This window comes from Bufo gargarizans, chromosome 1, assembly GCF_014858855.1.
Source record: "Bufo gargarizans isolate SCDJY-AF-19 chromosome 1, ASM1485885v1, whole genome shotgun sequence".
NCBI lineage: Eukaryota > Metazoa > Chordata > Amphibia > Anura > Bufonidae > Bufo > Bufo gargarizans.
Genome location: NC_058080.1, coordinates 636,524,484 through 636,812,841, shown reverse-complemented (window position 1 = coordinate 636,812,841; position 288,358 = coordinate 636,524,484). Strand labels below are relative to the sequence as shown.

The window sequence follows — 288,358 nt, the reverse complement described above, 5'->3', positions numbered from 1 at the left end:
TTCTACGCTGAGACAGAAGGGCGCCTACTCCCGTCTCAGACGCGTCCACCTCGAGGACAAAAGGCAACCCAGGGTTGGGATGCGACAGAATCGGAGCCGACACAAAGGCGGACTTTAGAGCCTCAAAAGCTCGGATGGCCTCGAGCGGCCAGACCTGGGGATTACTGCCCTTCCTGGTCAGATCCGTGAGAGGCTTGGCTAGCCTGGAAAAGTCCCTGATGAACTTCCGATAATAATTGGCGAAGCCCAAAAAGCGCTGCAGGGCACGAAGACCACTGGGCTGGGGCCACTGTAAGACAGCCGAAACCTTCTCAGGATCCATGGAGAACCCCTCAGCGGAAATGATGTAACCTAAGAAGGTTACCTGGGATCGGTGAAATTCGCATTTCTCAAGCTTACCGAACAGCTTGTTCTCTCGTAACCGTTGCAACACTCGTCTGACATCCAGAATGTGGGCCTCCATGGATTCAGAATATACCAAGATGTCATCCAAATAGACCACCACACACTGCTGCAACAGGTCACGGAAAACATCGTTGATGAATTCCTGGAAGAGTGCGGGCGCATTGCACAACCCAAAGGGCATAACCAAGGATTCATAATGACCGGTCCTGGTGTTAAACGCGGTCTTCCACTCATCGCCCGCCTTGATCCTTACCAGGTTATATGCCGCCCTCAGGTCGAGTTTGGTAAAGACCGTGGCCCCTTTGAGGCGATCGAACAGCTCGGAAATCAAGGGTATCGGGTAAGCGTTCTTGATCGTGATGCGATTGAGACCCCTGTAATCGATGCAAGGCCTCAACTCACCGCCCTTCTTTTTCACAAAGAAAGATCCAGCCCCTGCCGGGGACGAGGATTTGAGAATGTGTCCGCGTGAAAGCGCCTCCCTCACGTACTCCTCCATGGCCTCATTCTCCGCTACCGACAGTGGATAGACTTTGCCACGAGGAGGAACGGCACCAGATTGTAACTCTATGGCACAATCGTATGGGCGGTGCGGAGGTAGGGCAACCGCACGCACCTTATCGAATACATCCCGGTACTCCTCGTATTCAGGAGGCAACAGAGAGTCCGAGGAAGTACACAGCAACTTGACAGACCCATGGATGCAACTAGCCCCACACTGCGGTGACCACGAGAGGATCTCGGCCGATCTCCAATCGAAAGTCGGATTATGCTTCTGGAGCCAGGGGTACCCCAAGACCACCGAGTAGTGTGGAGACGAAATAACCTGGAGACAGACCGACTCTCTGTGAACGGCACCAATGGCCATCCCCACTGGAAGGGTCTCATGAGTCACGTGTGGCGGCAGAAGGGGTCTGCCGTCTATCGCCTCAAGAGCCAGTGGGGAACCTCGAGGCTGCAGAGGAATGGAATTGGCGGCAGCGAACACACTATCAATGAACAAACCACCAGCACCAGAGTCCACCAACGCCTGGGTCGTCACCGAGCCCCCGACCCAGGAGAGGACAACAGTAATCAGTGGTTTGTCAACACGGGAAACCGGGGATGAGGAGACTCCACCCAAGATCTGCCCCCGACAGGATCTCAGGTGCGAGCGTTTCCCGGACGGTTCGGGCATGCCAACCGAAAATGCCCAGCGAGACCACAGTACAAGCATCGGCCCTCGCGTCTCCGGAGTACCCTCTCCCCCTCGGACAGGCGAGCAAACCCCAGCTGCATGGGTTCACCCCCAGACAAGTCATCCCCAGGAGGCGTGGGAGGAGAGGGAGGCACGGGTGGGACAGCAAACGTTGGCGCCAATCTGTTAGGAGACCTCCGCAGGCTCTCCTTAAAAGAAGGTCTCTCCCTGAGTCTGGTGTCAATCAAAATCAGGAAAGAAATAAGAGACTCGAGCTCCACTGGTAGGTCCTTAGCTGCAACCTCATCCTTCAAGGCATCCGAGAGACCATGAGAGAAAGCAGCGACCAGAGCCTCATTATTCCAGCCCACCTCTGCTGCCAGGGTACGAAACTCAATGGCGTATTCAGCTACGGATCGTGAACCCTGTCTGATGGACATAAGGAGCTTCGCAGCAGAGGCAGCACGAGCCGGCACATCGAATACCTTCCGAAGAGAAGCAACAAAACCGGAAAACTCGGCAACCACCGGATTGTTGTTCTCCCATAAAGGGCTGGCCCAGGCCAAGGCCTTGTCCGAGAGCAGCGAGATCAAGAAGCCCACCTTTGATCTCTCAGTAGGAAAGGCATGTGGCAGCAACTCGAAATAAATGCCCACCTGGTTAAGGAAACCTCGGCACTGAGTTGGCTCTCCCCCAAAGCGCTGTGGAAGGGGGGCAGAACCGGTCATACCCCGAAACACCGCAGGCGGAACAACAGGTGTCGGGGTAGACTCTGGCGCAACAACCGGAGCGGCAGTAGGAGCGGGCCCAGGAGCGACAACCGACCCATCGGCAACGGAAGCTAAATGAGCCGTGCGTTCAAGCAGGGTTTGCAACGCCACAGCGAACCGACCCAACAGGTGATCCTGCTGATCAAGTCTGGCAACCAGCGTAGGTAGCGAGGATGGCCCTGTACCGTCAGAATTCATGGCTTGGTCCTAATGTCATGGAACCATGAACCAGACGTACAACAAGAGATAAGTGGAAATAAGAAGGCTTTATTGAAAATCAAGCTGTAAGGCAAAAGTCCAAACGGATGGCTAAACCGAAGCAGGGTCTTGCGAAGCCAGAGGTCAGGAACCAGAAGGGTAGTCAGACGAAGCCAGGATCAGGAACCAGAAGCAGCAGCAGTCTTAGAAGCATGTGAACACAGGAGGACCAAGCAAGGAACTGAAGCCACAGACCTCCTATATATATGAGCTAGGCATCCAGCTCCTCCCAGTGGGAAGGAGGAGCCGCAGGGTGGAAGGCTACAAGAAACCCAGAAACCAAGATGGCCGCCAGCACATGTCAAACGAAGGAGAGCAGCAAGAAGGTAAGACCATGACAGTAGCTGAGTGAATAACCCAATGACAGATTATAATAGGGGCGTTCGGGTCGGGGGCCCAACGCCGAACCGAATGCCCGCATAGTTCCCTGCTCCACCACCGATCACCACATAGGCTTCAGGCCTAGTAGGCCTGAGGCCTATGCAGTAGTCAAATCCTGGCGCAGGCGTGCATGATAACATCATTGCGTGCCTGTGCCAGGATGCAGCACAGTGATATGTGTGTGCCTGCTATCGCGTGCCTGAACACACATAGGTGAGTATTTAGCTTTTAGGTTTTTTTTTTATGTGCCAACTATGGGGGGCACAGGAGGACATATTAGTTAAGGGATAGCTATTCAGGGGCAAATTACTATATATAGGGGCAAATTATGGTGAACCCGCATACCAATACTATTGAATTATGGAAAAATCTTGAGTCTCGTTCCATGTCTTTTTTCTTGGGAGAGAATAACTACATTTTGTATTTTTAGATCATATATGTTGTATCATATGTTGTAACACTGTGGGGTATGTAGACTTTATATGTCACAGGTGAATTTGTTTGCACAGGTGTCTCGCGACTACCGGACTGATTTTCGGCTTGCTCCAGGTTTTGAGATCCCTCCCATATGGGCGGATGTCTCAGGAGTGAACCTTATTTCAGCCCGGTACACGCCGGACTCCTCAGATCATGACTAAGAACAACACTGTTTGAAACGCGTAGATCGTAGGGAGAAGTGGGTGCAGTGTCACTGTCGCTGGATGTATCTGTATTGTGGTGACAAAATAAAGACCGGGATTTTTCACTACGTCCTTCTGGTGCCGGAGCCTTTTTCTATTTGTGTATCTATCCTGGACTGGCTTGAGTCCGCCCCGTGCACCGTCATACAGGATCGAAAGGTGAGCTGGCTACAAACCTTTTTTCTGTATATTACAACAAGCGCTCATGCTCATCTGATCCCAAGTTATAACTATATTGATATTACTCGGACGACCATTACATCCCGCAACCAAAACAGCACAGTGTGAACGCTGACACACAACATCCCAAGCCAAACATGGCTTTTACTGCATGCATTGACCGTAAATCCAAAGCGGATAAAGTTTTCTCGACATGTGATCTAATACTAAGTGATGAAAGCAGTATGAAATTCCAATTCCAGGAACTGGAGAGACTTTTAACCCACGAAATTAAGGTCTGGTGGGATCACACGACCTTGATAAAATATGTGGAAAAAGAAATGATTCTGCGAGGTCCAAGACTAAAAAAGATTCCAACAACGATATTTTCGGACCTATTTGTTACGAGATGGAATAAAACATTAAGCGACTGCTCACTACAGCTGATGTCTCTAATTATAGAACATGAGGCTGAGAGACTCAGCCATATACAGACAGAGATGGATACATGCAAGGATGCTCTTGAAAAATACAAAACATGTGAAAATTTTCCTAAAAATGAAGAGGAAATTATGATGTCCATTAAAGAAATGGAAGACAATATAATGGAGATGAAACACCGCAAATTCCAAAGGGATCTCTATGATTATAACAACAACCAGGTATATGAATGGGGGAGAAGAGAGAACCCTCACAGTACGCCTAAATCCATCTTAAAGAAAAAATACACCAACAAAAAATATAATAAAAATAAGAAAACTCCTAATAAACAGGACTTGCCTCGCAAAGTCAGCTTCAGCAATTCGGAACTTGAGACATCGGAATCATGTGAATCATTAGGAGAAGATTTAATGAATGATATACAAAATCGTGAACCACATCAACTAAAACCTTCTTATTATCAAAAGAATAGAAACAACAGGGACAAACCGGCACAATCAAAAAACGGATCAGAAGGGGGGCCGCAAGCATAAAAAGACCTCACCAGATGTCTACCCGTTTGCAGAACAAATGAATGTTGAATCTCTCGAGAGTAATATGATGTTGGATGTTATTAATCTGTCCAGTCAGGAATTAACTTATAATCAAAAGAATGTACTCTCCTTAGGTTTGAATTTCGTACCTGATACCGACTTTGACCCCTTTTCTACTATTATGTAAATAAATAGATTCATCAGGAATCTTACACTAAGAAGGTGTTTCTTTGAAACTCCCCCTCTGCATGGAGATACTGCGACAAATGGGGATAAAGTGACATATGAGAATATTTATACAAATGTGTCTTTTAAAGAACAACAATCCTTACTTTGTCTCATGCATCTTCATGCAGAGGGGCAGGAGCTGTATGATCAGATTAGACAGCATGACTTTGAAACTCCTAATAAAAATTACTACCCCCTGAAATACCGTACTCCTTGTATGGACTTATTCCAGGAGGTAGTAGAAAGAGAATTTCTCAAAAATCAGAACTCGATTCCTATTGTTAAAAAGCATAACTTGAATACATCACAGAAAAATGCTTTAAAACAATTGGAAGACAACAAAAATCTTATAATAAAGATGGCGGATAAAGGAGGGTCTGTGGTGGTGCTCGATAGGACATGTTACCACTCATTAATGTTGGAGGTTCTGTCTGACACCACCACTTACCACGTTCTCAAACAGAACCCCCTCATAATATATAAAAAAGAATTAACCTCCATTTTAGGTAAGGGTATGGAGAGGGGACATATAACACAGAAACAATATGATTTTTTGAATGTGGAACACCCTGTTACTCCTATAATCCATGCTCTCCCTAAAATGCATAAGGGGGTTAATCCCCCACCATTACGTCCTATAGTGTCCGGTATAGGATCTTTAACAGAGAAATTGGGGCAATGGTTGGATTCAGTACTACAACCCTTTGTGAAAAGATCTCCAGGTTATATTAGAGACACAACCAATGTGCTTAAATATATGTACAATTGTACATGGTCTAAAGAGTATACCTGGATCACACTGGATGTGGTAGCGCTGTATCCTTCCATTCCCCACTCATATGCTCTTTTGGCCCTGGAGTATAATTTACATAAATACAGTGGCTACTCTGACATGTTCATAGATTATGTACTAGAGGTCACATTGTATCTCCTAACGCACAATTACATTGTATTCGATGAGGTTTTTTACATCCAGACCTCAGGTGTTTCTATGGGGGCTAAATTTTCCCCGTCTCTGGCCAACATAGCCATGACTTTTTGGGAGGAAAAGTATGTTTTTTCGATTGACAATCCCTTCTCTGAGTGTATTGTCTGGTATGGCAGATACATCGATGATCTGCTCCTAATATGGGGGGGGCAATGTATCTGCCATACCAGACTTTGTCGATTATTTGAATCAGAATACATATAATTTGAGATTTACCTATACACAGCATCCCACGACCATCCATTTCCTGGATTTGACACTAATTGGGACTCCAGATCAGTTGGTGTTGACAGAGACCTACCGTAAGGAGATATCTGGCAACACTATCCTCAAAGCAAATTCTCACCACCTATTTCATACTATCAAAAGCATCCCTGTCGGTGAATTCACAAGAGCCAGGAGAAATTGTAGCACAGATGAAATATTTAATAGGGAATGTACCAAAGTGTGGAGACGCCTACAAATACGAGGCTATCCACAATGGATGTTACAGAGGGGTTTTAAAATTGCTAAAAATAAATCCAGAGCTAAACTTTTACATCTCGACACAAAGTGTACCTCAATAGGTCCGACTGTTAATGAGTCAAAAGTAGGACACAATAATCAATCTTATGTCAAATCTGACGTCACCCGAGAGAATAATAATAACATCATGCCAACAATAGTACTTACATATAGCAGACAATTTGCGGATATCATAAATACCATCCAGAGATGTCTTCCCATTTTATATGAAGATGATATCCTGAGAGACACTTTAAGATACGGTTGTCGGGTAGTATCCAAAAGACCTGATACTCTGGGTAAAACACTTTCCCCCTCTATGTACACTCCTACATGCTCTAAAAATCCTGCTACATGGTTAAAATACACTGGCTTTTCCAAATGCGGACATACAAGATGTAAAACATGTGGAGTTGCTAAAAACACCAAACAATTTCACAACTCAATACATACTGAAACCTTTATTGTCAAGAGTTTCATAAATTGTAATACAACTGGGGTCATTTATATCATTACTTGCACCTCGTGTGACTTAATGTATGTGGGTTGCACCAGTAGGAAATTCAAGGATCGGTTACGTGAACATCTCAATTACATTCAAAATCCGATAGCTACAGGAGTCTCTAATGCGGCACATCATTTTATAGATGTGCACAACCGAAATATAGATACATTCAATACTTTTGCTTTCGAACGAGTTACATTATCCCATCGAGGTGGTAACATTAAACAAAAAATCCTTCTTAGAGAAGCGTTTTGGATCTGGAGACTCAATACAAGAGTCCCATACGGCCTTAATCTTAAAAAAGAATTAATGTATCTATACTAATACTCATATGCAGCAGTTTACAGGTTTCGCCTTGTTTTTACACATACCCATATAGATTTTATTTTATGGATATTTTTAATTATATGTATATACTCTCTTTGATAGGACATGAATGGAACTTATTAGGTTCATTATATAGACCCGATATTATATAACTATGGTGTATCCCCATGGTATCTGCATATGATCTAATTAAGATATTACTATGGTAATGTATGTCTGTCCTGCTTTGTATCCTAATTAAATTATGCGCCTTGGCATATATGTACGTTGAGAAAAAATATATTTAAAAAAAACAACTAAAAAGTAGTAATAATTATATCAAAAAATATATATAAATTTCCTATAAATTAAATCTCAATTCTAAATGGAATATGCCAAGTTGACAATGTAGTTTACTTGGGATAAAAATTGGGGGCAATAAAAATAAAAAATAAAAAATATATAATGTTTATTTGCCTCTAAAATATGCACGGACATATAATACCCATAGTTCTTGTATTAGTCTGCAATATGCGCTTTTTCTTTATGATTGTTAAACTATATAAGATCACATTATAACAGGCTAATATGTTGACTCATTTATAGATCGGCTTGTTTTATAAAATGTACAATACAAATGATATAAAGCATATCTTTTAACAGACAATTGTAAGAGACAGCAGACAAAATTGGTGTAACACTAGTCTGAGTGTTGGTTTTCGAGTTCACCGTGATCATTACAGTGTGTCTGTTTACTCCCTATGTATGATTATCTTGGCGCTTGTTCACAGCTTGCGTCATTTCATGGGGAGTGATCAGCTCAGAATTTCAGCTATGTTCAATCTTAGAGAGTATGGTGAACCCGCATACCAATACTATTGAATTATGGAAAAATCTTGAGTCCCGTTCCATGTCTTTTTTCTTGGGAGAGAATAACTACATTTTGTATTTTTAGATCATATATGTTGTATCATATGTTGTAACACTGTAGGGTATGTAGACTTTATATGTCACAGGTGAATTTGTTTGCACAGGTGTCTCGCGACTACCGGACTGATTTTCGGCTTGCTCCAGGTTTTGAGATCTCTCCCATATGGGCGGATGTCTCAGGAGTGAACCTTATTTCAGCCCGGTACACGCCGGACTCCTCAGATCATGACTAAGAACAACACTGTTCGAAACGCGTATGTAGTGTACGGGAGAGTAATACCCCGTCACTACAGAAGGGTCACTTGGGTATTGTCGTTCCCCCTTTAAGGGGAGGTTGGTAAAAACATCTTGTAATGTCATGCTATGTATTTTCCTGTTACTGTGAAACGTGCTTATGCAGGCCGGCTAGGGTGTCATTCCAGCTCTGAGTCACTAGAGGGAGCTAGGGAACCCTAGGTTATATAAGGCCCAGTCAGGAAGTAGTAGCAGGGAGAGGAGAGACAGACAGTGGGAGCAGAGGTCAGAAATGATCCTGTGTCTGAGAGAAGGCCAGGCTATGGGCCTGTGAGAGCAGAGCAGGCCTGAAGCCTGCCGGCTAGGAGAGGGTAGTAAAGGCCCTGTAACCGGGTTCCGGATCCAAGGAAAAGGTTCCCCTCCTGAGTCATCATCCGTTAGCTGAAGCAGCATAAACCAGCCACAAGCCAAGACACAGATTACCACAGAGGCCGATCAGATAAAGCGAGAGGTACTCAAGATAACAGAGGAGGTACTAGATAAGGACAGCTTCAAGGGTACGCCACATAAAGGGCATTAGACCTTGGAGAGAAAGTCACATGTAGCAGGACCAGTCAGGAATAGTGAGCAATCCGCCTGTACTGCATCTCCTGAAATCAACACTCTGTATAATTCATCGCTAAGACCGGCCTTTCTGTATTCTCAAGAACCACCTGTATTTTTATGAAAACCAACCGTCTTTTATGGAACTGTGCACTACCAGTGTCCGTGTATTACCTTGACTGATATTCAGTAAAAGTTCCAGTTTTTGTTGGCTATCCTGTGCTTGCTTCATTCTTCCACCATACTTTACACGGCGTGTCACCGTTTAATTGACACTGGCGTCACGAACTGTTCAATACCTGCCTGTTCCAGTATTTGCCCCAATTGAAGACGACAGTGGATCCCAGGTTAGTGGTCAATCTGCACTACAAAGCCCAGCATACACTACTGACCCCCTGGGACACTGCATCGCTCTTTTTGGCGTCACGAACAGGATTCGCATACTTCTACAGTGCAGAGAAGTGTGAACTGTGTGCTTTGAATATTCCACCACCGTATTACAAAGACTGTAACCTTTATTTCTGAAATCTGTGGATTACAATTGCGCCTGGGAGGAATCAAAGACGCTATACTGTGTTGCGCTACCCCCAGAGAGAAAATCGCATTTGTGGACTGTGTTTTACTGGACTTTTCATCATCCTGCTTGCTGTCAGTGAATTGCAGCATCAGGACATCTAAAATGGCCGCCGGCGCCATGAGGCTTTTTACTGCGCCATCAGGATGTGCAGAGGCGCGAAAACTTGGCGCCGAAACCTTCCAAGAAGAAGGAGGAGACGACTGCCCTGGAGCGCCGCCCACCTTGAGGAGTGGCGAAGCGGCTAATTACTTTGAAGAGTTACGCCTGGGAGGCGGGGCTCCGATGGAGATAGACTGGCCCAGTGCGTGGGAGGAGTCAGAAGCGATGCAGCAATCCGGAAGAGAAGAGATGGCGTGTGCTGCTGAGAGCGAGGATGAGACCACGTGCGAGTGGGGCGCCACTCCACCGGACTTTCCGGAGTTGGGGCCGTGGGATCCTCTAGCCTGGACGGTCAATCCCGGAGCCCGGGCCATGGATCTGAGCATCACCCGACCCGAGTCCCCACCGATCCGCCGCCGGCATGTAGAATGGCCGGCTATCATGGAAGAGCTGAAAGCCGCGGTGGCAGCAAAGAATACTAGCCGAAAGAAGCGCTTCGAGGAGATGGCTAAGTCGATCCAGGGAGACTCTTTCCCGGGTAAGCCCCAGCTTGAAAGGCGCCGAGGGATAGTAGTGTCATTCGATAAGGACAAAGGCTATGGATTTATCCAGGAGCTGGGGACGGGCCGGGACTTTTATGTCAACCGGCGATCGGTAAAAAGGCATTACCTCCCAGAACATCTCCACAATCTTACCATAGGGGAAATCGTGGAATACACTCCCGCTGAAAGTTTAAGAGGCCCCTACGCCACCGCAGTGACTCGCCCGAACGCGCCGGTTGAAAACTGGGACTCTGAAAAAGACAGGGCCGAACCGGCTGGGATAGCTAGCGTGTGTGTGGACAAGGGCCGGACCACCCATCTTCAAAATCAGGCCTACCTCAATACAGATGTCTTCTGGGAGCCGATCGTGCTGCAGGGCCTAGAGGAGCGGTATCCCCCTCCGGCTGCAGTGAAACGAGAGGAAGAGCAGGAGCGGCATGACAGCTATCGGAGAGCCGAGGAAAGTGCTGAGGCCCGGCGCCAAGCAGCCGCTGCCATCGTTCCCCCAGCGGCCGGACCCCCTGGACCTCCGGTAGATCCGACCACCTGTTCCAAGGCAGAACTAGCGGCCCTGAGAAAGAGGGTGTATTGGGTGGCGGACCTCGGTATCGCAGGAGGCATACGATGGTTTCCATTCCCGAGGACGGAGGCCGACATGGAGGCCGTGAAGGACAAACCTCCCCCTCTAAAAATCGTTAGGGGAGATGGATTTCAAATGTGGCCGGCCTTGCCAGAAGAACTGCTGCAGGTGCCATATGTCGACTCCTCGTCAGAAGAGGAACATGATACCCGGCTGTGAGTACTTTTGCCCTCTTGTTCCTTTCCTTAATGGCCGTTTGTCCCTCCAGTTTGGCAGAGCTGGTGTAGCTCGCTGCCAGTTACCCACGGCCGGTGGCATTCTAATTCTATAACGTGCCACTGTGAACCAAGGCTTCCAGCTGCCTCTGTTTTGTTTGGGACATCCGGTTTGCTGCTGAATTCCCGGTTGTGCCTTGAAGTTGTTGCACAAATTTTACCCCTTTTACCCCCATTTCAGGTTGAAAAGACATTTTTATGTCAGCACTATTTTAAAGGGTAAGCAGGACTTGCCAGGATAACAAGGCCCTGGTATTGTCAGAGTCCTGTATTGTCATTTTATATATGTGCTGCTGACAGTATTTAATAACCGGTTTTTCTATTCAAGTATATGTGCCCGGAGATGGACTTCCTATGTGCAAGCCTCTGAGAGGTTAATTTATTATGGACTTATTTATTGTCATGGACTATCCTGGTTCTTTCAACATCCGCTGTGCCAGGTCAGCGCCCCCGTTCCACTCACTATCCTGCGAAAAAGAGAACGACGCCCCTTGTCACCAGACTTCGCCATTTCCAATTGGGTCTGATAAGAGTGTAATTGACATATATGTATGTATGCATGTGTCTTCCTCTATTTCAGGTCATGATTCCAGTTGGGCGGGCCCTGATGGAGTACGAGGTCGTACTCAGCTTAAAGCAACGGGGTATGTAGTGTACGGGAGAGTAATACCCCGTCACTACAGAAGGGTCACTTGGGTATTGTCGTTCCCCCTTTAAGGGGAGGTTGGTAAAAACATCTTGTAATGTCATGCTATGTATTTTCCTGTTACTGTGAAACGTGCTTATGCAGGCCGGCTAGGGTGTCATTCCAGCTCTGAGTCACTAGAGGGAGCTAGGGAACCCTAGGTTATATAAGGCCCAGTCAGGAAGTAGTAGCAGGGAGAGGAGAGACAGACAGTGGGAGCAGAGGTCAGAAATGATCCTGTGTCTGAGAGAAGGCCAGGCTATGGGCCTGTGAGAGCAGAGCAGGCCTGAAGCCTGCCGGCTAGGAGAGGGTAGTAAAGGCCCTGTAACCGGGTTCCGGATCCAAGGAAAAGGTTCCCCTCCTGAGTCATCATCCGTTAGCTGAAGCAGCATAAACCAGCCACAAGCCAAGACACAGATTACCACAGAGGCCGATCAGATAAAGCGAGAGGTACTCAAGATAACAGAGGAGGTACTAGATAAGGACAGCCTCAAGGGTACGCCACATAAAGGGCATTAGACCTTGGAGAGAAAGTCACATGTAGCAGGACCAGTCAGGAATAGTGAGCAATCCGCCTGTACTGCATCTCCTGAAATCAACACTCTGTATAATTCATCGCTAAGACCGGCCTTTCTGTATTCTCAAGAACCACCTGTATTTTTATGAAAACCAACCGTCTTTTATGGAACTGTGCACTACCAGTGTCCGTGTATTACCTTGACTGATATTCAGTAAAAGTTCCAGTTTTTGTTGGCTATCCTGTGCTTGCTTCATTCTTCCACCATACTTTACACGGCGTGTCACCGTTTAATTGACACTGGCGTCACGAACTGTTCAATACCTGCCTGTTCCAGTATTTGCCCCAATTGAAGACGACAGTGGATCCCAGGTTAGTGGTCAATCTGCACTACAAAGCCCAGCATACACTACTGACCCCCTGGGACACTGCACGTAGATCGTGGGGAGAAGTGGGTGCAGTGTCACAGTCGCTGGATGTATCTGTATTGTGGTGACAAAATAAAGACCGGGATTTTTCACTACGTCCTTCTGGTGCCGGAGCCTTTTTCTATTTGTGTATCTATCCTGGACTGGCTTGAGTCCGCCCCGTGCACCGTCATACAGGATCGAAAGGTGAGCTGGCTACAAACCTTTTTTCTGTATATATTGGGGCTAGGCAGATTATTATATTGGGGCTGGCTGTGTGGGTGCAAATTACTATATTGGGGCTGGCTGTATGGGGGAAAATTACTATGTGGGGGGAAATTATTATAGGGGGGATTACTGTGTGGGGGCAAATTACTATATGGGGCAGTGTGGGGGAAATTACTATATAGGGCAGTGTGGTGTAAATTACTGTGTGTGGGAAATTACTAAATGGGGGCAGTGTGGGGGAGGTTGCTTTGGGGAGGCACTGTAGGGGCATTTCTATTACAGGGACATTATTTTTGGGGACACTATACAGGGATTATTACCTGAAGCACAATATAGGGTGTTATTATTACTGGGGCCACTCTAGGGGGCATTATAATTGCTGTAGACACTATAGGGACATTTGGGGTCATAAATCAAACTGGTGTACAGTAGAACTGGCTTAGTCACCCATAGCAACCAATTAGATTCCACCTTTCATTTTTGACAGCTCCTTTGGAAATCCGGTTCTACTTTACACCAGTTTGATAAATGACCTCAATTATGTCTACTGGGGGTCACTATTTTTCAGCAGTATAGTACCTTGGGCATTGGGGAGCACCACGGGCACAGTATTGGTGGTGGCAGCAAGATGACATTGTCGGGACACCAGGGTTGGGAGCTTGATGGAAAAATTGAGAAACCTAACTTGTCTGTGTAACAAACTCTGCAGAGACAAGATGCGGCTGAAAAAATCTGTCATGGCAGTCTGGGTCAAATGGAGAAGAAGAGGAAAGAGAAGATCTACATAACAGAAGATGTCCAAACTAAACCAAAATGGAGGGAGGGGCTTAAGTTCGGTAGACAGCCCTGTGCCTATCATGCACTTAATCCGCCCCTGGAATAACCTGCTTACTGGTAGCAACTGGTAGCTTACTGGTATCAACACATTTCCTCACTGCCCATTGGCTTTACATTACAAATTCCATATTCCATAGTAGGCTGCACATTAAAAAGGTGGAAAAATATCCCATTTGTACACAGGAGTGTAGTTAAAGGCTCATGGGGTCTGGTGCAAGAGTTCAGCTTTCCCTCAGTGCTTTGTGACCAGGGGCAGGGAAGCACATAACCTTTGTGCTGCCTGAGGCAAAAATTGAAATGGCAGCCTTCCCTCCAGCCAGAGGTGTAACTTGCATTCACTTTCTATAATATCAGTGTATCCTTATGTGGCCCAACTTTGGGCCTCCTCAGGCTCCTGGCTCCAGTAGCGACTGCTACCTCTGCACCCCCTATAGCTACACCCCTCTTTGTACAGAACATTGATCATTAAATTTAACATTTTACAACATTTTGTGTAAGTACTTTGACCTGTGAGGTCTATTGTTACTAAACATCTAGTTTCTTAGGCAGGTGGCAGCCATGGTTATTTTTCATCATAATGTAGTAGTGTTATTCTTACTTCAGGGCCTGAAGGCACAAGGACTCTCTCTTTGGTGTTCTAGTAGAAGGTGGTGATGGTGACCTCACTAAAAGAGTTCAAGATGGGTCTGGATGTATTTCTGGAGTGTAATAATATTATAGGCTATAGTTATTAGATTTCTAGAGAAGGATCGTTGATCCAGGGAGTTATTCTGACTGACTGGAGTTAGTAAGGCATTTTTTCCCCTAAGATGAGAAAAATTGGCTTCTACGGCATAAGCATTTTTGTGTTCCTCTGGATCTATTTTGTAGGATAATAGGCTGAACTGGACGTATGTCTTACTAACCATACTGCTATGTTATATTGTGCTCCTAACATACAGTATAATGCCCCCTTAAGGGCACCCTACAAAGTGTGATGCCCAGTTAATGCCTTTAAAATGAATACTGACCTAGCCCATATTCCCATGTCAAACAACACAAATATTTCAGTGCATGTCTGCTCCGGTCTGTCTATCTTTTGGCACAGCCGTGCCTGCTTGTGCAACATGCCTACTTACATATGCCTGGGGGTTCCCTTACCCCTCCAAGAGGTATCTACGATTATATGTCCATCTGTTAGAGTAAGTAGTTGTGACGCCAGCGATGCAGCGGAAGCACAAGGCTCCCTTTTGTAGTGATGTTATAGGTGGTAACAGTGTAGGAAGTGTGGTGTTAAATAGGCCACAATATCCCTAAAGACATTGTGTAGCACTTTGTCACTGTGTTCTAACCTGAATACGGTTGGATCCCAGACGTAGAGTGGTCCAAAGCAGTGCAAAAGGGGTTTATAACTTAGGTGGCGTAGAACAAAGTTGAGTCCAGACTTGGTAAAAGGTTGAACAAGTTGCTTTACTTGTAATAAACGGTAATCCATACAGTTTCCAGACTTTATCTTGGCTTCCAATAGGTTTCAGCAGGCAAATGGCAGGAAAATACTCTCTCTGCAAACAAACTCCTCTTTGCTGTATCCTTAGGGTAGCTCTCTCAGTTCAGCTATGTTAGCAATAGTAGTCTGCCTCTTAGTGTAGGCAATCCTAGGAACCTCTTGTCCTGGCATTGAGTACATCAAGCTTTAGCTTTAACTTGGAATGAAGGCAATGCAAGCCCAGGAGGGAACATGCAACCAAAATGCACTTTAGAGGCAGGGCCTCTGGGCCTAGCAGAGCAGGCAGTGCTCTGCTAGCCAACATACAACCTTTCCCCAGGTGGGGGTAGGCTAGACTGACCAACACTAACTAACTCCTCCTCTCTTCCTCCAGTCCATTCCCTGCAACTAGGACTGCCAAGTGTTTGCTTCCACCTGCTGGTGGACCAGGCACATCACATGAACATAACAGTTTTACATGAATAATTATGCACATTATTAAGAGATGAATTAGCCTATAGGAAGCGGTAGCAAGGTGCCAAGGAGTGGTAATGGCACTTTGGGACATTACACTTGTATCAAACCACCAACAGGTGGGGTTACAGAGTCAATGGTGGAGAACGGAGCAGAAGACTCCCTCCTTTGCCATTGTATTCACCTCTATCTGTGTCTTGTCCAAGCAGATAAAGTTGAAACTGGAACATATGGCAGCTGTCCTGGGACTGCTGGACACTGGGCAAAATTTAGGATTGTCCCACTGGATCCGGGATGGTTGGGAGGCATGTATTAGTGATCATTTGTTCTTGGGACTATGTAACATATGCTTGTGTTTATTTTACATATCATTTATGCCTACTGGAACATACATATTCCTTTCATGTGTTTTATACACCAAATGTGTATCATGCAGATGTAGCAGTCCTTCTCCACAGTCTGGCAGATGTATTAATTTCTTGAGTGTTGCTTTTGAACTTGTGTAAAAGGCACTCCATCTACTGGACAGAGAGATATGCAGTAACGTACTACCATAGAAAGGAAATACTCTGATCAAATGTTCAACTGAATCCAAACTAGGGAAACTACTTTTAGTCCAATGCCCAACAAAGTTTAACCATTTAATGGCACATCTCTTTTAGGCATTAAAGACACAGATATTTTACTCATCCCTCCATTCCAAAGAAGTTTTCCAACTTTTTTACAGACCCCACAGAGTAGCCGGACGCACAATGGTGATCATACTTACCTGGTCGCCGCTGCTGGGTTCTGGCTCCATTGCTACTCTGCTAGTTGTGCAGCTCCCGACTGTGCTCGCATCAACATCCTGTTGATAGGAGGCACATGACCACTGCAGCCAATCACAGGCTGAAAAGGTGACGTGTCACCCGTCTGACATGAGACCCAGTAATAATGTTATTCTGCAGCAGAACACAAGGCAGTGATTGACACTTTTCAACCCCATAGGAAAACGTGGGAGAAGTCTTTAAGTGGCAGATTTTCTGGGCTCGTTAATCCTTAAAGTGTTTATCCAACACTAAAGAGTGGACCAGACCTGCCGGACCCAGGGTGATCCCCGCAGTTGGATCTGGTCTGTTGGAGTTAGGGTTAGAGATAAGGGTTAATAGTTGACCAGCACAAAGTGAAAAGTATGATTCACACAGCTAGACAAACAGTTTTGTAACAGAACAGCTCAACATTTTTAATAAAGACCAATTGAAATTTTTTTTAGCCCAAAATGAGTAAAATACAATCATAATTTTTTAAAAATGCCTCCGAAGGTGTACATAACCTTTAAATGCTGTGGTCATTATTAACTGTAGCATCTAAGTGGTTAAATAACTCAGATTAAGTTGGTAGTTGTGGCACTCATAGGGGTTGTAGTTGTTTATGGTGGCTGTTCTCACTCCAACATTCCCTGGGGCTGTGCAGCAGTGAATGGAGGGAGCACTTTTTCTTCCCTCGGGGCACACAGGTGCAAGGCAGGGCATAGACAGTGCAATGATAAGGCCAAAATGGGGTCAAAAAATGGTAGCATTCAGTACATAGACAAACATGGGAAATGGCTGACTCGGAGTCTCTCTCTCTGTCAAAGTCAAAAATACTGTCCTAGTCAACCAAAAGGGTGCACAATGCCTCTATATGTACTACAATTGCCACAGTGAGGTGTAGCTAATCCGTGGGCACCTGAGGCTTTCCACTAGCAGTAAGGCCTGTTGCTATATAGGAGCAATTGCACTTACTGTCTAACCTTAGCACCAATCCTTCACTTTAGTTCCACACATTCTCTAAATTCTGTATTTCTTTATCACTCAGAGAGTGGTGGTAGTTGGTTAGCATGCAAGTTGGAAGGTTCTTTACAGTAGGTCTCACACTGCACAGGCAACATGCAGCTCTTTCTTTCCTGGAAGCTTCAGGTCCAGCCTTCCTCCTTCTGAGAAGGGCACAATAACCAAATAGTGTTCCCATTTCAGCTCATGGATAACAAACATCACATACAAAAAAGTACATTAACATTAACAATGGTAATATATATATATATATATATATATATATATATATACAGGGCAGTTTCTAGAGAAATTCACCAACAGGGCGAGCATCAAAAAAGCCTCACCCCCCCCCCCCCCCAGATTGTGGCCGGATCTCTGCCGTACCCCATTGTAGTTGGTAGGGCCATCGGGCATTCCGTCTGCATCCAGCAGTGCCGGATCCAGTGAATTCTGACAGGCTGTTCTCTGCTGGAACAGCCTGCCAGAATCACTAACACAGTTGTGAAAGTAGTCTAATACAGCGCCACATACCTCTTACATCCAGTGACGTCTCCTTTGATGTAGATGTTCTCTTTCTTTATCTTCTCCATTCAGACCAGACCGCCATGATGATTTCTTTCAGCCATCTCTTCTCTCTGCATAGTTTGACAGACATCTAAGTTTCCTACTTTTCCATCATCCTCCCACCTTCTCAACATCCCATCATGCACCCCCAAAACTATACTGCATAAACTGATAAACCCCCTGAAAATACTAGTTACACACAGATAGCACCCCCTTCAACAATTATTGGAACACAATGCTCTAAAAAAATAACTGCACCCAGAAAATAGTGTCCCTGACACTAATAGTGTAACAATAATGTCCCCCAATAATAACTGTGCTAAGCTGATACTATGCCAGGGTGCCCCCACAGTAATAGTGCTCCCCAAAATCCCAACAATAGTAATAATTCTGTGCCAGAGTGCACCTAGTAGTAATAGTGCTCCTACAGTGCCCCCAACAGTAATTGTGTCCCAGAAGTACAGTAATAATGCTCCCATAGTCCCCCAGTTGTAATAAAGCCCACCATAATGCCCCTGGTAGTAATAATTCTCTTTATAATGTGCGCCAGTACAAAAAATGCTCCGTTGTGTGTCAGTAAAAAAATAAATAAAATCTCTTAGTGCCTGCAGTAGAGCCAATGTCCCCAGAATGGCCTCATGTGTTACAATGGCCCATACTGTGTGCCACTAGAAAAAACACTTAGTGTCCCCAGTTGAGCTTAGGTGCCCATAGTGCCCCTATAATTTGTGCCAGTATAAAATACCATAGTGCCCCCAGAAGATGCCTAATAGTGTTCCTCCCCCATCCCCATAGTGTCCTCCATAATGTGCCAGTATAAAATGCCACTATAGACTGCCCCACATAGATGCCCCCATAATGCTCCTCTCCCCCCTTCCCCATAGTGGCACCAAAATGGGTGCCAGTATTAAATGTCCCTATATAATGCCCCCAAAGTGCTCTTCTCCCCCACTTCTCCATAGTGCCCCCATAATGCGTGCCAGTAAATAGGGCCCCCAGTAAATGCCCCCATAGTGCTCCTTTACCCCCCACTTCTCCATAGAGCCCACCATAATGAGTGCCAGTATAAAGGGCCCCCAGTAGATGCCCCCATAGTGCTCCTTTCCACCCCACTTCTCCAAAGAGCCCCCCAATAATGCGTACCAGTACATAGGGCCCCCAGTAGATGCCCCCATAGTGCTCCTTCCCCTCTTCTCCATAGTGCCCCATAATGTGCCAGTATATAGGGCCCCCATAGTGCCCCCCATAATGTGCCAGTATATAGGGCCCCCATAGTGTTTCCCCTCTCCTCCATAATGGCCCCCATAGTGCTTTCCCCTCTTCTCCATAGTGCCCCCCATATTTTGGCAGTATATAGGGCCCCCATAGTGCTTCCCCTCTTCTCCATAGTACCCCTCCATATTGTGATAGTATATAGGGCCCCACCCCCCCCTTCTTGCCACAGTATACTATAAATAATAAAAACAATAAACACATACAGTACAGACCAAAAGTTTGGACACACCTTCTCATTCAAAGAGTTTTCTTTATTTTCATGACTATGAAAATTGTAGATTCACACTGAAGGCATCAAAACTATGAATTAACACACATGGAATTATATACATAACAAAAAAGTGTGAAACAACTGAAAATATGTCATATTCTAGGTTCTTCAAAGTAGCCACCTTTTGCTTTGATTACTGCTTTGCACACTCTTGGCATTCTCTTGATGAGCTTCAAGAGGTAGTCATCTGAAATGGTCTTCCAAAAGTCTTGAAGGAGTTCCCAGAGATTCTTAGCACTTGTTGGCCCTTTTGGGTCTGTACTGTATACTTACCTTATGCTGCTGGCAGCCATGCGATGCAGGCCTCTTCCGGCCTGTGTCCCACGCTGACATCATCGCACTGCCTGCACCGGCCTCTGATAGGCTACAGGCACTGCTCCTCCGCACCATTTATCTGTATCGCTGTCCTGAGGATGGCTATACAGATGAATATGGAGACGAGCACTTCCACAATGGAAGCGCTCATCTCCACTCCTGCTGCCTCTGAACGGGAAGGGCCCTCCTCCGGCGCTGGGCCCTGCTGATCATAATATAACAGATAGGTCAGCACTATACACTGTTTTTGCAGTACTTGCCAATTTGTGGTGGTGCCTGTAGCGTTGGATCCCGGTCCAGGGGCTCCCGTAATAGCCAACAATAAATAGAGAAAGCCACGGCACTCCAAATGGATGAAGTTAAATTCCTTTTATTACACCTAGTGCAGCAACGTTTCAACCAAACGGTCTTTATTATTGTGAGCTTGATAAAGACCGTTTGGTTGAAACGTTGCTGCACTAGGTGTAATAAAAGGAATTTAACTACATCCATTTGGAGTGCCGTGGCTTTCTCTATTTATTGTGGGCCCTGCTGATGGTGCCCCCCTCTTCTATCCTGAGTGATGCGCCCTGTGCGGTTTGAAATGCATTTTGCATGCGCATGAGAAAAAACTGAATGTGGTACCCAGACCCGAACCCGGACTTCTTCACTGAAGTTTGGGTTTGGGTTAGGTGTTCTATTCATTTTATTATTGACTTTTATCAATTTACTAACATCATCCCCTAGCAACCATGCGTGAAAATGGCATTGCATCTGTAATTGCTAGCGGATGCTTGCGATTTTCACACATCCCCATTCATTTCTATGGGGCCTGCGTTGCGTGAAAAACACAGAATATAGAACATGCTGCGATTTTCACGCAACGCACAAGTGATGCGCAAAAATCACCGCTCATCTGTACAGCCCCATTGAAGTGAATGGGTCTGGATTCAGTGCGGGTGCAATGCGTGAGGTGAACGCGCGGAATTCTCGCCCGTGTGAAAGAGGCCTTAAGGTATTTATTGAAGGTTGTTGTGAGGGCTTTGACCCCACAAGTGTTTCATAGAATGTATAAATACTTGGCTTTGAAAATTAAAAAATACAATTGTTACCAATAAAATGTTGCTTTAGTTTTATTTTCACAAGGGGTAACAAGAGAAAAGGCACCCATCAATTTGTTACTCATTTTCTTCTGAATTTGGCAACACCCCATATGTGGTCATAAACAGTTATATGGGCACATGGAGGATCTCAGGAGAGAAGGAACATCATTTGGTTTTCGGAGGGCAGATTTGCAGAGTCTGCTACAGCAGAAACAACCAAAAAGTAACCCCATTTTGAAAACGACACCCTTAAAGGAATTTATTGAAGGGTGAAATGAATGTGTAGTGGATGGTGAAAAATGACAATTGCAATTTTTCCATATATATGCCACTTCATTGCCCAATATGCCATGTCCAACTTGTGGCACTCCAAAAAGTCAGCGCTCTAATTATTATACCACGTTTCCTGATTGTAAAAACACCCTACATGCGGTCCTAAACTGTTATCTGGATAGACGACAGGGCTCAGAATTTAAAGAGCACCATGCCGATGCGAGGCCTAATTTGGTGATTTACACAGCACTCACAACTACAGAGGCTCTGATGTGAAAAATAAAAAGAGGCCCCCAAAAAGGCACCCACCCCCAAAAAATGAATTTGGCAATCAGAATAACTCCCTGGATCAGGGGCATAGCTATGTCAAAATGTTAGGGGCCGTCCTCAGGACATCAATACAGTTGAATTACTGCAGTGGGACATAGGATCCAATAACTCCTTTCCCCACTGCTTGCTCTCATAGGTCACAGCCCACTAGGCCTGAGGCCTATGAGAGTCTAGAATGGCACTGGCTGCCTTCAAGCAGCCTTATGCGCCAGGTCTCACGCAGCAAGATGACTTCAACGTGACTGACCGAGCCCAGAAGCTAGAGACTCATAAGTCTGTGGCCTGCATCAAAGATGGCAGTGGGGGAATCAGGTGATTATATTTTTTCAAACTGGCATTCGGGAAGCTGGTACTATGGGGCACTATGTGGAGGGGTATGCATTATAAATACAAGGGAGCTATATAAGTAAACAGGGTACTATATGTGCTGGGGGCACTAAGAGAGCATTATATCTACTGGGTTACTATGTGGGGCGTTATAACTATATATTGTAAGGGATCGCTCTCTCTCAGGGGGTCGCAATCACAGACGTCTCATTAGACAGTGGATTTACAGTCCAAATGGTTATTTATTTTGGCACCAGCACACACAAAACAGCAAAGCAAACTCCTGCCTGGCTAGGCTCTAACTAAGGCTGCACACGACAGTATTTTTTCACTGTCAGCAAAACGGGGTTCCGTTGGTCCGTGATCCGTGACCGTTTTTTCGTCCGTGGGTCTTCCTTGATTTTTGGAGGATCCACGGCTGTGCGGAGCCAAACGGATCCGTCCTGAATTACAATGCAAGTCAATGGGGACGGATCCGTTTGACGTTGACACAATATGGTGCAATTGCAAACGGATCCGTCCCCATTGACTTTCAATGTAAAGTCTGGAGTCCCTTTTATACCATCGGATCGGAGTTTTCTCCAATCCGATGGTATATTTTAACCTGAAGCGTCCCCATCACCATGGGAACGCCTCTATGTTAGAATATACTGTCGGATATGAGTTACATCGTGAAAACTCATATCCGACAGTATATTCTAACACAGAGGTGTTCCCATGGTGATGGGGACGCTTCTAGTTAGAATATACTACAAACTGTGTACATGACTGCCCCCTGCTGCCTGGCAGCACCCGATCTCTTACAGGGGGCTGTGATCAGCACAATTAACCCCTCAGGTGCCGCTCCTGAAGGGGTTAATTGTGCGTATCATAGCCCCCTGTAAGAGATCAGGGCTGCCAGGCAGCAGGGGGCAGACCCCCCCTCCCCAGTTTGAATATCATTGGTGGCCAGTGCGGCCCCCCCCGCCCCCCTCCCTCCCTCTATTGTAATAATAGCATTGGTGGCACAGTGTGCGGCCCCCCCTCCCTCCCTCTATTGCATTAACATTGGTGGCAGTGTGCGCCCCCAGCCCCCCTCTTCCTCTCTCTATTGTTTTAATACATTGGTGGCAGTGTGCGCCCCCCCGCCCCCTCTTCCTCCCTCTATTGTTTTAATACATTGGTGGCAGTGTGCGCCCCCCCCTTCCTCCCTCTATTGTTTTAATACATTGGTGGCAGTGTGCCAGTGAAAACTCAGCTCTGAAAAAGGTTTTATGCAGACGGATCTTCGGATCCGTCTGTATGAAAGTAACCTACGGCCACGGATCACGGACACGGATGCCAATCTTGTGTGCATCCATGTTCTTTCATGGACCCATTGACTTGAATGGGTCCGTGAACCGTTGTCCGTCAAAAAAATAGGACAGGTCATATTTTTTTGACGGACAGGATACACGGATCACGGTCTCGGCTGCAAAACGGTGCATTTTCCGATTTTTCCACGGACCCATTGAAAGTCAATGGGTCCGCAAAAAAAAAAACGGAAAACGGTCGTGTGCATGAGGCCTAATGCAAAGTAGTTTTGCCTGACTCACCTCTAAGCACAGGGTCTCAGGCTCTAAGCCTTAGCAGGTCTGCTCATCAGACATACGTCCAGGAAAGAGATCCGGCTACATGTAGCCTCATGGCCCCTCAGCCCTCTGAGACCACTCAGAGCCTCACAAGGCCTCTGTTTCCAAAGTCTTTCTCACCCCAGACTGTCACACAGAGGGTGGGTTTTATTTCTCCTTGATTATAGCAGGCTTCATCTGCGATGACCTCAGGCTAAGGGAAAACCTGCCGTGGAATGGGGGGTGGACTGGGAAGATGCCACTACCAAACCTACCTTCCCAGTCCAAATAAAATCCAGCCCTTGTACTCCAACAAAACAAATAGCTCCAGCAACTCTGTTTGCTGAAGCCAGCGCCATCCTCCTGGATTTTACTTATCTCACCCAGTTAAGGAACCTGAGTGAGATATACACCCCTTCCAGGACTTTTACTGAACACATCTCAACAATATATATATATATTTTTCACATGTCCATCTGCCAGTCCGTCACTTGTTTAATTTTTCCCTAGCATGGGCCCTAGCCTTCAGTGGTGATGTGTCTATTGTGGACATCTTACCGCTGAATCCAGTCATTGGTTGCAGAGGAGTAGATGATGAGTGAGAAAATAAATAGCTAGATACGCAGGAGCCAGTGCACAGGAACACAGCTGTGGATAGCAGGTAAGCACGAATCTTTCCATAGTGGAGGGAAGCTGTAGGCACCTGTGAAAGGTTTTTCATTCCCAGACAACCCTCTTATGGCAGGCACTGAATATAGCAGCTCCACTTAAAGAAAAAAAAAAAAATTTCATTCCCATTTAGACTTGCACATGATTTTCACACATACGTATAAAGCTTTTCTAACTTTTTCCAGAGGACAAATTCATAAATTTCTTATAAGTAACTGTGTTTTCGAGTGCACAGTGCATTGCGTATTTACTTACAGGAATTTAGAAAATTTCAGAAATTGTATTACAATAAATATGGTTTAAGCTGTATCTAAGTAGCTTGATTACTTACGTGCTAGTAAGAAAAAGCCCCATGTTTCAATTTTACCACAGTTAATTGTTTTTTGGCCATTTATGAAGGAGTCAGAGCTGGAGTTGGATTCAGAGCCAAAACTGGAATGTGAGACAGAATTTTGGCTTACCGACTCCACAGCTCTAGTATTTACTACAGTAAAAAAAATATTCCTACAACAAAAATTTAGCTTAGCTAACTTCCAATGATATATGTCAATGATCAGCTCTGAGCGACTGCAGGACGCACACAAGCTGATGTTTTGTGTGCGTCACATGTGCCCACAGATGTTGAAGCTGAGCCTGTCGATCCAGCACACTCATAGGTTGCCGGAGCTGGTGTCCCTGCTGGTCCCATAATTGCTCAATTGGTAATAAATGTGGCAACTGGACAGGCCAAGGAAGTCTTACATTCCTGGGAAACCTTTGCTATGTTCGGGTGAGCATTAGGCCTCATGCACACAACAGTTGTTTTCCTTGGCCTCCGTTCCGTTTTTTTTTTGCAGATAGGATGGGGACCCATTCATTTCAATGGGTCAGCCAGATAATGCTGATAGTTCATCCGTTTGTGTTCCGCGTCCGTTGTCCGTGTTTCCCTTCAGCAAAAAAATTGTGCATGTCCTACTTTTTTCACATTTGCGGACAAGGATAGGCATTTATTACAAGGGATCTGTGAAAAAAAACAGATCCTCCCAAAAAAAAGGATGCCGCACCTGTTTTTTTTAGCGGACACAAAAAACAACTGTCGTGTGCATGAGGCCTTATCCTGCTAAAAATTCCAAATGGAAATTCTGCCATAAAAGGCAGCATATGTAGCCGCAGGATGTCCTACACATATCGCTGAGCTGTTCTATGGGTGGTAAGACTGTTGTGTGATGGCCCCTACGTTATCACACCTGCAGTTGGGGCAGAGTGTCGCTCAACAGTAAAGGCAGGATTGAAGAACCCCACATGAGACCAGGTTTTTGTTCGCAACACCACTCCAAACGAAGGTCAATGTCAGGACATGTAATGTGCACTGTGACAACAAATTTTCTTGGGCTAAGCACCTGAAAATGGTCAAGGCAGAGAGAGGGGTGTGTGATGAAGGTGCCACCTGTATCTGGATGGTGGACAACGAAATTGGGGAAGCTGATGTCATGCTCGTCGGCGGATCAAATAATCCTCTCTACTGGTGGTCCGTCTGGGCTGTCCGCCTCCTGTTTGCCATGTGCCTCACAAAACTACTGCTCCCAACATCTTCTAATATCTAGGTCAGAACAGCCTAGATGGTGGGCAATTAGTCAAAATAACAATCCTGCATGTCTCAGTTCAGTGAACCCCCTCTCAAAGTCTGTCAACTGGGCAAAAGAGTGCATCTTAGGAGGCATGTCTAGCAATCAACAATTTTTCACTAAGTAGCCTTTGAGAGCTTTTTTATAGGGCAGCAGGTAAGGCACTTTCACACCCTCCTGTGGCTATCTGGGTGTATTTTTCTTGTCAATGATTGTGTGTCAGTGAATATATATACATATATATATATATATATATATATATATATATTTATATATACACATACTAGCAGGATGACCCGGCTTCACGCGGGTATATTCAAAGATCTCCACAGCAGCTCGCCCCCCCTTAACCACTTGGGGGCACTTAAGGACACATGACGTACCAGAACAAGGTGCCCTGGGACAATGCATGGTCCCGACTCCCGCCCCCCCCACCATCCTGCGATCCTGAGAGGTGATGGTGACATCACTTCTCAGGATCGGCTCTGATTGGCTGCAGGGGCGGGCGGTTCAAATTATTGCAGCTGCATCGATTTCCAGAGCCAGCACCCCCAGCACCCCCTTTTGACCCTGCACAGTGGTATTTGGGGAAAGGTTAGGGTTAGGTTAGGCAGAGATATTCAAGGAAAGTTTAGTGGGGGAAAAAAAGTTTTTTAACTGTTGCATAACCCTAATCGAGTGTCTGGGGTCCACAACACAGCTGTGTGACCCTAGACCCCCCAGGAGTGCTGCAGCTTGCCCCCCTGACCCCCCCACTTTTAGCGTCCGGCCACTGTTAGCGCATCGCCCACCCTACCGCTAATCAGCGAGTTTGAATTTTAATTTTTAATTTTTTGCCTTTTTTTATTTTGTTTTTTTATTTTCTGTTAGTTTTAGGGCAAAGTCCGCGAACACCCGTGCTCACACGCACACTAAATAAAGATTTCCACAAACACACACACGCACACACACACTCTCCTATGGCCCAACTGATGTTCTCGGCTGAGGAGGCATACGCCCAGCTTGCCTCCGACTCCGAGAGCCCCAGTGAGGACGAGGATGATCCCACTTTCCATGATGATGTGCCCCCAAGGCGGAGGAGACGCCGCCAGGCGGAGCAAGGGGACCTCCATGCTAGGGACCCTGTGGCCCACACTAGTACGAGAAGCTCTGGGGCTCGTACTAGTTTTCCGGCCCACCAGTTAAGTCCACCGGAGCCCCCTACCGGTGAACTTGCATGGTGTACCCCAGAGCATTTTGAGCCTGCGGTTCCTGATTTTTTGGCCAACCAGGAATCCAGATTACCACAGTGGGCTTCACTGAATATGACTATTTTAGTCTTTTTTTCAGTGACCACTTTGTGAACACTTCGCTCAACAGTTCATTGCTCAACACCCGGGCTCCTTTTTGGCTAGGGCCGGTGGCTGGACTCCAGTCAGTGCAGCCGAGATGAGGACGTTTTGGGGCCTCGTGCTGCACATGGGCCTAGTCAAAAAACCCAGTGTCAGGCATTACTGGAGTGGGGACGTCCTCTACCAGACCCCACTTTACAGTATGGCCATGACACGTACCCGGTTTGAGGCCACCCGGAAATGCCTGCATTATGCATATAATGCCGCATGTCCCCCCAAGGTGATCATGCCTATGACCGCATGTACAATATCAGGCCGGTCATCGATCACTTTGGGGCCAAATTTTTGGAGGCCTATGTACCTGGAAGGGAGGTCGCATTGCTTTCAAGGGGAGACTCCTTTTCCGCCAGTATGTTCCCTCTAGGCGGGCGAGGTATGACGTGAAGCTGTACAAATTTTGTGAGAGTACCTCAGGGTACACTTACAAGTTTCGTGTGTACGAGGGGCGAGATTCCTGTATTGAACCCCCAGAATGTCCCCCCACTCTGGGTGTTAGCGGGAAACTTGTGTGGAACCTTATGCACCCACTGCTAGAAAAGGGTTACCACCTGTACGTGGATAACTTTTATACTAGTATCCCCTTGTTCCAGTCCCTCGCCGTCAGATCCACATCCGCTTGTGGGACATTGCGGAAAAATCAACGAAGCCTCCCTACCCACCCCATCAAGATACCTATCCCCAGGGGTGAGACCCGTGCCCTTACCAGTGGAAACCTGTTGCTGGTGAGATATAAGGACAAGAGGGATGTCCTTGTACTGTCCACAATTCACGGTAACGGCATCACCCCTGTCCCTGTGTGAGGTACGGCAGCAACGGTCCTCAAGCCCGATTGTATTTTCGACTACAATCGGTATATGGGAGGAGTTGATCTCTCTGATCAATTGCTCAAGCCATATAATGCCATGCACAAAACCCGGGCATGGTACAAAAAAGTTGCAGTCTACTTGGTACATGTTGCCTTGTACAACTCTTTTGTGCTGTCCCCAAGCGCTGGCAACACAGGGAAATTCCTCCAGTTCTATGAGGCAGTTCTCAAGGCCCTGATCTTTTCTGACCGGGAAAGAGCAGGCCGGAGTACCTCAGGAACTGGAGGCGCCTGAACCGTCCCTGGCCAACACTTTTCAGGTGTGGTCCCTGATACTGGAAAGAAGGGACGGACCCAAAAAAGGTGCAGAGTGTGTCACAGGAGGGGGATACGGAAGGACACTATCACTCGGTGTGACACGTGCCCTGATCATCCGGGCCTCTGCATTATTGGTTGCTTCAGGGAGTACCACACTTCCATTGAGTACTAAATTTATAATCCTCTTCCCCAATTTTAATTCCATTTAGCCACTGACAATCAGAAAAAAAACTATGGTTCTCAGACTTGAGACACTAAAACAAAAAAAAGTTGACATATTAGGTATCACCGCGTCCGTAAGAATCTGCTCTATAAAAATACCCATGACCTAACCTCTCAGATGAACATGGTCAAAAAAAAAAAAAGGGTGCAAAAAAGTATTTTTTTGTCACCTTACATCACAAATAGTGTAATAGCAAGAAATCAAAAAGTCACATGCCCCCCAAAATAGTCTTTTAAATAAGAAGAAAGAAATAGCGTTGCGGCACTCACCAGGATAAAACTCAGTAGCCTTTATTGTGACTTCCTTGGAAGAGGATACATGTGGGTCCAGAGGCGGATACACTGTTGCGGGCGGCGACGGCCGTTTCGCGCGTAGGGTCGCGCTTCCTCAGGCCGGAGGAAGCGCGACCGTACGCGCGAAACGGCCGTCGCCGCCCGCAACAGTGTATCCGCCTCTGGACCCACATGTATCCTCTTCCAAGGAAGTCACAATAAAGGCTACTGAGTTTTATCCTGGTGAGTGCCGCAACGCTATTTCTTTCTTCTTATTTAAAAGACTGATTCCTGCTTGATATTCATTTTTTGTTGCTGAGCACCACCTATTGGATTTTCAACGCCGCATGCTGTTCGCCTACACCGGTGATATTAGTGGAGGCAGTGCCGCCTTACTTTCTTCTCTCCTTCTTGCATAAATTGCCCCCCAAAATAGTGCCAATAAAACCATCCTCTCATGCCGCAAAAAATGAGCCCCTACCTAAGATAATCTGCTAAAAACTAAAAAAAAACTGACTCTTAGACTATGGAGATACTAAAATGTGTAAAACCAAAATACATTTTTAAAAAGTAGACATATTAGGTATCGCCGCATCCATAAGAATCTGCTCTATAAAAATACCCCATGACCTAACTCCTCAGATGAAGATGGTCAAAAAAATAAAATAAAAACTGTGCCAAAACAGTTTGGCAAATTTTCTATTTTAAACCGTTTTTTCCAGTAGCAAAGCAAGGGTTATCAGCGAAACAAAACTTAATATTTATTACCCTGATTCTGCAGTTTACAGAAACACCCCATATGTGGTCGTAAACTGCTCTATGACCAAACGGAAGGGCGCAGAAGGAAAGGAACGCCGTATGGTTTCTCGAAGGCAGATTTTGATGGCCTTTTTTTTTGCACCATGACCCATTTGAAGAACCCCTGATGCACCCCTAGAGTAGAAACTCCATAAAAGTGACCCCATCTAAGAAACTACACCCCTCAAGGTATTCAAAACTGATTTTACAAACTTTATTAACCCTTTAACCTCAACAGTTTATGGCAAATGGAGATGAAATTTCAGAATTTCTATTTTTGTTAACCTTGCCTCACAAAAATGTAATATAGAGCAACCAAAAATCATATGTACCCTAAAAATGGTCCCAACAAAACTGCCATCTTATCCCGGAAATACTGGAAAAAATGGATTAAAATGGAAAATTAGCCAAACAATTGAAATTCTGAAATTTCATCTACATTTGACACTTTTATGGAGTTTCTACTCTAGGGGTACATCAGGGGGGCTTCAAATGAGAAATGGTGTAAATAAACCAGTCCAGCAAAATCTGCCTTCCAAAAACCACAAGGCGCACCTTTCCCTCTATGCCCTACCGTGTGCCCGTACAGTAGTTTACGGCCACATATGGGGTGTTTCTGCAAACTACAGAATCTAGGCAATAAATATTGAGTTTTGTTTGGCTGTTAACCCTTGCTTTGTTACTGGAAAAAATGGATTAAAATGGAAAATTAGCCAAAAAATTTTAATTCTGAAATGTTATCTCCATTTGCCATTAACTCCTGTGGAACACCTAAAGGGTTAACATTTTTGGGTGGTTTCTATTATATAAGCCTCACAAAGTAACTTCAGACCTGAACTGGTCCTTAAAAAGTGGGTTTTTGAAAATTTCAGAAAAATTTCAAGATTTGCTTCTAATCTTCTAAGCCTTGTAACGTCCCCAAAAAATAAAATGTCATTCCCAAAATGATCCAAACATGAAGTAGACATATGGGTAATGTAAAATAATAACTATTTTTGGAGGTATTACTATCTATTATAAAAGTAGAGAAATTGAAATTTGCTAATTTTTCCAAATGTTTGGTAAATTTGGTATTTTTTTCATAAGTAAAAATGATTTTTTTTTTTACTCCATTTTACCAGTGTCATGAAGTACAATATGTGATGAAAAAAAACTATCTCAGAATGGCCTGGATAAGTCAAAGCTTTTTTAAGTTATTTACATATGATATGCAAATAATGGCCTAGTCCTTAAGGCGAAAATGAGCCCGGTCCCTAAGGGGTTAAAGAGGACCTTTCACCAGATTTTATTAATTGAGATAAGTACCTGTACTTGTGCTGCCACCCTGCCTGTTTTGTTAAAATAGCGATCCTACGCCCCGCTGTGCCCCCCGGTATTTTCCCTGCTCAGTATGCAAATACTGAGCAACGGAACAATGTGGAGAAGACTGAGTCTTTCTCTTTGGGCATCTCCTTGGCTGTGACGCTCTCCGATGCGATTGGACAGCACTACAACCAGGGAGAAGAATACACCCATTGAGAAACCCTGGCGTCTCCTCCTCATTGTTCCCATGCTCAGTATTTGCATACTGAGCCGGGAAAATACCGGGGTGCACAGCGGGGCGTAGGAGCGCTATTTTAACAAAACAGGCAGAGTGGAGGCATCAGCGGGGGGTACCCCGCAAGTACAGGTACTTATCTCCATTAATAAAATCCGGTGAAAGGTCCTCGTTAACAGTGACCCTCCACAGCGATCTACCCCTTAACACTGACCTCCACAGCACCTTGCCCTCTTAAATGTGACCTCCACAGCAGCCTACCCTTTTAACAGTGACCCCCTCACACCGCCCCCCCTTTAACAGTGACCTCTACAGCTCCCCGTCCCTTAACTGTGACCTCCACAACAGCCTACCCTCTTAACAGTGACCCCCTCACTCCACCCTGCCCCTGTAACAGTGACCTCCACAGCAGGGCATTATTGTCTTTTTTTTTTTTTCAAAACTTTATTATTTTCTAAAACAAATATATAATGTACAATAGCATAGCATTCAACTATACATAAGTATTTATAAACATTTAACATAATTAGCCCTATTTAACCCCCCCCTTATTCCACTGCTGCGGGAACCACCCATATCTTGGTTTCTCCTGCGGTTTCCGTTTCCGGAACCACCTACAACCGAGCTTTTGAGGAGAGAACCCTACCCTCTCTAGAGTTGCTCTAAATATAATTCAAATTCCAATTTCCCTGCCATCCTCCAATAAGCATCAATATTGTCCATCCGAGCTCTCCATTCATTAATAATAGGACTATTTTTTGTACCCCAATATTTAACAATCAGGGCCTTCGCTACCACGAAGCCCTCCAAACATACTCGTATCTGGTAGGGCGTCAAGTCAGAAGGAGAGAAGTTGCACAATAGTTTGATCTTATATCTTCTAAATATTTCCTCATAGATGTTAGTCCAGAAACCTCTCACTTTTGAGCAGTTCCAAAATAGGTGACCTAGGTCAGCATTTTCTGCAGAGCATTTCCAACACAAGTTCCTTTTTTCCCTGTATATTTTGGCGAGGAAGGCGGGGGAGTAGTATAGGCGATGTACAACCTTAAACTGGGTAAGTCTATATTTCTGACAAATCAATACTTTTTTTATATTTTGATATATTATATCCCATTCCAAGTTACTTCCATAGCCCAATTCAGCTTCCCAACCGCCCTCGCTTTTAAATTTGGTTATTTCCCCTATACAGTCCCGGAATCTATTATATATTTGAGAGAGTGTAAATTGTCTATCCCTAAATCTAAAACAATAATCCAAAAAAGAATTTGCTCTAACAGTCAGAAGACTTTTATCCTCAGTGTTCCTATATGCATGACTAATTTGTGCGAATCTCTAACTATCCATAAAAGTTACAGGTGTACCCTTTACCAATACATCCAAAGGGATAATATTACCATGTGATGTTATGTGAGTTAGGCGGTTAATACCGCGTTAATTCCAGTATTTGTGATCTACAAATGACATAAATTCTACTAAATTATAATTGTGCCAGAGTGGAGTAAAGTGAGTAGGGTTTTTTACGCCCAGTATTTTCTTAATCTTATTCCAAACCCTATTTAGTGTATCACTAATAAGACATTGTTTTTTCCTTCTGCCCGGATGTCCAGTCTCCAGAATAGAAAAAATATCCCCATATGGCCCCTGAAATTCCCTTGCCAGGATACCTAATAATATAGCGGACTGGTGGTCCGCCCCCCCGCCCACACACCACTTTATCTGGGCGGCAAGATAGTATCCTTGAAGGAAGGGGAGGGACAGACCACCATCTCTCTCAGAGAGACAAAGATATTTTTGCTTGATCCTAACCCTACCCCTCCCCCAAATCAACTCATTCAACAGTTTTTCCAGCAGCCCAAAAAAAGAATCAGTTTATCCAGCAGCCCAAAAGGCACTCGGGTACGCTGTCAGGGGTTATAAAGCAATAGGGAGGACCACCATCCTTATCAATACAATTCTTTCCACCTGTGATAGGGGCAGCTTCTGCCATGTCCTGATCTTCTCAATCATAGGGATAATATTTAGGGAATTGTATCTAGATAAATCAGCACTTATTCTAATACCCAGATATCGGATAGAGTCGGTTAATCCAAGTAGCCTGATACCCAAGAAGCCCTCCGGGGGTGCTCGGACAAGGGGAAGAAGTTCAGACTTATCCCAATTTACTTTATACCCTGATAATAAACTGTATTCTCTCAAGATTTTCAAAATCGGTGTAACCGCTTTCCACCCTTGCCTCAGAAATATTAAAATATCGTCCGCGTATAGACTAATCTTGTCCGCCTCTCCACTCCCACCAAAGCCAATGATCTCATTGGATTGTCAGATTTTACATGCAAGGGGTTCCAAAGCCAAGGCAAATATAAAAGGTGAGAGGGGACACCCCTGCCGGGTACCCCGCTGTAACGGGATCTGTTCAGAGTCAGACCCATTTATCTTAACCCTGGCATTAGAGTGACAATAAAGTAGTTGTATCCATTTAATAAAATGTTTCCCCAGGTTCATTCTATCCAGGGTTCCCCACAGGAAGGGCCACTCCACCCTGTCAAAAGCCTTCTCGGCATCCAATGAAATGACAGTATGGAGCGGTCCTCCCCTTCCCCAGCATAGATGTTTAAAAGGGCTCTATGGATACTAGATTGTATATCACGTTTGGGGACAAATCCAGTCTGGTCAGGATGACCCCCCTCAACCTATTTGCAAGCAATTTAGCTAGTATCTTATAGTAGGTATTTAGTAATGAAATTGGGCGATATGCCCCTACCTCAGTCTTATCCTTTTCCTTCTTCAGAATCAGGGAGATGGAGGCCTCCCTCAAGGAAGGGGGGAGTGAACCACTCCTCCAAGACTCATTGAACATCTGAAGAAGGAAAGGCAACACCGTTTTGCAATACACTCTATAAAATTCAAAGGCCAGGCCATCCCTGCCTGGGGCCGTATTACCTTTAATGCTGTCGACGGCCGCCTCCACCTCCTCAAGGGTAATTGATAAATTTAATTTGAAGCAATCCTGCTCAGAGAGGCGAGGAAGTTCAACACCATCAAAGAATAGGGCCCGGGCTCCATCATCCACCCCAAGGTCCGACTGATATACAGTACAGACCAAAAGTTTGGACACACCTTCTCATTCAAAGAGTTTAACACATGTGGAATTATATACATAACAAAAAAGTGTGAAACAACTGAAAATATGTCATATTCTAAGTTCTTCAAAGTAGCCACCTTTTGCTTTCATTACTGCTTTGCACACTCTTGGCATTCTCTTGATGAGCTTCAAGAGGTAGTCACCTGAAATGGTCTTCCAACAGTCTTGAAGGAGTTCCCAGAGATGCTTAGCACTTGTTGGCCCTTTTGCCTTCACTCTACGGTCCAGCTCACCCCAAACCATCTCGATTGGGTTCAGGTCCGGTGACTGTGGAGGCCAGGTCATCTGGCGCAGCACCCCATCACTCTCCTTCATGGTCAAATAGCCCTTACACAGCCTGGAGGTGTGTTTTGGGTCATTGTCCTGTTGAAAAATAAATGATGGTCCAACTAAACGCAAACCGGATGGAATAGCATGCCGCTGTAAGATGCTGTGGTAGCCATGCTGGTTCAGTATGCCTTCAATTTTGAATAAATCCCCAACAGTGTCACCAGCAAAGCACCCCCACACCATCTCCTCCATGCTTCACGGTGGGAACCAGGCATGTAGAGTCCATCCGTTCACCTTTTCTGCGTCGCACAAAGACACGGTGGTTGGAACCAAAGATCTCAAATTTGGACTCATCAGACCAAAGCACAGATTTCCACTGGAATAATGTCCATTCCTTGTGTTCTTTAGCCCAAACAAGTCTCTTCTTCTTGTTGCCTGTCCTTAGCAGTGGTTTCCTAGCAGATATTCTACCATGAAGGCCTGATTCACACAGTCTCCTCTTAACAGTTGTTCTAGAGATGTGTCTGCTGCTAGAACTTTGTGTGGCATTAACCTGGTCTCTAATCTGAGCTGCTGTTAACCTGCGATTTCTGAGGCTGGTGACTCGGATGAACTTATCCTCCGCAGCAGAGGTAACTCTTGGTCTTCCTTTCCTGGGGCGGTCCGCATGTGAGCCAGTTTTTTTGTAGCGCTTGATGGTTTTTGTGACTGCACTTGGGGACACTTTCAAAGTTTTCCCAATTTTTCGGACTGACTGACCTTCATTTCTTAAAGTAATGATGGCTACTCGTTTTTCTTTACTTAGCTGCTTTTTTCTTGCCATAATACAAATTCTAACAGTCTATTCAGTAGGACTATCAGCTGTGTATCCACCTGACTTCTCCACAACGCAACTGATGGTCCCAACCCCATTTATAAGGCAAAAAATCCCACTTATTAAACCTGACAGGGCACACCTGTGAAGTGAAAACCATTTCAGGTGACTACCTCTTGAGGCTCATCAAGAGAATGCCAAGAGTGTGCAAAGCAGTAATCAAAGCAAAAGGTGGCTACTTTGAAGAACCTAGAATATGACATATTTTCAGTTGTTTCTCACTTTTTTGTTATGTATATAATTCCACATGTGTTAATTCATAGTTTTGATGCCTTCAGTGTGAATTTGCAAATATTTTTTATAGTCATGAAAATAAAGAAAATTCTTTGAATGAGAAGGTGTGTACAAACTTTTGGTCTGTACTGTACATTAGTAAAGTGTTCTATAAAGGCGGCTTTAATTTTAAAACAATCATTTGTTAGAGCACCGGTGGACAGCTTAATTTGCCCTATGTGGTTTTGGGTCCGTTGATTAGCAATTACGGAAGCCAACATTTTGCCTGTCTTGCCTTTTTCAAAAAAATCTTGCTGTCCCGCAAAAAGGACCTATGCTGCGCTTTTTCACAGAGAAAGGACTGATATTTCCTCTTTGCCTCCATTAATATAAGTCGGATATTTTCCTCCTTCTTTCTAGCCAATTCTACCTCCAAAGCCCTTACCCTTTCTACCAATTTCTTTTCAGTACTGGCATATTCCGCCCTTTTCCTCTTAATCCTCATACTATATACCCCTCTGATCATAGCCTTCAAAGAATCCCACACATAATGAATATGTGTGGATCCATAATTTAATGCCCAGAATTCTGAAATATCCTTCCCGATCCTTTCTTGGTCTCCGACCACATGGATCCAATGTGGATTTAATCTGAAGGATTTTCTCCCCTCTACGGACAGTGAATCGGCCGTCGACAACAACATTGGGGTATGATCAGATATTCCGTGTGGTTCATACTTCATACTTTGTATCCGTTCCAGAAAGTCCGGACTCGCCAGAGCCAAATCTATCCTTGACATGACCCTGCAGGATTTGCTAAAACAGGAGAAGGCAATTTTTTTCCCATACATAAACTGCCACACGTCTATAAGGCCCATCTCCTGGCAGATCCTGCTAAGGGTCGTGGACTGATCATTTATGGTCCCCCCTCCACTTAGCAGAGATACCCTATCCCTACTATCCATAACGGAATTAAAATCCCCCAACACTAATATAGGACACGGATCCCTCTTACAGACATACTCTGCTAGTTTCCTCAGCACTTCCGACGAGAAGGGAGGAGGAATGTATACAAATGCAAGTACGCATATCAGTCCCATCCATTAGCCATATAAAAAGACAAATTGCCCCTCCTTATCGATCCACTGATCGTATGAGTCGTTATCAACATTCCTATGTATATAAACACTTACTCCTCGCGAATAGGCCGAGTGGTGGGAGTGGTACTCGTACCGTGACCAAGATTTTCGCATATAATGCAATTTTTCGGCAGTACAATGCGTCTCAAGCAACCCCACAATGGCAGGTAAATGTCTAGAGACAATATCGTAGACCACCCTCCGCTTAATCTTGTCCGCCAACCCGCGGACATTCCATATCAATATACGTGGCATTTACGAAATAACGGTGGATGGTCAGGTCTATCCCTCCTATTCTCTGTTCTATGTTGGATCCCGCAGCAGTGAAACCCCCCCCCCCACCCCACCCCAGCTCCCCATGGCGCAAAGGACAGTAAGATCCCATGCTCCTCTTACACATCGCCTAAGCCACCTCCCCCTCACGATGCCCCCCACTCCCCCCTCCCTCTCTGACACTCTATATAATATATTTCACCAAATATATCCAATACAAAAGACCACAACTGTCTAAAAGTTAAAAATAAAAAAAACATGTAAATTATAATTGAATATAACAAAAAATGAAAAATAATAAGGAGGGCCATCCAGCTACAAATCTCATAGCCCCCTGGCATCCAGTCAGGTAGAGGCTTCCTCAGTGCTGGGGAAGAACATGACAGTATCCTTATATACTACTCTTAATTTAGCCGGGAAGACCATCGAATATTTAATATTAGCATTGATTAAACATTTCTTGAGCTCCCCAAATTGCCTTCTTTTAAGTTGTGTACAAAAGTCAGGGTAGATTGAGATCTTGTTTCCATTATAAGTCAAGTCCCCTATTTCTCTTTTCCGGCTCAGTACTTTATCCCGATCACAGGAACATAGGATTTTGGCAAGAAAACTACGTGGGGGCCACCAACCAGGGATTTTTTATTAAAGACCCTGTGTGCACGTCAACCATAAATTGTGATGAAAAGGATTCTCGACCAATAGCGTCCATCAACCATTTCTGAATAAATCCCCCTGGGTCATCCCCCTCTGATCCTTCAGGGAAACCTATCAATCGGATATTCCCTCTACGTGTCCTGTCCTCCAGATCGGTTAGTTTTTCCTTAAGGGCCCGATGTTCTTCATCTATCATCTCACTTTTTTTTCCCAATAAAGAGACTTCATTTTTTGTGGCCTTTAGAGAGATTTCAGTTTCTTTGACTCTGGAGCGAATTTTATCCATGTCATCCCAGATGAAGGAAATATCAGATTGCATTGAACCCACAGTAGTTGTTAATGTTCCTAAAGCTTGGTTGGTTATTTTTAAGGCCTCAAGAATATCCCCCAATTTTTCCTCAATTGTTTCCATGCGGATATATATATGATTATCTATAGCCTCTTTTTCAACATTATCAGGGAGCGTTACCCCATTTCTGATCTCTTCCCTTTCCTCTAAACGGGCAGCAGCTTTCTTTGTACCTTTTGTTTTAGTGGGGGAGGATTTCAAGTACCTCTCTATATTAGATTTAGGACTCTTCCCTTCTATACCTTTAGGAGACGTAGTACCAAGATATTTCCTATTTATTGTTTTTGGTGTTTTTGGAGCCATGTTCAGACCTATTATTTTATTTTTTATTTTTTCCTTTTTATTTTTTTTGCTAACAGATGTTCCTGTCTCTTAAGGTTAGAGCCAAAAAGTCAGATTCTGCCTATACCGCGAGGATTTAAAAATCCTCCCCAACTCCGGGACACCTCTATACAGGGACACCTTCAAGCAGGCCTTTAAGACGTATTTTAAATCCTTCTGTAAAAAACAGCTAGTCGTCAGCAATATTCATCAGCAATATTTGGTCAGTCTGTTAGTATTGTTAGTAGCCCAACCGATGTACCACACAGTTAGTAGCCTTTGGCCTATAGCTTAGTAGTTTAGCAATTAATAATACACTTATTCAACTAAGCACATGGCTAAAGCCAAACTTGCCCGTCCTTGGCTCAAACAGTCAATTTGTCAGGATCCACCGCATTGATTCGGGTCCGAGACAGTTGCTGTACTCCCCTTTCACCAGCGTCTCTATGGCCTGCTATTCTTCTCCTCTTGCCGGCCAATAGCACACCTCACAACCGGAATCGGGGTGCAGCTCCTTCAGCTCCTTCGGCCGATGATACGTCGCCTCAGCCACCTGCAGTACCCTCTCACAGCCCGCAGTGCACCAGGCCCATGCATCACACCGGCCTGAGGTTCCTGTATGCTCCACGCTTATTTATGTGCCAGACAGGGCACCAGCGAGACACTCTCACCGCTCGCTGTATACTCCACCCCGCCGAACTCCAGGCACAACCAACGCGTCACAGGTCACCACCTTCAGGCGAAGGAGCCCACCAGCCGGTCCAGCACAGGTACCATACCGCTAGCACTCACGATTTAACCGCAGGCAGTCGGTCAGGCAATACAAGCGCCAAGGAAGAGGAGACGGTGGAGGCTCAGAGCAGCATGGGGACGGAGGCCCGCAGCACGCCTACGTCATGCTGCACGCAGCTTCCTGGGTGGCATTATTGTCTTTAATTAATAGTATATAAAACCCCACAGAATTAGTATACACTTAAGGTAATGTGAGTTACATCAGCCTCTACAACAAAGTTGGCTAAGCGTCACAATCAAAATCATATTAACTCACACATAAGAATGTCCTTTGTTGCCTATAGCAACAAATTAGAGCTCCTATTAATGACCTGTAGTAAAATAGAAACTGAGCTGGGATTGGTTGCTATATGCAACCTGATGAATATGCAGGCTAACTACCACAACAGCCAACAGCCAACAGACCACGGCTCCTGTAGTTTGGCGGTTAGGTTACTCAGGGTATTTTTGGGCAAATAATTGGAAAGTGCAGGGTGAAAATTCCCACTCAAAACATAGTCTATGACGTTTCCCGAGTCACAGGAGGCAGCTGTGCAAAATTTCGTGATTGTAAATGCGACGGTGTGGATTTCTTTAGCGCACATACACACATACATAAAGTCAGCTTTATATATTAGATTTATATTTATACATCATATTTTTCAGACTATGAAAAAGATGCACTTTTTCCCCCAAATTGAGGAGAAAATGGCAGTGTGTCTTTGTCAAGGAACCATGAACCAGACGTACAACAAGAGATAAGTGGAAATAAGAAGGCTTTATTGAAAATCAAGCTGTAAGGCAAAGTCCAAACGGATGGCTAAACCGAAGCAGGGTCTTGCGAAGCCAGAGGTCAGGAACCAGGAGGGTAATCAGACGAAGCCTGGATTAGGAACCAGCAGGGTAGTCAGACGAAGCCTGGATCAGGAACCAGCAGGGTAGTCAGACGAAGCCAGGATCAGGAACCAGAAGCAGCAGCAGACTTAGAAGCATGTGAACACAGGAGGACCAAGCAAGGAACTGAAGCCACAGACCTCCTATATATGAGCTAGGCATCCAGCTCCTCCCAGTGGGAAGGAGAAGCCGCCGGGTGGGAGGCTACAAGAAACCCAGAAACCAAGATGGCCGCCAGCACATGTCAAACGAAGGAGAACAGCAAGAAGGTAAGACCATGACAGTCTTATAGTCTGACGGACACTTTATCAGCATGTAGGAGGCACAGGGAGTGGTGAGGAAAGCACTGCGCTGGCTATACTTACTCTCCCTGGTCTTCTTCTGGGTGCTGTGCTGTATCCTGACCTTGTACAGCATTAGGATGTAGTGCACATAGGTGCCCACTATGTTGTGCTACATCAGTTCACAGTGCAGCGTGTGCTGGAAGAAGAGCAGGGAGCTGTTAGTCCTGGATCTGGAGACTGGCAGGACCATCTTGAGTAAGTGAGGTAAGTTTATTTATTTATTTTGCAATCTCTGATCTGAGGCAGAGGAGGGTCTGATCTGAGGTCTAATGGGGGTCTGTCTGAGGCTGATGGGGGTCTGATCCAAGGCTGATGGGGATCTGATCTGAGGCTGATGGATGCTGGAGGGCTCTTATCAGAGGCTGATGGAGCTTGAGGGAACTGCTTTTTGGGGTCTGATCTGAGGTTTGATGAAGAATGGGGGTCTGATTTGGGTGTCTGATGAGGATTGGGGGTCTGGTCTGAGGTGTGATGAAAATATTTTTTTTTTCTTATTTTCCTCTTCTAAATCCTAAGTGCGTCTTATAGTCTGGTGCTTCTAAAAAAATATGTGATAGATAGATAGATAGTAATTAGGGTTAGTTTTATATCTATTTAATTTTTACCACCAAAAAAAACTTGTCCGAAAATTAAGCATAGATGCTGCAGCAGACCGTTGGGGAGTGTGGGGATGAGAGTGATTGGAGTGCTAGTTGTGGCTCTGAAGGTGGTGATCTTCACTCTTGCGCTCTCTAGGGCTGTGCAGTAACTGGAAGCTGCAACCTTGATGTTTGATGGTTTGTTGGGCACAAGGCAGGACCAGTACAAGATGGAGACAATAATCAGGCCTGTTTGCAGTAAATAAAGTCTCTATTTACTAAGTTGATGATAGGTTTGCAGTACAAATAGTAGCAAAGGGCTCAGTTCCACAGTACGTGCAATATTCTCTCAATAGCGGCATATGGACAGCAATAATGATGGTGGCTATAGTACTAACTCTTAAGACACTTTGCAGTATCTCAGCACAAACTCAGGCATGAAATAGGGTTCCTATTAAGTTCTTCTCCTTGATCTTGTTAAGTCCTTCAGAAGTTCCCGGACAGAGGGGTGCAGAACTGACATACAATTAGCCAATCCATCTCAAAATGTGGTAGGATGTTTTAGCAGTATTCCTTTCCACAGCAGCAAAGTTTTTCTGCCATAAACAAACACAATACCTTGCTGTCTGAGGGCCCTTTCACACTTGCGTTGTCCGGATCCGGCATAGAGTTCCGTCGTTGGGGCTCTATGCCGGAAGAATCCTGATCAGGATTATCCTAATGCATTCTGAATGGAGAGAAATCCGTTCAGGATGCATCAGGATGTCTTCAGTTCCGGAACGGAACTTTTTTGGCTGGAGAAAATACCGCAGCATGCTGCGCTTTTTGCTCCGGCCAAAAATCCTGAAGACTTGCCGCAAGGCCGGATCCGGAATTAATGCCCATTGAAAGGCATTGATCCGGATCCGGCCTTAAGCTAAACGTCATTTCGGCGCATTGCCGGATCCGACGTTTAGCTTTTTTAGAGTGGTTACCATGGCTGCAGGGACGCTAAAGTCCTGGCAGCCATGGTAAAGTGTAGTGGGGAGCGGGGGGAGCAGCATACTTACCGTCCGTGCGGCTCCCAGGGCGCTCCAGAGTGACGTCAGGGCGCCCCAAGCGCATGGATCACGTGATCACATGGAACACGTCATCCATGCGCACGGGGCGCTCTGACGTCATTCTGGAGCGCCCTGGGAGCCACACGGACTGTAAGTATACCGCTCCCCCGCTCCTACTATGGCAACCAGGACATTAATAGCGTCCTGGGTGCCATAGTAACACTGAACGCATTTTGAAGACGGCTCTGTCTTCAAATGCTTTCAGTACACTTGCGTTTTTCCGGATCCGGCGTGTAATTCCGGCAAGTGGAGTACACGCCGGATCCGGACAACGCAAGTGTGAAAGGGCCCTGAGTCCAATATATGGCCTTTTGAGTTCTAGACCTTCTCAGATATCTGGTCTCTCTTTCTCTCTGGAGTACGTTTGTAGTATGGTTGCTTTCTGGATAAGAGATCAAGATTCTCTTCCGTTTTGCCTAGTTGTGCAGGAGTTTGAACAGACACATGTTCACTCCAGACTAGACTCCCTGAAAACTAAGGCCTCATGCACACGACCGTTGTTCAGGTCCGCATCCGGGCCACAGATTTTGCGGCTCGGATGCGGACCCATTCACTTCAATGGGGCTGCAAAACATGCGGACAGCACTCCGTCTGCTGTCTGCATCCGTTGCACCGTTCCGTGGCCCCGCCCAAAAAATATAGCATGTCCTATTTTTGGCCGTTTTGCGGACAAGAATAGGCATTTCTACAATGGGCCGCCCGTTCCGTTCAGTTTTTTGCGGTTTGCGGACCGCAAAAAACGGAACGGTCGTGTGCATGAGGCCTAAGGCTGAGTTCACATCACAGTTTTTTTTTTTGTTCTTCTGATCAGAACAACAGAAAAATATTTTAAAAAACTGATCATTATTTTTGAGTGCTCAGTTACCATGAGTTTGCACTAATATAAATGATCTGTCATTTTTTGAGCATCAGTGTGTATCAGTTTGTGTCAGTTCCATCAGAGATCCATTATTTTTGACTGGAGAAAAAGTACTGCATGCAAGCTGATAATAACTGATGCTCAAAATAATGGATCTGTTTTTTTTTCCTGTTCTTCTGACAGATCAATAGAACAGAAAGCTAAACAGTGACGTGATCTCAGAGGACATGGTTCATCACTTGACAACCTAAGACAATTTTCCAAGTTGTTAACCATATGTTGTCACAATTTTTAACTCAAGGGACATTATATTATGCCGCATGCAGTGTTTTTTGTCAGGCAGTCCCAGTATATTTGCCAGGTAGCAGCCGATCTTTGCCGGACCCCATTATAGTCAATGCCAGATCCAAAGGCTTTTCTCTGCCAAAATAGCCTGCCAGAACTATACCGGTAGCCCAATAAGATAAGTTATATACAGTATATCTACAGTCCAGAATAGCAGCATTCATTGTGAAGCAGTGATAATAATTACAATCACATCATCTGTACAAGCTGTAAAAGGGACTGTCGACTAGCAAAGCTCTTTATTTTTAGTCGTCTATAAGATGTATTTGCTCAAGAGGGAGTGGGTATGTCTGCTTTCTAAATGCTGGTGATATGTACATTATTGAACTGTAAGTACATGTGCCATAGATTATAATATTATTAGTCACCCAAGCACCTAGTACAGTTTCATTTAAAGAATGAGTGCAATATGTAAAGTCTTTGTAGAACGATATTGATTTCCCTTTCATTCTCAAGGGTCTGACTATGGGAAACTTGTGGGGAAAAAAACCTGTAACGCAGGGATAAAAATTTACATTAAGATGCATAGCTTGCCAGTGTTTTAATGTGATAACTTGTAAACAGTCAATAATACGCCACTGCAATCAATAAAATTATATTGTATAAATTATATATACAGTATTTATGACTATTATACATGACTCACAAAAAGTTTGGGATATTTGGTTTTTGGGTGAAATTTATGGAAAAAGTAAAACGTTCATGCTACAGTGATATTTATATCATGAAAGTATGGCATATAGATAGAAGCATGTAATGGTGATTTCCTCATCTCAAACAACTTATTGAAGCAAAATCTAACAACAGTGGTGGGTATATCCCCCCAAAAATGTCAGTGTCTCACCTGTGTCTCACCATGTGGCCTTGAACATCAATTATAGCTTGACAATGATGTCTCATGATGTTTACAAGTCGACTTATTGTCTGCTGAGGCATGGCTTCCCACTCTTCTTGAAGGGCAGCCCTCAGGTCATTGAGGTTTTGTGGTACAGAGTCATGTGCCTCTACACGGTTACTCAGCTGATCCCATAGGTTTTTAATGGGATCCAGGTCTGGAGAAAGTGCAGGCCACTTCATTTGAGGTACCCCAGTCTCCAGCAGCCGTTCCCTAATGATGCGACCTCGATGAGCTGGCGCATTGTCGTCCATGAAAATTAAATTAGGCCTGTGTTGTTCATGCAGAGGTACAATGACTGGATTAATGATGGTATTCAAGTAGTATGGGCTTGTCACTGTACCATTCACAAAGTGTAGGGCAGTTCTGTATTGACTAGACACTCCTGCCCACACTGTAACAGCACCACCACCAAAGGCTCGTCTGGTGACAACAGTGGCTGATGCATAGTGCTCTCCTTGACGTCTCCAACATCATTAGCCGTCATCATTTCTGCTTAGCGTGAATCAACTTTCATCAGTGAACAGCACTGAGACCCACTGGTCCCTCGTCCGGTGTATATGCTCCCTGGCCCATGCAAGACAATAACACTTGTGCCTGGTGGTGTGTTCAGGTACCCTTGCAGGTCACATAGCACTCAGACCACGCTGATGTAAACAGTTTTGAATGGTCTGACGTGACACTTGGGTGCCTCTAACCTCCATTAAATGTGTCTGGAGTTGTGTGGCCGGTTCCACAGGGTATTGATCACAATGAAGTGGTCATCAGTGTGTGATGTAGCCAACGAACATCTATTTCTATGCCTTTCTGTGACTCATCCAGTCTCTCTGTATCTCTGATGCAACCTGCTGATGGCACTCGCTACGACATTCTAAGCTCAGTGGCCACTTCAAGCAGGATGTTCTCAGACGAAAGGCTCGCAATGGCGAGGTACTGTTGATCAATTTTTAGGTGTCGTCTTGGTCTCATGATGACAAAATGTGAACAGCATGATGAGGAAGGACTTTTAAATACCAATTCTAATTGAACTAAGAAATTTATTGGGCGATTCATGGATCAAACACCTGTTGTGAATTTTGCTGTTAAGCTCCTTGTTAGAGAACAGCAAGTTGTGCAAAAAGTACTGAAACATTGAACAGCTGGACATGTGCATTCCAAAGTTTAGAGAAGGTCACATTAACTTCATCTATAAAGGTTAGAGTTAATTTTAAGTTCTTCCTGAAATTTCTCTAACTTTTTGTGAGTAGTGTATATTCTGACAGACTAGGTTTTCCATCTCCCATGGAAACCTTAAAGGGGTTATCCCATGACTAATGTAATAACTGAACATCAGACATCATACAGTACATGACTATGAATCTCTTTCTAGCAGTGCTAGAACCAGACCTGAACGTCACACGGAGATCCAGAGATCTCCCCAGGCATTTTTCCATTTATGTGGTGATAACTTTAAAACGCTTTTACTTATCCAAGCCATTCTGAGATTGTTTTCTCGTCACATATTGTACTTCATGACAGTGGGAAATTTGAGTCAAAATATTTCATTTTTATTTAAAAAAAATTAGCAAATTTACAAAAAATTTGGAAAACTGCAATTTAAAATTTTTTGATTTCTCTGCTTTTAAAACAGATAGTGATACCTCCTAAAATAGTTATTACTTTACATTTCCCATATGTCTACTTTATGATTAGATCATTTTGTAAATAACATTTTCTTTTTTTGGTACGTTAGAAGACTTAGAAGTTTAGAAGCAAATCTTAAAAATTTTCTGAAAATTTCCAAAACCCAATTTTTAAGGACCAGTTCAGGTCTGAAGTCACTTTGTGGGGCTTACATAATAGAAACTACCCATATATGGCCCCATTTTAGAAACTACACCCCTCAAGGTATTCAAAACTGATTTTACAAACTTTGTTAACCCTTTAGTTGTTTCACAAGAATTAAAGGAAAATGTAGATAAAATTTCTGAATTTCACTTTTTTGGCAGATTTTTCATTTTAATCCAGAAACACCCCATTTGTGATCGTAAACCACTGTATGGGCACACGGCAGGGCGCAGAAGGAAATGAACGCCATATGGTTTTTGGAAGGCAGATTTCACTGGGATAAATTTAAGTTGCCATGTCACATTTGAAGTCCCCTGATGTACCCCTAGAGTAGAAACTCCAAAAAAAGACCCCATTTTGGAAACTACGGGATAAGGTGGCAGTTTTTTTGGTACTATTTTAGGGTACATATGATTTTTGGTTGCTCTATATTACACTTTTCTATATTACACTTGTGAGGCAAGGTAACAAAAAATAGCTGTTTTGGCACAGTTTTTATCTTTTGTTTTTTACAATGTTCATCTGACAGGTTAGATAATATGCTATTTTTATATAGCAGGTTTTTACGGACACGACAATACCCAAAAAATCAGTTTTACATAATGAAGCATTTTTGAAAAAAAAATATTTTTTAGTGTCTCCATATTCTGAAAGCCTTTTTTTTTGGGGGGGGGGGGGGGGCGACTGTCTTATGTAATGGCTCATTTTTTTAGGTAGGAGTTTGATTGGTACTAATTTAGGGTACATATGACTTTGTGATACATCACTTTTTGTGATGTAAGGTGAAAAAAAACGTTTTTTTTTTGTTTTTTTTTTACGGTGTCAACCTGAGAGTTCAGTTCATGTGATTTTTTTATACAGCAGGTTGTTACGGACGTGGCAATACCTAATATGTATATTTTTTTTATTTAGTTAAGATTACACAATAAAAGCATTTTTGAAAAAAATTAATGTTTTAGTGTCCTCCATATGCTGAGAGCAGTAGCTTATTTTTATTTTTTGGGAGATTGTCTTAGGTAGGGTCTCATTTTTTGTGGGATGAGATGACTATTTGATTGGTACTGTGTATGACTTTTTGATTGCTTGGTATAGGCCATAATGGATGTTGTGGGTATTACGCCCTCCCTGGGAGCACGTAAGGTCAGCTTTTTGTAATGTAAGGAGACAAAAAATGGCATGTGTTCACGTGAGGGGTTAGTTGTCACGCTCATGTGTGGGAGGAAAACACCACACCGAGCATAGGAGGGAAAGGGGATACCGGAATAAGGCCTGGAAACTAGGGAAGAAAGATGGACACCTCCTAGAGAAAACCCTAACTCCAGTCCTGACAGACTACCAGTATGAACAGGCCCCAAAGGTAGGCAAGTTCATACACTGGATACCTAGAATCCTATCTCATCCTATAGGACCCTGGAACTAATGTCAGGACTGAGTCTACCTGTTCCTCCAAAGGGAAGGACAAACAGGAGTCTCCCTCAGGCCTAATGACAAACAACAGGGAAAGGCAACACACACATATAATAAACAAAATACAAAAGGGAAAGGAAACACTTATCTTCAATGAAGCTTTGATAGCACCAGGAACTCAGCCGAGAACCACAAAGAAGCTAACCACAAGTCCAACAGAATCTATAAACCGCATAGTGTAGTGGGAGAAACAACAATAAATAGAGAAGGTTAAATGACCACAATAGCCATACCTGAGGAAAGATGGTGTGGCAAGCTTCAAAAACAACACAGACGTCATTTGATCCAAAAGGAAAACATGTCAGATCAAACCACGTGTTGCCAGTCTCACAGATCTCCTGCCACCTGTCACTAGAACGTCCGTATGTCTCGGTACATTCATGATAGCACCCCCCTTATACGAGTGACCTCCGGGAACCCAGGATCAACCTTATCCAGATGAGACTTGTGAAAGGCTTTCACCAAACGACTGGCATTCACGTCAGATGCCGGTACTAACATCCTCTCCTCTGTTCTAAAACCTTTCCAGTGAACAAGATACTGAAGAGACCTACAGAGAACTCGAGAGTCAATAATCTTGGCAATCTGGAATTCCAAACTGCCATCCACCATGACAAGAGCGGGTGGAAAGGGGGATGTAACGAATACTGCACCTCGCGGCCCTGCCTGATGTCAACTACGTCAAGCTCACGAGATACGGTTTAGTCACTGGCTTCCAAGACGTGACATTACGCCCTCCCTAGGAGCATCTTAGGTCAGCTTGGCACAGTTTACACAAACGCCTCCTGTCTATGCGGGCACAGGGAGGCAAGGATGTGGGGCGTGAGAGACGGTGGTCCACACGGCCTCCGGCATAACTCCACACTCGCTCACAACCCGGAGAAGCTGAGAGAGCCTTTTCACTGCTCCAGTGAAACAGAGCTTTCTCAGCTGGGTAGACTGCCACTAGTTCCTCAGCTGATATAAGCCCGGTCTGCAAACGGAATTATATAGGGTGAGAAACCAACTCACAGTAGCGTATACTATGCCGAAACACAGACGTGGGGATTCATGACTGAGATACAAGGACAGCACAAGATTAATATATTTAATTGCCTTAAGGGTGCACTAGACAATACACAATATACACAGAGACTATATACAGTGATCGGATGTGCAAAATCCAGGTGGTATGATACAACAGAGTTAAACAGAGCAAGGGTCAGTTACCAGATGGATGAGTAGTCCTTTGGGTTATGATGAGTTCTGGGTTGCTGTAATGCTTAGCTGTAGTCACATGGGGGCAGTGATGTCAGCAGTTTGTCCATGGTTCCTCCAAACACATTACTCGATGTGACCCCTTCAGAGAAAGACCCTGGCCTCTGGCCTGCATGGGCCTTTTCACTTGTAGTCAGTCACGCCCCTCCATCCCTCTGGGAGGAGTTCACCCTCCTTTCCTTGTCCTGGTAGCCAAATACCCACAACATCCATTATGGCCCATAGCTCCAGACCAGAAGGTCACAGGGAGATTGTTCTGTGACCAACGGGTCCGCCTGGGTGCAGAGTTATGGTGTTCTTTTAATATTTCAAGGCGCAAATTCAAAGGCACAAATAACTTTCCTGGAGGGCAGACAACCGGGGCGTCCCCATGAGCCTCCAACTCCATCCCCTCTAGGTATAAGTGTAACGCAGAGACAACCACCCCCTTTTGAAAAATTGGCACCGGATCGTCAACATCACCCCCTCCAGGAAAACTTCGGGATAACGCATCAGCTTTGGTATATTTTTCCCCCGGACGATAGGTGATAAAATTAAACCTGGTAAAACACAAAGACCACCTAGCTTGTCTAAGAGTAAGACATTTAGCAGATTAAAGATATGACAGGTTTTTATGATCCGTAATCACCGTGATGGGATGAGCTGCCCCCTCCAAAAAGTGACGACATTCCTCAAACGCTAATTTAATAGCTAAAACTTCCCTGTTGCCTATATCATAATTCTGCTCAGCTGCCGACAATTTCTTAGAAAAGAATGCCACTTACCTGGAGACGGACCCTGGGACAGAACAGCCCCGACTCCCATCTCTGATGCATCAATCTCCACAATAAAATGTTGAGGAACATCAGGCTGGACCAGTATGGGTGCCGAGGTGAAACTCTCCTTCAGAGAGGAAAAAGCCAGTTTAGCAGTGTCAGACCATTTAGAAAAATCAGTCCCCTTCTTTGTCATGTCAGTAAGGGGTTTGACAATCGCAGAATAATTCTGAATACATTTTCTATAGAAATTGGCAAAACCCAAAACACACAGCAAAGCTTTTAGGTTCTCAGGAAGATCCCATTCTAGGATTGCGCGGACCTTCTCTCGATCCATACGGAACCCCGAAGCTGATAGCAGATACCCCAGGAATTGTACCTCCTGTACGGCGAATACACATTTCTCCAATTTAGCATATAACTTATTTGTCTGTGAAATTTGCAGCACCTACCTGACATGTACCTTGTGTGTCTCCAGATCGGGTGAATAGATCAAAATATCGTCAAGATATATCACCACAAATCTGCCGACAACATGACAAAAGATATAGTTGACAAAGTGTTGAAAGACAGCAGGAGCATTAGTCAGGCCAAACGGCATGACCAGGTTTTCATAATGCCTATCAGGAGTGTTAAATGCTTTCTTCCATTCATCCCCCTCTTTAATGTGAATCAGATTGTAGGCTTCCCTTAAATCAATTTTGGAAAACCATTTCGCACCAGCAATCTTACTAAAAAGGTCCGGAATGAGAAGAAGAAGATAGGGATCACAAAAATCTAGGCAAGGATGCAGGCCCCCATCTTTCTTCTTCACAAAGAAGAACCCTGCAGACACGGGTGAAGAAGAGGATCTGATATGTCCTTTAGCCAAACTCTCAGAAATATAGTCCTTCATGGCTTGTCTTTTGGGGCCAGAAAGATTATATAACCTAGTCTTAGGTAACTTTGCTCCAGGGACAAATCGGGCAATCATATGGACAATGGGGTGGAAACTCCTGACACACCGCTTCTCAGAGAAAACATCTTCAAAGTCAGACACAAATGCTGGTAAGGTTGTAATGGAGATGGCTGAGGAACTGCTACTTAAGCAATTGTGCCTACAATGCTCACCCAGCTCCAATATGTCCCTGGCCTGCCAATCAACAACAGGATTGTGCGCTACCAACCAGAGAAGACCTAATACCATAGGAGTAGGAAGACCTTCAAGGACATAGCAAGAAATAAACTCATTATGGAGGGCCCCCAAACGAAGATATATGTTATGAACAATGTGTGTTAGGAGTAAGAGGAGCAGAGTCAATAGCGAATATGGGGATAGATCTAGGTAAAGGACTAAAAGAAAAATCCGGAGTCCGAACGAATCGGGCATCCACCAAATTGACCCCACCCCACTGTCTAAGAAAACAGTTTTATTACCCCGAAACTACCATAGCTGGCAAAACAAATGCAGCGACCGAGTCTGCAGGGGCAACACGTGAGCTACGGTGGGCTGATGGGGGTAGTAGTAGTTTTACTCACAGTTAGCAGCGCTCCCTGGGCCGGCGTGCAGTGATTTGAAGGCCAGCACTAATTCCTTTGGGGCACACTCGGTTTGTCCAGGGATTCCTGCCAGATGGTGGTTGAGGTGCCCTTGGTGGAATGGGTTTTTAGGTGCCTTGGAAGCAGAGTTACTGGTGTTCATGATACCAGCACTGTTAGGTGCAAAGGAAGGTGGTAGAAAGGATGAGGAGTCAATGGTTGAAAACAATAGAACTTTACTTGAATCACTTGTCTCAGAGTAGTCAGTACAGTTCATTTAGTATATGGCAAAGATGATAATCCTAAAACTATCTCCATGGTAATCCTTATAACAGGCTTGGCAATTGTAGCTTGCAGAATTTCCTTTCTAACAGGTGGGAGAGATTATTTCTTATATCTATCTACACTGTAGCACTCAGGTACTGGATAATATAACTTCTTACTTGTAAATAGCAATCAACAGGGTGGTTTCCCTAATGGCAGGCAAAATCCTTCTCCTCTATTATTTGTGCAGGATGCTTTACTCTGATCCACAATGTCCATATAGGTATGTGGCAATGGACAACTTTGCACATTAGTCGTCTGATTGTGTCCAGGTGCTTTTAGGCTTCTACCAGGCACTGATGCTTGTGGAACCCATAAGCTAAGGTTGCTTATATCTCCACTAGTCTCTCTCCATCCAAGTAATGACTCTCTGGTCAGTGCTAGGTAGCTGAAATGATCTAGTCCAGCTTGATCAGGGATAAGGGGCTAAAATGGAAACTCTTGCTCCTCACCTCCATTAACTTCCTCCTCTGAACTAGACTAACTTGATTCTACTTCCTCTTTGATATATCTAAGTGATGCCAGCACCACCTGGGGTGAATGGTTGGAAGGACACCCTAACAGCCTGTTATCAGGAATATACAGTGTAAATACAGCAATACATTACAATAGCAAATACATAAGTTTAAAGTGCACACAAATATCAAGGAGTGGGACACTGCACAAACTGAGACGTTTGTATGGAAGAGTTGCATACACCCAGGTTGTCATCCTCCGCACAAACTGTGGTCAGTAGTTTTCCAACGGTTGTTTTTGACCCCTCCGATCACAGGGGGAAAAAAAACCAGACTTACAGCGAGCCCCAGGAGGACCAACCTGGCGAGTGTCTCCCCTTAGTTGCATAGGTTCGTCTGAGTCAGAACAATCAGACTCCTGCCTGAGAAAAGTCTCTGGAGGACAATAACTTCTCAGCCTATCTCTAAGGTGTCCATCAATTCTTATAGATAGCGACATAGCGGCCTCAAGGATATAGGGGTCTCATACAGCGCAAGCGCATCTTTTACTTTTTCTAACCACCCCTGGCAAAACTGGTGCAGCGACCGGGCCACAGGGGCAATATGTGAGTGTCGGTGGGCCGATGAAGGTAGTAGTTGTTTACTCACTGTACTGTAGAGCTCCCTGGGCCGGTGTGCAGTGAATTAAAGGACAGAACCAGTTCCTTCGGGGCAGACTCTGTTGTCTAGGGACTCCCGTTAGATGGTGGTTGAGGTGCCCTTGGTGGAATGGTTTAAGGTGCTGTGGAGGCAGGGTCCCTGGTGTTCGCGACACCAGCACCGTTAGGTGCAAAGGAAGGTGGTGAAAAGGATGAGGATTCAATGGTAGGAAACAAATGAACTTTTTACTTAATTGCCTTGAGGTAGTTAGTACAGTACATTTACATGGCAAGGGTGACAACCCATATGATGCATACACGATTGGCTTAGCTGCAATCCTAGTAACAGGCTTGACAATAAGTGCATTGAGATTTTCCTTTGGCTGGTATGAGAAAGTTCCTTTCTAACTGTCCTCACTTTGTCCACACTCTAGCTGCCAGATATTGGATATAATAATGACTCTTACTTGTGTTTGGCAACCCACAGGGCGGTCTCCCTAACGGCAGGCATGAATCCTCTACTCCATTGTTTTTACTGGTTGCTTTCAGAAACACTGGTCCACAATATCCATAGAAGTATGTAGTAATGAACAACCTTGCGCCTAGTCGTCCGGCTGTGTCCAGGTGCTTTTAGGCTTCTCCCAGTCACTGGTGCTGTGGAGTCCATAAGCTAATGCTGCTTCTATCTCCACTAGACTTTCTCTACATCCACAGTTTACTCTGGTCTGTGCTAGGTAACTGTAAGGATGTTCTCCCTACTCCCTCAGTTTGGCCAGGGCCAAGGGGCTAAGATAGCAGCTACATATTGGACTTTGCTTCTCCTGCTCCTCACACATCACTACCTCTCTCCTTAGTCCTCAACTAACTTCTTTCCTTCTACACAGAACTGACACACCCTAAGGTAGATATATATATATATATATATATATATATATATTGGATATAAAAATTCTACACACCCCAGTTTAAATGTCAAGATTTCTCTGATGTAAAAAAAGGAGACAAAGATAAATCATTTCAGAACTTTTTCCACCTTTAATGTGACCTATGAACTGTACCACTCAATTGAAAAACAAACTGAAATCTTTTAGGTGGAGGGAAGAAAACAAAACAAACCTTAAATAATATGGTTGCATAAGTGCGCACACCCTCTTATAACTAGAGATGTAGCCGTGTTCGAAATTAAGCAGTCACATTCAAAATTATGTTAAATAGTTGTCAGCATACACCTGCCCTCATTTAAAGTGCCTCTGATTAACCCCAAATAAAGTTAATTTATGGTCTTTCCTGAAATTTTCTTAGTCGCATCCCACAGCAAAAGCCATGGTCCGCAGAGAGCTTCCAAAGCATCAGAGGGATCTCATTATTAAAAAGTATCAGTCAGGAGGATGGTACAATAGGCATTAGATATACCATGGAACACAGTGAAGACAGTCATCATCAAGTGAAGAAAATATGGCACAACAGTGACATTACCAAGAACTGGACGTTCCTCCAAAATTGATGAAAAGACGAGAAGAAAACTGGTCTGGGAGGCTACCAAGAGGCCTACAGCAACATTAAAGGAGCTGCAGGAATATCTGGCAAATACTGGCTGTGTGGTACATGTGACAACAATCTCCAGTATTCTTCATATGTCTGGGCTATGGGGTAGAGTGGCAAGACGAAAGGCTTTTCTTATGAAGAAAAACATCCAAGCCAGACTAAATTTTGCAAAAGCACATCTGAAGTCTCCCAAAAACATGGGGGAAAAGGTGTTATGGTCTGATGAAACCAAGGTAGAACTTTTTGGCCATAATTCCAAAAGATATGTTTGGCGCAAAAACTTGAGGTCTGCTGCAGCTGCTGCTGAAGGACCAACGCCCTCTATTCTGTCACTTCAAGAGAAAGACCTTGCAACTGCTTTGCCAAAGCAGCATAGTGGATCTTAATTTTTTTTTCAAAATAAGGGCCAGATATAATATGTCTGATATGGCAGGTAACAGACGTGCGGCACAGAGAGGAGGGAAGGGGAGTACTCTTTCACTAGGGAGAGGGAGGTGGTGACCTCTAACTCACTTAGCATTGGCACCTGGCTGCCCTGACGTCCCTAGATGGGCTGCTGATCACGTGCCTTGTCCCTGGCTTACCCTGAAATAAGCCCTAGGTAGTGAGTAGGGCAGTGGGAGCACTAGTCCTCACCACTGACACCTAGGGTAACAACAGAGAAAGGACAAACAGCACAACCACCTCAAACAATCCCAGAAGGGAGACAACAAACAGGAGAGAACCGGAGTTCCAACAGCACCAGTTCCAACAGCTCCACAGCAACTCCAACTCCACCAGAGGTCAGAATAGAAGATCTGGAAAGAAGGTCTATATCTGGCAACAAGGGAAGCAGAAAGGAAGAATATATAGCAGCTGGGAATGTCTGACAGAGAACAGCTGAAAGGAAAAGCTACAGATTCCTAAATGGGACAAAATGGATCGCAAAACCTAAGCAGGAAAACCTGGACTGGAATCCATTCCCACCACTAGGGCATGGAGCAATTCCTTGAAACCAAGTGAGTAGCCAACCGGTGCGACCTTCTGACCCCAGGCACAACAGGGTCAGCGATAGGTCTGTACACCCTCGTGACACCACCCCCATCCAGGTTCAAACGCACCACTACTTAATATACACTGACTTCTTTAGTAACTGCAAGATATCAAATGTAAAGTAGATGTTCTCATTAGAAGTCAGGACACTGGTCTTAAATGTTGCCCTGTTGATGATGGGCCTTTGACTCATGATGAGTCGAGCCTTCAGCACTAAGGAAAGAAAAAAAAAACAGTGGAGGAAACCTCTAGGGAACAAATGCTGAAGGACTGCCCTTCCCCTAGGCGTTGGAGAAAAACAATGGCACGTGACAAGGACGGTGGATTTTTCCTTGAATCAATGGTAAATGTCAAGTGTGTTGACGTCTGCAGAGACCAAGCCTGGAATCTGCCTTTTGATGCAGCAGGAAACTCACTTCTTCGGTGAATACATCTGACTGCGGAAAGTCCGGTGAATGACCAGTCCAGTGGTGAATGCAGAGACCGAGCCCGGAATCTGCCTCTTAATGCAGCAGGAAACTCACTTCTTTAATGAATACGCCTTACTGCAGAAAGTCTGGTGGTTGAGTGCAGAGACCGAGCCTGGAATCTGCCTCTTGCTGAAGCGCAGGTCATATTAATTGCAGGGACATAGTGAGACCCCTGCTCTGGTACAGTGATCTGCAGATGCAAAAAATATAACTAATTATCACTGAACATGGAGGATGCGAGAGTTGATCAGCAGCCACCGATCAACATAGATTGGATGGAGTCCAACTTCTTTCTGAAGTTGTGTGCATCCAACATGGAGTCACCTTTCACAAATTCATCATTGTGATGTCGTCACAGCTGTAGGCCCAGTTCTAAAACATTCTATACAAATCACAATACTCTGCCAGGAAGAAGGCCAGATAATTTTAACCATTTAATGGCCAGAATATCGAATATGTTAGTGAACTAAGATATATGGATAGTGTTTATTTAATGGATGCAGATTTTCAGTTTTGGAGGATACATAGATTTTTACATTCACAGTACATTTTCGGCTTCACATTTTTTAGTTTATTTGGTTGCTGATTTTTTTTTATCTGTATAGATAAAAAAAACACATTAAAAACAATTGTTATTGCATGGTATGCAAATGCACAAACAGCAAAGATTTAAAAACATACAAAATCATGATGTTGCTGAAAAAAACATAATTTTTGCATGAAAAATAGTAGTGCAACATTAAATCATGCTTCTATTCAAACCGCTGGGGATACAAGATTTTAGCTGAAGTATCCAAAAGGTCTCCCTATTTAGGATCTTTCTTCTGTAATCACTTTCCCTGTAGGGGGCATGAACTTCAATAAAGATCTCCGTTTTATTGGATGCTGGATTCTTGTTCTTCAGTATTTCTGCATGTTTCCTCCTTTAAATTTTGAACAAACTCAAAATCAGGACCTTTTAAATAAAGATACTTCAAAATCTTGCGTAAAACCTCTAGTTAGTAGCTGAGCCGTTTCCTTGTTTGGGTAAAAGCTTAGCCTGTGGGTTATTCTTGGTATGTTCACTGGCGTCACTGATTTTATTACTGTTTCTGTTTGTGTGAATCCCATTTTTCTTGGGCTGGGTGGGTGCCAATGCACAATGAACACTCATGTTTATATTTGAAATTGGCTTGCCGTCTACACTGATTCTCATTGTAGGCAAACAGATTTCTTTCTTAAAATTGGATTGAGTACTGTACTGACGAAAGGACAAATTTCTCTGTGGTAGAATTAAATTTAGCACCAGTCCTACGTCTTTATTTCCCCCTAAATATTAAGGTTAGGGATGAGCAAACTTCATATTTTGAAATTCGAGTTCGGGTTGGGGTAAATGCTGAATTATGTTATGGATTCCGTTACTACGGACCATAATGCAATTCCATGACGGAATGCATAACGAAATGCATAACGAAATTCAGCATATGCCCCAACCCGAACTCGAACTTCAAAATATGAAGTTTGTTCATCCCTAATTAGGGTGTACAGCAAATTTTTCCCTAAAGGACTCATCATATTGGCACCACGCTGAGCCTCCGAAGTTGTGGTAAGCCTCAATCACTATCTAAATGGTGAAAAAGTCCATTACATAAATGTGGGTGTTTTTCACCTAGAACAACAGAGTATACACAAAATGCTTGTACCCTGTTTAAAAAGAATTTACACTGGGTACGTTTTTTTTCTCATCTTCTGATTTGTCTTCTTTTATATTGAAAAGATGAGAAAAGATATCAATAAATTCCTTTTCCATATCTTTTCTTTTACTGTTTGTGTTAAATGAAATCCTAGTGTTGATTGCACAAGACATCGCATCTTTCAGCAGTGTCTCTTTTATTCCTGTCCCGAATTCTAACAGAGGAATCTGCATTTTGTTCATCTCCATGTTAGATGGAGAGAACATGTTATGCATAATACTGTTATCTATACCTTCTTTATGTTGAAGTAGCTTCATGTATGGGTCTTGTGTGAGTTGTGCCTATATATCATAAATATTACTAGGTGTTTCCTTAAAGAGCAGTTTTTGAGCTATTCTTCTCTTTACATGCATGAGTTAATACCATTCTTCTTCATGGCAGTTAGGCTGCCCACAAATTCAGACCTTTTCTTCTGTCTCACGCAAGACCAGAAGATTTCTTGCACTGGACCATGGACAACTATTTACCTGGTAAGATTTACAGGTGAAACTCAAATATTAGAATACCGTGAAAAGTTCATATATTTTAGTAATGCAAAGTAATGCAAATGATTTTAGTAATTTAGTAATGCAACTTAAAAGGTTAGACTAACATATGAGATAGACTCATTACATGCAAAGCGAGATATTTCAAGACTTTATTTGTTATAATTTGGATGATTATGGCTTACTACTTATAAAACCCCAAAGTCACAATTTTGAGGTACCCTTTGCTCAGGAGGTATGGATTAAAATAGCTGACTAGAGTGTGACACTTTGAGCCTAGAATATTGAACCTTTTCACAAAATTCTAATTTTAAGCTGCATTAATACAATCCCTTTTAATTTGCATTACTGAAATAAATGGACTTTTGCATGGTATTCTAATTTTTCGAGTTTCACCTGTATGTTATTTTATTGTATAATACAGTGACAGGGACTATGCCACCATGTGTTCCCCCATTGCATTATGCAATGAAAAGTCCTCTCATTATGTGCCAAGCAGACAAGAGGGGCGCAGTGGTGGTGTTAGAGCAGTATACAAGGCCCAAAATTTAGCTATGTTGGCCAATATTCACACTTACCCACATACCCATAAGTTAGAGATCCTACCTGCTGTTTTGGAAAAGGCACTTCATTCAGGTTTTAATAACAATAAAGAATATAAATATATTTCAGTTCCATATCCAATTGTTTCTATCTTTTATTCTTTACCTGAACTTTCCAAGGGTGGTTTCCCTCCCCCTATGCGCCCCATAGTCATCTGCTCACTCCATGAACATTGGGTTGATAGCCTACTTGTCACGGCTGAGGATGGGGAAAACCCTCAGCCGTGTGATGCCACGTGATGTAAGTCGCTGCTCGACCAGGACAACAGAATAAGGGAGCAGGTCACCTCCTATTGCATCCCTAATCTGACCCTGACTCCTAGCTGCATGAGCCGACCTTGATGGTAGGAGGGCTCATGCTCAGGAACCTAGGATCCCCAATCACCCTCCGCCGATCCCTGAACTAGGAGCTGGGTAGACCACCTGTTCCTCCTGGATGCGGAGAAACAGGAGTCTAAACTGGCCGAGCTGCAATGGGATATAAACATAAACAGACTATGGATATGGCAGGAGAGTGAAAGACTTCCACCTCTACCTGCCACAGACACACTGACTGGATCCCTGGACACAAGTGCTGAAGTCCACACACATTCATAAGGACACAGCACACATAAAGACACAGGAACCCAGAACCATAGCTGCAATAATACAGACACCACATAAACATAAACATAAACTTAACATCACATAACAACATTTATGACCACAAGGGTGGCCCTCACTGGCAGATGGTATAAGGGATCAGGAGGGTGCCTCCAGCTTACAAACAAGGCTGGAGTACCCCTCAGACTACTGATCTTAACTGAGGCTTTATAGCCCATGTAGCCACACCCACACACAGACACACCTAGTGCACACACACTAGGAAGGAAGTTAACCCTTCCAACACAAGGCAAGGGAAGACGGCCACTTAAAGGGGAAGTACACGCATAAACACACACTTCACCTGTTGCCGCGGGCAACGGCATGCGTGGCAAACATGTCCTGGGGATCAGCCAGAAGGCTGAGACACTGCCACCACATGCATACAACACCAAATGTAGTCACGGGCAACCAAGTGAAGGAAAATGTCACTACGCACACCATAGGCCGTGACACTACTCACATCCCTTGTTTCATCTATACCTTTCACACGGGCGAGTTTTCCGCACGGGGGCAATGCGTGAGTTGAACGCATTGCACCCGCACTGAATCCGGACCCATTTATTTCTATGGGGCTGTGCACATGAGCAGTGATTTTCACGCATCACTTGTGTGTTGCGTGAAATGGGGCTGCGTGAAAATCGCAAGCATCCGCAAGCAAGTGAGGATGCGGTGCGATTTTAACGCACGGTTGCTAGGAGACGATCGGGATGGGGACCCTATAACATGGTTATAAGGGAAAATAATAGCATTCTGAATACAGAATGCATAGTACAATAGGGCTGGAGGGGGTTAAAAAATTTGTAAAAAAAATTTAACTCCCCTTAATCCACTTGTTCACGCAGCCAGCATCTCTTCTGTCTTGTTGTGTGAGGAATAGGACCTTTGATGACGTCACTACGTTCATCACATGGTCCGTCACATGATCTTTTGCCATGTTGATGGATCATGTGACGGACCATGTGATGAGCGTAGTGACGTCATCAAAGGTCCTATTCCTTACACAACAAGACAGAAGAGATGCCGGCTGCGCGAACAAGTGGATTAAGGTGAGTTAATAATTTTTTGTATTTTTTTAACCCCACCATCCCTATTGTACTATGCATTCTGTATTTAGAATGTTATTATTTTCCCTTATAACCATGTTGTAAGGGAAAATAATACAATCTACCCAACCTTGAACCTAAACCTGAACTTCTGTGAAGAAGTTCGGGTCTGGGTACCACGCTCGTGTCAAAGAGGCCTAAGAGGGAGATTCAACCAATCACATTCCACCTTTCATTTTTCAGAGCTCCTTTGGAAAATGAAAGGTGGAATCTGATTGGTTGCTATGGACAACTAAGCCACTGTTTTGGACTATGGACAACTAAGTCTGTTTTGCTACCTGTCTCTATCTGTCTTATGCACATGACTGTGTTCTGTGAATGTGCACCCTGCATTTTCCCGTTCTGCATGTCCCACACTATTGTAGAAATGCCTATTCTTGTCTGCAATCCAGACAAGAATAGGACATGTTATATCCTTTTGCAAAGCCATGGAACGGACATAAGGATATGTACTATTGTTGGATTATTGCAAATGTGGCATCTTTAGGATTTTATTATTGAACAACTACAGTGCTGTCAGTCAATCCAAAATATTAGAAAACCTCACAACTGAATATTTAAGAAAGCAAAAGTGAGGTTTTGGCTTTCTTAGGAGAATATGTGCATAATTATTGGCCAGCTATTATTATGTAACTAAATAAAAACGGTCAGTTTTCCCATCTCACTTGTTTCTTTTCATGTTAAAGTGAGAATAAGAAACAAAACTAAACATTTACAAACATTTCTGACATTTCCCCAAAAAAATATTAGTGACCAATATAGCCCCCCTTTTTTTTTATAACAGTCATAAACCTCTATGACTAAGGGTGCTACAAGCATGTACCCGAAACACATCAGTGAGATGTGAGGCATGTTTTCTCTCTACCTTTTGTAACTGCTTTTAATGGAGAAACAATAAAATTGAATGGATTTTATCAATACCAGTGGCTGGAAATTGCTTACATTTATCCCTGTGGGAGTGCAGTCCTGCACCATCCGTGCCCTGGAGGTCCGAGCAGAAGCTGGCATTTGTTATTATACTTAGTCATAAACCTTCCATCCACGTAGTCTGTCAGTTTCTTAATCTGTTGACGGCGATTTTTAGGCAGCAGCAACAACAGCCTCCCAGACACTGTTCAAAATTTTACATGGACATAAGTAATCAGACCTTTTGCTGTGACACTTAAAATGTATTTCTGTGGGCCTCCCATTTCTCTTGATCGTCTTTTGAGATGCTTCTACACCTTAATTGGAGTCCATCTGTGGTAAATTCAGTTGATTGGACATGATATGGAAATAAACAGTCCTGTCTATATAAGGTCTCAAAATTGACAGTGCATATTAGAACAAAACCCAAGTCATGAGGAGGAAAGAACTGCCTGTAGAGACAGGATTGTGTGGAGGCACAAAAAAGTACAGGGTACAAAAATTTCTGCTGCATTGAGAGCTCCCAAGAGCACAGTGGCCTCAATAATTCTTAAATGGAAGAAGTTTGGAACAAGCAGGACTTTTCCTGGAGGTTGGCACACCACCAAACTAAGTAATCGGGGGAAAAGGACCTTGGTAACTGAGGTGACCGAGAATCCAGTGATTACTTTGGCTGAGCTCCTAATATCCTGTGTGTAGACTGGAGAATCTTCCAGAAGGTCAACCATCACTGCAGCATTCCACCAATCTGGGGTTTATTGCAGAGTGGTCACTGGTCAAAAATAAGTTTCTCACCTGAAAGTTTTCAAAAAAGCTCCTAAAGGACTCTCAGACTGTGAGAAAAAAGATTATCTGGTCTAATGAAACCAAGATTTAACTTTTTGGCCTCAATCCTATGCTTCATGTTTGGAAGAAAACAGGCACTGCCCAAATCCATTCCTGGTGGTGGACGAAGGTTCACCTTTCAACAAGACTGTGACCTTAAGCCTACGGACCATTCTGACTTGAACCCAATTAACCATCTTTGGTGACACCTGGAAATGGCTGTCTATTGACAGGCCCTGTCCAACCTGACCGAGCTTAAGAGCATCTGCAGAGAAAAATTGCAGTAAATCCCTAAATCCAGGTTTGCAAATCCTGTGGCATCATATCCAAAAGACTGGAGACTATAATCGCTGCCCAAAAAATTAAGTGAAGGATTTTATTTATTTTTTCAATAAATTAGCAAAGATTTTGAACATTCTGTTTTTGCTTTGTCATTATGGAGTGTTGAGGGCAGAATTGTTTTTTATTTTTTTTTATTTTAATACAAGGCTGCAGTATAACAAAAAAAAAAAAATGTTAAATGGTCTGAAGACTTTCCGAATCCACTGTGCATGGCATGGTGGGAAAAAATGTTTTGTTTATGTCCTGTCCGGTTTGGTATGACCGCTACGTCGATGACCTGATCTTTGGTTGGGCAATGTGGAGGCCATACCAAATGTTGACACATTTTTAAATCACATTTTTAATTAGCAATTTTCTGTTTTGCATAATAAATCTTTTTTTGGTTTAACATTATCCGGTGATTCTCTGATGGGTAAAATTCACCCTATTACTTATGGGAAAGAGATGTCAGGTAATACAACCCTCATTGCAACCTCTTACCATCCACCCTAAGCCATCCATAATATTCCTCTTGTGGAATTAATACAAGCAAGACATAACATCTCTAATAATACAGTCTTTTCTTGGGAGGCAGCATTAGTTTCCTGTAATTTACAGAAATTTGGTTGTTAGGCTAGTGGCTGGTGGCCTGTGTCCTCCGCTGCCCTGCTGTCTCGGGCAGGTGCAAACATCACTCTGCTCTCTCTTTGTGTATGGGGACTAGTGCTCAGTGAACTGCAGTAGTTATTATTTCCTTTTTGCTCCCTGTCCAGCTGATGACTAAGTGCTGATCAGCCTCCCTATTTAGCTGGGCTGTGGTTCCACCCCCTCGCCTGAGCTTTGAGGTTTTCTATTCTCTAATGACCAGGAAAGGTGATCTCTTGTCTGAATACCTGTGTACCGTACCCTACCTGTTTACTGATTCTGCTCCTTGCTGCCTGCCTCGATCATGGAACTGTGACCTGGACTATGCACATACTCTGCCTGCCCTGACCTAGGAATTGCTATTTGGAATATCCAACAACTCAGCCTGCCCTGACTTTGGTCTGTGTTCAGAATAAGCTTTTTTCCTCAGTCCTTGGTGTTTTGCACCGTATTCTCTGACCCGCATGGGTTAGCCATCGACTACTCCAGGAGGTAGCAGGCTGTATGGTTCCCTGCAGCAAAGTCCAGATCCCTGTAGAGGGGATAAAGGGTGAATAACAGGGAGCCGCCAGGACAACGCCCTCCGATTTAGCCCAAAGTCAAACTGGTTAGTTGGCACAATGGGTCCACACCCACTGCCCATTACAGTGGTTATCCTAAGTGTTGTTCGAAGAGGGCCCAAAGCAATGTTTGCGGCAAAAGTCCAGAGAATCTTTACTGACCAATAAAAGTGAGCTATCAACCAAGGATAAACCTATTGTTGTCACAAATATCTTCTATTATTTGGAAGCATTTACCTGGTTTGAATTACAATGAGTAGGTATTTGGTATTGTCGTGTCCATAACAACCTGCTCTATAAAAATACCACATGATCTAACCTGTCAGATAAACATTGTAAATAACAAAAAAAAAAAAAAATGGTGCTAAAACAGTTATGTTTTGTTACCTTGCCTCACAAAAAGTGTAATTGTCAGGAATCATCCTGTCATGCCTGTTTAGTTCAGACAGACTTGCCCTGAAGTTTTCCCTCAGTTAAGATGGTGGATTGTGTCTCAGCTGGGTGCCCTCTTACTTTCTGTTTCAGATATAAACGTCTCAAGCCTGTTACTCATTGTTTGAGTATTGTGTTTTAGAGCCTGCTTGTGCAGTCCTCTCGCCTAGAACTTGGTTTGTTCCTTCTCCTTGCGGTTTACCCTGTTACCCCTAGACACCTGCTGACCGCTCTCTGGGTTTCCCCCTGACCTCTCGTCTGGATTCCTGCCTTGATCTGCATTCCTGCTACCTCCTGTTCAAGACTCCAGTGCCTCCTGTGTTTAGGCCCTGTCCCTGCCATTGGATTCCAGCATTATTCCACTAGTATCGTGACAGTAATATAGAGCAACCAAAAATCATATGTACCCTAAAATAGTACCAACAAAACTGCCACCTTATCCCGTAGTTTCCAAAATGGGGTCTTTTTTTTGGAGTTTCTACTCTAGGGGTGCATCAGGGGGGTCTTCAAATGTGACATGGCAGCTTAAAATTATCCCAGTGAAATTATCCAAAAACCATAAGGCGTTCCTTTCCTTCTGCGCAATGCCGTGTGCCCGTACAGCAGTTTACGACCACATATGGTGTGTTTCTGTAAACTAAATAATCAGGGCAATAAATATTGAGTTTTGTTTGGCTGGTAACCCTTGTTTTGTTAGTGGGAAAAAAATTGATTAAAATGGAAAATCTGCCAAAAAAGTGAAATTCTGAAATGTCATCTACATTTTCCATTAATTCTTGTGGAACACCTAAAGGGTTAACAAAATACTTTGAGGGGTGTGGTGTCTAAACTGGGGTCGTTTTTGGGTGGTTTCTATTATGTAAGCCTCACAAAGTGACTTCAGATCTGAACTGGTCCTTGAAAAGTGGGTTTTTGAAATTTTCGGAAAAATTTCAAGATTTGCTTCTAAACTTCTAAGCCTTCTAACGTCCCCAAAAACTAAAATGGCATTCACAAAATGATTCAAACATGAAGTAGACATATGGGGAATGTAAAGTAATAACTATTTTTGGAGTTATTACTATCTATTATAAAAAATGTCCACCTTTTTGGTAAATTTTATATTTTTTTATAAATAAAAATGAAATATTTTGACTCCATTTTACCACTGTCATGAAGTACAATATGTGACGAGAAAAGAATCTCAGAATGGCCTGGATAAGTAAAAGCGTTTTAAAGTTATTACCACATAAAAATGGCCTGGGCAGGAAGGTGAAAACTGCCCTGGGGTTGAAAGGGTTAATATGCAAACAGCACAAACCATCCAATCTATGGCGACATACTAAGTTTTCAAAAGTGCACAGTATTTAAATTGCAATAACACCTTTGCTGCTTAGGTCCCAACCTGCATTTCATGTAATTTTCAATATGTGTGGTGCACTACCAATGAAATCAATACTTGAATCAGAAAATATATTCCAGATATTCCACACATAAAAAATTAGAAAGTCTCAGCAGCCATGCTAAATTTTGCTACAGTACATGGAGGTGATGTTTCTTTCTTCATTAGTTAATGGGTTTTCACACCTGTAGCCACTAGCATGATCTTTTCTACAGCTACTGTAGGTATAGATCCAAAACGCATAGACACTCTACTGTACTGTTCTTCTGGTTTTACAACACTTCAATAAAGTTCTCCATTTTATTGGATTTCTGTGTTTTCTTCAAGCGTTCTGTGCATCTTAGCATGTGAGCTGGGCTGACTGCTTTTATTATACATTTATTGATCTATATACCATATCTTTATTGTCTTCTATATATATGTCCTTTGCTCATATGCTTTGGATTTCTTTCGTTTTTATTTTTGGTTTGTTTGTTTTTGTCATCAGAGATGAGCGAATTTCTTGAAATTATTTTCAGGAGTATTATTATAACAAAATGATTGCACAGACAGGTGCACTCTGTGGTCTTACTAAACCCTCAAACTGATTTTAAAATTGAGAGATTTGCCAACATGTCCTACAGTGTAGGACATGTCTGAGCCCGGGCACCACGCCAAGGTTTCTTAAGTAGCCCGGGGCCTAACACTCTCCTACCTGAGCTGTATGGGCAAATTACTGGAGCGTAAAGGTCCGATTTATAGACCACTCACCAGTTACCTCCAGCATGGAACCATGCTTGCAATGGGAGGAGGGAGGAGTCTGCGAGTCCCACTCAAGACTGGCTGATATGGCCCAGGCCTCACAGGTGCACCTAAATGTGACCTGTAGATGGAAAACATTTAAATTGGAGTTTATACACCTCCAGGAATCTCTATATATACAAACTGAAAAGAATGGCGTGGTATTAGCAGGAGGTGCTCAAACCCACATGCAGTCGTGCATATATAGGGGAGAAAATCCTGCACTTGTGGCCCGCTGCTAATGACGATCCCCAGCAAAAATGCATACAGTGGAGGATGCCCGCAGCGGACCACAAGTACCACAATAGACATCCTACACAAGGTAGCAATTATGTGGATGTGATAATCAATATAACAATCTTTTCAGGAGTATTCTAGAGAATCAGCCAAAAACTATTTGTGGCTCAATCAATTCTACCCTAATCAAAAGTGCTCCAATTGGCCTAAAAATTGGTGTATGACAGTCTGAGGTCTCCTAGGACTCATATTTTTTTCTCTCTTGTCTTTCTCTCTTGCTTTTTTATTTCTCTCTCTCTTTCTCTCTCTGTCCCCCTTTCCTTTAAAACAAAGACAGCAATAGTAAATAATGTCGGAGTGATACTGACATACTGTATATAGCTAGGAGTAAACAGCCTGTTTAATAACACACTGCTCCGTCAGATTTGTTATTCTCTTTAAGATGGAGGAGCAATAAAAACAAAATTGCTTTTGAGGTAAAAAAAAATACAGACCCAATTGGACATCCCCTTGCGGCGTCCAAACTGTACACTGCTATTGATGCACTAAAATAAGCTTAAAAGGTTTGTCCCACAAAAAGTATTCTACCGTTTTCAAACCAGCACCTGGATCTGAATACTTTTGTAATTGCATGTAATTAAAAATTTAGCATAGCCACTGAGTTATCCAATAAAATGTATCTGTATAGCGCCACCTGCTGTTTTTTTCTTATTTCTTCGTCCAGTTCACTGAGAAGGCCGCACTTGCTCAGTTTCATCCTTCAACTGCCTCCTGAGCTGTGATAGAGAGAGAGCTGGAGCAGAACGGACACACCCCCTAAGCTGCATCAGAAAGGACACTCCCCATTGAGCTGTCAGCTTGATATAAATCTAGCAGAGCAAGAATAGGAAGCTCTCTGGATCCATGCGAGATACAGGGCTAGTTATAGCTTTGTTAGAAAGAGATTGGCATGTACTATATGATGACTGATTTTTATTTTTTACTTTAGTCATGGGATAACCCCTTTAAGGGGTTGTCTCATCTGAGACATTGGTGGGATATCGCTAGGACATGTCACCAAAGTAGATAGGTTCAGGTCCCACATCTTGGACTCGCACCTATCTCCATGCACACCTGCCCTCGGAACACCCATAGAAATGAATGGAGAGCATGCCACAAATGCGGGCTGCACGCTCCTTCACTTTCGGGGGCCAGTTCTGGAGATAGGTGCAGGTCCCAGAGGTCGGACCTACACCTATCTGACATTGGTGGCATATCTTTGCGATATGCCACCCATGTCTCAGGTGAGACAAGCCCATTAATTGCTCTGCTTGGCACACTAAGTGTACTGAATTTTAAATGTAAAATGGCAGGCGCTGTATTGTGAGATTCGTACAAAGTGAGTTGCCAAAAATTCAGATTCGTTCGCAAAATTTTTAACGAATGTGATTCGTTTACAGTTGATTCATTCATCTCTAGTCCTCAGTGCTTATTTATTTATTTAAAAAATATTTTTTTTCATGCAGTTATTATTTTGTCACTTTGCATTTGCAATTATTTTTTCATCTCATAATGAAATATGGGAGTATATTCCAGTTGCTGACTGATGGCATTCTACCGTGTAGGAGGAAGTTATTTGGTTTTAAAATGAAATATTCAGTAATGGGGGAACTGAAGCGATGACAAAGAACAATGGGAGAGATTTATCATTCAAATTGTGTAAAAAAAAAAAATTGGCGTTAAAAGTAGCAAACTGCGTGTTTGTGACTTTTTAAATGCAAGTTTTGGAAAAAATAGTCCCAGTTTGTTTTTTATGCCGCTGTAGCCCCTTTTCCAAAAGTGATTGGGGGTGGGGCAGTGGCCAGCCGCAATGACAAATCTGTCTTCATTGACACCAGTTTTCTTGCGCAAATGAAGCCAGAAATCGACGGCGACTCAGAGCTTCCATGGATTTTTGTTTAGGCGCTCGGACTGCCGGAGGATGCGCCTAATTTATGATGAGACCTGCGCTTCATCATAAATTAGGCGCATCTTCCCGCAGCACAGGGAATATCCAAATCGGCACAGAAAGCGCGGGTCTTGATAAATCTCCCCGAAAATGCTTTGCTAGAAATACATATGCATCTTCTATGAATGCCCATCAGGTTTATAAAGGATATGAAATAAAATATTCATGCTTTAACCACTTTAGCCCCGCTAGCTGAAACCCCCTTCATGACCAGAGCACTTTTTACACTTCTGCACTACACTACTTTCACCGTTTATCGCTCGGTCATGCAACTTACCACCCAAATGAATTTTACCTCCTTTTCTTTTCACTAATAGAGCTTTCATTGGGTGGTATTTTATTGCTGCTGACATTTTTACTTTTTTTGTTATTAATCGAAATGTAACTATTTTTTTGCAAAAAAATGACATTTTTCACTTTCAGCTGTAAAATTTTGCAAAAAAAACGACATCCATATATAAATTTTTTGCTAAATTTATAGTTCTACATGTCTTTGATAAAAAAAAAATGTTTGGGCAAAAAAAAAAAATGGTTTGAGTAAAAGTTATAGCGTTTACAAACTATGGTACAAAAATGTGAATTTCCGCTTTTTGAAGCAGCTCTGACTTTCTGAGCACCTGTCATGTTTCCTGAGGTTCTACAATGCCCAAACAGTAGAAAAACCCCACAAATGACCCCATTTCGGAAAGTAGACACCCTAAGGTATTTGCTGATGGGCATAGTGAGTTCATAGAACTTTTTATTTTTTGTCACAAGTTAGCGGAAGATGATGATGATTTTTTATTTTTATTTTTTTCTTACAAAGTCTCATATTCCACTAACTTGCGACAAAAAATAAAAAATTCTAGGAACTCGCCATGCCCCTCACGGAATACCTTGGGGTGTCTTCTTTCCAAAATGGGGTCACTTGTGGGGTAGTTATACTGCCCTGGCAATTTAGGGGCCCAAATGTGTGAGAAGAACTTTGCAATCAAAATGTGTAAAAAATGACCGGTGAAATCCGAAAGGTGCACTTTGGAATATGTGCCCCTTTGCCCACCTAGGCTGCAAAAAAGTGTGACACATCTGGTATCGCCGTACTCAGGAGAAGTTGGGGAATGTGTTTTGGGGTGTCATTTTACATATACCCATGCTGGGTGAGAGAAATATCTTGGCAAAAGACAACTTTTCCAATTTTTTTATACAAAGTTGGCATTTGACCAAGATATTTCTCTCACCCAGCATGGGTATATGTAAAATGACACCCCAAAACACATTGCCCAACTTCTCCTGAGTACGGCGATACCAGATGTGTGACACTTTTTTGCAGCCTAGATGCGCAAAGGTGCCAAAATTCCTTTTAGGAGGGCATTTTTAGACATTTGGATCCCAGACTTCTTCTCACACTTTCGGGCCCCTAAAAAGCCAGGGCAGTATAAATACCCCACATGTGACCCCACTTTGGAAAGAAGACACCCCAAGGTATTCAATGAGGGGCCTGGCGAGTTCATAGAAATTTTTTATTTTTTTGCATAAGTTAGCAGAAATTGATTTATTTTTATTTTTTTTTCTCACAAAGTCTCACTTTCCGCTAACTTAGGACAAAAATTTCAATCTTTCATGGACTCAATATGCCCCTCACGGAATACCTTGGGGTGTCTTCTTTCCGAAATGGGGTCACATGTGGGGTATTTATACTGCCCTGGCTTTTTAGGGGCCCTAAAGCGTGAGAAGAAGTCTGGAATATAAATGTCTAAAAAATTTTACGCATTTGGATTCCATGAGGGGTATGCTGAGTTCATGGGAGATTTTATTTTTTGACACAAGTTAGTGGAATATGAGACTTAGTAAGAAAAAACAAAAACAAACAAAAAATTTCCGCTAACTTGGGCCAAAAATATGTCTGAATGGAGCCTGACAGGGGGGTGATCACCCATATAGACTCCCTGATCACCCCCCTGTCATTGATCACCCCCCTGGTAAGGCTCCATTCAGACGTCCGTATGATTTTTACGGATCCATGGATCGGATCCGCAAAACACATGCGGACGTCTGAATGGAGCCTTACAGGGGGGTGATCAATGACAGGGGGGTGATCAGGGAGTGTATATGGGTGATCACCCCCCTGTCATTGATCACCCCCCTGTAAGGCTCCATTCAGACGTCCGTATGATTTTTACGGATCCATGGATACATGGATCGGATCCGCAAAACACATGCGGACGTCTGAATGGAGCCTTACAGGGGGGTGATCAATGACAGGGGGGTGATCAATGGCGGAGGTGATCAGGGAGTCTATATGGGGTGATCACCCGCCTGTCATTGATCACCCCCCTGTAAGGCTCCATTCAGACGTCCGCATGTGTTTTGCGGATCCGATCCATGTATCCGTGGATCCGTAAAAATCATACCGACGTCTGAACGGAGTCTGACAGGGGGGTGATCAATGACAGGGGGGTGATCAGGGAGTTTATATGGGGTGATCATGGGTGATCAGGGGTTTATAAGGGGTTAATAAGTGATGGGGGGGGTGTAGTGTAGTGTAGTGTGGTGTTTGGTGCGACTGTACTGAGCTGCCTGTGTCCTCTGGTGGTCGATCCTAACAAAAGGGACCACCAGAGGACCAGGTAGCAGGTATATTAAGTTAGGGTTAAAAAAAATCAGATCTCCAGCCTGCCAGCGAGCGATCGCCGCTGGCAGGCTGGAGATCCACTCGCTTACCTTCCGTTCCTGTGAGCGTGCGCGCCTGTGTGCGCGCGTTCACAGGAAATCCCGGCCCTCGCGAGATGACGCATATATGCGTGACTCTGCGCAGGGCCGCCGCCTCCGGACCGCACTTCTGCGTTAGGCAGTCCGGAGGCGGTTAAAGGGCATCTGTCAGCAGATTTGTACCTGTGAAACTGGCTGACCTGTTACATGTGCACTTGGCAGCTGAAGGCATCTGTGTTGGTCCCATGTTCCTATGTGCCCGCATTGCTGAGAAAAAGGATGTTTTCATAAATGCAAATTAGCATCTAGGAGCAACTGGGACGTTGCTGTTACACCTAGAGGCTCCATTTTCTCTGTAACTGCTGGGCCCTCTGCACTTTGACAGTTCCAGGCATCATTCCAATTTCACTGCCTGGACCTGTCAATTAAATTCCAGAGGGTGCTGCAGTTGCAGAGAGAGCTGAGCCTCTAGGAGTAATGCCAACGCCCCCGTTGCTCCTAGAGGCTCAATTGCATATATTAACATTTCATTTTTCTCAGCAATGTGGACACATATGAACATGGGACCAACACAGATGTCTTCAGCTGCCAAGTGCACATGTAACAGGTCAGCCAGTTTCATAGGTTCAAAACTGCTGACAGATGTCCTTTAATTTAAAGGGGTTCTGCAGTTTGTTTAAACTGATGATCTATCCTCTGTATAGATCATCAGCATCTGATCAGCGGGGGTCCGACACCCGGAACCCCCGCCGATCAGCTGTTTGAGAAGGCAGCGGCGCTATAGCAGTGCCTCTGCCTTCTCACTGTTTACCGCTGGCCCAGTGACATCATGACCAGTGATGGCCAGTTCGCAGTGTTCGCTAGCGAACACATGCAGGCTGCCATCTTGACTCACAAGTCCGGCGATGCACAGGTAAGCCCTTACCTGTGCCTGTTCCGCGAGCCGGTCTGAAATCAAATGCGGTCACCGGGAGCAGGCAGTTCCGGGAACAGCCCGATGAGGGCCCCTGGCGGCTGTTCTCGGAACTGCCTGCTCCCGATGACCGCATTTGTTTCAGACCGGCTCCCGGCACAGGAACAGGTAAGGGCTTACCTGTGCATTGCCGGACTTGTGAGTCAAGATGGCAGCCTGCATGTGTTCGCTGGCGAACACTGCGAACTGGCCATCACTGGTCACTACTAGTATCAACTGGCCTGAGCGGGGCTAAGCTCTGTTCACTTGAATGGAGCTTAGCCCCGCCCAGGCTAGTTGATGCAAGTCGTGACGTCGCTGGGCCAGTGGTAAACAGTGAGAAGGCCGCGGCGCTCCTGGAGCGTCGCTGCCTTCTCAAACAGCTGATAGGCAGGGGTCCCGGGTGTCGGACCCCCGCCGATCAGATGCTGATGATATATCCAGAGTATAGATCATCAGTTTAAACAAACTGTAGAACCCCTTTAAGTGCAGGAACAACTTTTTACTTTGCTGTAAAAAAAAAGTAGCTACTGTCCCTCCAAAAAAATGACACTAGGGAGGTAGGGTTATGTAGGTCTTTCTAAATGCACTGAAAAAGAAGTTCTGCAACTGTGTCAAAGGCTTGTAACATATAAGCAAGCAGCGTATATACCACAGTGGCACCATGGAAATATTCCTAGTGATCAGGGGGCAATCTCTATGGCTGCAAAAACCCAGATCTGCATCTAAAAAGGGAATGTTTGGCTGCTTTTTCCTTGAGTGAACAGAATATCAGCTGACTGTGTGGGGCTTGGCGTTGCTCCCGCCTACAGTATTGTTTACAGGCATTCATGCCCTGGACTCCAGTGCATCCTGGAAATGAGTCAGTGCTGAGCTCATAGGCACTGCATGGCTGCATCCTGGGCTGGTGCACACAGCAAGCTGAACATTAACCCACTCCTGACCTCTGCCCGCCTCTCCATACATGACAGCCTGCTGGTTGTTCCCACTGAGTGATGTGACAAGCTGCAGCTGATCTACAGCAATGTAGGTGATCACTGACACATCTGCATTTGGGGGTTACTTCTGCTGTTTGGCATTCTCTCCAATACAAAGGGGATTGTGCTGGGAGAAATGCTAGCTCTGTGCTATGTATTGTAACAATATGGTCTGGGGAGGGGCTGTTGTCTCTTAGAGGGACCTCTCAATTTGCAAAGGGTTTAATGTGATGAATCTCAGTCGGAGTTTTGTAATTCTGCGCTTCGGTTATCTTTTATGGCTATACCCTTTAGATAGTTTGTATATAATTGTGCTACATTTAGTCAGGTAGACGGCTAGTAAAACTTTTTAATGTGCGATTACTCATTGTGATTATAGCCAACGTGACCGGTTGTAGCCAAATGTCATAACTGGCAAATGGACTTGGAGAAAAATAAAGCAATCACTTCTATCTTCTGATTGAGTGGTTTATGGAAAGATCGAGATCACAGTGATTACTGTACGTACATGATGATCCCAGGAAGAAGATCCCATTATAAGGAATAGCAGCGTCCTATTTTGCAGCAAAGACACACGTTTTAGTGAAAGGATTGTCGCATAATTGTTTAATATGTCTGCACGTAAAATAAGTACGGGTGTGGTTCACATCTTTTATGACTTCCGTTGCAGATGCTGACAAAATTTCTGGGCAAAGTAGAGCAGTATGACATACCCCATGATGGAAATATGATTGATGCATTGTGGTTAATAGGGTCCATCAGGTGCCACTATGGTCCGCTATGTGACAGATCCGACACCGCCATAAATATCAATGGAAATGAATAGTACGCATTTAAAAAAAAGATCTTAAAAGGGATCTTCTGATTTTGTGATATTGATGACTAATTCTCAAGCTAGGGCATCAATTTCAGATTAGTGGACTCTCGCACTCCCGCTGATCGGCCGTTTAAAGGGGCTACAGCGCTAGTGCGAAACTGCGGTATCTTCGATGTTTACGTCCATGGTGTCTACATTGTAGTGTTGGTGCAGTGTAATCACAGCATTCTCTTGAATGGGACGAGCAGTTGTAGTGACACTGCACCACCACTACAATGTAGACAACGTGCAGGTAAGCATTGAAAAGGACAAAGCTTTCTCACTAGCGCCGCAGCCACTTCAAACAACTGATCAGAGCGATGCCAAGAGTCGGATCTGAAACTGACGATCTATCCTGTTTTGGTAAATAATTGCACCCCTTTAATATGCCAGTTCTAGAGCATATTTTCTAAGAAATCCTCTGATACTCCTACTAGAAATGTATTAAGACAGTGTCAGATCCAACTAGTAATACCATTATTTACTAAAATAGGCATGTCAGGGTTGCTGAAAGGTCTTTTTTTAAATACAGCTCTAACAATAAATGAAACACACCTTGTTTAGTCTTACAGGAGACATTTGGGCACAGTTCAGCTGTCTCAACAGATACATTTTTTTCACGGATTCCATTTGTTTAGGCTACTTTCACACCTGTGTTTTTGCCTGATCTGTTTCTGATAATACAACCATCTGCAGCCGTTATGAACGGATCCGGTTGAAATATCTTTAAAATAGCAATGATGGATCCGGCATGAACACCACTGAAAGTCAATGGGTGCCAGATCCGTTTTCTATTGTGCGTCATGCCGGATCCGTTTTTCTCCACATCCCATGCCGGACAGAAAGCCGCAGCTTGCAGCGGTTTTCTGTCCAGTATGGGAACGCAACCAAACGGGACGGATGCATTTTGGAGCATTCCGTTCTGTTCAGTTACGTTTTGTCCCTATTGACAATGATGGGTACAAAACGGATGTGTTTTTCTTCGGTGTTGAGATTCTATGACGGATGTCAATACCGGAAAAGTTAAACTCAAGTGTGAAAGTAGACTTAAAGGGTTTTGTTCAAGATAATTAAATATTTTGGACAGCCCCGACAATTGCTTAAATGGATTCTGTCACCTCGTTTTAGCCTATATAGCTGCGGACATGCACGGCTAGATCGCCGCTAGCATATCCGCAATATACCTGTCCCATTGTGTGCTTTTATTGTGTTTAAAAAATGATTGTATAAATATGTAAATGAGCCTGGTAAGGAGCCCAAGGGGCTGTACTAACCTTCTTGGAGCCCAACCACGCCTCCTGTTAAGGAGCCCAGCACCGCCGGCGTCCTCCGAATCTCCTTCTTGCTCACAAAGTTAAATCGTCGCAATCTCTGCGCATGCGAGAGATTACAGCATTCTAACTGTGAGCAAGGAGGAGATTCGGAGGACACAGGCGGTGCTGGGCTCCTTAACAGGAGGCATGGTTGGGCTCCAATAAGGTTAGTACAGCCCATTGGGCTCCTTACCAGGCTGATTTATATATCTATAAAATCATTTTTTAAACACAATAAAAGAACACAGCGCAATGGGACAGGTATATAGCGGACATGCTAGCGGCGATCTAACCGTGCATGTCCACAGCTCTATAGGCTAAAACGAGGTGACAGAATCCCTTTAAAATAAAAAACACTATATACTCACTCTGTCAATCATTGTCCTCAGCAGTCATGTGCTATTTCTAGGCATGTCACTGGCGTTGGAGAAACGGGTGATTATATCATGTTTTTGTTTTTTTTATTTTAAAGGGATTATGTCGCAAAATATATTCTACAGTTTTCAAACCAGCACCTGGATCTGAATACTTTTTGTAATTGCATGTGCAACGGTCACCTCCCCCCAGGGCCCTCTATGTGACGACCCAGGTGTAGGAAATCCCAAGTAGGTATGTTGCGGCCTAAAATGTCTCTTTATGTGTGTCACGGTACTTGAGCCCAGACCTTGAGACGAAGTTCAATGGCAGCTTTACTTTGAATAAACGTTTCTTCAAACAGTTTCAGGCTTTGTCTTGGTTCCAGCAGGCTTTAGCATTAAACTGGCAGGCAAACTCAACTCTTCTATGTCTCTGTTTCTCTCTGACTCTGCTGTACTGACAGGCTGGCTGTATAACTCAACTTCTTCTGTATGCTGCACTTCTTCTCTGTAGTCTGACTCTAGGTTATGCCAGGGAACTTTCCACCTGGCTCCTGAGGCTTTAAGCTTTGGCCTCCATGGCCAGCAGAGCTTAGGCTGCTCTGGCTGGCGTGGGCACATCCAGCAGAGATGTGCCCCTGCACACCCTTCCCCTGTCTAGGGAAGACCTAATCTGGAACTAACTGGTCCCCACCCTTCCTGCAGGAAGTAGGACAAGCCCACTTCTCTCCAGAGGGGGGGGGGGGTTAGAATGGAATGGAAAGTTCCATTCTCTCTAACTATAGCTCTACTGTTTTCTGCCACCTGCTGGTGAACCAGGCACATTACATGAACATAACAGTTGCAAACAGATTAGGAATGCATAGTGTATAGGACCTGAACAAAAATACATAAGATGACATAAGGTTAGACCAATAAAGAGAGTAGGAGGGTGCAGGAGTGGTAACACCACTCTGGAGTGTTACATTTGTAATAAAAAATTTAGTATAGCCAGCGAGCTATTCAATAAAATGTAACTGTATAGAGGGGGATACAAGATTTTGAATTATCTCTGACAACCCAACATAACTGTTCCTGTAATAAATTATTAGAATGTCAGGCAAATGCACCAAACAACTTGCAGTGGGTATACCAGATTTATTTAGGTGCTTCTGATATTGGTGTATTTGTAAAACCAGAATTTGTAAAGAGTTAATAATTCTGGCCAATCTTTAGGAGTTCTGTGTGCCAGAAAATGAAATCTATGCCAGCTCTCACCAAAATAAGCGCCACTTTTCTGGTGTAGATATATTTGTAAGCCACCAGCTGGCTGCCTCTTCCCCTCACTTTATGTAAAAGTACCAAGGGTGATGGAGACAGGGAAAAAGCTAGCATACGCAAATGCCAAAGTAATTAATCTTTATGACAATACTTACCATAAAAAGATGGAACTTGTCAGGTGGACGCGATGATGTGAGGACGTGACGTCACGCTCTCCTCCTCAGTCTGATCTGTCCCCCCCCAACGTGGTGCTGCCTACACTATGCCTCTCTCCTGGGAGCTTGCATGCCTAGACGCCTGAAGCGGACCCTGTGCCATCTGTCTCCTCTTGTCTCCTCTGCCTCTCTACACTTTTATCACTGGGATCCCAGTGGCGGATCTCAGATCCTGGTCTCCGGAGGGGCACTTCCCTGGGCAATAGGAGATTATGGGGCCCCTGTGCCCACCCTCAAGCCACACCCACACACAGACCCACCCATATATCGCGCCCATACCTCTTACATCCAGTGACATCTCCTTTGATGTAGATGTTCTCTTTCTTCATCTTCTCCATTCAGACCAGACCACCATGATGATTTCTTTCAGCCATCTCTCATCTCTGCAGAGTTTGACAAAGAGACAGACATTTTAGTTTCTTACTTTTCCTCACACCTTCTCAACATCCCATCATGCACCCCCAATACTGAGATGCTGTGCCCCCAAAACTATACTGTAGAAACAGATAAACCCCCTGAAAATACTAGTTACACACAGATAGCGCCCCCTTCAATAATTATTGGAACACAATGCTCTGAAAAAATAACTACACCCAGCAAATACTGCCCCTGACACTAATAGTGTAACCATATTGTCCCCCAAAAATAACTGGCTAGGCTGATGCTGTGCCAGGGCGCCCCCACAGTAATAGTACTCCCCAAAATCCCAACAATAGTAATAATTCTGTGCCAGAGTGCACTTAGTAGTAATAGTGCTCCTACAGTGCCCCGAACAGTAATTGTCTCCCAGAAGTAATAATGCTCCCAAAGTCCCTCAGTTGTAATAAAGCCCCCTTATAATGGGCGCCAGTACAAAAAATGCTCTGTTGTGTGGCAGTAAAAAAAACTCCTCTTAGTGCCCCCAGTAGAGTCAATGTCCCCAGAGTGCCTTCATGTGATCCAATGACCTGTACTGTGTGCCACTAGAAAAAAACACTTAGTGCCCCCAGTTGAGCTAAGGTGCCCATAGTGCCCCTATAATTTGTGCCAGTATAAAATACTCCTATATAGTGCCCCCAGAAGATGCCCCCATAGTGCTCATCCCCATCTCATATAGTGCCCCCAGAAGATGCCCTCATAGTGCTCCTCCCCGTCCCCATAGTGCCCTTCATAATGTGGAAGTATAAATTGCCCCTATAGACTGCCCCACATAGATGCCCCCATAATGCTTCTCTCCCCCCCAAAATGGGTACCAGTATTAAAGGCCCCATAGTGCTCTTTTCTCCGCCCTTCTCCATAGTGCTCCCCCCCATAATGTGTCAATATATAGGGCCCTCGTTAGATGCCCCCATAGTGCTCCTTCCCCCTCTTCATCATAGTGCTCCCCCCCTTAATGTGCCAGTATATAGGTCCCCACCCACCTTCTTGCCATACTGTACTAAAATAATTAAAACAATAAACACTTATACTTACCTCCATGACACTGCCATGCGCCGCCTGCACCAGCCTCTTATAGACTGCAGGCCTAGTGCCTGTAGCCTATCAGAGGAGCGGGCAAGGGAGACGCCTCTCCCCTGCCCCACACCGTTCATCAGATGAATATAGAAATGAGCGCTTCCACAATTGCCTCGTTGTCCCCCCTGGATCCGCCAATGTGGGACCCTGCTGTATTTACCGCCGCTGAATCGCCTGCCTCGTCCTCCTTCCTGTGACTGTGTGGTGCCTCTGCGCTGCTGCTGCTGTTGCTGCCGCCGACGTGTGGTTTCCCAAGTTGGCATTGCCACTCCTGTTCCTTGTGCGTGTCACTCCTCGCCTTTGCATCCTAGAGCTCTAAAGTTGTTGAAAGCCTCCTGCTTGTCCCTCTCAGGATTTCTGCAGATCGGGTGAGATCAGTCTTGCTGTCTCGTTTTGTTTGTTTGTCCCTGCTTTGTGTCCCCTTCCCCTGTGTCTTTGTCGGGATACTGACCTGGGTACTGACGCAGAGATAGGGTAGGAGGGAGTGGAGAAAGTGAAGACAGAGAAGATTGTCAGGGGACAGAACTTCACAATTTCTGCAAAGTAAAAAAAAAATTAAAAAAGAGGAAAGAGGGGAGAAAAGAAAGAAAAGGAAAAGGAAAAAATAAAGGGGGAAGAAAAAGATTAAAAGAAAAAAATATATATATAATAAGAGGGGCGGAAGGCAAGAAAGGAGAGAAGAGGGAAAGGGAAGCGGAAAAAGGTAAGGAAAAAAAAAGGAGAAAAATAAAGGGGGAATAAAAAATAAAAAAATTAAAAAAATGGGCCCTAAATAACACAGGCGGTCATCAGATTTGTCGACGGATAAAACTGGACAGAAATCCCTAGAACCTGTAAAAATTTATCAATTTCTGAAAGTACACACAAGAACAGGACAAAAAGGGAAGCCAGATGCAAACTTGAAAAAAAATATTTCTGGACTTAGTTCAGAACAAACAGTAGATGATTATCTCCAGGAGGGGGGCGGAGAGGGGGTGGATGAAGTGGATATTCCCATGGCAGTCCTCCCCTTTATAAGAAATTTTAGCTACCATCAAAAACAATGGAAAGGTGATACAAAATATTGCTTCTCCGCTATGGACTGTTCAGTCGGATGTTCATTAATAAGGGATAATGTGGAGTAAGTCATGTAGGTATAAGAACATGGTGGCGGGTATCAATAAATGGCTAGAAAAGTGTAGTATCTTTCAATTAATAGAAACAGATATATTGTCAAATCAACAAGTTTACAAAATACCCCTATTCGATTTATGGAATAAATCTTGGAATATGGTAAAAGATTTATGGCCTCAAAGGGAAATACACTCAGACACTTTGCTATGGGACAATACCCATCTAAAAGAACTAAAACTAATTGAACAAAAAAATCTGGTGAAAGTATGGAATATTCAAACTGGGACAGATATGGAGAGAGGGGGATATAATAACCTACCAAGATGTCATGGAACCATGAACCAGACGTACAACAAGTGATGAGTGGAAATAAGAAGGCTTTATTGAAAATAAAGCTGTAAGGCAAAAGTCCAAACGGATGGCTAAACCGAAGCAGGGTCTTGCGAAACCAGAGATCAGGAACCAGAAGGGTAGTCAGATGAAGCCAGGATCAGGAATCAGCAGGGTAGTCAGACGAAGCCAGGATCAGGAATCAGCAGGGTAGTCAGACGAAGCCAGGATCAGGAACCAGAAGCAGCAGCAGTCTTAGAAGCATGTGAGCACAGGAGGACCAAGCAAGGAACTGAAGCCACAGACCTCCTATATATATGAGCTAGGCATCCAGCTCCTCCCGGTGGGAAGGAGGAGCCGCAGGGTGGGAGGCTACAAGAAAACCCAGAAACCAAGATGGCCGCCAGCACATGTCAAACGAAGGAGAACAGCAAGGAGGTAAGACCATGACAGTACCTCCCCCTCAAGGGCCCCTCCTCCGCGGAGTAAGGAACGGTTTCTGAGGGAAGCGTGCGTGGAAGGCTCGGAGCAAGGCAGGAGCATGGACATCTGCGGAGGGAACCCAGGAACGCTCCTCTGGACCATAACCACGCCAATGGACCAAAAACTGCACCCGGCCGCGGACCAGGCGTGAGTCCAGGATATTGCTCACCTCATACTCCTCACGATTGCCCACTTGGACCGGACGAGGCCGAGGAATCGAGGAAGTGAAACGATTACACACCAGTGGCTTCAACAGGGAGACATGAAACACGTTGGAGATCCGCATGCCAGGAGGAAGCGCAAGGGCATAGGCTACCGGGTTTACCCTGCGAAGCACTCGGAAGGGACCAACAAAGCGAGGCGCCAGCTTGGGAGTGGGCACTCGAAGGTTGAGGTTGCGGGTGGACAACCATACGCGGTCTCCGACCTGGTAGGAAGGAGCGGGCGCTCGTCTGCGATCAGCCTGGAGTCTCTGGCGCTGCGCAGAGACCTCAAGGGACCTCTGGATCTGTACCCAAGAAGCACGTAGGACGGAAAGGTGATCCTCCACAGCCGGAATATCCTGGGGAGAGAATACCTCCGGTAACACGGCAGGTTGGAACCCATAATTGGCCATGAAGGGAGACGTCCCAGAGGAAGAGTTCACCGCCGTGTTCCTGGCAAACTCAGCCCAAGGCAGGAGGTCAACCCAATTGTCTTGGTGATCGGAGACATAGCAACGAAGGAATTGCTCCAAGGCCTGATTGGATCGTTCTGCGGCCCCATTGGACTGAGGGTGGTAGGCCGAGGAGAAAGAGAGATGAATCCCCAGCTGGGAGCAAAAGGCGCGCCAGAACCTGGACACAAACTGACTCCCCCGATCCGACACAATCTCCTTGGGCAAACCGTGCAACCGGAAGACCTCCCTGGCAAAAATTGAGGCCAACTCTTGTGCAGAGGGTAACTTCTTGAGAGGAACACAGTGGCACATTTTGGAAAACCGATCCACTATCATGAGAATGACCGTATGGCCTCGGGATGCAGGGAGGTCCACAATGAAATCCATCCCCAGGTGTGACCATGGACGCTCCCCGGTGGCTATGGGTTGCAAAAGGCCCAACGGAAGGTGCCGAGGGGACTTACTCTGGGCACAAACGGAGCATGCCGCTACATATGCGGCGATGTCGGAACGTAGAGAAGGCCACCAGAACAGACGTGAAACAGCCCAGGACAGCTGATTCTTTCCAGGATGCCCCGCGGCCTTGGAGTTATGGTAGGTTCGCAACAACCGAGTGCGCAACTCCTCAGGCACAAAACACCTGCCGTTGGGTCTCCCAGAGGGAGCACCAGATTGAGCCGCCAAAATCTGCTCACCCAGGGGAGAGGTCAGGCTGGTGCGAATGGCGGCCAGGATCTGATTCGGAGGTATGACCGAAGTCGGAATCGACTCCTCCCCGGACAGCTCGGAGTACTGCCGTGATAAGGCATCCGCTCTGATGTTCTTGGAACCGGGTAGGTAGGAGACCACGTAATTAAAACGTGACAAGAACAGAGCCCATCTGGCCTGACGTGGTGTCAATCTCTTGGCCTCAGAGAGGTAGGTCAGATTCTTGTGGTCCGTCAGGATGAGAACCGGAACCACCGAGCCCTCGAGCAAGTGCCTCCATTCTTTAAGGGCCTGCACGATGGCCAATAACTCCCTGTCACCAATCTGATAGTTGCACTCCGCGGAAGACAGTTTCCGGGAGTAAAACCCACAAGGAAGCAGAGGACCCTCCGGTGTTCTACGCTGAGACAGGAGGGCGCCTACTCCCGTCTCAGACGCGTCCACCTCGAGGACAAACGGCAACCCAGGGTTGGGATGCGACAGAATCGGAGCCGACACAAAGGCGGACTTTAGAGCCTCAAAAGCTCGGATGGCCTCGGGCGGCCAGACCTGGGGATTACTGCCCTTCCTGGTCAGATCCGTGAGAGGCTTGGCTAGCATGGAAAAGTCCCTGATGAACTTCCGATAATAATTGGCGAAGCCCAAAAAGCGCTGCAGGGCACGAAGACCACTGGGCTGGGGCCACTGTAAGACAGCCGAAACCTTCTCAGGATCCATGGAGAACCCCTCAGCGGAAATGATGTAACCTAAGAAGGTTACCTGGGATCGGTGAAATTCGCATTTCTCAAGCTTACCGAACAGCTTGTTCTCTCGTAACCGTTGCAACACTCGTCTGACATCCAGAATGTGGGCCTCCATGGATTCAGAATATACCAAGATGTCATCCAAATAGACTACCACACACTGCTGCAACAGGTCACGGAAAACATCGTTGATGAATTCCTGGAAGACTGCGGGCGCATTGCACAACCCAAAGGGCATAACCAAGGATTCATAATAACCGGTCCTGGTGTTAAACGCGGTCTTCCACTCATCGCCCGCCTTGATCCTTACCAGGTTATATGCCGCCCTCAGGTCGAGTTTGGTAAAGACCGTGGCCCCTTTGAGGCGATCGAACAGCTCGGAAATCAAGGGTATCGGGTAAGCGTTCTTGATCGTGATGCGATTGAGACCCCTGTAATCGATGCAAGGCCTCAATTCACCGCCCTTCTTTTTCACAAAGAAAAATCCAGCCCCTGCCGGGGACGAGGATTTGCGAATGTGTCCGCGTGAAAGCGCCTCCCTCACGTACTCCTCCATGGCCTCATTCTCCGCTACCGACAGTGGATAGACTTTGCCACGAGGAGGAACGGCACCAGATTGTAACTCTATGGCACAATCGTATGGGCGGTGCGGAGGTAGGGCAACCGCACGCACCTTATCGAATACATCCCGGTACTCCTCGTATTCAGGAGGCAACAGAGAGTCCGAGGAAGTACTCAGCAACTTGACAGGCCCATGGATGCAACTAGCCCCACACTGCGGTGACCACGAGAGGATCTCGGCCGATTTCCAATCGAAAGTCGGATTATGCTTCTGGAGCCAGGGGTACCCCAAGACCACCGAGTAGTGTGGAGACGAAATAACCTGGAGACAGACCGACTCTCTGTGAACGGCACCAATGGCCATCCCCACTGGAAGGGTCTCATGAGTCACGTGTGGCGGCAGAAGGGGTCTGCCGTCTATCGCCTCAAGAGCCAGTGGGGAACCTCGAGGCTGCAGAGGAATGGAATTGGCGGCAGCGAACACACTATCAATGAACAAACCACCAGCACCAGAGTCCACCAACGCCTGGGTCGTCACCGAGCCCCCGACCCAGGAGAGGACAACAGTAATCAGTGGTTTGTCAACACGGGAAACCGGGGACGAGGAGACTCCACCCAAGATCTGCCCCCGACAGGATCTCAGGTGCGAGCGTTTCCCGGACGGTTCGGGCATGCCAACCGAAAATGCCCACCGAGACCACAGTACATGCATCGGCCCTCGCGTCTCCGGAGTACCCTCTCCCCCTCGGACAGGCGAGCAAACCCCAGCTGCATGGGTTCACCCCCAGACAAGTCATCCCCAGGAGGCGTGGGAGGAGAGGGAGGCACGGGTGGGACAGCAAACGTAGGCGCCAATCTGTTAGAAGGCCTCCGCAGGCTCTCCTTAAAGGAAGGTCTCTCCCTGAGTCTGGTGTCAATCAAAATCAGGAAAGAAATAAGAGACTCGAGCTCCACTGGTAGGTCCTTAGCTGCAACCTCATCCTTCAAGGCATCCGAGAGACCATGAGAGAAAGCAGCGACCAGAGCCTCATTATTCCAGCCCACCTCTGCTGCCAGGGTACGAAACTCAATGGCGTATTCAGCTACGGATCGTGAACCCTGTCTGATGGACATAAGGAGCTTCGCAGCAGAGGCAGCACGAGCCGGCACATCGAATACCTTCCGAAGAGAAGCAACAAAACCGGAAAACTCGGCAACCACCGGATTGTTGTTCTCCCATAAAGGGCTGGCCCAGGCCAAGGCCTTGTCCGAGAGCAGCGAGATCAAGAAGCCCACCTTTGATCTCTCAGTAGGAAAGGCATGTGGCAGCAACTCGAAGTAAATGCCCACCTGGTTAAGGAAACCTCGGCACTGAGTTGGCTCTCCCCCAAAGCGCTGTGGAAGGGGGGCAGAACCGATCATACCCCGAAACACCGCAGGCGCAGCAACAGGTGTCGGGGTAGACTCTGGCGCAACAACCGGAGCGGCAGTAGGAGCGGGCCCAGGAGCGACAACCGACCCATCGGCAACGGAAGCTAAATGAGCCGTGCGTTCAAGCAGGGTTTGCAACGCCACAGCGAACCGACCCAACAGGTGATCCTGCTGATCAAGTCTGGCAACCAGCGTAGGTAGCGAGGATGGCCCTGTACCGTCAGAATTCATGGCTTGGTCCTAATGTCATGGAACCATGAACCAGACGTACAACAAGTGATGAGTGGAAATAAGAAGGCTTTATTGAAAATAAAGCTGTAAGGCAAAAGTCCAAACGGATGGCTAAACCGAAGCAGGGTCTTGCGAAACCAGAGATCAGGAACCAGAAGGGTAGTCAGATGAAGCCAGGATCAGGAATCAGCAGGGTAGTCAGACGAAGCCAGGATCAGGATTCAGCAGGGTAGTCAGACGAAGCCAGGATCAGGAACCAGAAGCAGCAGCAGTCTTAGAAGCATGTGAGCACAGGAGGACCAAGCAAGGAACTGAAGCCACAGACCTCCTATATATATGAGCTAGGCATCCAGCTCCTCCCGGTGGGAAGGAGTAGCCGCAGGGTGGGAGGCTACAAGAAAACCCAGAAACCAAGATGGCCGCCAGCACATGTCAAACGAAGGAGAACAGCAAGGAGGTAAGACCATGACACAAGATCTCAAAATTGAATATAATATTGGAGAAAAAAAACTGTCTCTCTTTTATCTACAGTTGAAACAAGCTTTGCGAGCGGAGCTAGGAAAAGGTACACAAATAGCACCCCACCCATGTTTTTTAGAGGACATCCCTAATTTAGTGTCAGGGAGGAGATTGATGTCCAAAGTATATGGGAGTCTGGTACAGCAGAAGACAAATAAAAAAGCTATAACTACCCTGAATTATAGATGGTATGAGGATCTTAATATGCAAAGGGAAGAATATTGGGAAAAGGTTATACAGTCTAAAAATAAGCTTTCAAATAACTTCTCATACAGAATTATGCAATTTAATATACTTTACCATTTATATTACTCCCCAAAGTTTTTAATGTAATGTTATAAATCCAAACAATTTAGCTGTAAAAAATGTGGGGAAGTAGGAGTAGATGACATTCATACACTTTGGACATGTTTAAAGATCCAGTGCTCCTGGAGGAATGTGAAGGAAAAAATTGAGAAATATCACCTGTTTAAACTCCCTCTTAGTTTCGAGACATGTATCCTGGGTGTGATGGATAAAATGGTTACCTCCAAAGATCAAGAAGTAGCATCTAAATTGTTATTTTATGCTAGAAAATGTATTGTGACACACTGGGGAGACGGGAAGGTACCTACAGTTAAGGAATAGGAAAAAATGTGTATAGCAGCACAACGAAAAATTAAAGTCTTATCTTGTGGTGGTGCCAGCCGTGTTGGGAGCCAGTCAGAAGTTCCCCCTTGGATGCGTCATATAGAAGAAACCGCAGCACTCTCTTATCTTCAATTCTGTGGAATTTATTTCACCAGCAAAAAAAAATATATGCGACGTTTCGACCGTAAAGGTCTTTCTCAAGCCTTTTTTGCTGGTGAAATAAATTCCACTGAATTGAAGACAGGAGAGTGCTGCGGTTTCTTCTACAGTTAAGGAATGGGAGAATTTGACCAGATTCTCGCTTGTTGGAGAAGAATTTCATTTGGTGTCAATTAGGAAGAAAGATATGTTTGCAAAAAAGTGGCAGAGATGGCTGGTCTAGTAACATGGGGCTAGTGGTGGATTCGGAGTGGTGATGGGGGATTGGGGTGGCAGTGTGGGGACGGTCTGGAGAGTTGGGAGCTTGATGGCTTTTATTTATTTTTTTACTCCTACCCCCCCACAGGAGTGAACTAAGCAGCAGAAGGGATGATGAAAAGGAATGACTGTTTATGCTGTCAAGAAAAATAGTAAAGTTAAATAGAATCGTTGAATTTTTGTAAATTATAAACAGCTAATAAAGATTATAAAAAAAAAAAAGGGACGAGGTTACTAAAATACGAGACAGAGTTTCTGTTATAGAAAAGTCCACTGGTTCCCTACAAAATGAAGTGAAAGTATTAAAATCGTAAATATCCATCTTTACTACAAACTATAACTATCTACAAAAAATACTAGTCGATCTAGAAGATAGGTTGAGACGCTCCAACGTGAGAATTCTGGGGCTCCCGGAGAGTGCTGCAATTGCTTATTTTTGAGAATTTTGGGAAGGAATATTTTTCCTCTATGTTTTTAGTGGGGGAAAACCAACTCCTGGAATGTATCCTCGGGCTCTTTTGGCAAAAATACTTGCCTTCGGCTACAGAGACATGATCCTGAAGAGAGCCAGGGAGAGCCCTCCCGTTGTGTATGATGGTGGTAAACTGTCTTTTTTCCCAGATTTCTCCAAAGAGACACAAAAAAAAAGAGACGTAGTTTCCTGGCGGTTAAAAAATGGCTACAGGCCAAGGACATTAAGTATTCCTTTATGTATCCAGCCAAACTTAGGATAATCTTCAATGGAGCAACTCACTTCTTTGACACTCTTGCGTCAGTCACTGACTGGCATGATAGGAATGGTGCTCATAGGCATTTCATTCAACTTTCACCAGCCACTCCAGAGGGGTGAAAGTGTTTATTCATAAAAAGATTGATTTTGTCTGTGAGGCCTCCAATATTAATAAACAAGGGAGATATGTTTTCCTTTATGGGAAACTTTTTGGAAGATCCTTTATTTTTGCATTTATTTATATTCTTCCCCCTTTTTCTTTTTCTGTACTAAATTCGTTAATAACATGTCTTACCTTAATAAGTGGGGATTTTAACTGTGTTATGAATTCTAAAATGGACCGGATTTCTATGGCTAGAGAAGCCCCTACTCCTTAATTTAATCAGGGATCCCCCTTGGCTCGATTCTGTCAGGAGTCGGGTTTTATAGATGTTTGGGGTGTTCTGGGACGAGGGAGGAGAGCCTATTCCTGCTTCTCAAGGTCTGGGAACTGTATTTCCAGGATTGTCCTGGCTTTAATAAAGGAAAAATATCTGAGATACATTAGACATATGAGATATGAAGCCAGGTCACTCTCTGATCATGTTCCAGTATCCCTTGAACTTTGTATGACTGATGTCTGGGAGGGGGCAGCTCTTCCCTTTAGATTAAATCCTTATTGGTTGTCAGTAATAGACAATCATGATTGGATGATACAGGAGATGGTATACTTTTGGGATGTTAATTATAAAACAGCTAAAATTCAACTGGTTTGGGATACATTAAAGGCCTTTTTGAGGGGGTATTTGCTAGCAACAACAACCAATTCGGGAAGGGGTTATCAATTAAAAGAGAGGGCCTTGAAAACAGCTGCGCTTCGTGGGTCACAGAAGTTTGTTATGAGCAGGACAGAAGAGAATAGAAATCTTATGCAAGTCAGGAATATTCAGATTTTCTTCTAGAAAAGGCTCAACAGAGGCTCTTTTTAAGGGTCAAAAACAGTTCTGTGAATCTGGGCGTCCAGGTAAACTTTTCGCTGTGATAGCTAATCAGGATAAAAAAAAGGAAATACTTAGTATTCGTTTATCAGATGATACAATTACTGGAAATCAGGAGATAATAAAAAGAGCTTTTGTAGAATATTTTTCAGAAATATATTAAACTAGTGATGATATCCCTGATGAAAAAATCTATGCCTATTTAGATGCGATTACTTTTCTGGTTCTGACTGAAATACAGAGAGACTCTCTTGAAGCAGACTTTTCACTTCAGGAAATAGAGGCGGCATTAAAATCATGTTCAGGTAACTCTTCCCCTGGATTGGATGGCTTCCCATATGAGCTTTGTCGCAAGTATGGGGAAGTGACACTTCCACGGTTATTGAGGGTAGTTGCCGAGTCTGAAAATCTTCCTGAATCAATGTCAGAAGCACTAATAATATTAATATTGAAAAAGGGGAAAGATCCTTTAGATATGGAGTTATATAGACTGATATGACTTCTAAACACGGATGTAAAGCTTTTAGCAAAGATGTTGGCTACGAGGCTCTCTACGAGGCTTGTGATATGTAAATTTCTTCACTACCAGCAAGTTGGGCGGACTTGCTGGTAGCCGCCGCATCCTCTGTCGGAAAAAACGCCCCCTCCTCCACTTGATTGACAGGGCCAGCGGGCACTCTTATCCTCCAGCTGGCCCTGCCTGCAGCTCAAATCCCGCGCCTGCACTGTACCACTCCTTTTATAAGCGTTGGTGGTATAGTGTGTCTAAATATATATTTTTTTAAATATTGGCACCCCATTTCGTTGGTGGTTGTAGTAGCTGCATGATTATTAGGCAAATACTTACTTAAATCAAGCATCCAGCGACGTCACCAGGCTCTCCGCCTCTTACCAGCGATGCCGGCGTCTTCTCTTCAGGGTGTAGGGCTGACATCATCGGCGCAGGCGCACTGAGGAAGGAGCTGCCAAGCGAGTGTCCCTCTCTCAGAGCGCCTGTGCCGAATGAGGACTGGTACCGCGCAGGCGCGGGATTTGAGCTGCAGGCAGGGCCAGTGGGGGAGGGGGTGTTTTTTCCGACAGAGGATGCGGCGGCTACCAGCAAGTCCGCCCAACTTGCTGGTAGTGAAGAAATTTACATATCACAAAAGTATGTTTTTTACTGAAATTACTGCACAGCCCAAGGTAAGAGGGGTATATACAGAATCTGCTTGCATTGGCAAATATATTAAGTCAAAAACTAAAAATTGGTGTTTGGGGGGTGACAGAAGCCCTATAAGCCCTTGGCACTTAGGATTAGGCAAGATACAAGGATTGAAGGGTTTGGAGTAATGGGAGTGAAAGATAAGATCTCTTTGTATGCGGATGATGTGTTATTTTTTGTTAATCATACCAATGCAACTCTCCCAACAATTTTCTCTGTAGTTAATGCTTTTGGGGAAGTCTCTGGCTTAAATATCAACTGGGCAAAGACTACTCTTATGCCTTTGGATAATTTTGGGCACTAGTGTGAGGGGTTCCTGACGATGCCAAAGATTGTCGACTAATTTGAATATCTGGGCATGATGATTTCCCCAGGATTGAGGACTTTACTCAGTTTAATCTGATGCCCTTGATAGCCAAAAATGAGATAAAAAATCTCTATCTGGCTTCACTTACTTTTATCCAGAACTGATAGAATATCGTTAGTCAAAATGGTGATCTTACCCCAATTTCTCTATATATTACGGAATTCTCCAGTTTGGATTGAGGATAGGTTTTTCAAGCTTATTGAAAGGATGATTAATGATTTAAGCCTCATGCAGACGTCCGTGGAACACGGTCCGTGAGATACCGGACTGGCATTGCAGGAGCCCACGGCGTCATTGGTTGCTATGATGCCGTGCGCTCCTGCAATGCCAGTCTGGTATCTCACGGACAGTGTTCCACGGACGTCTGCATGAGGCTTTACTCTGGCTTTACTCTGGGGAAGAAAGCGAGTGAGGTTAAAACTGTATTATTTCTATAAGCCATTGGACCAGGGAGGGCTTAACCTTCCCTACTTCAAGGGATATTTTATTGCTAAGCAGTTGTGGCTATACTGTGACTGGGAGAAAAGTGCCCTTTGTAGGACGCTGGTAGACCGATCCCCATTTGAGGATATATTCACCTTGCTGAAATCCAGGCGTTTAATAAACGTTGAACAAGAATATAGAGTGACGGGAAAGTTATTTTCTAGATCCTGGACCACCATTAGAAGATGGCTGGGGATAAAGGGTTCCCTTGTATGTACCCCTCTTTGGCATAACTTTTTTAAAATGGTTTAGATAAACTAGCTGGGGATAAGTTTTGGCAAACAAGCAATATTATTTATGTTTCACAGGTGGTGAGGAATGGGGAGGTTCTCTCCTTTTCCTCAACACAAAGGAGCAACTTTACTTGGTTTTGGTACTTTCAGATCTACTCAGCTCTTTCTAGTTTAAAAAAAACCTTCACTTTTGGAAATTGACACTTCTTAACCCTTAAACACAGCAAGGCTAAGATTTCTCAATTATATAAACTATTACTTAAAGCACTATTTAATAAGGTGGTCTCTCCGGGTCAAAGGGCTTGGGGAATTGATTGTCCAATGGTTACGCGGGAAGATTGGGGTAATATACTTGGCTCACTAAAAACAGTTTCACAAAATGTTAATCATATATTGGTTTAGTTTAATATTTTTCATACAATTTATATTATGCTGATTTAGCTTAAAAATTGGGGTCTTCGACAGTCCTCTAATTGTCCACGTTGTGATTCACAACTGGGGGACTTTTTGCATATGATTTGGTTCTGTCCAGAGTTAAAAACCTACTGGGGTTTGATTTATAATTTCATTACCCATAAAATGAAGGTAACGATCCTGTTCACATCTCAATGTTGGATATTGAGCGACCTTTCTAGGGTTAATTGTAACAAATATAAAAAGATTATTTTGGTAAGAATTATGTTTTTAGCTAGACTGCTGGTTACTCGAGTTTGGATCTCACATAATATTCCAAAGTTTAATGAATGGCTATACTTGGTGAAGAATGTGAAGAGATATGAGAATGTTTTATATTACCAAAGAAATGCTGGGTAAAAATGGTCCAGAGTATGGAGAGGTTGGAATTGGTAGGTTTCCCTTTTTTTTTTTTTTTTTTTTTTTTTTTGAGACGCATCGCATGGATTCGGGAGGTATTGTAAAAGAAAGAGGGACAAGAATGTAATTATGGTATTGATTATTTATGTATTTTCTTTTTAAGCTCTTTGTTCCTTAATAAAAATAAATTTAAAAAAAACGATGGTAGTTGGCGGTTGCGGGTTCTGGGGCAGTAGTCTCTGAACATGCTTATGACATTTAGTTTTAAAAAAGTTGCCTTTTATTTACCAAGTTTTCCAAAGTACATTGTGATTGTTTAATCAACCTTATAAAGTGTTTAATATTTAGACTGAATGAGTAACTAGTGTATTTGTTTAAGGTCAATTCAGATTGTGTCAATCGGGAAAGACTACAATGGATTATATGAGGATGGAACGGATTTTAGTGTGCTCTCTTTATATCTTAAACATCCATATTTTTATGGGGACTTGCACATAGAAGAAAGCCACTCAGGTGTTCAAGGTCTATAAAACCACAGCTCGGTCAAGGGACAATGTGGAAATTGTGGTGCATGAGTGTCCGGACTGGGTAAGTTCTGAATATAAAATAAATAAAAACAAATAATAAATAATTTCTAATTGCCCACAGTTTCTGCGGCAGTCATTCAATGTATTCGGAAAGTCTTAAGACCTTTCACTGTTTTGCATTTTGTTATGTTGAGGACACGTTTTCCCCATCTATCTGCACTGAATAATGACAAGGTGAAAACAGAACTTTGGAAATGTTAGAAATCTTTGCAAATATATTAAAAAGGAAAAACTAAAATTTGGCGTGGACATTCAGACCATTTGCTATGACACTTTAAATTTAGCTCTGGGTGTTTCCCATTTCTCTTGATCAGCTTTGTTTCTACACCTTGATTGGAGTCTACCTGTGGTAAAATCAGTTAGGCTACTTTCACACCTCCAGTGTGAAACTCCTGAATGGCTGTTTTTCGACAGATAAGCAGAGAATCGGCCAGACACAAACCGCAGCAGCGTTATACTTAACCCTTAGGATACCGGACGTTTTTTCGTTTTTGCGTTTTCATTTTTCTTCACCATTTTTCTTGAGCCATAACTTTTTTATATTTCTGGTCACATAGCTGTATGAGGGCTTATTTTTTTTTGCAGGACGGGTTGTACTTTCTGATGCCACCATTAATTATGGCATAAAATGAAGTGGTAAGCGTTAAGAAAATTCTAAATGGGGTGGGATTGGAAAAAAATGCAATTCCTCCACCATTTTACGGGTTTTGTTCCCACAGAGTTTTGTTTACAGCAAAAATGACCCATGCTCTTCATTCTTTTCGTCAGTACGATTACAACAATACCCCAAATGTATAGGTTCTTTATGTCTAAATAGTGTAAAAAAATAATTTAAACTTTGATATATATTTTTTTTTACATCACCATATTTCTGACCCCATTACTTTTTTTATATTTATGTCTACTAAGCTGTTTAGGGACTCATTTTTTGCGGAACAATCTGTAGTTTTTGTTGATACCATTTTGGAGTGTGTGTGATTTTTTGTATCACATTTTATTATATTTTTTTTAAGCAAGAGAAGCAATGAAAAAATTGCAAATCCAACATTTTGACCTTTTTTTCCGTTACATCATTCGCCGTGTTGTAATTTTTTTTTCTATTTTAATAGTATGGGCGTTTTCAGTCGTGGTGATACCCGTGATGTTTATATTTATTGTTATTTAGGCATTTATTTTTTAATTATACGGAAAGGGGGGTGATTTAAAAGGAGTCTGTCACCTCCATATGGCCATATACAGTGCTTACATTGTCCTGTAGCACACCTATACAGGATTATAACGGTACCTTTGTTCTTTTCTTTAGACTTGCACCAGCAGGAAAAACAAAGTTTAATTCATATGCAAATGAGCACCCGCAAGTGCCAAGGGGAGGAGTTCAGTGTGTAGGTGCCCAGGCTGCTCTGCCTTCTTTTTACTTTACTCCTCCCCAGCCTCTGCCTTTTGCCCGCCCTCCAAGTCTGGACCTATCGATGAGGCAAGAGACTTGGAGGGCGGGCAAAGGCAGAGACTGGGGAGGAGTAAAGTGAACCGCAGGCAGAGCAGCCTGGGCACCTACACACTGAACTCCTCCCCTGGGCACTTGCGAGTGCTCATTTGCATATGAATTAAACTTCGTTTTTCCTGCTGGTGCAAGTCTAAAGAAAAGAACAAAGGTACAATTACAATCCTGTATAGGTGTGCTACAGAGCCATGTAAGCACTGTATATGGCCATATGGAGGTGACAGACTCCCTTTAAACTTTTATATATATATATATATTTATTTTATTTATTTTTTACTTTTTTTGTGATGATTTTGTAGCTCATATATGTGCCTATAAATTATGTTTTTGAATTTTTCATTTTGGTCTATCAGGGATTTTTAAAATGCCATTGAAACAAAATTTTGCTCATTTCTTATCCTGGCCTGCCATCTCGTGGCCAAAATTAGAATTGCAGAATGAACACTTTCAGCCTCATCAGCGAGGCTGAAAGTGTTCAGCCAAGTACTGTACCGATACCCCAATTGGCCACACAGGGCATTGGTAGGATGCGCATTTAGATGCTGTGACCTCACTTGGTCACGGCATCTAAAGCATTTAATTACCGCGATCAGCATTATTGCCAGTCACGGTAATTAGTCGCAGGTCTCTGCTGTTTGAAACAGAGATCTGACGACCATGGCGCCCACTGCACGTGCGAGTGGGCGCCATGTTTACACATCGGTCCAGCGTGGTACATGTACGGGGCTGGTATCGAACGGGTTAATGGGGCAGGCAGAGATTCTGTCTGCATTCGGCAGTGCTGGATCTGGTGAATTCCGGCAAGCTGTTCTCTGCCGGAATTCACACCGAAGATGTGAAAGTAGCCTTAACTGGACATGATTTGGAAAGACACAGCCCTGTTTATATAAGGTCCATAACTGACAATGCAAATCGGACCAAAAACAAAAATATGAGGAGAATAGAACTGCCTGTAGAGATCGGAGACAGGAATGTGTGGAGGCACAGATCTGGAGAAGGGCATTTCTGCTGCACTGAAATTTTATCAAGAGAATGGTAGCCTCCATTATTCTTAAATGGAAGAAGTTTGGAACAAGCAGGACTTTTCCTAGAGGTGGGCACACCACCAAACTAAGTAATCGGGGGACAAGGACCTTGGTAGCAGAGCACAAACAAGGCAGTAGAGCAGCACAACCGGACCTCTTGACCAAACTGGAATGCAACAGCCACGATAGGACTGCAGATCCACAGCAGTCCAGAAACAGCAACAAAAGGTAGACATCACAGCAGCATATTGTCACGGATGGTGTAACAGAAAACAAGAAGTTACAAATAAGGATCCAACTGGCTTGATCCGAAACTAAGGAACAAAAGGGTGACCCCTATTTAAGCCCTGAAACTCTCCCTGTCTTCTCAGCCCATGCAAAGATCTCTATGATAGAAAATTGCATGCCCTCGTGCCTCGACTGTATGACACCTGAACACCCTATAATAGTGAGGGGACACGACCACCGGCTCCCTACACTTAATACGGAGGAAGTCAGGGTCACCTAGGATCAAGCAAACAGGAAAACACAAATCAATGAACAGACTTATCTGTAGAAGGATCAGTTGTAGCATCCAGCATGTACACACTCCAGGAAGTTGTATAAACCACAAAGTGATGCAGTATGGGAAGGGATTTAAAGGGATGCAATCAGTGCAACTACATGACAGCTGAGAGAGGCTAACGAGATGACAAAATGAAAGCAAAACAAAAGAACCTCAAGCAGGAGGTTCTGAAGAACGTCTGTCAGAGCTTCTCAGATGTCTGGCGGTGACACATATCCAGTGCGTCTTTTATTGGAAGCCTTGAGTGCACACACAAACAGAATACGACAATTCGGCTACGCAGTAGCCTTTGTAGCAGAGGTGACCAAGAACCCAATGGTCACTCTAGCTGAGCTCCAAAGATCCTGTGTGCAGATGGGAGAAACTTTCAGAAGGTTGACCATCACTGCAGCACCCCACCAATCTGGCTTTTTGGCACAGTGGCCCGAAATAAGCCGTTCCTCACTAAAATACACATGAAAGCCCATTTGGAATTAGCAAAAAAAAAAAGGCTCCTAACAGACTCTGACTGTGAGAAACAAAATTCTCTGGTCTAATGAAACTAAGGTTAAAGCATGTCAGCCTTCATGGTGTGGGGGTGTTTTTCAGTAGCTGGGACAAGTAGACTGTTCAGGGTTGAGGGAAAGCTGAATGGAACAACGTACAGAGATATTCTTTTTAAAAACCTGATCCACAGTACTTTGGACCTCAGACTGGGCCAAAGGTTAACCTTCCAACAAGGCAATGACCCTAAGCACACAGCTAAGACAACACAGGAGTGGCTTAGGGACAACTCTGTGAATGTCCTTGAGTGGTCCAGCCAGAGCCTTGACTTGAAACCAATCGAACATCTCTAGAGAGACCTGAAAATGGCTGTCCACTGACGGCCCCCATCCAACCTGACAGAGAAGAATGGCAGAAAATCTCCAAATCCAGGTGTGTAAACCTTGTGGCATCATACTCAAGACTGAAGGAGGTAATTCCTGCCAAAGGTGCTTCAAGTACTGAGAAAATGGTCTGAGTACTTGTGTCAATGCAATATTTAAGTTTTTCCTTTTTCAATAAATTATCGAAAATTTTGAACACTCTGTATTGACTTTATTATGGGGTATTGAGAGCAGAATAATGAGGAAAAACTGCCAGTGCCATATTTATTTTATATTTTTTCCAACTTAGATTGTGGGCGAGGTGGAGGGTGACTTTTTATTACAATTTTTTATTAATAATTATTTTACTTAAAGGCATCAACAGTATCACACAGTACCCCCAACGGTCAGCTGTTTGAGAAGGTAGCAGCTCTCACAGTAACACCGTGGTCATTTCCAACTGTGCCTAGGCCATGTGACATCAAATTCATTGGTCACATGGGCTAGGTGTAACTCTGCCCAAATTAACTGAATGTGGCTGAGCTGCGATGCCAAGCACAGCCACTGTACAATGTAGGGTGCTGTGCTTGGTGAGCTGATAGAAGGCTGTAGGGCTACTGCACACATCAGTGCATTGTCAAACAACTGATCAGCAGGGGTCCCATGTGTCAGACTCCCACGATCATATACTGATGACCTATCCAGAGGATAGTTCATCAGTAAAAACTCTTGGAAAACTTATTTAATAAAAAAAAAATAGAAAATTCTTCAGAAATCTGGGGAGTCACACTTTGCATTCTGTGTTGTCTAGAAGTGTTTAATGGTGTTTTGGTATGGGACTCTATGAGGTCTGTGTACACAACACAAACCATATCTGATCTTGGGCTTTGTTAGATAATTATTGTCAGTGTATTAGATAACACTTTAGCCTGGCAGGGGGGAGAATTCACTATCTTTATATCTAAGTTTCCTGTTGCCTTTTCATATATGTCTTGTTGTCCGTGACCTGACAATAAAAGTGTATGGGCACATTGTCCTTGTCCTTCGCAGAAATGTCCTGTAGCATACTTGGTAATTGAAATACGCAGCTAGACCCATGCCTACTTCTTTAACCACATTTTCATATAAAGGTTTCATTGTGCACTTTCTAAGTACATAGCCAACTCTTCATTTCAACAGTTAGCCTGTAATGACAGCAGAAAAAAGCTAGGCACTGAGTACATATTTGCAGAAAATGTTTTCTACAGAGTGGAGCAGTGAGAAGAATGCTGCAATTCACGTCAGGGGGAGGGTGAACTTCAAGTAGCCTACACTTGCCTCCTAACAAAGTTGCTCTGCAAAATGTTGCCATATAAATCACTGTTACCATGTTAATGTGTCTGTTATGTGATAATGTGTAATTCTGTATTGTATGTTTTTTTGCAAATAGTTGTCTCATTGGTGTCACCACTTTCTGGATTACAGTAGTTGATGATACCAGGAACGCCATCCTGAGGGTTCGGTTAGAAGGGGTATTTGCTTGGTGCCCACCGCTGACTTGACAGTGGACATTGCAGCACTTAAAGCATTGTGCCATAGTGTCTGTACGTGGGGTTGAGGTGTGTCCATGTTAGCCTGTGTTTTTGGCACCTTTAGTGAGGGCGTGTGTGCAGTAAGTGCTGAAAAGACCCAGGCCTAGTCAGCTAACCAGGAACAGAACGGTGGACTATTGAGAGAGGCCAAGAGAGTGACTTAAGCCTTAGGAGGTTTGGTGGCTATGTAATCACTGTGTGAGGATGGTGAGAAAGTGAGATTGGTTCTAGAGCTGGATGCCCACAGAGGGTACACTCAGAGAGAGAGCCAAAGAAAGTGCCACCTCTGGCTGGTAAGTCTGCTGTTGCATGGGAGCCTGTAGCTGTGTATTGACCCAGAGCATTAATGAAGGCCCAACAAGTATGGTATTAGGATACAACACGACTGGTAAACAGACTCAGACTGTAAGAGAGAGAGTGAGTGTTGTGATTGGAGACAGACAGAGAATGGACCTACAGGTGACCGTACCAGTAAGTTACTGCTGTTTGATCAGTGTCTGTATTTACCACTTTTCTACTAGTGAAGAATGGTGCAAGTGGCACCCAGGGTCCATGGGTTATAAATAGCAAACTGGCTGTCAAGTTTAACTGTATGATGAGAGAGACTTTCTTGAACTATGCATAAGGTGACGTTCTCTTAACAAGCACAAAAGTTGTTGGCATGTATGCTATATGTTACTATCAGTATTATTCTGGTAATGAGTAAGGCTTAGTGGTCACAGAGATCAACAAGGCATCATTATAGAAGAGTCTTGGTCAGTCTTACAAATAATGCCTATGTGGGGCTATTAGACCCATAGCATGTTTAGGCAAGAGCTGTCATTTTTAGTGCAATCTAGCCCAAGGAGTATTTTTTTTCCCTATAGGCCCTTGTTATAGAAATGTGAGAGAAACTGACATATTATTGTACCTCTTCTAGTGACTGTAGCCATTACTCTTGTAACAGTAACCACTAGGAGTGTTGTGTATCTGCATAAAAAATAAATATTTCTTATTTGCACGAAAAAGTGCCTGCGACCTTGCAATGTGTCGTATTACCCCTGACATACGTACTTTGTAGGGTTTCATGTACAATGCATTCGGAAGGTCTTCAAACCCTTTCACTTCTTTCATATTTTGTTATGTTGCGGCCTTGTGCTAAAAAAAATCGGTTTTCCCCCATCATTCTGCTCTCAATACCCCATAATGAAAAAGTTAAAACAGAATGTTCAAAATCTTTTCATTTATTGAAAATATATTTTTTTAAATCTTGTATTGATATAAGCCTTCAGACACTTTACTTAGATCATATAATCTTGTTTCTCACAGTCTTAGAGTCCTTTAGGTGATTTTTTTGCAAACCACAGGTGGGATTTCATGTGTCTTTTACTGAGGAGAGGCTTCTTTCTGACCACTCTGTCATAAAGCCCAGATTGGTGGAGTACCGCAGTAATGGTTGACCTGGAAGATTCTCCCGTTTGCACACAGGATATTTGGAGCTCAGGCACAGCGGCCATTGGGTTCTTGGACACCTCTGTTACCAAGGCCATTCTCCCCAGGTTACTTAGTTTGGTGGGGCAGCCAGCTCCAGGAAAAGTTCTGTTCTGGATGTTCCAAACTCTTTCCATTTAAGAATTGTGGTAGTTCTTGGGAACTTACAGTGCGGCAGAATTTATTTTCTACCCTTCTCCAGATTTGTTCCTTCACACAATCCTGTCTCTTAGCTCTACAGGCAGTTCTTTCCTCCTAATGGCTTAGTCAGGGGCGGACACAAACAGCAGAGGGCCCCTGTGCAAGGAATGTACCTGGGCCCGCCCAAACCACACATACAAATATAAACATATACTGTATGTACAAATAAAAAAACATCTTAATATTGGTCAATATGTTTACAGTATGTACATATTTATTTTTTTTAATACTAGATCACACCTCTAACTCTGCCCAAAGAATAAATATACACAACCAGTCCCCTTAATGCCCCCACATAGTAATTATTCCTCCTTTGTACCTGCACATAGTAGTAATGCCCACAATGTCCCCTTCAAAGTAGCTATGCACAGATGTGCCCACTTCACAGTAGTTATGCCCACAGATGCCCACTTCACAGCAGTTATGCTCAGATACGTGCCCTGTTCACAGCACTTATGCCCAGATATGTGTCCCCTTCACATCACGTATGCCCAGATATGTGCCACGTCATAGCAGTTATGCCCATATCTGTGCCCATTTCACAGTAGCTATAATAATAATAATCTTTATTTATATAGAGCCAACATATTTCGCAGCGCCTTACAATTCAGGGGTTCATGTACAAACATAAATAACATAGTGCAGCCAGCCACTAGCGCAGGGGCAACACATGAGGTGCACAGTGGACCGATAAGGGGCCAAATAATAACACACAGTTCATCAGTTTACTCACGGTTAGCAGAAAGCCTCCCTGGGCTGGCAGCACAGTGTTGAGGTGGACAGCACGAAATCCTCCGGGGCACGCTCTGTGGTAGGAAGCATCAGCCAAGATGGTGGTTGAGGTGCCCTTGATGTTAGCGGTGCTTAGGCTGCTTGTTGCGGCTGAGTCCCTTGATGGTATTTGTCGTGACGGCAGTACCGTTAATGGTGGTACAACCAATAGTAGTAATAATGAGGTAGACAGTGGTAAGATACAACTCTTTTGTCCAACAACTTTTACTGATGTCGGTTCCAGTTGAAGTGGATTTGGAAAGATACACCTCTGTCTATGGTATATAAGGCCTCACAGTTGACAGTGCATGACAGAGCAAAAACTAAGCCCAGGGGCGGACATATCGCCTGTGCAGCTGATTTGGAAAGATACACCTCTGTCTATGGTATATAAGGCATGCGTATATACGGCACTTCATGTGTGAGGCCCTATATACCATAGACAGAGGTGTATCTTTCCAAATCATGTGCAATCAACTGAATTTACTACAGTTGAACTCTAATCAAGGTGTAGAAACATCTTAAAAATGAGCAAGAGAAATGGAAGGCCCCCAGAGCTAAATGCCAAAAGTCATAGCAAAGGGTCTAAATACTTGTTCATGTGAAATTTTTGTTTTTCTTTTTTTAAATAAATTTGCACTAATTTCTAAAGCTCTGTTTTCCCTTTATTATGGGGTATTGAATGCAGAATGGGAAGGGGGGGGGGGTTACTTTTACTTTTTTGGTTACTTTTAGTACAAGGCAGCAACATACCAAAATGTAAAAAAAGTGATATGGTCTGAAAACTTTGTGGATGCATTTTAAAGGGGTTTTCCAGGCTTTTAATCTTGATGACCTATCCCCAGGATAGGTCATCAATATCATATCGGTGGGGGTATGAAGAGAAGGCACAAGTCATGTGCGTCATGCTGTCTCTCTTCCTACTCGCTGTTGCTATGTCTGTGGCAAGCACGAAGAGAGACAGGAGACGGCACGCGTGCATGGAGCGTGCCTTCTCTTCATGCAGCTGGTATGGCACCCCTGCCGATCAGATAGTGATGACCTATCATGAGGATAGATCATCAATATTAAAAGCCTGGAAAACCCCTTTAAGTGGGTAGAGTTGCCCTTCCGTAACAAAAGGAGTATGTGCAAGTATGAATATCTAATTTTATGCAAAGCTTTCCTCAATTGACATGACATTAGTAGAGGAACTAAAGAAACCTTTCAGAAGGAGTGTTTTGATGGGCAGCAACATCATGGACTTATTTATTATTTAAAGTGCATCTCTAGTTCATCTCTAAAGCAATTTACTGTGTTTTATTTCGACCTGTGACTGATGGTCCATTAACAGAATCCTACTGATGCTATGTACATTATAATAGAAAAAAAAAAAAAGGAAAATGAATGGCATATCTACAGGATATATCCCATCTCTGGTAACCCCTGCTATCTCAAGAACTGGACTCTATTGCAGGTTGCATTGAATGGAGACCAGGTGGTGCATGTGGAGCGCTCTCCATTCACTGCTATGGGACTTCTAAAAATAGCTGAGCACACTTACTTGGCTACTTTCAGAAGTCCCATAGCAGTGAGTGGAGAGAGCTGCTTATGTGCGTCCTGCGGTCCTGATTCCTTTCAGTACAGCACACAACGTGGTCCTGTTCTTGAGTTAGGAGCATGCCGTATCCTCATGGGACAATCCCTTTAACTAATCAGAAGCATAACTAGAATTTTTTCCACCTAGTAGTGATGTCCGGATCATGGACGAATCGTTCTTTTGAACCGATTCAGTTCCCTGATCCGGAAGAGTCGGTTCCTCTGACTGAGCTGATCCGAATGAAACGGCTCAGTCAGATCAGCAGCAGGCAGTGTAATAGGAGCCTCCAGTGGACGCTAGCCCCGCCCCTCCCTCCAACCAATCAGAGGCAGCCAGCACTGCCTACCAGCACAGGGGGAGTCGCAGGGACTCAGAGAATCGTCTGAGTCTATTAGATAAAAGAATCGAATGAGTCAGAGACTGTGTCACCGAGTCCCTGCCAGGCTCCCTGCTCTGCGGCTCCCTGTAAGTCCGTCCGTCCGGGGGGAAGGGGGGGCATTAATCTAGCATGTAGCAGAGCAGGAAGTCTGGTAGGGACTCGGTGACACAATTCTTTTAACTAAAACTCTCAGACAATTATCACAGTCTACTTCACTGCAGCAGAGCTGTGTTTGCCAGAAGCCAGTCCCTCCTGACCTTCGGCTCACTTGAGAGCCGACTCAGCAAGTGAACCGAAGATTCGATGAGCTGAGCATGCGCATTGATCTTCAGTTCACTTGCCTCTGCCGGCTCATGAAGTGAACCGAAGATCCGATTCATGAATCGGTTCATTTGAATGAGCTGATTCAAATGAACCGATTCATGTGAAAGATCCGAACTTCTCATCACTACCACCTAGGGCAAAAGATTCAGTGCCCTACACTAATCCTGTATTTAAAGACCTTGGCTAAGGTGTGTGGGTGTGTTTCTGTGTGTGTGTATGTGTGTGTGTGTGAAGGGGGAAAGGGCGGTTGGGCTTGTTTATGCTTCCTCTGCCCCAACATATTCCTACCCTGCACCAAACTATACACCTGACTATAATGTTTCACCAGTGTTGCTTTTGAGCAAAACTAGTGGGAGGCAAAGGTGGATGATAGACCTCAAATCATACCCCCATGTCAGACCTCAAATTAGACCCATATCAGATCTTCAGATCACAACCCTTTATAAAATCAGACCATCATATCAGACTTCAAATCAAACCCCCATATCAGATCCTCAGAATATCAAACCTCAGGTGAGACCCCCATCAGACCTTCATGTTAGACCCCCCATATCAGACCTTAGATCTGACCACCTTTAGACCTCCATGTCATACCTCAATATCAGACCTCAGATCAGACCTAAGATCAGACCCCCATTAGATCTCCATATCAGACCCCCTTTAGACCTCCATGTCAGACCCCCACATCAGACCTCAGATAAGGCCTCCATGTGAGACCCCCTTCCATATCAGACCTCCGATTAGGCCTCCATGTGAGTCTCCCTTTCATATCAGACCTCAAATCAAAACCCCCATTAGACCTACATGTCAGACCCCTCATATATCAAACCTCAGATCACATGCCGTTTAGATCTCCATGTCAGATCCCTGCCTCAGACCTCAGATCAGGACTCTATGGCTGATCCCCCCCCCCCCCCTCCATATCAGATCTCAGCTCAGACCTCCATGTCAGACCCCCATCACACCTCCACACCAGAACCCCATCAGACCTCAGATCAGACCTTAATTTAAATAAATTAACTTATCTCTCCTGCTCCGCCACCAGAGGCGTAACTAGAACTGACTGGGCCCCATAGCAAATTTTTGTACGGGGCCCCCCCACACACACTTCTTCACAAAGACTTTTTATTTACTGTATTTACTGTCATTTTTAGCACGACTGTTTTTTGACATTTCCAGTTGCTGACGGAGTTTATATTCAACTCAACCCCTTTAAAACCTGCGCTGCAATTGTAATAGATGAGTCTGATTTACCTCTACATATCCACAAGTATTTTAGCCTCTGTACCTTTCATACCACATACATGGACGCAGTCATACACACACTCTCCACATACATGGACGCAGTCATACACACACTCTCCACATACATGGACGCAGTCATACACACGCACTCTCCACATACATGGACGCAGTCATGCACACACTCTCCACATACATGGACGCAGTCATACACACACTCTCCACATACACGGACGCAGTCATGCACACACTCTCCACATACATGGACGCAGTCATGCACACACTCTCCACATACATGGACGCAGTCATACACACACTCTCCACATACATGGACGCAGTCATACACGCACTCTCCACATACATGGACGCAGTCATGCACACACTCTCCACATACACGGACGCAGTCATGCACACACTCTCCACATACATGGACGCAGTCATACACGCACTCTCCACATACACGGACGCGCTCATACACGCACTCCCCACATACACGGACGCAGTCATACACGCACTCCCCACATACACGGACGCGCTCATACACGCACTCCCCACATACACGGACGCAGTCATACACGCACTCCCCACATACACGGACGTAGTCATACACACTCTCCACATACATGGACGCAGTCATACACACACACTCCACATACATGGACGCAGTCATACACGCACTCTCCACATACATGGTCGCAGTCATACACGCACTCTCCACATACATGGACGCAGTCATACACGCACTCTCCGTAGACATGGACGCAGTCATACACGCACTCTCCACATACATGGACGCAGTCATACACGCACTCTCCACATACATGGACGCAGTCATACACACACACTCCACATACATGGATGCAGTCATACACGCACTCTCCACATACATGGACGCAGTCACACACGCACTCTCCACATACACAGACGCAGTCACACACGCACTCTCCACATACATGGACGCAGTCATACACACACACTCCACATACATGGACACAGTCATACACGCACTCTCCACATACATGGACGCAGTCATACACGCACTCTCCACATACATGGACGCAGTCATACACGCACTCTCCACATACACGGACGCAGTCATACACGCACTCTCCACATACATGGACGCAGTCATACACGCACTCTCCACATACATGGACGCAGTCATACACGGACGCGCTCATACACACACTCTCCACATACATGGACGCAGTCATACACACAGTCACCACATACATGGACGCACACATATATAGACACCCAGCTTTCCTGCTGTGCCTCTCCCCCATACTCTAATGCCTCTGCACTTGTGCCATGCAGGATAGCAGGGAAGCTGGATGACATCTCATGATATAATTCACCCAGCTTTCCTACTGTACTGCAGGTCACATGTGCACAGTCTGGGAAAGCTGAATATAACCCCAGTTACTTCCCCTGCCACTCACATCACTGGTGCAGTTGTGGCAATCCAACTGGTGTTCAGCATGCTGGGCAGGGAAGGTTCAACTTCAGGCAGCAGGAATCGCGGGCAGAAAAGGGGGCGGGGCTATTATAGCTCCGCCTACATCGGGCCGTCCTGTTGCTGGTCACTGTCCATCATAAGAAAGGAGGGGAGAGGCGGAGCAATGTCACTGATGTCAGGTCAGTGACAGAGCGACTCAGATAGAGATAGCGCTAATCTGACTGGCGCCAGTGCAGCAGCACTCCCTCTCCCTCCCTAGTCCCTCCACAACAGGTAACCCCCCCTCCACGGCCTGGCTCAGCCCCGCCCCCTCCACGGTCCGGTCCCGCCCCTTCACCGCCTGAGTCCGCCTCCTCCTCCTCCCCCCTCTAGTTACCTACCTCTTCTGCTCGTGCGGCAGTGAGCCCCAGGCCCGCCTGCTTCAGCCTCCAGTCCTGACCTGACTACTCCTCCTTGCCTTCCCCCCAGCCAGGCCCGAGCCGCGGACCGCCCACGCCCCGCCCACTACACTGGGCGGGCGGTCGGGCCTGGCTGCCTGTGTGTTTTTACTGTGCGGTCCGGACGGGCCCCCAGTGGCGTAGGGCCCCATAGCCACTGCTATGGTTGCTATGGCGATCCCTACGCCACTGTCCGCCACCATTCTCCAGGTCTGGCGTCCTCTCCTGCAGTCCTGCTCCCTGGTCTTCTCCGGGACCTAGCTACGCTGTCACCTGACTACGTGCAGCGTCAGGACATAGTGTGCGCATTACATCCTGACACTGTATGCTTCAGGACAGTGCAACGCTGGACCAGAGAAGACAAGGGAAGAGGGGTGAGTACAGCACTTCACTCACCATCCCCCCGCCTTCTGCAGACTAGCTTAGGGGCACTGTTGCAATTGCGACCGCTGCAACCACTATAGATACGGCACTGGATACTGATAACCTATCCTCAGGATAGGTCATCAATATCAGATTGAGACGGAGGAGCTGTAGTTACACTTGCTTGCCGCTGCAATGCCGACAGCAATTAGGTTATCAGTATCAGAAACCGGACAACCTCTTTAAAGACCAAGCATTGGTTATTTTCTGGTTTTATTTTTCCATCAGTGGAGCTGTTTGAGGGCATGTTTTTAGCAGGATGGGTTAAAGAGGACCTGTCACCGCTCTTGACATGCCTGTTTTAATAGCTTCATGCATTCCCCATGTAATAACAATTCTGGAGCATCTAGTCTTATGGTTTTACGTTGTACCATTCCTTTATTATTTCTACTAGAAGTTATGACTGAATTGCTAGCAGTCTGCAGTAAGGGTACAGAGGGGTGGTAACTAGTTGGGGGGAGGTGTACCTGCACAGTCTGAAAATGGCAGCAATGATTGGATAGAGTGAGTCTGTGACGGTACACACCCTCAACTGGTTACCTCCCCTCTGTACCCTTACTGCAGACCGCTAGCAATTCATTCATATCTTCTAGTAGAAATAATAAAGGAATGACACAACATAGAGCCATAAGAATAGAGACTCCAGAATTGCTATTACATGGGGAATACCTGAAGCTATTAAAACAGGCATGTCAGGAGTGTTGAAAGGTCCTCTTTAAGTACCATGTTTTACCACCATTTGATTGCTTTTTATACATTTTTTGGATGCTAGATGAACATAAAAGAGCAATTCTTGTTATATATCTGTTGTTTTTTTAGCTGAATCCACCATTCGGGATAAATAATGTGATAATTTTATAGTTCAAAACAACGGATGTGGTGATACTATTTGTTACAAAATCGGCTCATAACCGATGAAGATAGACACTGAGCAATAGGAGTTGTCACCCGTGAGCAGTTTATTGGAGTTCATACATGAAGTTGCAGGTAAAGTTACAGATATTCCAAGTTCCCGTATTCAGGCAAATCCAGGAGGAGAGAACTTCTCAGTTCGTTGTCACATCTCCCAACAACCAACTACTACCCCCAGTCTCAGAGATATCCAGAAACACATCCTCCCTCCCCTGTCTGTACTTTCACTAGCAGGGGCCGGGGTTCACTACCCCTGCAGAGAGGAATGCTTTGAAGCACGGTCAGACCACTGAGATCCCTTTAAAAGTGTTGACATCCCAAACCTAACATTTCCCGAGTGGTCATCAGCACAGCTAATCTCTGGTAACAGGGAGATGTGAAGACCGTCACTACAACCTCCAATATCTAAGACAGAACACACTGCCTAATAGAAGCACATTGACCAGATATATACAGGGTCACAGGAACATGACACAGTTCACTGTGACACCAGTTATGTGCACTTTTTTCTATTTTTCTTTTTTTCACATAATAAAGCATTTTATGGGGAAAAGATCGGTATGTTTTCTTTTCAGGGCGGCTCAGTGATTAGCACTGGCGTGCTGGGACTGAATCTGACCAGGGACAACATCTGCATGGAATTTGTACGTTATCCACATGTTTGCATGGGTTTCCTCCGGGTACTCCGGTTTCCAAACACACAAAAAAAATATACTAATAGGTAAAACTTGCGTCCTAAAAAATTGTATAATGATTTGGGTGTTGGGATCGAACACTTTTATGGCCACTCACTTCCCAGAGAATTGCCCTAGCCACACAACAATCCCTGCCCTTTTTATTGCAAACTTTCTATTTTAGTCTCACTTGGGGACTTAAACATCTATGAGCTTGATTGCTTATAAAATACACTGCCATACACACAATGTGTAACCACATAGATGCCTTGGTAGATTCACCCCAAGGCTGAGACATGTTCCCCCTTCCAGCCCCCTCTTTGCCTCTAACAGTATTTTTTTGCTCCTGATCTGTCTATACAGGACTTACAGGACGTAGCCATCAGCCAGAAGCAAAACATGAAATGTCTGGACCTCAATGCAAAACCTGTAACAGGACCACCACCTACCATGAGCCATTAATAAAACTGATATCTTCTTATGTGGCAACTGGGCCTTGTGCAATTGCTACCTCTGCACCCCTGTACAAAAGTTCATTGTGTTATCTGTAATAATTATAGGTTTTCTGAATGTACTACATTATAGAGTAAACTTTGTACCATGTAAGGACACAAGAATTATACATATAGGAAGCATTTTAATAATTGTATAAACTATATGCTCTTTTCTAGGATACGTTTGCCAGTGATTTGCAGAGCTCTCTGGCCACGGTTGCAGGAGGAGATATCATATTATTAAAGTTTGCAATCGAGAACAAACCTTTATTTCTGGATATTAAGAACAATTTCCCTCCTTTGTTGAAACAGATATTCAGTCCCCGATGTGTACCAGTAATCGTATTAGCATTTGGTTTCAGAGGTGAGTATAAGTATTACTATTGCTGTACCTTAATGAGGGGACGTCCTCTGTGTCTGGAGGAAAGAAGGTTTGTACACAAACATAGAAGAGGATTCTTTACGGTAAGAGCAGTGAGACTATGGAACTCTCTGCGTGAGGAGGTGGTGATGGGGAGTTCACTAAAAGAGTTCAAGAGGGGCCTGGATGTATTTCTGGAGTGTAATAATATTACAGGATATAGCTACTAGAGAGGGGTCAGTTGATCCAGGGAGTTATTCTGATTGCCTGATTGGAGTCGGGAAGGAATTTGTTCCCCAAAAGTGGGGAAAATTGGCTTCTACCTCACAGTTTTTTTTTTTTTTGCCTTCCTCTGGATCAACTTGCAGGATAACAGCCTGAACTGGATGGACAGATGCCTTTTTTTCAGCCTTATAAACTATATTACTATGTTACTTACTGAAATTGTTTGAGCTAGCAGATCAATACAAAGCCCATAACCACTTGTGGCACAAGGGACAGCCTCTTATGCTACACTCTGAGGCTGCTGTATGTAAGTAATGGAATAAGACAACAGGGGAGAATTTCTTATGTGTAGAGCGCCACAATTGTGCCAAAAATCACCAATTTAGGGGTCTTGCTGCAGTGTTCCTCACAGTTGTTCCATTTTGTCATACTTAATCAATAGGCACTTCAGTGTACCATTGTGAAGTCACGTTCACGTAGCTGAAACATGTCCGAAAAATCCAAGGTGTATTTTTGCTGTGGAACCTGCGGCAAAATCCTTGTATTTCTGCTGCAGGAATTGATTTCTGCTCATGATAAAAAAGACCACAATCTGGGTAAAAAAAAACCTGTATGAACATGTCCTTAATGATCCTGTAAATTGTGTGATCAACAGTGGCAACAGTATCTTGTGCTTCCAAAATGTCTCATAAAGTGTGTATTAGGAAATTTTTCTATAAGGGGCTTCTGTAAGTTAAGCATCTTATATTTCATTGTCGTCTTTCACACAGAGACATTCCTATGTGCCTGGCTCCATCCAACAAAGAATGTCTCTCAATAAACGCCTTCCAGGATATCCCTGTCAAAAACAGTGTTAGTAAAGTTATATGTATTGTCTTTCATAATCTCTTATCACATATTTAGAAGGCAGCATAAATACCTGAAGGTCTTTGGGCCAAAGTGTATGTGAAGTTAATCTTTACCAAACCTCATAGCTAACCTGCAGTTTTCTCAGCTGTAAATCATAACATCGAACATGAGTATAGACTTTGTATATATGCTTATTTTTGGTTGAGAATCTACGTTTTTTTTAATCTATCTGTCTATTATCTATCTATTATCTATCGTTCTATCTATCTATCTATCTGCAACGGGCGCCTTTCCCTAGGGTCCTCTATATTACACGTCCCAGGTGTAGGAATGCTATGGGGTGTAGTGTTGTGTCACGGTGCTCCTACCTGGATACTGCTGGACCCCAGGCTTTAGCTCTGAAGAAATTAGGCCCCTTTCACACGAGCGAGTTTTCAGAGCGGGTGCAATACGTGACGTGAACGTCATTCATTTCAATAGGTCTGTGTACATGAGCATTGTTTTTCACGCATCAGTTCTGCATTGCGTAAAAATCGCAGCATGTTCTATATTCTGCGTTTTTCACGCAGCCCAGGCCCCATAGAAGTGAATGGGCTGTGTGAAAAACGCATTGCATCCGGAAGCAAGTGCGGGTGCGATGCGTTTTTCACTGATGGTTGCTAAGAGATGTTGTTTGTAAACCTTCAGTTTTTTAGCATGCGTGTGAAAAATGCATCAAAACGCATTGCACCCGTGCGGAAGAAACTGAACAACTGAACGCAATCGCAGACAAAACTGACTGAACTTGCTTGCAAAATAGTGCGAGTTTCACTGAATGCACCCTGAACGCATCTGGATAGGGATGAGCGAACTCGAACTGTATAGTTCGGGTTCGTACCGAATTTTGGGGTGTCCGTGACACGGACCCGAACCCGGACATTTTCGTAAAAGTCCGGGTTCGGTGTTCGTCGCTTTCTTGGCGCTTTTGTGACGCTTTCTTGGCGCTTTTTGAAAGGCTGCAAAGCAGCCAATCAACAAGCGTCATACTACTTGCCCCAAGAGGCCGTCACAGCCATGCCTACTATTGGCATGGCTGTGATTGGCCAGAGCACCATGTGACCCAGCCTCTATTTAAGCTGGAGTCACATAGCGCCGCCCGTCACTCTGCTCTGATTAGCGTAGGGAGAGGTTGCGGCTGCGACAGTAGGGCGAGATTAGGCAGATTAACTCCTCCAAAGGACTTCACTTGATTAATCGATCGATCTGCAGCTGTGCATCATTGAGCTGCTGAAATTCAAATGCTCACTCACTGTTTTTAGGCTGCCCAGACCGTTTGTCAGTCACTTTTTTCTGGGGTGATCGGCGGCCATTTTGTGTCTTGTGCGGTGCTGCGACCAAGTGCATCCAAGCTGCGACCAAGTGCATTTAACCCTCAATGGTGTGGTTGTTTTTTGGCTAAAGCCTACATCAGGGTGAAGCTGTCACACCAAGTGCATTTAACCAGCAATAGTCTGTTCATTTTTTGGCCATATACTAAATCAGGGGCAAGCTGCGCCTGTCACCAAGTGCATTTAACCCTCAATGGTGTGGTTGTTTTTTGGCTAAAGCCTACATCAGGGTGAAGCTGTCACACCAAGTGCATTTAACCAGCAATAGTCTGTTTATTTTTTGGCCATATACTACATCAGGGGCAAGCTGCGCCCGTCACCAAGTGCATTTAACCCTCAGTAGTGTGGTTCGTCAAGCTGTGACACCAAGTGCATTTAACCAGCAATAGTCTGTTCATTTTTTGGCCATATACTACATCAGGGGCAAGCTGCGCCCGTCACCAAGTGCATTTAACCCTCAGTAGTGTGGTTGGTCAAGCTATCACACCAAGTGCATTTAACCAGCAATAGTCTGTTCATTTTTTGGCCATATACTAAATCAGGGGCAAGCTGCGCCCGTCACCAAGTGCATTTAACCAGCAATAGTCTGTTCATTTTTTGGCCATATACTACATCAGGGGCAAGCTGCGCCCGTCACCAAGTGCATTTAACCCTCAGTAGTGTGGTTGGTCAAGCTATCACACCAAGTGCATTTAACCAGCAATAGTCTGTTCATTTTTTGGCCATATACTAAATCAGGGGCAAGCTGCGCCCGTCACCAAGTGCATTTAACCAGCAATAGTCTGTTCATTTTTTGGCCATATACTACATCAGGGGCAAGCTGCGCCCGTCACCAAGTGCATTTAACCCTCAGTAGTGTGGTTTGTCAAGCTGTGACACCAAGTGCATTTAACCAGCAATAGTCTGTTCATTTTTTGGCCATATACTACATCAGGGGCAAGCTGCGCCCGTCACCAAGTGCATTTAACCAGCAATAGTGTGGTTATTTTTTGGCCATATCCCAGTCTAATTCTGTCACTAAATCCATACCGGTCACCCAGCGCCTAAATACTAGGCCTCAAATTTATATCCCGCTAAATCTCTCGTTACCGCTGTCCTGTTGTGGCTGGGAAAGTTATTTAGTGTCCGTCAAAGCACATTTTTTGTTCTGGGTTGAAGTACAATTCCCAATTTAGCAATTTCATAATTTAGTGGTTCCTGCTATATCAGAGCTATTTGAAATCTATCCCTAAAAGGGTATATAATATTCAAGGTGCACATAGGGTCATTCAGAATAACTTCACACACACGCTACTGTGCATTTCCAAGTCTAATTCTGTCGCTAAATCCATACCGGTCACCCAGCGCCTAAATACTAGGCCTCAAATTTATATCCCGCTAAATCTCTCGTTACCGCTGTACTGTTGTGGCTGGGAAAGTTATTTAGTGTCCGTCAAAGCACATTTTTTGTTCTGGGTTGAAGTACAATTCCCAATTTAGCAATTTCATAATTTAGTGGTTCCTGCTATATCAGAGCTATTTGAAATCTATCCCTAAAAGGGTATATAATATTCAAGGTGCACATAGGGTCATTCAGAATAACTTCACACACACGCTACTGTGCATTTCCAAGTCTAATTCTGTCAGCTAAATCCATACCGGTCACCCAGCGCCTAAATACTAGGCCTCAAATTTATATCCCGCTAAATCTCTCGTTACCGCTGTCCTGTTGTGGCTGGGAAAGTTATTTAGTGTCCGTCAAAGCACATTTTTTGTTCTGGGTTGAAATACAATTCCCAATTTAGCAATTTCATAATTTAGTGGTTTCTGCTATATCAGAGCTATTTGAAATCTATCCCTAAAAGGGTATATAATATTCAAGGTGCACATAGGGTCATTCAGAATAACTTCACACACACGCTACTGTGCATTTCCAAGTCTAATTCTGTTAGTAAATCCATACCGGTCACCCAGCGCCTAAATACTAGGCCTCAAATTTATATCCCGCTGAATTTGAATACAATACATTGGGCCAAATAATATTTTTGTTGTTGTGGTGAACCATAACAATGAGAAAAACATCTAGTAAGGGACGCGGACGTGGACATGGTCGTGGTGGTGTTAGTGGACCCTCTGGTGCTGGGAGAGGACGTGGCCGTTCTGCCACATCCACACGTCCTAGTGTACCAACTACCTCAGGTCCCAGTAGCCGCCAGAATTTACAGCGATATATGGTGGGGCCCAATGCCGTTCTAAGGATGGTAAGGCCTGAGCAGGTACAGGCATTAGTCAATTGGGTGGCCGACAGTGGATCCAGCACGTTCACATTATCTCCCACCCAGTCTTCTGCAGAAAGCGCACAGATGGCGCCTGAAAACCAACCCCATCAGTCTGTCACATCACCCCCATGCATACCAGGGAAACTGTCTCAGCCTCAAGTTATGCAGCAGTCTCTTATGCTGTTTGAAGACTCCGCTGGCAGGGTTTCCCAAGGGCATCCACCTAGCCCTTCCCCAGCGGTGAAAGATATAGAATGCACTGACGCACAACCACTTATGTTTCCTGATGATGAGGACATGGGAATACCACCTCAGCATGTCTCTGATGATGACGAAACACAGGTGCCAACTGCTGCGTCTTTCTGCAGTGTGCAGACTGAACAGGAGGTCAGGGATCAAGACTGGGTGGAAGACGATGCAGGGGATGATGAGGTCCTAGACCCCACATGGAATGAAGGTCGTGCCACTGACTTTCACAGTTCGGAGGAAGAGGCAGTGGTGAGACCGAGCCAACAGCGTAGCAAAAGAGGGAGCAGTGGGCAAAAGCAGAACACCCGCCGCCAAGAGACTCCGCCTGCTACTGCCCGCCGCCATCTGGGACCGAGCACCCCAAAGGCAGCTTCAAGGAGTTCCCTGGCATGGCACTTCTTCAAACAATGTGCTGACGACAAGACCCGAGTGGTTTGCACGCTGTGCCATCAGAGCCTTAAGCGAGGCATTAACGTTCTGAACCTGAGCACAACCTGCATGACCAGGCACCTGCATGCAAAGCATGAACTGCAGTGGAGTAAACACCTTAAAACCAAGGAAGTCACTCAGGCTCCCCCTGCTACCTCTTCTGCTGCTGCCGCCTCGGCCTCTTCTGCTGCTGCCGCCTCGGCCTCTTCCTCCGCCTCTGGAGGAACGTTGGCACCTGCCGCCCAGCAAACAGGGGATGTACCACCAACACCACCACCACCACCTCCGTCACCAAGCGTCTCAACCATGTCACACGGCAGCGTTCAGCTCTCCATCTCACAAACATTTGAGAGAAAGCGTAAATTCCCACCTAGCCACCCTCGATCCCTGGCCCTGAATGCCAGCATTTCTAAACTACTGGCCTATGAAATGCTGTCATTTAGGCTGGTGGACACAGACAGCTTCAAACAGCTCATGTCGCTTGCTGTCCCACAGTATGTTGTTCCCAGCCGCCACTACTTCTCCAAGAGAGCCGTGCCTTCCCTGCACAACCAAGTATCCGATAAAATCAAGTGTGCACTGCGCAACGCCATCTGTGGCAAGGTCCACCTAACCACAGATACGTGGACCAGTAAGCACGGCCAGGGACGCTATATCTCCCTAACTGCACACTGGGTAAATGTAGTGGCAGCTGGGCCCCAGGCGGAGAGCTGTTTGGCGCACGTCCTTCCGCCGCCAAGGATCGCAGGGCAACATTCTTTGCCTCCTGTTGCCACCTCCTCCTTCTCGGCTTCCTCCTCCTCTTCTTCCACCTGCTCATCCAGTCAGCCACACACCTTCACCACCAACTTCAGCACAGCCCGGGGTAAACGTCAGCAGGCCATTCTGAAACTCATATGTTTGGGGGACAGGCCCCACACCGCACAGGAGTTGTGGCGGGGTATAGAACAACAGACCGACGAGTGGTTGCTGCCGGTGAGCCTCAAGCCCGGCCTGGTGGTGTGCGATAATGGGCGAAATCTCGTTGCAGCTCTGGGACTAGCCAATTTGACGCACATCCCTTGCTTGGCGCATGTGCTGAATTTGGTGGTGCAGAAGTTCATTCACAACTACCCCGACATGTCAGAGCTGCTGCATAAAGTGCGGGCCGTCTGTTCGCGCTTCCGGCGTTCACATCCTGCTGCTGCTCGCCTGTCTGCGCTACAGCGTAACTTCGGCCTTCCCGCTCACCGCCTCATATGCGACGTGCCCACCAGGTGGAACTCCACCTTGCACATGCTGGACAGACTGTGCGAGCAGCAGCAGGCCATAGTGGAGTTTCAGCTGCAGCACGCACGGGTCAGTCGCACTACAGAACAGCACCACTTCACCACCAATGACTGGGCCTCCATGCGAGACCTGTGTGCCCTGTTGCGCTGTTTCGAGTACTCCACCAACATGGCCAGTGGCGATGACGCCGTTATCAGCGTTACAATACCACTTCTATGTCTCCTTGAGAAAACACTTAGGGCGATGATGGAAGAGGAGGTGGCCCAGGAGGAGGAGGAGGAGGAGGAGGAAGAGGGGTCATTTTTAGCACTTTCAGGCCAGTCTCTTCGAAGTGACTCAGAGGGAGGTTTTTGGCAACAGCAGAGGCCAGGTACAAATGTGGCCAGCCAGGGCCCACTACTGGAGGACGAGGAGGACGAGGATGAGGAGGAGGTGGAGGAGGATGAGGATGAAGCATGGTCACAGCGGGGTGGCACCCAACGCAGCTCGGGTCCATCACTGGTGCGTGGCTGGGGGGAAAGGCAGGACGATGACGATACGCCTCCCACAGAGGACAGCTTGTCCTTACCCCTGGGCAGCCTGGCACACATGAGCGACTACATGCTGCAGTGCCTGCGCAACGACAGCAGAGTTGCCCACATTTTAACCTGTGCGGACTACTGGGTTGCCACCCTGCTGGATCCACGCTACAAAGACAATGTGCCCACCTTACTTCCTGCACTGGAGCGTGATAGGAAGATGCGCGAGTACAAGCGCACGTTGGTAGACGCGCTACTGAGAGCATTCCCAAATGTCACAGGGGAACAAGTGGAAGCCCAAGGCCAAGGCAGAGGAGGAGCAAGAGGTCGCCAAGGCAGCTGTGTCAATGCCAGCTCCTTTGAGGGCAGGGTTAGCATGGCAGAGATGTGGAAAACTTTTGTCAACACGCCACAGCTAACTGCACCACCACCTGATACGCAACGTGTTAGCAGGAGGCAACATTTCACTAACATGGTGGAACAGTACGTGTGCACACCCCTCCACGTACTGACTGATGGTTCGGCCCCATTCAACTTCTGGGTCTCTAAATTGTCCACGTGGCCAGAGCTAGCCTTTTATGCCTTGGAGGTGCTGGCCTGCCCGGCGGCCAGCGTTTTGTCTGAACGTGTATTCAGCACGGCAGGGGGCGTCATTACAGACAAACGCAGCCGCCTGTCTACAGCCAATGTGGACAAGCTGACGTTCATAAAAATGAACCAGGCATGGATCCCACAGGATCTGTCCGTCCCTTGTCCAGATTAGACATTAACTACCTCCCCTTAACCATATATTATTGGACTCCAGGGCACTTCCTCATTCAATCCTATTTTTATTTTCATTTTACCATTATATTGCGAGGCTACCCAAAGTTGAATGAACCTCTCCTGTGTCTGGGTGCCGGGGCCTAAATATATGCCAATGGACTGTTCCAATGTTGGGTGACGTGAAGCCTGATTCTCTGCTATGACATGCAGAATGATTCTCTGCTGACATGAAGCCAGATTCTCTGTTACGGGACCTCTCTCCTCTGCCTGTGTGTGCTGGGCCTAAATATATGCCAATGGACTGTTGCAGTGGTGGCTGACGTGAAGCCTCATTCTCTGCTATGACATGCAGACTAATTCTCTGCTGACATGAAGACAGATTCTCTGTTACGGGACCTCTCTCCTCTGCCTGTGTGTGCTGGGCCTAAATATATGCCAATGGACTGTTGCAGTGGTGGCTGACGTGAAGCCTCATTCTCTGCTATGACATGCAGACTGATTCTCTGCTGACATGAAGCCAGATTCTCTGTTACGGGACCTCCCTCCTCTGCCTGGGTGCTGGGCCTAAATATATGACAATGGACTGTTGCAGTGGTGGCTGACGTGAAGCCTGATTCTCTGCTATGACATGCAGACTGATTCTCTGCTGACATGAAGCCAGATTGTCTGTTACGGGACCTCTCTCCTCTGCCTGGGTGCTGGGCCTAAATATATGCCAATGGACTGTTGCAGTGGTGGCTGACGTGAAGCCTCATTCTCTGCTATGACATGCAGACTAATTCTCTGCTGACATGAAGACAGATTCTCTGTTACGGGACCTCTCTCCTCTGCCTGTGTGTGTGCTGGGCCTAAATATATGCCAATGGACTGTTGCAGTGGTGGCTGACGTGAAGCCTCATTCTCTGCTATGACATGCAGACTAATTCTCTGCTGACATGAAGACAGATTGTCTGTTACGGGACCTCTCTCCTCTGCCTGTGTGTGCTGGGCCTAAATATATGCCAATGGACTGTTGCAGTGGTGGCTGACGTGAAGCCTCATTCTCTGCTATGACATGCAGACTGATTCTCTGCTGACATGAAGCCAGATTCTCTGTTACGGGACCTCCCTCCTCTGCCTGGGTGCTGGGCCTAAATATATGCCAATGGACTGTTGCAGTGGTGGCTGACGTGAAGCCTCATTCTCTGCTATGACATGCAGACTGATTCTCTGCTGACATGAAGCCAGATTCTCTGTTACGGGACCTCCCTCCTCTGCCTGGGTGCTGGGCCTAAATATATGCCAATGGACTGTTGCAGTGGTGGCTGACGTGAAGCCTCATTCTCTGCTATGACATGCAGACTAATTCTCTGCTGACATGAAGACAGATTCTCTGTTACGGGACCTCTCTCCTCTGCCTGTGTGTGCTGGGCCTAAATATATGCCAATGGACTGTTGCAGTGGTGGCTGACGTGAAGCCTGATTCTCTGCTATGACATGCAGACTGATTCTCTGCTGACATGAAGCCAGATTCTCTGTTACGGGACCTCCCTCCTCTGCCTGGGTGCTGGGCCTAAATATATGCCAATGGACTGTTGCAGTGGTGGCTGACGTGAAGCCTCATTCTCTGCTATGACATGCAGACTGATTCTCTGCTGACATGAAGACAGATTCTCTGTTACGGGACCTCCCTCCTCTGCCTGGGTGCTGGGCCTAAATATATGCCAATGGACTGTTGCAGTGGTGGCTGACGTGAAGCCTCATTCTCTGCTATGACATGCAGACTAATTCTCTGCTGACATGAAGCCAGATTCTCTGTTACGGGACCTCTCTCCTCTGCCTGGGTGCTGGGCCTAAATTTATGAAAATGGACTCTTACAGTGGTGGGTGACGTGAAGCCAGATTCTCTGCTATGGGACCTCTCTCCAATTGATTTTGGTTAATTTTTATTTATTTAATTTTTATTTTAATTCATTTCCCTATCCACATTTGTTTGCAGGGGATTTACCTACATGTTGCTGCCTTTTGCAGCCCTCTAGCTCTTTCCTGGGCTGTTTTACAGCCTTTTTAGTGCCGAAAAGTTCGGGTCCCCATTGACTTCAATGGGGTTCGGGTTCGGGACGAAGTTCGGATCGGGTTCGGATCCCGAACCCGAACATTTCCGGGATGTTCGGCCGAACTTCTCGAACCCGAACATCCAGGTGTCCGCTCAACTCTACATCTGGACCTAATCCGTCACGCTCGTGTGAAAGAGGCCTTAATAGGGGGAATAATTGAGGGATTCAAAAGAAAGATTGAGTCCAGACCTTGTATGTAGTTAAACAGCAGCTTTGCTTTGCATAAACATTCTCCAAAACTGTTTACAGACGTTGTCTTGGTCCCAGCAGGTTTTAGCATTAAAACTGGCAGGCAAACTCCACTCTGCTACATCTGTTTCTCTCTGGCTCTGCTGTAGTGACAGGCTGACTGTATGACTTTGCTTCTTCTTGTATGCTGCACTTTTCTTTGTATGGTCTGTCTCTAGATTAGGCCAGGGAACTTTCCTCCTGGCTCCTGAGGCTCTATGCTTCGGACTCCATGGCCAGCAGAGCTTAGGGTGCTCTGGCTGGCTTGGGCACATCCAGCAGAGACGTGCCCCTGCACACCTGTCCCCTAGAGACTAACTGGACTTGTGCCCCACCCTTTCTGCAGGAAATAGGACTCACCCACTTCTCTCCAGAGGGGGTTAGACTGGAATGGAAGGTTTCAGTCTATCTAAGATAGCTCTGCCATATTTTCTGCCACCTGCTGGTGAACCAGGCACACATTACACGTGAACATAACAGTTGCAAACAATATTATAGATGCACATTGTGGAGGACCTGGAATAAATGCATAAAATGACATGAGGTTAGACCAATAGAGATAGTCGCAAGGTCCAGAAGTGGTATCACCACTTTGGGGTGTTACATATCTATTTAACTATCTAATATCTATCTATCTATCTAAGGCTTGACAAAGACCTCATTGTGCTGGGCTGAAACATTGCGACTGGGGAAATAAACAGGTCTAACACCCTTCACAGACACTATAGTGCTGCCTCATCATTTGCTATTGGACATTGTCTACGGATTTTTGGCTGAAATTCAGGAGGGATTGCACTCGCTCTCACTATTGACTGTGCTACTGCCATTCTTTGTTTGTTGTATCTATCTATCTAGCTAATATTTATGTTCTATATAGCAATCTATCTATCTAATATCTATGTCCTATCTATCTATCTATCTATCTATCTATCTATCTATCTATCTTCTATCTAACTATCTATCTAATTATTCTCACCTTCTCAAACCACCTCCGTTTTGGCACCAGTGCTCATATCCTTCCCTCCATTGTTGCCATTACATAATGTTTTGGTTTTAGTGATGACATGCCCTTATATCGCACAGGACAACTGCAACCAATCACTGGCCTCAGGTATAGGCCTGATATGACTGAGGCCAGTGATTTACTGCAGCAGGCATGTGCAGCATAAAGGCACATCACTGTTGCAGTCTGAACAATAAAGCCCGTGGGGAGTGCCAGCGCTGGAACGGAAGAGTCCACTGTGGTGAGTATAATATTATTTATTATTCTAACGGCGTTCCTTCTGTTTTTTAAGTTAGACAACCCCCTTAAAGGAGTAAATGGCCAAAAGATTTTTTTTGTTTGTTCTAGATTAAAGGAGTTTTCTGGGCTTTGACATTAATCACAATATCAGAATGGTGGGGCTCCGTCTCCCGGCACTCCCACTTATCAGCTGACTGATGGGAATGCAGCACTCAAGTGAGCACCGCGCCACCTTCATTGTTTACCGCCCACATCAATGTATATTTTGTATATTTCGGTACTGTAACTCAGTCCCAATCAAGTGAATGGCATTGAGCTGCAATACCAGGCCCAGCAGCTACCAATATGTAGGACACTATGCCTGGAAAACAAAGACGGGGATGTGGTGCTCACCAGAGTCCTGTGGCCATTTCAGGCGGCTGATCTGTGGGGTTGCCTAGAATCGGACCCCCTCCAATCTCATATGAAAGTCCCAGTGTCCACCTTTGCAGCCAAATTTTGATATTGGCCAAAATGAAACAACTTTGCAAATAGAAATCAATTTATTAGAAATTCCCATTGTTTGGACTCTTGAGTTTTTATGCAGACCTACTGTATGTGTTTCCATGGTAACAGACATATAAACAAACCCTATGTAGTCTGATGCTGCAGTCATTGAACTATTCTATACCTACCTGCCTATTCTAACTCTTCTCAGCTTAGTCCATACTGGACTATTCTTCAGAAGCTGACCACTTCGTCCATCAGTACCCCTCCCTCCACTCCTTACACTGAAATTACCTTCTATCTATGCAGATAGATACTGGCTGAGGACTGCCTCATGCCGCTTTATGTGATGGCTGGACTATTGTAAAAAAAAAAAAAAAGGGATTGCCCATGGATTGTAAGCTCTTGCCATCAGGGGCTTCACTGATGTGTGAATTTTTGATTATCTACGTACTAACTTTTTTGTTGTTAAATTTGGGGTATTTAGACCCTCCCACAAACTGGTGGGGAACATTAACTTATGGCAGGGGTTTGGATAAGTCCCACCCATTTTGGGGCCAGGACCAGCCATATGTGCTGGGATTGTTTCTGGAAATTCAGGACTGTTTGCAACTATATGAGTTTTGTAACAAATCCGACATTATACTCGCATAGTTGCCAACAATCCTGAATTTGCCAGGATTTTCCTGAATTTCCAGAGACAATCCCGGCACATACAGCTGTGGTCCTGGCCCCAATATGGGTGGGGCTTATTCAAACCCCATCCATAAGACACTATATAGGACATGTACACTATGATTTGTAAAGTGCTGTGGAATATGTTGGCCCTATAGAAATAAAGATTGTTATTAGTGATAAGCGAAGTATTTATAAATTCTATTCGGCTGCTTCGGCAAATTTTTAAAAAAAAATCCTCTTTGTGATGAATAACTTCGTCATGAAGAGCATTTCTTTGTAAGTAGAGGGTGCAATCACAGGGACCAACGATTGTACACTGATTCCAAAACTGTACACAGTACTCCACGTGCAGTCTAGGGATCTGTAAATGTCTTGTCGAGACACTGAAATGAAGTGCTAATATGTAAAACACAAAGTGAATCCCATGGATAAAGAGATAAAAAAAACAAGCCTGAAATGGTATTACAAATACACATGTACTCTTTTGGAAGCCCTTCCATTCTTAGGCCGAATGCACACGGCCGTTTTTCACAGCCGTAAGCGGTCCGTGGAACCGCGGCCTGGATTCCTGCTGAGAGCAGGAGCGCACGGCATCATTGGTTGCTATGACGCTGTGCGCTCCCTGCTGCCGCCGCATTACAGTAATACACTGGTATAGATCATACCAGTGTATTACTGTACTGTGGCGGCAGCGGCATAGCAACCAATGACGCCGTGCGCTCCTGCTCTCAGCAGGAATCCAGGCCGCGGTTCTACGGACCGCTCACGGCTGTGAAAAACGGCCGTGTGCATTCGGCCTTAGGCTGAGTTCACACGGGCGAGATTTCCGCGCGGGTGCAATGCAGTAGGTGAACGTATTGCACCTGCACTGAATCCTGACCCATTCATTTCAATGGGGCTGTGCACATGAGCATTTTTTTTCATGCATCACTTCTGCAATGCTTTAAAATCGCAGCATGTTCTATATTCTGCGTTTTTCACGCAGCCCTGGCTCCATAGAAGTGAATGGGGCTGCGTTAATAACGCATTGCATCTGCAAGCAAGTGCGGATACAATGCGTTTTTCACTGATGGTTGCTAGGAGATGTTGTTTGTAAACCTTCAGTTTTTTATCACGCGCGTGAAAAAAGTATCAAAACGCATTGCACCGCGCGGAAAAAACTGAACAACTAAACGCAATTGCAGCCAAAACTGACTGAACTTGCTTGCAAAATGGTGCGTGTTTAACTGAACGCACCCTGAACGCATCCGGACCAAATCTGTCACGCTCGTGTGAACTCAGCCTTAGGCCTCTTTCACACGGGCGTCATGTTTTTGGCCCGGATAAGAGGCGTGTGCGTTGCGGGAAAATGCACGATTTTTCCGCGCGAGTGCAAAACATTGTCATGCGTTTTGCACTCGCGTGAGAAAAATCGCGCATGTTTGGTACCCAAACCCGAACTTCTTCACAGAAGTTCGGGCTTGGGATTGATGTTCTGAAGATTGACTACAGAATGCTTAGTATAATAGTGCTGGAGGGGTTAAAAATAATAAAAAAGTTAACTCACCTTCTCCTCTTGTTAGCGTAGATCCCGGTCTGTTCTTTAGCTGTGGACTGAATGACCTGTGGTGACGTCAGATCACATGCTCCAATCACATGGTCCATCACCGTGGTGATGGAGCATGTGATCTGACGTCATCAAAGGTCCTTTAGCCACAGCTAAAGAACAGACCGGGATCTACGCTAACAAGAGGAGAAGGTGAGTTAACTTTTTTTATTATTTTTAACCCTTCCAGCACTATTATACTATGCATTCTGTATTCAGAATGCTATTATTTTCCCTTATAACCTTGTTATAAGGGAAAATAATACAGTGAATAGACTGTCACCTAGCAACCATGCGTGAAAATCGCACCGCATCCGCACTTGCTTGCGGATGCATGCGATTTTCACGCAACCCCATTCATTTCTATAGGGCCTGCGTTACGTGAAAAACGCACAAAGAGGAGCATGCTGCGATTTTCACGCAACGCACAAGTGATGCGTGAAAATCACCGCTCATGTGCACAGCCCCATAGAAATGAATGGGTCAGGATTCAGTGCGGGTGCAGTGCGTTCACCGCACGCATCGCACCCGCACGGAAAACTCACCCGTGTGAAAGGGGCCTTATAGTCCTTCCTTGTAGTAGTAAGTTGCCCTGATAGCTCTGCCCACCCCCATCCTCCTGCTAATGATTGACACCTTTCTCCCTGTTAGGGCGCTTTTACACGAGTGGATTCCATGCGTGGAATCCGCTGCATGAAAGACAGCCAAGCCCCACTACGGACAGCAGAGACACTGAGCATTAACATGATTGATAGTACTCCGTGCCTCTCTGTGACCTTTTTACTACAAAATCACGGTGACAACTTTATCTCACTGGGACTTTGCAGTAAAAAGATCACAGAGAGGCACGGAGCATTATCAATCATGTTAGTGCTCCGTGTCTCTGCTGTCCGGAGTGGGGCCTGGCTGTCTCACATGCAGCGGATTACCCGCACGGGATCCGCTCGTGTGAAAGTGCCCTAACTGTGCATAAGGAGAAAGGTGTCAATCAAGCAGGATAACCGATTTAGGTGGAACTTAAAGGGCATCTGTCAGCAGATTTGTACCAAACCGGCTGACCTGTTACATGTGCACTTGGCAGCTGTCAGTCCCATTTTCATATGTGCCCGCATTGCTGAGAAAAATTATGTTTTAATATGTGCGCTTTAATTGACAGAGCCAGACAGTGAAAACACCATAACACCTCACCATGTCAATCAAAGTGGGCGTGGCAATTGCAGAGACAGCAGAGTCTCTAGGTGTAATGGCTATGCCCCTGTTGCTCCTGGAGGCTCATTTGCATATATTAAAACATAATTTTCCTCAGCAATGTGGACACATATGAAGATGGGACCAACACAGATGCCTTCAGCTGCCAAGTGCACATGTAACAGGTCAGCCAGTGTCCTAGGTACAAATCTGCTGAAAGATGCCTTTTAAGAATATAAGGACTTTGTGTAACTTGAGGTTGTGGTCACCCCTTCTTACGTCCATTTATTAACTACTTGCATTCCTCATGCAAACCCAATTCTGGAGCCTCTATTATGGCTCTATGCTGTGCCTTTCCTGTATAATTCCTGCTAGATGTTTGCAAATAAATTGCCAGCAGTCAGCAGTAAAGGTACTGCTGGGCGTTACCAGTGGCAGGCGTGTCTGACTCTGTGTCTTTCCAATCAGTGCTGCTGGTGTCAGATTGTGCAGGGACCCCCCCAAACTGTTAACACCCATCAGTACCTTTACGGGCATCTGCTAGCAATTCATAACATCTACTACAAATAATAGAGGAATGTCACAACATAGAATCATAAGAATAGATGCTCCAAAATTGTTATTTCATGGGGTATGTAAGTAGTTACTAAAACTGACATAGAAGAGGTGACAGGTCCTCTTTAACCACCTCCCGACCGCTGTACGCACATATGCGTCCGGGAGGTGGTTGCTTTACTCCTCCTGGACGCATATACGCGTCATCTCGCGAGACGCGAGATTTCCTGTGAACGCGCGCGCACAGGCGCGCGCGCTCACAGGAACGGAAGGTAAGCGAGTGGATCTCCAGCCTGCCAGCGGCGATCGTTCGCTGGCAGGCTGGAGATCCGAATTTTTTAACCCCTAACAGGTATATTAGACGCTGTTTTCATAACAGCGTCTAATATACCTCCTACCTGGTCCTCTGGTGGTCCCTTTTGTTAGGATCGACCACCAGAGGACTCAGGTAGGTCAGTACAGTCCCACCAAACACCACACTACACTACACCCCCCCCCCCCCCGTCACTTATTAACCCCTTATAAACCCCTGATCACCCCATATAAACTCCCTGATCACCCCCCTGTCATTGATCACCGCCCTGTCATTGATCACCCCCCTGTCAGGCTCCGTTCAGACGTCCGTATGATTTTTACGGATCCACGGATACATGGATCGGATCCGCAAAAAGCATACGGACGTCTGAATGGAGCCTTACAGGGGGGTGATCAATGACAGGCGGGTGATCACCCATATACACTCCCTGATCACCCCCTGTCATTGATCACCCCCCTGTCATTGATCACCCCCCCTGTAAGGCTCCATTCAGACGTCCGCATGATTTTTACGGATCCGATCCATGTATCCATGGATCCGTAAAAATCATGCGGACGTCTGAATGGAGCCTTACAGGGGGGGTGATCAGTGACAGGGGGGTGATCACCCTGATCACCCCTGTCATTGATAACCCCCCTGTAAGGCTCCATTCAGACGTCCGCATGCGTTCTGTGGATCCGATCCATGTATCCATGGATCCGTAAAAAATCATGCGGATGTCTGAATGGAGCCTTACAGGGGGGGTGATCAGTGACATGGGGGTGATCACCCTGATTACCCTGATCACCCCCTGTCATTGAAAACCCCCCTGTAAGGCTCCATTCAGACGTCCGCATGCGTTCTGTGGATCCGATCCATGTATCCATGGATCCGTAAAAAATCATGCGGATGTCTGAATGGAGCCTTACAGGGGGGGTGATCAGTGACATGGGGGTGATCACCCTGATTACCCTGATCACCCCCTGTCATTGATAACCCCCCTGTAAGGCTCCATTCAGACGTCCGCATGCGTTCTGTGGATCCGATCCATGTATCCATGGATCCGTAAAAAATCATGCGGATGTCTGAATGGAGCCTTACAGGGGGGGTGATCAGTGACAGGGGGGTGATCACCCTGATTACCCTGATCACCCCCTGTCATTGATAACCCCCCTGTAAGGCTCCATTCAGACGTCCGCATGCGTTCTGTGGATCCGATCCATGTATCCATGGATCCGTAAAAAATCATGCGGATGTCTGAATGGAGCCTTACAGGGGGGGTGATCAGTGACAGGGGGGTGATCACCCTGATTACCCTGATCACCCCCTGTCATTGATAACCCCCCTGTAAGGCTCCATTCAGACGTCCGCATGCGTTCTGTGGATCCGATCCATGTATCCATGGATCCGTAAAAAATCATGCGGATGTCTGAATGGAGCCTTACAGGGGGGGTGATCAGTGACAGGGGGGTGATCACCCTGATTACCCTGATCACCCCCTGTCATTGATAACCCCCCTGTAAGGCTCCATTCAGACGTCCGCATGCGTTCTGTGGATCCGATCCATGTATCCATGGATCCGTAAAAAATCATGCGGATGTCTGAATGGAGCCTTACAGGGGGGGTGATCAGTGACAGGGGGGTGATCACCCTGATTACCCTGATCACCCCCTGTCATTGATAACCCCCCTGTAAGGCTCCATTCAGACGTCCGCATGCGTTCTGTGGATCCGATCCATGTATCCACGGATCCGTAAAAAATCATGCGGATGTCTGAATGGAGCCTTACAGGGGGGGTGATCAGTGACAGGGGGGTGATCACCCTGATTACCCTGATCACCCCCTGTCATTGATAACCCCCCTGTAAGGCTCCATTCAGACGTCCGCATGCGTTCTGTGGATCCGATCCATGTATCCATGGATCCGTAAAAAATCATGCGGATGTCTGAATGGAGCCTTACAGGGGGGGTGATCAGTGACAGGGGGGTGATCACCCTGATTACCCTGATCACCCCCTGTCATTGATAACCCCCCTGTAAGGCTCCATTCAGACGTCCGCATGCGTTCTGTGGATCCGATCCATGTATCCATGGATCCGTAAAAAATCATGCGGATGTCTGAATGGAGCCTTACAGGGGGGGTGATCAGTGACAGGGGGGTGATCACCCTGATTACCCTGATCACCCCCTGTCATTGATAACCCCCCTGTAAGGCTCCATTCAGACGTCCGCATGCGTTCTGTGGATCCGATCCATGGATCCGTAAAAAATCATGCGGATGTCTGAATGGAGCCTTACCAGGGGGGTGATCAATGACAGGGGGGTGATCAATGACAGGGGGGTGATCCGGGAGTCTATATGGGTGATCACCCCCCCCTGTCATTGATCACCCCCCTGTCATTGATCACCCCCCCCCCCCCCTGTAAGGCTCCATTCAGACATTTTTTTTGGCACAAGTTAGCGGAAATTTTTTGTTTGTTTTTGTTTTTGTTTTTTCTTACAAAGTCTCATATTCCACTAACTTGTGTCAAAAAATAAAATCTCACATGAACTCACCATACCCCTCACGGAATCCAAATGCGTAAACATTTTTATATTCCAGACTTCTTCTCACGCTTTAGGGCCCCTAAAAAGCCAGGGCAGTATAAATACCCCACATGTGACCCCATTTCGGAAAGAAGACACCCCAAGGTATTCCGTGAGGGGCATATTGAGTCCATGAAAGATTGAAATTTTTGTCCTAAGTTAGCGGAAAGTGAGACTTTGTGAGAAAAAAACAAAAAAAAATCAATATCCGCTAACTTATGCAAAAAAAATAAAATTCTAGGAACTCGCCATGCCCCTCATTGAATACCTTGGGGTGTCTTCTTTTCAAAGTGGGGTCACATGTGGGGTATTTATACTGCCCTGGCTTTTTAGGGGCCCGAAAGTGTGAGAAGAAGTCTGGGATCCAAATGTCTAAAAATGCCCTCCTAAAAGGAATTTGGGCACCTTTGCGCATCTAGGCTGCAAAAAAGTGTCACACATGTGGTATCGCCGTACTCAGGAGAAGTTGGGGAATGTGTTTTGGGGTGTCATTTTACATATACCCATGCTGGGTGAGAAAAATATCTTGGTCAAATGCCAACTTTGTATAAAAAAATGGGAAAAGTTGTCTTTTGCCAAGATATTTCTCTCACCCAGCATGGGTATATGTAAAATGACCCCCCAAAACACATTGCCCAACTTCTCCTGAGTACGGCGATACCACATGTGTGACACTTTTTTGCAGCCAAGGTGGGCAAAGGGGCACCTTTCGGATTTCGCAGGCCATTTTTTTACACATTTTGATTGCAAGGTACTTCTTACACATTTGGGCCCCTAAATTGCCAGGGCAGTATAACTACGCCACAAGTGACCCCATTTTGGAAAGAAGACACCCCCAAGGTATTCCGTGGGGGGCATGGCGAGTTCCTAGAATTTTTTTTTTTTTGTCACAATTTAGCGGAAAATTATGATTTTTCTTTTTTTTCTCTTTTTTCCTTACAAAGTCTCATATTCCACTAACTTGCGACAAAAAAAAAAAATTCTAGGAACTCGCCATGCCCCTCACGGAATACCTTGGGGTGTCTTCTTTCCAAAATGGGGTCACTTGTGGGGTAGTTATACTGCCCTGGCAATTTAGGGGCCCATATGTGTGAGAAGTACTTTGCAATCAAAATGTGTAAAAAATGCCCTGCAAAATCCGAAAGGTGCACTTTGGAATATGTGCCCCTTTGCCCACCTTGGCAGCAAAAAAGTGTGACACATCTGGTATCGCCGTACTCAGGAGAAGTTGGGCAATGTGTTTTGGGGTGTCATTTTACATATACCCATGCTGGGTGAGAAAAATATCTTGGTCAAATGCCAACTTTGTATAAAAAAATGGGAAAAGTTGTCTTTTGCCAAGATATTTCTCTCACCCAGCATGGGTATATGTAAAATGACACCCCAAATCACATTCCCCAACTTCTCCTGAGTACGGCGATACCAGATGTATGACACTTTTTTGATGCCAAGGTGGGCAAAGGGGCACATATTCCAAAGTGCACCTTTCGGATTTCACCGGTCATTTTTTACACATTTTGATTGCAAAGTTCTTCTCACACATATGGGCCCCTAAATTGCCAGGGCAGTATAACTACCCCACAAGTGACCCCATTTTGGAAAGAAGACACCCCAAGGTATTCCGTGAGGGGCATGGCGAGTTCCTAGAATTTTTTATTTTTTGTCGCAAGTTAGTGGAATATGAGACTTTGTAAGGAAAAAAGAGAAAAAAAAAAAAATCATCATTTTCCGCTAACTTGTGACAAAAAATAAAAAATTCTAGGAACTCGCCGTGCCCCTCACGGAATACCTTGGGGTGTCTTCTTTCCAAAATGGGGTCACTTGTGGCGTAGTTATACTGCCCTGGCAATTTAGGGGCCCAAATGTGTGAGAAGTACCTTGCAATCAAAATGTGTAAAAAATGGCCTGCAAAATCTGAAAGGTGCACTTTGGAATATGTGCCCCTTTGCCCACCTTGGCAGCAAAAAAGTGTCACACATCTGGTATCGCCGTACTCAGGAGAAGTTGGGGAATGTGTTTTGGGGTGTCATTTTACATATAACCATGCTGGGTGAGAGAAATATCTTGGCAAAAGACAACTTTTCCCATTTTTTTATACAAAGTTGGCATTTGACCAAGATATTTTTCTCACCCAGCATGGGTATATGTAAAATGACACCCCAAAACACATTCCCCAACTTCTCCTGAGTACGGTGATACCAGATGTGTGACACTTTTTTGCTGCCAAGGTGGGCAAAGGGGCGCATATTCCAAAGTGCACCTTTCGGACTTCACAGGCCATTTTTTACACATTTTGATTGCAAAGTTCTTCTCACACATTTGGGCCCCTAAATTGCCAGGGCAGTATAACTACGCCACAAGTGACCCCATTTTGGAAAGAAGACACCCAAAGGTATTCTGTGAGGGGCATGGTGAGTTCCTAGAATTTTTTATTTTTTGTCGCAAGTTAGTGGAATATGAGACTTTGTAAGAAAAAAAATAAAATAAAAAATCATCATCATTTTCCGCTAACTTGTGACAAAAAATAAAAAGTTCTATGAACTCACTATGCCCATCAGCGAATACCTTAGGGTGTCTACTTTCCGAAATGGGGTCATTTGTGGGGTTTTTCTACTGTTTGGGCATTGTAGAACCTCAGGAAACATGACAGGTGCTCAGAAAGTCAGAGCTGTTTCAAAAAGCGGAAATTCACATTTTTGTACCATAGTTTGTAAATGCTATAACTTTTACCCAAACCATTTTTTTTTTTGCCCAAACATTTTTTTTTTATCAAAGACATGTAGAACAATAAATTTGGCGAAAAATTTATATATGGATGTCGTTTTTTTTGCAAAATTTTACAGCTGAAAGTGAAAAATGTCATTTTTTTGCAAAAAAATCGTTACATTTTGATTAATAACAAAAAAAGTAAAAATGCCAGCAGCAATAAAATACCACCAAATGAAAGCTCTATTAGTGAGAAGAAAAGGAGGTAAAATTCATTTGGGTGGTAAGTTGCATGACCGAGCGATAAACGGTGAAAGGAGTGTAGTGCCGAAGTGTAAAAAGTGGCCTGGTCATGAAGGGGGTTTCACCTAGCGGGGCTGAAGTGGTTAAAGGGAATACATCAGATCCTAATGCTGCCCTCACTGCGCAGTTCATGGCTAGCACTACAGCAAGGAGTCTGCAGCCACTGTGGGCAGCATTAGGAACCTGACAGGTTCCCTTTGAAGGGAACCTGTCTTGTGAATTTAGGCCCCACACCCCAACGACCTGTTATCCAAGGAGGTGACAGGATCATAATGATGTCTTGAAGAAATCAAACTTTAAACCCTCGTTTTCCAAGTCTGTATAATGTCTCTGGGGTGGAGCAGCTCTCTGAGAAGTCAGTGAGACATCTAGTCCTCTTGGCTTGATGGATGTCCTACAGGCAAAGTACAGTACATCATCACAAGCATCAATGTCCCTCACTTCATCTGCACATTTCACAGATCCCACATGCCATTGGAGGTAGCATGTGATGACATACCCGGGGTGCTGGATGTCAATCAAGGCTGGAGTGGGACCAGCCTGCATGACTTTTTGAACAGCAGCTCCACCCCAATGACTTTATACAGACTCCGGAATCCAGGGCTTGAAGTTTATTTTCCTCAAAACTGCCAAAAAGTAGAAAGACATAATTAGGAACTTTTCACCTCAGTGGAAAACAGGCTGCTGGAGGTTTGAGGAGCTAATTTCTCATGGCAGGTTCAGTATAAGAAGACAGGAAGGTAATTAGCTGTCTGCATTTAAATGATATGATAGAAAATGTGAGACAGTCATCATTCATGGGTCAATGTTCTTCATTCTTTAGATCGACCATCCTGCATCTGCCCCATGTGTACCTCAGATAGAGAGGTATGTGTTTCTCCTTTAGAAGGTCTTCAACTTGCCAAAGACATAGGACTCGGCGCAACATACTTAGAACTGCCTAACCTGTATCCTAGAAATGTTGCAAAATACTTTGGAGGAGTGGTAAGTGGTAGAGTTTTCTAACGTATTTCCTTTTGTGACAGATGGCTGCAGTGGGAAACATCTTTGACATTTTGTATCTGGAAAAAATAACCCTATTTCCAACAGTCATATTGAGAAAGGCCCAATGTAATATGGCAGAAATGTTCCATATAAACATACATAAAGTATTAGTTTTATTACTCAAGTCAGATGTGCTGCTATTTTTTTATTTGCTAAAAAGAGTTATCCAGTTGTCAACAAGGTGGTAGGGTCCCTGCAATCGGACCCTTTGAATAGTTTTGCCCCTGGGTCACATAGAGTCACATATAATTGATATATACCGCCTGATGCATTTGATCTTTATAGTCCTATGTCCTATCATCTACTCCACACTGAACTGTGCTTTGGGGCTGTAACAAAAACCACAGACAAACTACATGTGCTGTATCTTTCTAGATTGCAGATATATGATATTGGAGACTGATAGTCCACCTACTGTACATGTACATCCTAAAACATGCAATTTCTGGGCACGATTTGTGGGTACCGTAAATTGTTATTAAAAGTTTTGCACGATTTGCAAAGAGAAAATACGATCCATTCTTCAAACTCTACACTTAAATCTATTACTTATGCAGAACATAACGTACAAACTTGCAAGAAATCAGTGCACATAAAGGCTGCCAAGCAGTCACCACGCTGGGGTGTATACAGCTATCTGTAGTGCTAGGCAGTACACAGCATGACTTTCTATGGAACACAATGACTCTCAACAATGAATTCCAAGAAAAAAAATGCCGACTGACGTTGCTGTCTAGCCTGGGACAGAACTTTTGTGCTAATGAGATTGTGAGACCACAATATTCTTTTTTCAAGGATCCATCCATCCATTATCCATACTGAATAAAGTTAAGGGCTTATGCACACGACCATATGTATTTTGCGGTTAGCAAAAAATACAGATGACGTACTGTATGTGTGCATACAGTATTTTGCGGAACGGAACAGCTGGCCCCTAATAGAACAGTTCTATCCTTGTCTGTTATGCGGACAATAATAAGACATGTTTTATTATTTTGCTGAACAGACATGCAGACAAACGGAAACGGAATGCACACTGAGTAACTTCGTTTTTTTGTAGACTTATTGAAATGAACGGTTACGCATACGGTCCGCAAAAGAAACGGAATGGACATGGAAAGAAAATATGTTCGTGTGCATGAGCCCTTACACAGATTTTTTTTTTATTGCTTCCTAAATGCAAAAGGAAGCAATGTTCCAGATAGTCTTCATTAAACATGTTCTACCATTTTGCTTCAGTAGAGTATTCTAGTATTGCTGGCTGACCCTCCGTTTTCTTTGGAAATTGCCAACCATCTATGTGTATGGGGAGCGCCCAGCTCTTCCCTGACAGATGATCAGATTCATTGAATTTCATTTGTACTCCCAGGAGAAGGCCACTGCCACTTGTTTCAAGTGCAAAGAAAAGTATCCTTTCCCCTAATCAAGTCATTTAAAAAAGTGCAAAAAAGAAAAACAAACTAAAAAATAGACATATATGGTATTTTTTTCATAAATGCTCTATTGTGTTAAACTGAAAAAATAGACATATTTGGTATTGCTGTGTCTGTAACGACTGGCTTGCAATATCACATGATCTACCCTACCCCATCAGTCGAACGCCGTAAAAAAAAAAAGAAAATGATGCCAAAACAGCTATTTTTTAGTCACGTCACCTCAAAAAACAAAAAAAAACATAATATAAAACAATCAAAAAGTTTTATGAACCCTAAAATGGTACCAATGAAAACCTCTCCTCATCCCGCAAAGAAAGTGGCGACACAAAAGCATGATTTCAAAAAAAATATATATTGTGTAAAACTGAAAAAAATATATACATATTTGGCATCGCCAGGTTTTCAATGACCAGCTCTATAAAAGTATCACATAATCTACCCCATCAGGTGAACGTTGTAAAAAACAAATACGCCAAAACAGGCACCTCGCCTCCGCCTCCCAAAAAAAAAAATATCAGGTCATAGAAAAGTCTGGCCGAAAAATAAAAATGTTATGGATGTTAGTATATGGCAATGCAAAGTATAACAGATTTTTCTTTTTAGATTTTATTATGCAAAAATAGTAAAACATAAAAAATATATATGAATTTGGTATCACTATTATCTTAACATGCAGAATAAAGTTATCATATCATATATACCACATGGTGAACCTCATAAAGAATAAAAATAAAAAAACACTGACAGAATTTTTGCCTACCTCACCTCCCATAAAATGAGATAAAAAGCAATCAGAAAGCCAAATGTACCCCAAAACGGTGCTAATAAAAACTGCATCCATAACCTGCTGCCTACAGATCAGACTGCCTTGGGTTCTCTTTAACACATAAAAGGGCAAATCATTTTCTAATTACTGCTTTCAGACTTTTACAGAAGCAAAAATGAATATGCCAATCAGAGGGATTTGAACTGGGTGGCTTGCACGTGTCTAGAAGAAAGGGCATCACCAGACACAGTCCACAAATGTCACCATTGTGCTGTATTTTCATTTCTAGATGGAATACTACATACTGCAGACTATGAAACAAAAGTCAGCTGCTACTAAATCAAGAAAGAGGAGTCAAGCACTCAAGGTTAACCCTCCCAAACTGGGACAACCTGGTAAAGTATCTCTTTATTTTAGCCACATTTTCTATTAAACTGTGTACGTTATATAGGAATCATCAATGTATTGAAATATTGTCATCGTTAAAGGGCATCTGTCGGCAGATTTGTACCTATGAAACTGGCTGACCTGCTGCATGTGCGCTTGGCAGCGGAAGGCATCTGTGTTGGTCCCATGTTTTTATGTCCCCGCATTGCTGAGAAAAATAATGTTTTAATATATGCAAATGAGCCTCTAGGAGCAATGGAGGCGTTGCCGTTACACCTAGAGACAAACCCTGTGCTTGAGACTTTTTTAATGCCACTGCTTCAAAATTTTGTCACATGTCTTTTCTATGCCGCAGTCTGCACTTTCCGAAAAGGCGGCGTGACGAGGGAAGGGAGTAAGTAGGGCCACTATATATACAGTGTGAGGGTGAGTTTTCGTTACCCACTGTAAAGCCTCATTCACACGACTGTGTTCTATGTACGTGTTCCCGACGGATAGCACACGTCCCCATTCATTTTAATGTGTGTATTCACACATCACTTTTTTTACCACGGTTCGTGGGTCAGCGTTTTTAGCACGGATGCACGCTCCATTTTGTCCATGTTCACGGATCCATCACGTCTATTATAGTCTATGGGTCCATGAAAACCACGGATGCCATCCATGTTTCATGGATCATTAGGCCTCTTTCACACGGGTGTTGCGGGAAAATGTGCGGGTGCGTTGCAGGAACACGCCTAAGTTCAGGCTTGGGATCGGTGTTCTGTAGATTGTATTATTTTCCCTTATAACATGGTTATAAGGGAAAATAATAGCATTCTGAATACAGAATGCATAGTAAACTAGAAAAGCTACAATTTCTGGGGAAATTGTGTGAAGTGTTCTTGCCTCCACCAGTAGCTTACAACTGGAGTGGGCGGAGTAACTGGGTGGAGTGGCTTGAGTAACTGTTGTGTGGTTGGATTGGCTGGAGTAACTGTGGAAAGGTTGCACCTAAAAGTCGGGGTGGTTGCACCTAATCGTTGGGGTGGTTGCACCTAAGGGTCGGAGTGGGTGCACCTAAGGGTCGGGGTGGGTGCACCTAAAAGTTGGGGTGGTTGCACCTAAGGGTCGGGTTGGGGGTACCTAATCCTTGGGGTGGTTGCACCTAAGGGTCGGAGTGGGTGCACCTAATCGTTGGGGTGGTTGCACCTAAGGGTCGGAGTGGGTGCACCTAAGGGTCGGGGTGGGTGCACCTAATCGTTGGGGTGGTTGCACCTAAGGGTCGGAGTGGTTGCACCTAAGGGTCGGAGTGGGTGCACCTAAGGGTCGGGGTGGTTGCACCTAAAAGTCGGGGTGGTTGCACCTAAGGGTCGGGGTGGGTGCACCTAATCGTTGGGGTGGTTGCACCTAAGGGTCGGGGTGGTTGCACCTAAGGAACGGGGTGGTTGCACCTAAAAGTTGGGGTGGTTGCACCTAAGGGTCGGGGTGGGTGCACCTAATCGTTGGGGTGTTTGCACCTAAGGGTCGGAGTGGGTGCACCTAAGGGTCGGGGTGGTTGCACCTAAAAGTCGGGGTGGTAGCACCTTAGGGTCGGGGAGGGTGCACCTAATCGTTGGGGTGATTGCACCTAAGGGTCAGAGTGGGTGCACCTAAGGGTTGGGGTGGGTGCACCTAATCGTTGGGGTGGTTGCACCTAAGGGTCGGGGTGGTTGCACCTAAGGGTCGGGGTGGTTGCACCTAAAAGTCGGGGTGGTTGCACCTAAGGGTCGGGGTGGGTGCACCTAAAAGTCGGGGTGGTTGCACCTAAGGGTCGGAGTGGGTGCACCTAATCGTTGGGGTGGTTGCACCTAAGGGTCAGGGTGGTTGCACCTAATCGTTGGGGTGGTTGCACCTAAGGGTCCGAGTGGGTGCACCTAAGGGTCGGGGTGGGTGCACCTAATCGTTGGGGTGGTTGCACCTAAGGGTCGGAGTGGTTGCACCTAAGGGTCGGAGTGGGTGCACCTAAGGATCGGGATGGTTGCACCTAATCGTTGGGGTGGTTGCACCTAAGGGTCGGGGTGGGTGCACCAAATCGTTGGGGTGGTTGCACCTAAGGGTCGGAGTGGGTGCACCTAAGGGTCGGGGTGGTTGCACCTAAAAGTCGGGGTGGTTGCACCTAAGGGTCGGAGTGGGTGCACCTAATCGTTGGGGTGGTTGCACCTAAGGGTCGGGGTGGTTGCACCTAAAAGTCGGGGTGGTTGCACCTAAGGGTCGGGGTGGGTGCACCTAATCGTTGGGGTGGTTGCACCTAAGGGTCGGAGTGGGTGCACCTAAGGTTCGGGGTGGTTGCACCTAAAAGTCAGGGTGGTTGCACCTAAGGGTCGGGGTGGGTGCACCTAATCGTTGGGGTGGTTGCACCTAAGGGTCGGAGTGGTTGCACCTAAGGGTCGGGGTGGGTGCACCTAATCGTTGGGGTGGTTGCACCTAAGGGTCGGAGTGGGTGCACCTAAGGGTCGGGGTGGTTGCACCTAAAAGTCGGGGTGGTTGCACCTAAGGGTCGGGGTGGGTGCACCTAATCGTTGGGGTGGTTGCAGCTAAGGGTCGGAGTGGGGGCACCTAAGGGTTGGGGTGGTTGCACCTAACAGTCGGGGTGGTTGCACCTAAAAGTCAGGGTGGTTGCACCTAAGGGTCGGGGTGGGTGCACCTAATCGTTGGGGTGGTTGCACCTAAGGGTCGGAGTGGGTGCACCTAATGGTCAGGTGGTTGCACCTAACAGTCGGGTGGGTGCACCTAATCGTTGGGGTGGGTGCACCTAATGACTAGGGTGAGTGCACCTAAGGGTCGGAGTGGGTTCACCTAAGGGTCGGACCCCATGACTAAGTGACCCAAGTTTGGTGACTTTAGTTTCAAATCTGTGCGACTGGGAGCAATTTGAAAATTTTCCCTGTCAAAGTCAATGGGAAAAACTTGGATTGCTTAGCCGTGGACATTTTTAGTGGCAGCAGGGATAGCTGAACATTTTGATATAAGATTTGTGTAGGTGGGCCTGAAAATGAGGGAGTGGTGGCAGTATAGAAATCATGTCCTGATTTTTCAGCTTTTGCCAGCTCCCACTCTAGCTTTGCCATTCATTCCTATGGGACAACTTTCGCCACAAGAACCACGATATTCCGTGAACCATTCTGCGAAATGTTCCACAAAGTAATAGCATTCCGATCGGGAACAATCTGCACGTTTTGGTAAATTTTTGTCTATGTAGTGTAAAAACTGTGGGAGGAGTAGGGTGGCAATTGGCTATAATAAGAATAAGAATAATATAAATATGAGATAACATTAAGTGGTCTTGCTATGCAAGAACACTTAAATAGCGCTGGAGGCGTTAAAAAAAATAAAAAAATTGTTTAACTCACCTTAATCCACTTGATCGTTCAGCCGGCATCTCCTTCTGTCTTCATCTTAGCTGTGTGCAGTAACAGGACCTGTGGTGATGTCACTCCGGTCATCACATGATCCATCACATGATCTTTTACCATGGTGATGGATCATGTGATGGACCATGTGATGACTGGAGTGACGTCACCACAGGTCCTGTTACTGCACACAGCTAAGATAAAGACAGAAGAGAAGCCGGGCTGCGCGATCAAGTGGATTAAGGCAAGTTAAATTATTTTTTATTTCTTTTTAACCCCTCCAGCACTATTGTACTATGCATTCTGTATTCAGAATGCTATTATTTCCCCTTATAACCATGTTATAAGGTAAAATAATAATGATCGGGTCTCCATCCCGATCGTCCCCTAGCAACCGTGCGTGAAAATCGCACCGCATCCGCACTTGCTTGCGATTTTCACGCAACCCCATTCATTTCTATGGGGCCTGCGTTACATGAAAAACGCACAATATAGAGCATGCTGCGATTTTCACGCAACGCACAAGTGATGCGTGAAAAAAATCACTGCTCATGTGAACAGCCCCATAGAAATGAATGGTTCAGGATTCAGTGCGGGTGCAATGCGTTCAACTCACGCATCGCATCCGCGCGGAATACTCGCCTGTGTGAAAGGGGCCTTAGGAAGAGATGCTTTGAAAATTATTATTCAGCTGTGCAGGGTCAGTGAAACACGGATGACACACGAACAGCAAAAAACTGATGCACGGACCAAACACGCATTCTTCATGGACATCTTTATGGAGGCATCACTGACCACCTTTTCATGGATTTAAGCACAGACATGTGAACGAGGCTTAAGAAAGCACTAGACCTCATAGATGTATAAGAACCGGCCTCCTCCCCTTGACTCTGAATTACTCTGTGTTAAGCTGTTCTAGCTACTGTAGTTCTCAAGCTCTCAATTTACTCAAGAGACTGTCCTTTATTATACCACCTGTGTGTATATATATGTATACAGTACAGACCAAAAGTTTGGACACAACTTCTCATTCAAAGATATTTTTTATTTTCATGACTATGAAAATTGTAGATTCACACTGAAGGCATCAAAACTATGAATAAACACATGTGGAATTATATACATAACAAAAAAGTGTGAAACAACTGAAAATATGTCATATTCTAGGTTCTTCAAAGTAGCCACCTTTTGCTTTGATTACTGCTTTGCACACTCTTGGCATTCTCTTGATGAGCTTCAAGAGGTAGTCACCTGAAATGGTCTTCCAACAGTCTTGAAGGAGTTCCCAGAGATGCTTAGCACTTGTTGGCCCTTTTGCCTTCACTCTGCGGTCCAGCTCACCCCAAACAATCTCGATTGGCTTCAGGTCCAGCGACTGTGGAGGCCAGGTCATCTGGCGCAGCACCCCATCACTCTCCTTCATGGTCAAAAAGCCCTTACACAGCCTGGAGGTGTGTTTGGGGTCATTGTCCTGTTGAAAAATAAATGATGGTCCAACTAAATGCAAACCGGATGCTGTGGTGGCCATGCTGGTTCAGTATGCCTTCAATTTTGAATAAATCCCCAACAGTGTCACCAGCAAAGCACCCCCACGCCATCATACCACCTCCTCCATGCTTCACGGTGGGAACCAGGCATGTAGAGTCCATCCGTTCACCTTTTCTGCATCGCACAAAGACACGGTGGTTGGAACCAAAGATCTCAAATTTGGACTCATCAGACCAAAGCACAGATTTCCACTGGTCTAATGTCCATTCCGTGTGTTCTTTAGCCCAAACAAGTCTCTTCTGCTTGTTGCCTGTCCTTAGCAGTGGTTTCCTAGCAGATATTCTACCATGGAGGCCTGATTCACACAGTCTCCTCTTAACAGTTGTTCTAGAGATGTCTCTGCTGCTAGAACTCTGTGTGGCATTGACCTGGTCTCTAATCTGAACTGTTAACCTGCAATTTCTGAGGCTGGTGACTCGGATGAACTTATCCTCCGCAGCAGAGGTGACTCTTGGTCTTCCTTTCCTGGGGCGGTCCGCATGCGAGCCAGTTTCTTTGTAGCGTTTGATGGTTTTTGTGACTGCACTTGGGGACACTTTCAAAGTTTTCCCAATTTTTCGGACTGACTGACCTTCATTTCTTAAAGTAATGATGGCCACTCGTTTTTCTTTACTTAGCTGCTTTTTTCTTGCCATAATACAAATTCTAACAGTCTATTCAGTAGGACTATCAGCTGTGTATCCACCTGACTTCTCCACAACTCAACTGATGGTCCCAACCCCATTTATAAGGCAAGAAATCCCACTTATTAAACCTGACAGGGCACACCTGTGAAGTGAAAACCATTTCAGGTGACTACCTCTTGAAGCTCATCAAGAGAATGCCAAGAGTGTGCAAAGCAGTAATCAAAGCAAAAGGTGGCTACTTTGAAGAACCTAGAATATGACATATTTTCAGTTGTTTCACACTTTTTTGTTATGTATATAATTCCACATGTGTTAATTCATAGTTTTGATGCCTTCAGTGTGAATCTACAATTTTCATAGTCATGAAAATAAAGAAAACTCTTTGAATGAGAAGGTGTGTCAAAACTTTTGGTCTGTACTGTATATACAGTATATATATATATATATATATATATATATATATATATATATGTTTTTTTTTCATAGAACATGTATAAAAATCTTTTTTTCGATTGTCATTGTTGTTATATTACTGCTCATATTGCTGACTAATATAGTTATCCACACCTGGTTTGTGTTTTGTCTACCAGCACCATTTTTCTGTCACCTGAAAAATGGGTATTAAGCTGGCTGACATTAGCGATGTGCTAATGTCAGTTGAACATAACTATATTAGCGCCATCTCACTGCCTGCCGCCGTTATTGAGAAAAACAAACTTTTATAATATGCTAATTAGCCTCTAGGAGCAGGGGGGGGGGGGCATTGCCCATGCTCCTAGAGGCTCCGTTCTCCCACTTCTAGCCATGCCCTGCTACATTAGATTGACAGGGCCAGGAGGCTTTGGTCTCCTACCTCTGTCCCTGTCTGAAGTGTAACTATTGCGCCTGCGCTGTCCCGTTCAGTACACGGCGCAGTGAATGAAGGGTGCTCGCCGGCTGCCAGCTTCCTCACTGCGCCTGTGCCGAATACTGAACGGCACAAGATCTCCCTAGCGCACAGGTCCGGCAGGAGGAGGTGAACGCTGCCTAGCCCTGTAAATCTAGTGTAGTAGGGCGTGGCCAGAGGTGGGAGAACGGAGCCTCTAAGAGCAGGGGCAACGCGGCAGGCAGATGGCACTAATAGTTATGTTCAGCTGACATTAGCACATCGCTAATGTCAGCCAGCTTAATACACATTTTTCAGGTGACAGAAACCCTTTAAAGGGACCCTTTTTTGTAATCGTGGACAACCCTTATAATGGCCTGCATATGAGTTAATTTAAACTTAAAAAAGATAGTGCCCTGTAAAAAATACATATCAAAGGAAATACTTGGTTATTGACATGATTAATGTTACTTATAAGCTCTTTGTATTATTTTACACAGAAAAGATGCCTGACTTGAGGGATGAGCCTTCACGGTATATTTCAGATATCAAAAACTTGCTGGATCACGGCCAGTGTGTGGATGTGGTCTTCTGCACGGCTGACATGAATCCGACGTTCGCAGCTCACAGAGTGGTGCTATGTAGTGTGAGCTCTGTATTTATGCTGCTGTTTGGGGTGATATCTGCTAAAGACTCATGCACACAAAAGACAGCCAAGTCCCTCTTCTCTGTGCACCAGCAGCCTGAAGTCTCCACTAGAAATTCTCCAGTAAGAGTCATTGTTAAAGATGTCCTCTTCCATAAATGTTTACCTGACATCCTTCACTTCATATACTCAGGTATCACTCTTCTACATTTACATCTCTACCGTTCATAGACACTTCTTTCTGTGGTTTTCTTGCTACTAGTAGATAAGGATGATTTTAGACTTCTATAAAAGGATATGGGGTGTCCGATGAATGAACCCTAAGACTGAATAAACATACAGAGATGTAGAGGGGTATTGCCATCATAAATATTTATGGACTATGCACAGGATATGTCATAAATGCTTCATAGGTGCAGGTCCCTTCTCTGGGACTGTCAACCACTGGGAGAACTTGAACACTGTTTGCCAAATTGGAGAATGGGTGTCATGAGGCATTCATCCTTCCAATAGGTGAGGGGCCCAGAAGAGGAGCTCATAATTAATAATTAGGGCCTATCACCAATCCTGACATGTCTGTCTAGCACAGACATGCTCAACCTGTGGCCCTCCAGCTGTTGTAAAACTACAACTCCCAAAATTCCCTGCTGTAGGCTGATAGCTGTAGGCTGTTCGGGCATGCTGGGAGTTGTAGTTTTGCAACAGCTGGAGGGCCGCAGGTTGAGCATGCCTGGTCTAGCAAATAATCATATACCCTATGCAATAACATTTCTGGAGCATTTATTCTTTTGATTTTATATTATGCTATTCTTCTGTTATTCTTGCTAGAAGTTTATAAATGAAGGTCTATCAGGGTCTTACCTGTGTGAAGGTGCCTGAATGTTAGGTTCTAGTTTGCAATTTTCCCACAAAGTGTGCCACTTATTTGCTTGCATTTTCCGTGTACCAACTTCTGCCTGATTTCTGTAATTAACCCTTGCCTGATCTCTGTCCTTACCCTGAGCTCAGACTGTTTATCATATTGTTTATACTCTGCCTGTCCCTCACTTTGTCTTTGCCTGACCATCAGTGCTCCGCACCGGTGTCTCTTGGCCCCTGTGGGTCAGCTGTCACTTGAACAGAGACTTCTCAAAGAGGAAGTGGTCTGATGGTTGTTCTGCAGCGGGGTCCCGATCCCTGTAAAGGGGTTAAAGGCAGGACACCCTTAGGAGTAGCCCCAAGTCAAAGCTATTCAAGTGACACAGCTGATCCACATCCTCCCCGTTATAACTTTGTACTATAACTTTTGTCTCTTTCATATACTGTTTGTCCCAATTAATTTGCACAGTGCTGTAGTTGTTTCCTTTTGGCCCATATGAAAATAAGACATCCTAAACATACAACGCATTTTAGAAAATGCCTTTCTTTTGTGTATGTTTACGAACCCAGTGGCATTTTTTCTTTTTCGCCTATGACAGCACCCCTGGAGAGACCGCCTTCTCCTTTGGACAGGAAACAGGAACCAGAACGCATTTTTAAAAGAGGGATCCTCCCCTCTACCTCCAGTTTCCCGTCCTAAGATGCAGGAGGGAATCGGTCTAAAAGGTCTAAAATGAAACTTTCAGAGCATTCCAGAGGGGAGGTTTTTGGTCACAGATTACCGGTCTGATCCCACAAAGCAGTCAGCTATCATTACAGAGGTCTTTTACCTAATAGAGAAAAGAGTGTTGATAAAGGTCCCAGTGCAGGAAGGCACAAAAGGGTTTTACTCTCCCCTATTCCTTGTCAAAAAAACAAATGGTTCATTCCAGACCATAACAAACTTAAAATACTTAAATCAGCATCTGGTGTACGAGAGGTTTCATATGGAGTCCATCAGTTCAGCAGTGAGCAATCTTTTTCCAGACTGCTTTATGGCCACAGTAGACCTGAGGGATGCTTATTACCATGTCCCTATCCATCCCAGCCATCAAAACTTTCTGAGGGTAGCAGTCCAATCAGAGCAGGAGGTTCTTCATCTTCAGTTTCAGGCCCTACCCTTTGGGCTTTCACAGGCTCCGAGGGTGTTCACAAAGAACAGAGATGATGGCTCACGTGAGAGAGAAAGACTTTTACCTGGATGACTTTCTTCTCGTGTCTTAATCGTATCAGGCTCTTCAGAGGCAGATTGCCTGGTTGAAGGAGGTTCTAAAAAAGACTAGGTTGGGAGATAAATCTAGAAATGTCCAGTTTATGTCCAAGCCAGAGCTGCAGCTTCCTAGGGATGATTCTAGACTCCAGAGCCCAGAAATGTCTATTGCCCCTTCAGAAGGTCTTACTAATCAAGTCTAGAGTCCAACAGATTCACTCGCGCCCATCTGTCACCCTAAGAGAAGCCATGTCTGTTTTGGGTCTCATGATGGCTGCGATTCCCAGAGTAGAATGGGCCCAATATCATTCAAGAACTCTACAGCTTCAGATTCTACAGGAATGGGACAGATGTATACTCTCTCTAGACTCAGAGATCTCTCTATCCCCTCAGACTCTGAGCTCCTTGAGGTGGTAGATGAATTTATGAAATCCATGGATCAGAGAAGCGGTTCTTCCTTTGACTACAGATGTGAGTCCATCCAGTTGGGGAGCCCATGTGGAGTCCCTTCTGTTGCAGGGGAGCTGGGACAGCAGAGTTTTATCCCAGTCTCACAATTTCAGGGAGTTAAATGCGATCAGGATAGCTCTGAAACAGAGCCTTCCCGTTATCAGGGGCAGAAATGTAAAGATCTACTTGGACAACACGACAGCTGTAGCCTATATCAATCGGCAGGGAGGTACGAGGGCTCGGGCCTTATGTCTCTCACCCATCAGATATTCAATCTGGCAGTAGCTTCTCTATCTTCTCGTTCTGCGGTGCATCTAAAAGGCTCGGACAATGTGAAAGCAGACTTTCTCAGTGGTCATCATCTAAGCCAGGGAGAGTGGTCCTTAGATCGGAGGGTTTCAACCAGGTCACAACATGTTGGGGGATCCAGAGATAGATCTCTTTGCCACCAGATTAAACAGAAAGGTAGAAGTTTTCTATTCCCTATCTCCAGGAGAACATCTGAAAGCAGTGGACGCATTGACTTAAACTTGGAGGCAGGGCCTTCTCTATGCTTTCCCCACCCCCTAAACATGTTACCGAGGGTGCTCAAAAAGATCAGAGAAGAGGAAGCCACGGTAATAGTTTATAGCCTACTTATGGCCAAGAAGAGTCTGGTTCTCCTGGCTCCGCTCGATGTCAATTGCAACCCCATGGGTGCTTCCGGAGTCTCAGGAGCTTCTCCCTCAGTGTCCAGTCTTTCACCCAGAAGTAAGAAATCTACATCTGACTGCTTGGCTCTTGAAAGGGAGATTTTAAAAAGAAGAGGTCTTTTTGATGAGGTAGTTAACACTCTGTTGGCCAGTTGAAAGAGGGTTACTTCTGAAATCTATCTTAGAGTCTGGAAGACCTTTATAAGATTCGCCAATATACCTGTGAATGTGTTAGAGGTTCCTGACATTCCGCTAGTGCTAGAATTCTTGGAAGAGAACGCTCAGGCCTAGTACTTTAAAGGTCTAAATATCTGCTTTAAGTGCATTGTTTGAGTTTAGACTAGCAGAGCATCCCTGGATCAAGAGATTTGTTACAGCTGTGTCCAAGTTATCCCCCGTCTCTAAGGTCAGAACCCCTCCTTGGGATTTAAACTTGGTTCTTTCTACTCTCTCTTCTGAACTCTTTGAGTCGATTGATTGTATCTCCCCAAAGATGCTCTCCCTAAAGCTTGCTTTCCTGCTTGCCATTACCTCGGCTAGAAGAGTTAGTGAGATCAGTGCACTCTCTGCTGAACCCCTCTATTTGGTAATCTTGGAGGATCGGGTAGTGATTTCTCCTGATCCTTCTTTTTTTTACCAAAGGTCTCTTCTCATTTTCTCTGTGCTACCTTCCTTCTGTGCCTCCCCTAAGAATGAGAAAGAATCAGAATTCCATTGCCTAGACGTTAGGAGGTGTATTTTACAATATCTAAAGGTTACTCAGCCTTGGATGGCCTGCTCTCGTCTGTTGCTTTTATTTCAGGGAACTAGGAAGGGTTCCGCTGCCTCTTCTCAGTCTATTGCTAGGTGGATCAGACAGGCCATTTCCTTAGCTTACTCTTCTAAGGGAATAGTTTCGCCCTCAGGGTTTGGGGCTCACTCTACAAGATCAGTCTCCACGTCATGGGCAGAGAGAGCTTCAGCTTCAATTGAGCAGATTTGTAGAGCAGCTACCTGGAGTTCTCCTCATACTTTTTTTAGGCACTATAGGCTACAGCTACCTTCCAATGAAGGTCTTTCCTTTGGCCGTAAGGTGCTGCTGGCTGTGGTCCCACCCTATATAGAATTATTGCCTATTCTCAAGGGGTGCTGTTATAGGGGAAAGAAATATTGGATTACACTTACCGATAATCGTTTTTCTTTCAGCCTATGACAGCACCCGGTTAATTCCCATTCCTCAAAAAAAAAGAAAAAAAAGGGAGGAAGCATTTACCAAAAAAATAAAGATCCTTTAAGAAAAATAAATTATATATACAAAAAAAATTAAATAAGAAGGTATTAGGATGTTATGTTTCTTAGTTATTGAGAAAGGACTGGAGCTAGAGGGGAGGACCTCTCTTTTAAAAAGGCGTTTTGGTTCCTGTTTCCTGTCCAGAGGAGGAGGCGGTCTCTCTAGGGGTGCTGTCATAGGCTCAAAGAAAAACGTTCACTGGTAAGTGTAATCCAATATTTCCAAAAAGCGGGAAATACTTGGTGTGAAATTAGTTTTGAGACATAAACTGCACTAAACCTGCAGCTGCCTGTGTGATTTTAAGCTGTCATTTCTTTGGGGCAGTACTTTTTTTTCTTTATTTAAAAGGGGTTAGCTCATCTCATACATCAATGGCATAGTGTTAGGATATGCCATCAATGTCAGCTAGGGGTGGGTTTCGCCTCCGTGACACGCTCCTCTCTCCAGAATGGTGCCCCCAAAGTGAAGGAGAGCACACCGCAGATGGAGAGCGCCCTGCGCAGGCTCGGCCAGGGCTCAGTTCACCGCTATGGGAATACTGGAAATAGCTGTACTGGCCCTCGGCAATTTTCAGAACTCCCCGAGCTGTGAATGGTCATAGGTTCGGGAGAGTGAAGCAGGAGTGGAGGTTCTGGAGAAGCTGGAGGTAATCTGCAGATAGGAGTGGGCACCAGAGGTGGGACCCACACCTTTCTGACATTGATGGCATTTTCTTGCAATATCCCATGAAAATGGGAGATGAGACAAACCCTTTAAGTATTGTATATTTTGTTTTGTTCAAAACATATTCAGTATGTAGAGAACATAAGGTCAGTAAAGCCTGTCCTGAGTGGTTTTCGAATGGAATTATGCTTTTATTTTAGAAAACAATAAATGACAAATAAGTTTTCAAATAATTTAAGTGCTTTGTAACATCAGTGCGAATTACTTCCTTATGAGTGGGTGTTGTTGCTTAACAACAGTTATAAAATGATCTATTCCTTCATATTAAGTGCAGGATCTCAGAAACACAAACATGTCTTTTAAAAAGATTTTGCCTATTTTTAACCTCTTGCTTACGTACTTGGCTATCACTGTAAATTATGACAGTATGACCTTTGTCTCCACGGATATAAGCAGCTGCAAGAGGGCCCTGACAGCAATTTGTCTCCCTCCCCCAATAAAAAAAAGTGTAGAATAGCATGCATGCTGTATATAATACTATTTATCATATTTTATTTATCCATGTCTGTTGTGGTGGCTGTAGGTGCGTCAGAGTGGCAGCTGCTGGAACATCAGCTTAAAGAGAAACTGAACGATCCTGAAGAAGTAGCACATGTGTCCTACATAGTACAAAGTTTGTTAAACAAACCAGTAAGTGTTTATTTCATTTTCTTCTTCACTTCCTCATACTTTCCATGATCTCACATTTAATCCACATCTTTTTATAGCTACCCTGGAATTTAAATGACATTGTGTAAAATGTCATAAAGACAGTTTATGTTTTATGGGAGAAAAAATCACTATGAGAAATGAACAACCTTTCTCAAAATTTTTATGATCTGTGTATGTTTTTACATGTATGTCATGTGACTCTATATATTTTCCTGCCATTCTGTAAGGTTGTCTGTATGATGCCATTCAGTCTGGACTGGTAGGAACTAATACACACTCACCTTTGATAGGATTCAAAATAGCATCCTCCTGCTAACAAAAGTAGTGGTAACGAGGTTTCCTGGACGGGACACTGGAGCCTCATGAAATGCATATACCCAGACGAGAAGAGTACCAGAAGATGAAGAAAATATCTCATAAGCAATAACTCATCTCTAGTACAACTCACATATTAATTATTGCAATAATTGCATTCCATATAATGTGGGCATCGTAGGAAGTCCAAACATTACCCCCGTGTCAGCCAGCCTTCCCGCATAATGAGAATCTCTCATATTTGGTATCAGAACGATACGCTGATGAAATATGCGTTATTAAAACATGTTAGGCCCGAATAGTGTGGACGGGAAGATATGTTTTATGCCTGCCAGCTGAGGGATAGAGGTGGAGCATGCACCCATAATGATGGGGGGAGACTCCTCTCAGCTCCACCCTCTGCCAAAGGGGGGATAAAAATGTGAGATTTGGAACCTTTCATTGACCAATTTGGGGATCCAATCAACATTGGGTTGTGTTCCACATCCTCCTGTCCCCGGAACCAGAACGGACTCTGATCACACAACTCGTGGCGTAGTAAGAACCTTTCTGTTTTTATCCTTTTAGTTTTATAACTGTTTTCTGCACATTTATATATATATCTCATTTCTTTTAATTTGTAAGTACTGTACCTTTTTAGTACATTACAGCACATCTTTAATGGTTTTGCCTTGTGCCCTGAATGAGCCCAGTAACCTCCATTTCTAAGTCTATGAGTACGATTTGCATTACCATGTATTTGCTATAAGTGTGGCATGTGCTACTGTGAGCCTGCTTGTGAGTGGGGTGCTGTGGGGTTTTCTATGAGCCCCTAATTAATTGGTGTATTCATTTAAATGTCATAGATGGTGGCAGCGTGTTGGGGTGCCTGAAAGGCTGTGTTGGGGTTGTGATCTAGGTTCAATCAAGGCCTGTGTGCCAAGGACGCCTCCCCCTAGGACCCTCTATATAAATCGGGTCCCAGGTGTAGGAAATGCTGAGTGGTATAGTGCGGCCTAAAATATCCCTTTATGTGTGTCTTGATGCTTCTACCTGGATATGGATGGACCCCATATAAATAGCGGGAATAATTGAGGAATTTGAAAGAAAGATTGAGTCTATCCAGACCTTGTATGTAGTTGAACAGCAGCTTTACGTGAATAAACGTTCATCAGAAACAGTCTTCAAGCTTTGTCTTGGTCCCAGCAGGCTTTAGCATTAAACTGGCAGGCTTGCCCAATAACTCTGCGTGCTTTTTCTTTTTCTGCTGTACTGACAGGCTTGCTTAATACTCTGCTTCTTCTGTATGCTGCACTACACTTTGTAGTCTGACTCTAGGTTATGCCAGGGAACTTTCCTCCTGGCTCCTGAGGCTTTAAGCTTTGGCCTCCATGGCCAGCAGAGCTTAGGGTGCTCTGGCTGGTTTCCAGCAGAGACGTGCCCCTGCACACCTGTCCCCTAGCAGGGGGTAAGCTAGAGTAACTAGAACTGGTCCCCATCCTTCCTGCAGGAAGTAGGATTCGCCCACTTCTCCACAGAGGGGGGTTAGAATGGAAGGTTCCATTCTATCTATATACAGCTGTGCCATATTTGCTGCACCTGCTGGTGAACCAGGCACATTACATGTAAACAGTTACATAACAAAGTAGGAATGCACATTGTGGAGGACCTGGAATAAATACATAAGATGACATTATATTAGCCCATTAGAGATAGTAGCAAGGTGCAGAATGGTAACACCACTCTGGGGCATTACATGTGTGTAGGGGTGTGAGAGATTGACTGCATGGAATAGATCGACCCTTGGCAGTCACATCCGGGTCACGTAACCAGGCAGTTCCCGTACGTGACAAACACATTGTGTGATCAGCTGAGGTCCAACTCCTGGGACCTCCAACGATCAACAAAACAAGTAATCACTTGAATGGGACTGAGTTGCAGTACTTGTACGGCCACATGTATGTGCTGCTGTGCCTAGATGAACCCCAATAAGTCACTCACACCGATTGCCTCATCTAAGAGTAGGCCATCAATGTGTTTTTGCTGTGTTATGTGTAATTGAAGGGCTATTTCCATCTCATAATCTAATGGCATATTGCCAGGATATGCCATCACTTTATGATGAGTCAGAATCTGGGAACATCAGCAATCCCCACACAGAGGCACTCTCATCAGGACCTAAGGTGTCTGTACAGCATATGTATGTATACTGTAAATCTGTATCTGTTCACCTCTGTAATGGAATTTCTTTGCGTTCTTTAGGATACAGGTTCCGGAAAACAACTGCCATTATGGGAATCTCTTGGATTCTTTTTTAACAACACTTCACTGTCAGATGTGATCTTCCAGGTACAAGGTACAGTGATGAGTTTGCACTTTCTATTGCGTATATTGTATCTTTAAAAGGGCTTTTTACTCACAGATAAAGCCAGTGTTATATTGACTGGCTTTTTGTGTTAATACTACAAAATAAAATTACACTAATGCAACAAATCACATTGAATTGACCATCCTGGCCTGCCTGGGAGTTAAGATAACGTTGACTACATCTGTTAAGACATTGATGGTAAATCACTAGGACTGAGTGTTCACATGAAATGCATATCCTGTAAGTATCTTCCAGCACATTCCACAGATGGCTAATGATACTGAGATCTGGGGAATTTGAGGTCAACATCTTGAGCTCTTTGTTATTGTCCTCCACCATTCCTGAACATTTTTTCCAGTATGGCAGCATTATTAAAATAGGCTACTGCCCCTGGAAAATCCCTTTGCCATGACTTGGTAAGCTTAGCTTACAATAATTTTTATGTAGGTGGTATGTGTCAAAGTAACATTCGCTTGAATGCCAGGATCCAAGGACCCATTCTCCGGAGAACATAGCTAGAGCATCACACATTGTGATCGTAGTGCATCCTGGTGCCATCTCTTCCACATGTAAGCGACACACACCCAGCTGTCCACAAGGTGTAAATTAAAACAGGTGTCATCAGACTAGGCTACCTTTTTCCTAGTCTTCTTCCTATTACTAGGCCACCTTTTTCCTATTACTCGATGGTATGTTTCTGAATGCTTACATGCCTACTGTAGGCAATTTCAGTGGTGGGCAAGGGTCAGCACGGGCACTGTGACCATTCTGTGACTAAGCAGTACTAAGTACAGCAAGCTGCGATCCTCTGTATATTCTGACACCTTTCTATCATCAGCAATTTGTGCAACAGCTCTTCCATGGGATTGGGCCAGATGGGCGGGCTAGTATTTGCTTCTCTGTAAGCTTCAATGAGCTTTGGGCACCCATGACCCTATCGCTAATTTAAATGTTGTTCTTCTTTACTATTTTGGTAAGTAGTAATTAGAAACACCATACAATACCTACCATACCTACCATTTTGGAGATGCTCTGACCTGGTTGTCTACCTATCATAGTTTGCTCAGATCCTTACTGTTGCCCATTTTTTCCTGTCCCTAAGGCTCCTTTCACATGGGCGAGAATTCAGCGCGGGTGCAATGCGTGAGGTGAACGCATTGCACCCACACTGAATCCAGACCCATTCACTTCAATGGGGCTGTTCAGATGAGCGGTGATTTTCACGCATGACTTGTGCATTGTGTGAAAATCGCAGCATGCTCTATATTCTGCATTTTTCACGCAACACAGGCGCCATAGAAATGAATGGGTCTGCATGAAAATCGCAAGCATCTAATTGATCGCGCAGCTGGCATCATCTTCTTGCTTCTTCTTTCAGGACCTGCAAAAGGACCTTTGATTACGTAATAGCTCTCACCACCTGGTGAGCATGGTGACGTCAGCGCAGGTCCTGCTGAATGAAAATAGAAATCAATTTTTTAACCCCTCAATACACATTTTAGTAAGAATTCTATATTAAGAATGCTATTATTTTCTGTTATAACCATGTTATAAGGGAAAATGATAAAATGAATAGAACACCTAACCCAAACCCGAACTTCAGTGAAGAAGTCCGGGTTCGGGTCTGGGTACCACATTCAGTTTTTTCGCATTGCACTCGCGTGGAAAAAACTGATCATCGGAATGCAATCACAGTCAAAACTGACTGCAATTGCAGGCCTACTTACACAGTTTTCCCGCAGTGCACACGCGATGCATCCTTAGTAAATCCGGGATGCCCGTGTGAAAGAGGCCTAAGGGCCGTTTCACACGAGCGGATGCCGTGCGTGGCATCCGCTCCGTGAAAGAGTGCCAAGACCCGATGCGAACTGCAGAAGCACGGAGCATTAACATGACTGTTAATGCTCCGTGCCTCTCTGTGATCTCTTTACTACGAAATCACAGTGACAACTGTGTGAAACGGCCCTAACTCATTAATTTCCAGACCTCCATGTTTATTTGCTGGCTAGTACATCCCATCCCTTGAGAGGCGGCATTGTAATTAGATAATCAATGTTATTCACTTCAGCCGTCAGTGGTTTCAATTTTATGGCTGATCAGTGTAAAGCTTCATTCACACATTCGTGGAACATGGTCCGTGAGATACCGGACTGGCATCCTGCTTAGTGTAGGAGCGCACAGCGTCATTGGTTGCTATGATGCCATGCCCTTTGTGCCACCGCTGCAGTACAGCAATACACTCGTATTTTACTACTTTTTTCCATTTATAGAGCTGACTAATATATTTATTACTAAATTTGTAACTTGTCTATGCATTGTCTGTTTTCCACCTCTTAAAGGGGTTTTCCCATCTTCTGGGACCCACACCTATGTCGTAAACATAGCCGGCAAAGTGAAGCAGGGCTCGTCATTTCTATGGGGCCGCTGAAAATAGCCAAGCACTGGCTCGGCTATTTCCATCGGCCCCATATAAGTGAATAGAAGCGGTTGCCACGCAAAAGTCGTGCGCTCCCATTCATTTCTATGGGGATTCCAAAAATAGACAAGCATGCCGCCCTGCCATTTTTTTGGCGGGCCAATAGGAATGATTGTTGGTGGCTGGACCCTGAACTGCCGGCCACCACTTTGCTGGCTTCGTTTTAGAGATAGGTGTGGGTCCCAGATATGCCCGCTTTTCTAGCGATTTGCCCCTTGTCTGAGGAGATCTGTACATGAAATGGCATCTACTTTGTGGGTTGTTGGGGTCATTTATCAAACTTGTGTAAAGTAGAATGGTCTTAGTTGCCCGTAACAACCAGAGTTCACCATTAATTTTTGCCAGCTCCTTTGGAAAATAAAAGGTGGAATCTGATTGGTTGCTGTGGGCAAATAAGCCAGTTCTACTTTACACCAGTTTGATAAATGACCCCATTTGTGCCTTACAAGATATATGTATTTTAATATTTTATTTATTTTGGTATTGGTATTCTCAGCTTTTGGTTCACACCAAGAGTTTGTTGGTTTAACATGCCCAATGTGAATAGGGGTAATAACTTTTCCAGGATGTAAGTGAGCCACAAACTATGCTATCAGGGTGTCAAAGAGCAATGGGAAGAAAAGCAATGGAGCGGGGCGAGCATCGGTAGCGAAATGCGGCTTGACGGAAGGTAGTGGCTTATACTGTAGGATTAATTTTAGTGTTGGTGAGGAGTAGGGCAGGAGAGGAGTAAGGGGTAGAGCGGCATTTTTGCATCTGGGATTTAATGCAGAGCAGGGAGGGGCTTATTGAGTGTGAGGAACGTGGTGCAGAAATTAGTTAGGTGGCTTGCCATGGCTATGGCTTCTCTGGAGCAATTCATTTTGCAGGTTAGAGCAGCGGCGGCTAATCATGGGCCAGAATGGGTGCAGGAGACCCTGCAGGCGGCGTTACAGGGGGGCAGGTCCGCTGAGGTGGCCCCATCTAGGACGACGTGAGCGAGAAGATCTAGGCCCCCTAAGAGGTTAATCCCTGACGTGACTCCCCGAGTTCGGCGGTGCTTAGGGAGCCCCTTATGGGATCCTCCAGTGCGGCGGCGGGGCTGTGGAGCTAGCGCTGCCCTCAGCCGCAGTGGGAGGAATCCAATGCTTACCCCCGTCCCGTCTCACTGAACATGCAGGAGGGAGGTATAGAGGATGCGGCAGGCCCAAGGAGTGAGCCAAGGAGTTACCTGGTGATGGGGCCGCAGCGGCATCCATCCAGGGTGGCCAGGAAGACGGGTAGGGTGAGATGCGTGCAGTCCCCACGCTGAGGCCCCCTACTGGGAGCTGGAGGCATTCACGGCAGAGGGAGAGGAGTGAGGCTGTCACGCCTCCGCCCCCTAAGATTTCTGCGGTGGGAGTTGGGAGCCCTGTGAGAGCAAGCAGGACGGATTCCCCTGTGGCAGGGGCTGTCAGGGAAGAAGAAAGAGGCAGTGGATTGTGGCCACCGGCTGGTGGGCCAGGACTGAGAAGAGAAGAAGATCTTGCCTGGACCTGGTTTTGGCACTTGCTAGGTCGGATGTCGTTAGGGTAAAGATTGAGAAGGAGGTGCGGGCGAGTCATGTTGCGGAACCGTTTCGGGATATGCTGTTGCCAGGGTTGCGCGTATCTCCGTTGAGACTGGTGCCGAAGTAGGAGCCGAACAAGTTTCGGCTCATTCATCATCTGTCCTTCCCGACTGGAAGCTCGGTGACGATATAGATTAGGAGCTCTGTTCTTTGTCATACACGTCTTTTGATGCAGCGGTCGCATGGGTTCGTCGTTTGGGGCAAGGTGCGTTGTTGGCAAAAACGGATACAGAGGCGGCTTTTCGCTTACTACCAATACATCTGTATAGTTTTCACCTGTTGGGTTTTAAATGGAAGGGGCAATTCTATGTAGATTGTTGTTTGTCTATGGGTTGCACGATTTCTTGTTCGTCGTTTGAAACTTTTTGTTCCTTTCTGAAATGGGTGGTGAAGCAGGAGTCTGGATAGGAATTATGTGCTTCACTACTTGGACGATCTTTTATTTTTGGGGCCAGCGGGCACTCGGATTTGCTCTATTTTGTTGCATACGATGGAGCGCGTTGCGGCGGCTTTTGGGGTTGCGTTAGCACCGGAAAAGACGGAAGGGCCAGCAACTTCGGTTAAATTCCTAGGTATCTTTATTCATACGGTAAACATGGAATGTCGTTTGCCAGAATAGAAAGTGACCGATGTGGTTGCTGAAGTGGCTGGATTACGGAGGGTTAAAAAAGCCCAATTGCGTAGGGTACAGTCGGTGTTGGGTAAGCTTAACTTTGCGTGTTGGATTTTGCCTATGGGAGGGTTTTCTGCCCGTGACTGGCCATGGCTATGGCGGGGGTGGCTGCCCCTTTACATTTTGTGCGGTTGTCTGCGGAAGTAAGGGCTGATTTGGAGGTATGGGAGCATTTCTTGTCCCAGTTCAACGGTAGATCAGTGTGGATGGAAGCACAGATTTCCAATGTTGATTTGGAACTTTTCACAGATGCGTCACGGTCTTGTGGCTATGATGCATTCTGTCAGGGACAATGGAGTGCGGGGTCGTGGCCTGAGGAGTGGCGACGGGCGAGCTTCCTAACTAACTTGGCATTATTGGAACTGTTTCCTATTGTCTTGGCTATCGAGTTATAGGGGGAATTGTTACAGAATAGACAAGTACGTTTCTGTTGTGATAACATGGGTGTGGTACAAGCTATCAATGACAGTCTGCAAGTTCGCCTCCGGTAATTTGCTTGTTGCGGCACTTGTTGTTGCGGGTTTGGTTTTGAATGCTTACTTTGTGGCTGTTCATGTTCCAGGTGTGGAGAATTCAGTGGCTGACGCTCTTTCTCATTTTCAGTGGGATTGTTTTTGCCGACTGGTACCAGGGGAGAAAGAGCAAGGGCGTCCTTGTCCTCTGTGGCTCTGGAACGTTGCCTTGGGGTATCCATAGCTTTGATTAGGCAGTCTGTGAGTACCGGTACGTACGCGTTTAGGGTGTCGGAATTGGTGGCACTGTGTAGAGTTGGAGTAGGCGGTCTACAGCGGGAGGACGTCTTTCTGTGTTCAGAAGGGTTACAATGTGTCGTGCGTAGATCAAAAACGGATCTTGAGGGTAGAGGGATGCTTTGTATTGTGACTGTTGGCGGGGTCGATTGTTTGCCCGATTAGGTGTGTTGAGGATTTTGCCGGGCCATTGTTAATACATCAGAATGGGACGGCAAAGTGTTTAGCAGCGGGAGGTTTAATGGCAAGTCAGTTTGTGTCTCACTCTTTTCGGATAGGAGCGCCCACTGAAGTATCTAGGTGGGGATCATTAGGGATATCAAGTTGGATTTGCTGAGGTGGTTTGGTCGGACATAGTGACGGGTTTGGCAGTTTGCAAGGTTGGTTGAGAAACTGAATAAAGCTTGGGCTAAAATCAATAAGGAGGTAGGTCATTTCTCTAGGCGACGGGGTGGTTTTGTTGTGCGACATAAAGATTTGGAGGAGGCGTCCACAATGTTTTTGCGGCATGATGGGGTCCATCTGAATGATGTGGGGATTGACCTGTGGACATTGGGCTTGTAGGATGTCTTGGAAATGGCTTTTAAGGTATGAAGGGACGAACATAGGTGAGGTGACACCTATGTTCGTCTGGTGGCAGGTAAAAGATGGATCCTGGAAGGCAAAACTTGGAATAGGTGCATGTCTCCCTCTCTCTTTTGGCGTGCATCTAGGATGTTTGTGGTGAATGGAAAACTGGGGGAACCTGTTTGGGCTAATAGCCCTGCAGGTGTATAATTGCGAGGAGTTTGTGCCCTTGGGTCGGAGAGTGCGGCCGAGGGTAAAGTTGGATTAAAAAACCTGGATCATATGTGGAGGTTCGTGAGTGGTGAATACAGTTTACTTGGATTGCCTTTTAAGATCCCTTCGCGTCATGTACGAGTATGCTGGGACAGGAAGTGAGGGAAAAAGTTTACATGTTGGATTAATGTTAGCAATGGTTACAAGGTATATGTACAATTCTTTGTAATAATTGCATTGTTAATAAATTGCTGCTACGGCCTTCACACCAAGTCAGGCTGATGAGGTCTTTCTTTGGGTTAATGGTTCAAAGGGATACAAGTCAGAGAATCTTTCATCCCAGGAAGTCAGTAAACTAACAGATATTGCAGCATTCCTGAGCATGGGGCAGTCATCTAAGCATGGGGCGGTCATCTGAGCATGGGGCGGTCATCTGAGCATGGGGCGGTCATTTGAGCATAAGGCGGTCATCTGAGCATAAGGCGGTCATCTGAGCATAGGGCGGTCATCTGAGCATGTTTGGTCATTTGAGCATAAGGCGGTCATCTGAGCATGGAGCAGTCATCTGTGCATGGGGCAGTCATCTGATCATGGGCGGTCATTTGAACATAAGGCGGTCATCTGAGCATGGAGCGGTCATCTGAGCATGGGGCGGTCATCTGAGAAATATTAAAACACATTGTGAAAAACAAAGATTGCCAGAAGTCTCACTAAAGCTGTCTACACTACAGGTAAGAAAGGTGGTTTAAATACACTTTTAAATGTTTGAAAACTCAATTGCAGTAATACTGTCGTGTGCACGCATATTTGTGTAAATGTATAGTTTGTGGCTCCAGGCAGTCATACGTTTTTTTTTTTCTGGCTCTTTGTGTCTGTAAGGTTGGCCATCCCTGCCTTAAAGAATCTTATGATTGTCTGCCAAGAAATTTAAAGCAAGATGTAATCGACCCATTCAATGTTAGGGCCCAATACCACACGGTTTGGTGCTGCTGTTTAGCTGATGTCCTGTTTTAAGTTACAAGATTTGCAATGTTAGGGCTTGTTCACACGACCGTGCCGTGTTTTCAGGTCCGCAAATTGCAGATCCGGAAAATAACGGATGCCACCCATGTGTCTTCTGCAATTTGCGGAATGGACGGCCCTTTATAGAAATGCCTATTCTTATGAGCAAAATGGACAAGAATAGGACATGACTAATAATTTTTGCAGCGGATGCTTTCTCTGCTACTGCCGCACCCTCGGCACTTTGATTGACAGGGCCAGACAGTGTAATCACGCCTGGCCCTGACTTCTCATAAAATCTGGCTCTGCGCCGTGTGCTTCAGTATCCTTCAGTACCCAGAACAAGCAAAGTACAGGAAGGAAGCCCGCAGTATAGGAGAGATGCCCCTGTTGCTCCTAAAGACTAATTTGCATATACCACAGCTCCCCTGACCCGGACTGACTGCATCATAGTGATTTATGATACATAGTTACATATTTAATACGGTTGAAAAAAGACAAAAGTCCATCAAGTTCAACTAAGGGATAGATGGGGACGCAAATCCCAGTTCCTGTCCGATTGTTTTTGATCACTTTTTTAATTAAATTTTTTAAGGGAAGAGAAGCAACCATAGAATAAATATTTTTATATTTTAATAGTATAGGCAATAGTATAGGCATTTTCGTACATGGTGATGCTCATGGTGTTTATGTTTTATTGTTTATTTATTTTTATTTCAATTTTGGAGAAAAGGACTGATTTTAATTTTAATATTTTTTTCATTTTTTTATAAGAAAACAACAACATTTTTATACACTTTAAAAAAGTTCCCATTGGGAACTTGAACAAGCAATCATTAGAACAGTTCTCTTATAAACTCCAAGCCTTGGAGTCTATGAGAAATTCACTTTGTTCCTATGGAGCCTTGCCACAAACAGAGTCTCCATAGGAACCTATCTGTGGCAGCCTTGGATCATTCAGGAGGACCGAGGCTGCCGCACAGACTATCCGGCTATCCCGATCCCCGCTAAGGGAAGCCGTTGCAGGCCCGGGAGCATGTGCTCCAGGGTTTTTTAGCTCCCAGATACCCCAGTCACATTTGACAACTGCATCCGAGGGGTTAACTGAGTGTGATCAAAGTTATCGTTGAACGCATACATTAGCCCCGGGTGTCTGCTCGCAAGTGGGTGCCAAAGACTGCCCAGTGCCGTTCATGTATGACGCTAGTTGGGAAGGGGATAAAGGGCTTTTCCAGGATGTTGTCCCTTTCTAATTAAAGGGGTTTTGTCACTTAAGCAAATAGCATTTATTATGTAGAGAAAGTTAATACAAGGCACTTACTAATGTATTGTGATTGTCCATATTGCCTCCTTTTTTTGGCTGGATTAATTTTTCCATCACATTATACACTACTTGTTTCAATGGTTACGACCACTGTGCATTCCATCAGTGTGGCTGTGCATGCACACTATAAAACAAGCACCACCTCTCCACTGCACGCACATGCATACCTAAAACATAAATCACAAGAGCGATATAATAATAGATTTCATCATCTCTCTCATGAATATTTCCTATCATTATTATTATTTTTACTATATTTTCTGACTAATATACAAAACGCACACAAATCGCACAGATAACGCAGCTGCTATCTATCAAAACTATTACCAAATTTTTATGCAATACATACACATATATTTATATATCTTATCATATATATATATATATATATACATAAAGAGATTCAGGCAGCACTCCCTTTAGTGCAAATATAATGATGCAGGTGCACGCGGTGGTCCCTCGATATGGGACAAATTCAGTAGAGAAGGAAAGTCCGCAGCACTCCTTTAGGTAAAAAAGTGAAATTTATTCACACATGTCAGACAACGTTTCGGTCCTCTCAGAGGACCATTTTCAAGTCAAGTGAACAAAAAAGTGCATAGTGCAAAAATAAATACAGCTCTACAGCATGACACAATCCATTATCAGCCAATAGAGTACTAGTGCACTCCCATTCATGGGTGGACTACAATTCATATAATTAACTCCATGTATTGCCGTGCATATCAACTTCAGTAGCAGTACATCGGTGATACATTCAATAGTAATTCATCATAATATGTGTACATAAAGTGTATATAATAAAGTGAACCGTGCAGTTAAAAAAATTCTTGACTGTATTACCTTGCCTTAAGCCTGCTGGAGAACCGAGACAATTTGTGGAGAAGGCGTCTCTACCTGTATCTGAACACGCCACTCATCCGCGTCCTCTACTCCTTACTGCGCATGTATTCAGCCCCGTTCCGTTCACGCAGCTTCTAATACTCCTACGTCACCTCTATGGTGGAAACCAACGTGATGACGTACGGTCGACCACGTCCAGGCGCCGAACACAGACACGTCTGTGTCAGCGTATAGACAGATCGTTCGCGCCCCATCACGAGTCCATATCCACCATCTTTTTTTAGGTAATGTTTTTGGGCAAAAATATCATGCCTCCATAACTCACATATTTATCTCGTCTCCATCTAGACACGGCCCGGCACTGGCAAAAAAGTCAGCATACATATATATCTTCAGGCAAATCATTGTAGCTTCCATTTAATTCACTGCATATAGAGAGCAGACAACATCAGGGTATAGGCCATGTAAGCTGGGTATCTAGCTAACCATTCCTCCTGTCACCCTAAATTCTACATTTAACCCTTTGGGTTTTAGGGTATCAAGCCGAAAAATCCACCTAAGTTCAGTTTTTTTTAATTTGCTTAATCGATCACCTCCTCTTTCCAATGGTTTAACATGATCTATAATCATAAATTTCAAGTCACTTTCTTTATGATTTTTTTCGGCAAAATGCTTTGATACAGGCAGATCTCTTCTTTTATTCCTAATAGACTGCCTATGGTTATTTAACCTGGTCTTTAGATCGCAAGTGGTTTCACCAACATATAATTTTTTACAAGGGCACCATAGTACATATATCACCCATGACGAATCACAGGTGAGATAATGCACTATATCAAAGGTCTCGCCCGTGTCTGGATGTGTGAACGTCGATCCCTTGACCATCTGTTTACAGTTCACACATCCCAGACACGGGAAAGAGCCCGTGCGCCTTGTTTTAAGGAATGTCTGTCTAGATTGTCCTTTATCTGGTACTTTGGAGTGTACTACCTTATCCCTGATGTTGCCTGCTCTTCTATATGCCATCATCGGCACACTTCTAAATGCAGCAACATTTGGGTGTCCACTACTCAGTAAACTCCAATGTCGCCTTATTATTTTTTCAATTTCAGGACTCAACTCGTTATATGATGATATAAACGGCATTCTGTCATTAGTTCTTCTAGTTTTCGGGGTCAATAACTCATCTCTGGGAATTTTTTTAGCCCTTTCTGCATGTCTTTTCACTAACTTTCTAGGGTATCCCCTGTCTATAAAAGATTGTTCCATATTTTTCATTGCTGTGCACATATTCTCATCCTTATCAACAATTCTCCGCACCCGAAGCATTTGGCTAAACGGCAGAGAATCTACCATCCTTCTTGGGTGCCCACTGGTAAAATGCAACAATGTATTCTTATCTGTGGCCTTAAAGGGAACCTGTCACCCAAAAATCGCCTATTAAGCTGTTTACAGTACCTTATAGTGCTGTATACTCGGTTCTTGATGCACTTTTTGTTCGTTTTCCCGCATGTCTGCTCATTCAGAAATCGTAGTTATATTCAGCTGCTGCCCTGTGCTGCAAGTCAGGCTTGAAGTCACGGGGGCAGCGGCCTCGGCGTCTTACATGGCACTCTCCCCGCCCCTTGCCTCTGTTACTGACAGCCGAACTCCGAATCCGGGACCGCGCTCAACGGCCGCATGCGCAGTAAAGGGCGGCAGGAGCGCGGTCCCGGCTGCCGCGCGTACTACGCGCCGTCTTACTTTCGCCGCACTGCGCATGCGCCCGACATCCTGTATCAAATGCGCCCGCGCCCGGCATCTGGGCGCGGGCGCGTTTGATACAGGATGTCGGGCGCATGCGCAGTGCGGCGAAAGTAAGACGGCGCGTAGTACGCGCGGCAGCCGGGACCGCGCTCCTGCCGCCCTTTACTGCGCATGCGGCCGTTGAGCGCGGTCCCGGATTCGGAGTTCGGCTGTCAGTAACAGAGGCAAGGGGCGGGGAGAGTGCCATGTAAGACGCCGAGGCCGCTGCCCCCGTGACTTCAAGCCTGACTTGCAGCACAGGGCAGCAGCTGAATATAACTACGATTTCTGAATGAGCAGACATGCGGGAAAACGAACAAAAAGTGCATCAAGAACCGAGTATACAGCACTATAAGGTACTGTAAACAGCTTAATAGGCGATTTTTGGGTGACAGGTTCCCTTTAATGTTTAAATCCATATGTACCTGTTCATCCTCAATATATACTTGTGTGTCCAAGTATTGCACCCGGTCAGTCGATGCCGTTAACGTAAACTGGATCTCCCGGTCAAGGGAGTTCAAGTGTACGTGAAAATCCATCAACTGATCCATGGTGCCATCCCAAATGAGGAAAATGTCATCTATGTATCTCCACCACGACAACACTTGATTGAAGTGGGGAGATACAAAGATGAGACGTTCCTCAAATGACCGCACAAAAATATTTGCATAAGTGGGCGCAGCATTAGAGCCCATCGCCGCGCCCATCTTTTGCAAGAAAAATTGTCCCTGGAACACAAAATAATTGTTCCTCAAGGACAATTCCAACAATGTCAATATAAATTGTCGAACTGGGGCGGGATGCTCCGAATGTGCCAACATCTCCGCCACAGCCGACAAGCCTTTGTTGTGGTCAATCGAGGTGTACAACGACACTATGTCAAAGGAGGCTATAATAGCCCCCTTTGGTACCTGCATCCCTTTAATCTTGGTGATGAAGTCTCCGGTATCCCTAACATACGATCTAGCACCCACAGCATATTCTCTCAGTATCTTATCCAGAAACACATTAATGTTAGATAGTATAGAGCCCCTACCCGAAATTATCGGCCGACCTGGAGGGTCAACCAACCTTTTATGTATCTTTGGTAATGCATATATCGTGGGTGTAACCGGGGACTTCACCACCAAAAAATCCTTTAGTTGTCCGTCAATAATGCCACTCTGCATCGCCTCAGTCAAATGTGCATCAATTTTCCTTGCAATGTCGAACCTGGGGTCCCTGGCCAATGGCTCGTAGACGCCAGGTTCGCTCAATTGTCTTCTTATCTCCTTAACATACTGAATGGTGTCCATCACCACGATCCCACCACCCTTATCTGCGGGTTTGATGGTGAGGTCGGGGTTACTGGACAATCCCTCCAGTGCAGACATTTCCTGTGTCGAAATGTTTGGCCTCATATACATACTGGGATGAGTACTTTTTCTCAACATAGCTACATCTCTTTTGACCGCTTCAGAGAAACGATTCTAGAGCATGTGAATTGACAAGTGGAACAAAATCACTTTTTAAATACAAATCAAACTCAGTTTGATTTGTATTTAAAAAGTGATTTTGTTCCACTTGTCAATTCACATGCTCTAGAATGTTTCTCTGAAGCGGTCAAAAGAGATGTAGCTATGTTGAGAAAAAGTACTCATCCCAGTATGTATATGAGGCCAAACATTTCGACACAGGAAATGTCTGCACTGGAGGGATTGTCCAGTAACCCCGACCTCACCATCAAACCCGCAGATAAGGGTGGTGGGATCGTGGTGATGGACACCATTCAGTATGTTAAGGAGATAAGAAGACAATTGAGCGAACCTGGCGTCTACGAGCCATTGGCCAGGGACCCCAGGTTCGACATTGCAAGGAAAATTGATGCACATTTGACTGAGGCGATGCAGAGTGGCATTATTGACGGACAACTAAAGGATTTTTTGGTGGTGAAGTCCCCGGTTACACCCACGATATATGCATTACCAAAGATACATAAAAGGTTGGTTGACCCTCCAGGTCGGCCGATAATTTCGGGTAGGGGCTCTATACTATCTAACATTAATGTGTTTCTGGATAAGATACTGAGAGAATATGCTGTGGGTGCTAGATCGTATGTTAGGGATACCGGAGACTTCATCACCAAGATTAAAGGGATGCAGGTACCAAAGGGGGCTATTATAGCCTCCTTTGACATAGTGTCGTTGTACACCTCGATTGACCACAACAAAGGCTTGTCGGCTGTGGCGGAGATGTTGGCACATTCGGAGCATCCCGCCCCAGTTCGACAATTTATATTGACATTGTTGGAATTGTCCTTGAGGAACAATTATTTTGTGTTCCAGGGACAATTTTTCTTGCAAAAGATGGGCGCGGCGATGGGCTCTAATGCCGCGCCCACTTATGCAAATATTTTTGTGCGGTCATTTGAGGAACGTCTCGTCTATGTATCTCCCCACTTCAATCAAGTGTTGTCGTGGTGGAGATACATAGATGACATTTTCCTCATTTGGGATGGCACCATGGATCAGTTGATGGATTTTCACGTACACTTGAACTCCCTTGACCGGGAGATCCAGTTTACGTTAATGGCATCGACTGACCGGGTGCAATACTTGGATACACAAGTATATATTGAGGATGAACAGGTACATATGGATTTAAACATTAAGGCCACAGATAAGAATACATTGTTGCATTTTACCAGTGGGCACCCAAGAAGGATGGTAGATTCTCTGCCGTTTAGCCAAATGCTTCGGGTGCGGAGAATTGTTGATAAGGATGAGAATATGTGCACAGCAATGAAAAATATGGAACAATCTTTTATAGACAGGGGATACCCTAGAAAGTTAGTGAAAAGACATGCAGAAAGGGCTAAAAAAATTCCCAGAGATGAGTTATTGACCCCGAAAACTAGAAGAACTAATGACAGAATGCCGTTTATATCATCATATAACGAGTTGAGTCCTGAAATTGAAAAAATAATAAGGCGACATTGGAGTTTACTGAGTAGTGGACACCCAAATGTTGCTGCATTTAGAAGTGTGCCGATGATGGCATATAGAAGAGCAGGCAACATCAGGGATAAGGTAGTACACTCCAAAGTACCAGATAAAGGACAATCTAGACAGACATTCCTTAAAACAAGGCGCACGGGCTCTTTCCCGTGTCTGGGATGTGTGAACTGTAAACAGATGGTCAAGGGATCGACGTTCACACATCCAGACACGGGCGAGACCTTTGATATAGTGCATTATCTCACCTGTGATTCGTCATGGGTGATATATGTACTATGGTGCCCTTGTAAAAAATTATATGTTGGTGAAACCACTTGCGATCTAAAGACCAGGTTAAATAACCATAGGCAGTCTATTAGGAATAAAAGAAGAGATCTGCCTGTATCAAAGCATTTTGCCGAAAAAAATCATAAAGAAAGTGACTTGAAATTTATGATTATAGATCATGTTAAACCATTGGAAAGAGGAGGTGATCGATTAAGCAAATTAAAAAAAACTGAACTTAGGTGGATTTTTCGGCTTGATACCCTAAAACCCAAAGGGTTAAATGTAGAATTTAGGGTGACAGGAGGAATGGTTAGCTAGATACCCAGCTTACATGGCCTATACCCTGATGTTGTCTGCTCTCTATATGCAGTGAATTAAATGGAAGCTACAATGATTTGCCTGAAGATATATATGTATGCTGACTTTTTTGCCAGTGCCGGGCCGTGTCTAGATGGAGACGAGATAAATATGTGAGTTATGGAGGCATGATATTTTTGCCCAAAAACATTACCTAAAAAAAGATGGTGGATATGGACTCGTGATGGGGCGCGAACGATCTGTCTATACGCTGACACAGACGTGTCTGTGTTCGGCGCCTGGACGTGGTCGACCGTACGTCATCACGTTGGTTTCCACCATAGAGGTGACGTAGGAGTATTAGAAGCTGCGTGAACGGAACGGGGCTGAATACATGCGCAGTAAGGAGTAGAGGACGCGGATGAGTGGCGTGTTCAGATACAGGTAGAGACGCCTTCTCCACAAATTGTCTCGGTTCTCCAGCAGGCTTAAGGCAAGGTAATACAGTCAAGAATTTTTTTAACTGCACGGTTCACTTTATTATATACACTTTATGTACACATATTATGATGAATTACTATTGAATGTATCACCGATGTACTGCTACTGAAGTTGATATGCACGGCAATACATGGAGTTAATTATATGAATTGTAGTCCACCCATGAATGGGAGTGCACTAGTACTCTATTGGCTGATAATGGATTGTGTCATGCTGTAGAGCTGTATTTATTTTTGCACTATGCACTTTTTTGTTCACTTGACTTGAAAATGGTCCTGTGAGAGGACCAAAACGTTGTCTGACATGTGTGAATAAATTTCACTTTTTTACCTAAAGGAGTGCTGCGGACTTTCCTTCTCTCTATATATATATATATATATTTAGATATTTATTGTGTACCATAATTATGTTTTTATGTTTTTTTTATGTTTTATGGGTTTTTTATTTATTTATTGTAATATATCTATACCTCCACTCTATATGTTTATATTCCGATATCTATTTGAAATAAGAGAGTTTATACCAGGTGATTTGAATAGGAATGCTCGGTCCACAAACTAGATAAAGTCCGGTCCAGTGTTTCATTATATCCATTATGGACCAATAACTTCCGGACCCATACCTTCATATACATCCACCAAACAAGATGGCTATCAATACCGACTGAGGAAGGATGCGTATGCTCTGAAACGCGTTTGGGGGACTACAATAGCCAGCAAGCCATATGTGATGAACAGAGACTGAAAGTTATATCTATGCAACACATGTATTAACTATCAGCCGAACAGAGATCTCAGATATTCAAAAAGTACTTCTCCCCCGGACCCCACCTATTGCATAATCAACTAGAGGGAAAGCCGAACTCCTATACAAGCCCGGCGCAACCTTGAACAATGCATCACATGGGACGCCACGTGGGACGCCGAGAGCAGCGGGACTCGCGATCAAGCTGTACCGCCAACAGGGCAGCAGGACTCGCGATCAAGCTGGACTGCTAACAGGAGAAAGAACATCACGGAAGGGAGAAAGCATCTACAGATCAGCGAGTGGTAATGTATGAAACATAGTATCACAACATGTTTCAACATTGAATGTTACCACATAAGGCCTCTTTCACACTTGCGTTGTCCGGATCCGGTGTGTACTCCACTTGCCGGAATTACACGCCGGATCTGGAAAAACGCAAGTGAACTGAAAGCATTTGAAGACGGATCCGTCTTCAAAATGCGTTCAGTGTTACTATGGCAGCCAGGACACTATTAAAGTCCTGGTTGCCATAGTAGTAATGGGTAGTGGGGAGCGGGGGAGCAGTATACTTACAGTCCGTGCGGCTCCCGGGGCGCTCCAGAATGACGTCAGAGTGCCCCCATGCGCATGGATGACATGCCATGTGATCACGTCATCCATGTGCGTGGGGCGCCCTGACGTCACTCTGGAGCGCCCCGGGAGCTGCACGGACGGTAAGTATGCTGCTCCCCCGCTCCCCACTACACTTTACCATGGCTGCCAGGACTTTAGCGTCCCGGCAGCCATGGTAACCATTCAGAAAAAGCTAAAAGTCGGATCCGGCAATGCGCCGAAACGACGTTTAGCTTAAGGCCGGATCCGGATTAATGCCTTTCAATGGGCATTAATTCCGGATCCGGCCTTGCGGCAAGTCTTCAGGATTTTTGGCCGGAGCAAAAAGCGCAGCATGCTGCGGTATTTTCTCCGGCCAAAAAACGTTCCGGTCCGGAACTGAAGACATCCTGATGCATCCTGAACGGATTTCTCTCCATTCAGAATGCATTAGGATAAAACTGATCAGGATTCGACGGAACTCTATGCCGGAAGAAAAGAACGCAAGTGTGAAAGAGCCCTAAGCAATATGTGCCAATACTGAATGTTAGATTCTGTGACTATATGACCGTGGCTTATATACCAAAGGAGTGACTTTAACTGAAGATCGAACACAGGATAGAATCCGATAGCTCACTGAACAATATTAATTTCCAAGAACTCCTCCATAACTCAATAGGATATTTACATATATGAACTTAAATATTAATTCATCAATTTAATTTATATACAGTGACTGAGCTCTTGAGGTGGATTGAATATAGACATTTTCCCAATTTTTTTCCATTTTTTCTACCTTTTCATTTTTTATTTCTATTTTTATTAGAAATATATCTATTTATTTACATTCTCACACTCCAAAGACATACTAATAGGGACCTTACATTGTGAGCCCCATTGGGGACAGTGCGATGCTAATGTCTGTAAAGTGCTGCGGAATATAGTAGCGCTATATAAGTGCATAAAATAAATAAATAAATTCTCTTGGTTCAGACCAATTTTAGAGAATTGATTGATTTGTGTTACACCCATTGAATCATTATTGTCATTGTGAATTGCTGCCATCTAGAGACGGCTATGTTTATTGCTATGTTTATTGCCATCTTTGTGAATTAATATAGGAGGTGCAGAGATTGCATGTCTATTCTCAGAATTTATATTAGTATTACCAACACTTTGGCTATTTTTAACAATACTATTATTCACGTAGGAGTCTCTACTATTATTATTTATTGTGGGACAGAATTTATATTATAATTGATAACAATTTTTAACAATTTTCTCTTTTTATGTAAATTTGTGTACTAATAAATTATTTAGCTACTTTAATTCTTGCAACACCAGATATTAGGGTGCCATCCATCTTTTCTATTTTTATTGTTCATACATAATATACTGGCGACGGGTACGCCTCGGATTGAGCACCTATATCCAACGGTCTGAATGAGGTTAGCCGCTGACATTTTATCTGATTTACTATAAAACAAGCACCAGCCTATGTGCACTGCCATGATCCCAGTCACCAGAGAGGTTGTGATTTTTTTCCCCTATAGTGTGCAAGCATGGCCACTGATTCTGGATTACAGGGTGGTCGTAACCATGGAAACGAGCAGTGTATAAATGAGAAAAAAACGAGCAGTGTATAAATGAGAAAAATTGGAAAATGAATCCAGGGTAGGGTGGCCACTGGCTTCACCCCAGAAAGTCGGACCTCGCTGACCACGCCCCCCAAACTGCTAAACCATGCCCCATTCTTTCCTGTGTTTCATTAAGCCACTCCCCATTGCCGGCAAAAAATGGGGGAGAGAACTTTCAGACCGGAAGGTGAGATGGGGGTAGCCCGGCATACGGCATACTTCTCTCCCGCTCAGCCAACCACTGGGAGCCATGTCTGCGGGCTCTAGTGACTGACTGGAGGTAAGAGAAGCCTAAGTTAATATGTTGCTGCAGCTCAGGCTCAGATAGCACAATGCTGCTGTCTAAGCGTGAGCTACTGGAATGGAGGATATCCCTGTGTCCGTCCAGGCTCTGTGCTGGACGGAGGACAGGGAGCCAGACAACCGGACAGTACGGCCTAAAACCGGATGTCTGGCTACCCTAGGATAGGGTCATGTGTGGAACTGCAGTCAATGAGTGGCCTCAGCGGTAATGTGTCCCCAAGTGGCATGTCACTGCTGAGTTACCATTGAGGCTAGTCATTTGCTGCAGCAGCACACATGATCCCATCTGTACCCAAGCCAGAAGTCAGAGACCTACAGATTGCAGTACATAGTCAGGGTGCCAGACTGAAGCAATGGGAAGCAGGTGAGTATGATTCTTTTCCTAGGTACTACATGCTATGGGTGGTAATGAAATAGAACCAAAACCTGGAAAACCTCTTTTAAATTCACCAGAAAACCATAATCGTGGTTATTTTTCCCACAAGGTTATGTGTATAATGACATCATTTCCTGTTTAATCACATCCTGCAGGATATGGTTTTTTACACCGTGAGGGTAAATGATGAATCTTTATATTCACTGATTACCAGCAGAGATCTTGAAGCTTGTAAGGAACTGAAACAAAATGGGGGTCATTTATGAATATATATTCGACAATGTTTGGTGTATATCTGTCGCAGATTTGGTCACAAAGGAGATTTGCAGCCAAATCTGCGACTTGTTTCCCATTCACTCCACGTGCGCCAGTTCTAAAAAAGTGGACAGGGAAGAGGGCGGGTTGGCTGCCCCGTCTCATTTATTATTTTCTATGCCTGTTTTAGGCATAGAAAATGATCTAAATCTACACCAGCAAGGGAGCTGACGTAGATTTAAGCCGGCGGTGGATGCGCCTAAGTTATGTAGAGGCCGGCACTAACTCCATTATAACAAAGTAGATCACAGCAATCATTTTTCCAAAGTTTGTCTAAAAACTAAAGTTAAACTCTCTTAGCTAGAACGAATATTCATAAAATAAAATATTATTGTGTCTATCTTTATGTTTTTGACTACAGATACAAAAATTCCAGCTCATCGGGCCGTGTTGGTGGCCCGCTGTGAAGTAATGGCTGCCATGCTTAGTGGAAGTTACATGGAAGCAAATCGTGCTCTTGTTCCAGTGTATGGTATATCAAAGGACACTTTCCTTGCTTTCCTGGAGTACATGTATACAGATACCTGCTGCCCTGGTAAGCCATAATAATAACACAATAATACACAATATATATTAAGCCAATATACATTTCTCTGGAAAGTATGTGTGCTCTAGTTACAGTATAATGTATATTAGCTGAGACTTTCCTGTTAGGCCTCCTCCACACAAACGTGTGCTTCCTGTTGCCGTATTGCGGACCGCAATACACGGGTGCCGTTCCGTCGGCATTCCGCATCACGGATGTGGACCCATTCACTTCAATGGGTCCGCAAATCCGGAGATGCGGAATGGTGCAGGACGGAAGCACGGAACGAAACCCTACGGAAGCACTACAGAGTGCTTCCGTGGGGTTTCGTCCCGTACTTCCATTCCGAAAAAAGATAGAACGTGTCCTATCTTTTTGCGGAACGGGTCCGCGATCCGCTGCGCCGGCCCCACGGACGGTGTTCGTGCATTGCGGCCCGCAAACAGCACGACCATGGGGCGCACACGTTCGTGTGCAGGAGGCCTTAAGTGGACCACCCAATACAAATAATAGAAATGATTTGTTAGGGCACATGCAGAAACTACTGTACAATTTTTGCCAGTAATACTGCAGTATTACCCACAAAGCCTTGTGGCTATTAACATTTAGAAGAATAGTTGCATGGATTAAAATTCCTGTATTGCAGGCAAAATGTGTGCAGACGAGTGACAAGTTATTATTGACAGCAGAATTATAATAACTCAACCGACAAAGGGAAAGACTTAGAGAGAAAGGGGAGTGATGCATTGGAAAGGGAGATGGATCAAAGGGGCTTTCAGGTAATTATTATTTTTATCAAGTGCCCGCAGCCTGCCACCTGAAACAGAAAATTCATACTTACCTGCTCCACGCCGCTCCTGTTCTCTGAGCTGTCTCCATCTTCCAGTCCCTGCTGTTAACATTCAGCTGGCCATGGACATGGTTAACTGCACTGCTGCAGCCAATGACTGACTTCAGTGAGCTTTACAAACAGCACGTGACTGCTGAAGCCAGTGATCGGCCGAAGCCGAGCATGCAACCATGGCCATGGCCAAGCAGGTATAAGCAGCTTGGAAACGAGAAGATGGAGACAGTGGAGGCAGCAGGGAGGACTGGAGAGGTGTGGAACAGGTAAATATAAATCTTCTGTTTCAGGGGCCTGCTGCAGGCACTTGTTAAAAAATAATTATAATTATTATTGAACGTTTCACTCGTTCATCAGGTGATCTGCACCTTTAGACAGACAGATTGTCGGCAGGAACATTATCTGGCCATCCAAATCCACATGAAACTGTCATTCTTGCAGGCACCTAACTTATTGTTTCTGTGTAGTAGATCGTGCTGTCTAAACGGCGATCTGCTGCCCAGAAACAATGTGTGAGGACAAGCGATCACAATAGGGACTGCTCATCATACTGTGGAGGTGATCGCTGCATGTAACCTTCACTGAACGAGCAGCCGACTGTCCTTCCCGACAATCTGTTGCTCATCTGCCCATCTAAATCCACCTTTAGGTGACAGTATTAGTAAATCTCCCCATAGTGTTTTTTTCTTAGGTGCCAGTATTAGTAAATCTCCCCATAGTGTTTTTTTCTTAGGTGACAGTATTAGTAAATCTGCCCCATAGTGTTTTTTCTTAGGTGACAGTATTAGTAAATCTCCCCATAGTGTTTTTTTCTTAGGTGCCAGTATTAGTAAATCTCCCCATAGTGTTTTTTTCTTAGGTGCCAGTATTAGTAAATCTCCCCATAGTGTTTTTTTCTTAGGTGCCAGTATTAGTAAATCTCCCCATAGTGTTTTTTTCTTAGGTGACAGTATTAGTAAATCTGCCCCATAGTGTTTTTTCTTAGGTGACAGTATTAGTAAATCTCCCCATAGTGTTTTGGGGATTTGTGGCTTTCTCGAAAGGCAGCATGCTTACTGTATTGTATTTTTCTCTAGTGTTTGTTTCTTATATGCTTTTCTATAGGCCTAGAATATGCATGTAAGCAAAAAGTGCTTGTAAAAAAACACTTGAAATTCTTGACATTTCTTTATACACGTATTTAAAAACTAGTATTTGTGTAGGAGGCCTTAGAAGCAGGTCTGACAAAGAGCGGTTTCACTGTTTTGACTCGGCAGCATTGCTTGAAGATTAGTTTTGTAAATGCAGTACATTTATTCCTCATGAAATAAATTCTGGAGAGCTCTATTCTGTGATGTTCCTCTGCTATTCTTCCTAGAAATGCATATATATAAACTGAAAATTGGATGTTACGATTTCCTTAGTCAAAAGGATGTGTCCCTACAATCAGTGCCAACAGTGTCGCATCATGTAAGAACACAGCCTATTAACAAGGGGAACAACACCCAGTTGTCAATGTATTCATTCATTTTCAGGAGGCGTAACAGAGGAGCAGCACAAGTTCTTTTCCAGCATTACTTTACAGGGAATATAAACATTAAAAGAAGATGTGTCCACAGATTTCACAATATAAACTGCATACACTGTTAAATACGGTAGATCTCTTAGATGTAATTAGGCTGGTGTTTTTGGTGTACAGGCGGGGAAACTTTCAAAAAGGATTATACAGCCATTCTTATATGAATTTTCAAAGTATGTTAGCCAGCTTCATCAGGGATCATTCACACGAGCAATTCTCCTATCCTGGTGCTGTTGAGTTTATAAATGCAAGTACTTGAACTAAAAACGGACACATTAGTCATTGTGAAGAGTCACCTAATAAAGACTGGTGTCTCACATGCCGAGACTTGGGGTGCATTCACACGTCCACATGTATTTTGCGGTCCAAAAATTTGCAGATCCACAAAAAATACAGATGACATTCGTGTGACGTCTGTGTTGCATCTGTTTTTGTGGATCCATTGTAATAATGCCTATTCTTGTCTGCAAAACGGACAAGAATAGGACATGTTCTATCTACAAGAACGGACATACGGATGTGGACAGCACACGATGTGCTGTCTACATTTTCTAAGGACCTATTGAAATGAATGGATCCACATCCAATCAGCAAAAAAAAAACGGAACAAATACAGACAAAAATACAGTCATGTGATTGGGGCCTTAGTAAAAAGGCTGCCATAGAAAGATGGGGCCAATTTATTAAGAGAAGCAGGCTTCTTCATGTATATGAATCTGTGATGTTGATGTACCAGAAATTGTAAATTTGCACCAGCTAGGAACTAGTATGGTTCTGCAGTGATGACCCCACCCCTTCAGCTAAGCTCTGCCCACTTTTTAAGAAAGTGGCGTGAGCAGTGTAGAAATGCAAAAAGTCACACATTTTTGCTCAAAATGTCGTTTGTGCAAAAATTGTCAACTTATGTTCATTCTGGAGTACATGACAACCAGTGGGGTTATTCACATGTCAGTGTTGTTCACTGAAAATCCATGAATTCTGGTCAAAATTGCAGCATGTTCTGTCATCAGTTTTTTGTGTGGCACTTGCCAATTCAAGTCAATGGGTTAGGGAAAAATCTGATGTACAGTCGTGGCCAAAAGTTTTGAGAATTACATAAATATTGGAAAAGTTGCTGCTTAAGTTTTTATAATAGCAATTTGCATATACTTCTGAATGTTATGAAGAGTGATCAGATGAATTGCATAGTCCTTCTTTGCCATTAAAATTAACTTAATCCCCAAAAAAACTTTCCACTGCATTTCATTGCTGTCATTAAAGGACCTGCTGAGATTATTTCAGTAATCGTCTTATTAACTCAGGTGAGAATGTTTACGAGCACAAGGCTGGAGATCATTATGTCAGACTGATTGGGTTAAAATGGCAGACTTGACCTGTTAAAAGGAGGGTGATGCTTGAAATCATTGTTCTTCCATTGTTAACCATGGTGACCTGCAAAGAAACGCATGCAGCCATCATTGCGTTGCATAAAAATGGCTTCACAGGCAAGGATATTGTGGCTACTAAGATTGCACCTCAATCAACAATTTAAAGGATCATCAAGAACTTCAAGGAAAGAGGTTCAATTCTTGTTAAGACGGCTTCAGGGCATCCAAGAAAGTCCAGCAAGCGCCAGGATCGTCTCCTAAAGAGGATTCAGCTGCGGGATAGGAGTGCCACCAGTGCAGAGCTTACTCAGGAATGGCAGCAGGCAGTTGTGAGCGCATCTGCACGCACAGTGAGGCGAAGACTTTTGGAAGATGGCCTGGTGTAAAGAAGGGCAGCAAAGAAACCACTTCTCTCCAAAAAAAACATCAGTGACAGATTGATCTTCTGCAGAAAATATGGTGAATGGACTGCTGAGGACTGGGGCAAAGTCATATTCTCCGATGAAGCCTCTTTCCGATTGTTTGGGGCATCAGAAAAAAGGCTTGTCCGGAGAAGAAAAGGTGAGCGCTACCATCAGTCCTGTGTCATGCCAACAGTAAAGCATCCTGAGACCATTGATGTGTGGGGCTGCTTCTCATCCAAGGGAGTGGGCTCACTCACAATTTTGCCCAAAAACACAACCATGAATAAAGAATGGTACTAAAACACCCTCCAACAGCAACTTCTTCCAAAAATCCAACAACAGTTTGGTGAAGAACAATGCATTTTCCACCACGTTCGAGCACCGTGCCATAAGGAAAAAGTGATAACTAAGTGGCTCGGGGACCAAAACGTTGACATTTTGGGTCCATGCCCTGGAAACTCCCCAGATCTTAATCCCATTAGGGGGAGGGTAATTACATTATAGGAAGGGAAGATAGCGCAGATAGAGACCGGGGGCAAGGTAATGGGACTGGGGGAGGAATGGAAGGAGGGACTAGAACAGTTCAGAAGGAAAGGTGTAGGGTAAAAAATATACATAAACCTCTCAAATGTATGTATACTAATGCCAGAAGCCTGACTAATAAAACTGGTGAACTGGAATTAGTGATGTGTGAGGAGGACTATGATATAGTGGGAATAACTGAGACATGGCTGGATGATAGCTATGACTGGGCGGTTAATGTACAAGGTTACAGTCTGTTTAGAAAGGATCGTCAAAACCGGAGAGAGGGAGGGGTCTGCCTTTATGTAAAGTCCGGTCTAAAGCCCACACTCCACGAAGATATAAGTGAGGGACATGAACATGTGGAGTCAGTGTGGGTAGAGATACATGGAGCTAAAAACAACAATAAATTACTAATAGGAGTTTACTATAAACCACCTAATATACCAGAGTCCACAGAAAATCTACTACTAAACGAGATAGACGAGGCGGCAAATCATAATGAGGTGGTTAATATGGGGGACTTCAACTACCCAGATATAGACTGGGAAACTGAAACTTGTATATCTCATAAGGGAAACAGGTTCTTGGCAATAACCAAAGACAATTACCTCTCCCAACTGGTTCAGGACCCGACTAGAGGGACAGCCATACTGGACTTAGTATTAACCAATAGGCCCGACAGAACAACAGACGTGCAGGTTGGGGGACACCTGGGAAATAGTGACCATAAAGTAATAACCTTCCAATTATCATTCAAAAGAGCGTTTCTACAGGGAGGAACAAAAATACCAAACTTCAAAAAAGCTAAATTTAGCCAACTAAGAGAGGCCATAGGCCTAACTAACTGGGACAAAGTCCTCAAAAATAAAAATACAGCCACAAAATGGGATATCTTTAAAAACATCCTAAAATCTCATTGTGAGAGGTACATACCGTATGGTAATAAAAGGTTAAGGAACAAAAAGAAACCAATGTGGATAAATAGAACTGTAAAGAAAGCAATAAATGACAAAAAGGAAGCATATCATTCACTGAAACAGGAGGGGAGCACGGAAGCACTGAAAAACTATAAGGAAAAAAATAGAACATGTAAAAAACAAATAAAAGCGGCCAAACTAGAGACCGAGAGATTAATTGCCAAAGAGAGTAAAACTAACCCTAAAATGTTCTTCAATTATATAAATGTTAAAAAGTATAAATCTGAAGGTCTCGGCCCTTTAAAGAGTAATGAGGGGGAAGTCGCAGAGAGCGATGAGGAGAAAGCAAAGCTGTTAAATATTTTTTTCTCCAATGTATTCACTGAGGAAAATAAATTGTCAGATGACATGCAGAATGCAAAAATAAATTCCCCATTAAAAGTGTCCTGTCTGACCCAGGAAGAAGTACATCAGCGACTTAAAAAGATTAAAATAGACAAATCGCCAGGACCGGATGACATACACCCCCGTATCCTAAAGGAATTAAGTAATGTCATAGCCAGACCCTTATTTCTGATATTTGCAGACTCTATACTGACAGGGAATGTCCCACAGGATTGGCGCATGGCATATGTGGTGCCAATATTCAAAAAGGGGCCAAAAACAGAGCCTGGAAACTATAGGCCGGTAAGTTTAACATCTGTTGTGGGTAAACTGTTTGAAGGTTTTCTGAGAGATGCTATATTAGAGCATCTCAACAGAAAAAAGCAAATAACGCCATATCAGCATGGCTTCGTGAGGGATCGGTCATATCAGACTAATTTAATCAGTTTCTATGAGGAGGTAAGTTCTAGACTTGACAGCGGCGAATCAATGGATGTCGTATATCTGGACTTCTCCAAAGCATTTGACACTGTACCACATAAAAGGTTAGTATATAAAATGAGAATGCTCGGACTGGGAGAAAACATCTGTATGTGGGTAAGTAAGTGGCTCAGTGATAGAAAACAGAGGGTGGTTATTAACGGTACACACTCAGATTGGGTCACTGTCACTAGTGGAGTACCTCAGGGGTCAGTATTGGGCCCTATTCTCTTCAATATATTTATTAATGATCTTGTAGAAGGCTTGCATAGTAAAGTATCAATTTTCGCAGATGACACTAAACTGTGTAAAGTAATTTACACTGATGAGGACAGTATACTACTACAGAGGGATCTGGATAGATTGGAGGCTTGGGCAGATAAGTGGCAGATGAGGTTTAACACTGATAAATGTAAAGTTATGCACATGGGAAGGAAAAATGCAAGTCACCCGTACATACTAAATGGTAAAACACTCGGTAACACTGACATGGAAAGGATCTCGGAATTTTAATAAACAGCAAACTAAGCTGCAAAAACCAGTGTCAGGCAGCTGCTGCCAAGGCCAACAAGATAATGGGTTGCATCAGAAGGGGCATAGATTCCCGTGATAAGAACATAGTCCTACCACTTTACAAATCGCTAGTCAGACCACACATGGAGTACTGTGTACAGTTCTGGGCTCCTGTAAACAAGGCAGACATAGCAGAGCTGGAGAAGGTCCAGAGGAGGGCATCTAAAGTAATAACTGGAATGGGGCAACTACAGTACCCTGAAAGATTATCAAAATTAGGGTTATTCACTTTAGAAAAAAGACGACTGAGGGGAGATCTAATTAATATGTATAAATATATCAGGGGTCAGTACAGAGATCTATCCCATCAGCTATTTATCCCCAGGACTGTGACTGTGACGAGGGGACATCCTCTGCGTCTGGAGGAAAGAAGGTTTGTACACAAACATAGAAAAGGATTCTTTACGGTAAGAGCAGTGAGACTATGGAACTCTCTGCCTGAGGAGGTGGTGATGGTGAGTACAATAAAGGAATTCAAGAGGGGCCTGGACGTATTTCTGGAGCTTAATAATATTACAGGCTATAGCTACTAGAGAGGGGTCGTTGATCCAGGGAGTTATTCTGATTGCCAGATTGGAGTCGGGAAGGAATTAAATATTCCCCTAAAGTAGAGAAAATTGGCTTCTACCTCACAGGTTTTTTTTTTTTTGCCAAACAAAAACCCACTAATTCTGACAAACTCCAAGAAGTGATTATGAAAGAATGGGTTGCTATCAGTCAGGAATTGGCCCAGCAGTTGATTGAGAGCATGCCCAGTCGAATTGCAGAGGTCCTGAAAAAGAAGGGCCAACACTGCAAATACTGACTCTTTGTATAAATGTCATGTAATTGTCGATAAAAGCCTTTGACACGCATGAAGTGCGTGTAATTATATTTCACTACATCACAGAAACATCTGAAACAAAGATCTAAAAGCAGTTTAGCAGCAAACTTTGTGAAAACTAATATTTGTGTCATTCTCTTTTGGCCACGACTGTACACTGCCGGATGGTCTGTTTTTCACTAATGGTTGCCAGGAGATGCTGGGTGTTATTGTTCAGTTTTTTTTTTCACTGACATGGAAAACTGATGAAAGCTGATGGCACATTGGTGGAAGAAACTGACAAACTAAATGCAATGGTAGAAGAAACTGAAACGAAAGTGATGGTTTTTCACTGACAGAAATTGAATGAGTTTAGAATCTTCTGTGTTCATGAGCTTTTAGGGATCTATTGAATGATGTACAGTACAGACCAAAAGTTTGGACACACCTTCTCATTCAAAGAGTTTTCTTTATTTTCATGACTATGAAAATTGTAGATTGACACTGAAGGCATCAAAACTATGAATAAACACATGTGGAATTATATACATAACAAAAAAGTGTGAAACAACTGAAAATATGTCATATTCTAGGTTCTTCAAAGTAGCCACCTTTTGCTTTAAATACTGCTTTGCACACTCTTGGCATTCTCTTGATGAGCTTCAAGAGGTAGTCACCTGAAATGGTTTTCACTTCACAGGTGTGCCCTGCCAGGTTTAATAAGTGGGATTTCTTGCCTTATAAATGGAGTTGGGACCATCAGTTGCGTTGTGGAGAAGTCAGGTGGATACACAGCTGCTAGTCCTACTGAATAGACTGTTGGAAGTTGTATTATGGCAAGAAAAATGCAGCTAAGTAAAGAAAAACGAGTGGCCATCATTACTTTAAGAAATGAAGGTCAGTCAGTCCGAAAAATTGGGAAAACTTTTAAAGTGTCCCCAAGTGCAGTCACAAAAACCATCAAGCGCTACAAAGAAACTGGCTCACATGCGGACCGCCCCAGGAAAGGAAGACCAAGAGTCACCTCTGCAGCGGAGAATAAGTTCATCCAATTCACCAGCCTCAGAAATCGCAGGTTAACAGCAGCTCAGAGTAGAGACCAGGTCAATGCCACACAGAGTTCTAGCAGCAGACACATCTCTAGAACAACTGTTAAGAGGAGACTGTGTGAATCAGGCCTTCATGGTAGAATATCTACTAGGAAACCACTGCTAAGGACAGGCAACAAGCAGAAGAGACTTGTTTGGGCTAAAGACCACAAGGAATGGACATTAGACCAGTGGAAATCTGTGCTTTGGTCTGATAAGTCCAAATTTTAGATCTTTGGTTCCAACCACCGTGTCTTTGTGCGACACAGAAAAGGTAAACGGATGGACTCTACATGCCTGGTTCCCACCGTGAAGCATGGAGGAGGAGGTGTGATGGTGTGGGGGTGCTTTGCTGGTGACACTGTTGGGGATTTATTCAAAATTGAAGGCATACTGAACCAGCATGGCTACCACAGCATCTTGCAGCGGCATGCTATTCCATCCGGTTTGCGTTTAGTTGGACCATTATTTATTTTTCAACAGGACAATGACCCCAAACACACCTCCAGGCTGTGTAAGGGCTATTTAACCATGAAGGAGAGTGATGGGGTGCTGCGCCAGATGACCTGGCCTCCACAGTCACCGGACCTGAACCCAATCGAGATGGTTTGGGGTGAGCTGAACCGCAGAGTGAAGGCAAAAGGGCCAACAAGTGCTAAGCATCTCTGGGAACTCCTTCAAGGCTGTTGGAAGACCATTTCAGGTGACTACCTCTTGAAGCTCATCAAGAGAATGCCAGGAGTGTGCAAAGCAGTAATCAAAGCAAAAGGTGGCTACTTTGAAGAACCTAGAATATGACATATTTTCAGTTGTTTCACAATTTTTTGTTATGTATATAATTCCACATGTGTTAATTCATTGTTTTGATGCCTTCAGTGTGAATCTACCATTTTCATAGTCATAAAAATAAAGAAAACTCTTTGAATGAGAAGGTATGTCCAAACTTTTGGTCTGTACTGTATGTAGTTTGTATGGTGGAATCTGGAAAGAGATCCTCTTAAATATGAGTCTCCTAATTGTCCATATTTACTTACAGCTAGTGTTCTACAAGCCATGGCTCTTCTGATTTACTCTGAGATGTATCAAGTATCCAGACTGCAACATATCTGTGAACGTTGTATCACCACCCAACTCCAGAGTGTGCCTAGCAGAGAGCTGGCATTGACAAGCCTCAATGTGGTCAGTCTGCTCAGGAAGGCTAAGGTAATGCATGTTCCATCTTGTGGTAAACAATATGAAATACAGTCACTTACAAAAAAAAAATGCACCGAGAAGGCGTTGTTGGAATCGAATGATTCTTTCTATGTGTTAAAGAAATGATGTAAGTGATTACAATATTAGAGCGAAAGGAAAACTGTACTATTGAAAGGAGGATCTAGTACCCTGTTGGGCCACCTTTAGCCTTAATACAAGATGACATACGGTTGGGCTTGGAGGCACACAGGTTCCTTATGGTATTCTGTGGCACATTTGCCCACAGATATTGCAGCTGGGCCTGTATATCTTGCACACTCGTAGAGTGATGAAGCTGGTATCCTAGCTAGTCCCATAAATGCTCAATTGGTGATAAATCTGGGGACCAGGCAGGCCAAGAAAGTGTTGCAGTCCTGTGTGAGTGAGCATTATCCTGCTGAAAAATGCTAGTTGGAAGAACTGCCATGAGAGACAACATATGTGGCCAACCTCAGACTGGCCCACAGGGGAACAGGTGAATCCCCCGTGGGCCCCTAGTCCTCCACCTCCTGCACAAGTCGCACATGTCACAGTAGACTGAAGGACCTACAGCCTATGTAAGTATAAAAAATTGGGTAGGTTAGCAGACTATCCATTTTATTATTATAGAAGCATCGGTTGGCTGAGATGACTTATGGGTACAGAGGTATACCAGACATTATCCTCTTTCCATAGTGATCTGTGTAATCTTGTAGCGTCTTGTTGCTGTGTGAGCATGTAATATTTGAATGTAGCTGTACATTGGGCCCTCAGAATGAGGTTTACTGGTGGGCCCTAGGCACCCCAGTCCGACAATGTATGTGGCTGTCGGATATCCTGCACATATCACATGAATCTGACCATCATGGGATCCCAAACAGACAGGACACGTAATTGGTGCCGTGACACCAAATTTCCTTTGGATAAGCACCTGGAAATGGTCCAGACAGAGACAGGGGTGTGTAATGAAGGTTCCACCTTTGTTTGGATGGTGGACAACAAAACTGTGTGAGCTGCATGTGCTTGTTAGTCAATCAAACAATCCTCTCTCCCAGTGGTCTGTCTGGGTCATCCAGAAACTGTTCACCATATGTGCATGTCCTCATGTAACCACTGACATCAAAAACCTCCTAACAGCCAGGTCAGAATGGCCTAGATGGCAGGCAGTTAGTTGAAATAATCATCCTGCTTCTCTCAGTGCAATGATGTGCAATGTGCGCTTCCCCCCAGGGCCCTCTATATCGCGTCCCAGGTTTAGGTTACTTTAGGGTACTTTCACACATGCATTGCGTCGTCTACTACCTGCCGGATCCGGAAATCCGTATGCAAACGGATATCATTTGTAAACGGATCCGGATGTGGATCTGTCTGACAAATGCATTGAAATACCGGATCCATCTGAAAAACGGGTCCGGTATTTATTATTTTCACATTTTTAAGGGTCTGCGCATGCGCAGACTGGAAGACTGGATCCGTCAATGCGGCACTAATACATTTAAATGAAAATTAATGCCGGATCCGGCATTCAGGCAAGTGTTCCAGAATTTTGGACGGACAAAATACTTCAGCATGCTGCAGTATTTTCTCTGGCCAAATACCATAAGAGGGACTGAACTGATGCATCCTGAACGGAATGCTCTCCATTAAGTTTGCATTAGGATTAAACTGATCAGTTTTTTTCCGGTATTGAGCCCCTAGGACGGAACTCAATACCGGAAAAGAATAACGCTAGTGTGAAAGTACCCTTAGTAGGAATGCAGAGTGGTATAGTGCGGCTTAAATGTCTCTTACTGTGTGTCACGGTGCTCCTACCTAGATACCGTTAGAATAATAAAGATTTGAAAGAATAACTTGAGTCCAGACCTTGAGATGAAGTTCAATGGCAGATTTACTTGAATAAATGTTTCCTCAAACAGTTTTCAGGCTTTGTCTTGGTTCCAGCAGGCTTTAGCATGAACTGGAAGGCAAACTCAACTCTGCTTTATCTCTTTCTCTCTGCTGCGCTGACAAGCTAGCTTAGTAACTTTGATTCCTTCTTTGGCTGGGTTCACACGGGCGTTGCGGGTGACGTGCGGGAAAAGATGTGGGTGCGTTGCAGGAAAATGCAAATTTTTTTTCCCGTGAGTGCAAAGCGTTTTAATGCATTTTGCACGTGCGTGAGAAAAATCGGCATGTTTGGTACCCAGACCCGAACCTGGACTTCTTCACAGAAGTTCTAGTTTGGGTTAGATGTAGTGTAGATTTTATTATTTTCCCTAATAACATTGTTATAAGGGAAAATAATAGCAATCTTAATACAGAATGCTTAGTACAATAGGGATGGAGGGGTTAAATATTTTTTTTAATAATTAAACTCACCTCATCCACTTGTTCGCGCAGCCCGGCTTCTCTTCTGTCTTCTTTCTTCAGGACCTGGCAAAAAGACCTTTGATGACGTCACTGCTCTCATCACATGATCCATCACATGGTCCATTTGATGGACCATGTGATGGATCATGTGATGAGCACAGTGACGTCACCAAAGGTCCTTTTTGCCAGGTCCTGAAGAGAGAAGACAGAAGAGAAGCCGGGCTGCACGAACAAGTGGATAAGGTGAGTTTAATTTAAATTTATTTTTATTTTTTTATTTATTTTTTACTCCTCCATCTTTAATTTACTTAGCATTCTGTATTAAGAATGCTATTATTTTCCCTTATAACCATGTTATAAGGGAAAATAATAATGATTGGGTCCCCATCCCGATCATCTCCTACCAACCATGCGTGAAAATCGCACCGCATCCGCACTTGCTTGCGGAATCTTGCGATTTTCACGCAGCCCCATTCACTTCTATGAAAAACACACAATATAGAGCTTGCTGCGATTTTCACGCAACGCACAAGTGTCACGCCCTGCCCTGTGGGTGTCCTGAGGAGATCTTTCAGAGTTGCTGCACGTGACTCAATCTGACAGTTTGTTTTGTTGTGGGTTCGAACAGAATCCCACCTCCTCCCAGGTGTTGTTCTTCAGGTAATTGGTGAGGCTATTTATTCCTACCTCCCCCTATAGCCTTTGCAGGTTATAGTTCTGCCTTGTGTGAGCTCTGTAAGTTTGGTGGATCGTCTGCTCAAACACATCTCTAGATAAGTCCTTTTCCCCTTTTCCTTCTGTGTCTGTTTTTACTAGGCCTCTAGGGTGACGCTAGCTCCTTTGGTTGTTGAAGGAGCTGGGTGCCTCTTTCCTGCTTCCCTACAGCTGAGGGTTTGTTTCAGTGTGTTATAGTCTTAGGTTTGTTTGCTTTGCCGTGTTCTGTTTCCTTCCCTTATCTTACCTACCGTGACAACAAGTGATGCGTGAAAATCACCGCTCATGTGCAAAACACCATAGAAATGAATGGGTCCGGATTCAGTGTGGGTGCAATGCGTTCACCTCACGCATTGCACCCATGCGGAAAACTCGCCCGTGTAAAAGAGGCCTTTATGCTGCACTCCACTCTGTAGTCTGATTTAGTCTCAGCCAAGGAATAGATTAGTGTCCTGTCAGCTCCAACATGGAGTCTGAACCGGAACAATCTAGAACTGCCACCCCTCCTTACGGTAGCAAGCAGGACTCGCCCACTTCTGCCCAAAAGGGGGGAGAATGGAATGGTGAGTTCCATTCTTTTTAAGATAACTCTGCCATATTTGCCACCTGCTGGGGAACCAGGCACATTACATGTAATAAACAGTTACATAACAACATTATAGATGCACATTGTGGTGAACCTGGAACAGAATTACACAGATGACATTTATGTTAGACCATTAAAGACAGTAGCAGGATGCAGCAGTGGTAACACCACTCTGGGGTGTTACAGATGCGCCCACTATCAAAGTCTGTCAACTGAGCAAAATGTATTTGAGTGCATGGTCGAGGCATATCTAGCAGTCAACAAACTCTAAGAGGTATACTACCCAAAAGCAGCCTCTGAGAGCCTTTTTTATAGGATAGCTGGGAAAACACTTTTACCCCCTCTTGTAGCAAGAACCAATGTATAATCAAACAACACCTTTAAATCATTTATATATCTGCCTGAGACAAAACTGCATGCTGAGTTTTGCAGAAAACCGACATTTCGATTTGGATGTGTCATTTTCTTTTGTCAATCAGCGTATTTATATCAGACATCTGTCCATGAAAATAACATGTAGTGGAATAATGTTCGTTATTGTTATTTTCTTCACCAGATTTTAATGTTGAACTCATCTGCCTCCTGAGCTCTGACATCTCTTCTGTACAATGGCATGTAGCATAGCATTTGATAGGATCCTTCTAAAATACAAAGAAAGCTTAGCCTTTCTGATGCTAGCCGATGTAAGATGTGCTAATTTGCATATATTTTTCCCAGAAATCCAGATGAGCATTGCAAATTTTTCGGTCTCCATAAGGAAAAATACTAGCCCCTCCGGACCCCAATCCAGGCCTCTCAGACAGCTAAGATAATTCTCTCTGCTAAGCACTGTTAAAAAAGAGCTGTTTGCTAGTATAAAACAATCGATTTTGTTTTCCCTGTTGGAAGGAGGACTGGTTTGCACATTTCTTTCCAGGGGATCATTACACAGAGAAATGTAGTTCACTTTCCTTTTGGGCGGAGAACTAATTTCCACATCTGTTTTCCAGAGAAGTCTTATGCTGGAATCCCATGTCACACAGCCCCCTCTCAAGGATAAAACATTAAAAGGGTTATCCAATACCTATAAAGCCCCCAAAATTTCTGGGCACCTCATACAGGTTATACTTAGGGACCCAGTTGCTCCTGATGCTCACACGGCCGCCGCTGCATCTCCTCGTCTGCAAATAAAAACATCCGACGACAGGCGGGTAGGGGGCAGCCAATAGCAGTCTGCGACGGGGATGAGCCTCCCTAGCATCGCAATACTGCTTTGTTGGCATTCATTTTTTGGCATAAATAACATGATGGGCCAGATTTATCATTAGCTCAAGTCAGAATAATGGAGTGAAAAAGTCGCAAATTTTTGCGCAATCACTAAAACTGCGCAAAAAGTTGCGACTTTTTTCTGCTCTGCACTATGCTCGCCAGTTTTCTGAAAGTGGGCGTGTTTTCTTATGTAAATTAATCTCTAGACAGATTTACTATTGTGACTATTTAAAAAGTGCGCAATTTCACTCCAGTGAGGACCATGCTTATCTTATGAGACTTTTTAATAGAACATGCGACTTTTTTGTAAAAACGTGCGACTGTTTCGTAAAGATGTGCGACTTTTGTAAAGCTGCTTACTGACGGATAAACTGCTACCGTCAAACCACATTTATTACAGTCTTAAAGGGCCGTTCATAAATCTGACTTGGCTAAAACTGACTTTAGCCATATGTGAAAGTGGAGTGAGCTGTCAGAGTCGTGATAAATCTGGCCCGATATCTTTATTCTCTGGGTCAGCACGATTATAGCAATACCAAATACATATGTTTTTTTTTTTGTTTTGTTTTTTACGTTTACTACTTTTGTGCAATAAAACCCCCCCAAGAAAATCTTTTGGCATTGCCGAATCCCAAGACTCATAACTATTTTAGTTTTCATTCTATTGACATGTGTGAGGGCTTGATTTTTGCAGGACGACCTGTAGTTTTCATTGGGATCATTTTAGGGTAAATAACACTTTTTGATTGCTTATTTATTTATTTTTTATAAGTTTCTTTATTTGGATGTAAAAGGCATATAACATACATTTTAGAAATGACATTGTATGCAGTATACAATTATGTCACTGGCATATCACATATGTACATCCTTTTATAGAACCTAAACCATATTTGCATGTGATTACATTTGAAAATGATATTAATGTCAGTTCTTATATCCCTCCCCACAACTTTCACCCCCCAACATATGTTGCTCATGTTGATCCAAAACATCACCTCTGAAACCTTCTAACATCATTATTCTATATGCGACATCTCTCTTATATCTCAAGTAGTCCTAGTGTGCCCTTGACTTTTGCTTTCAGATACCACTTGGTTTGCACAAAGGGGGACATCAGTTCTTTGATTTCATCTTTCGTTAAAACGTGTTCAACGAGTTTCCTCCATTTTATTATGAATTTTGCCACCGCCTTCTCCCTACTTTTACCAGCTTCCAGCCTTTCCATATAAAGTATGTTTCTCACCAGACCTATAACTTCTTCCTTTGTAGGAGATGTATTAGTCAGCCAATGATGTAATAGACACTTTTTTACCGCCATGAGGATAACATGCACCCCCGGTTCCGCAACTCCTTTCCCCTGGGATTCATCTTGTCCCACTGGGATATATTGAAATATACACTGCTGGGGTTCTACCTTTACCTCTATATCCCAAACCTCCCTGATAAAGGAAATTATCTCTTCCCAAAGTGGTTTAATATGTGCACAACTCCACAACCCGTGTAAAAGATCTGCTTTTGTTTGTGAGCATTTAGGGCATTTTCTAAGGTAGTGTGCTGGGGCATTAGAGTATGAAAGGTTGAAAGCATAAGTTGCTTTATGTAAGATTCTCAGTTGTGATTCTCGCCATTGTTCGCTTTGGATTGCCTTTCTAATATATCCTAAATCCTCTCTTATTTTGAGGGCTAGGTCTGTAACCTTGATGTCTTTTTCCCAATGTGCAAACACATTTTTTACCAAGCCTATAGAACTTGTGTTGTGAATACGTCTATACAAGTCTGCAAGTGAAGTCATACCCTCACCTCCCCCCAGAAGAGCTGCAAACCAGATCATTCTGTCGGTATCCCCCAAAGAACTCGACTGGGCTTTGCAATAAGCTGTAAGCTGATAGAATTGTAATGAATGTGAAGCGACAAGCTGGTACTTGTTTACTAATTGCTCCCATGTCATCAGTTTATGATCTGAGGCTACCATTATGTCATTCAGTGTGCAGATACCTTTCTCCCTCCATTTTTTGTACATCTTTTTCTCCCTTACCTGCGGGAAGGCAGGAAGGGACCACAGGGGCATCTGGGGCGACACATATATTGGGAACTTATACAATTTCCTAATCGCTTTCCACGCCATTATGTTGTCTCTGAGTAGAATGGATTGCTTAATTTCCACTAGAAGATCTTTAAGCCTAGTGTGTATAAGGGCTACTAAATCCCACGGTTGTAACAATTCTTGCTCAACCCTACCAGCTGAGAAATAAGTAGTGTTCCAAACCCAATCTTTCACATGTCGGAATAAGGCCGCCAGATTATATAGCCTAATGTCGGGCATATTCAGGCCTCCCTCCCACTTCAATAAGCCAAGCTTTTTATAGGCTATGCAAGGCCTTTTCCTTTTCCAAAGAAAGACCACAAATGCTGACTGTAGTTTCCTCACATCAACATATTATAGAAGCATTGGGATCGTCTGTAACGGGTACAGCATTTTAGGAAGGCTGATCATTTTTATTAGACATGCTCTCCCCATCAGAGACAATGATAACTCTTTCCATTTATCAAGTTCTTTGACAATCTTATTAATAAGCGGTGGATAATTTAAAGAGTAAATTGAGGACGCGGTCCTACTACCTATTTTAATCCCCAGGTATGTGATGTATTCCCTACGTATCTCTACCCCAAATTGGGCTATGGATGGTATGTTATTGTCCCCCAGAAATAAGAGCTGACTTTTAGACACGTTTATTTTGTAGCCTGTTACTCAGCTATAAGTATGGAATACTTCGAGAATCGCCTTTAGATGTAAGCTCGGCGATCTCATGTAAATCAACAGGTCATCAGCAAAGCATGTGAGTTTCAATACTTCTTTTCCAACCTTATTCCCCTTGTATACATTGGACCGTAAACGGAACAAGGCCAGTGGTTCCAGAGCTAGGTCCAATAATAAGAGCGACAAGGGACACCCTTGCCTTGTTCCTTTATGGAGCCTTATGGTATCAGACAAAGCCTGGGACGTGTATCCTCGCTTGAGGGTCTGTATATGAAGCTGTGAGATAGTTCCCAAAGGTAAGTCTCAGAGCCATCGCAATCAGCACATCATTCAGCCATTTCCAGCAAACATTGTCGAATGCCTTTTCCGCATCGACTGCCAGGAGGGCCTGTGTGGCATTCGACTTCCTTCCTTCCCTTCAGACTGTCCTGCACTGCCAGTACTTTTCTAATATTTGTTACTGCAGAGCGGCCTTTAATGAATCCCACCCGGTGTTCCCCGAACAAGTCTGGCATAAATGCCACTAGTCTATTGGCTAATATTTTAGACGCCAGTTTGAGATCTTGATTAATCAAAGAGATTGGTCTAAATGATTCCGGGCTTGTCAAATCTTTCCCCATTTTTGGGATTAGTTTAATATATGCCACATTACTGGAGGGCGGTATCCTCCCCCCCTTGGATCACCCCATTAAACAAAGCGTGGACACTATCTCAGGTCCCAGGGCCTTGTAAAATTCTGCCGGGAACCCATCAGGGCCCGTCAATTTCAAATTTTGTAGGGATTTAATCGTCTCTTGTATCTCTGCCTCCGTTATCTCCGCGTTAAGACTATCTAATGCCTCATCTGACAAAGTTGGGAGTCGCACTTTTGCTAAAAGTTCATGAGCTTTCTTTCTGTCATAGGATTCCTGGGAATATATGTAGGTGAGGTAGTTTTTCATTATTTCTAACATCTTCCTAGGGTGGGAGTGCAGAACCCCCTTCTCGTCTCTTAGGGGATATAATTGCAAACGTCGAGTATGCGGGCGCGTAAGATTCGCCAGCAATTTGCCTGCCTTGTTACCATGTTTGAATAGAGCGGCCTGTTTACAGTCTGCAAACCATTTAACGTTTCCTTCTTGAAAGTAATCATAGTTATGTTTGGCGGTGACCCATTTCACTTTATTTTTGTCTGACGGGTCATCAAGATATTCTGTATATGCAAGTCGAACTTGCTAATATGGCCTGTTCATATTCTCTGCATTTACCTTTTCTGCCCTATTGTGTATGACATTATACGCCCTCTCAACACCACTTTAGCGGTTTCCCAGAATAGCTCGGGGTTTTGCCTATGGGATTCGTTATCTTGGGAGTACTCCCACCACCACCCCTTTAATCTGTCAATAAAGTCCTCATCTGTCAGCAGGTGATTTGGCATTCTCCAAACGTGATCCGAACCCTTTGGATGAGTTTCCGCCATCTCAATCCATAGCGGAGCATGGTCCGATATCAATAAATCTGCTAGTTCGTTTTTTTGAGTTCTCGGAACCAGGTCCGGAGCCACCAATATACAGTTGCAATAAAAAGTATGTGAACCCTTTGGAATAATATGGATTTCTGCACAAATTGGTCATAAAATGTGATCTGATCTTCATCTAAGTCACAACAATAGACAATCACAGTCTGCTTAAACTAATAACACACAAATAATTAAATGTTACCATGTTTTTATTGAACGTACCATGTAAACATTCACAGTGCAGGTGGAAAAAGTATGTGAACTCCTAGACTAATGACATCTCCAAGAGCTAATTGAAGTGAGGTGTCAGCCAATCAATGATGAGATTGGAGGAGTTGGTTACAGCTGCCCTGCCCTATAAAAAACACACACTAGTTCTGGGTTTGCTTTTCACAAGAAGCATTGCCTGATGTAAATGATGCCTTGCACAAAAGAGCTCTCAGAGGCCTACGATTAAGAATTGTTGACTTGCATAAAGCTGGAAAGGGTTATAAAAGGATCTCCAAAAGCCTTGCTGTTCATTAGTCCACGGTAAGAAAAATTGTCTATAAATGGAGAAAGTTCAGCATTGCTGCTACTCTCCCTAGGAGTGGCTGTCCTGTAAAGATGACTGCAAGAGCACAGCGCAGACTGCTCAATGAGGTGAAGAAGAATCCTAGAGTGTCAGCTAAAGACTTACAAAAGTCTCTGGCATATTCTAACATCCCTGTTAGCGAATCTACGATACGTAAAACACTAAACAAGAATGGATTTCATGGGAGGATACCACAGAGGAAGCCACTGCTGTCCAAAAAAAACATTGCTGCTTGTTTACAGTTTGCACAAGAGCACCTGGATGTTCCACAGCAGTACTGGCAAAATATTCTGTGGACAGATGAAACCAAAGTTGAGTAGTTTGGAAGAAACACACAATACTATGTGTGGAGAAAAATAGGCACAGCACACCAACATCAAAACCTCATCCCAATTGTAAAGTATGGTGGTGGGGGCATCATGGTTTGGGGCTGCTTTGCTGCGTCGGGGTCTGGACGGATTGCTATCATCAAAGGAAAAATGAATTCCCAAGTTTATCAAGACATTTTGCAGGAGAACTTAAGACCATCTGTCCACCAGCTGAAGCTCAACAGAAGATGGGTGTTGCAACAGGACAACGACCCAAAGCATAGAAGTAAATCAACAACAGAATAACTTAAACAGAAGAAAATACGCCTTCTGGCGTGGCCCAGTAGAAGTCCTGACCTCAACCCGATTGAGATGCTGTGGCATGACCTAAAAAAAGCGATTCACACCAGACATCCCAAGAATATTGCTGAACTGAAACAGTTCTGTAAAGAGGAATGGTCAAGAATTACTCCTGACCGTTGTGCACGTCTGATTTGCAACTACAGGAAATGTTTGGTTGAAGTTATTGCTGCCAAAGGAGGTTCAACCAGTTATTAAATCTAGGGGTTCACATACTTTTTCCACCTGCACTGTGAATGTTTACATGGTGTGTTCAATAAAAACATGGTAACATTTAATTCTTTGTGTGTTATTAGTTTAAACAGACTGTGATTGTCTATTGTTGTGATTTAGATGGAGATCAGATCACATTTTATGACCAATTTGTTCAGAAATCCATATAATTCCAAAAGGTTCACATACTTTTTCTTGCAACTGTATAGTCTATTCTTGACCACGACCGCTGAGAGTGAGAGTAGTGGGAGTTAGGGGTGGGCGATATAGGCGATATAGGCGATATGCGATATGAATTTGGGCCACGATATGGATTTTCGCCATATCGCCTATATCGCCGGACCGCGATATGATCTGGCTGCCAGTCCTGGCTGGCTGGCAGTCCTGGCTGCCATGGTATATTAGTGAGCAGAGAGCAGCGCATTATACTCACGTGCGCTGTGGCCGGCGGTCGCTCCTTCTTCTGTCTGTGCGGCGGATAGCTAATGCTTACAGCATTAGCAATGCGCCGCACAGACCTATGAGAAGGAGCGACCGGCGGCCACAGCGCACGTGAGTATAATGCGCTGCTCTCTGCTCACTAATATACCATGGCAGCCAGGACTTCAGCAGCGTGACTCCTGGCTGCCATGGTAACCGATCGGAGCCCCAGCATTACACTGCTGGGGCTCCGATCGGAACTGCAAACTGCCACCAATGATGGGGGTGGGGGACCCTGTGGCCACTGCCACCAATGATTAATAGTGGCAAGGGAGGGAGGGGGGGTTTGCGTTACCAGAGGGGGCAGATCAGAGGTTGGGGAAGGGAGGCAGATCAGAGGCTGGGGAAGGGAGGCAGATCAGAGGCTGGGGAAGGGGGGGCAGATCAGAGGCTGGGGAGAAGATCAGAGGCTGGGGAAGGGGGGGCAGATCAGAGGCTGGGGAAGGGGGGCAGATCAGAGGCTGGGGAGAAGATCAGAGGCTGGGGAAGGGGGGCAGATCAGAGGCTGGGGAAGGGGGGCAGATCAGAGGCTGGGGAAGGGGGGCAGATCAGAGGCTGGGGAGAAGATCAGAGGCTGGGGAAGGGGGGGCAGATCAGAGGCTGGGGAAGGGGGCAGATCAGAGGCTGGGGAGAAGATCAGAGGCTGGGGAAGGGGGGCAGATCAGAGGCTGGGGAAGGGGGGCAGATCAGAGGCTGGGGAAGGGGGGCAGATCAGAGGCTGGGGAAGGGGGGCAGATCAGAGGCTGGGGGGGGCAGATCAGAGGCTGGGGGGGGGGGCAGATCAGAGGCTGGGGGGGGGCAGATCAGAGGCTGGGGGGGGCAGATCAGAGGCTGGGGGGGCAGATCAGAGGCTGCGGGGGGCAGATCAGAGGCTACCGCCATGGTCAGCTCCCTGCTGTTGTGTGCACTATGCACAGGGCAGCAGGGAGAGTGTAAAGTCCTATTCACCCTAATAGAGCTCTATTAGGGTGAATATGACAAGGGTTCTAGCCCTTAAGGAGGCCAATAGTTAATAAATAAAAAGTAAAAAATAAATAAAATTTAAACACCCCCCCCCCAATATAGAAAACAATATATCGCAATATATATCGCATATCGCACATGCTTAAAATTATATCGCAATATAGATTTTAGGCCATATCGCCCACCCCTAGTGGGAGTACTCCCTGTCTGCTGGGTGATGATGCCTCCATATATCTACTAAATCAGTTGCTTCTAGCAATGGGGTCAGTGTATGGGATCCCTCTGGGTTTTTCCAAAGTGTACTTTGTCCCACCTGCTTTCTGTCTTCTACACTGTTTCGTACCCTGTTAAAGTCGCCTGCCACCATCATAGGAGGGCCCTTGTTTTGCAGAACTGAAGTTTCCAGTGCCTGGTAAAAACCTGATTGGGCCGCATTAGGGGAATATATATTATATAGGAGCAGTTGTCCGCCCACCAAGTTTAGCTCCACTTTCAGCATTCTGCCCTCCCTGTCAGCTTCACTATTTTCCAAGGTCTACTGTAGGCTCTTATGAAGGAGCAGCATTACCCCTGCCTACTGACGGCGATCCTAGTACCTGGCCTACCCACTGTTTGTGCATTCTCCAGAAGTCTTGCTCCTCCAGGTGTGTCTCCTGCCGCAGGGCTATATCCGCTTTCAGTTTTTTAAGATGTCGTAGTACCATATTGCGTTTGGTTTCATGTCACAATTCTCATATAGGCACTTGACTTGGAGCTATCCCTGGAGACACACCTAGATAGACCGTCTATCTCTGATTAGTGAAAGAGAGTATATGTCAGCAATGAGCAACAATAAGAACAATTCCCAACTTAGAACCCCTCCTCCCTTCCCCTCCCCAACAATGAACATATGAAATATTCACAAACGATATCAGTCTCATAGTGTTGACTTCTCTTTTTTCGCGCGACATCCGGAACAATCTGTAATTCCATATCTCACTCATATAACTTGTCAGAACAATAAATTCCAAGAAAATCTCCTTCACCCAAAGCCCTCTACAACTCTTTTGTGCATATTCACAATAGCGAACCACTCAATTCCCCTCCATTCAGATTCAGCAATGAAATTGGTCTTTTTTTTTTCTTCTTCCTCCCCTCTTCTTTTTCCTTACTCTCATTGCTAATGTGACCAATCTCCCCCTCCAGCCCCCACATACAATGAACCAGACGAAACCTGATAATGTTACTCTTCATAATAAGGAAGGTGTCCAAGGTTGCGGCAGTGCATAGATCCTGACAGTCTCCTGTCTCTCACTTGGCTTGATTCCGCTTCCATGTCTTCTTCCATTGCTCCCATAGCCTCTTTAGGAGTAAGGTAGGTATCGATGCAGCCATCTTGGCGAAAAACCCTCAATGCAGTCTTCTTGACTGGAGTGGAGCAAATTTGTGAGAAGGCTCTACGGCGCTTAGTAACTTCCACAGAGTAGTCACTGAAGAGGAGCACTTTTGAACCCCTCAACAGGAGCGGGTGTTGAACTCCTTTATATTTCTTCAAGATTGCAAAATACCTAAATTATGCCGCCAAGGAGGCAATCGCCGGCATTGGCCTAGGTTGACCCCATTCTCCGTCAGGGCGCCTGGCTGGTCCCAATCTATGAGCCCTTTCAACTGTGTATTTGCCTTGGAGCCCAAGGGCTGGAGGAAGTTCCACCGCAAAAAATTTGGGTTAGTTGTGATGGTGGGATATCCTCCGGTAATCCCACCACACAAAGATTACTTCTTCTGGACCGGTTCTTCAGATATTCTAACTCATCTTTAAGTGCCCGGTTGTTAGACAGCACCTCTCGTACCTGTACTTGGTTTTTTTCCAGCTCCTCTTCTATCACAGCTACTCTTTGCTCCAACTCAGTTATCTGGGTGGAGTGTTGGGAAACCTCCATTTGAATCTGGAGGAGTGCTGCCGAGACCGTGGCTTCCAGCGTGGACTTAATGTCTGGCGCTAGTAGTTTCACCACTTCAATCGCCATGGTTTGGCAAGTAATAGTAATGTCCTAGTCTGGGGTAAGACTGACCTCCGTGTCCACTGGTCCGTCTCTGAGTGCTTGGCAGATGGCTGCGCCGCTGACTGGGTGAGTCGCTGTGTTTTCTCTGCCACCGCCATCTTGCCTCGCGGCTGGCATTCGTCACCCTGAGAGAGTCGCGCTGGGGTGTTTACTATGCCGTCTTTCCTCAGAAATTTCTCCATCCACCTTGTCGGTAGCCAGTGCGGAGGCCAAAGTTGGACTAAAGCGCCTTTAAAAGGGTTTTGTGATTTGATTTGCGGGTTTCGGGTGTCGGAGCACCGATCTTCCTCACCTTCTCATGCGCGCGCCGGAACCGGAAGTCTTGATTGCTTATTATTAAGTTATTTCTGTGGCAACTAGGAATAAATTAGCAATTCTGTATTATTATTTTTTTATGGTGTTCACCGTAGGGACCAATTTAAATATTTGTGTAGTGCGGGTTGTTCTGGATTTGGTGATACCAAACATGTGGGGGAAATTTTATATTTGCTATTTTTTCATTGAAGAGTGTATTTTCAATGGGAAAAAAAGCATTTTTTAGTGGAATTTTTTAAATACATTTATAAGCTTTTTTTTTGCCACTTAAGAGTCCTACAAGAGGACTATAAAAGGCAATCTTTTGATTGCTTCTAAAATACAATGCACAATCCCTATAGTGTATTGCCTTTTAATGGCAGTGCTATACCCACATTGCAGGCTTGTGGCCTACACCAGGTCCCAGTCTGCATATACACACATTGGCACCCCACAATCTTATTTGCGGGGTGCCGATGGGAGACAGGGGTTGTCTGCTTCCTCTGTCATTTCTTACATGCGGCAGGAGCCATTGTAGGGGTTTAGGGGTTTCTACACTTCTGCCGGTCCAGACTGTTAAAGCAGAAGTGGCTCTCATGTGAGCCCCCCTGCTTAGACAGGGCCGCTGTATAAATGTGGCGGCCCAGCCTAAAGCCCCTTAGTGACCGCCGTAAAAAGGCGTATTGGTGGTCACTAAGGGGTTAACAAAAGTATTGAGATAAACTACACATTATTACACCTATAGGGGCTTTTATGACATCCCATTCTAAATCCATAGGCATTAATATGTGGTTGGTACCCTCTTTGTAGCTTATACAGCTTCCACTCTTCTGGGAAGGCTTTCTAGAAAATCTTGGAGTATGTCTATACTTTCAATGTAAAGTCTGGACGGATCCGTCTGAGGCTACTTTCACACTTAGAAATGTTTTAACAATATAATGCAGACGGATCCGTTCTGAACGGAGCCACCGTCTGCATTATATGAACGCAAGTGTGAAAGTAAAGGGACTCCTGACTTTACATTGAAAGTCAGTGGGGACGGATCTGTTTGCAATTGCACCATATTGTGTCAACGTCAAACGGATCCGTCCCCATTGACTTGCATTGTAATTCAGGACGGATCCGTTTGGCTCCGCACGGCCAGGCGGACACCAAAACGACTTTTTTTTCATGTCCATGGATCCTCCAAAAATCAAGGAAGACCCACGGACGAAAAAACGGTCACGGATCACGGACCTACGGACCCCGTTTTTGCGGACCGTGAAAAAAAACTGTCATGTGCATGAGGCCTAAGGAGAATTATTTCTACTGGGGGGGCATTATGGTGGGCTTTATTACTCCTTTATGGTATGACCCCCTAGTAGCAGCACCAGCCTCTCCCTGCTCTGATAACCCACTGCCCCTTCTCCAAATCCTTTTTATGAAATCTTTCTCATTAGGATAAAACACATCAGCTCCACCGAGCCCCCCGGCCAAGTGTTGAAATGGTGTCTGAGATCCCCAAGGGCCAAACCAAGTAATTGAAAGTTTTCATGTGAAATATGTATGTTATACACATATAGGATACACTGTGCCCCACAATATACAGTATGCCGCTACAACTGTGGAGTTCTATAAGCACCATTGTTTTGTGGCGGCGGACAGAAAATATTCTGGAAGTGCCCCTCCCGAGACCAGGCTCTGGATTTGCCACTGAGGGGGAGAAATGTGACATGGAGGGGGTGATGTAACATGGGGTGGGATGAGAAATGTGACACGGAGGGGGTGATGTGACATGAAGGGGGAGAAATGTGACATGGAGAGGGAGAAATGTGACATTGAGAGAGAGAAATGTGACATAGGGAGAAATGTGACATAGGGGGGTGATGTGACAGACATAGGGGGAGAAATGTGACATGGGGGGATGATGTGCCATGGGGGGGATGATGTGCCATGGGGGGGAATGTGACACAAAGGGGGTGATGTAAAATGGAGGGGGTTATGTGACATGGAGGGGGAGAAATGTGACACGGAGGGGGTGATGTGACATGAAGGGGGGAGAAATGTGACATGGAGAGGGAGAAATGTGACATGTAGGGGGAGAAATGTGACATAGGGGGGTGATGTGACATGGGGGGAGAAATGTGACACAAAGGGGGTGATGTAAAATGGAGGGGGTTATGTGACATGGAGGTGGAGAAATGTGACATTTCTCCCCCTCAATGTCACATTTCACCACCTCAATGTCACATTTCTCCCCTCCATGTCACCTTTCACCCCCCCATGTTACATTTCTCCCACTCCATGTCACCCCCTCCCCCCCTATTAATGTTGTATAAAAAACATTATGCTCACCTGGCCTGGTCCCATCTGAGGCAGCTCCCCTTCTCCTCTGTGTGGTCCTGGTATCTTCTCTCTCTGGGCTCCTGACAAGTTTGAGGACCTTTCCCACTCAGCCAATCAGTGTCCGCTTTGTCTGTCTTATTATAGCGCCGGGCCGGAGTGTGATTCGTCACTCAACTAAACACGTTTTCACTACTCCAGAGTCCAGTGCTAGAATGCTTTATACCACTCAATCTGATGCTTAGTACGGTGCATGGTGATGTAAGTCTTGCATACAGCTGATCAGCCATAGAATCGCGTGTATCGAAGATCCTGGCCAATGCGCAGGTTTTGTACTGATATTAATACCAGAGGAGGTTTGAAGCTCTGCAGTTTTTGCGTCAGCAGAGCCTTAGTGACTTTTATGCACTATGCACCTCAGTACTCAGTAGACCCACTCTGTAACTTTAGGTGGTCTGCTGCTTCACGGATACCGTGGTTCTTAAATGCTTCCACTTTACAATAATACCACTCAGTTATCTCCCCCTTTGAGATTGTCTCCTTAAAGGGAGTCTGTCTCCTAATCTGAGCATCTTAGACCGCTCCGATCAGGTTATAGACTCCTTTGCCCACATTACAGTGTTACCTTTATTTGTGCTGTCCCTCGCCGAGATCTTCCCCAAAAGACTATTAACATATGCTAATGAGGTTCAGCAACTGCCCAGACCCCTCGGTGATGTGCCCAGAAAACCACACCTCTTTCATCCCCCTGGCTTGCCCTCATTTCCTATTATTACCTCCTCCTCTCCCTCACAAATCTTGCGCCTGCACTGCTCCACACTTGCCCCGCACTTGCGCACTGCTGAGCCCATTATGGGCAGAGGGAACAGGGAGTTGAACTGCGCATCCGCCGACCCGTCCCTTCTTTGGCTTCACTACTGCCCTCTGCTGTTGCTTCTTACTTCCGCCTGCTCGATTTCCAGGTACGGACCGGCGCATGTCCTACCTCAGGCTGTCGCTCCCTGGAGTACACTGCAATAAAAGTGATGGAGTAAACTATAAGGCAGTGCAGTATAATGACAATACCGGTTTTGATACAACAAATCCTCAGTACTTTAATGAAGCCAGTCAGCAGGTGATCCACACAAGCACTATTCACATGAAATGCAGTCTTTATAGCCAACTCAATTCCCAAAGGTTGTATATGGAAGCCAGCTTCTCTCTCACAGACTTCTCAATCTCTCATTTTCCCGATCCACATGGATGCACTTTCTTTATCATTATATATATATAAGTATATGACATTCACAGTATCCTCAAGGGAATACACTCTCTGAAGAGGGGCGCCTTCCTGTTCTTTGTTATGGTGAGCAGCTTGTAGACTATAGTGTCCCCACCATATGCAGAAGGAAGCTATAGCCAGATTGGCAGTGATTACCTTCCTTGCCAAAGTAGTCCACAATCCCTATATGTCTGTTAAAGGGAACCTGTCACTGGGATTTTGTGTATAGAGCTGAGGACATGGGTTGCTAGATGGCCGCTAGCACATCCGCAATACCCAGGCCCCATAGCTCTGTGTGCTTTTACACAATAAAAGCACACAGAGCTATGGGGACTGAGTATTGCGGATATGCTAGTGGCCATCTAACAACCCATGTCCTCAGCTCTATACACAAAATCCCAGTGACAGGTTCCTTTAAACCTTCTGCAGATCTTTCCCCTTCTAAGGGCTAGTACATAAACTGCTTGTAGTCTGTAGGGAAATAGGATCTCCTTACAGGAGCTACTCCTTGCTGCTCTGAGGTGTTCGCTCCTCAGCAGGCAGCCATAGACTCCACAATCTTCCTCCTAGAGATGAAAGATGGAGCCAGCACTGACTAGCCTCATGGGACCTACCACTCCCTATACAACCTTATGGGATGTGTAGTATATGCATATAATACATGAAATACAGTGACTAACACTATCAGTGAATTTCAGGACGCTGCATCATCAGTAAACAAAAATACAGTAGTCTCAGCTCCAGTTTTTAGGATGTTCAAAATTAGCCAGTGTGCTTTCCCAGCATTTATTTCTTCCATTTAGATAATATCTGTAAAGAATAAATCAAGGCAACTGGACGTACTGTAGATTTCTTGAAAACGTTTCACTCGTTCTTCCAATGAGCTTTCTCAATTCTGAGTGACCATACAAGAATTCTCTGGGAATAAATATGTAACTGATCAAACATCTGGTAATTATACCCAGCATGGGGTCAAAGGTGTTCACAGATATACCATGACCTGGATAAATGAGAACCTTCACAGACATTTAGATAATGGCTGTATTTGTGTTATTATATCATTACCATGTTATGTAATGCTGCCACCCTGTGGTCATTCTTGTTATAGGTTTCCTAATTGTTTTATGTATTATGTAAATTCCATTGCCTTTGCTCTCTATTCTACTCCTCCCTTTCTGTGACATCGCATCCTGTGCTCTGTTCCTGTGTCTTCCTTTCCTTCAGCAGACTCAGAGCTGGTGAGAGCATTTCGTATTGACCTCTAATGTCTTCTAGTATCCTCTAATTTCCTCTGTGTTTTACTCAAGGTAAACTCAATAAATTACCTAAGCATTTCCATTGCATCCCCCTCACTGGATTTTCACATACAAATGGTACCATGACCTAGGGATATTAGTGAGTTCAGCTGTCTACCATTGCTTGTACAGAGATTACCACTCACAACCAGTCAGAGACTTCTCTAACGTACATCTGTGGCAGAATAGCCAGCTATACTTGTTTACTGTAGACTGCTGGTTAAATACGTCATCATAATTGTTTTCTGCAAACCACACATAGGAGAAATTATGCATCAGGGGATATAGCTGGATTATATACTACTGACATATTCCACAGGTCCTGACAAGACTGGAAAAATGTTTTCTAATGCCAAAATGCATAGTCTATGTAAATCTTGGAAATTCAGCTTCTAGCACTACCTTCATTTTTCTATGTTTTTACACGTATTATGATCTTGTAAAATGTTTTTTTCCCCCCTCTCCCTTGGGCCAAGATTCAGTAACAGATATATAGGACAAAATGTCTCCTGTGTGTAATTAATAAACAGGAATTTGTGTAAAGCCACTACTACATATACAAATACCACAATACATGTCACACAAGCAGCTGAAGATGAAGTTATTATTTGAACCAAGGACTTTGGGTGAAAAACACCATCAAAATACCACAAAACGGTGTATGGAGAACTTAATTCTCCTACAGACTACCCGCAAACACTTTTTTGCTGATAATTAACACTTCCCAACTTTAAAAATAAAAACATAAACATCATATATGATATGAGATAAGAAACAGGAAAAGGATAGACCTTTGTAGTGAATAAGGATAGATATATAACAAATGTCTATATGTTTTTTGTACTTGCCATTGAATATGCTCTTTTTTATCTTCGTTGTTTATGGCTCATTGTCTGTCCTTCTGTTACTTTGAATTTTTTTATATGCTGATAACTAAAATAAAGATAAACATAAACATTAATAAAAACATAAACATCAACAGCCATACGCATAGCAATTATAATTTTTTTTTTTTTTTACATTTACAGGGTTTTACCACATTTTAATACTTATGACCTATCCGCTGGTGGGGGCCTGACACATGCAGGGCCGTTTGAAGGAATTTGGGGGCCCCAAGCAAAATAGACATGGAGGCCCCCCCCCTCCATGCCCTCCCCACCTTACGCACGCAAAGCCTACAGGAACCACAGTATAGCCATACAGTTTAATTTCACCCACACTTTATATAAATAAAAAAGGAGGTTTACAGTGCAAATACTGCTGTTGCATTTAATGTGCATGAAAGTTGAACATTTTCAACAAATGAACATTTGCAAAAAACACCACTGTACCATACAATCCAATATACATTAAAAAAGTGCACAATAACTAAATCCAACATACTTAAAACACACACATTAAAATTTTTCAGTTCTTACAAACCTGTGTCCTTCTCTACCTCCTCTACCGAGCTCTCCTCCTCTACCTCCTGGCTGTCACTCAGTCCGGCCGGGAACCGCGTCGTACAGGTCAGGAGATTCAGTTTCCTGTTCCCGGCAGCGGCCGGACTAAAAGGAAGTGAGCACTCACTCAGGGTACACTTCCTGTCAGTCCGGCCGGGAACAGGAAACTGAATCCCCTGTTCCTGTACCGCGCGGTACCCGGCCGGACTGAGTGACAGCCAGGAGGTAGAGGAGGAGAGCTCGGCCACGCTACAGAGCAGCAGTCAGCACAGCCAGGGCCGGTGCAAGGATTTTTGCCGCCCTAGGCTTATCCGCCCTTGCCCTTATCAGATGATCTGCCCATATCATGTTCCACCCCTTTCTCAGCTTTTAAATTAAAAGAACTGCTATGTTTCCCTTAGGGTTAATCCAGCTTCTTGTAGCTGTCTCTTTTTGCGGAACGGAATTGCAGACCCATACATTTCCGGAATTGCAGACCCGGATCCGCAATTCCGATCCTGAAAAAAATAGAACATGTCCTATTCTTGTCTGCAATGGCGGACAAGAATAGGCATATTCTTAGTGCCGGCAATGTGCGGTCCGCAAAATGCGGAACGCACATTGCCGCTGTCCGTGTTTTGTGGATCCGCAAAACACACACGGATGTGTGAATGGACCCTAAAATATTGTTTCCAATGTAGTATTAATAACTAAACAATTACATAATAAACACATTGCATTGTCTACTTACCACCAGGACAATAAGATGATCTGGTCTCTGGCTCTTGGTCTGGCTCTGGGGACTCCCTTGTCACTCTCCCCTCCCCCCCCCCCCTTGTCACTCTGTTCTCCTCCCTCCCTCCTTTGTCACTCTCATTCCCCCCTCCCTTGTCACTCTCATTATTCCCCCCCCCCTCCCTTGTCACTCTCATTATTCCCCCCCCCTCCCTTGTCACTCTCATTATTCCCCCCCTCCCTTGTCACTCTCATTATTTCCCCCCTCCCTTGTCACTCTCATTATTTCCCCCCTCCCTTGTCACTCACATTATCCCCCCCTCCCTTGTCACTCTCATTATTCCCCCCTCCCTTGTCACTCTCATTATTTCCCCCCTCCCTTGTCACTCTCATTATTTCCCCCCCCCTTGTCACTCTCATTATTTCCCCCCTCCCTTGTCACTCTCATTATTCCACCCCCTCCCTTGTCACTCTCATTATCCCCCCTCCCTTGTCACTCTCATTATTCCACCCCCCTCCCTTGTCACTCTCATTATCACCCCCCCCCTTGTCACTCTTATTATCGCCCTCTTCCCTTGTCACTCTTATTATCGCCCTCTTCCCTTGTCACTCTCATTATTCCACCCCCCCCCCTTTGTCACTCTCATTATTCCACCCCCCCCCCCCCCCCCCGTCACTCTCATTCTACCCCCACCTCTAGTGTAGCGTGGCCGAGCTCTGTTCGGTCCGCGGTACAGCAGCATTTGTTTCCTGTACCCGGCCGGACTGACAGGAATTGCACACTAAGTGAGCACTTCCTGTCAGTCCGGCCGGGTACAGGAAACAAAAGCTCCTGTACCGCGGACCGAACAGAGCTCGGCCACGCTACATTAACAACAGCATAGAGCAAACACAGCTCGGGAGGTAACCAGGAGTGCTGCAGCCGCCTGAGGCTCTCTATAGAGCGTCAGGCAGCTGCAGCCTTAAAGGAAGCAAAACAAGCACCGGCTCTGCTTGGGGCCCCGGGCCAGCTCGGGGCCCCAAGCAATTGCTTGTTTTGCCTGTCTCTTAGCGACGGGCCTGGACACATGGGACCCCCGCTGATCTGCTGTTTGAAATGGCACTGGTGTTCCTGTGAGCACCATGACCTTCTCTGTGCTCACCAAGCAGAGCGCAGTACATTGTATCGCAGCTCAGTCCCATTCTCTTCAATTCTAGGAGTGAATGAAGCTGAGCATGGTACCAAGCGCTGCCATTATACATGGTATGGCACTGTGCTTGGTAAGCACAGAGAAGGCTGCCGCGCTCACAGGAGCCGGGTGTCAGACCCCCACTAATCAGATACTTATGATCTATCCTGAGGATAGGTCATCAGTAGTAAAATCCTGGAAAACCCCTTTAAATGGTTATGTGAGGCAATGGAAAAGAAAACAGGCATTCTGCCATTGTGCCGTTCATTGTGGAGCATGATTAACATTGTATGGGTTATTATGATTTCATCTATACCAAATATGTACAGTATTTTTTATGTTCTACTACTTTTACACAATAATAGCCAGCCTTTTCTTTTTTTATCTTTGCCTTCCATGTGCCATAACATTTTTTTTCTGTCTATGTCGACATATGAGCGCTTGCTTTTTGCAGGACCAACTGTATTTTTAGTGACACCATTTTGGAGTACATATATCTCGTTGATTGATTTTTATTCATCTTTTTGGTGTGTGGAAATGCAAAACAAAGCAATTTCACCATTATATTTAGCTTTTTAATCCATGCACCATAATACAGTAGATTGTTAATTTTATTCTATGGATCAACTAGTTTTAGTTGCCTTTTTACCACTTCTGCACAATAATAGTTTTATTTTGTTTAAAGTTATAGTTTAACTACATTTTTCTGTTGCTGTAGCTGTATGTGGCCTAGTTTCCTGTGGGGCTTCTTGTCTGCAGAGTAGTGTGTGGAGAGAAGTTGGTGAGAGAGGATGTACTGTACTGTATTTGTCATTTATAGCTCATTTCTTTATATTCTGTTTTGTTTGCCAGTTTCATAACTTTGAAAACCTCTACACTTGGCTACTTCACTTTGTTGCCACACACTACCTGATCTTCAGTCAAAAGCAAGAGTTCCAAGATCTTTCAGGTAAAACTTGGCTATAGAATATGCACAGGAATTATTTGTAATGGTGAAAGCCTAAATCAAACAATCAGATTTGAAATTGTGCTACATGAGTAAGAATGCATACACACACAGCAGAACTTTTGCAGAAATTCTGCATTTGTCCCATTAATCCAAATGCACCTTGCAGAAATTCATGCTCATTCTGCAGGAACAACCTCACCCAGATATATAGAAATGATTTTCAACCACAGAAATTTCTGCATCAAATTTGACTTTACTGTAAAAGGTGCTTATACACATAACATTGTCAACCAGAAAACACAATGATACATATACAGGTATAACGCTGAATCGATTGGTTCCAAAACTGTACCATCACACATGCCTTGATTTCAAAAATAGTACAATAAAACCTATTTGAGATAAACATTCAATATTGCATGGAAAATATATATGATGGAACTGAAATTATCACAGAAATTCTGGTCTGGATAAACGGTGGTCCTTTGGTTTCACTCGTGTGGAGACATTTCCCTGAGTTCCCTGTGATCTCTTTAGTTTTCTCTTTGATAACCTTAAATATATGACATGGTACCCACTGTACACATCTATTTATTATGGCATGGAATTTACATATCTGCAAACTTATCAGCATACAGTAGATAAATAAAAAATGTTGGCATATTTTACTTTAAAGCCCCTATGGGGGTTTAAACCCCTCTCTGCACAACATGCCTCCATTCAGTATCCTAACTATCTTCACAGTCTCAGGTTTCTAAAACAGTTGTGTTAGATACGGCAGAAGTAAAAGCCACACACGTCCTTTGTTAACCCATTTTAGTAAGTTCATTATGTTTCCGGAGTAAATGTAATTGTTGAAATTCTTTCATTTTCAGAAGATCATTAATCATAGCTCTCTATATTTTCAAATATGGACTGGAAATGTCACAGAATGTTTATAGAGTGCAATATATAAGTCACTTGTATACAGAGCATTCAGTATAGACGTTATTGTTAGTAAATTACATAATGTAAATCAATTTTATATCTTAAAGCGGTTGTATAACGGTAAACTTTTTTTAACAGACCTAGCAATGTGGCTCGACCCAGGGTGGTGATTATACTTACCGATTCTCTGCCACTGTTCCAGCTCCAACTCTCCATAGCCTCCTCTGTAGATCCCAGGTCTCTCTGGAATGAACATCATGTGATTGCTGCAACCAATTACTGACTGCAGCGGTCACATGACCTCCGCCAACAGGAAATTGATTCGAGAGACCTGGGACCTGCAGAGGTGGATGTGGAGTGATGGAGCCGGAACCCAGTGACAGGGACCAGATAAATATAATCGCAACCGTGGGTCCGGCCACTCTGTGAGGTCTGTTAAAAAGGTTAAACAGTCCCTTTAAGTTTTTAGGAAGTACTCAGTACTTGGTTATTTTAGGTCTGGTTACAGCATCATAGAATTCAATGAATGTGTTGTATGCAACAGATGCAGTGGCAGCACCACTGGACCTATTGGTCTCAGTGATCAGTTGACAGCCCCAGATACAGGGGAAACATGCAGTGTAAGGGTGCCATGACACGTGGCAATTTTGTTGCAGAAAATATCAGTTCCATTCATCTGAATGGGGTTGTTATAGTGGGAAGCACATGCATTTCTGCAAACCTCATTGAGATGGAGACGATTTTCGATCTCAGAAATTTTCTCCAGCAAAATCTGCTGCTTGTGAAAGCACTAAAAAAAAAGTGGGAAAAATCTTTATTTTTTGTCCTATAAGACGCACCTAGGTTTTAGAGAAGGGAAATAAGAAAAGAAAAAAATTTTCATTAGACCTCAGATCAGACCACCAATGTTAATAAGACTCCAATGACTCTTTAGCTCAGACCCCCAATATAAAAAAGACCACCATTCAGACCTTATATCAGAGTCCCAATGTGAATAACACCTCAGATCAGGCCTCCAACGTGATTGATCCCCAATCAGACCCCCAATGTGAATAAGACGCCCTCCATTCAGACCTCAGTTCAGACCCCCATGCTCAGAGCAGAGAGAAAAAAATAAAATAAACTTATCTCTCCCACTCCAGATGGCGCCGCCGGTCCTGAGTTCCAACGCACTTCCTGGTCTTCCTGCTGCACTGTGCTGTTTGTTACCCAACATTGCACAGCATGAAGTCCCAAAGCGGATCTACGTCCTCACGCTGTGCGCAGGTCACAGTACAGCGTGAGGAGCCTGCAGGAGAAGACCAGGAAGTGGTGAGTACAGACCCCGCACAGGGAGCACTGCATTCACTGCTCCCCGGTCCTCCTGTACTAATGAGCGATTCCAATTGAAGCGCTCATTAGTATTCGCCCCATAAGATGCACTGACATTTTCCCCCCACTTTTGGATGAAAAAAGTGCGTCTTATATGGCGAAAAATACGGTAACATGGTAGACACTAGCTGACCCACATATACATTCTATTTTAAGGATTACATGTGATAAAAAATGGTTACGCTTGTGGATGATATGTAAAGCCAGTTTGGTAGGAGGCTGTGTTGGCATACATTGCACCAAATTTGTCAAACACTGCACGTTGTTTTTTACATTGAGATGCATGTTTAACCCTAACGCTAGAAATGCTACTCCGGTTATTTTACACCACTCCCCTACTGGAGTGAATTTTAATTTTTTGTGACTCTGGAGTCAATCTTATTAACATAGCTAACCAAACGCGCTTTTGAAAACTGGAGTGAGTAGTGCAAAAAGCCACAATGTTTTGACAAGTAAGCCCAGAAATCAGAAAGCCCTATTTTATGACATTTTGAAGCCAGAACTCTGAAGAGCAGGGGGTGATAAATTCCCCTGAATGTTTTTAAGGCCCCTTTACATGTGGCAGGTTTTGTTGTAGACATTTAGGCCACTGAAAATCAGTTCTATTCATATGAGTAAGGCCTCGTGCACACGATCGTGTGCCGGCCATGCCTGTGCTGCGGACCGCAATGCATGGGCACTGACCACATGCCCGTCGTCTGCAGACACTTGAATCTGATTATGCACATCACAAAAAGTAGTGCACCACTACTTTTTTGTGGTGCGGAGGCACGGACAGAAAACCCATAGAAGCACTTCATGGGCTTCTGATGTGTTCGGCACCGCACTTTGTCTCCCAGATTGCGGACCCATTCAAGTGAATGGGTCTGCATCAGTGATATGGTGCGCACACGGCTGGTGCCTGTATACATTGCGGGCCGCAGTACGGGCACGGGCCACCTATGGTCGTGTGCTTGAGTCCTAAGGCCTGTCTCAGGTGAGTTTGTTCACTGCGTGAAACATGCTCCATGTGGTAGCGTAAAATCCTGTAGTGAGCTCTGCTCCTTTGACTGGATTGCAAAGCATTATAACGATTGATAACGAGGTGTATCTCTGCCTGACCTCAACTGTAATGATTTGTACTGATGGCATTATGTCAGAAATTTCTGCAACAAAATATGTTACTTGTGAAGGCACTTTTACTCTTGGTCAAACCCTAAAATTCTAATTATAAAAAAATAAAAATACTATGTATGTTAAATTGATTTAAAAAAGCTATATCAGTCGGGGGGAAAAGCAGAAAAATTAACTTCAATAGCTTCAAAAGAAAAAAAAAGTTACCTGATTACTTGTTTAAGCATTATGAGTGCAATATAGCTCACGTGGCCTGGACATGCGATCTTAAGGGGTTCAGATATCCTATGTAATCTTGTTTTATTTTCCACACCCTCCATTTTATCATTTTATGCAGCAGAGGAACAGAATTTCGTGGAAGCACACAAGTGGCCTTCAGACAGTTACCTGGCTCAGCTTGCAGAATATAGAAGATACATTTATTCTCCAAGATGCAGGTGTGCAGTAATGTGACCAGCACACATATTATATACTAATTATCAATGCATAACAATACTGTACCAATACACATGAGCACCGTACTGCCACCTTCCAGGTACTTTCCAAAATACAGTATATTAAAAAGTACTTGACATTTTAGAAGAATCTGGGGAGAATCCCTGTGCTGTCGCCCCTTTTGATGGCTGGAACAGTACCTACCAATGCTCTGATCTGACATGTTAGTACTTTGTTATAACATGAATTACTCCAGCTATACTGTTACCATCTCCACCCTTATTTCTATGGCTAACAAATCAGTCTATAAATCTGAATGTTTTTTTTTTATACAGCCATGGCATGGATTTATGCTACAGTGAATATGCCCTTAAATAGGTAATGAGAGCAGCACTGCAGTAACCAGCTCCATCCACTGCACAACGGACATCAAATAGTAAAATAAATAAAACAACTTACCCTTCCTCCTCTGGATGGCACGCTCTTCCTGCACATGAAGCGGTTTTCTGCTGTCCTGCATGGCACTGTGACCTGATGTCACACAGCATCAGGTCATAGTGCATGCCTACGTGCTGATCCTTTACGCAGTCAGGACACGGCACATCGGCGTCCGAGAAGAAGACCAGGAGCATGAGTACAGCCAGCACTACCAGCGCTACACTCGCCGCTCCCTGCACCTCCTGCATACTAATAAGTGCTTCCACAAGGAAAGTGCTCATTAGTATTTGCTTTATAAGACGCACTGCCATTTTCCCTGCACTTTTGGGGGGAAAAAGCCGGTCTTATTAAATAAAAAATATGTTTTTTTTGTTTTAGTTTTTTTAATGCTCTGGGATCGATTGATTGTGCAATTTATTCGACTGGATCTTGCAAAAATCCATGTGCGTGCCAACAAAACAACCCAATTCAGATGCATGGAAATAATTTTCCATGACAAAAAATTCTGCACCAAAATCTACTTTAAAATAAAAACTAAACAAAAGGGATCAAGAAGAAGTCCTGCCCAAAGTATGCTACCAATATAGACAATTAAAATATGTCTAGAAAATAGAAGCCTATGGGTGTATTAAAGTTAAGCCTGACAAAGGACAATAATATTGTGCAAACCAAATAAATGAATGCGTTAGGTTTAGTGACCACACTTGGGCAAGTCACAGAAGTTGCCAGTAGTCAATATGTATGTACAGTATATGAAAGCGGTGAAGAAAATTCTTAAACTGGCCAAAAGACAAGGATAACGTAATCCTGCAGCGCTATTATAGCCACTAAAAATAGTGGGACCTGACAGATATCAAAGAAACGTCAGAGGGATCCGTGACGATCCACTGCCTTCTGTTTGAAAACGAGTCTAAGATAGCGGTAGCCTTGTTCACAGCTATCTCCTATAAACATGGATTCTTGGAACTGCTCAGCATAATATCTGCCAGGGGAACAAGGATTGTGTTCATTCCTTACATGCTACAAACTCAAGCCCGTTGATCCTAGTGCCTGCAGTAAGACTTGATGCCTTCATGTTACAATTTTTTAAAAGTCACAAAAATGTATTGGTGTCATTTATCAAGACCAGTGTTTTTCCACTACAAACAACAATCATACTGATAGGATATGCTGGCAGTGTTTGATTGGTGAGGATCTGATCGCTGTGCCTCTACTCCCCATGATGTAGCACAGATTGCAGTTCCACCCTCGGCAATCAGATTTTGATGACATATGCAGTGTATGAGAGAAAAACCAAGGATACATTCTCTCTGTGCTGACTTTGGCTAGACCGCTCCTCTGTCCAAACATTAAACCACTAACAAGCAGAAATGAAATCTTAGTTTCAATCGTGGCTTAGAAAATCATGAATTCTTAAGGTAAGAACTTCATGCTTGATGCTGTTAAAGCGAACCTGTCACATTTTACACACAGTACTATCTATGATATATAGAGCAGGAAGAGCTGAGCAGATTGATATATAGTTTTGTGGGAAAAGATTCATATTTAGTCTACTTTCACATATTCAATAAAGCTATCCAGCAGCCTATTCCGACGGAAGAACCATACTGGCCAGATACTGCCATTCACCGCCGGAGCCCTTTTGACTGTAACGGGATCTGGCTGGTTTTCGGCATGAGTGCAAGAGTTTCGACCAGACAAAAACTAGTGCAAACACCATTTTTTGTCTGGCTGAATCCTGGCATTGATAGCAGAAACAGGCCCAATCCCTGCCAGGCCCCATATAGTCAATGGGCCCTCTCGGTGCTCCAGCCCTATCCAGCTATGGCTTGGTTGAACTTGATGGACTTATGTCATTTTTCAGCCATATTAACTTTGTAACTTCGGCAGACTGTCCCTCTGCCAGAACAGTCTGGCAGAATGTTTGAATGAGCAGGTGTGAACCCACTATGCCACGTGTTGTCTAAGTGAACCCCTCTTTCTTCACAGTACCCCTGATTGTGGGTAGAGCCTTTCCCGAGGGGACCACCAGGTCGCTACCTCTTGAGGAGGATTGGCACACGAGGCAGCTGGACCAGGAGGTACCAGAGCAAGGTACCAGAAGTACAGAGTTAGTCAGCAGGCCGAGTCATAACCAGGGAAAACAGTGCAGGAATGAAGAATGAGGAAGAGGCAAAATCAAACAAGCAATAGGTAAGGGCACAGGACACAGGGACAGGTTAGCAACAGGAGAGTCAAGGCAAGGCAGGGATCAAGCAGGTAACGGAGTTCAGAAACACAAACATGTCAGGTAAATAGGAACACACGCAGAGATAGCAGTAACCTTTGCAGGACACAAGGATCTTGACACTCAGGCACCTGAGAAGGGGGCCGAGACACTTATATATGTTCAGGAAGGCTAGGATTTGTCGGCACGGTCATATGTGCTAAACACATAAATCACGGGAAGTGAGGTGCACTGACCCTTAAGGAACTGGGCTGGAAGGAAACCATGGAGTGGATTCCAGGACAGACAATGCCTGTAAGGACTACAGCGGTGAATGGGAACAACAGGAGCAAATCACCAGTGAACACGGAACCCGGGACCGTGGTGGTAAGCAAGGGAACATTGGTGGACAGCAGCTGATGTTACATAATGCTTATGTGAAAGTAACCTATCTTGTATGTTGTTCATTTAAATCCCTGCCTTTCTTGGTTTAGAAATTAGCAATCCTATGTAGTGATTGACAGCCATCTCTGTATGCACACTCAGAATTGTCAGTCACTGATTAGGACCGCCCACTTGACTCCTAAGCATAGAAAGAGCAAGGATAAGTTATAATGTTTCTTTTCCCATGAAACTATATATCAATCTGCTCAGAGCCTACTGCTTTATAACATACTGGTGGCAAATCAGACACCATGTTCAATGTGACATGTTCCCTTGACGCCAGGAAGAGCATTTCTGTGGCTGCCTCAGATTTTTTTATGCTGCCATTTTTGTATTACATACGTGATATGATATCCACTTTAATGTAAGCATGGTGTGAGCTTGGAATGAAGCAGGTTCTTTAGCTGTGCTTAAGTTTTTTTACATTAATAAAATTAAAACTTTTGACCTATAATTTCTTGTGTCAGTTTTCTTAGCATTTGTCCGTCCAGTCATTAGAGATATCAGTTTTCATCTTTCTTTTTAGGATAAACACAAAAACACTTTGCTTTTGCTTTATTTTCCATATAGACTCCGCTGCTATGATCCATTTCTTTGCACATTTGCAGAGAACTGTGGGATTGCTTTAAGTCCTCTTGCCCACGACCGTATGTCCTCCGAGATATACGTTCAGTGACCGGGCCATCTCAGGTGCCTGAGTGTCAAGGTCCTTGTGTCCTGCAAAGGTTACTGCTATCTCTGCGTGTGTTCCTATTTACCTGACATGTTTGTGTTTCTGGACTCTGTTACCTGATGATCCCTGCCTGCTTGCCTTGACTCTCCTGTTGACCGGGCCATATGTCCCAGCATTGATCGTGCGCACGGGAGCGCACAGCATCATAGATGACAATGATGCTGTGCACGTCAGTCCTCCCACGAGGCTATTGTCCCGCACTCATATGATCATATGAGTGTGGGACAATAGTCCCGCAGGAGGCCCAATGTGCACGGCATCATTGTAATCTATGATGCTGTGCTCTCCTGTGCGCACGATCAATGCCGCTCTGGGACATATGGCTCGCTCACAGACTGTATATCTCAGAGGACATACGGTCGTGGGCAAGAGGCCTAAAACTGGGTTAAAATGAGACAAAGCTGGAATCTATATTGCTTAAAATTAAATGGTCCGAGGTATAAAAAAGCACTCTATATGAATAACAAAATGCATTATGAAAGGACAGACAGAGGTACAGAAAAGCACCAGAGTTGATATCACAAATCCGGGAGCGTAGCTGGCAGTGATTTGGCACCATATAGATTTTTCATCGGCAATAGCAATCATCATATTTTTTTCTTTAAAAAAAAAATTGTGTATGTGCATTGCACTTGTTTGTTTGCACTAACTTCTTCTATAGTATAACTCAGCCACCCAGCCTGCGCTCTCCTCTTCCTCATCCTCCAGCACTTCCGCCAGGGCTGTCATCAGAAATTTTGTGGCCCCTTACACAGCTCAAGGCCAGGCGAAAGCAAATTTTGCTGCCCGCCTTGAATCAGCCCATTGACCACACCCTTTAACCCGCCTATTTTTGTCGGCCACCTATTTAATGATCGTTTCATGCAACTTTTTACTTGACCAGCTAATTTTAGATATTCTAGATATTCTTGGTGGTCATCTGTGCCATTTTGGCCTCAAAATATTACTTGGCCCCCTACACTACATTACATTATTGACAACTAAGTTTTTACCTTGACTGGTGGTGGCCTAGGTATGTTTATCAGCAGGTCTGCTCCAGTCACTGTTATGGGGGGGGGGGGGGGATCTGTGGATGACGCACTGTTATGGGGGGGGGGATCTGTGGATGATGCACTGTTATGGGGGATCTGTGGATGACGCACTGTTATGGGGGATCTGTGGATGACGCACTGTTATGGGGGATCTGTGGATGACGCACTGTTATGGGGGATCTGTGGATAACAATGTTATGGAGGGGGATCTGTGGATGACACATATCGTATATAGCATCCTATGCTATGTGTCATCCCCAGATCCCACTCCATAACAGTGTCATCCACAGATCCCCCATAAGTGTCATCCACAGATCCCCCTCCCCATAACAGTGCACAGATCCCCCTCCATAACAGTGTCATCCACAGATCCCCCCACAACAGTGTCACCCTCGGATCCCCCCCATAACAGTGTCACCCACAGATCCCCCTCCCCGCCGCTCACAGTAGTATACATTTATAAACTGTAATCGGTATCCTGCAGACAGTAACTTTAACTTTAAAGGGACACTGTCAGGCCCAATAAGCATAGGTCTTCTAATGTGTATTAAAAACATATAAGTATACCCCCTGTCCACCTTATAAATACAGTAAAATCATGTTTGATAACCTGATAGAATCGCTCTCCTTTGTGCCCAAGAGGCGGCGTTTCAGTTCCACTTGTGCCCAGCCGCGCCCCAACCGCCTTTTACAAGCGCCGCCCAGCTCATCAATATTCACTTCGCTGGGCGGCTTCTGCTGTCCCCGACGCAGGCGCTTTTTCACACATATCTGCAGCAAGACATGTAGTGGCTGTGATCACAAAGCCGGCGCAGGCGCAGCTGAAGCCGCCTCAGCGATGTTTATGGGACGCAGGCGCAGTATCATTGTGGCCATTGGGAGTGCCGGGCAAGGTATCCCGCGCATGCTCAGAAGCTGCAAGTGAGGCCAATGCCCATAGCTTTCTATTGGGCATGTGCGGGATCTCGGAGCGTTAGGGGACAGCAGAAGCCGCCCAGCGAAGTGAATATTAATGAGCTGGGCGGCACTTGAAAACGCAAAGTTAACACACTGACGCAAAAAAATATATATGGCTCAGGACCGGCCGGGCCCCCCGCGGGGTCTGGGCCCCTTACTGGGGTATCTGCTTTACCCCCCTGATGGCGGCCCTGACTTCCACTATGACCTCTCTTTTTACATCACCACAAGGGAGGTGTGCTGTGCCTACAGAGAGAGGAAGTAACCACTCACATACTGCAGATCATACCCAGCACTGCCAAGCTCCTGAGGAATCCATTAGACTGCCGTCTTGCACAGGCTGCCCCTGTGGACAAACATCAGCCCTAGCATAGTGCTTCAGTGTGTATTATTATTATTTTACAAGATTATGTTGGGATTTGTAGTTCCTCAGATCTAATTAATGTTCCCTTTATGCAGTGGCGTTCCTAAAGTGTGTGGCACCCCCCCCCCCGTACTTTAAAACATTGCGCCCCCTCACAGAAGTTATGCCCCCCCCTTTATAGTAGTAATACCTTCATTGTGGCCCTTCACAGTAGTTATGTCCCCAATGTGGGCCCCTCACAGTAGTAATGCCCTCATTGCGCCCCTTCGCTATAGTCATGCCCGCATTGTGCCCCCTCACAGTAGTAATGCCCTCATTGCACACCTTCACAGCAGGTATGCCCACATTGTGCCCCTTCACAGTAGTTGTATCCTTAATGTACTCCTTCACAGCAGTTATGCCCACATTGTGCCCCCTCACAGTAGCTATGCTCTCTGTACCCCATCACAGTAGTTATACCCTTATTGTGCCCTCCTCACAGTAGTAATGCCCTGTGCCCAAAGTACTTATGCCCTCATTGTGCCCTCACAGTAGCTATGCCCTGTGACTTCTTCACAGTAGTAATGCCCTCTCTGTGCCCCTTCCCAGTAGTTATACCCTCATTGTACCATGACAGTAGATATGGCCTCTCTATGCCCCATAACAATTGTTCTGCCCCTTCACAGTAGTAATGCCCTCTCTGTGCCCCCATAACAGTAGCAATGCCCTCCCTGTGCCCCCATAACAGTAGCAAAATGTAAAAAATAAACAGTAACAGTAGTGTTCCTGATGATCAGATCCAGCTCTTGCCCACAGGCAGCAAAGTACAGATCACGCTACAGCACTGTGTGGGAGGAAGGCATGGACAGATTCCTGGGCTCTTCCCACACAGGTCAGGAGCTCAATCTGTGCCTGCAGGGCTGAATAGTGAAGCTGGGAGTAGACAGCTCCCTCCATCACCATTCAGTGTGCCGGTCTATAGGAGGGTAGGAGTGCGGGGAGCTGAACGGTCGGCAAGTGAAAGGACCGCAGCTCCCTGGTGTTCTAGCAATGAGCTAATTGCATCTGGCTCCCCCTGACAGTTGGTACCCGAGGAATACAGGTGTTTTTGTCATATATGTGTGTGTAATATATACAGTACAGACCAAAAGTCTGGACACACCTTCTTATTCAAAGAGTTTTCTTTATTTTCATGACTATGAAAATTGTAGATTAACACTGAAGGCATCAAAACTATGAATTAACACATGTGGAATTATATACATAACAAAAAAGTGTGAAACAACTGAAAATATGTCATATTCTAGGTTCTTCAAAGTAGCCACCTTTCGCTTTGATTACTGCTTTGCACACTCTTGGCATTCTCTTGATGAGCTTCAAGAGGTAGTCACCTGAAATGGTTTTCACTTCACAGGTGTGCCCTGTCAGGTTTAGTAAGTGGGATTTCTTGCCTTATAAATGGGGTTGGGACCATCAGTTGCGTTGTGGAGAAGTCAGGTGGATACACAGCTGATGGTCCTACTGAATAGACTGTTAGCTGCTTTTTTTCTTGCCATAATACAAATTCTAAGTAAAGAAAAACGAGTGGCCATCATTACTTTAAGAAATGAAGGTCAGTCAGTCCGAAAAATTGGGAAAACTTTGAAAGTGTCCCCAAGTGTAGTCACAAAAACCATCAAGCGCTACAAAGAAACTGGCTCACATGCGGACCGCCCCAGGAAAGGAAGACCAAGAGTCACCTTTGCTGCGGAGGATAAGTTCATCTGAGTCACCAGCCTCAGAAATCGCAGGTTAACAGCAGCTCAGATTAGAGACCAGGTTAATGCCACACAGAGTTCTAGCAGCAGACACATCTCTAGAACAACTGTTAAGAGGAGACTGTGTGAATCAGGCCTTCATGGTAGAATATCTGCTAGGAAACCACTGCTAAGGACAGGCAACAAGCAGGAGAGACTTGTTTGGGCTAAAGAACACAAGGAATGGACATTAGACCAGTGGAAATCTGTGCTTTGGTCTGACGAGTCCAAATTTGAGATCTTTGGTTCCAACCACTGTGTCTTTGTGCGATGCAGAAAAGGTGAACGGATGGACTCTACATACCTGGTTCCCACCGTAAAGCATGGAGGAGGTGTGATGGTGTGGGGGTGCTTTGCTGGTGACACTGTTGGGGATTTATTCAAAATTGAAAGCATACTGAACCAGCATAGCTACCACAGCATCTTGCAGCGCCATGCTATTACATTCGGTTTGCGTTTAGTTGGACCATCATTTATTTTTCAACAGGACAATGACCCCAAACACCTCCAGGCTGTGTAAGGGCTATTTGACCATGAAGGAGAGTTATGGGGTGCTGCGCCAGATGACCTGGCCTCCACAGTCACCGGACCTGAACCCAATCGAGATGGTTTGGGGTGAGCTGGACCGCAGAGTGAAGGCAAAAGGGCCAACAAGTGCTAAGCATCTCTGGGAACTCCTTCAAGACTGTTGGAAGACCATTTCAGGTGACTACCTCTTGAAGCTCATCAAGAGAATGCCAAGAGTGTGCAAAGAAGTAATCAAAGCAAAAGGTGGCTACTTTGAAGAACCTAGAATATGACATATTTTCAGTTGTTTCACACTTTTTTGTTATGTATATAATCCCACATGTGTTAATTCATAGTTTTGATGCCTTCAGAGTGAATCTACAATTTTCATAGTCATAAGAATAAAGAAAACTCTTTGAATGAGAAGGTTTGTCCAAACTTTTGGTCTGTACTGTATATATACACACACACACACACACACACACAGGGCAGAACAAGAACAGGAAACTTTGAATGGACCCCCTTCCCCCACAACATGGCATAAATATTGTGATATTCTCTAGGTTAGTACAATAACAGCGATACTACATATGAGTAGTTTATGTTTTATGACTTTTGAAGATAAATAGCACATTTCCAGGAAAAAAGAACAGGATGAGATCTGCAGGTATTACTTGTAAAAGATTTACCTCTGGCTATATGGTGGCTATCACCGCTATCGAACTGATGGAGATAGAGTACAAGTTTTTCAAACAGGTACCATAGGGAAGAATCAAGCAGCAGTGTGCGTGTCTGACCCGCCACTCTAATCATTTCAGGGGGTACTGCGGTGTACAGGGCCCCTGTTGTCATAATCGGTGGGACTCTCATTCTGTATGTAACTTGAAATAATTGGAATACCCCATCCCTGGTTGCATGTATTGGGGGCTGGCTGGATAGATCAAATTAAATTACTACAGGCAAAATCAAAATGGTGATCACGCTGTTCTTTAGATCTAGGAAAGAATTCCTGAATTGCTGGATTTCCAATAGGCCACCTGATTTGGTAGCTTGGAGGCAGAGGCTAACCTCAAATTTGGCTCTGGAGAGAATGCGAGACAAATTAAGAGGGCGATTTATCCTAATTTTTTAGTTGTTGGTAGCCTTAGTTATGGAGGGACAATCAGGTACTTAAAACACACCATCAGTTTCCTTAGGTTTTCTCTTGCTTCATCTCTATTTCTGGAGAAAGATAAATAAATATTAACATGTGTCCTAATGATTATCTTTAGGGCCACATAGCATCCAGGCGAAACAACATCCTGGTCTAACAGTGTAAAGTTTAATGTCTACATCCATGGTGGTCTAGGGCAGAGAAGGTGGTTTAGAGCGCTGAAGAAGTTATGGTTGTCTAGGGCAGTGAGGCTGTAAATTACTTCACAGACTGGTCACTAGGGTACCACTACAAGTATGAAGCAGTAATATCTGGACACAGGGGCTTTTTTAAAAATGATTTTAATTTAACTTGTTATGTTTTACAAGATCTAACAGAGAAATGTAATTGTGGGACAGCCCCTTTAAGTTTAGCACTGAATATCACAAATTTGGCCGTAGTGCGCTACTGCCCATAAAGGAGTTAACAGGACATATTTTTATTTTGGTTCAAACAATTGAAGGCACATATTCATTTTAAGATCAACTTTATTGGCAAAAAAACTATAAATATTTTGAATGGTAATATTAGTTACTCAAGACCCAGGATCTGCTCTGGATCCAACCACAGGCTTCTGAAATAAAAAGAGAAGAGCTGGTGAGAATTGTGTTATGAAAAACTTTTTTTTTTATATTTTTTTTTATATTACATAGAAAGTAAAAATTGATAAGGCAACTTCCATCAGGTTAAATATCCTACATTAAAGGGCTTCTGTCACCCCACTAAAGTGATATTTTTTTTTTGGGCTAGTGAAATTAGTTATATTGCGATATATGACAATATAATTGTGTTACTTACTTTGATCCAGCAGTTTCTGCAAAAAACGAAGTTTTATAATATGTAAATTCGGTCTCTACCAGCAAGTAGGGCGTCTACTTGCTGGTAGCTGCTGCAGAAATCCGCCCCCTTGTCGTGTTGATTGACAGGGCCAGCCGGGATCTCCTCCTCCGGCCAGCCCTGTCGGCATTTCAAAAATCACGCGCCTGTGTGGATTCGGCGCAGGCGCTCTGAGATGAGGAGGCTCGTCTCCTCAGCACTCCCTCAGTGCGCCTGCGCCGATGACGTCTTCTATTTCGGTGATGTCATCGGCGCAGGCGCACTGAGGGAGTGCTGAGGAGACGAGCCTCCTCATCTCAGAGCGCCTGCGCCGAATCCACACAGGCGCGCGATTTTTGAAATGCCGACAGGGCTGGCCGGAGGAGGAGATCCCGGCTGGCCCTGTCAATCAACACGACGAGGGGGCGGATTTCTGCAGCAGCTACCAGCAAGTAGCCACCCTACTTGCTGGTAGAGACCGAATTTACATATATTAAAACTTCGTTTTTTGCAGAAACTGCTGGATCAAAGTAAGTAACACAATTATATTGTCATATATCGCAATATAACTAATTTCACTAGCCCAAAAAAAAAATATCACTTTAGTGGGGTGACAGAAGCCCTTTAAGTAACGTGGCAGGGCAAATGAGGTGGTGATTAATCAGTGTATTTATCTAAAAGAATGTTGTATAAAAACATATAATTAAGATAAAGCAATGAGAAAACTTTGTCTTACAGGTTTCAAATAACAGAATATGGGGGATTCAGCCTGCACAACACCTAGCAGGTGTACAATGCTATGGCGAAATACAGATACAAACGCAAAAACACAAAATGCAATCGCACTCTGCCCTGCCTTAATGCTGGATGTTGAATAAGGCATTGGTGTACATTTTGTCCAAAGCGTAATAAGCCACTCACCACGTCAAGGTCGCCTTAATGAGTGGTCCCTAACACTAGTTCCTACCTGTTATGGGCCATGACAGCCACACAAAGTCCAGGGAGCGCAGGTACAGCATGCACGCCAAGCACACTCTGCTTTTAACCCCGTCCGGTGCCATTACAGCTTTCATCAGATCCAGGGATGAAAGTACCAACATGCATGCTGAGCCCACTATATACTTCTCCTGGAGCCTAATGGCTACTTGTAGGTGCTATATAAGCAGACTCAGTTTTATACTGACTTTAAAACCAGCCTCCAGGGCATACTAACTGGTCAGGTGTGCATGACTGCTTGGAGAGCGCCACGCCTTCAATATATACTACAAAGAGAAAATATGGGGGATTTAGCCCGCACAACCCCTAGCAGGTGCAGATTGTATCTGTATTTCGCCATAGCAAACGCAAAAACACAAAATGCAATCGCACTCTGCAACCATCACTCTGCTCTGGGCATTTTGTGTTTTTGCGCAAATAACAGAATATAACAGCTTAATGAGTCACAGATTTGTAATTACCATGTCATTACTGCAGGGCTCCAATTGATACCAGCATTTTCTCTAGCTCTCCACTGCCATCTAGGGGTGCCAGATCAGAACAGCCTCCAATACACTTCTCTCCAATGAAAATACGAGGTACCTTGAGAGGAAAAATAAATTCTTGAATTCTTTAGGTATGGTATTGTACAGTATTCTTGTTTGTTTTATCTGACTTTCAAACGGATGCAACACCTGGACCTTCTGTGGTTCATCAGAACCAGAGCCACATACAGCACTGTAAGTTTCTGGTGATCAGACCCACAGGCTGGGATTTGTGGCCATAATAAAGGTGCAGAACTATTTCCATATTATGGCAATGTCACACTCTGGAATATTATAGCCATGTCTTTATATTGTGGAATATGTTATTTTGAAAAAGAATTGATTCATCAAAATATTGAAAAGTAAAGTTGATATTTGGCCAGGTTCACATCAAGCTTATGGACAGGAGTGGTAAAAGAGAAAATCTCTTTACATGAATAAGGCCAGTTTCACACGAGCTCTCTGGATCCGGCATTGCTGGATATTACCGCAATGCTCGCCGGCCCCATTGTCTATAATGTGCTACTCAACAGATATGCCAGGATTCGATGCATGCCACAGTTTTTATCCAGCAGTGTTGGATATTTTTTTGCAATTCTGGGGTGGTGGTCATTCATTTGCATTCATTTCTATGCTTGCACCACTACACTGTGAAGCCCAGTGCCAGAAGGGAGCAGTGGTCCTGGAACAGCAGGACTGTGAACAAGTCAGTGCATTTTCATATTTTTTTTTTATTCAGCACGTTACATGCAGGGGTTAAATCAATTTCTAGGCTGAAAAACCCTGTTAAGTTATCTATGCATTAAATAATACATTTACTGGGGAGAGGGCTCCTGCAAACATGATCTGCCCTGAATTGGATGCACAGGATAGCAGGTAACTAACTGATCGATGGGGGTCTGACAGTAGGGACCCTCACCAATCCCAAGAACATTCTGATAGAGCGGCTGGATAAACTTGTACCTAGCTGCTCCATTCATTCTCTATAATTTTATTGACATGGAAACGGGCACGTGTATGAAGCCTAACTGCAGATATAAGATGGTGGAACGGAACCCCGTTTGTGTACATGGACTAAACTTTAAAATAGGAAGCCACCACAAAAGGAAAAACCAATTCTTCTTATTTCACTTGAATGTCTATTAATTCTATATTATTTTTGCACCCCTTTGTTATAGTCTCAGACTTCAGCAATATGTTCATTTGCATTTTGTCGCCAACAAATGAAATGTTGTGTTCTGTACCTGAACGCTTCCAGGGCAGTACTGTCTATGGTCATCCTTCACCAGCACCCTGACTGCCACCTGCTTGGCCTGGCTCTCATGGCACTTCACTGCCTGCTGCTTGGCTATCAGTGACTCACCCCACACCTAACACTCAGGGTCAGGGAGTGACTCAGTAGTCACACTGACTGACTGTCACTCACCGATAGCCAAGGAGGTGGCACTCAGGGTGCTTGTGAAGGATGACAGTACTGCCCAGAGAATGCCATATCTGCTGTCCATATAATTCCAGGCAGTATTGCCCCTTCATATACCGCCTGGTCACCCCACACCTAACACTGAGGGAGTACTGTCACACTGACTGGTCTGTGACACTGACTGTCAGTCACTAACTGTGTTACTCTCGCTCATTTATTCAGGCTGCCTGTGGTTGTGGAGTCCTGAAGCGGCCGGCACACTGCGGGCGGCTCTTCTTTCTCCGGCTCCGCAATGTCTTTCCCGCCCAGAAGGTGGGCGGAGCTTCGTAGTGCCGTGTGCGCCCGGCCCTGGTGATTTATCAGGGCGCATGCATGCTCCTGATAGATCCAGCTCCTCACTCTGCGGCGCTGCGCAGTGCAGCAGCTGCAGAGCAGAGACAGGACTCAGTTCACAGATTTCCAGGCCCCCCCCTCGCGGACACCTATGTGGACGGGGGATTACTTGAAAACGCAGTACAACCTTTAGTAATTTCTTTGCTTGAGTTTATCAAAACTAGTTGAAATCATAAACCTTTTCCCTAAAAACCTTATTGTTTTCACAGCGGTGGGTTTCTTGTATTAAACATCTAGCAGTGAGGCAGTTGTGAACATGGCCGACCGCTCAATACAAACTTCTGGGGTCAACTAGCAAACTGGTGTAAATTAGAACTGGCTTAGTTGCCCATAGCAACCAACCAGATTCCACCTTTCATTTTCCTAAGGAGCTGTCAAAAATGAAAGGTGGGATTTGATTGGTTGCTATGGGCAACTAAGCCAGTTTTACTCTACACCAGTTTGATAAATGACCCCATTCGAGTTGCATGAGGCCTTACTCTACCTACATATGCCTCTGATTTCATTTTGTAGATGGTTTTATTGTTTAAGCAACAGACAAAAAGACTAAACTGTAAGCATTTATTTTTACTGCCTTCTTGATGCTTTGCTGTGGTGTCACTTGTGTACATTCATTGCATTATTCATATATAAGTAACCAGGGAAAACAGGTGTATAGCTGAGCGCCTTCCCACTTTCGGAAACTGAAAATATAATTGAATTATGGCTCCTGAGCCTATTAAAGGGGGTTCTCCGGGACCGATTTAAAACGGCTATCGGCAACCTGCCCTAGAATAGACTGGTTGCCTCCACTTGCAGAGCTGCCTAGGGGAAAAAGAGGGGGCAGGTCCCCACTACACATTACACACTGGCACTTGCATATACTACATATCTGTGAGTGTTCCTGTCAGGCTACTCAGCCATGATAGCATATTATAGGCAGGATCACACCATTACCATATTATAGGTAGGATCACATCATAGACCCGTGTAGTGAGGCCCCAATCCCTTACCTCACCCTCACCTCAAACCCCCATCCCCCTTCATTTTGTTGTGGCAACCGGTTCTTACTTTCTAGGGCAGGTTGCTGGCAGCCATTTTAAATCATACTACATAATACAAACAATAATAAAAAATGCGAGAATATCACGGCATTCTTAAAAGTGTCCTGATGAAATGAAATTAATTTGCAACCCACTGACCTTTGTGGAAGAAAATACAACGTGTGAATGCAACTTCATAACGTTCCATTCAGTATTGTGTGTCTGCTGCGCTAAAACCGTGGTGTACTCACAACTTGTGAAGGCAATTCTATAATATTACAGGAATATATTTAATAATATAGGAATATTATCCTTGATCTGTGTTTCTGTGCTGAAAGAACACCACATCTTGCTTTAGTCCTCATGCACACAAACGTGTTTTCTTTCTGTGTCCGTTTAGTTTTTTTGCGGACTGTTTACGGAACCATTTTAACAGGTCCGCCAAAAAACGGAAGTTACTCCATGTGCATTCCGTTTCCTTATTTCCGTTTTGCAAAAAAAATAGAACATGTCCTATTATTGTCCGCATTACAGACAAGGATTGTACTGTTCTATTAGGGGCCAGCTGTTCCGTTCCACAAAATACGGAATGCACACAGACGTAATCCGTATTTTTACCGGACCGCAAACTACATACGGTCGTGTGCATGAGACCTTATGCAAACATTTGGTTGCTAGCCACATGCAAGCACACACCCTTCCTAATAACTCGGCGTATGCAGATCAGTAGATATCTGCCTGGACATAAATGACACTGCAAATGATTACATGCAGACTTTCGTTAGGACAGGCCCGGTCCAGAACGTAAATCATGAATATTAAACAGGGATAATTCATTCTGTGCATCACAGTGAACTCACCGTCCTCTCCCCAGTGATCTGTAAGAAGTAATCCTGCAAACTGTTCATTATATCCAGATTGGCAATATTAATGATTTCCAGGTGGCCCTCCTTGAACTTGTATTTCTGCAGAATTCCTTTTGCTCTGACACAAAAAGGACATGAGATCTTCTCGAACATGGTTACCTTGGATGCAGAGAGTTTACTCTGGACAAAATTCTGAGCCATTTCTGGAGAAGTAAAACTCCTTTGTTAAAGTGATAGGAGGTAAAGCAGAAGTCTTATGAGTGAGGGGTATGCTGGTTGTGTAACTGACACCAGAAGGAGGAGTGAGCCGTGGGTGTGGGGCTGCTCAGGTCTTGATTGAGTGTTTTAACACTGTCCTTCCCACTTCCAGCTCAGCCTGTTACACCAGGTTAGTAACACTTTATAAATGGAAGCCCTACTAATGCTAAGTCACTTCCTGCTACAAGAGAGGCATAGCTACTCAATGAGTGACTTTACACATTGGTTTTCCTAAGGTAACAGTATCACTTAACCCCTTTTGTTTTTCTTGCCAGAGCCATAACTTATTTTTTTTCCATTCACATAGCCATATGAGGGCTTGTTTTTTTTTTTTGTTTGTGGGATAAGTTGTACTTTTTAATGCCATCATTTAATATGGGATCCAATCAGGGGAGTAGCTAGAGGCTCATGGGCCCTGGTTGCAAGAGTTCAGCTTGGGAGCCCTCCTCCCAACTTCCCTCAGTGCTTTATGGCAAGAGGCAGGGGTGCACCTAGCCTTTCTGCTGCCTGAGGCAAAAATTGAAACATTCCCCCCCCCAATGCCAAATTCTCAACCTAACCCATTACCTCCAGTCCTGCTGTTAAAGGGGTTGTCCTCTTTTTACTACTGATGACCTATCCTCAAGATAGGTCATCAATATCAAACTGGCGGGCATCTCCCGGCACCCCCACCGATCAGCTGTTTTAAGAGATGGCAGCGCTCATATGAGAGCTGCTTTCTCTGCTCTGTTCACCTGCTCGCAGGTAAGCAGAGCAGAGAAGGCAGCACTAGTACAAAAAAATAAAAGCGGACAACCCCTTTAAAAACATACTTGGAAAACATTACATACAGCGCTACAGAACATACAGGGTAATACAGTGACACTTATATACCTCTTAGAGCCAGTGACATCTCCTCTGATGTAGATATTCTCTTTCCTCATCTTCTCCTTTCAGACCCAATATCAGACCTCCATATCAGTCCCCGCTCTAATATAAGACCCCCATTAGACCTCCAGATCTCCCATTAGACCTCCAGATCTCCCATATCGGACCCTCCTTTAGGCCCCCATATCGGACCCTCCTTTAGGCCCCCATATCGGACCCTCCTTTAGGCCCCCATATCGGACCCTCCTTTAGGCCCCCATATCGGACCCTCCTTTAGGCCCCCATATCGGACCCTCCTTTAGGCCCCCATATCGGACCCTCCTTTAGGCCCCCATATCGGACCCTCCTTTAGGCCCCCATATCGGACCCTCCTTTAGGCCCCCATATCGGACCCTCCTTTAGGCCCCCATATCGGACCCTCCTTTAGGCCCCCATATCGGACCCTCCTTTAGGCCCCCATATCGGACCCTCCTTTAGGCCCCCATATCGGACCCTCCTTTAGGCCCCCATATCGGACCCTCCTTTAGGCCCCCATATCGGACCCTCCTTTAGGCCCCCATATCGGACCCTCCTTTAGGCCCCCATATCGGACCCTCCTTTAGGCCCCCATATCGGACCCTCCTTTAGGCCCCCATATCGGACCCTCCTTTAGGCCCCCATATCGGACCCTCCTTTAGGCCCCCATATCGGACCCTCCTTTAGGCCCCCATATCGGACCCTCCTTTAGGCCCCCATATCGGACCCTCCTTTAGGCCCCCATATCGGACCCTCCTTTAGGCCCCCATATCGGACCCTCCTTTAGGCCCCCATATCGGACCCTCCTTTAGGCCCCCATATCGGACCCTCCTTTAGGCCCCCATATCGGACCCTCCTTTAGGCCCCCATATCGGACCCTCCTTTAGGCCCCCATATCGGACCCTCCTTTAGGCCCCCATATCGGACCCTCCTTTAGGCCCCCATATCGGACCCTCCTTTAGGCCCCCATATCGGACCCTCCTTTAGGCCCCCATATCGGACCCTCCTTTAGGCCCCCATATCGGACCCTCCTTTAGGCCCCCATATCGGACCCTCCTTTAGGCCCCCATATCGGACCCTCCTTTAGGCCCCCATATCGGACCCTCCTTTAGGCCCCCATATCGGACCCTCCTTTAGGCCCCCATATCGGACCCTCCTTTAGGCCCCCATATCGGACCCTCCTTTAGGCCCCCATATCGGACCCTCCTTTAGGCCCCCATATCGGACCCTCCTTTAGGCCCCCATATCAGACACCCCCAATCAGACTATAAATAAACAAACCTACCTCTCCTGCTCTTCCCCTCCTCTCCCAGTCAGGCTGTCTTCCCAGCTCTCATCTCTTCCCAGGGCCCATGCTGCTGTCACCTGACCTCCTGCAACGTTAGGTCAGAGTACGCTGTGTATGTCCTGACACTGCAGGCGGCCAGGTCACAGCAGCGCAGGCCCCGGGAAGAGCGAGCAGGAGGAGGGGTAAGTACTGTTCAGCACTTACAGAGCTTTTCTCCCCCTCCTCCTGCAGACTAGTGAACACTTCCATAATGGAAGTGCTCGCTAGTAATCCCTTTATAAGATGGATTTATTAAGGGAAATATACAGCACCACTGGCAAGGGGGGACTTCTGGGCCCCCCTGGCTTAGGGGCCCAGTCGCAACTGCGACCACTGCGACACCTATAGTTACCCCAGTGGATACAATGTAGTGGGAAGCGGGGAAAAAAATTACTCAATTAATCCACAGTTTTATGGGTTTTGTCCCTACAGCGTTCTCTATGTTGAAAAACTGACCTGGGCCCTTCATTCTCTGGGTCAGTTCGATTACAACGATACCACCTATGTCCAGTTTTTATTTTGCATTTTAATACTGAAAAATTATGAAACATTTGTATAAAATTTTTTACATTGCCATATTCTGAACCCTATAACTTTTTTATGGTTATGTTTACTGAGCTGTTTGGAGGCTCATTTTTTGCGGGACTATCTGTAGTTTGATCACATTTTTATTTATTTTTTAGATAAGAGAAGCAATGAAAAACCGGTGAATTGGCCATTTTTATACTTTTTCTTTCCGTTTATGTAATTCACCGTATGGGATAAATATTTTTATATTTTAATAGAAAGGGCATTTTTGAAGGCGGCAAAGCCCATGATGTTTATGTATGTATATATATATATATATAAATATATATATATATATATATATATATATATATATATTATTTTTTTTTTTAAATGTAAACTTTATTATAGCCCCTCTAGGAGGCTACAAGATACAGTACTCAGATTGATGACAACATATACAATATTCCCATTTAATGACAGTGTTCGGTGGCTCAGTGGTTTGCACTGGTGCATTGCAGCGCTGGGGTCCTAGGTTCGAATCAGACCAAGGACATCATCTGCATGGAGTTTGTATGTTCTCCCCTTGTTTGCGTGGGTTTTCCTCGGTTTTCACCCACACTCTAAAGACATACTGAGAACTTAGATTGTGAGCACAATTGAGGACAGTTAGATGCTAATGTCTGTAAAGCGCTGTGGAATATAGTAGCGCTATATAAGTGCATTAAATAAATTTGATTTTGCAGATATCCTATGTTGGCCTGCCATCTGCTGGCCAACGTAGGAACTGTAGTTCTAATACGTACAGATGCTGGTTTTAACCTGGTAGCACACGCTTCCTTTTTTTTGCTTTTTGTGGACATTACCCACGAGCCTCTGCTGTTTGATACAGCAGAGACCTGCCGTCTAAGGCGCTAGCTACACGCGTGAGCAGGCGCCATGTTTAAAGACTCTTCCAGCCCAGTACATGTACGGCACTGGGAGCCTAAGGCCCCTTTCACACAAGCGAGTTTTCCGTGCGGGTGCAATACGTGAATGCATAGCACCCGCACTGAATCCTGACCCATTCATTTCAATGGGTCTGTGTACATGAGCGTTCTATATTCAGCGTTTTTCACACAGCCCTGGCCCCATAGACGTGAATGGGGATTCAGTGAAAAACACATTGTATCCGGAAGCAAGTGCAGATGCAATGCGTTTTTTCCTGATGGTTGCTAGGAGATGTTGTTTGTAAACCTTCAGTTTTTTATCACGCTCATGAAAAACTCATCAAAACTCATTGCACCCGCTCTTAAAAAAACTGAACGCAATTGCAAACAAAACTGACTAAACTTGCTTGCAAAAGGCCCCTTTCACACGGGTGCAATGTGTGAGGTGAACGCATTGCACCCGCACTGAATCCTGACCCATTCATTTCAATGGGGCTGTGTACATAAGCAATGTTTTTCACGCATCATTGCGTAAAAATCGCAGCATTTTCTATACTCTGCGTTTTTCATGCAACACAACCCCATAAAAATGAATGGGGCTGCATGAAAATTGCATCGCATCCGCAAGCAAGTGCGGATGCGGTGCAATTTTCACGCATGGTTGCTAAGGAGACGAGGGATGTATAACCCGGGACCCCATTTACTTTATTATTTTCCATTATAACCATGTTATAATGGAAATTAATAAAATTTACAGAACACCAAACCCGAACTTCAGTGAAGAAGTCCGGGTTCAGGTCTGGGTACCACATGCAGTTTTTTCTCATGCGCGTGCAAAACGCATTGCACTCGTGCGGAAAAAACGGAACGCAATCGCGTTCAAAACTGACTAAAATTGCATGCCTACTCGCACGATTTACCCTGACCCGCATCGCATCCGGCCCTCACCCACGACACCCATGTAAAGGAGGCCTTGAACGCATCCGGACCTAATCCATCACGCTCGTGTGAAAAAGGCCTAAGGGTTAAACCATTATACTTTGCAGGACAAGTTGTATTTTTAATAGCGTCATTTAATTTATCATATCTTATACGGGAAAATAGGAAAATTCTCCACCATGTTTTTTTTTTCTGCTTTGTGGTTACGGCATTCACGGTGCGCTAAAAAAACACTGTTTTATTCTGTTGTTCGATACAATGACAATCTATGCCAAATTTATACAGTTTTTTTTATGTCTTACTACTTAAAAAAAATAAATATATATTTCTTTGCATCACCATATTCTGATATCAATAACCTGCTTGCAGGATTGTTTTTGTAGGTTGAGCTGTAGTTTCTATTGGTATTAGGCTGAATGCACACGGTTAGCAGTTGCTATGACGCTGTGCACTCCTGCTCTCAGCAGGATGCCAGGCCGGGATACCACGGACCGCTCACGGCTGTGTGCATTCAGCCTTATTTTGGCATACATATTGTCACAAAACAGCGGGTGTGAACCCACTGACCCACGTGACCATCCTCCTCCAAGGGCGTTGTCTAAGTGAACCCCTCTTTCTTCACAGTACACCTGCAGGTGGGGATAGGTTTCCTGAGAGGAACACCAGGTTGCTACCTATTGAGGAGGATTGGGACACGAGGCAGCTGATCCAGGCGAACCAGGGGGTACCAGTGCAAGGTACCAGATGTACAGTCATAGTCAGCAGGCCGAGTCGTAACCAGAAGTTACGGTGCAGGACCAAAGGATGAGGCAGAGGCGAAATCAAACAAGCAAAGGGTGAGGGCAGGCAGCACAAATACAGGTCAGCCAATCTGGGTCGGCAACAGGAGAGGTGAGGCAAAGCAGGCAAGGATCAGGTAGCGGAGTCCAGAATTACAAGCACGGTTCAGGTGAACAGGAATACGAGCAGCGATATCAGCAACCTTTGCAGGACACAAGAATCTCGACACTCAGGCACCTGGGAAGGGGACTGAACCACTTAAATAGCTGCAGGAGGGCTAGGATTGGTCAGCACGGTCACATGTGCTAACCCATAATCACAGGAAGTGACGCGCACAAGCCCTTAAGGGAGTGCTACAGGGAACAAGCTAAAAGCATGTTGTGCCCAGGGCTGGATGGAAACCATGAAGCTGATTCCTGCAAGGACAGAGCCCAGAACTACAGTGGTGAATGAGGAAACACCGGCAGCAGATCCCCCCCCTGAAAATGGAGCCCGGGACCGTGGCGGTAAGCAGGGGGAACATTGGTGGACTGTTACAGATATAACTTTTTTATCACTTTTTCTTAAAAAATAAAATAAAATTGTGTCAGAATGAACAAAAATATACAAATTGGCACTGTTTAATTTTTTTTCTGTTATGACTTTTACCGTGCGTGATAAATATTTTTATATTTTAGTTTAGGCTACTTTCACACTAGCGTTCGTCGGTCCGCTCGTGAGCTCCGTTTGAAGGGGCTCACGAGCGGACCCGAACGCAGCCGTCCAGCCCTGATGCAGTCTGAATGGAGCGGATCCGCTCAGACTGCATCAGTCTGGCGGCGTTCAGCCTCCGCTCCGCTCGCCTCCGCACGGACAGGCGGACAGCTGAACGCTGCTTGCAGCGTTCGGGTGTCCGCCTGGCCGTGCGGAGGCGTGCGGATCCGTCCAGACTTACAATGTAAGTCAATGGGGACGGACCCGTTTGAAGATGCCACAATATGGCTCAATCTTCAGGCGGATCCGTCCCCCATTGACTTTACATTGAAAGTCTGGACGGATCCGTACGAGGCTATTTTCACACTTAGCTTTTATATGCCAAAATAATGCAGACGGATCCGTTCTGAACGGAGCCTCCGTCTGCATTATTATGATCGGATCCGTTCAGAACGGATCCGATCGAACGCTAGTGTGAAAGTAGCCTTAGACATTTTTGGTCACAGAAATACCATTTTTGTTTATTTTTGTATGTAAAATTGCCCCTTTCTTTAACATCTTAGATGCAGCTGTTACTATTGACTTTATCATCTGAGGGATTAAATGACTGGGATCAGAATAGTGTTTGATGCCCCTCATTTCCGATGGTGTCAGCTGTATTTTACAGCCAGCACACAGCATATGGAGCAGGCTCAGATTGTGAGCCCACTCCATATATACCCTGTGTGCGCATGACATGCATATCCATCATGTGACGTTAAAGGGGGTTAAAATAATTGTTCACAAGTTGGGGCACATTGTATGGCACGTTTTCTGATGTTTAAAAGTAGCACATTTTTCACAAACTATATTTTGTACAAAAATAACAAATTATTACAGTTCTACAAAGCTGTTATTACTTTAAGACATTACTATTTTGACATCAGCGTTAGGCTACTTTCACTCTTGTGTTTTGGCTTTCCGTTTGTGAGATCCATCATGGGTTCTCACAAGCGGTCCAAAATGGATCAATTTTGCCCTACTGCATTCTGAATGAAAAAGGATCCTCTCAGAATGTATCAGTTTGCCTCCGATCAGTCTCCATTCCGCTCTGGAGGCGGACACCAAAACGCTGCTTGCAGCATTTTGTCATCTGCTTGACGAAACTGAGCCAAATGCATCCGTCCTGACATACATTATAAGTCTTGGCTATATTACAGATAATACAAATGGATCCGTTCATGACGGATGCATGCGGTTGTATTATTGTAACGGATCAGTTTTTGCAGATCCATGACGGATCCGCCCAAAACGCGAGTGTGAAAGTAGCCTTAGTTATTTCCTTTCTTCTGTTCCGTTATAGGAGCAGAAGAATGAAAATAATGGAAGTGTCTCATTCGGCACATAATTGAAGTAAACTGAGCCTAACCGATCTCATTGATTGCAATAGGATCTGTTAGGTTTCCGTTAAGGAGAACGTTTTTGTAGCATATTTTTAGCAAATTCTGTGACTGAAGCCCCGAACAGAGCTTCCACCGCAGATGTTAATGCTGCCTTACAAAGGGCATGTTGAGTCTGGCCTCCACATGCCATAATTTACGGCAGTCATGGACCCTAGACCATCCTAACAGACAGCTTCGTCTGCATCTCCAATTGAGGTGAGCCCTAGAAGCTCAGATGCACCACCTGCCATGAGAGCATCAGCTTCCCCAGAAGGGACTTCAAAGAGCGATGCTTTACTGATACTGCACCTTGCATACCAGAACCACAACCAAGTGCAGAGCTTTTATTTATAAAAGCCAGCAGAGCTACACCATATTTTTGCCCGGAAGACCTACCACCAGCTATTCCTGCTAGCTGAAAACACAGTGGAAAATACAGACTTCAGCGCTCACCATGTTGAAGAAAGTCCAAGCCTTATTGATTAAAACCACATAACGTTTCAGGGATGCAGCCCCGTCTTCTGATGGGAAATGTACACATGACTCATTACTCAGCTGTCTTAAAGGAAATGTATCACAAAAATGTTTATCTGCCAGTTAAAACCAGATAGCAACACATATCCTTTTTATCTAATTTATGGGAGAGGCTTAGGGCTACAGATGAGGGGAAGCGCTTACCCTTGACCTAAGCTGTCTGTGTTGTGCCGGGAGCCAGGAGCGAGGGTAAGCCTAGCAGTGGGCAAAAATAGACGAGGAGAGCAGAGTAGTGTCCAAAAACATTTAATTCCTCTCAGAGAACGAGTTTACAGAAAGCTTGGGAAATCTCTACGTTCGGGATGTACCTCGTGAAGAACAACGCCAGCGACCCATGCATTTGATCACATGCGCCGGGACCCCATTTTTTTTATGCTGATGATGCGGCCCCGATTCGGAGTGAGTGCCCAGTGATGGCCAACGGGTTGTAACCGAGACCTGAAGCCAGCGTTCTGATGTGGGACACGAACTGGAATGAAGTCAGGAACTTCCCGTGCCAAGGTAGCAGTGGGCCATCTAGGGGGGTATCTTGTAGCAGAGCTACCAATTGATGGAGGACCATGACCGGGCACCAATCGTTAGCAGTTTTGAAGAATCTGACCTCCGAGGGAGGCCCATGCTGATTGGATTTCATGGATGGGAGCCAGAGGACAAAATGGTCATGGACCCAGGACAATTGCCGCACCTGCAATCCCTGACGTTTAGGAGAGGTGCTGGTGAACTCACCTGGCCTAAGGAACCCATAAAACCCGAGGTACATGGCTGCCTTAATAACCAAACTAGGAGAGTGCCCAAAAGGATGTCCATCCAGCGTGCAAGACAATCTCCTAAACATCTCGCCGGAGACAGGCTGTCTACGGGCGGGAGGGGCATCCCCGCACCTCTGGACTCCCCTAAGGGCCGCCTTGACTGCCTGCACTGAAAAAATGGAACCTCCATTTGGATTATGAAGAATAGCGCTGTGCTGTATCCCGGCTAGGTACAGCTTGATGGTGTTGTATGACAGCCTGAGATTGCGGTGACAGTGGGCTATGAACGCCAGTGTGTAGGAGACATCATCCAAGCCACCTTGCTGGTGGGACCTGGAAAACGCTTCATAAACCTTAAAGCCGGCTTGGTAGTTCCTGATGGTATTGGAGGAGAGGGAATGTTGAACCAGGTTCCTGGCGTGGGCAAGGAGGGACTCTAATCCATCACCAGAGAATGGAAGACTGGAAGAGGGGACCCCGTGGGGTCCGCTCCTGGCAGCACCTGAAAAAAGAGGGGGAAATTAAATCGAGACAGGGCATCCGCCGCCACATTCTCGACCCCTGGAATGTGGCTGCAGAACACATGGAAATTATGGATGAGAGAGCCAAACCATTCTGCGCAGGAGGGACATGATCCTGAAAGATTTTGCCTGCCCTTTTGTGATAATATCCACCAACGCCTGATTATCGGTAATGAACATCACCGGTGTATTCGCCCACCGATGACCCCACACCTGAGCCGCCACCACAATGGGATAAAGCTCCAGGAGAGAAGACTAGCTCAGACTTTCGGAGACTGACCGGATCTCTACAGGCCATTGGTCAGCCATCCAATGGGACCCAAAAATAGCGGCATACCCCCAGGATGCTGCAGCGTCCTAGAAAATGGTGGGGGATGACGGTGCCCATGACGGTACAAAAAGAGAGATACTGTTCCAGGAAGACAGGAACAGGGACCACATGGCCAAGTCCGCACTGGCATGGCTGTCCAAGTGGACGATGCTGCTCTGGTCAGGGGCCGAAGGCAACAACTGGAGCAACCTGGAGGTGAATGCCCTGCCATGGGGCATGATTCTGGATGCAAAGTTGAATCGCCCCAGCAGGGATTGGAGCTCCACCCTGGATAGATAGCCCACGGACATGGCGTGAGAAATTGCCACGCGGCAACTTGCCAGTTTTTCCTCCGGGAGGCTGGCCTCAATCCGGATGGAATCCAGGGTGACTCCGAGGAACGTCACCCTATTGGCGGGGCCCTCTGTTTTGGCGTGGGCTATCGGGACCTGCAGGCTGGAAAAAATTTGGAGAAGAGTAGCCAGGTTGCCCGACCTGCCGTGTGGACCTTCGATCAAGAAGTCATCGAGGTAGTGGATTACCGTAGGTAATAGCCATGGTGGACGAGGATCCAATGCAGAGCCTTGGCAAATTGGTCGAACAACCATGGGCTACTCTTCGAACCAAACGTGAGCCTGTTCGCGAAATAATAGCGATCGGCCCATCTAAGCCCGTAGTAACCCCATAGATGTGGTTTAACGGGAAGGAGCTTGAAGGCGTCCGAGATGTCCGCCTTTGCCAACCAGGAACCCCTGCCGGAGTTCACAATGTCCTTAATTGCCTCGTCTATAGAGGAATACTGCATGGAGAACTCCTCGGATGGAATGAGCGAGTTGAGGCTGGGAATGGCAGAGGTATGAGGCGCGGACAGGTTGTACATTAACCGCTTTTTATTCGAATTTTTCTTGGACACCAGTCCAATGGGGTTAATGTGCCAGGAAGGGAATGGTATTGACTCAAGTGGGCCGATGAGGAAACCCTTGTCGACTTCGGATTGGAGCAACTCCTCCACTGCCACCGGGTCCTCAGAAGCAGACCTCAGGTTGCCACCCTCCCAAGATGTCTGCGGCAGGGCGATGAGGCCCGTGTGAAAGCGCTCTGTGAAGCTGGACAGCAAAAATTGCACGAACCCTCGGTCGGGGTGATCCCGCAGAAGGATGCCAAGGAGATCGAGATCAATGTCGGTTAGTCATAGTTGTTTCGCAGACCTCTTGGGACAGGCGGGACGAGGGTGAGCCCTGAAGCACAGCGAGCAAATGTGGAGCGCCCTGCAACCATTGAAGCCGCATCCGTTCGCGTTAAAATTGTTGCAGACCTGGCTCTTCCCCAGGTACACTATGGGCCGGCCCAGTTTGTCAACCCTGGGGGTGCCCAGTTGGAGACCTGAGGGACCAATCCTGGACAGGATTGACAGAGTTCGGACACCAGTCCGAGGAAAGGAAAATAGACTGGCACCCTGAACAAGACGGGGCCCTGAGACCTGCGAAGTGGCGGCAAAACAGCTCCATATCGATATTTGCCCAGTTGGTGATGAACTGGAATTGAACCAGGGCAGCAGCAGCCTTAGCCGAGAAGGAGCAGTGATGGTCATAAAATGACGAGCCAGGTCAGTGACCAGGTAGAGGTATGAATCTAGTTCCTCCCTCCTTTTCGGCTGGGCTGAGCACACAATGTCCCTGGAGAGGCTAAATGCCAAAACAAATTCCGGGATGATGAGCTTTCTGTTGAGCCTTGCGTCCTTTGCCCTCAGGACGAGGGAGACGTCACCACAGTTGATGACCCGGTTCTCGGGGAGATCTTGTGAAGCTATAAGGATGGACACCAGGTTCACGTCCTTTCCGGCCAGGATATCCTTTTTAATACCGTCCGGGATGAAATGGGCCGGGGCCACCGGGGGTATGAAAATAGAAGTACCTATCGCGGCCGTCTGAGGAACAACGGACTCAGCTGGAGGGTGGGACGCCTGGGGGGGGGGCCGGGGCCCGTGACTCCAGTACCGACACCCTGGACTGAGCGTCAGCCACCATGCCGACCAGGGAGTCAATGGTGGCTTGCAGATGCCTCAGTGACTGTTGAATGTCCGTGGTCCCTGACTGGACGCCTGACTCACCCGGGGAGGTCGTCAACAGTTTGTATAGCTCTGCTTTGTGGGCAGAGGCCGGGTGAGGGATGCCTCTTATTGAGTTCGGCGATGAACCTGGGGATCGTCCAGCTCCTCAGGGACATGGTGCCAGCCTGGCCTGAGACGGATGTTCCAGGTAGGTGTGAGCCTGGGCGATCCAGGAGACAGAGGTAGGTGTGAGCCTGGGCGATCCAGGAAACAGAAGGAGGTGTGAGCCTGGGTGATCCAGCAGAGCAGGAAGACAACAGCATAGAACGTGAAAGCACATACAGACGTGGACAAAATTGTTGGTACCCTTTGGTCAATGAAAGAAAAAGTCACAATGGTCACAGAAATAACTTTAATCTGACAAAAGTAATAATAAATTAAAATTCTATAAATGTTAACCAATGAAAGTCAGACATTGTTTTTCAACCATGCTTCAACAGAATTATGTAAAAAAATAAACTCATGAAACAGGCATGGACAAAAATGATGGTACCCCTAGAAAACACAGAACATAATGTGACCAAAGGGACATGTTAATTCAAGGTGTGTCCACTAATTAGCATCACAGGTGTCTACAACCTTGTAATCAGCCATTGGGCCTATATATATGGCTCCAGGTAATCACTGTGTTGTTTGGTGATATGGTGTGTACCACACTCGACATGGACCAGAGGAAGCAAAGGAAAGAGCTGTCTCAAGAGATCAGAAAGAAAATTATAGACAAGCATGTTAAAGGTAAAGGCTATAAGACCATCTCCAAGCAACTAGATGTTCCTGTGAGTACAGTTGCACATATTATTCATAAGTTTAAGATCCATGGGACTGTAGCCAACCTCCCTGGACGTGGCCGCAGGAGGAAAATTGATGACAAATCTAAGAGACGGATAATCCGAATGGTAACAAAAGAGCCTAGAAAGACTTCTAAAGAGATTCAAGGTGAACTTCATGCTCAAGGAACATCAGTGTCAGATCGCACCATCCGTCGTTGTTTGAGCCAAAGTGGACTACATGGGAGACGACCAAGGAGGACACCATTGTTGAAAACGAATCATAAAAAAGCAAGACTGGAATATGCCAAACTACATGTTGACAAGCCACAAAGCTTCTGGGAGAATGTCCTGTGGACAGATGAGACAAAAATCGAAGTTTTTGCCAAGGCACATCAGCTGTATGTTCACAGACGAAAAAATGAAGCATATCAAGAAAAGAACACTGTCCCTACTGTGAAACATGGAGGAGGCTCTGTTATGTTCTGGGGCTGCTTTGCTGCGTCTGGCACAGGGTGTCTTGAATCTGTGCAGGGTACAATGAAATCTCAAGACTATCAAGGAATTCTAGAGAGAAATGTACTAGCCAGTGTCAGAAAGCTTGGTCTCAGTCGCAGGTCATGGGTCTTGCAACAGGACAATGACCCAAAACACACCGCTAAAAACACCCAAGAATGGCTAAGAGGAAAAAATTGGACTATTCTAAAGTGGCCTTCTATGAGCCCTGACCTCAATCCTATTGAGCATCTTTGGAAGGAGCTGAAACATGCAGTCTGGAAAAGGCACCCTTCAAACCGGACACAACTGGAGCAGTTTGCTCATGAGGAGTGGGCCAAAATACCTGCTGAGAGGTGCAGATGTCTCATTGACAGTTACAGGAAGCGTTTGATTGCAGTGATTGCCTCAAAAGGTTGCGCAACAAAATATTAAGTTAGGGGTACCATCATTTTTGTCCATGCCTGTTTCATGAGTTTATTTTTTTACATAATTCTGTTGAAGCATGGTTGAAAAACAATGTCTGACTTTCATTGGTTAACATTTATAGAATTTTAATTTATTATTACTTTTGTCAGATTAAAGTTATTTCTGTGACCATTGTGACTTTTTCTTTCATTGACCAAAGGGTACCAACAATTTTGTCCACGTCTGTACATATATCACGTGGCCCTGCCGCCACCACAGATCAGAACAGATAATTGCAGTTAACGTTTAGTGAAAGCTGATCGCGTATGGAGTGCGATAATGACCTAGCCTACACCTGGTGAGACCCCCAGCTCTCTTTGACCTCAGAACTGAAACTAGTGCCCTTCCAGCCTAACGGGGACCCAGGAGCCCTCCCCCTATGAGTGGGGACAGAGGATGACTTTTTCTTCATCCCAGCTGGCACTGCGTGGTACGGCGGGTGTGCGTTTGTGACCGTTTGGTTGTTGGGTAACCCTGCTGAGTTTTTGCACCCACAATTTTTAAATGGCCGTTTTATAGACATAAAAACTTTGTTGCTCAGGGGCTAGACACCCCTGCTCACGCCCATCTACTCCCGGAAGCAGGGAGACAAGGGGAGAATTCCTGGTGGGGGGTGACCATGTGGACTGGGGGACGGGACCTCCCCGTCCCGAGTTGTAAGTGGAGTGGGAGACCCAGATGTGGGACCCAGATGTGGGAGCAGGTATCGGAACGCACGCTGATCCAAACGCCAGAAGCCCGGAACATGGGGCCCGGACCGGAGGCTCCTGTAAGGGGGGACCTAGTGGGGACAGAGCTTACGTGCCCTGGAGCCACCTGGCCGATTTATAGCCGCCGGGCCTGAGTGAGGATTCACTCAGGAGCACGTGACCGTAGGCCCAGGCCTGGCCGAGGATTCCGGCGTGCGCTCCACGCTGGAACGCACGCCGGCCTGCGACAGCGCCCAAGCCAGATGACGGGTCGGGTAAGGCCCTGTGGAGGGGGTAACCCGCAGCATGAGGGAGGCGAAGCGCTCGGATCTGGAGTGGATATCGACGTGCGTTCCACACTGGAATGCACGCCGACCCCGTGAGCCGGAAGTATGTGACCGCCACTCGGAGGAGCCCTTGTGGAGCAGGGAGAACATCGTACATTAGTTACCTATCCTGAGGACGTAAATCGACGGTGTATGGGTGGCGAAAACGAAGCAGTTGAAGCAGCTCACGACGTGCAAGGGTGCAGTACCAGAGCGAAGCGAGTCCTTATCCAGCGTATGAACAGAAGCGTCCTGAGGAGCTAGGGGCTGGTGCTTAAGAAGGTAAGATGCCCCTCCCACAAATTCAAGCTGACTTTTTAGCCTTCCACTTGTTTTTATTTCCTGATTACAGATTTATGTATTTTATTCCCTGAACGTTATGGGGGCTGCAATCTTACCTGACCTGTTTCTAATAGCATTTACACAGCATTAAAAAACAAATTGCTTTATGGCAGCCCCATGGTCCATAGACACAAGGGTTAGGAGGGGACCTCAGTGACTTCTATGGGAGAGTTTTCTAGGCATGCTCTGTGACCTGTGCAGAGGTCATTGTATGAAGGAAAAATAGATAAGCTTTGACAATCTTACATATGGGATCACGGGAGAAGTATCTCTTATTAGAACTCTAATGTGATTCAAATATATAAAAAACATAAATTAAAATGTGGGATACATAGGCACTAAGATAATATCATAAGATATACAAAGGTATAAAAAAAATATAGATTGTGTGGTCGGATGTCAAAGGTCTAAGTGACACCGACGCACAAATTATTATACCCAGCTACTCATTGGCATATATACAAGAAGGTGGGAAGGTGCTGCGAAGGACACGGCTGAGGATTGTGGAAACAGGGAAAAATACACCACCTCGCCACAATATACTTGAATGGTCTCATGAAAGACACACCTACAAAACACTGAGACATGGTGTCAAAATTGAATACCTCAAGAGAATCCATTCATTTGTGGTTTTAATAACTAATTTATTTATTCCTCTATTTTATATATAACCCGAACAGTTGGAATACAGCTATCATATGGAGTATTATACTGTGACCAACACAGATCATTCCTTCATCCATATGTTAACAAGACATTTCACGTTCTGATTCCTATTATCTGGTATATATGCCAATGAGTAGCTGGGTATAATAATTTGTGCGGTAGTGTCATTAAGACCTTTGAAATCCGACCACACAATCTTTATTTTTTATACCTTTGTATATCTTATGATATTATCTTAGTGCCTATGTATTACACATTTTGATTTATGTTTTTTATATATTTGAATCACATTAAAGGGTTTCTACCACCAGAAATACTGTTATGTAGCTGACTGACATTAGCGATGCGCCCATGCCACTGTTCCCTGCATCGTTGGCGAAATCCCGCGCCTGCGCCGTTCACTTCTGTCGTCGGCGCAGGCGCAGTGAGTGAATAATGCGATCCTGGTGCCGGCTTCCTCACTGCGCCTGCACCGACTACATCACAGTGAGGAAGCCGGCATCAGGAGAGCGGCCTTCACTCATTGTGCCTGCGCCGAAGTGACCAGCGCAGGCGCGGGATTTCGCCAACTACGCAGGGAACAGTGGCATCAATCAAGAGGGCACAACACTGGACCTGGGCGGAATACAGGGTGAGTGGACGGAGCCTCTAGGTGCTGATTTCACGCCCACATAGCACCTAGAGGCTCATTAGCATATAATAAAAGTGCTTTTTTAACAAAAACGGCTGCAGGGACTAACATTAGAAACATACTGTTATCTAGTGCTGACATGGGCGCATCGCTAATGTCAGTCAGCTACATAACAGTATTTCTGGTGGTAGAAACCCTTTAAAGGGGTTGTCCGGGTTCAGAGCTGAACCCGGACATGCCCTTTTTTTCACCCAGGCATCCCCCTGAGGCTAGCATCGGAGCATCTCATGCTCCGATGCGCTCCCTTGCCCTGCACTAAATCGCGCAGGGCACAAGTTCTTTTGCTTTCAATAACACACTGCCGGGCGAAAACTTACGCCCGGCAGTGTGTTCGGTGACGCCACTGGCTCTGATGGGCAGGCTTTAGCGCTGCCCTAGCTGTTTTACTGGCTAGGGGAGCGTTAAATCCCGCCCATCAGTGCCGGTGACTTCACCGGGCTTCCTGGCAGCCCCATGGAGAGCCCTGGTACGTCACCGGACCTCCAAAAACTGCTCCGATGCTCCTGTCAGGGGGGCTGCCGGGGTGAAAATGGAGGTATGTCTGGGTTCAGCTCTGAACCCCGGACAACTCCTTTAAATAGAGTTCTAATAAGAGAATCGGATACTTCTCCCGTGATCCCATATGTAAGAGTGCCTGTCCATTCTAAACTACAGTACATTTGCAACTTTAAAGAGGGTGATTCAAATGGGACAAGAGCACCTGACCAGGGTGACGACAGAGGGTGAGCCAGCTCACCCTCTATCTAATATAAGCTTTGACAATCGTCTATTGTGAAGGGTGGATCCTTTCTTATCTATACACAGAGGTGATATCTCCTTATCATTACAGGCAGGATTAGAATAATATATAACCCGGTAAAGTGATCTGTACAGACCAAGAAGTGTTACTTATTAGTGGCCAGTGTGCAGGATTTAATGTTTAATGTTTTTTTTGTTTTTTTTTTACTATAGATAGATGGAAAATTAAAAATATCATCAAAAATTCTTAAATCCTCAACCACATACAGTTGCTCCTCCTAAGTAGCAATAATACATGAGACCTATTCAGAGAAATTGAAGTGTTCAGAGAAATGAGTAGCCAGAGCTTTACTGTGAAATATACGGAATATAAAATCTGAGGGCAAAAAACACCCTGAAGGCTTGACTTGGCACTTTTCATGTAACTGTTACTATACTTTATGCTAATAAGAGTGCTGTCTCACAGCGAGTATGTAGGATGCCTTAAAGGCCATCTCCCCTTCCCCTGGAGACCTGCAACATAGCAAACTCACTAACAAGACGAACCAAGCAAAAAGAACCACCCAGCTCCTTAATCCACAAGAAAGAACCCCAACCAAAACTGTCTGTCTTTGAATGGCGGACACACACCTTCAAACAATTGTCCAACAACAAAATATCCTCAACTGCCAAACCAACTCGTTGAGTTGCACTTGGAGCCACCAGCTCTCCAATGCACAATGCAGCAAAAAAAGGGCAATCAGAGTGCAACCTTGAAAAAAGCCACCTCACGCACCGCGAAAAAACACGATCAACAGAGGTGAAAATAATAAAACCACCTGAACACCGAACCCAAACTTCAGTGAAAAAGTTCGGGTTTCGGTTTGCTCAACCCTACAGCCCATTAGTAAACAGGTATCAACATAAAACTCATCATCCAACTTGCAACTCAACAAATGGTAACAATTGGGGTGGACCAGAAAAAGGGGAAATTCGGACTCCATATCCAATGTTGCTAATAATGTTAGTTCCCCAGCAGAACGAACCAACTACACTGCAACATCAAAAGACACATCCTCGGGGATTCCATCATTTACCGACCCGCCTTTCAGAGATGCCAAATGGTCAAGCAAGGTCTGGGTCCTTCTTAGGAACAAGACCAGGAAGTAAAACATGCAAATTTGGATATTTCTGTCTCCAATTTGTCTCTAGCAACTGACATATTTTCCCGAATTGATGTTAATTTAACACAAATTGTTTGTGTAGGATAACAAAGCCCTCACTTAACCAATCATTCATAAACTTTGCCTCCCGCCTCCAGTGGTAAATTCTTAACCATGCTTATATCTCGCGAATGCTCACTGCTGTTCTTGGGGGAGGCAGCTGACTTGGCAGGTGTCTGCCGGAAGCAACAAACAGCAAGGTGAGATCTTCCACAGATGGAGCATTCATGGCGGAACTTACAGGTCGAGAACAATGGCAGTGTCCCTTATTGTACAACCAGCACGCTGCGGTTGGCTCCTGCAGTACAACCTTGGCTGAAATAGCCCAAGCTGCTACTCAATGAAGTAAAGCCAAACGTCGGTGGTTTTAGATGCTTATTTTTATTGAGGTATTTCAGGATATAATTTCTCAGAAAACCCTCCAACAGTTTACCCAAAACAGATTGTAAACTTACTGGCCTATAGTTTCTGAGCTTTGTTTCTGACCCCTTTTTTTTTAAGATTGCCACCACATTTGCTAAGAGTCAGTCCTGTGTAACACTCCCCATCAATAACGAGTCCTTAAATATCAGAAATAAAGGTCGGTCTATTACATTACTAAATTCTCTTAGAATATGGGGTTGTATGTCATCTAGACCTGGTGATTTTGTCTATTTAATCTTTTTAAGACGCCACTGCACTTCTTCCTGGGTCATACGGCCAATTTTAATGGGGAGTTAATTTTGACACTCCACGTTTCATCTGACAGTTTATTTTCCTCAGTGAATACAGTGGGAAAAAAAATATTTAACAGCTTCACTTTCTCCCCATCGCTCTCTACAACTTCTACCTCATCACTCTTTAAGGGGCCAACACCTTTAGGTTTAATGTTTTTGCCATTTATATAATTGAAGAACATTTTAGGGCTAGTTTCACTCTCTTTGGCAATTAATCTCTGTCTCCAGCTTGGCTGATTTTTATCTGTATTTTACATATTCTATATGTACCTCTCACAATTGGAGTTTAGGATGCCTTAAAAAATCCCATTTTGTGGCTTCATTCCTATTTCCGAGTACGCTGACCCACTTAGTGAGGCTCTTAGCTGGTCAAATTTAGCTTTTTTTAAGTTTAGCATTTTTGCGCATCCCTGAAGAAACACTCTTTGAATGACAATTGAAAGATTATTATTTTATGGTCAATATTTCCCCAACCTGCACATCTGTTGCTCTGTCAGGTCCAGGGGTGGACTGGTCATAGACCTTACAGGGAAATATCCAGGTGGTCCGTTGCCCAGGACACCCCCTGGGCCCTAATAACAGCTGGCCAGTGGAATTTTTTGGGGGATTTATTTTGTATATACCTTCCTCTATTATAGTCAATGGGGCCGAAGCGGTAGTCTGGGGGCACGTGTTTACTAGCGGCAGCACGGATCCGACAGGCTGTTCACCCGCCAGAACAGACTGCCGGAGTTCCTTGCCGCTAGTGTGAAGCTAGCCTTAGACAGGACTTTACGTAAAAAAATAAATAAATCCCTCCCTCTCTCTGGTTTTTTATCATTCTTCTAAACAGACTGTAACCCTATATATTAACTGCCCAGTCATAGCTATCACCCAGCCATGTTGCAGTTATTCCCATTTTGTCATAGTCCTCCTCAGACATTACTAATTCCAGTTCATCAGTTTTATTTGTCAGGCTTTTGGCATTAGTATATATACACTTAAGGGTTTTTTCAGATATTTTTTTAACCCTACACCTTGAACTTTTTTAGTCCCTCCCTCTAATCCACCCCAGTCCCATTACCTCGCCCCAACATTTAACGATCCCTGTCTTTGTGACAGATTGCCCTATCTGTACCCCTAATAATCGAGTCTCCCACTACCAGCACCTGTCTGGTCCTGCCCTGCTCTTGTGGCCCCCTGCCTAATCGAGATGTCTTGCTGCAGCAGTGCTCTTCCTGAACTGAAATCCCCCTCATCTGCCAACCCTGCAAACTTGTTGGGGTGTGTCAGATCAGGGCTAGCCGTCCCTGGCACTTTTCCCTAATCCCGGCTTTCTGTTATCCAGCTACTCCCTTTCCTGCTCCTCCATTCTAGGCAGGAGGTCCAGATGCTATCTCTGGTCAATTTCTCAGATCTTGTGCTAATCAGCTAGCTACCACAATCTTTAATCAATCTATGCAATTGTCTGCTGTCCCAGCATGCTTCAAAAAGGCCATTATCGTCCCTGTCCCAAAGAAATCACAACCAACCTATTTGAATGGAAGGGGCCCCCCAGAGTGTTTAGCTTGGGGGATGCACAGAGACAGTCACTTTGGTTGTTGGTGGTTGTATTGTTTTGGTCTGTGTAATGTGGTGTTCTCTCCCCCCCCCCCCCCCCCTTATTATTTGCTACAGTGCTTACCTGGAGTGAAAAATCAGGTTACAGCTGGTCTAGGTTCTGTTTCTGCCCGGTGACAAATTCTTTTGGGTCAGCTGTCCATTGGTCCAGATGTCCAGCAGTGGGAAGATTATCTTCAGCTGATTGGAGGAAGCCTTCTGCAGCGCGAAACCTGTGGGTTTAAGAGAGAGGACATGGCCATTAGAGACTGCAGTTTGAAGAAGACTGGGACCAGCGCCCCGCCCTTATAGTGGTTTTGCTTATTTGGGGGATATTGTCGCGCAGGTAACGCTGGGTGGACTTATTGATCGATATTTTAATGGTTATTGATTTTATTTATTATTTATTCATTAAATATTTATTTACTTCATTTGGGTAACCCTGAATAAAGCAACACAGCCTTTTTATCCAAAGTTAAGTGTGTGGTTTCTTATTTATTCTCTTAATTGAAGTAATATGGGACCTGTGTGTCATGCCCGGCTCTGACTGACTATGTACGGAGGTCAGCCAGAATAGCAGCACGTGATTAGTGTTTGTTTTGGAGTCGTGCTGGATCTGCCTTCCATCAGGTTCACTGGGTGGGGTCATTAGTTTAAATGGCTCTCAATTCCAGTGCTCTGAGCGGGTTATAGACAATCAGTCTGGCCTAGCAAGCAAGCAAGGAAGGAAGGTTTTCTGTCCCAGCTCTGATAAAGATAAGTGTGGTTTCTGTTTTTGTTGTTTTTCTGTTTTAGTTGTGTTTGTGTCATCTCTCCCATCCAGGTTCTGTGCAAGCAGGCTGCTCCTATTTCCCCTTTTCACCATCTCAGGGAATTTAGGGTGTATTAGCCCAGGCACGAGGACACAGCATTCCTACCACCAAGGTCTGCCTGTGGGCTGAGCAGTGCAGGGAGAGAGGTCAGGGATTAGCTAGGAGGTGACACTTCCCCTGCTTCTCGCTCAGAGCCTGGTAGGTGGTTTTTCTGTGTGTCTGAGTGCTTGTCCGCCGTGACACTGTGTCACCATGATTATTTCCCTGTAGCATTGACCTCAACTGTGATGATGCTTTGAAAGGCTGGTCAGACACTGTATCATCTCTTCACTTCCTGTGAATCTGGGTCCACTACAATTTGCTTACTGCACTAACCGTTCTACAGATGATGCTATTGCACACAGTACTGTCTCATCTGGACACTAAGAAAGGAAATTATGTTATAATGCTGTTTGTGGACTATAGCTTTGCTTTCAACACTATAATCCCCTCTATACTGGCTACTAAGTTGGGGAATCTAGGTCTAAACCGATCACTATGTCGGTGGATCGCTAATTTTCTCTCAGATAGATCTCAAATATTATGTGTGGGCAAACATGTTTTATCCCCCCTCATTTTGAATCTTGGCACCCCACAAGGCTGTGTCTGAAGTCCATTTCTCTACTTATTATATATATATGATTGTGTGGCCACCTCCAGTTCCTCTACAATTATTAAGTTTGCTGTTGACACTGTTGTGGTAGGTCTGATCTCCGATAACAACTAGATGGCCTACCTGGAGGAGATCAATCACTTGGTAACTTGGTGCAGAGTCAACCATCTCAGTCTGTCAGCAAAACAAAGGAGGTGGTGGTAGATTTCAGCAAGAAGCAGAAGAGGATCTTTAACCCTGTCAGGATTAATGGAGATATAGTGGAGTGTGTGCCCAGTTTTAAATACCTGGGTGTACATATTATACAAGAATTATCTTGAGCTAGTCATATAAACTTCTTGCCAAAGAAGGCTCATCACATCTTTATAATCTCAGGGATTTCAGACTACCCCTCAGGGTACTTCCACACCTGTGTCATTGAGAGTATTTTGACTGGAAACATTACAGCCTGGTTCAGTAGTAGCAAGAAACAGGACAGGACCAGTGGCGTAACTACCAGGGAAGCGGCTGCTTCGGGGCCCGGGCTGACAAGGGGCCCAGGAGCAGTGTCTCACACACACTGTGTGTAAATAACTTAACATTCTCAGGCCAGCTCCACCCCCGAAAACAACCCCTCCAAACCCCCTCCCCTTTACATTTGGTGTGGTCACATAGGGGCCAGGACCAGGACCAGGCCCGCCCACCCCTCCCATCCATCCTACACCCCCATTCATTAACACAGGGCCCGCTTCGGCGGGCGACTCCATGCATGATTATCTGCTGTGCTGCCTCTTCTGCCTGCATAGCGTGACACCTGCCAGAGAACAGGTCGGCAGCACGCTATGCATATTAATCTCTTCAGGCAGCACAGTGGCAGTCCGCCCCCAAATGAAGCCCTCCTCAAGGGGCGGGGAGGCTGGGAGAAGCAGCGCATCATGGCAGAGAGGCGAGCGAAGGGAGGCACAACAAGCATGCTGCACAGCACTTTTCAGGTATGTGCCTGGGCCCCTCTCCCCCCTTGCCTGCTGCAGCTGCACTAGTGCACAGTGGTTCTGGGGCCTCTCTGGGCATGAGGAAAGAGGAGGGCAGGACAGAGTCAAAGTAGTTAACCCTTTCCTCCTCTCCCAGTCTGTCAAGTTCACAGACTTGGAGAGGAGAAGAGGTAAGACCAGGTACAGCAGCAGGCAAAGTTCTAAGTGTAAAGCCATGGCAGGCTGCAGCATGTAGCTGCCACAGGCTGCCATCCCAGTCCCACCAGCCTCCTATATAATAAAATGCCTTCATCTGCTTCTGTTATAATACAGGAGGCTGGCAGATGCTGGGATCACCACCTGGCAGCTGCATGCTGAAGCCTTCAGCATGTAGCTGCCAGGTAGCCAGATCACAACCTCTGCCCACAATTCCTCTGCCAGCCAACTGTACTATAGCATGCGGTGCGTGGCAGCCTCCCCTCTCTGCTGTTGCGCCATCTACTAGTGCTTATTATGGCACTCTTTTAAGTTACATATACACAAATGTGATGCCAGGATGGTTCTGGGCTGGCATCAGGTGCATGCATATGTGTGGCATAATAAGCACTAGTATATGGCAGAGCAGCGGAGGCAGAGCGGGGAGGCTGCCACGTACCGCATACTATAGTACATGAGGCTGGCAGAGGAAGGAGTGGGCAGAGGTTGGGATGAAAGTTCCAATCACCCCCTTTTACAGTGTTTTAAATATAGGTAAATAAACATTAAAAAAAAGCATTGCCATGTCCAAAAATGTCTTCACTATTAAAAAATATAAATAATTTTAATTCAAAAAGGGTACCAATAAAAACTACAATTCATCCACTTGAAAAAAAGCTTCAGCTCTTTAGGCAGAAATAAAAAAAAAAAAGTTTTAGCTGTCAAAAAATGGTGATACAAAGACAAATAGGTTTTTTTCAAAGGTTTTATTTTAAGTAAGGGTCCATTCACCCGTCCGTTGTTCTGGGTCCGCATCCGTTCCACAATTTTGCGGGACACAGGTGCAAACCCATTAATTTCAAATAAGATGGAACATGTCCTATTCTTGTCTGCAATTGCGGACAAGAATAGGTATTTCTATCATAGGGAACTATCAAAATGCGAAACGCACACGGCTGGTATCCCTGTTTTCCGGATCCGCATTTTGTGGACCGCAAAACACTTGCGGACGTCTGAATGGACCCTAAGGGAGGGGGGCCCTGTAAAACAATTAGCTGTGGGGCTCAGTCAGTTCTAGTTACGCCCCTGGACAGGACGGCACTTCCAAGGGTGGTGTGCTTGGCCAAGCGAATAATCTGCACTGACCTTCCTGATTTGCAGCTCAATTATTATAAGAGGTGCTTGACCATGGCCATGAACGTGGTAAATAACCGCAGACACCAAAATAATGGTCAGTTTTGTCTCCTACGGTCTGGGAAACGTTTCTGCATTTTGAAAGCTAACAACGAAAGTATAAGGAAGAGTTTCTTCAAACAGGCCATTCAGATGCTGATTCAGAACATCATAGAGGGACAGATAAGTAAATGTGCGTCCTCTAACAATCATAAGACTTGGTTATTGTACTATCAATGTCTTTAATGTAATGTAATTTCTTTTGTTGTTATGGAATGTCGTCTAAGCATTTTACTGCACATTTGTCACGGTCTCTCCAGTGACAGGGGTCAGAAGATCTAAGAGACTGGCTGCATGTGATGTGATCTGACAGCCTCTATGGTTTAAAAGTGTTGTTGCTGGTGATGAGTGACCACACCTGTTGTCTCATGTATAGATTAAGTGGTCATTACAACTCCTATTTAGTCTGGCCTCACCCATCATGCTAGGTGGTTGATAGCTCCTTTTGGCTGTGGAAGCGCTAGTGTTGGTTCTCCTCTGAGTTCCTGCTCGTTCACGTACTTTGGAGTTAAGTATCTTTACTTCCTATTGTTTGTCGTCTTCCCCTAGCTTTCTGAGTCAAAGAGTTGGCATTATCATATTGTTGCTTAAAGGGGATGCCCAGTCTTGGGCTTTTTCTCTACCAACCGGATCACAGTCCCTCCGGTTGGTAGATTAATTTTTCAGAGCGATAGGTCTTATCTACGATGATCCAGATCTCCCTGGCCGAGGCCAAGTTACGTGGCTTACGACAGGGAGAGCATTCTGTAGAGATCTATTGCTCTGAATTTAGGAGATGGGCTACGGATACGGAGTGATCCAGTTCTCCATAGCCAATCCTGTCAGGGATTATGTGAGAGGCTAAAGGACGCATTGGCCTTTCACTAAAATCCTGAGGCATTGGAAGCGGCTATGTCCCTTGCCATACGTATTGCTAGATGCCTGAGAGAGAGATGTAAGGTCCCTCACTCTCAGGACGAACCATCATATAACTTGACGGCTTTCTCTGACACTTTAGGTGGAGAGACTCCTGAGTTTATGCCTGGTGACCAACCTATGCAGTTAGGGGGAGATACCCCTGGGCCTACTTGGGTTTTAGTCATAAGAAGGGAGTATGTTTGTTTTTCCTGCAAAAAGAGGGGACATTTTGTTAATATCTGTCCTTACATTCAGTGTCAAGGTGAAAACAAAAAGAGAATGTTTAATCCCCGTCTTACTCTTGGTGATGTGGGTGGGGAGTCAGAGAACTTACTTTTGTTATTTATTGGTAGTATTCGATTTCTCCTGTCTGCCGAAGTCGCGCTAGAGTCCAAAACTGTGAGAATTCAGGTGTTTATTGACAGTGGGTCAGGGGTTAACCTAGTTGATGGCTAGTTCGTCCGTATGCATGGGTTAACAACAAGAGCATTAGAAAAAAATATTTTGGTGTTTGCAATTCACTCCGCACCACTTACTCAGAAATGTTTGTCACAGTTGGTGCAGGAAATCTGTTTAAGAGTAGGTGATTTTCATCAGGAATCCATTTCTTGTTTTGTGATGGAGGATCTGCCTGCTCTGTTGGTTCTGGGTTTACCTTGGTTAAGCGAACATAATCCTACCATTGACTGGCAAGCGGGACAGATTCTCGATTGGAGTGATTATTGCATGGACAACTGTCTTAATACATCTCTTTCTGTCTTAACCACTAAAGCTGTACCCTATTTCATTTCTGATTTTTCTGATGTATTTTTTTACAGTACAAAATCTAAGAAAAAGAACTGGATCACACATCCTCAATACTATACTTTATCTAACTGCTTCTCAGTGTAATTTATCGTATACCTACACCTATGCTGTATGCTATACATGAGGCATTAGTATACAATTTGATCAAAAAGCATAGGCCCACTCACCGTGACAAGGTTGCCTCCTCGAATGGGACCCTATTCTAAATTTGGCGACAACCGACGCAACAGCACCAACCCAGAAGGCAGCGGGACCCTGCAGTCAAACAGCGCCCCGCTGTCCGACAAAGCCACCATGGCACTGGGTCCCACCAACCCACAGCGACCGAACATGAGCAACAACGGCCACCGTGCAGTACTGCACCATGTGAACAGGTGTGGGACCAACCCCATCGCATACTCTCACCATGCAAACAGGTTTGGAACTCACCCTATCACATACTCTCAGGAACAACAACTGAGAGGTAGGAATATATACCTGTGACAACCACCCGCCAATCCCGTCGTACTAAGCCACAGTTGCCATACAGGTCTCCACTAGAGATTTCTGGAGGCGAATCCACTGTGAGCACAGAAGACGTTTAAGATTGGTTGGTGGGCCCAGACAGAATGCAATCACGATTGTATGTACAATCGGTAAAAATAAAATTACTGATTTCACGCTGGAAATCAAATTAATTTGCTGCCACCACTCTTCGTATTGAATCGGGGCGAAGAGACAGCGGCTAGCTAATCCTAAAGGGACGAAACGGTTATTTGCAACCTAGCTAGTACATTAACATTTATAAAAATAAAACAATTTGGTAGTCTGTCTTCTGAGGACAGAGTTCTTAGCATAGATCAGGTCATCAAGTAACCAGGGCAAAACTGGAATGATGAAATCGTTAGTTTTATTCTAAAACTATACACAAAAATATATACATTAAAGCTGACAGATAAATATACCTGCCAGTTGAACAGATTGGTTTGGATAGAAATAGGTAAGAGGTGGAAGGGAATAGAATGTCTGTAAGTTCAGAATTACCGTGGTAGTGTCCAGTAATAGGCAAAGTCTTTGAAAGGAATAATCCGAGATGGTGGGGTGTGCCCGTGTCCAGCGGGCGGTCGTGATGTTAGTCGACGTCAGATGGTAGAAGAAGGACCCAGGACCTGAGTGTGTCACTGTTTTTACCTACTCTAAAGCGGGGAGTGGTTATGACACGTTCAGGTCCAGCCTTGTGTAATTGGAACAGGGGCAGTCCTTTGCCCCATAGGGAGAAAATCTGGCAGAATCTTTGCTTTGCCCATTTCTCCATATCCCGTAAGTCCAATCAAGAAATATAGTTGATATTGATAATCAGTATAATTTTACGCATCATCTGATAACAAATACGACTAAAAGATAATACAGGGTGCCTGAGAACCTTTATATCTCAGAGCGGGAATCTCTGATTTTGCCCGCGGGTTTCCTAGAAGGTGGGTTAGAAGAACCAAAATCATTTCTGAAAAGATGGTTCCTTTCACATTTCCATAACCCATGAAATATTAGGAAAATATGGGAAAAATATGAAGCCTATGGATTGAAGGGGACTTTCAGGTCATCTTCCTTCCTGTACTAACCAGCTGTGTGATAAGGATGTGTCCTTTTCTTCTGAAGCTCGCTGCCCAGGCTAAAGGTGTGAGACCTCCTGCGATGCCAAAGCCACTCCGACTACAGAAAGGAAGTTTTTATGAGGTTCTGTCAAGAAAATACCAGATTAATGGGTACTTAACCTGGCATGGGGCAGGAAGATTCTTTGGCAAGAAGGTGCCAATTGTACCTCTGATCTGTGAGCTGTGCTAGCAAGGGTGAATTACTTTAGGTTGAGAAAAAAAAAAAAAAAGATTTTAACTCTTTGTGTGCAGACGAAGGCTTTGGTGATTTTCAAACTGGACGCATTCGCGATTTCTTTGTGTTGCTGAGATCGCGAATCATCACAATACCCTCATACAGAAGCCTGCTAATTAAAAGCACCTGGGCCGAATGGGGAGGAGTGCTGATACCAGGACGGGAAAGAGCACAGATTCTACAATACGTACAAAATGTAAGAAAAAGAACTGGATCGCACATCCTCAATACTATGAAAATTTCACTGGTATAACTAATATATGGTATACGTTCCACCTGTCAAAATCAAATCACTGTCGTTTGGAACGCTACATTTCTGTTAAAACTGTTACTTTATTAATCAGAAAAACAAAAGGGAAGGGGGACTAACCTATATTAAAAATTCTAGGACACCATCCATTCAGTATAGGGTCGATATGAGGACCCATGAGCCGCATACACGGTAAATGCAACTGCGGGTGGGGTCACTAGAAATGCCGCAGGCTAGTGCTATACTGCAAGTGAAAGCAGAGGGCCATGGGGCCGTGCTAATTGATTCCACAGAAGTAAGCACTATGGCGCGGTCAGAGTGCTCTGAATCACTGCCAGCTCATGGATCCCTCGACTAAAGTTATGGATAGACTAATCCAGTGATAAACATCTGCCTGCAGAAGCCGATCTCAATTGAATCCATCCGTTCATGTGAAACGGATGTCTAAGAATCGGCCCTGCAGACACGAATCACTGGATCTAAGCTAAGCTGGGTGAAACAGACAGATCTGGATTGCTGTTGCTCATCTACCTGCAGAGGGCTGAGAGCCGCAGACCTCAACTGCAGTGTGAGCGCAAAGCAGATACATATGAACATTAATTCATCCCCACACCACACTCGACGCGTTTCGCCATAAGGCTCGTCAGGAGCGTGTATCTGTGGTTAACAGGATAAATATTCAAAGCTGCTAAGCCTCCATTACAGAGGCTGCAGCTGTAAGTACGAGGTGGCCAAACGCGGCCGCTCAGGTGCACAGAATATGAGGAGAGTCCTCCTCCCCTCAACTGAGCCCCGCCTGCAGAACGGCCAATGAGGATGCAGGAGGCGCGGCATCGCCGCATCATCCATCCCGCCCCCATTGTGCCGCCCCCTCGATGAGACCGGCCCAGATGAATGTAATAACATTCTGCATTAAAATTAGAGTAAATATATATGGCGACTTACTACCCTGGCAACGTTTGTATAGCTCCGATCGGGACAGGGATCATGAAGTGGTATGAACTACATTGTATTTTATTTAATTTTATTTATGTTGTTTAATTAATTGAGGACATCAATCGGTGGTGGTGGAGACAATACAGGAGGGTCAAGAAAGACCCAGCAGCATTTTTACTAGATGGCAATACTGTGATCAGGCTTATTTAAAGGGGCAGTGTATGGTATGATGTGGTATAAATAATCCACAACCAATGATTACACTATCATACCCCTGTTATCTCCTAGCCCCCTCAATTGCCTAGGTGATCTAATGACATAAGATCATTAGTGATCAATGCCGCTGGGACACATGGATCGTGGGCAGTATGTCATCACCCCTAATGTTCCCCCGTTGCACCTCAGCTCCAGGGATCTAGAGAAAACACACAAAGGAATTATACTCATTTAGTCCCTGGGGCTGAAGCGCACATAGGCGGTAAATCCACTGTGTCTCTTTTTGCATTAACCGCCTATCAAAGTCGCCTCCTCTTGGCGATCTTCTGACCACCTCCACAGCCTGAAATTTGATGACATCCACATCACCATTGTGCATGGTCGATATGTGTCTAGCAATCGGGGTATCCGCCCCTTTGCGGATGTCATTTAGATGTTCTGCTACTCTTCTACGGAATTCTCTTGTGGTTTTACCCACATATTGCTTTCCGCAAACACAAGTGGACAAATATACCAGGCCTCTTGTTTTGCAATTAACAAATGATCTGATAGTAAATCTCTGTTCGGTGACGCTACAGATAAATGTAGCGCCAGTCTGGATTGCAGGGCAAGCCACGCAGCTGCCACAGCGAAAGGTCCCTTTGAGGCTGGTACTCAGCCATGTGGATGTAGTCGGGCCCTGAAAAAAGCTGTGGACCAGAGATTTACTATCAGATCATTTGTTAATTGCAAAACAAGAGGCCTGGTATATTTGGCCACTTGTGTTTGCGGAAAGCAATATGTGGGTAAAACCACAAGAGAATTCCGTAGAAGAGTAGCAGAACATCTAAATGACATCCGCAAAGGGGCGGATACCCCGATTGCTAGACACATATCGACCATGCACAATGGTGATGTGGATGTCATCAAATTTCAGGCTGTGGAGGTGGTCAGAAGATCGCCAAGAGGAGGCGACTTTGATAGGCGGTTAATGCAAAAAGAGACACAGTGGATTTACCGCCTATGTGCGCTTCAGCCCCAGGGACTAAATGAGTATAATTCCTTTGTGTGTTTTCTCTAGATCCCTGGAGCTGAGGTGCAACGGGGGAACATTAGGGGTGATGACATACTGCCCACGATCCATGTGTCCCAGCGGCATTGATCACTAATGATCTTATGTCATTAGATCACCTAGGCAATTGAGGGGGCTAGGAGATAACAGGGGTATGATAGTGTAATCATTGGTTGTGGATTATTTATACCACATCATACCATACACTGCCCCTTTAAATCAGCCTGATCACAGTATTGCCATCTAGTAAAAATGCTGCTGGGTCTTTCTTGACCCTCCTGTATTGTCTCCACCACCACCGATTGATGTCCTCAATTAATTAAACAACATAAATAAAATACAATGTAGTTCATACCACTTCATGATCCCTGTCCCGATCGGAGCTATACAAACGTTGCCAGGGTAGTAAGTCGCCATATATATTTACTCTAATTTTAATGCAGAATGTTATTACATTCATCTGGGCCGGTCTCATCGAGGGGGCGGCACAATGGGGGCGGGATGGATGATGCGGCGATGCCGCGCCTCCTGCATCCTCATTGGCCGTTCTGCAGGCGGGGCTCAGTTGAGGGGAGGAGGACTCTCCTCATATTCTGTGCACCTGAGCGGCCGCGTTTGGCCACCTCGTACTTACAGCTGCAGCCTCTGTAATGGAGGCTTAGCAGCTTTGAATATTTATCCTGTTAACCACAGATACACGCTCCTGACGAGCCTTATGGCGAAACGCGTCGAGTGTGGTGTGGGGATGAATTAATGTTCATATGTATCTGCTTTGCGCTCACACTGCAGTTGAGGTCTGCGGCTCTCAGCCCTCTGCAGGTAGATGAGCAACAGCAATCCAGATCTGTCTGTTTCACCCAGCTTAGCTTAGATCCAGTGATTCGTGTCTGCAGGGCCGATTCTTAGACATCCGTTTCACATGAACGGATGGATTCAATTGAGATCGGCTTCTGCAGGCAGATGTTTATCACTGGATTAGTCTATCCATAACTTTAGTCGAGGGATCCATGAGCTGGCAGTGATTCAGAGCACTCTGACCGCGCCATAGTGCTTACTTCTGTGGAATCAATTAGCACGAGTGTGGTGTGGGGATGAATTAATGTTCATATGTATCTGCTTTGCGCTCACACTGCAGTTGAGGTCTGTGGCTCTCAGCCCTCTGCAGGTAGATGAGCAACAGCAATCCAGATCTGTCTGTTTCACCCAGCTTAGCTTAGATCCAGTGATTCGTGTCTGCAGGGCCGATTCTTAGACATCCGTTTCACATGAACGGATGGATTCAATTGAGATCGGCTTCTGCAGGCAGATGTTTATCACTGGATTAGTCTATCCATAACTTTAGTCGAGGGATCCATGAGCTGGCAGTGATTCAGAGCACTCTGACCGCGCCATAGTGCTTACTTCTGTGGAATCAATTAGCACGGCCCCATGGCCCTCTGCTTTCACTTGCAGTATAGCACTAGCCTGCGGCATTTCTAGTGACCCCACCCGCAGTTGCATTTACCGTGTATGCGGCTCATGGGTCCTCATATCGATCCTCAATACTATGCTTTTATCTAACTGCTTCTCAGCATAATTAATATCGCTTCTCAGCGTAATTTCTTGTATACCTACACCTATGCTGCATGCTATACATGAGGCATTACTATACAATTTGATCAAAAAGCATACGCCCACTCGCCTCTTCAGTTATTTTTCTCATATTTTGTACTTATTGTAGAATTTATGCTTTTTCCCCTCCTGGTATCAGCCCTCCTCCCCATTCGGCCCAGGTGCTTTTAATCAACAGGCCTCTGTATGAGGGTATATATTTCTACCTCTCAGTTGGAGTTCCTGAGAGCATGTGATAGGGTGAGTTCCATACCTGTTCACATGGTGAGAGAATGTGGCTGGGTTGGTCCCACACCTGTTCACATGGTGCAGTACTGTGCGGCGGCCATTGTTGCTCTTGTGCTGTCCCAGTGGGTTGGTGGGACCCAGTGCCATGATGGCTTTGTCAGACAGCGGGGGCGCTGTTTGACAGCTGGGTCCCGCTGCCTGCTGGGGTGGTGCTGTTGCGTTGGTTGTCGCTGTGCAGTGCTGCTCCAAATTTAGAATAGGGTCCCAGTCGAAGAGGCAACCTTGTCGCGGTTAGTGGGCCTATGCTTTTTGATCAAATTGTATACTAATGCCTCATGTACAGCATGCAGCATAGGTGTAGGTATATGATAAATTACGCTAAGAAGCAATATTAATTATGCTGCGAAGCAGTTAGATAAAAGCATAGTATTGAGGATGTGCGATCCAGTGGTTGCCAGGATTTACCCCCACATCGGGAATATGATTGCCCTATTAATCTTATTCCTAAAGCGAAGCTGGCCAAATCTAGAATAACCTTTCTGAACCCGAAAGAGCAGCCATGCGAGAGTATATTGCCGAGAGTTTGGCTAAGGGACATATTAGACCTTCCAAATCCCCGCTGGCAGCAGGGTTTTTCTTTGTCAAAAAGAAATACGGAACTCTTGGGCCATGTCTGGACTTCCGGGAGCTCAATCGGATTATGGTCCGTGATTGTTTATGCCAAGGTGTTCTTCAAGTTGGACTTAAGGGGGGCATATAATCTGGTCAGGATCAAGGAAGGGGATGAGTGGAAAATGGCGTTTAATACCCCAGAGGGTCATTTTGAGAGTCTAGTCATGCCGTTTGGGTTAACTAATGCTTCTGCGGTTTTCCAGCATTTTGTTAATGATATCTTTCATCATCTGGTGGGGAGGTTTGTTGTTGTGTACCTGGTTGACATATTAATTTATTCTCAAGACATGGAGACTCTTCAGGATCACATGAAACAGGTGTTTACAGATCCTAAATTGTATGCTAAGATGGAGGAGTGTGTATTTGCAGTTCAGGCAATACAATTCCTGGGTTACCTATTCTCATCTTCAGAATTTCGTATAGATCCAGAGAAGGTCCATGCTGGGTTGAACTGGGATCGACCCAAAAATTTGAAAGCGCTTATGCGGTTTTTGGGATTCACCAACTACTACTGTAAATTCATTCTATACTACTCGACTGTGGTTAAACCTTTACCAGACATGACTGGGAAGGGTTCGGATGTCTCAACCTGGTCTGATGCGGCATTACAAGCTTTCTCAGCGGTGAAGAAATGTTTTGCTTCTGCTCCTATACTGGTGCAACCGGATGTGTCATAGCCATTGATTGTGGAGGTTGATGCATCTGAGGTAGGGGTAAGAGCAGTCTTGTCGCAGGTTTCTTCACCTAGTAAATGGCGCCCATGTGCATTCTTCTGTAAGAAACTCTCGGCCGCAGAGAGAAACTATGACGTGGGTAAAAGATAGTTGCTGGCCATTAAGTTGGCTTTTGAGGAGTGGCTTCATTGGTTGGAGGGAGCAATTCATCCTATTACTGTTCTCACAGGTCACAAAAATCTGGCTTACTTGGAGTTGGCTAAAGGACTGAACCCAAGGCAGGCCAGATGGTCATTATTTTTTACCAGATTTGATTTTATCGTCACCTATCGCCCTGGTGTTAAGAACGCAAGGCTGATGCTTTGTTGAATAGCTTTCCTGGGGAGGGGGGGTGATTGGAAAGATCCTGGTCCCATATTGTCTGAAGGGGTAGTTATATCCGCCCTATATCTCGACCTTGAGGCAGAGGTGTTGGAGGCCCAGGGGGATACATCGGATTCTTGTCCTCCGGGGTAGTTGTTTGTTATTTCTGAATTACGTCCCAAAGTGTTTAAGGAACATCACTCTATGGTTCTCACAGGACACCCTGGGAGCAGATCCACTGTCGGTCTCATCTCTCGTAGATTATGGTGGCCGGGGTGGCGTAAGTGTCAGCTTGTAGTACTTGAGCAAGTGCTAAGGTGACACACACTCAGCCTTCCGGATCTTTACTTCCATTGCCCATCTCGTCCCGACCTTGGACTCCTTTATCCATGGATAAATATCACAGATTTACCTAATTCTTCAGGAAAAACTGTGATTTTGGTGGTTGTTGATCGCTTTAGTAAGATGGCTCACTTTATAGCATTGCCTGGTCTACTGAATGCGAATACTCTTGCACAAGTGTTTATCGACAACATTGTGAAATTACATGGAATTCCTTCTGGAAGGCGTCAAACCACTCGTCTGGGGGTAGAATCTTCTCTTCGGCCTTTCATCCTCAGTTGAACAGACAGACTGAATGCAGTAACTAGAATCTGGAGACTTATTTGAGATGTTTTGTCTCAGAGAACCAGGAAGAATGGTCTTCATTTTTGTCTTTAGCCGAGTTTGCCATAAATATCCTTAGACAGGAGTCTACTGATAAGTCACAGTTTTTGGGGGCATATGGGTTCCACCCGCAATTTGGCACATTTTCTAGTACTGAGATTTCTGGTATACCGGAGGAGGAACGATTTTCCTCTTCTTTGTCATCTATATGGCAAAAAAACTCTAAATAATCTAAGAAAAATGGGCAACAAGTATAAATGTGTGGCTGACAAGAGATGTATGAATGATCCGGACCTGAGAGTGGGTGATTGTGTGGCTGTCCACAAGAAACATTAAGTTGAAGGTACCTTCTTGGAAGTTGGGTCCAAGGTTTATTGGGCCATATAAGATCACTGCTATTATTAACCCGGTAGCCTTTCATCTTGAACTTTCTCAGGCTTTGAAAATTCATATTGTTTTCCATAAGTTGTTGTTGAAGAGATATGTTGAAACTGTTGAACCATCCTCCTTGCCATGGTGGACGGTAATCTTGAATTTCAGATCTCCAGGATAGTGGACTCCCGAGTTCTCTGTAGATCCCTCCAGTACCTCGTTCACTGGAAGGGTTACGGAACCAGAGGAGAGGATGTGGGTTCCAGCGGCCAACGTTAATGCTAGTCGTTTGGTCAGAGCCTTCCACAGAGCTCATCCAGATCAGGTCTGTCCTGGGTGTCCGGATGCCACCGGTAGAAAGGGGGTACTGTCACGGTCATAGTGTGCAACCGCAGCCACAGCCCAGGTAACCATTGACCGCACAGCCAGGGGAACAGGGGCATTCCCAAGTGAACCACGTATGAAAGAGGCTCCATCCAGAGCAGGAGAAGGGTGCAGGGTCAAGATCTGCTTTGCTCTGGGGGAGTGTGCAGATTTAGTGGCCTGCTCATTGAGGAAAGATGGGCTAAGGTGGCAGGTGGCCATACTTTCGTCTGTGGCTTATTTTGTGGCACAAGCCTCTGACCCGCAGAAAGCGAAGATGAAGCCTGGGCCTGCACATCGTCGGAAAGGAGGTCCTGCAACCAGCCTGTACCCTCCACAGCTACCATCTGTGCCAAATGCCACAAGAGGTCATCTGCCATGGCATGCTATGCTCTTCAGAGAAGAGCCTGACCACCGACTTATCAAGCCCCTGCATTCCCCCTCCCCCAAATATAAATACACCAATCCCGCTCCTGCTCAAGCCTGTTAATCCCTTAATAGTTCAATTCATCACTTAGGAGATAGTTTGCAGACAGAAATTAATTAAACTTAGCGTGACAGTCTCTGCTGAATTATGGTGGGAGATAGAAGGAAGGAGGACACTAGGCAAAAGGGATGTGCCTTAACCTGGTTGCTAGGTTGCAGCAAACAGTCCTGTTGACATCATGCTCTGAGCGGCCTGCGTTACTCGCGGCACAGGCCGAGGTGAAGGACTTGAGGAAATTTGAGCTGGGACGGCTCCATGGTTGCCAGGCATCAAAGGAAACTGCCTGGCTGTTGTTTAGCAGAGCTGGATGTTCAGTGAACGCTGACATATGGCAGTCTGAACTTTATGATCACCCTTGTACAAGCTTTAACTCATGGGGCATAGATATTACTTGCTAGATTGGCTAGTGTATATAAGAAGTGATGAGTTCTCCATTTTTAAATATAAGGAAAGGAGTGTGTGTGTGTGTGTGTGTATGTATATATGTGTGTGTGTGTGTGTGTGTGTGTGTATATGTGTATGTATATATATATATATATATATATATATACACAGTACAGACCAAAAGTTTGGACACACCTTCTCATTCAAAGAGTTTTCTTTATTTTTTTCATGACTATGAAAATTTTAGATTCACACTGAAGGCATCAAAACTATGAATTAACACATGTGGAATTATATACATAACAAAAAAGTGTGAAACTACTGAAAATATGTCATATTCTAGGTTCTAGTAGCCACCTTTTGCTTTGATTACTGCTTTGCACACTCTTGGCATTTTCTTGATGAGCTTCAAGAGGTAGTCATCTGAAATGGTTTTCACTTCACAGGTGTGCCCTGTCAGGTTTAATAAGTGGGATTTCTTGCCTTATAAATGGGGTTGGGACCATCAGTTGCGTTGTGGAGAAGTCAGGTGGATACACAGCTGATAGTCCTACTGAATAGACTGTTAGAATTTGTATTATGGCACATAAATACAGCATTCTAAGTAAAGAAAAACGAGTGGCCATCATTACTTTAAGAAATGAAGGTCAGTCAGTCCGAAAAATTGGGAAAACTTTGAAAGTGTCCCCAAGTGCAGTCACAAAAACCATCAAGCGCTACAAAGAAACTGGCTCACATGCGGACCGCCCCAGGAAAGGAAGACCAAGAGTCACCTCTGCTGTGGAGGATAAGTTCATCCGAGTCACCAACCTCAGAAATCGCAGGTTAACAGCAGCTCAGATTAGAGACCTGGTCAATGCCACACAGAGTTCTAGCAGCAGACACATCTCTAAAACAACTGTTAAGAGGAGACTGTGTGAATCGGGCCTTCATGGTAGAATGTCTGCTAGGAAACCACTGCTAAGCACTGGCAACAAGCAGAAGAGACTTGATTGGGCTAAAGAACACAAGGAATGGACATTAGACCAGTGGAAATCTGTGCTTTGGTCTGATGAGTCAAAATTTGAGATCTTTGGTTCCAACCACCGTGTCTTTTGTGCGATGCAGAAAAGGTGAACGGATGGACTCTACATGCTTGGTTACCACCGTGAAGCATGGAGGAGGAGGTGTGATGGTGTGGGGGTGCTTTGCTGGTGACATTGTTTGGGATTTATTCAAAATTGAAGGCATACTGAACCAGCATGGCTACCACAGCATCTTGCAGCACCATGCTATTCCATCCGGTTTGCGTTTAGTTGGACCATCATTTATTTTTCAACAAGATAATGACCCCAAACACACCTCCAGGCTGTTTAAGGGCTATTTGACCATGAAGGAGAGTGATGGGGTGCTGCACCAGATGACCTGGCCTCCACAATCACCGGACCTGAACCCAATCAAGATGGTTTGGGGTGAGCTGGACCGCAGAGTGAAGGCAAAAGGGCCAACAAGTGCTAAGCATCTCTGGGAACTCCTTCAAGACTGTTGGAAGACTATTTCAGGTGACTACCTCTTGAAGCTCATCAAGAGAATGCCAAGAGTGTGCAAAGCAGTAATCAAAGCAAAAGGTGGCTACTTTGAAGAACCTAGAATATGACATATTTTCAGTTGTTTCACACTTTTTTGTTATGTATATAATTCCACATGTGTTTATTCATAGTTTTGATGCCTTCAGTGTGAATCTACAATTTTCATAGTGATGAAAATAAAGAAAACTCTTTGAATGAGAAGGTGTGTCCAAACTTTTGGTCTGTACTGTGTATGTATGTGTGTGTGTGTGTATATATGTGTGAAGGCTTTGGCCTGGATTTGTGGGAGGGGCTGAGGTCCGCCTCCAGCCTATTTAGGGCACCCCTCTACCTGACTCCTGCACCGTCCGAGGTCTGAACTTTGAGAGAGAGAGAGAGAGAGTTACTTGTGGAGTTAACTGAGAAGTTGCTTACGAGTTGCTGTTTTTCTTCTGAGGTTCATTGCTTGCGGGTCCAGGATTTGGAGCTTTCCGGTTCCATCCGTCCGACTTCACCTGGTTCCTTGCGGGTCCCGTTTTGCCCGTTAAACTGTGAGTCTTGTCATACGGTACAGCACAGGGCCTCACGGCTGCCCCTGTACCAGCTCGTTCATTTTACCTTTTCATTGTCAAACCATGTCACAGTTTCACTCCAGTCACGGTTTCATGTTTGCTACGTTTTCCGATCATGCATGCACACGGTCACCACACCACATCCCCACTCCCAGCGCTGCCAAAACACGTTGTACCGGGCTCCCATGGCAGCCTCCAACGCCGTTCCCCTCCTCACCATCATCCCACACTTTCCTTCCCCTCACACACAAATATGTACATGTATCATGCTGTCACTTGCGGGGACCATTCTGTTACTTTTGCTGGATAAGTCGCTCCCCTCGCCCAGCTCAGCGGCACGCCCGCCCTCCCACAGTCACCAGTGGCTCACCGCAACCCGACCGCTCCATGCTCCCCCTCCACACACCACACCAGCGCCGCGGTTCCTCTCTTCCCCGCATCTCCGTCCTCCTGCCGCGCTGCCAATGGCGTCCGCCGCGTCCCGACGCCCGGTTTGCGCATGCGCGGCGGGGGCGCGGCGCGTGCGCGGCCGCGGCGCATGCGCAGTGACCGGCGGCCGGCCGGATGCCGCGCACGTGCGCTGTGCGGGGGGGAGGGGGAGCCGAGGGGTGCCGCACATACACCCCTGCACCAGGCACCTCAAGATTCGGCTACCGCTCCCCTCCATCAGCCAGCACCTTCAGGAGGGGGGCGCCACATCCTCAAACCTCAAACGTTCACACAAAGCACCAGAACACCCGCATGGGAAAATAGAGGAAAACAAAAACAAAACCAATATATAAACTCGCCATATGGGAAAACAGAAACCCGCCACATAACAAAAAAAAAAAAAAAAACCCCATATGGAAAACAGAAAACCCGCCACATAAAAAAAAAAAAAAAAAAAAACGCCACTTGAAAAAAAAAAAAAAAAACCGCACTTGAAAAAAAAAAAAAAAAAAAAAAAAACATATGGGAAAACAAAACCCCGCCACAGGGAAAAAAAAAAAAAAAAAAAAAAAAAACCCAATATGGAAAACAAATAAAAGGAATCATCACAATTTTAAACCCGCCATAAAAAAAAAAAAAAAAACCCGCCATATGGAAAATAAATAAAAGGAATCATCACAGTCAAACTACCCCCGGCTTCTTTTCTACATTTCACACCACATCCACCATACCGGGTCACCATGGCAACTCACGGCGCAATCCTCTCAGGTCATGCTAACGTCCAGACCGCTGTCAAACTCTCGTCATAACACTTCTGTCTACCCCTCTTTTAGGCGGTCAAGCTCATTCTTATTTACGCTGCACGTATCCTGTGATTTTTTTCTGGCTACCAGGTACGTACACCTGCTCAATCGTCTATTTTTCCTACATTTCACTCCATCCCGTTAGGGTCAGCGTGCTGGCATTAGGGGTATCGGAATCCCACTAGAGTATCCCCCTCTTGGCTCCGCCATCAGTCAGTGGTCCGCGAGGCCAACACCCCGCCTCACACGCTCGGAGGCAGCCACCCATCGCGCCACTCGTTAGTAAGCCGCCTCGCTGTTGCATAGAGAGGGCCTCACCTGTCACTCCCTTTCCCTAGTCCTGTCTTACAAGTCACCGAGAGGCCTCACACTCCTGCCACCACGTCAGTGGCCTCATCAACCCCTCGCGCCAACTCATAGATAGTGCCTCTCAAGCCGCTCGGCAAGTAGCAGGGCCTCATCTGTCACCATCTTAGGCTTAATTATTTCGCCATCCGGCATAGCTAGCTTGCCAGCACGATCCTGTGTTTCCCCACACTAACAAACTATTCTGTTTTAGCATGTCTCTGGAAGGAAGTGAGAACTTTTCCCTTCCTGGCACTCCGGCCAGATCCATCACCTTAGCCCAGGGAGACGATCTTTCCAGCCCAGCAGCCATCAGATCCTGGACAGTTCCGCGTATCACGACAGAATTGAGGAGACGGCAGATTCCCTTCCCCGCCACGGCAAGGAAAGCGGAGCTTTTCCGTCTACTGCGCACGTCAGCCAGTAACGCGGAGGCAGGGGAAGGACCCAGCCAGTCCAGCACGGGGGACATACACGCCATGCTGGCCTCTTTGATGACGTCCATGTCCAGGGTCAACGACAGGTTAGAGAAGCTGGAGTCGGTCACCACATCCCTCTCCTTGGCAGTGCCACCACCGGCGGCGCCACCGGCACCAGCCGGGTTGCCAGTGGCCGTGCCATCCATCAACCCAGATGACCAAGAAGTCAGCCCGGCGCACATGATACCGGAGCACTTGAAAAGGGACATTCTGGAAGGTAAGGATGTGAACCTGGCCTCCCTCCTAATTGCCTCTCAAGACATTGTCGAGAACAAAACGTATGCCTACGACGATGTCTCGGTTGTGGTCAAAGCTAGGGATGCCCGCCTCAATAGGAAATTGTCTATTCCAGAATTTGTGTTGGCTTTCGGCATCTACAGGGAGGTCATCTGCACGGTCTACCCCAACAGAAGGGAGGAGCTCGACCTCTACATGCACAAGCTGGTGGACCTGGGCAACAAATATGGAGGGTCGGCATTCTATGACTACCATAGATCTTTTTCGGCAAAAGTGGCGGGGGCTTTCTCCCAGTACGGAGTCCGCTCCAACTGGGCCAGAATCGACACCGTCATTTTTTGCCGACACTTCGCAGGCCTGAGGACGCCAGCTTGCGTGCACTGCTCCTCCACGGCCCACACCACCAATTTCTGTCCGAATGCGGCGGACAGACAAGCCCCCTCTCAAACGGCCGGCCCCTCCGGGGTCACGGAGAAATCAACCCGGGACAAGCTGGGGCGGCCAATCAAGTTTCTGGGCAAGTCCCAGATCTGCAACAATTTCAATATGGGATCCTGCAATTACAGCGGGTGTAAGTTGTTGCACATTTGTACCAATTGTTTCCGGGCACATGCTAAATCAATGTGTCCAAATAAAATGTTTTCCAAACAGTATCTATCGACCATAAATATGCCGGTTTTTACAGCATTCATGTCTCAGCACCCATCCAGACATCTCACGGATTTCCTGGTGTCAGGTCTGACCGAAGGCTTCCACACGGGCATCCTGCACATGCCGACAGGTACCCTGGAATGTCCAAATCTCCTATCCGCCCAAGGCAACCCCACCGCAATTGACGCCCTCATAGCCCTGGAAGTCGCAGAGGGCTTCGTGCTAGGACCATTCAAGACACCCCCATTCACCACATGGCGCACCAATCCCATTGGCATCGTCACCGGGAAGTCTTCCCAGAAGCAGAGGCTAATCATCGATTTATCGGCACCACACGGTTCAGCCGACCCCAGTCTAAACTCCCTCATTCCATCGGAAGAATTCTCACTCCAATACACCACCATAGATCACGCCATCACCGCCATCAAGCAAGCAGGGGTCGGAGCATGGCTCAGCAAAACCGACATCGCCAATGCGTTCAAATTGCTACCAATCCACCCGTCACTGTGGCACCTTCATGGCATCAAGTGGTCCGGAAACTATTATTTTTTCTCCCGGTTGACCTTCGGATCCAAGAGTAGCCCGGCCATTTTTGACACATTCGCGGAGGCACTATGCTGGTTGCTCTTGAACGTAGCAAGATGCCCGATGGTCTTGCATTACCTTGATGACTTTCTACTCGTGGAGGAAAACAGCTCCCCTCCCGCCAGCCTCAGGGCCACCATCAAGCTGTTCGGGGAACTTGGGGTACCCATCTCCTCCAAGAAAACAGAAGGGCCGGACACATTCATCACCTTCTTGGGCATTCAGTTGGATTCGGCCTCCATGCAAGCCAGTTTGCCACTCGGGAAGATCCAGGTTATTCTCAACCACATAGACAAATACCTTCAACTCGGCAACTGCAACCGCAAGGAGTTACAGTCCCTATTGGGGTCCCTGAACTTTGCCATGCGCATCATTCCCCAGGGTCGCTCGTTCATTTCACGGCTTCTGCACCTTTTCCCCCTTTTTCTTCACGACTCTCACAGGCTGCCCCTGGATGCCCACGCCACTGCAGATCTGGGTATGTGGAGGAGATTTCTGTCCGCCTGGAACGGCAGGAGCATGTTCCTCCCTCAGCTATCGGACTCTTCCCCATCTGTCTGGTCGGATGCGGCATCCACCACAGGCTTCGCGGCCATTTGTGGGAACGATTGGCTGTGGGGTAGCTGGCCTCCTGCGGTCCAGGGTTTGGAAGGATTCTCCACTACCTCGGCTCTGTTCGAGATCTACCCTATCGTGGCGGCCGCCGTGGCGTGGGGTCATTCATGGGCAAACAGGTCGGTCCGATGCTACTCAGACAACCAGGCGACCTGCCAGATCATTAACAAGGGTCGGTCCAAATCCCTCACAATCATGAGGTTCCTGCGCAAGCTTACTTGGTTGGCAGCTTGCAACAATTTCTTCATACACTGCTTCCACGTCCCGGGAAGGTGCAATACGGCAGCTGACAATCTGTCTCGTTTCCAATTTCAGGCGTTTCATCAGGCTCTCCCGTCAGCGTCACCCACGGCCTCCATCACCCCGTCATTTCACCAGCTCATTCTGGATTAGATGTCATCATGCGCCATAGCCAGTCATTATCCCACTCTGCACTATCAGACAACACACGCAGGTCATACAACAGAGCATTCGCACTGTTTAACAAATTCCTGTTGGAACACAGCATCACGCACCCATTTGTCATGACTTCCCTGCTAGGATTTGCTTCTTTTTGCCACCTCAAGCTCAAACTGTCATACAACACCATCAAGCTCTATCTCACCGGTATCCAACATCACATGCTAATCATACACCCCAACAACATCAGTTTCATGGCCTCACACCAGATCAAAACCATACTCAAGGGCATTCAGAAGACAGAACCCGCACGGCCGACACAGAGACTGCCCATTAACAGTCACATTTTCAAAGCACTATCCGACTTATTAGACTCCAGTCCTTTTGAAGCTGATACCAACTCCATCATCAAAACAGCGATGTACCTGGCCTTCTACGGATTCCTGAGGCCCGGGGAATTCACCACGACCTCGGCGACCCAAACTACACATTGTCTGCTAGCCTCCCACTTGACGAAACACGGGGATCATTATATCCTAACCTTACCTCACTCCAAAAGCAGTCAGCTCTCACCCGTGAACATTCCATACTACCCTACGCAGAACAGATGGTGCCCAGTCGGGGTTCTGGACGCATACAAACAGCATCACAAGTTCCTACCCTGTCAGCCACTACTTCAACTGCGTGGGTCTGTACTCACCACCACCACCTTCATGACCTATGTCAGGTCATCCCTCACTCAACTAGGCCTCAACGCATCCAACTACTCTGGGCACTCCTTTCGGATCGGGGCCGCGTCCACGGCCTCCAGTGCCAACATCCCGGCTCATGTCATTAAGAGATTGGGGCGCTGGAAGTCGTCCGCTTTCGCACGTTACATCCCCAATCCAACACGGGAGTTAAGGAATGCTTTCCAAAACATGTCGGGTTGAGTTTTCCTGTATATCGAATACAATAAACGGTTTATCTCATTTTTGCCCTCTTCTTTCTCAGGCCTACCTCATCCTCGGTTTCGGCACACCACAACCGACTACGCTTATTCCCTGATTTCCTAGGTTCTTCACTGTACTACCGTAAGTGCCTCACACAAGTGTGAAGGCTTTGGCCTGGATTTGTGGGAGGGGCTGAGGTCCGCCTCCAGCCTATTTAGGGCACCCCTCTACCTGACTCCTGCACCGTCCGAGGTCTGAACTTTGACCCTCCCACCACTCCACTCATTTAACAAACTCATTTCTTCCACATCTCTTTCCTTGGGTGGGCCCTCTTCTTTCTCAGGCCTACCTCATCCTCGGTTTCGGCACACCACAACCGACTACGCTTATTCCCTGATTTCCTAGGTTCTTCACTGTACTACCGTAAGTGCCTCACACAAATATATATATATTCAGGAAAAACTCCACGGCACCTCCAACTTTAACTGTAACAACTTTATTCACCAGACACGCGACGTTTCGATTCACTCCCTGGGATCTTTCTCAAGCATTGACAAACATACTAGTGCACAGTGCATATTTATACAGCTTTACATCATTAACCAATCAAAGTGCTGATTGTACCAATTAAAAAAATATCACAAAATAGTCATCAAAATACAGCATATATCAGTGTATAACGTGAATAAGATATTAACATAAAATACAGCATATATGTTATGGGCATCATTGCCAAATGAAAGAGTCATAAATGCATAAATCTGTGTATGGTCATAATAATTGTAAGTTCACACATCTGTGGATGACTTCCTAATTACATGTTAGTGCAGGTGTACCTTAAAAGCAAATGGGCTGAGGAAGGTCCTAGAGCAGGCGCTGGAAGAGATCCACATGGGTTTCTGCATGCAGGTGGAGATGTTTCCATAAGGCAGGCATGCTCAACCTGCGGCCCTCCAGCTGTTGTAAAGCTACAACTCCCACAATGCCCTGCTGTAGGCTGATAGCTGTAGGCTGTTCGGGCATGCTGGGAGTTGTAGTTTTGTAACAGCTGGAGGGCCGCAGGTTGAGCATGCCTGCCATAAGGGATACATTTAAAGAGATGGAACTGCTACTAACTAGGGAACTTAAACAAAGATGGGAAATTAAAACCTTTAGAACAATACATTATTTTAGATAAAATTCCAAAAGGTCTCACATTGATGAAAAACCCAGCACAGGATCTATGGGAACCCTCATTTAATGATGAATGGGAGGCGCTGTTACATCAACAGTCCATAGCTCTCACCAAACTCATCATTAAAAGGAGGAAGACAATACTGGAAGAAGTATCCAGTAGTAGGGATGAGCGAACTCGAACTGTATAGTTCGGGTTCGTACCGAATTTTGGGGTGTCCGTGACACGGACCCGAACCCGGACATTTTCGTAAAAGTCCGGGTTCGGGTTCGGTGTTCGTCGCTTTCTTGGCGCTTTTGTGACGCTTTCTTGGCGCTTTTTGAAAGGCTGCAAAGCAGCCAATCAACAAGCGTCATACTACTTGCCCCAAGAGGCCATCACAGCCATGCCTACTATTGGCATGGCTGTGATTGGCCAGAGCACCATGTGACCCAGCCTCTATTTAAGCTGGAGTCACATAGCGCCGCCCGTCACTCTGCTCTGATTAGCGTAGGGAGAGGTTGCGGCTGCGACAGTAGGGCGAGATTAGGCAGATTAACTCCTCCAAAGGACTTGATTAACTGATCGATCTGCAGCTGTGGATCATTGAGCTGCTGATCCTCAATTGCTCACTGTTTTTAGGCTGCACAGACCGTTTGTCAGTCTCATTTTTCTGGGGTGATCGGCGGCCATTTTGTGTCTTGTGGTGCGCCAGCACAAGCTGCGACCAAGTGCATTTAACCCTCAATGGTGTGGTTGTTTTTTGGCTAAAGCCTACATCAGGGTGAAGCTGTCACACCAAGTGCATTTAACCAGCAATAGTCTGTTCATTTTTTGGCCATATACAAAATCAGGGGCAAGCTGCGCCTGTCACCAAGTGCATTTAACCCTCAATGGTGTGGTTGTTTTTTGGCTAAAGCCTACATCAGGGTGAAGCTGTGACACCAAGTGCATTTAACCAGCAATAGTCTGTTCATTTTTTGGCCATATACAAAATCAGGGGCAAGCTGCGCCTGTCACCAAGTGCATTTAACCCTCAATGGTGTGGTTGTTTTTTGGCTAAAGCCTACATCAGGGTGAAGCTGTCACACCAAGTGCATTTAACCAGCAATAGTCTGTTCATTTTTTGGCCATATACAAAATCAGGGGCAAGCTGCGCCTGTCACCAAGTGCATTTAACCCTCAATGGTGTGGTTGTTTTTTGGCTAAAGCCTACATCAGGGTGAAGCTGTCACACCAAGTGCATTTAACCAGCAATAGTCTGTTTATTTTTTGGCCATATCCCAGTCTAATTCTGTCACTAAATCCATACCGGTCACCCAGCGCCTAAATACTAGGCCTCAAATTTATATCCAGCTAAATCTGTCCCTAGTGCTGTAGCTGGGCGAGTTATTTAGTGTCCGTTCAAGCACATTTCTTGTTCTGGGTTGAAATACAATTCCCAATTTAGCAATTTCATAATTTAGTGGTTCCTGCTATATCAGAGCTATTTGAAATCTATCCCAAAAAGGGTATATAATATTGAAGGTGCACATTGGGTCATTCAGAATAACTTCACACACACCCGCTACTGTGTATTTCCAAGTCTAATTCTGTCACTAAACCCATACCTGTCACCCAGCGCCTAAATACTAGGCCTCAAATTTAAATCCCTCTAAATCTCTCGTTACCGCTGTACTGTTGTTGCTGGGCAAGATATTTAGTGTCCGTCAAAGCACATTTTTTGTTCTGGGTTGAAGTACAATTCCCAATTTAGCAATTTCATAATTTAGTGGTTCCTGCTATATCAGAGCTATTTGGAATCTATCCCTAAAAGGGTATATAATATTGAAGGTGCACATTGGGTCATTCAGAATAACTTCACACACACCCGCTACTGTGTATTTCCAAGTCTAATTCTGTCACTAAACCCATACCTGTCACCCAGCGCCTAAATACTAGGCCTCAAATTTAAATCCCTCTAAATCTCTCGTTACCGCTGTACTGTTGTTGCTGGGCAAGATATTTAGTGTCCGTCAAAGCACATTTTTTGTTCTGGGTTGAAGTACAATTCCCAATTTAGCAATTTCATAATTTAGTGGTTCCTGCTATATCAGAGCTATTTGGAATCTATCCCTAAAAGGGTATATAATATTGAAGGTGCACATAGGGTCATTCAGAATAACTTCACACACACCGCTACTGTGTATTTCCAAGTCTAATTCTGTCACTAAATCCATACCGGTGACCCAGCGCCTAAATACTAGGCCTCAAATTTAAATCCCTCTAAATCTCTCGTTACCACCGCTGTACTGTTGTTGCTGGGCAAGATATTTAGTGTCCGTCAAAGCACATTTTTTGTTCTGGGTTGAAGTACAATTCCCAATTTAGCAATTTCATAATTTAGTGGTTTCTGCTATATCAGAGCTATTTGAAATCTATCCCTAAAAGGGTATATAATATTGAAGGTGCACATAGGGTCATTCAGAATAACTTCACACACACGCTTCTGTGCATTTCCAAGTCTAATTCTGTCACTAAATCCATACCGGTGACCCAGCGCCTAAATACTAGGCCTCAAATTTAAATCCCTCTAAATCTCTCGTTACCCACCGCTGTACTGTTGTTGCTGGGCAAGATATTTAGTGTCCGTCAAAGCACATTTTTTGTTCTGGGTTGAAGTACAATTCCCAATTTAGCAATTTCATAATTTAGTGGTTTCTGCTATATCAGAGCTATTTGAAATCTATCCCTAAAAGGGTATATAATATTGAAGGTGCACATAGGGTCATTCAGAATAACTTCACACACACGCTTCTGTGCATTTCCAAGTCTAATTCTGTCACTAAATCCATACCGGTGACCCAGCGCCTAAATACTAGGCCTCAAATTTAAATCCCTCTAAATCTCTCGTTACCCACCGCTGTACTGTTGTTGCTGGGCAAGATATTTAGTGTCCGTCAAAGCACATTTTTTGTTCTGGGTTGAAGTACAATTCCCAATTTAGCAATTTCATAATTTAGTGGTTTCTGCTATATCAGAGCTATTTGAAATCTATCCCTAAAAGGGTATATAATATTGAAGGTGCACATAGGGTCATTCAGAATAACTTCACACACACGCTTCTGTGCATTTCCAAGTCTAATTCTGTCACTAAATCCATACCGGTGACCCAGCGCCTAAATACTAGGCCTCAAATTTAAATCCCTCTAAATCTCTCGTTACCCACCGCTGTACTGTTGTTGCTGGGCAAGATATTTAGTGTCCGTCAAAGCACATTTTTTGTTCTGGGTTGAAGTACAATTCCCAATTTAGCAATTTCATAATTTAGTGGTTTCTGCTATATCAGAGCTATTTGAAATCTATCCCTAAAAGGGTATATAATATTGAAGGTGCACATAGGGTCATTCAGAATAACTTCACACACACGCTTCTGTGCATTTCCAAGTCTAATTCTGTCACTAAACCCATACCTGTCACCCAGCGCCTAAATACTAGGCCTCAAATTTAAATCCCTCTAAATCTCTCGTTACCGCTGTCCTGTTGTAGCTGGGAAAGTTATTTAGTGTCCGTCAAAGCACATTTTTTGTTCTGGGTTGAAGTACAATTCCCAATTTAGCAATTTCATAATTTAGTGGTTCCTGCTATATCAGAGCTATTTGAAATCTATCCCAAAAAGGGTATATAATATTGAAGGTGCACATTGGGTCATTCAGAATAACTTCACACACACCCGCTACTGTGTATTTCCAAGTCTAATTCTGTCACTAAACCCATACCTGTCACCCAGCGCCTAAATACTAGGCCTCAAATTTAAATCCCTCTAAATCTCTCGTTACCGCTGTCCTGTTGTAGCTGGGAAAGTTATTTAGTGCCCGTCAAAGCACATTTTTTGTTCTGGGTTGAAGTACAATTCCCAATTTAGCAATTTCATAATTTAGTGGTTCCTGCTATATCAGAGCTATTTGAAATCTATCCCAAAAAGGGTATATAATATTCAAGGTGCACATTGGGTCATTCAGAATAACTTCACACACACGCTTCTGTGCATTTCCAAGTCTAATTCTGTCACTAAATCCATACCGGTCACCCAGCGCCTAAATACTAGGCCTCAAATTTATATCCCGCTGAATTTGAATACAATACATTGGGCCAAATAATATATTTGTTGTTGTGGTGAACCATAACAATGAGAAAAACATCTAGTAAGGGACGCGGACGTGGACATGGTCGTGGTGGTGTTAGTGGACCCTCTGGTGCTGGGAGAGGACGTGGCCGTTCTGCCACATCCACACGTCCTAGTGTACCAACTACCTCAGGTCCCAGTAGCCGCCAGAATTTACAGCGATATATGGTGGGGCCCAATGCCGTTCTAAGGATGGTAAGGCCTGAGCAGGTACAGGCATTAGTCAATTGGGTGGCCGACAGTGGATCCAGCACGTTCACATTATCTCCCACCCAGTCTTCTGCAGAAAGCGCACAGATGGCGCCTGAAAACCAACCCCATCAGTCTGTCACATCACCCCCATGCATACCAGGGAAACTGTCTCAGCCTCAAGTTATGCAGCAGTCTCTTATGCTGTTTGAAGACTCCGCTGGCAGGGTTTCCCAAGGGCATCCACCTAGCCCTTCCCCAGCGGTGAAAGACATAGAATGCACTGACGCACAACCACTTATGTTTCCTGATGATGAGGACATGGGAATACCACCTCAGCATGTCTCTGATGATGACGAAACACAGGTGCCAACTGCTGCGTCTTTCTGCAGTGTGCAGACTGAACAGGAGGTCAGGGATCAAGACTGGGTGGAAGACGATGCAGGGGACGATGAGGTCCTAGACCCCACATGGAATGAAGGTCGTGCCACTGACTTTCACAGTTCGGAGGAAGAGGCAGTGGTGAGACCGAGCCAACAGCGTAGCAAAAGAGGGAGCAGTGGGCAAAAGCAGAACACCCGCCGCCAAGAGACTCCGCCTGCTACTGACCGCCGCCATCTGGGACCGAGCACCCCAAAGGCAGCTTCAAGGAGTTCCCTGGCATGGCACTTCTTCAAACAATGTGCTGACGACAAGACCCGAGTGGTTTGCACGCTGTGCCATCAGAGCCTGAAGCGAGGCATTAACGTTCTGAACCTGAGCACAACCTGCATGACCAGGCACCTGCATGCAAAGCATGAACTGCAGTGGAGTAAACACCTTAAAACCAAGGAAGTCACTCAGGCTCCCCCTGCTACCTCTTCTGCTGCTGCCGCCTCGGCCTATTCTGCTGCTGCCGCCTCGGCCTCTTCCTCCGCCTCTGGAGGAACGTTGGCACCTGCCGCCCAGCAAACAGGGGATGTACCACCAACACCACCACCACCACCTCCGTCACCAAGCGTCTCAACCATGTCACACGCCAGCGTTCAGCTCTCCATCTCACAAACATTTGATAGAAAGCGTAAATTCCCACCTAGCCACCCTCGATCCCTGGCCCTGAATGCCAGCATTTCTAAACTACTGGCCTATGAAATGCTGTCATTTAGGCTGGTGGACACAGACAGCTTCAAACAGCTCATGTCGCTTGCTGTCCCACAGTATGTTGTTCCCAGCCGGCACTACTTCTCCAAGAGAGCCGTGCCTTCCCTGCACAACCAAGTATCCGATAAAATCAAGTGTGCACTGCGCAACGCCATCTGTAGCAAGGTCCACCTAACCACAGATACGTGGACCAGTAAGCACGGCCAGGGACGCTATATCTCCCTAACTGCACACTGGGTAAATGTAGTGGCAGCTGGGCCCCAGGCGGAGAGCTGTTTGGCGCACGTCCTGCCGCCGCCAAGGATCGCAGGGCAACATTCTTTGCCTCCTGTTGCCACCTCCTCCTTCTCGGCTTCCTCCTCCTCTTCTTCCACCTGCTCATCCAGTCAGCCACACACCTTCACCACCAACTTCAGCACAGCCCGGGGTAAACGTCAGCAGGCCATTCTGAAACTCATATGTTTGGGGGACAGGCCCCACACCGCACAGGAGTTGTGGCGGGGTATTGAACAACAGACCGACGAGTGGTTGCTGCCGGTGAGCCTCAAGCCCGGCCTGGTGGTGTGTGATAATGGGCGAAATCTCGTTGCAGCTCTGGGACTAGCCAATTTGACGCACATCCCTTGCTTGGCGCATGTGCTGAATTTGGTGGTGCAGAAGTTCATTCACAACTACCCCGACATGTCAGAGCTGCTGCATAAAGTGCGGGCCGTCTGTTCGCGCTTCCGGCGTTCACATCCTGCCGCTGCTCGCCTGTCTGCGCTACAGCGTAACTTCGGCCTTCCCGCTCACCGCCTCATATGCGACGTGCCCACCAGGTGGAACTCCACCTTGCACATGCTGGACAGACTGTGCGAGCAGCAGCAGGCCATAGTGGAGTTTCAGCTGCAGCACGCACGGGTCAGTCGCACTACAGAACAGCACCACTTCACCACCAATGACTGGGCCTCCATGCGAGACCTGTGTGCCCTGTTGCGCTGTTTCGAGTACTCCACCAACATGGCCAGTGGCGATGACACCGTTATCAGCGTTACAATACCACTTCTATGTCTCCTTGAGAAAACACTTAGGGCGATGATGGAACAGGAGGTGGCCCAGGAGGAGGAGGAGGAGGATGAGGAAGAGGGGTCATTTTTAGCACTTTCAGGCCAGTCTCTTCGAAGTGACTCAGAGGGAGGTTTTTTGCAACAGCAGAGGCCAGGTACAAATGTGGCCAGCCAGGGCCCACTACTGGAGGACGAGGAGGACGAGGATGAGGAGGAGGTGGAGGAGGATGAGGATGAAGCATGGTCACAGCGGGGTGGCACCCAACGCAGCTCGGGTCCATCACTGGTGCGTGGCTGGGGGGAAAGGCAGGACGATGACGATACGCCTCCCACAGAGGACAGCTTGTCCTTACCCCTGGGCAGCCTGGCACACATGAGCGACTACATGCTGCAGTGCCTGCGCAACGACAGCAGAGTTGCCCACATTTTAACCTGTGCGGACTACTGGGTTGCCACCCTGCTGGATCCACGCTACAAAGACAATGTGCCCACCTTACTTCCTGCACTGGAGCGTGATAGGAAGATGCGCGAGTACAAGCGCACGTTGGTAGACGCGCTACTGAGAGCATTCCCAAATGTCACAGGGGAACAAGTGGAAGCCCAAGGCCAAGGCAGAGGAGGAGCAAGAGGTCGCCAAGGCAGCTGTGTCACGGCCAGCTCCTCTGAGGGCAGGGTTAGCATGGCAGAGATGTGGAAAACTTTTGTCAACACGCCACAGCTAACTGCACCACCACCTGATACGCAACGTGTTAGCAGGAGGCAACATTTCACTAACATGGTGGAACAGTACGTGTGCACACCCCTCCACGTACTGACTGATGGTTCGGCCCCATTCAACTTCTGGGTCTCTAAATTGTCCACGTGGCCAGAGCTAGCCTTTTATGCCTTGGAGGTGCTGGCCTGCCCGGCAGCCAGCGTTTTGTCTGAACGTGTATTCAGCACGGCAGGGGGCGTCATTATAGACAAACGCAGCCGCCTGTCTACAGCCAATGTGGACAAGCTGACGTTCATAAAAATGAACCAGGCATGGATCCCACAGGACCTGTCCGTCCCTTGTCCAGATTAGACATTAACTACCTCCCCATAACCATATATTATTGGACTCCAGGGCACTTCCTCATTCAATCCTATTTTTATTTTCATTTTACCATTATATTGCGATGCTACCCAAAGTTGAATGAACCTCTCCTCTGCCTGTGTGCTAGGCCTAAATATATGCCAATGGACTGTTGCAGTGGTGGCTGACATGAAGCCTGATTCTCTGCTATGACATGCAGACTAATTCTCTGCTGACATGAAGCCAGATTGTCTGTTACGGGACCTCTCTCCTCTGCCTGTGTGTGTGCTGGGCCTAAATATATGCCAATGGACTGTTGCAGTGGTGGCTGACGTGAAGCCTCATTCTCTGCTATGACATGCAGACTGATTCTCTGCTGACATGAAGCCAGATCCTCTGTTACGGGACCTCTCTCCTCTGCCTGGGTGCTGGGCCTAAATTTATGACAATGGACTGTTGCAGTGGTGGCTGACGTGAAGCCTGATTCTCTGCTATGACATGCAGACTGATTCTCTGCTGTCATGAAGCCAGATTGTCTGTTACGGGACCTTTCTCCTCTACCTGGGTTCTGGGCCTAAATTTATGAAAATTGACTCTTACAGTGGTGGGTGACGTGAAGCCTGATTCTCTGCTATGATATGAAGACTGATTCTCTGCTGACATGAAGCCAGATTGTCTGTTACGGGACCTTTCTCCTCTGCCTGGGTTCTGGGCCTAAATTTATGAAAATTGACTCTTACAGTGGTGGGTGACGTGAAGCCTGATTCTCTGCTATGATATGAAGACTGATTCTCTGCTGACATGAAGCCAGATTGTCTGTTACGGGACCTTTCTCCTCTGCCTGGGTTCTGGGCCTAAATTTATGAAAATTGACTCTTACAGTGGTGGGTGACGTGAAGCCTGATTCTCTGCTATGATATGAAGACTGATTCTCTGCTGACATGAAGCCAGATTGTCTGTTACGGGACCTTTCTCCTCTGCCTGGGTTCTGGGCCTAAATTTATGAAAATTGACTCTTACAGTGGTGGGTGACGTGAAGCCTGATTCTCTGCTATGATATGAAGACTGATTCTCTGCTGACATGAAGCCAGATTGTCTGTTACGGGACCTTTCTCCTCTGCCTGGGTTCTGGGCCTAAATTTATGAAAATTGACTCTTACAGTGGTGGGTGACGTGAAGCCTGATTCTCTGCTATGATATGAAGACTGATTCTCTGCTGACATGAAGCCAGATTCTCTGTTACGGGACCTCTCTCCTCTGCCTGGGTGCTGGGCCTAAATTTATGACAATGGACTGTTGCAGTGGTGGCTGACGTGAAGCCTGATTCTCTGCTATGACATGCAGACTGATTCTCTGCTGACATGAAGCCAGATTCTCTGTTACGGGACCTCTCTCCTCTGCCTGTGTGTGTGCTGGGCCTAAATATATGCCAATGGACTGTTGCAGTGGTGGCTGACGTGAAGCCTCATTCTCTGCTATGACATGCAGACTAATTCTCTGCTGACATGAAGACAGATTCTCTGTTACGGGACCTCTCTCCTCTGCCTGGGTGCCGGGGCCTAAATATCTGAGAATGGACTGTTCCAGTGGTGGGTGACGGGAAGCCAGATTCTCTGCTATGGAACCTCTCTCCAATTGATTTTGGTTAATTTTTATTTATTTAATTTTTATTTTAATTCATTTCCCTATCCACATTTGTTTGCAGGGGATTTACCTACATGTTGCTGCCTTTTGCAGCCCTCTAGCTCTTTCCTGGGCTGTTTTACAGCCTTTTTAGTGCCGAAAAGTTCGGGTCCCCATTGACTTCAATGGGGTTCGGGTTCGGGACGAAGTTCGGATCGGGTTCGGATCCCGAACCCGAACATTTCCGGGATGTTCGGCCGAACTTCTCGAACCCGAACATCCAGGTGTTCGCTCAACTCTATCCAGTAGAATTAATGAAGTTAAAGACATTATTGACAAATTACCCAAAAACGAGGAATATAATATGTGGCAGGGGAGACTATGCAAGAACATAGATAAAGTAGAATATGATATAATGGATAAAAAAACAAATAAATTGAGATACAATAATAGTAAAAATAAAAGTAAGAACCAATCAAGTCAGATGGACAGAAATGACCAACCAAGGATCAATAGAGATGCCTATCATAATAGAGAGGAGTTAAATGATACTGCCATTCAGAGAGACATGATAGCTCAGATTCCGGTCCATAATAGATTTGAGGCCCTAGAACAGGGGTACTCAACTGGTGGACCGCGGTCCAAATACGGACCGCGTCCGCCAGTTGTCCAGACCCCGGCCATTCTTCAGAGCGCTCCTCCTCTCCTGTACACTGTATCGTGCAGGAGGAGGAGCTTACCGGCGCACTTCCTGTCCCACTCCCACAGCGCTGAGCTCAGTTAGACATGTAGCGCTCCTCCTCCTGCACACTCTGGTACGTGCAGGAGGAGGAGCTTACCGGCGCACTTCCTCCTTCCCACCCAGGGGCGCAGTGAGAGACGGCTCCCTCCACATGCAGGCACCAGCGCTTTCATACGGCACCTGCAGGTGGAGGGAGCTTTCTCCCTCAGTGCGCTCACAGGTCCGTCGTCCCCTGCAGCAGCGGCAGCACGTAAGGGAGCTTCAAGCTCCAAAGGACACTTACGTGCTGGGGAGGGACATCACCACTGCCACCAATGAAATAAATGTCCCATTTGGGAAGGAAGGGGGGCATGGAGAGGGCTACAGAGAGGCGGGAACACGTCACTGACTGCAGGAAAGGACTCCAGTCAGTGTCGTGTTCCCATCTCTCCTGGGCCATCTTCTTTAATATTAAAGGTAAACTAATTAAATAAAGCCCCATCAAACCATGATAGTTTTGTTCCGCATCCAATTCCCATTATTGGGGGATTGGATGCGGACCCCTTAGTTTCAATGGAGCAGAAAAAGATGCAGACAGCACACAGTGTGCTGTCTGCATCTCTTGTGGCCCCATTGTAATTAAGGGGTCCGCATCCAATGCCCCAATAATGGGAATTGGATGCGGAACAAAACTATCATATGTCTGTTCTGTGGCTTGGGTTGTCACCCGGCCAGTAGTTCAGCAGCAAGGCTGGTATTTTAGTTCCCTTGCCGGTGCCAGAATATTCCTGTAAGGACTGTTAGGGTACTTTCACACTTGCGGCAGGACGGATCCGACAGGCTGTTCACCCTGTCAGATCAGTCCTGCCGCTATTTTGCCGGACTGCCACTCCCCATTGACTATAGCGGGAGTGGAGCTACGGCGCAGCATGGCAGTGCACGGCGTGAGGCCGCCAGACGAAAAAGTCGGACATGTAGTACTTTTAATCTGGTGGCCTCTCACCGTGCTGCGCCGTAGCTCTGCCCCCATCCCCATTATAGTGGCAAGATGGATCTGACGGGGTGAGCAGCCTGTCGGATCCGTCCTGCTGCAAGTGTGAAAGTACCCTTACTAATGAGCGCTTCCATCATGGAACACCCATTAGTACAGCCTTTACCTCCACCGCTACTTGTGCTAGTAAAAAAATAAATAAAATTACGGTACCTCCACCTCCATTTGCTCACGCTGTGGAGAACACTCCCTGCTGACTAGAAGCTCAGGACAGGACCTACAAGACGTCATCACGTTGGAGCACCGGTCCTGAGCTTGCAGTCAGCAGCGAATGTTCACCGGATGTTCACCGCAAATTATATTTTTTTTGCAAAAGCAGAGAAGGGGGCACTAATGGGGACATTAATCTTACTGGGGACATTATTCTTACGGGGGGCATTATTCTTACTGGGGCACTAATGTGGCCATTACTAATTCTGGGACTTACCCGGGGGCGCTCCACTATAACATCAGAGTTCCCCACGTGCATGGATCACGTGATCCGTGCGACGTAGGGGCGCTGTGACGTCATTCTGGAGCACCCCGGGAGCGGCACGGACGGTAAAAATCTTCTCCCCCGGCTCCCCACTACTTTACCATGGCAGCCTGTGACTTTAGTAGCGTCCTGGCTGCCATGGTAACACTGAAAGCATTTTTAAGACTGATCAGTCTTCAAATGCTTTCAGGTGTGTGGCGTTGTGACGGATCCGGCGGGCATTTCCGGCGACGGAAGTGCACGCCGGATCCTTACAACACCAATGTGAAAGAGGCCTTAGGGTACTTTCACACTGGCGTTTTTCCTTTCTGGCGTAGAGATCTGTTTAGGAAAGAAACTGATCAGGATTATCCCCATGCATTCTGAATAGAGAGAAATCCGTTCAGGATGCATCAGGATGTCTTCAGTTCAGTCTTTTTGACATTTCAGGACAGAGATAATACCGCAGCATGGTGTGGTTTTATCTCCGTCCTGAAATGCCAGAACACGACTGAAAAAAATACAAGACGGATCCATCTCTATGCACAGCAAACGGAGAGACGGATCCGCACTTGCAATGCATTTGTAGACGGATCCGCATGCTGGATCAGTCTACAAATGCTTTCAGTTGTCATGCGGTGTGACGGATTCAGCGGGACAGAGCAGCCTGCCGGATCCTCACAACGCAAGTGTGAAAGCACCCTAAGTGCGTTTTTTTTCCTCACAGATTTTCATACGTATAAGCCACAGAGTAATACAGTACCACAAGAGTGTAAATGAGATTACTCAAATTTCATTTGCACTCTGCTTTAGGTGCAGAAATTGACCTAATCTGCACCATGTCGAACCACATACAAACTAAAACAAAAAATTCCCCAAAACTGTAATAAACATCCTCCCCATTCACACAAGACTACATAAATATCAAAATGACCAACACAGAATAGGGAACCTATTTTAATCATGTATTATAGGGCACCTACACAAGTGGCAGATTTTGTGGCAGAAGATTCAGTGACTGAAAACCAGTTCCACCTGAAGTCATGGAAAAATCCATGTGCTTGCCGCCTCATTGAAATGAATGCAACTGATTTTCAGTCGCTAAATTTTCAGCCACAAAATCTGGTGTGTTAAAGCACTGTTAGTGTCAATTTGCAAGCTAAGGGTAGTTTCACACCTTCGGCATGGCTATCCGCCGGATCCGCCATGCTGCAATTACCCGTGCACTGCTGTGCTGCCGCTCCGTCCCCATTGACTATAATGGGGGCGGAGCTATGGCGCAGCACGGCAGTGATCGCCACACTAAAAAGTTGGACATGCAGGACTTTCAGTCCAGCAATCTCTGGCCGTGCTGTGCCGTAGCTCCGCCACCCCCTATTACAGTCAATGGAGACGGAGCGGCAGCACACAGGCACTTGCGGCATGGTGGATCTGGCGTGCCGTTCACCTGCCAGAACAGCCTGCCGAATAGCCATGCCACAGGTGTGAAAATACTCTAAAAGACATTAAAAATTATTTGGTCTCCCCCCCCCCCCCCCCCCCGCAGGAAAAAAATAAATCTGTGATAAAACTTAATAACAAAGAAAGTGTCACAGAAAATTGAGTCATGTAAAAATAAAAGTGGCCCATTACACCACCAAATCGCTAAATCACAAAAAAGTGTCTGGCCATTAAATGGGCTGTTCAGTTTGAATAAGAAACCAGACAACACTTAGGAATAGGATGCAATAAAGAACAGAGCAGTACCTACCTAGAAAATCCAGCACTGCTGTTCTGGTTCTCCCTACTAGGCTCTGTTTACTTGGGTGCAACAGCAACTTCACAAGTGACCGCTGCAGCCAAGAGGCCAGCTTGGCTGCAGTGATCACATGTTATGGACATGACATCACCATCGCCGCTGAGAAAACAGAACCCAGATTGGAAAACTTGAGCGGCAGTTCCAGGGTAAGTACCATTCTATTCTTTATTCAGGCTAATCTTCAGTGTTGTCCGGATTCTTTCTGAAACCGGACAACCTTTTTTTATTTGGTTCATTGGAGATGTTTAAAAAGCAGTACGCTCCAAGTCATACTTTTTGAAATTTTTGACATATCCGTTGTAATAGAAATGTAAGAACATATAAAAAAAACTAAAAAAATTGTGAAAAACACGTGAAATCCATGGGATTCGCGAACCAAAAATAAAAACCACTATAAACAAGTGTGTATTTTTAATGGAGACCTTAGTGTACTATTATATCATTCTGTTGCAATATTTAAAGATCATCAACATTTTATTTTTAGGTCATATCATCCAGCCCTAGGCTTATGAGGGAGAGAATGTAGCCTAAGATAGAACACCAACGCTCAGACAGAAGGAGCAGGAAAGTTTCAGAGTAGCACAGTGCTTCCAGAGGGAGCAGAAGAGTATCAGAGTGCTGCCAGAGCGAGCATCAGAGTGCTGCTAGGGGGAATATCAAAGTGCTGCCAGATCGAGCATCAGAGTGCTGCTAGGGGGAGTATCAAAGTGCTGCCAGGGGGAGCAACAGAGACAAGACAGCTCAGGAAACAACTTGAAAATCTAGCAGCAGGTCTGTAGGAGACAACAATTGTTGCCTAGTTGAGCCAAGCATTGCCCTACCAGTCAAACCACACTCTGGCCGAGGAGATTGGTATCCTCCAGCCATACATCACTGCCCCAGGCAAGATAGACACCACATTTGTCCACTGTTACAAACACAATATAATAAGCCATGGCTAGCACATCAAAAAAAAGAAAAGTAGACTCAGAAAATCGAGATTTCAAAGATGAATGGACTGCGAAATATTGTTTCATTCTTATGAATGTTGCCAACCCAAAGCCAATGTGTTTAGTATGCAACGAAACAGTGGCCCTTATAAAAAGTAGTAATGTAAAACGACATTATGAAACAAAACAAAATTTTGAACAGAATTATCCACAAAATTCTGAGATACGAAAAAAAAAAAATTGCTTCGTTAACTGCATCATATCAAGCTTCTACTAAGCGTCTTGTTAGTTCAATGTCCCAGCAGGAAAAAACAACTGAATCATCACTGAGGGTTGCTTGGATTTTAGGAAGACACAAAAAACCATTTTCAGATGCAGAGATTGTTAAAGAATGTATGGTTGAAGTTGTAGACTCCATGTTTGAAGGTAAACAGAAAGAAGAATTTCAAGGAAAAATCAAACAAATTCCTTTGTCTGATTCCACGGCAGCACGCCGAACTGAAATAATTTCAGAAGATCTGCTCTCCCAGCTTGAGGTGAAAATGAAAAAGGCAGATTGCATTTCATTAGCTGTGGATGAATCATGTGATGCAACTGATAATGCCCAGCTCATGGTATTTGTTAGATTTTATGACGACACACAAAAAGATTTTTGTGAAGATCTACTTGGCATGACTGCCCTCCATGCTCACACAAGAGGTGAAGATCTTTATGGAGCAATTACAGAAATGCTGAAGAAAAGGGACATTAACTTGAATTCAGTTATTTCAGTTGTAACGGATGGAGCTCCTGCTATGGTAGGAAAAGAGAAAGGGTTGGTGCCACGCTTGAAACTGCTCAATCCTAGTTTGATTTCTTACCATTGTATAATACACCAGTCTATCTTGTGTGCTAACCTTGGAGAAAAATATGCAAATGTCATGGAAAATGTTATGAAGCTGATTCATTTTCTCCGGGCCTCTTCAGCACCTTCACCAACATCGTCTGCTGAAAGAATTTTTAACTGAAGTCAATGCTGCCTTCAGTGACCTACTTGTCCACAACAATGTAAGGTGGCTTAGTAAGGGCAGAGTTTTAGAACGCTTTTGGAGTATTCGGAAAGAGCTGGAAAAGTTTTTAGCTGAACAGAAGCATTTTTGACATTTATAAGTAACAAAGACAAAATGGAAATTGTTGCTTTCCTGGCAGATATTACAAGTCATTTAAATATAAAACTACAAGGCAAAAATCTAACTATTTTTGACCTTGTGGAAGCAGTGAGGGCTTTTCAGAAGAAATTAGAGGTTTTTCAAAGTGATTTAAAAGAGAACTTGCTTCATTTTCCAAAGCTTGATGAATATAGCCAACAAGAAAATACCAAAGAAAGTGTATTCTCCAACCATGGGGACTTCATGCAAGGCCTAATTGACAATTTTAAAAGTCGCTTCCAAGACTTCACAATTGGCCAAGAAGTTTTGCTATGTATTAAAAATCCATATCTGGTCAAAAACATTGGGCGTTTTGCTACTGAGGCCCATCATGCTTTTACCTGGGCAAATTCTGCTACCCTACAGATGGAGCTAATTGATCTGCAAGAAGATGCTGTTTTAAAAGTTCAGTTGAATGATTGTGACCCCATTTTCTTCTGGACAAAACTGTTTATTCCAGCTAAATATCCACTTATACAAAAAATAGCAATCCATGTCCTTACTATGTTTGGTTCTACATACACTTGTGAATCTGCATTCTCCACTATGAATCTGGTGAAGAACAGATACCGCACTCAGATCACAGATGAGCATTTGCACCAGTGTGTTCGAATGGCAGTCACCCCCTTTGTACCGAATTTCAAAGGGCTGGTGAAAGAGAAAAAATGCCAATTTTCACACTAAAAACAATTATAAATCTGAATTGTAAATGGTTCTACAAAGTTTGCAAGACATTAGAAAGATGGCATCTTTACTGTTGGCGTTCAGCTCGGACCTTCACCTGACTGCAGACCCAGGTATGTGGACCTTTAATAAAACTAGTTGAGTACCCCTGCCCTAGAAGAACGGGAGCATTTTTTAGACCAAACCCCACCACATCACAGACCACGAACACGTCAAAAGACTCCCCAATTGAGGATTCACATGCACAATATGAATTCCCCCCCCCCCCCCCGAATCACAAATACAATTTGAGGAACAAGCACCACACTTCACAACAGGAGCACAAAACACGTCACCAACAGAGAACCCCAAAACGAGACACATATCAGGAGAGTCACTACACTCAGAGACACCGATCACCCACAAGGAGAAACAGAGAAAGAGGAGGAAGATTAGAAGAGGGGGAAGGAAGAACACGAAATTATCACAGATAGAAAAATCTGATTTAGATTCTTTTCTAAATCTGAGCACATTTAAACTCCCAAACACCCAGAAAAATGTATTAAATAAAGGCCTAAAATTTGCCCCCCAACAAATTTGAAACATTTATAGGTGTTGAGAAATACATAAGATGATTGTGTCTCAAGAAATATCATATTAGAAATATAAGGAATGAAGAAGAAGTTTCTAGGGATGAATATATACATACCACTTTGAAAAGAAAGTCCAAAAAATACCCACACAACGAGATGGGTCCCGAACTGACCACTTTCAGAAAATGTGTTGAGAACGATATAAGAGGATTAAAAAAAACCCCGAGATTTAGGAGGAGTAACTTAACTAATTGTGAAGTGAAGGCAATAAAGGAGCTACAAGAGGAAAATAAAATTATTATCCGCCCAGCCGACAAAGGCAGCTCTATAGATATTCAGGATAAGGAAAGATATGATGCTGAATGCCTACGTCAACTATCAGACACAAATACATATAAACTCATCACAAGAAACCCAACTGAGGAGTTTCAAAAAGAATTGACTTTATTGTGCAATAGAGGTCTGGAAAAAGGCATTTTAACAGATGAACATCTTTTTATCCTGAATAACCGACTAAGAATACCAATCTTTTATTGCCTTCCAAAAATCCATAAAAACAAAGTAGACCCACCAGGGAGACCTATAGTATCGGGCATTGGATCACTAACTGCGAACTTATCCCAATATTATCCATTGCTTCAGCCCAAGGTTAAATTAACACCGTCATACACAAAAGACACGACCCAAATCATTAAGATGATAGAAAATTTTGATTTTAAATCAAATTATATAATGGGTACCTTGGACGTACAGTCATTATATACAGAAATTGATCATGAACAGGGGAAAGATGCAATAAAAAAATAACTTTTAAAGGATAAGACTCTTCCCAATTCAAAAGTGGATTTTATTATTGAAGGGATAGATTTTATTCTCAAACACAATTATTTTGATTTTAATGGTTAATTCTATTTACAAACACAGGGCACCGCCATGGACACCAGGTTTGCCCCCAGTTATGCAAACCTTTTTATGGCTAATTGGGAGGAAACCATCATAACCCCCAAACTGGGGACAGACCTGGTGCTGTGGCAGAGATACATCGATGATGTATTTTTTATTTGGCAATCAGGACAACCTAGTTTGGACCAGTTTTTAATTGATATTAATAATAATAATACTAATTTTAATTTAAAGTTTACCTCCATAACCAGTCAAACGAAACTTTGAATTTTTTGACCTACAAATTCCAAATGGAAGAAAATACAATAAAATGCAGCACTTTTATCAAACCAACAGCTTGTAATAGTTTGATTCTGTATAATAGCTGCCATCTTCCAAAATGGCTTTTAAATATACCCCAAGGGCAGTTCAGAAGAATAAAAAGAAATTGCACAGTGGACCAACAATTTGAAGTTGAGGCGATAAGAATGAAAAAACAGTTTTTAGAAAAACAATATCCCCTAAAAATGCTTAATGAAACCCTTGATAGGGTTCGTAATATGGACAGGAGCTGCTTTTTTGATGATAGTATTGCGCCCCAAAAAAGGAATGCTGATGACCAGGTGAGGATGATATTAAGATATAATGAACAATATGTTAAAGTTCAAAAGATCATGAGAAAACACTGGCACATGGTCCAGAAAGACAAGATTATTGGAGCCATGATGCCAGAATACCCATTGATTTCCTTTACGAAGGCCCCAAATTTGGGCCTCAAGGTAACCCCATCTATTAAATCTAGAACGAAAAAAAAATTACAAACTATACAGAAATGGGCCGATATTAAAGGTTTTTATAGGTGTGGACAGTGTAATAATTGTAAGTCCACGACTTTCCCCCAAAAAACAATGGAGATAATATCGACTTCAAATGGACATAAACATATGATTAAATAATTTTTATCCTGCGATTCAAGTGATGTTATCTACCTCATTGAATGCCCCTGTAGGCGACAGTACATTGGGAGAACCAAGAGGTTATTAAAGAGAATAGCGGAGCATATTGCTAAGATCAAAAAGGGCTTTGAAATCCATTCTCTTTCGAGCCATTGTAAAAATGTACACAATCAGGATCCATCAGGTCTCAAGTTTGCAGCCCTTGAAAAGATACACAAGGATTGGAGGGGAGGGGACCACATTGGCAGGATGTCGAGAGCGGAGACACAAAAGATTTTTTAATTCGACACACTCCTGCCAATGGGGTTTCCTGTAGGTTTGATCGGGGGTGGGTGCCATCGGCTGACTAGGGTCCATACCATATTTAAGGTGGCCGGTCCCTCTTTGCCGATGGCACACATATTATACGACATTCAACCTGAATTACCTGGAGCCACAGGAAACCATTGTATGTTATATATAGCTTTTACATATTTTTAGAAGTTTTAATAGTTTTTAAGACTTTTACACCTCGCCATAAATCAAAGTGGGTTTTAACGGAGATATCTCCTTACGGTTGTATGCAATAAGAATATAGTACTCACAACATATCAACATGAAGGTATCAATTATATGATTTTTATACATTTTTATATATTTTTATGTATTCACACACATTTTTGGGGATATATATGGGGTATTTATGTATTAATATAGTTCAAATGAATGTTTCCAATGAAAACACATGAATACCGCACATGCGTTTTTTCTGATATTTTGCGTTTTTTGGTGTAATATGATCCACAGAGTTTACTGAATCTGCATAATGAAGATTATTGTAGAATATATTGTTTTTATTAGAGAAAAGATTATTGTTTTGATCCAAATGGACTTCATGATAAAAATCCATTACAGAGTTTGAGGAAAACTAGATTCATTTCCCATTTTGCATGTCTCAAATCCTCCTATAAAAGGAGAGGCATTATGGAGGGGAGGTCAACCACTGAGGAAGGGGCCACTTAGAGCCCCGAAACGCGTTTGGTACTGGACCCCCCTATTCAACACAAGGACCACCAGCTTTCGCAGCTTTGAACATTTTGGAGAAAATTTATCAAGGACTTACCGCATGTATTTGTGGAGCCGTGAATTACAAAGAAGCTACTGGTGCCAGTAAGTAAAAAACCTGAATTCGCATAATTGAACTGCAAAGGACACTTCGAAATCTCTGGATAAGTCGTATATTACTATTCCACGCTAAAGTCGATACTCACGTGAATAAGCAGCAGCGGAATATCGAACCTGTATTACCATGTGGGACGCCGCGGACTGTCGATTGGATCCACCTACGTACATCTGTTTCGTGCGTAGACAACACAATCCTAGATGGAATAAGTATTTGCGATGAAAAATATAATCGACACATAGTCCTATCTGAAGACATTTTTGCCTACTAAACAGACTAAATAACATATAGAAAAATTCTGATAATTCATGATTATATGTACAATTCTGGACATTGGATCGACAATTAAGAAATAATCTCAAATATAATACCACTTTTATTTTGTGATTATTTATGCAAAATTTTGGACATTGGATCAGAAAACAACCATTGTGTTTTATAGGAAAATTTTTGCTCTTAACCAAGTTTTGAATTGTTTGAATTGTTTTTATTGTCTGTAGTTACTACTTGTTATTTTAGTCTGGCCAGACCTGTTATTTGATTGTATTGCTATTTTAGGAGTTTTATTAACACTATATAGGATTTTATTTAATAAAGTACCACCTACTCTAGATATAGAGAGTGCCCAGCCCTTTCTTTGAATTATTGTTTTGCTTATAGATTGGGTGAATCTGTGGGCTGAGAGCACCCATCCGGGTAACCTCACACAGCAGTGCGGTCTAATTCTGGTTCTTTCCAAATCCCACCACTTCTGATCAGGTTGACATCCAGGAATGGCGGTCTCCTGACAGGGATGGCGCTCTGACTTGGATCGTGTGTAACCAGCACACGATACTAGTCTGACTCCTCGTATGACTAGGGGAATCGTTAAGTAGATTGATATAATATACCCTTTCTGCCATAAACAGCTGATAGTGTATTGATCATGTTTATGTCAGATGTACCCTACAGGGACACTTGCTACTGTGGACACAGATTTTTAATAGATCTATATGATAGGTGTGCGGCGACATAGCTGCTACTGATATTTTGTGACATCGCTATATATCTTCCATGCAGAGAGCTTGGTCCCGATGCACGGTGTTGCCTGCGCCGCAGGGGTCATACATTGTGCTGTGTCATACCATGTCGTCTGGTAGGTGGGCTCGACATATTTTTGATCAATAATATGCGCTAAGAGCTTCTTCACTGCTTTGCAGTAAATATTGGCGTCATGTATTTGACCCTGTTCACACATTCACCTAGTGCATTTAGTGGTGTGCTGCTACTTTTTATATTTGTTATATATACATATACTGTATATACACTCACCTGAAGAATTATTAGGAACACCTGTTCTATTTCTCATTAATGCGATTATCTAGTCAACCAATCACATGGCAGTTGCTTCAATGCATGTAGGGTTGTGGTCCTGGTCAAGACAATCTCCTGAACTCCAAACTGAATGCTGAATGGGAAAGAAAGGTGATATAAGCAATTTTGAGCGTGGCATGGTTGTTGGTGCCAGACAGGCCGCTCTGAATATTTCTCAATCTGCTCAGTTACTGGAATTTTCACGCACAACCATTTCTAGGGTTTACAAAGAATGGTGTGAAAAGGTAAAAACGTCCAGTATGCGGCAGTCCTGTGGGCGAAAAATTAGTTGTTGATGCTAGAGGTCAGAGGAGAATGGGCCGACTGATTCATGCTGATAGAAGAGCAATGTTGACTGAAATAACCACTCGTTACAACCGAGGTATGCAGCAAAGCATTTGTGAAGCCACAACACGCACAACCGTGAGGCAGATGGGCTACAACAGCAGAAGACCCCACCAGGTACCACTCAGCTCCACTA

The 288,358-nt window shown here is 44.9% G+C and overlaps 2 protein-coding genes across 4 annotated transcripts; one reads left to right on the top strand and one right to left on the bottom strand.

Annotated features, from left to right (window-relative positions):
* The first annotated feature begins 72,663 nt into the window (after window positions 1–72,663).
* Window positions 72,664–209,696, top strand: RHOBTB3 (Rho related BTB domain containing 3). The gene is made up of 12 exons (XM_044275995.1): window positions 72,664–72,843; window positions 91,275–91,483; window positions 107,532–107,718; window positions 130,416–130,576; window positions 133,128–133,233; window positions 140,136–140,474; window positions 146,047–146,153; window positions 148,731–148,824; window positions 168,448–168,621; window positions 178,591–178,757; window positions 202,212–202,308; window positions 206,057–209,696. The coding sequence occupies exons 4-12, from the start codon at window positions 130,439–130,441 to the stop codon at window positions 206,170–206,172; spliced, it is 1,338 nt and encodes a 445-aa protein (XP_044131930.1). The 5' UTR covers window positions 72,664–72,843; window positions 91,275–91,483; window positions 107,532–107,718; window positions 130,416–130,438; the 3' UTR covers window positions 206,173–209,696.
* Window positions 209,697–216,271: 6,575 nt separating this feature from the next.
* GLRX (glutaredoxin) lies at window positions 216,272–242,668 on the bottom strand. Of its 3 annotated transcripts, none has more exons than XM_044275993.1 (4): window positions 242,562–242,668; window positions 221,833–222,041; window positions 218,075–218,195; window positions 216,272–216,375 (listed from the first exon to the last, which is right to left on the bottom strand). In XM_044275993.1, the coding sequence occupies exons 2-3, from the start codon at window positions 222,037–222,039 to the stop codon at window positions 218,082–218,084; spliced, it is 321 nt and encodes a 106-aa protein (XP_044131928.1). In that variant the 5' UTR covers window positions 222,040–222,041; window positions 242,562–242,668; the 3' UTR covers window positions 216,272–216,375; window positions 218,075–218,081. The 3 variants fall into 3 exon arrangements, with proteins under 3 accessions (XP_044131928.1, XP_044131929.1, XP_044131927.1); XM_044275994.1 differs by lacking the exon at window positions 242,562–242,668 and adding an exon at window positions 224,264–224,389; XM_044275992.1 differs by lacking the exon at window positions 242,562–242,668 and adding an exon at window positions 222,970–223,002.
* Between the last annotated feature and the right edge of the window lie 45,690 nt (window positions 242,669–288,358).

Coding starts and splice junctions, on each gene's coding strand:
- RHOBTB3 (XM_044275995.1), top strand. CDS start 130,439: ATGTGTACCTCAGATAGAGAGGTATGTGTTTCTCCTTTAGAAGGTCTT. Junction 130,577..133,127: donor CAAAATACTTTGGAGGAGTG/GTAAGTGGTAGA, acceptor TTTCATTTCTAG/ATGGAATACTACATACTGCA. Junction 140,475..146,046: donor CCTTCACTTCATATACTCAG/GTATCACTCTTC, acceptor TGGTGGCTGTAG/GTGCGTCAGAGTGGCAGCTG.
- GLRX (XM_044275992.1), bottom strand. Junction 218,196..221,832: donor AGATCACTGGGGAGAGGACG/GTGAGTTCACTG, acceptor TTTCCTCTCAAG/GTACCTCGTATTTTCATTGG.